The following is a 285,003-nucleotide window of genomic DNA, read 5'->3' as shown; positions in this document are numbered from 1 at the left end:
GTTTGTTTTAATTCTTTCCAATTATGAAGGCAATACAAGCTCAAAGTGTTAAAGAGAGTAAAGCAAAGTAGAAAGAAGAAAAACTCATTTCTCTTCAAAGACAAACACTGTTGGCTTCTTGAGGTATCACTTTCTTTTTTTTTTTTATAAATTTATTTATTTATTTATTTTTGGCTGTGTTGGGTCTTCCTTGCTGTGCACGGGCTTTCTCTGGTTGCGGCGAGTGGGGGCTACTCTTCATTGCGGTGCACGGGCTTCTCATTGCGGTGGCTTCTCTTGTGGGGGAGCATGGGCTCTAGAGCGCAGGCTCAGTAGTTGCGGCACACAGGCTTAGTTGCTCCGCGGCATGTGGGATCTTCCTGGACCAAGGCTCGAACCCGTGTCCCCTGCATTGGCAGGAGGATTCTTAATCTCGGCGCCACAAGGGAAGCCCTACTCATTTATTTTATAACAGCTTTATTGAGATATACTTGACATACCATAAAATCCACACATTTAAAGTTTTCCACCAGGTAGAAGTTAGAGCTTAAAGTCTAATGGGGACCGTTCCGTGTCCCTAGGTGGAAACATTAACTCCTCTGAGAACTTGGACCTCTAGACCCACAGAGCCAAAAGTTGGAGGGATGAGAAGCACACCTCTTACAGGGTCGCTGGGAGTGGTACTGACCAGGACCAAATCTGCTTCTCTGTCCCTTGCTTCCAGGACCAATGTATTCTCCCTTTTGGGGACACATCATACTCTATTGGTAGTTAAGTTGGGGAGTAGATTGCATTTGGGGAGATAGTATGCCAAACTCTCAGGGAATCATCTCTAAGCTGGCGCCTTGACTGTGCTTTCAAAAGATCTTTCTGTCATGTTATCATGCTAGAAGCTTCTGGTATAGGTGATAGAACCAGGAATCCCATGGCTATATGCTCACCTCCTTACCTCCTTTCCTGTAAAATGCATCTTCTGGTTCAAGGGGATGTTATGTTGGATTCCATGTCAGCAGATCAAGCATTCTGTATGCCATCAGATGGTGACGCTAGCAGAGATCCTTTGGACAGAAAAAAATACCTGGATTATCATTAATTCCGGTCTAGATGAATTGCTGAGCCTTCCAGGGTAGAAGGGGTCCGATGTAACCAACTGGTCGCCAAGCGGTAGGTGGGTCTCCTTGAGGGATGGTACCATATGTGGGGCTTGACACTGGTCTACGTTAGTGGCAGTGGTAACAGCTAGATGAGCCTTGGTAAATGGAGCCCATGCACAGCCTTCAACCCTGTTGCCATGGCTACTCTGGTCATATGCCTGTTGTGTCAGCACCGGGGTGGCCTCTTCCATGGTGAATGTTCTCTAGTGAACGTTGCATGTGATACAAAAACCTACACGCTTGGTTTTAGTCCTCTTTTTCTTCCAGGTCTCTGACCAACCAGTGAAGCTATTTATCACTGGCCGTGAGTCTATATACATTCTTATCTCAGGTTACTTCTCTTTCCCCGTAAAGTGGGTGACCAGCTGCGTCGGCAAAAGTCTGCTCTTGGAAGGAGTTCCCCTTGATGAATTCTTTCAGAGTCTGGCTCATGTAGTGAGTTCTTTGAGTCTGTTCTTTCACGGGTGCTGTGTTAGTCAGGGTTCTCCAGAGAAACAGAAAGAATGGGATGTGTATGTATATATAGAGAGAGACATTTATTTTAAGGAGTTGGCTCACACAATTACGGAGGCTGGCAAGTCCAAAATCTGCAGGGTTAGCCAGCAGGCTGGAGACCCTGGGAAGAGCCAGGGCTGTAGTTCAAGTCTGAAGGCCGTCTGCTGGCAGAATTCCCGCTTTTGCTCTGGGGAGGTTGGTCTCTGTGCTATTAAGGCCTTCACCTGGTTGGATGAGGCCCACCCACGTAATGGAGGGCATTCTGCTCTACTCAAAGTCCACTGATTTAAATGTTAATCTCACCCAAAAAACACCTTCACAGGAACACTGAGAGTCATGTTTGACTAAGTATCTGGGCACTGGGGCCCAGCCAAGTTGACACATACTATTAACCATCACAGATGCATTAACCAGATCAAGATTCTAGATACGCAAAATTAAAAGCCAGACCTTAAAACACAGTAACCGCATCAAGCCAATGTCCTCCGTGGGGAATCCTGAAAAATCAGCTGACCATCTTCTCTGACATCTTTGTGGTATCTTTCCAAGCGGGTGATGGGACAATCACTGAATCTTTGACTGTCACAATTGATGGGACACAGAAATCTTTTAGCTTCCTACTCCCCAAGAGGTGTTATGATGACATAAAGTCTCTAAAGTTATTAACAGAGGAAAAAGCAGGGAAGGGGCCGGGGGCAAACAAGCTCGGGAAATCCTGGGTTAACTATAGTCAGGTAAGTAATTTTTTTTTTTTCCGGCTGCGCGGCCTGTGGGATCTTAGTACCCCAACCATGGATCGAACCCACGCCCTCAGCAGTGAAAGTGTGGAGTCCAAACCACTGGATCACCAGGGAATGCCCGAGGTAGATGTCTTTAATGGGATTGTCAGAGGCTGTAATATACAAACGTGCAGCCTGATGTGAACCTCCAAGAGCGGGACCTCACCTCCACAGTCCCCCATGTACTTCCTGACCAGAGCTCCTTCAGGCAGCTGTTTAGGGGACAAGGGTGATGCAGGTCACACCCCGAGGGACATCTCATCCCACAGTGTAAGGAGCTGAGATCTAAGAGATAAAACGTCTTGTCCAGGTGGCACGTGACAGAGTCAAAGCTAAAACCCACATTCCTGGCACTTCCCCGCTGGTCCAGCGGTTAAGGCTCTGCCTTCCAATGCAGGCGGCATGGGTTCGATCCCTGCTCAGGGAACTAAGATCCCACATGCTGTGGGTGTGGCCAAAATCTTAAAAAAAAAAAAAACCCACAAAATACCCCACCTTCGTGATGCACAGCCCCGTGCTCCATCCATGTCACAGAGGTGGGATCTAGTCCCCATTCTGAAAGGAGGAGACACCAAGCACAGCCTTCTTCGAGGCTAATTAGTTACAAAGATCAGACTGGAATCCTGGTCTCTTGAATTTCAGTCTGGAACAAAAAAAGAAAGCCCACAGCATTGGGGCACTTAGAAGTTCAGAACTGCGTACAGGAGTGATATATTTTTAGCGCCTTTAGGTGACCCCTGAGAAGATGAATCATCACTGCTGTGGCATGCCCGGTGAAATGATTCCATTGGGCCAAGCATGAAGTCCCAGAGCCAGCGGATGCTGGAGACCATTCAAAGGGTTGGGCCACACCCCAGGGCTTCCTGCCTCCTCCCCTCCCCCCCATCAACAGGAAGTCCATAGATGAGGTTCACTTTCCCTGGGATGCAGCAGGTGTGTGTGGCCCCTGCAGGGGTTTGCTCCAAGACCGAGCCAGCCTTCTCAAGCTCAAAGCTTCAGCTACCCCTGGGCTGGGTTGGATTTAACCAGAGAGAAGCCCCATGGTTCAGGTTTGGCCAGTGCAAACCAGGCACAGCTGTCGGAGATCTGTCCGACTCACAGCTCGGGAAAGCCTTTGGGTGCAGAAAGGACACAACCCTCTAGAGAGCAGCGATTCTCAACCGAGCATGCATGAGACTCTCCAGGCGGGCTTGTGAAAAACACACGTCGCTGGGGCCCACCCCAGGAGGGGCTGAGTCAGCTGATCTGGGGCGGGGCCTGAGAATATGCATTCCCAAACTCCCTGGGATGCAGGTGCTGCTGTTCCAGGGACCGTTGTTGGAGGACCCCTGCTCTAGGGCGCCTTCTGAAGGATGCCACGAGGTCTGCACACACAGAATTGCTCCCTGGTGGGCCTGAAATCAACACTACCTCTATGCTTACCATTTTATCCCCAATTTTAGAACCCAATTAGGGAGGTTTCTATGCGGGCGCTCAACCTGTAGCTATCTGGGAGACTAACACAGGAAACTCAGAGAACGGGGTGAATTACCACTCTCGTATTTTAAACACATTTAATGAGATGTAATTCACATATCATACAATGCAAAGACTTTTCATATAGTCACAGATGTGTGCAACTACAACCATTGTCAATCTTAGGGCATTTTCATCACCACCGAAAGAAACCCATACCCTTTAGCTCCTGTACCCCTATCCTGTCTCATCCCTGCCCCAGCCCTAAGCAACTACTAATCTACTTTCTGTTTCTAAATTTGCCTGTCTGGCCACTGCATATAAACAGAATTCTACAATACGCTGTCCTTTGTGCCTGGCTTCTTCAGCTTAACATAATGTTTTCAAGGTTCATCCACATCATCACGTCAGCGCTTCGTTCCTGTTCAGGGCCAAGTAATATTCCATCATCTTGCTAGACCACATTTTGTTTATCCATTCACCCATTGTCAGGCTTTAATTTTTGCAGTGAATAGTTGATTGGTTATTTGTTTAAATTCATAGAACTCTACACACACAGAGAGTACATTTTACTGCAGGTTATTTTTAGAAAAGGACATAGGCGGCTTCTACCTCTTATCTCTTAGAACAGGGCTGCCTTGAGCCAGCAGGCGGGAACTCGTCAGCCTTCTCTGAGACCACTCTGTGGGAAAGGCCAGGGGTGCAGTTATAGGTCCCAGGTGAAGCCAGCCTTCCCCTCCAAAGCAACCACACGAGTGAGGTTGTAATACCAAGGGACCCCGGCTGGAGCCACGTGGAACAGTAGTATCTCCTAGTTGAGCCCCACACCAATTCCCGGCCGACAATATTGTAAAATATAATTAAGTTGTTTTGAGCACCAGCAATAGGGAGCTGGGACAGCTGGGGTGTGTTCCCACGGGGGTTTATCGGGGAGTCTCTGCTCTCGGTCCCCATCACTGGAGCAGATGGCGGTGATGGCAGAGGCCTCCTGATGGGTTTCCGCTGCTCAGATGCTCTGCGATTTGCCCCCAGCTCTCTCTCGTTCAGCGCCTTTTTTTTTTTGCCGTACGCGGGCCTCTCACTGCTGTGGCCTCTCCCGTTGCAGAGCACAGGCTCCAGATGCGCAGGCTCAGCGGCCATGGCTCACAGGCCCAGCTGCTCCGCGGCATGTGGTATCTTCCCGGACCGGGGCACGAACCCGCGTCCCCTGCATCGGCAGGCGGACTCTCAACCACTGCGCCACCAGGGAAGCCCTTGTTCAGCGCCTTTTGTTCCCCTGACCTGCCATGTGAACTCCCCGTGCAGAGTTTGAAAAAAAAAAAGCTTTGCTGAGATATAACTCACACACGTAACATCTGCCCATCTAAGGGTACGGTTTGATGGGTTTCAGTGCGTTCTGCCGCTATCCCTACCTGACCTGGCTTTGTTGGTCTGTTTCTCCCACTGGGATGTAAGTCCTTGGGGAGGACGTCTTGCTGTCTGTTCACCACCGTATCGCCCCCTCACCCCCCTCGGTGCCTGCCTGGCACAAAGCGGACACCTAGTGACTATGTGGCAGCTTTGTGAGAACACTCAGAGCTGTCAAGCTCCACGGAGGACGTAGGTGGGTCCTTGGGACAATGGCCTTGGCCTCAGCCGACCTGTGGTGTGGACCTCTTCTGTAGGTGGATCTGAAGAGATGGGCTTGGGTCCTCAGTCTCCCCTCCCCCAGCCCCCTGCAGACTTGCCTGTCCTGCACCCACTGCCTCTCTGCTAATTCTGCGTTAGGGACAGCATCTGTGCCCGTGGTTGAGTGAAAGCTAACGGCTTCCCTCGTTAGCCCCTCAGCTCACATATTTGCATCCCAGCACGGCCTTCCGGGGACCTAATATCCCACGCAGGGAACTTACATGGTGATCATTTTCAGGTAGTTGAAAGAGCTGGGTCTGAGCTGGCAGACTCGGGTTGAAATCCAGCTCCAGACGTAGCAGGCGCCTCTGGGATCCGACACAGACCCTCTGCCGTCCTCTGACCCCACTACAGGGTGGGCCCCGCTGGCCTCAAGCTGACAGCGTCCCCCTCCGCCACACACGGTGCTTCTTTCTGCCTCAAGTCCTCCCAGACACTGAAGAGCGAGCTCGGTGAGCAGAGCAGCCCCGAGTGGAGGTGGTTAGGGCCTCTGGGAGCTTCCGCCCCCCTTCCTTGGGCAGAGGATGTGTGGGAACACACGGGCTCCTGTGGGATTTTCCAATTCATTGATACCCACCCGCCCCCCCCCCCGCCGAGAGATGCCATCTCTGTCGCCCCCGCCACCTCCAACCTGTGGGGCCTTTGTGATGCCCTCAGGCAGCAGGATGGCAGCCACTTGGCCGCTGCCAGTCGCACTTGGCACACGCTCTCTGGGAGACTCTGGCTGCCAGGTAAGAAATGTGGTAGGGCCAGCACCTGGAGGGACCAGAGAGAGAGAGACCCGTGGGATGGGGCAGGGGCAGGGGGAGCAGAGCAGAGGGAAAGGAAGGAGGGGGAGGGGCAGTGAGCCTCCAGGAGCCGCCACCTGGCCGGGACTGTGTGAGACCCAGGTGAGCGCTGCTTACCTGAGCCCAGGCAGCCCTCAGATTTGTCAGCAAAAATAACTGATGCTATGGCTTTAAGCCACGGCGTGGCGGCGGGGTTGGGGGCGGGGCGGGGGGGGGGGCTCCTACTCAGCCGTAGGTAAAGCACCTGATGAGCAGCCTTTCCTCCTTCCTGGTCTCGCTGGGCTTCCTGGGAACATGAGGACCAAGCCCTCACCTAAGGCTCTCTGTCCAAGAAGACCCAAACCAAGACGAGTGCGGACCTGCTGGGGAGGTGAGGTAATTGCACTTGGGTAAGATAATTAGCTCGAGCTCTGGGTGCTTCATCCGGAAAAGGGGAGGAGCATCGTTTCTAACCTAAGATTCTTCTGGAAATGAAAGAATCCAGGCGAATTTAGCATCTGGTAGCCGGTGTCCCATTTGGAGCAGCTCACAGGCGAATTCGAATCCAGTTTCCAGGTGCGATATGCGTGGCAGGTACTTCCCACCATCCTCCCAAAGCTGAATTGCCAAACGCTGCGGGAAGAAACGCCCGAGGCCGTGACTGGGCTCGTCTGCTTGCCGGTGGCCGTGCAGGGGAGCCGTCTTCCCCTTCCTGGGCCCCAAGGGCAGTCAAGGGACTCTGTTCTTATAGAAATGTTATTGTATCTTTCTGATAAACATAACCCATTCCTTGTCTGTTTTTCTTTTCCTATCAAATTACCCCAACGGACACAAATTGGAGCAAATAGTTTCAGTTCCGGTCACAGGACTTGGGGCTGCAGTCAAGGATCTGAATGAAATTCCTGGTAAAATACAGTCATTAGGAGCACAGTGAGAGCAGAATCGAAACGTCCCAGCCTGCCGCCACACTGAAAGGCAGTCTGGTTAATTTCCAAATTATATTTGGGCTCAACATGCAAGGGGTTCTTTTTCATGTAGGCGGAGAAAATAGGACTGAAGATTATTACAATAACCACACAAGACCAAGGGATATAATTATAAAATAAGCCAGACCCTAGCAGGCAAATCATGTTTAATGTGTTCTGAGAATCGAATATCCTTTATGGAATTAAAAACGGGGGGGGGAAATCAACGTGCAGAAAATTAATTAAAGAAGAGGTAAGACACAGAAAAGCTTTGGGTGTCATACAACTACAAATACAAAAGCAACAAATTTAAAAAAAGAGCACACACGTAATTACAGATTTCGGTAACTTGAGTAGCCAGAACATACCCAGTGAATTATCAATACTTAATCATCAAAGATCTTATTCATTTTGCAAGGGGGCTGGTAGTGATGATGGATTTCAGTTGGTCCAAAGGACCTTTCCTTCTGTCGCAAGCAAACCTGTAAGGACGGCTCAAGTAACTCTGAAAAGTGGAGTTCCTTTTCTCAAAGAAAACTGACACGGGAGGGTTCTTCTCCTCCGCCCCCCTCTACCACCAAAATTTGTACATTCATTCAACTCTTTTAACTAAGGCAACCAAAAGACAATTTCTTGAGACCCCCAAACACCCTGTGAAGCCACAAATTCTACCCATGTAAAAAGGGGAAAAAAAAAAAGAAATGAACGACCTCCAAAACTAAGGGCAGTCACTCTGCAAAGTGCAGGATGGTTCACTGTTAACAGCTTTTGTGGAGTTCATGTTAAAATGTCTCTTTAAAAGGAGGCGTGGACGGGAGTGAATCAAGACCCAGCCATGCCCTGGGTTGAGGAACGACCTGTACTGGACAGGTGATATATGGATCAGCCCTCAGGTATCTTTTCAGCTCTGCACACTGCTGAGGTAGGACCTTTGGAAGAAATGCACAACGTCTCAGGGCGTTAAGAGAGTCCTCATCATAAAGCACTGCCCTTCTGCTCAGCTGGGGGGCCCAAGACAGTCACACTCCCGGGCCACGTGTGCCCTTACACAATTCAAGAGTTTGTATCAGATCGCAGCCACGGAGGAGAGTCACAGCCACAGGAGGTGGGCGAGACCCTGGCGCTGACCCGGGGACGCCTGCTGTCTAGCGCAAGCTAGAGGGGTGGGGGGAGGTGGAGAACCCCGGCAGGCAACTACAAAAGGTTATTAGCAAATGGTATCAAAAAGTATCAAAACATTTCAAAAAACTTTAAAAACTGCCAGGCTTGGCGGACACACAGGGCAGGCTCTCTAAGCACCCGGAGGGCTGCCCTACATTTCAGAGGTTTATCCTGGAGACGGGGACTCCGCCCCCTTTCCCGCTGAAGATGCTCAGAATCTCCAGAGAGACAGCAAGGATGTCCACGCCACACGGAACTGCCCCTCCAGGTCTGGGACCAGTGGTCTGAGATTCTGGCCAAAAGTTCCGAGGGCCAAAAGCTAAGTGGCTGGCAGAGCCACGTGCCACGGGGGACCAGGGTAAGAGGCGGAGGCTGCTACGTCTACAAGGGGGTTGGGGTGGCAGGGTGCCGTCCTTTCCCTTCCCCCACGGCTGCAAATCACCCAAAGGTCACTCCTGGCTTAGGGGCCAGGCACTTTGAGCCACAGGTGAACTCACCTGAACTCAGAGTGGGACCTGGGAGGGACTCCACCTCCCTTTGGCATTTGGGTTCCCATCCCAAATCGAACACCCTTTACGGTTGGCTTCTGGGGTTCCTATCATTCAGGTCGACTTATATCATTCAGGGTCAAGGGGAGGGGCGTTCAGAATATAAATACACACATGAGGTTTTCTGCTCAGATCAAGATCTAGAAGGAGTCCTACCTGGTACTCTAGATTTCTAAAGCAGCAGGATGTTGAAAATACGAATTGAGCCACACACGCAAGCAGGTGCTGAGCTAATCTCTGTGTATTTTAAACAGCAGAGAGACCACTGTAAGGAACGAGGATTCTTCAGCTTTTCTACTCTGCTTAAGCAAACAGGGTTCCAATTTGGGTGAGGATCAAACTCAAAAGCTACCACTAATATGAAGTTAAAACTCTAGTTCTTTAAAAGAAAAAAATCAGAACCTCAATAAAAGCCCACCAGGCTCATTCTGAAAGATCAAAGTAAGATTATCCAAGCATCGTCAAAGTTCTAGCAGAACAGCTCGGAGCGCTGAGTCTGACAAAATCATGGCAAAAGTTGCGGTTTCTGTCTCAGCGTGGCAGCCAGGAGAACCCAAGCCTGCATCACCATGGTTTGAAATCACACTATCGTGATTTTGCCGTTCTAATGCCCACCTGCATAAGTACGTCCCCAAGCTCTGCCCACCTGGGTTATAAACCATTTTCTTCCGATCTTAGCTGCACCGCACGGCACGGTGATGTCCATCTTAAAACCACAGACAGCAGAGACCTGCCACAGTCCCACCACTGTGCTCTCCCTCATCCAGGCAGGCGCAGCTCACGGGTCAGGACCCTCCGCTCCACGGACGCCAGTGAGCTCGAAAGCCTTTGTTAGCGCAGTGGAGCCACTGCCAATGATCTGAAGTTGGTCTCCAAAAGGGAACTTCCTCGTCAACCCTACCTTTCAAGGAACACTCACCGCCTCAATCGTATTAGATTCCAAGGCATGTAAATCACAAACATCCTTCACAGTGGCAAGGGAGACATCACAGAATAGTCGGTGCAGGACACGGTATGTTAACCTGCAAGGCACAAGAAAGTCAGAGTAGAGGCCAGCACTGCACCCTTATCGTGGGACACGTCCTGGAAGTCAAAAACACAACAGCTGGCTTAGGCTAAAAATTCGTGCCTGTCCACTTCCTAAGGTCAAGGCCTTCCCCGCTCCCCAAAGCACGCACGGCCTTTCCATGTGCTCAGCCCGACCTGCCCCTGGATTCTGACTGAACGACCACCTCTCTGCTCATGACCTGGGCTGAAGTGGGGAGAACAGACCACAGGTTCTGTGCCTTCTAAAGGGTCTTCAAATAATGAAACCTTTCCTGGAACAGGAAGGGGGTAAGCTTATCCCAAAATTGGCAGTAGTTCTGCAAAACATGTTTCGAGGAGGGCTGGACTAGGTTTGAGGTAAGAGAAGGGTTTCGGGCTCCATGAAGTTTGGCAGTGCTGGGTTGATGGAGGGTTAGCAGTTAATGCAGGACTCCTCAGAGCCTTCGATACACCTAAATGTTCTTTTAAAGAGCTCCAGGAAGATGGACAGTTTTTTGGTTTGACTGTTTGTATGCCTTGCAGAACCTCTCAAGAGTCTGGAAGCCTTTAGCGACTTCCATAGGCAGGGAACCAGCTAAACATGCAGACAGGTCGCCCGTCTCACGAGAGGGGGCAATCGTTCGGGTACCGAAGCTTTCAACTCCCAAGTGGCTCTCAGCTCTCCCGGTTACTAGAGAGAGAGGCCGATCAAAATCACAGTAAACCTTTGAGAGAAAGGAAAGGAAGTGCAGTGGAGACGAAAAAGGGAAAAAGAAGTTAACTGAGATTCTCATTCTAACAGCAGTGTTAACGATACATCTGGAAGTGTTCTCGTCTCTGCAGTCAGATCTGCGCCTCAGTATAGATCACTAAGGCCTCCCTTGTCTCGTGATTAAAACCCACCCCATGCCCGTCGTCCTGGTGTGACACAGCGGCTTGGGCACGAGTCTCAAACTCTCCTTAAACGGCACACGCTACTGTTGTGAGTTCCGGTAACTGCAGGAACCGGGCCGGGCCGGTCACGCATCTCACGAGGAGGTGCGGAATCCACTTTCACAGCTTATATAGACTGAGAGAGCTGAACCCCTGGGAGGAGACCTGCTCATTGTCTCATCTGTCACTTAATGAAGGGGGAAACAGCTCATGACTTGTTAAAGAAGTTGGCGCCCAGCACACAACTACTCGGCAGCGGATGGCCGCGACCAGGATCCGGCGCCGGCGTCGAGGGAGATGCTCGGACAACCTTCCCTCGTTGGGGATCCACGGGCCCTCACTCACTCGCGTGGAGCTTCCCGTGGCTTCTCAGAGCTGGAGTCACAGAAAACAATGGCACATTCTGCGGGCTCCCTTTTTCTTTCCTGAGTGATAAATGGAGATCTGTGGGGCTCAGTGCATCGTAATGTGAGAAACAGCGGGCTCCAGAAAAAAGAAACGGTAAAAAGACGAGAGCACAAATCACAGAATAAGGCGCCCTTGTTACCGCTCTTCCTTGATTACCGATCCCCTTTTAGAATTCGGGAAGACCACCAACCAGGAGAAACAGGATTATTTAGAAGCAGCAGTCATCTGAGCAAGGAATCCCAGTGGGGAGGCCTCCCTGGTGAGAAGTCCCACGGCTCGCCTGACTGCCGGCAAGCTGGTGGCTCTCGGTCACGCAGGCACCCTCTATGGGTCTCTGTGCTCCACCTGGCATGTCGCCCTTGCCAATGATTTCCGAACATGGCCGACGCTCAGTAGTCCCAGGGACCGGCTAAAGGAGTTTCTAGGCTCCCCTACACCACTCTTGGTAGTTTCAGACTCGATAATTCTGAGGCGGGGCTCAGGAACCTGTTTTCTTCAAAGCTCAGCCAGGTTTGGGGAGGCGTGGACTAGGGAATCTGTAATGTCCCACCGCAGCCCTTCGTTTCGATAGGAAAGTTTCTGCGTCACCCCTGCCCTGGCTGCTCTCTGGGGGACTGTCGCGGGGGTCACCCATGGGGGTTCGCAACGTGGGAAGCAGCCCTGCACAGACACAGGGGTCGCTCCTGCCTGGGCCCCGCTTTAATTATTCAAGCAAGATAATATGTCAAGTCATACAGAATATTTAATCGGTTACTGTGATATCATAGAAATACCAAGAATCATAAAAGTAAAAAAAGCTGCTAAGTCGTCGATAATGGTTCCGGGATTCTACCAAGTGGCTGCTGGTCTCCAGACGCGCCGTAGGCGGCGGCAGCGGCGTCACTGGCCGCGGTCCTGCGGCCTCTTGCCCTTGCCCTTCTTCTTCTTGTCCTCCAGCCGTGGCTTCAGGGCACACACGCAGGCGGACACGCCGGCGATGGCCTTGGGCAGGTCGGTGCCCTTGCTCCACTTGTCCTTCTCGCGGTCGTAGACCTGCACCGTCTTGGAGAAGGCCGTGTTCTCCCAGCTGTAGCCGCCCAGGATGTAGATGCGGCCCTCCCACACGGCCACCCCCGACTCGCTATTGGCGTGCAGCAGTGGTGCCACGCGGGTCCACTGGTTGCACTGCGGGCTGTAGGCCTCCACGCCCAGCACGTCGAAGCGCTCCATGGACTCGAGGCTGTCGTCGCTGCCGCCGATGGAGTAGATGCTGTCCCCCAGGCTGCACATGCTGTGCCAGCCACGCGCCGTGGTCATGGGCCGCCGTTCTTCCCACACGTCTGTCCGGTGGTCGTAGCACAGCAGGTTCTTGCGGTAGGGGCCGATCTGGTAGTCGTGGCCCCCTGAGATGTACACGAAGTCTTTGTAGATGGTGCCCGCGTGGCCGTACGTGAACCTGTGGAGAGACAGATGGATGGACGGACCGACAGAGACAGAGCGGGAGCTCAGTGCTGCACAGGCTGGGCCTCTGTGAGCCGGGGACCCGGTCTTCTCCTCGGCAAAGTGGGGACAAGCTGCCCTCTGAGGGGGTGGTGAGGATGGGAGGGGGTGACAGATGGAGCAGGGCAGGTGACACACGGGCAGCTCTGTCCTCTCTCTGCCCATCTGAGAAGTGGGCATCATCACAAGACCGCATCTGTCTCATTAGGGCTAGAAACGCTACGCCACTGAGGCACACGTGTGGCCCTTGTCCCATCACACATCAAGCAGGGCCTGCGACAAAGTGCAGCTCCAATTACACGACCGTCTGGAAAAGTCAGCCCTACAGGGACAGTAAGTATCAGTGGCTGCCAGCGGTTCAGGGGAAGCAGGGAGGGATTAAAAGATGGAGCTCGAGGGATTCTCCGGGCACTGGGACTATGCCGTACGACACTGTAATCACGGATACACATCATCATACACGTGTCAAAACCCGCGGAATGCACAACGCAGAGAGGGAGCCTGATGTAAACTAGAGAGCTTAGCTAATGTATCAACTTTGCTGCATTAGCTGGAAACAATGTACCAGTCACTGCAACGGGGGAAGCTGGGTGCGCTTGGCAACCTCTGTACTTTCTGCTCAATTTTCTCTACCTAAAATCGCTCTAAAAAATGAGATCTATATAAAGGCAAAGAAGAAATTACCAACAGCAAAACAAAGTGCACACAAAGGTGGAACAAAAAGGGAATGGCGTCACGACATTCAGGACGGTGATTCCTTAGCCGGAGGCGGGAAGCAAGCGGATGGGAGAAGAGCACACGGGGCAAATGGGTCCCAGGCAGGTGGGCTACCGTTCAACGTCTTCGACTCTTGGGTTGGGCTGTGGGTTTGTGGAGGTCTCATTATACAAGTAAGTCAATGAATGAAAAAAGGTATGAGTAAACACACGGAACAAATGTGGGGCATGCATGCCCTAATGACAGCAGCATCATGGATTATGTTTATTCCAACTCTGGACATCGATGGTCCACTTAGAAAAAATAACGATAGGGTTGTTGTCGTACTTAAGGTACACAAACAACCCCGGCTGGCCTAGAGAAAGTGACAGAGGCAGATATTCTTATGTAATTAAGTCTCCCTTCTCCATCTGTAAAGTGGGGTGGTACACAAGACCTGAACCTGGGAGAACACAGGTCTTGGTTTGCCTAGGACAGGGTCAGGAGTTATACGGTTGAGCTCTCCGTTCACGGGCATTCGGGTTTGGGTAATCCATGACATGGGTTATTATCCACCCCACTGGATCACTGTGGATATCAAGGGACTCATCACATCAAGCACATGGCCCAGGCTGGCACGTGGTGATCAACAGCTACTATCATGATTGTCCAATCACCTTATCCACAGGTGTCCAGGTGTTACTTCATCGGCTTCTTGGAACCTTTACCTGAAGGTGGTAGTTACTGTGGGGTGGGGGGGAGGGGCGGGGACTGGAGGAGCCGTGCAGCTTCTACTGTAGGGAGCTTCTCAAATAAATGGCAGCACCTCTGCTAAGCCCGTGACAGTAACAAAGGCAGTGAGTGGACACCCTGACAGGGTGGTACTGACATCACATCCCCTTTACAGATGAGGAAAAAGAGAGAGTGTGGGGTGAAGACACTTGCTGGAGTCAGATGGACGGTAGAGAACCCTCACCCTCTGTACTCCTCCTGCCCAAAGTCAGAGGGATTTGCAGTAAATCTCTCACTCTCTGAACTCAGCACTCATTTCCCCGAAACTCAGGAAGTGAAGAGATTCAGAAACAGAGGGATGTTTGTCTCAGTGGCAGAGCTGACACTTGCACTCCGACGGCCCAGAACAGGCACCCTGACAACCATGCCCTCTGCCCCCCACGCTGTTTTTACAAGCCAGGAGATTCTTCCTGGAATTGGAAGGCCAAAGTATCCAGAAAGGGAGGTGGGCTCAACTGTAACCCCAAAGCCTCCACGTCTGTAGGGTCTGCCACAAAACCCCAATCACCTTGGCAAGCCGGCCACATAGGACCAGGAGTCGGTCTTGGGACTGTAGGTTTCTACCGACGAGAGAGCTCCATTCTCATTCCGGCCGCCGACGGCCACCAGCATGTCTTCGATGGAGGCCAAGTAGAAATCCACGCGGCGCTGGTTCATGGAGGCCACCTGCGGAGGCGAGACACCTGTACCTTCCCTTCCCCAAACTCGGGTCAGCGTCAACATCCAGCACCGCACCCCCAAACATGCTCCACGAAAGGCACAGCCCCGGAAGGCGAGGTGGTGGCCACGTGAGCCTGGGGAAGGGAGCCAAACCTGAAGAAAGGGGGGCTCTGTAGGCGGGATTTCTCAGGGCCCCCAGGACCCTCGAGACCTCGTGAATCCCCAAGAGAGGGACGGAGAATTCACTTCCCCAAACCTGTCTGGCCACGTGGCCGACCTTGTGGACTGGAATTCTGCAGCACACACAGGTCAGAACTGCTGATGTAGTGGTTTCCTGAAATAAAAGTTCATCTTTCCCCTCACCCCCCCACAATCAGATATTTTAAAACTTAATGCTGACTCTCATCCGTGTTGATGGGCATAAGGCGGTGCCCCACAGAAAATGAGCAATGGAAGACCCAAGTCCTTCTCTTTCTTTTCTTAATCATCCAAGCAGAACACACGAATGAACATGGTCCTGCAGGAGCCCATGTCAGGCTGCGACCGTGATGAAGGTTTGGAGGACGGGCTTCAAAGCTGCAAGCCTCCTTCAACTGCAAGTGCAAGACTTACACCTTGGTTTTAGAGTTTTGAGAATAAAATCAAAAGGTCACCCAAGTCCCTTCGGAGCCTTGAGCTCAGAAAAGCACCGAGTTAAGTAAGAAGACTGAGGTGTGAGTATAAAGATTGAGACAGACTTTCATGGGTGGCCATCTGGTTCTTGGGAGGAAAGGAGCACATGTGCCAATCAACGTGAGCTACAACCACCGACCCTGGAAGGTCAGCATCCCCCCTCCCGTTTCCAGAGGGAGAAGCTGAAATTTGGAGTGGGCAAGGAACCGGTCTGAAACCCCCAGCTACGATTTAGCCAAGTTGGGGCGTGAAGCTGGGTCTGACATCAAGACCCAGGCCTGTCCCGGAATCAGCTGGCACACCTGCCGAAGGGCCACGACTCCCAGCAGGTGTAAGCCTTCGTGGCCCCCTTGACCAGCTCCAAACCTGCCCCAAAGAGGAACTCAGCGGAGACTCTGAGACACGGGGAGGTTGTCAGAACTCTGGGTCAATCTTCCAGACCCGTGTCATCCAATATGGTAGCCACTGGCCTCCTGTGGCCATTTACACTCAGATGTAAATTAGTGATAATGAAATACAATGGAAAACTCAGTTCTTCAGTCCCACGGGCCACGTTTCAAGCGCTCAACTGCCACACGTGGCTGGTGGCTACCGTATCGGATGGCGCAGATGAAGAACGGTTCTGTCAGTGAAGAAAGTTCTACTGCACGGCGATGCTCTGGACACCGACCGTCCCTGCAGAAGGTGGCCGGTCAGCCCTCACCGCCCCCAACCAGGGGGTGGGGGGAATGATGTGGCTTGTCACTTTATCGTCACACCTCGTTCAGAAGCAGGGTGGTGGTCAAGGCCCGAGAGAAGGGGGTGGGGGCAGTCAAGGCTAAGGTTAAGGAGATCAAAAGTCCTCAAGAGTAAAGAAATAATCTGGCTTTAATCTCACCTTGATCCACTGTTTACAGCGGGGGTCATACCTATAAAGAAGATTGGATGCCGCATCCCCTCCGTTGTCCCGCGAGAAGCTGCCGCCAGCGATGAAGATGAACCCCCCCAGCACGGCGACGCAGTGGTGGCTCCGCCGGGCCGGCAGGGGCGTCTCCTTGACCCACTGCTCGCTCTGGGCGTCCAGGTAGCAGGTGTCGTCGCTGAGCTCCAGACACCGCTCGGAGACCTCGCCGCCCACAAACAGCAGGCACTCCTGGGTGGTGCGGAGGGCCGTGCGCTTGGTCTGCATGACCGGCTGGGCCGCCAGGCTGTTGTGGTAGCGCACGGCCTCCTCGATGAAGCCCTCGCAGTTGGCCTCGCGGGGCAGCAGTGAGCACACGGCCGGCTTGACGCGGTGCAGCAGGTCGTTCTTGGGGATGAGCGGGAAGTGGATGTTCTCCAGCACCTGGTAGGCGTGGGCCTCGCGCTCGGGCCGCTGCGTCAGCCACTGCAGGGCCGCCTGCAGCAGGTCGTGCTCGCACTCCCGCTGCACCTGGCTGCTGCCCAGGTAGGCGCACAGCTTCTGCACGGAGACGTTCTGCAGGAAGTCGGGCGTGAAGGACAGCGTGCCGAAGCGGCTGAGGATGAAGCCGTCAAGGAAGGCGTCCAGCCGCCTGAGGCTGTAGATGGAGGCCAGCTTCTGCAGGTACAGGTAATTGTCCTCGCTCACCTCCTGCTCCAGGTACTCGCAGCAGAAGTCCACCACCGTCCAGATCTGCAGCAGGTGGGCTGTCTCCAGGACGTAGTCGATGTTGCCACCGTCCAGCACCAGCTCCCCGCCGTACAGGAAGTCCACCACGGCCTTGAGCCCGACGTAGGAGGCGCCGATCAGCTCCACCTCCTTCTGGAAGGCCTCGCGCATGCCGAGGGTGAACATGGAGTTGAAGTAGTCGCTGCACACTGCCAGCAGGTTGCGGTGGGCTGGCACGCGCTGCTCGTCGGCCACCAGGACCACGTCGCAGAAGAGGCCGCGCAGGCGCTGCTCGTTCAGCCGCTGCAGCACCGTGCTTGAGTGGTCGGCCCAGCGGTACGCCTGCGGTGGCGGTGGAGAGCGCGCGTCAGGAGGGGAGGGGGCTGTCAACCCGCCCCCACACCGCAGCGGCCCAGCTAGCGCTACACGACCAGCACTGACATACAGTGGAATGAGAGAACAGGCAACAAGGTGTCAGAGCACCTCGCAGAAAGTCAGGGTGTTTCCCTGTACGTGTGCATATGTTTGTATATTTCCTCCCTTCTTTACAAATAAAAATTTTAACTCAATCTTTCTTTTTCCCTTTGTTTCGTTTTCCCTCTCTCCTCCTTCTTTGTAAACAGGATTCCCCAAAGTTTCCTTCCTTCTCTGTCTCTCTTTCCTCCTTAGTGTGTGTGGGTCACGGCACATAGGTTCGAAAACGCTGTCCTATCGGGAGGGTGAAGTTGCCTGGGGCGTGGCCTCTCAAGTCGGACAGGAGCTGGTGGAACCCCAGCGCCACTGCTCTGCAGCTGTGTGACCCGGGTGAGTCACGAGCAGCCTGAGCCTCGGCTCCTGGTCTCCCCCAGGTTTGGTGCGGGGGAGGGGTCATGAGCCAGAACATAGCGCAGAGCTGGCCCGGGGACAGCGGGAGCAAAGTCAGCAGCTGTGACCGTCAGTTCCCACGGAGTCACGGTGCCGACAGCTATGCTACAGAGACCAGTCCAGGGAGCTAGAGGGTCCCAGAGACTGCAATATATCCAGACTAACGTGCTCTGGGGAATCTTACTTTCAGAGACACGGCTTCAACAGTCATTGCCAGAAAATGTATGTAAATTGCAGGAACGCTGTCTTTTCCCGGGAGCTGTATGTGCCGCAGACCGCACTGTGCACTCGCCTGCACACTCTCATTTGAGCATCCCAGGAACCCTCCAACGGAACGTCAGTTGTAACCCCCTTATTCCAGAGGAGGAAAAGTGAGCTTCAGAGAGACTAAGGAACTTGCCCAAAGTCTCACAGGGACTGAGGGGCGGGGCTGGGATTTGAACCTAGGTCTGATCCCAGAGCCCAAACCTTTAATCACCACACTACGCTGGAATTAACGAATCTATTAATATGAATAGTTAATAGGAATTAATTCAATAAATTCAGGTTGGTGGACATTGCTTGACTGTTATCTGCCTGCCCTGGGCTTTTGAAGATGCAAAGAAAAATCAGACCCAGACAACGGTTTCTATGCCCTGGAAGAACTAATTAGGATATTTCACACTGCTTTATTTATTCCCTATAAAAACAACAAAAAAATTCAACATATGGAAAAACAGACCATTCAGAAATACCAACTAGGTAGCAGGGCGATTCAGGGAGGACTGGGGAAAGGGGCGGGGCAGGCGTTAAGCCCGAGGGGAAGTGGTGGTGGAAAGGAAGACAGGTGGGTGAGGGCTCAGCAGGTGTGAGCAGCTGGGTGACTGGTGCACAGGTCCTTCTGGGTTACTTCTCAACATGTGTCCTACGGCAGGGGGGTGGTTTTTTCTTCCCTTCCAAATCTGCTCCTTACCGCCTCCGATGCATTAGTAATTGGGGCACTTTATTTCCCGTGGTTCTTCCCCGTCCGGCCAATTCCCACATCAATCGCTCTGTCTGTGCAACAGTCTCGGGCAATGTCCTCACATTCTGAGGGTACCAAACAGACGTTCCCTAAAGCTTCCTTCCCTTCCCAGTTTACAGAGCCAAGCTCTCCTACCTTACATTACAGGATGGTTTCCTGAAGGTCCATATACACAGGTATCTCCCTCTATCCTGGTTATTCAGAGAGAGCCAGGCTGGCCTGGTCTGGGCTTCAACACATATTGGCTTGGGGCCCCTCTTGGGTGCGGACTGAAGGAAGGCAATGAAAAAGGCACTACAGCGGCAAGCTACCGAGTAACAGTGAAGGCTAGTGTCCTAGAGAAGCAAGTGAGGGGCATCAGGTGGGCTGTCAGCCCACCATGGGCTCCTGGTTGTTTCCAAGCTGGTGAGGGTGCTGGAATTACCCCGCTTAAAAAGGGGCACACACGCCCCCAGGCTACCGCGTGAAAAGGGAAACAGCCCTGGGGAGGGGCGGGGACTGGGGAGAGCCCCAGATGACAGCTACCAGGGGAGCCACCTGCTGCAGCGAGCCAGGGCAGGGGGGACGGCAGCCACTGTTTCTACAGCTGGGTCTCCAGGCTAAACGGGCAAGTTTAATTCTTTACCTGGGTCTTGACTACAGCCCATTTCTGGTTATTTAGTACAGCAGCAGAGAGCAGAACTAAAAACAGAAAAACGTGACTTCCCAACGTTAAACTGGCATCAGTAACTGAGTTGCAACATTTCATATAATTTAGAAACTCCAACCTGCAACATTCTCCAGTGGTATTAACCCTGTTCATTCCTTTGTTTCTTACTTTAGCACCTTAATCAGGTGAAGAAACTCAGGATCTAACACTGGGCGGAAAGCAGGTATGGGGTATCTTATATTAGAAAAGAACTCAGGGACTTCCCTGGCGGTCCAGTGGTTAGGACTCCGTGATTCCACTACAGGGGGCACGGGTTCGATCCTCGGTCGGGGAACTAAGATCCTGCAAGCTGCGCGGCATGGCCAAATAAATAAATAAATTAAATAAATAAATAATTAAAAATAAAAAAGAATTCAGCATCAAAGTGGATCAACACATTTTAGAGCAGATAAATGAACAGCGGCCGCCACACAATGGAAGACTCCACCGCTCCAAGAAGGGCACGATCTACCCGCACGTGCAGCAACCAGGCTGAACCTCAGAGGCAGGGTGACAAGAGTAACGAGCCAGGCACCCAGGGGACCCACCCCGACTCCACGTATATAAGTTCAAGGGCAGGCAAAACTGCAGGGCTGGAAGCTGGGCGAGTGGCTGTCTTGATTGTAGGGGCTGGAAGGGTTTGATAATGTTCTTTAACTGGGTGTGTTCAATGTCTAGAAAATCAAGGGTACATTATGATTTGGCCACTTTTTAAATATAAAGAGTTAGGAACATAAATACAATGAACCAAGGGACAGAGAAGCCTATTCCTAAAAGCTTCAATTCAGAGAGAGACAAGCTCAGAATCTGGCTTGGAGGCACAAAGATTTCTAGTGCTGCCGAGCTTAGAAAGCTACGCTGTCTCTGCAGCCAAGCTCCCAGACAAAGCCCCTTTGAGTCAGCAGCAAGACCCTTCTGGGGTTTCGCAGTAGATAAAGCCGGGCTTTGGCAAGAGTCTTCTCAGTCAACTCAAATGGAAACACGAGAGCATTTCTCAGGAGGACCAACCTCCCCTGAAAATTACACCCCGTTTTTCTTTTTTACACACCTGTCGAACCTCGTTCCCCCTTCTTCTCCTCTTATCTATAGGCTGCTCCCAACTCCCTTTATCTAAAATGGTATTTCTTCATCTTTTTTTCAGTCTGCTTTTAAGATATTTTTTTTCTATATAGCTTGCCATGTCATTTAAACACATAATATATAGTCTATATATCTGTGTGTGTATTATATGTATAGCTTTATACTTTAAAAGAGTAAAATTCTTTCCAGACCCCCAAGAACCCATTTCATCTCCTTGTAAGCAATGTCAGCCCCATGGAGAATGCATGATCTACGGTAAACATGACATTTAATCTTCAAAAAAGGACACTTTAAAAAAATTCCCCGGCCGTCCCGCGGTTAGGACTCTGCACTTTCACTGCCGAGGGCCAGGGTTCAATGTGTGGTCGGGGAACTAAGATCCCACAAGCTGCGGTGCGGCCGAAAAAATAATTAAAAAATAAATAAAGAAAAGGGTGTTTTAATATTCATAAAGAGACAGGTGTAAATTGGGACTGTCTCACCAACTGGTCCCCCAAACCTTATCTACAGCAGCTGTGGGGGAAGGGACCGCTCCAAGTCACCTGAAGAGTTTGCTGAAGGTACAGATTTGCAGGTCCTGCTCTGAGATTTTCATTTAGCACGTCTGGGGTGGGGCCGGGCATATGCACTTCTCATGAGACACCTGCCCCCTCCCCGTCTACCAGGGTGAGTCTGATGTAGTCCGTGTGCCACAGGTAGGTAGCCTCGCCATGGAGAACCCACCCTCACTGGCTCCTAGGGTCTCAGAAGGTCACGACCGGGGAAGACTCTGGGCCCTTAACATCCAGGTACACAAAGTGTTGCTCCCACTATAAGGTTGTGGACTGGCTTCTCCACGGACACAGTCTTGGATTTTTTGAGCCCCAAGTGGAAACACAAATCCCACGGCGTCCACCCTGTCCTGTAGATGCCAGGTGTTGGATAAACGAGTCAAGTTGTGTTTCTAACATCCCTCGCAACCCCCAACCCCTGCTCTCTCTGATTTTATGATTTTTCCACTCCTTGCCTGTGCCACCTCTAGTCATTGTTAAGGAGATTAACACCAACACCAAGAACAGAAAATCAGTCTGCGCAATAAGAATGAGCTCATCAGAAAAATCTCATGCTTCCTTGGCAATGTGCACAGGCGGTGAGCGACCCATTCACAGACCTTTGAGGATTCGCTGATCTTGGACGGCCGAGACACTCGCGTCTGCCGGCTTCCCTCCATCATAAACAAGATCGCAGCCCTGCGACAAGAACAGGACTTCTGAGCGTGTAGTAATAACTCGAGGTCATTCATGAATCGCAGGCTCTGCTGGCAGGTATCAGTGACAGCAAGAGCAAAACAGTCACATGGAGGAAAGAGGGAGAAAAAACTGTACTACAAAGAACTCCCTTACTCCGAGAGCTGGAAAAATCAGAGGGTTAGAATCAGATAGAACATTTAATAAGTGTTCCTTTTTCACCTCATCACGTCTTTTAGCCCACCTCCTACAAGTACCTACCTTTGGATGCTTGAGCTGAATTAGGCCTTTTCGAGAGATCAAGATTATAATGACAACAGTTATCATTTCAGAACCCAGACTATGACCCTGGAACCAAGCTGACATGTGCTATCTCATTAAACTCCCACAACTATCTGGCTGGGCTGATGTCACTTAACCCATTTGATCGATGAGGATATTGAGCTCAAGGTCACAAAGCTAGTGAATGGCTGGGAATCAAACCTGAGTCTGTCTGGCTTCAAAACTGGACAGACATGGGCCCTTCACTGGGATGCCTGGTTGAATGTGGCCTAATCTTTAAGAATCTCATACTTTTAAAATTTCATGAAGTTAAGGCTATGATGCAGTGATGACTACCAAGTATAAAATACATTCTAGACACAGGCACTGTCTTAAGTGTTTTCTGTGTCTCACTGATTTAATCCCCACAACAAGCCCACCAGGACAGCACTATTATTATCCTCAGTTTATAAAGGAAGAAGCTGATGGCAGCGAGGGGAAGTAACTTGCCCAGCGTCACACACAGGAAGAAGCAGACCTAAGGAGGCTTTCCTGCTCTCAATCCCTGGGCTATTTCACTTGACCATTAAAAAAATGCCCACAGGCAGGAAACCTCTGCAGGGGGAGCCCATGCCCCGGCTGGAACATGCAGGATAAACTTGACCAAGCAACTTAACCTCTGTAGACTTCATGGTTGAATCTACAGACTGGGCTGGTGCATCAGGGGATGTTAAGGTTTCTTCCAGTTTTGAAAAGTCAGGCAACCCACTAACAGCACAGAGCTGGGCTTTGGGGGACCTTGGAGGATGGGGGGCACACAGAGGAAGGATTAAGCTAGCAATATGGGCACAAGTCGCATACTGGGACTGAGGGTTTAAGGAGGAATTCTTCCCGCTGCTAGGGGAGTTGAAAAGAGTCAATCTGTTACCTACTGAACACACAGCCTTTGCTAAAAAGGAACAACGTGACAAGGAGTCAGCTCTGTGTCAAGATAATCAGGGACACACAGAGGGGGCTCCAGCGCTCCCACGGAGGATGGGGGGACAAATTCAGACACAGTCCACCCTGCCAGCTCCCTGGGGGGAAGGAAGGGACGAGATTTCTCTCGACAAACTAGCAACTTTGTGACAAAGACCAGCTGTCCCCACCCCTGTCCTTTCTGTCTGCTCCTAGGATGCTGGGCGGCTCAGAGAGGGAAGAGAAGAACACCAGCACCCAACCTACTGCTCACCCCTGACTTCCTTGTTTCACCTTCACCCTCTGAGACAGGTGCCACCATCGTTTCTGACACCCAGGCTCAGGTGGCCGTGCGGCCCCGCCCAAGGTCACACAGCAGACAGTCTGCACCACCGCAGGCAGCCAGCCAGGGCTCAGGTCTGCCTTTAGTGCTAAGAGCTTTCTTTTCTAGGCCAAGATTTCTAAAGAGAGTATCCCCTTGTGGAGGCTCCCTTTCGTCTGCGGGAAAGTGGTCTGGGGCTCACTGCTACAGGAGTGTGGATATTAGCTGCCTCCTGCGCTTTCTGCAAGCAGGTGAGGGGTCAAGGCCACACGCAGGGACGGTGGCGATCCCCAGTGAGGCGTAAAAGGTCTTTTAGTAAACACGGGAACCGAGGCCGCGTCCGGACGGGAGGGTCCCCACGGAGCCTCCTCTCCCGGCTCCTTCCCCGGGTTTCGACCCTGAACGTGCCCGACCGCAGCGCTCCGGGAAACAGCGTCGTGGAGGTGGACGCGGACGCCCGCCGGCACCCACCCATCCCGGGTCTCGCCCGCAGGGTCTCCGGGGACGCCTCTGTCGCTCGCTCGGACCCAGCACCCCCTGGCGGAACCGCCGGCACAACGGCCGCCCGGGCGGGCTCGAGCCAGCTGCGAGGAGGCGGAGCTGGGTTGCGCCCGGGGCTGGCGCCCGCGGCGGGACGCGAGGACAGTCACTCACCTGGGCCGCGCGGGCCGGCCGCACAGGCCGCACCTGTCTCACCTGAGGGGGCGGCGGCCCCCTGTCCAACCCCCCCCGGCCCCGCGGCGGCCCCTCCGCTCGCCCCCGGCCCCGCGATCCACCCCCCGAGCACAAAGAGATCCCGGGGGCGGAACCGGGTCGCAGCTCGCGGGGCCGGGGACCCTCCCGAGGCAGGCCCGCCCCCCGCCCCAGCCCCAGCCCCCGGACGGCGCGCGGCTCTCGGCCCGGGCAGGAGCGGGGTGCGCGCGGAGGCCCACCTGGGAGGGCGCGCTACGGGCGCGGCGCGGGGATTCCGAGCGGCGGGGCCGGGCGGGCGGGGCGGCGGGGCCCGGGCGTCGGAGCCCGTGGGCCGGCCGGGTGCGCGGCCATGGCTCCGCCAGGAAGTGCGAGGCCGAGGGCGGAGGCGCGCGCGGCCAATGGCGGCGGCCGGGAGGGGGTGGGCTCTGGCGGCGCGGGGGCGGGGCCTGCCCCAGGCGGGCGGGGCCTGCGCGGGGGGCGCGGGGGGCGCGGCGTCCTCGCCCAGCCTCGCCCAGCTGTCCACCCGGCCGCAGGACTCGCTTGTGGCCCAGGCGGGCCACTCACAGTCACGCACCGCGAAATGCCTACTGGGTGTCGCCCGCCGTCTTAGGCGCGGGGACACGGCGTGGAGGGACAGGCATGGTCCCGGGCCTGGGGGACCGGAGTGCTGGGAGGGGCCATCGCGGTGGCACCTTCGCACCCTCACCTCCTTCCAGCCTTAGCTCGGTCGGCCTCTGCGTTCACCGTACGGTGAGTCCTTCGCTGACCCCGTGATTAAAGTCACCATCCCTCTCTCCTAACCCCGTTTCCAGCTTTCCGCTTCACTTAGCTTTTACCACCGTCTAATCTTCTGAATCATTTCCTTGTTCATTTGACTTATTGTCTCTCTCCCCCACTAGGAACCCTCCAGGGCAGGGTTTACTGTCGGTTTTATTCCTGGCTGGGCCCCCAGGGCTGGCACCTAGTAGCCGCTCAATAAATTTTCGAGGAATGAATGAGTTTAACCATCACGGATCTATCCTTGTCAAACTGATGCTACAGCTTGGATAAACCTTGAAAACATTATGCTAAGTGAAATAAGTCAGACCCAGAAGGACACATATTGTATGAGTCCATTTATATGAAGTGTCCAGAACTGGCAAGTCCATAGAGACAGAAAGCTTAGTGGTTACCCAGGGCTAACCAGTTGGGGGTAAGTGGAGTGGGTGGCTGTTAAGAGATTTGGGGGGGGGAGGGTGATAAAAATGTTCTGAAATTAGGTGATATTGATGATTGTGCAACTCTGAATATACAGAAAATACCATTGAAATGTACAATTCAAAAGGGTGAATTTGGGATTTCCCTGGCAGTCCAGTGGTTAGGACGTGGCGTTTTCACTGCTGTGGCCTGGGTTCAATCCCTGGTCAAGGAACTAAGATCCTACAAGCCGCGCGGCGCCGCCAGAACCAGAAAAAATATATGGTATGAGCTGTATCTCAGTAAAGCTGTAGTGCTCGCTTCGGCAGCACATATACTAAAATTGGAACGATACAGAGAATATTAGCATGGCCCCTGCAAGAGGATGACACACAAACTCGTGAAGCGTTCCATATTTTTGTATGGCTGGTTCACTTTGTTATAAAGCAGAAACTAACACACCGTTGTAGAGCAATTATACTCCAATAAAGATGTTAAAAAAATAAATAAAGCTGTTACAAAAGCAAAACCAAACAGAAAACCTTCTCTCTGTCCTCGCTTTTCTATTCCCTGCCTTCTCTGGGAAGGATTGAGAGCGTCTTTTTTTTTTTTTTTTTTTTTTTAATAAAGAATGCTCTCTTCGTGGTACAGGGAGGTACCTTTTTCTTTAAAAAAAAAATTTATTTATTTTTGGCTGCATTGGATCTTTGTTGCTGCGCGTGGGCTTTCTCCAGTTGCGGCAAGCGGGGGCTACTCTTCGTTGTGGGGCGCGGGCTTCTCACTCTGGTGGCTTCTCTTGTTGCTGAGCACGGGCTCTAGGCGCACAGGCTTCAGTAGCTGGGGCACACGGGTTCAGTAGTTGTGGCTCGCGGGCTCCAGAGCTCAGGCTCAGTAATTGCGGCGCACGGGCTTAGTTGCTCCGTGGCATGTGGGATCTGCCCAGACCAGGGTTCGAACCCGTGTCCCCTGCATTGGAAGGCGGATTCTTAACCACTGTGCCACCACGGAAGCCCTCAGGTAACTCTTTAAAGCCTTACTTGCCCATCTTTGACCCCTCCTTGAGCAACAAAGCTAATCTCACACCCCAACAAAGCTAATCTCACATCTTGTTCTATGTCTGTATCTTGATGTGCAAATCTCCACTATTACATGAATTCATGTACTTCTTCATTCATTAATTCACTCAGCAGACTTTTAGGGAATTCCTACTATGTGCCAGGCACTGTGGTAGTTGCCAGGGTTAGAAAGAAGATAGTTTCAAGGATTTTAGGGAGGGAGACAAACAAATAAATGAGCAATTACTGTATCCGGGTCAGTCCTGTGTTAGGGATATATTCAGAGTGCTATGGGTGGGATGTATTCTTTTTTATAGCTATACTTAAAGATTCTATATAGAAAGATATGGATAAAGACAGGTAGATATAAAGGTATATATGGATCTCTCTACGCATACATGGATCTATCTATCTAGAGAGATTTAGCTATAGATTTTTTATTGTATGTATTTATTTATTTTGGCCGTGCCACATGGCATGCGGGATCTTAGTTCCCTGACCAGGGATCTCAGAACCCATGCTCCCTGCAGTGGAAGCACGGAGTCCTAACCACTAGACCTTGAGGGGAGTCCCTAGATATTTTAGCAGCCTATAACTTGGCATGGATGTCTGTCTTCCTGGTGATGGGTTCTATATGAATGAGAAGATGTACAAACTGAAGGGACTGCCTGTAGTAAGGGCCTGGGACAGGCTCAGGAATCCCCACGTGACACTGACCTGAAACACGTGCAGGCTTGGCTAAGCTGACTTTGTGCTGTTTTCCTTATCACCACCTGGTGAACCATCCTTTCACTTTTTTTTCCTTTACGTCTCATTTTCTCTCAAATTAGAAAAGTCACGCATGTTTAAGTTAATTTGGAAAATACGGAAAAGCCTGAAAGGAAAAATAAACCACTCACTCCTGCACTGTCCAAAAATAATTATTAAAACTGTTGTCTCTCCGTATTTTCCCCTTATGTAGTTTTTCACAATAATATCACCACTACCACCACAACCCCTGTACAGCTCACATGTGCTACACGTTGCTCTGAGCTCCCTGTACATATTCACTCATCTCATCTCCTGGACTCTTTGAGGGAGGTACTGTTTACTTTCTCTGTTTACAGAAGGGGAAACTGAGGCCTGGAAAAGTTAACTCTGTGCCCAAGGTCACAGAACTCGTAAGGAGCAGAGCTGGGCTTGGAACCTCGGCAGTCCTGTGTGTATTTGTTCCCATGCCAGAGACAACCTGGCTTAGAAAAGACGAGTTTTTCCCAATATTCAAATTTCAACGATCAGACTTGTTTGGGTTCTGAATTTGGTCAGAACTGAGCACCGCAGTCTGCAGGCCTAACCTTGTCTTCTGCACCATCCTGCCTTTGTGCGACGATAAAAGTGAGGCACGCTCCATGCAGAGAACTTGGAATACACAGACAAGCACAAATGGGAAAACATTACCCACCCGAGGAGAACAGCTGTCAGTACTTAAGTGTAGATCGGCCCAGTGTTCCCCATGCATCCATGCATGTGACTCCATGTGGCGCAGGCCCTTTGGAAACTGCCCCCCCCCCACACTTTTGCAAATATCACGAGCTTTTCACATGTCAATAAGTTCTCTTCTATTGGATTGTGGACTTGACCCTCCCTCGTTTTGGGGCACCCAGCTGGCTTCACTATTATAATAACACAGGTGAACATTCTTGCACCCACGCCTGATGGTAAAATGAAGTTGCTGGGTCAGGGGAGCGCCTGTTTGGAAGGCTCTGACCTCCCCGCAAAGGCTGTCTTGGGAAGTACCCCTAGTCAGTGGCTCAGCACCCCATCATTTTTGAGATTCAGCCCCATCAAGTGGAACTGGGGCCAGGTGGTTCCCTGGTTGTTCATAAAGCAATAAAACAGCTTTTTCCTTTCTTCTGCAGTCTCTGCCACGACCCGTTGTGGAGCTTTTTATTTGCTGTTTCACCCCTTTCTCCTTTGGACACAGGGGCACTTGTGGGACTTGTGCAGACAGACCCTCACAGGCACCTAGGGCCATGTGAGCTGGTGGGCAGGGCAGAGGCTGCCCCAAGCCTTCTTGTGGTACCCAGGCCCCTGATGGGTGACAGTGATTGCCAGGCAGGGGCAAAGATGCCTGGTCAGGAACTGTCCTGGACTATGTATGAAACAGATAACCAACAAGGACCTACTGTGTAGCACAAGGAACTATACTCCATATTTTCTAATAACCTAAAAGGGAAAAGAATCTGAACAAGAATAAATACATTATATATGTATAACTGAATCATTATGTAGTACACCTGAAATTAACACGACACTGTAAATCAACTATACTGCAATTAAAAAAAGAAACAGGGGCTTCCCCGGTGGCGCAGTGGTTAAGAATCCGTCTACCAATGCAGGGGACACGGATTTGAGCCCTGGTCCAGGAAGATCCCACATGCTGCAGAGCAACTAAGCCAATGCGCCACAACTACTGAGCCTGCGCTCTAGAGTTTGCGAGCCACAACTACTGAGCCCGCGTGCCACAACTACTGAAGCCTGCATGCCTAGAGCCCGTGCTCTGCAACAAGAGAAGCCACCGCAATGAGAAGCCCGCGCACCGCGATGAAGAGTAGCCCCCGCTCCCCGCAACTAGAGAAAGCCCGTGTGCAGCAACAAAGACCCAACACAGCCAAAAATAAGTAAACAAAATTATATTAAAACAAGAAAAAAGAAAAGAAAAGAAAAAAAGAAACAAATGGTCCTGGGGGGCAGGGTGAGGGGAGATGGAGCCTGTGAACGAGGTTCCAAGTCCCCCAGAACATGCTCCGTTGTCCCATTTGGCTTTGCTTACAAAATACAACATCAAAAGATAAAATTATTAAGAATTTCCAGACAACAATCGTAGAGCATTAAACCTCCAGTGCGGGGCCTTTCTGAGTGCGGGGCCCTGTGTGTCTGCTGGCCCTAGATGGAACAGTTGGGACTGTCACCAAAGAACCCTTGAGGCTAATGTTATGTTCATTCTCCAAGCCTCAGCGGAACACCCTAGTACAGACGTGCATCACATGGACACACAGAATAACAAAAGGAGGGAGGGGGAGGGGGCCGAGGCTGATTGCCGGTAACGCACAGGCCCCATGCTAAGCACTCTCTCCACCACCCGTGGAATCCTCTTGGTACCTTGCGGGTCCATGCCACTGTTATTCCCACTTTACAGATGAGGAAACCGAGGCTCTGAACGATCGGCTGGCGCTAGTATCACACAGCTGGTAAGTGCGGGAACCGGGATGAGGAACCCAGGCCATTGTATGCCAGCACCCAGTTACCCTGTTGTTACCCAGCCTGGAAGGGCTGCAAGCTGCTTTTCTTTCAAATTACCTTCTTGGCTCTGACCTTCCTGTTGCTCAGGAGGTTGTAGCTGGTCCTAAGGGGAGGCAGGGAGAAGTGTCAGCGAGCTGTCAGCTGGGTCCCCGGAACAGCTGGGCCTGGTTGGGGGGGGCTGGAGGGGGGAGGCTGCGGGGGAGGCCCCGTGAGCACTGCTGCTTGCAGCTGCAGCCCTCGCCCTCCAGGGAGGGGAGGGGGAGGGGAGAAGGAGGAGGCGGGGCCAGCTCTCTGAAAACTGTTCTTCTCACCAGAGGTTTGTCCGTGGCCCAGCTTCCCTCCCAAAGCCTGAGTAATGTAGAAAAATCGCAGCCCAGCATAAACGAGTCAGCCTAGGGGCCACCCGGGATCACGCTGGCAAGCGGAATTCTTGGCTCAATCACTCCGGTAAGTTTGTAACTGTTTAGACTGGAGGCTAAGAAGCAACAGACCAGCGAATGGGTAGAGCCACAGTGGGAATGTGGGCCCAGGCCTCGGTCGTCCCTAAAATCTCAGATTAAAAGAGAAAAGACCTCCCCTGAGTTGGTACTTGCTGTTTCCTCCTTCCGTCTCCCCAAGGCTTTTCTCCCCAGCTCTCCCTGGATTTGAGCCCCGGCCTGGCTACTCCCCGGCTGTGTGAACTGGACCAGCTACACCATGCCTCAGTTCCCCATCTCCAAATGGGGAAGCCTTTGTCCCTGTCATGGTGTTGACGAAATAATACATGATGGATGAGTGAGTGAATGAATGAATGAATAATAATAAACGAATTACTACACGCTGACCACTTCCAACAGTACCCCATGCGTAAAGCTGCATAAATTTGAGCCTTTGCTGACGATGCCTGACTGTCTACCAATTAGAGGACTCTTCTCTGGCTGAAGCCTTTGTTTCCTGTTAACATAGAAATCATTTGAAAATTGACTCGTTTTTTTCTTTTTTAATGGCCACTCTGCACAGCATGTGGGATCTTAGTTCCCCGACCAGGGGTCACCCCCTGGATTGGAAGGGTAGAGTCTTAACCACTGGACCGCCAGGGAAGTCCCCAGAACGGGCTCTTTTCTATTAGCCATTGACACCTTAGCATTCATTCATCAGCTTCGTTCTCAAGATCACGTTATTGTGTTGTGACCAGAGGGAAAGGAAGATACCAGCCCTCAAGAAAGGAAGAGAGGGCTTCCCTGGTGGCGCAGTGGTTGAGAGTCCGCCTGCCGATGCAGGGGACACGGGTTCGTGCCCCGGTCTGGGAGGATCCCACATGCTGTGGAGCGGCTGGGCCCGTGAGCTTCTGCTCTGCAGCGGGAGAGGCCACAACGGTGAGAGGCCCGCGTACCACAAAACAAAAAAAAAAAAAGAGAAAGGAAGAGAGAAGGCAGGACGGGAGGCAGGTACCAGGCACAGAATGTACAGGAAGCTCCCTGTATGTCACGGCTTCTCTGGGAGCTGGCTCCGTCTTGGGGCCCGTCTGGTCAGAACTGCTTGTCCCTTATCGCTGAGGTCCCTAACTAAGCTGACATTGCCCACAGCCTGACTCTGCCATGGTTCACCAGACCAGGCGCATGCTTCCCTGTTTGCCAACTGTGAAAATGAAGCGCTTGGCATTTCAGGGTTGCAAACCTGGCTGAGGTCCAAGGTCAGCAGGTAACCCTGACCGAGCCATGTCTCCTCTGGAATCTTCAAACCTCTCATGTATAACACTAGGCACATGGATAAAAGCCTTCCCAGAATTGTGTGGCCAGAGGAGCACAAATGCAATTTTTTGGAGATTCCTTCACTGATTACACCCCTTGCCCTCCCCGATGGAATTACAATTGGAAAAGTCTCGGTGTTATCATGTTTGACTTGGAGAACCTGGGCCGGGTGTCTAGGGTGGTCAAGCCTTCAAGCTCTAGAGCTGTGCCAGGCAAAATGGTCACCAACAGCCGCCTGTGGCCATTTCCATTTCAGTTAGTTAAAACTGCATAGAATTTAAAATTCGCTTTTTCAGTTGCCTGAGCCCCAAGTCACATCCTCACCAGCCACCTGCAGCTAGTGGCGCCCATCTGAGACAGCACAGATTATAGAACAATTCCATTGTCTCACAATATTCCAGAGACACTGCCCTAGAGCAGTTCTTGCTAACTGCATGACTTTGAGCAAGTTATCTCTCTGGGCCTCAGTTTCTTCATCTGCAAAATGGGAATTCATCTACTCAACAGCAAATACTTATTGAGTGCTGGCCATGGGTCAGGTACTCTTTTAGGTGCTGGGGATATAGTGCTAAACACAGATAAATAAAATCATGACTCTCATGGAGCTGACATAGAGGAGGGACCAGAGTACTCTTCTCCAAGAGTTGGTTTGAAGATTAAATGAAATAGGGCAGGAAAAGCATTTAACATGGTGCCTGGCACATTCTAAGTGCTTAAGAAATGTTAGTCACTATTATTACTAGTAATCTGCCCAGCTCCCTTCTCCCAGAGCCCTGCTACTACCTGGGTGGTAAACACATAACAAGTACGCCTCCACTTCCCATCCAGTACCCATGGCAGACATCGCTAATCCATTACAGCACTTTCCCCCTGAGCCCAGAGGTACCAATGGGATTCTAGGAACAGCATGGAGCAACACTCTCAGGCACATCCTCTCCAACATCACCTCCAAGTTCTCCTATGAGCTGCATGGCCCCCACAATCCTTAGGTTCTGTCTGTAGAGTTCAAGCTCAGACTCCAGGCACAGGCCTGACCCTTCGTAGGGGAAAGAGCAAGTGCCTGGTCGGTACCTTGTCAGCCAAGCAGCTGGTCCTGCTTTGACCACTTGGCAGTAACTGGCTTCTTGCTTTGCTGTCTCTTGGAGTGGGGTCTGGCCGTGTTCTCACTAGGGCTCCTGGAGTCTTGAGTACCGTTCCTCTCCTTTATTCAAGAAAATGGATTGTCTCCAGGCCGGACAAATGGTCCTGGCCAAAAAGGGCTGCGTGAAACCCGGCCCCATATCCAAAGTGGGAGAGAGACACGTGAACTTGCAATTGTAATATAGTGAGATAAGGGGGAGGGTGGAGGTTGGCCCTCGGCCTTGGGGACCCAGGGCAGGAAGAACACTGGGTCCCTGGGAGTCTGCTCCACAGGAAGGGTTGCATCCTTCTCCATCCTTTGAACTGCCTGTCCTAGCTCCCGCTCTCCCCCACTGCAAGGAGTGACCTGAACAGCCCGACCTGACTCAGCAGCGCTGTCTTCTCTCTGGATCGCCCATCATTTTGGTTCTGCTGGTTGCCTTCACTCAATCATTCAGTATGACATGTGGTGTGAAGATGTCTCAGTTCAACTCTTGCTTCTACCACTTACCAGCTGTGTGACCTTGGGCAAATTACCCAGCCTCTCTGTGCCCTGCTTTCCTCCTCTGTGAAATGAAGTTTCCAGCAGAGCCTTTCCACCTCCCCCTCCATGGCTTAGCATGATGCCTGCGGTGCGATACTGGCTCACTGCTGCTGTCATTCACATGCACATCTCCAGGTCCCCAGAGATTTTTCTCTTTTACTCTGTTGGCCTGGTCCATTCCAGGAATGAAAATTGTTTTCAAATGCTAAACTTTCCTGGCACCCCTGGGATAAAGCTTTTCTGCTCATGACATATAACTGTGGGGAATGACATTTGAGCTATGTTTGAAAGGGTAAGTTGGACCTCCCAAGCAGATGAGACAGGAGAGGGCATCCCAGGCAGAGGGAATGGCATGTGCAAAGGCCCAGAGGCGTGAAGCAGTGGACAGTCGAGGAAGAACCCAGGCTGGCTGGAACATGGGGTGCTTGCAGGGAAACAGCAGGAAATGGAGTCGACAGGAGGAGACTGGACACCACGAGGACAGATACCCTTCGGCAATGAGCTGGGTGCCTGGCAAGGGTGGATGAAGTAGCTTTATTTTAATTTATTTTTGAAGTACAGTTGATTTACAATGTTGGGTTAATTTCTGCTGTACAGCAAAGTGATTCAGTTATATGTATGTATACATTCTTTTTTATATTCTTTTCCATTACGGTTTGTCACAGGATATTGAATATAGTTCCCTGTGCTATACAGTAGGACCTTGTTGTTTATCCATTCTATATATAATAGTTTGCATCTGGAAGTAGTGTTATTTTAAATTCCACCAGCACACCATGAACTTCGGGAAGGCGAAGCTCTTGTATCCTAATTCTTTGTTACGCTCAGCATATATTTGTTGTCTGTGTCAAAAGTTTCAGCAGCCTTGAGGCTCCTTTTCCCTATAACCCGTAATAATCCACACGCAGAGGAGGCTGCTCAAGCCTTGCGCAGATCTCACCTGCCCTGGACAGCCTGGACGTTTTCAGCGCCCCCCTCACCCCGCCCCCGCCCAAGGGCAGCCTGCAGCCAGTGGCTGATCAATAATAGCAAGGTGTCAAGGTCTGGCTCTTGCCTCAAGGTAGAGAGGACAGTTTTGTGGTTCTGTTCATGCTCCAGGGCTCCTCTGGGATCACGCTAAGGCTAGTTTCCCCCCCGAGACCCCCCCCCTTCGTCGGGCTTTCTCGCTGCGCTGTGCTGCTTCCTTAGCTGCTTCTCCAGCAAACTCTCACTCAATAAACCACTGCATGAGAATCCAGGTCACAGGTTCTGCATCTTAGAAACCTGACCTAAGGTGCCACAGATGAACAAGTGCAAGAAAGGGCAGGGCTATTGGTGACAGCTGCCCTTTTTTTCTTCTCCTCCTCCTGAAACAATAGCCCTTGTCCCCTCCCAATCCTTTTCTCCTTTGTCTGGGTTCCCCCAAAAGCAGACCCTGAGGCTAGAATTCAGGTTCAAGTAGCTAATTTGGAGAGTGCAAGAAACAGTCATGGGGGCGGGGGTAGGGAGACAGGGAAGGGAAGAGGTCCTAACAGTGCAGGTCAAGCTGGAACTTTAGAGGTAACTCTTGGAAATAACAGAAAACACACACCTTAGAGCTTTTCTACACAAGAGGTGGGGCAGATGGGGTATTTGCACATCATTCCTGCTGCATATTGGCTGACAGCTCTTTGTGGGCGTTAATCAGCCTGCGTTCCCAACCTGCTGGGCCAGTGGGCAGAACATTTTCTATGAATCGGGGGCAAAGCCCTCAGACCCAGAGCTGCAAATACTGGTATACCGCTGGGGAAGTAAGGCCTGAGGAATATGGATGGAACGCCAGCAGCAGCTGCCGTACCTTCCTTTACGGAACTATTCCTCCCCAAAGTCCTTTCCAAAAGCTTCTGTTGAAGATGCCGATCCGAGAACCCCACACAGCCCCACCCACTAGTGTGGGCACGTGATCCATGTCTAGCCAATCATGGTAGCCGATTCCTCGGCTACAGTGACTGGCTCAAGGAGTGGACAGGTCATCCAAGCAGGACCAATCAGAATCTTTCTCTGGGATTTTTATACAGTTGCTGGGTGAGAGAAGTTCTACTTTCTGTCACTAACTGGGGGTGGGGGTGGGGGTGGGGGTTGTAAACTCAAAGTCCGCATGGAAGTAGCTCATTTGCAATAGAAGCGAATGTGGCCGACGCGCAGGGGAACAGAACTGAGAGATGGGAGAGATAGGGTGGGAGAGAGGATGAAGATGATGACGTTGAATTCCCGGTCCCATTGTACTTCTAGATGGTTACTTGTTCCAGTATATTCCCCATCTTTTTTCCCCCAAAACTATTGGCTTAAGCTGGTGTGATTTCTGTTTTTCTCACTCACAGCATCTGAGTCCTTACTAATGCAGAATCTTCATACTTTAATCCCTCAGTCTCAAAAGTGGCAGCATTTCAGGGATGAAGACATATCTGTTGACTGAGAATCTTGGATTATGCGTCTCTGTCCTCGAGGCCAGGCCATTCCCATGCTGTTAGTTCCGGGAAGGCTGAGCTCAACTGGAAAGTTTCATATTTTTCTTTTCCAAGTTATGTAATACATGTGAATCCAGGAAGCAGGAATTCAGGATGGGGGTTTGGAACAGGGGATCAGAGGTTGTTGGTCCAAGGATGTACCCTCAATTTGCCCAATGCTGGGGTGACTGTGTAGTCAATCCCATGGGACTTCTTGGGGAAATGCATTTCAGAATCGTCCACCCAGGTGATGGAAGGGCACCCATTTGTTTATTGGTTCCTGCACCGCCACTGTCAAGGGTAGCCCATGGGAGTTAACCCCACCGCCAACTTCTGGGTTGTGCAGTGTGAGTCCCTAGAGGGCTTTGTGGTATTTCATGCCATGGTGTCTGTGAAGTCTGGGGATTGAAGATGTAACTTGGTCCTGTGTGTGTCGGTGGGGGGGGTCCCCGCCATTTTGCTTTTGCACAAAATCGGCAAGGCTTGGGCAGAACTGCTGGCTGTAGTGAGATGAGTTAGAGGTGGGGAGAGAGGATCTGAAGAGTGAGCGCTTCACCAGTGACAATTTCTCATCTAGCAGATTGAAGACCATAGTCCACACTTCCCCCTTACTCTCTTAAATCAGGATGGGGACTGCATAGTTGTCTCTGCCACAACCTTGTCTGCCTGTTGACCTTCAATCTCTTGCAAAGTCCCCTTTCTGGTCTAAGTGTCACCGTCTGAGCATCCAGAGATTTGGCAGGCCTGGGTCTGCATATTGGTTCCCTGCCCCTACCCACTCCCTCTGACCACCTTGGTGGGCTGGCACCAATACTGCTCTGGCTGGCATGTCCTCCCCTGCCCCTTCCTCTTGGGTCAGTCTCGGAGAGTTCTTAACATTGTAATGGGAGAAAGAATTCTGACAATGTCAGTTATGCCACCCATTGGCAAACGAGGTGGGCTGATTATTCTCTATTTGCTTGCTCCCCAGACTCATTCATTCTTTCTTTCATTCATACTTTCTCTCTATCCTGGAAGTCTGACCTTAATGAAGGGCATCACCTAGGCTCCCACCCCTATGACTTCCTGTTGGGGTCAGCCAGTGGGAGGCACCAGCTGGAGACTGGAGTGCAGGAGCAGAGAGGTGGGGGCATTTCTTTCCCTGCCCGCCCCCTGCTTTGGGCTGAGGCTCTGTCAGTGGCTTCAGTGACCACAGCTCCTGCCTGGCAATCCTGTTAAAGAGAAACTGTTCTGACACTAGCTAAAGATGCAAGATAAACTTTATTCAGGACTACTGCAACAGGGGAGAGAATCCAAGCTCACCTCTGAATATAACAGAGACAGCTAAGGGTTTATAGCAGAGTCAGGGTCAGTGGATGGAACATTACTAAGGGGAGCTAGCAAGGGTTGGGAGATTCTTGCTAAACGGACTTAATAGGATTCTTGTTAAAGGCAGGCCAAGGGCTTAGATATCAAAGGTGGGGGATGAGGAATTTGATCAGATATCAAGGGTGAGGGGATTCTCCCTAAACTGACTTATCAGGATACTTTGCTAAAACTGGGCTAGTCAAGCCAAAGACAGGATGGGGCCATGGTCAGGGCCTTGCTGAGAAGAGGGATCAGAAGAGCATGACTAAAGTTTGGCCAAGGAGACATCTTTTCAATCCCTCTTCCAGGCTCTAGCCTCCCAGGCCCTAGTAATGCTCTTTCCTGCATTTGTGTCTTCAGGCCCAGGGTGGTGACAGCGCCATTCTTGCTGGCCCTGGGTACTTCAGTAGGTTCTTCTAACTCGATTCTCTAAATGGTCCCTTATTTATTTTTTAATTTAATTTTAATTTTAATTTTTGTTTGTGCCATGTGGCTTGCGGGATCTCAGTTCCCTGACCAGGGATTGAACTCATGCCATGGGAGTGAAAGCACCGAGTCCTAACCATTGGACTGCCAGGGAACTCCCTATGGTCCTTTATTTAAATTCTCTTCAGAATCCCATCTGATGTGCCTTCTGTTTGCTGTCAGCCCTCTGACTCCAAACACTGGGACAATTTGGCTTTCAATCTATTTATCTGTCATTTTCCAAAATGGCTAGTAGAGTTGTCTGCTTTCTCCCTCATACTGTCATAAGAACCTGAATTTCTGGCCTAAGGGGAAGGGAAATATGAACCCACAGCATTACATGGTAGGGAGCACATGAGGATGTACAACCAGGAGACCCAGCACTTGTACTTACATGTGTGTGGCAAGGGACAGATGGCTGAGCCTCAGTCATCCCATCAATAAAATGGTCAGGGGCTTCCCTGGTGGCGCAGTGGTTAAGAATCCGCCCGGCAATGCAGGGGACACGGGTTTGAGCCCTGGTCCAGGAAGATCCCACATGCCGCGGAGCAACTAAGCCCGTGTGCCGCAACTACTGAGCCCACGTGCCACAACTACTGAAGCCCATGCGGCTAGAGCCCGCGCTCCGCAACAAGAGAAGCCACCACAATGGGAAGCCTGTGCACTGCAACAAAGAGTAGCCCCCGCTCGCCACAGCTAGAGAAAGCCCGTGCACAGCAATGAAAACCCAACGCAGCCAAAAATAAATAAATTAATTAATTAAAAAGAATAAAATAAAATGGGCACAATAAAATGACCCTGCCAATCAGCCTGTAGCCAGCAATATGTCTAGTATTGTGAGGTCACGGAAGGAATATTTATTGAATGAAAGAATGAGTGGATGATCGATTAAAATGACCTAATGCAAAACAGGCACCTTTGGGGACTTCCTTGGTGGTCCAGTGGTTGGGAGGCTGGGACTCTGCGCTTCCACTACAGGGGGGCATGGGTTTGATCCCTGGTCGGGGAATTAGGATCCTGCATGCCACACAACACGGCCAAAAAAAAAAAAAAAAGGCACCTCTAGCTTCTAATGTCTAAGCGAATTTTAATTTTTATACACTTATTTGTTTAAGATGCTCTCTTAACCAACTTCCACTTTATTGACTCACTAGATTAATGTACCTGTCCCATTTCTTCTGTGAAACACACAAGCACATTGAACCCTCCACCTATGTACTTCTCCCCCTACCTTTGGCCTCTGTGCTTAGTAGAGTCAGTTGTGTTTGCTCCCAAATTTGTGTATAGCAGTTGTGTTTATTATTGTCACTAATTGATTCAATTAAGTGTTACAGAAATTGTGGAAACGTGAGGGTAAACAGAAAGAATATTGTCTCTATGAAAACTGATAAGAAACTTGGGAAAACTTGAAGCGAGTGACTGAGGAAATTGACATCAAATGAGCTGTAGAAACTGGGACAGAGAAAATGGAAGGAAATTGTGAGCCCCAGGTGGGGGGCATCGTTGTACACATGGATGGATTTGAAAGCATCTTTAGGTTCTCCAGCTGCCATAAAGAACAGGAAATGGGAAATTGTAGCAGAAGAGTTATAGATGTGGTCCATGTGAGAAGAAAGACCCAGGCTTATAAAAAAGAATGAAATAATGCCATTTGCAGCAACACGGATGGGCCTGGAGATTATCATACTAAATTAAGTCAGACAGAGAAAGACAAATACCATATGATATCACTTATATGTGCAATGTAAAAAAATGAAACAAATGAACTTATTTACAAAACAGAAATAGACCCACAGACATAACAAACTTATGATTCCCAAAGAGGAAAGGGAGAGGAGGGATAAATCAGGGATTTGGGATTAACAGATATACACTACTATATTTAAAATAGGTAAACAACACGAACCTGCTATCTGGCACAGGGAACTATATTCAATACCTTATAATAACCTATAATGGAAAATAATCTGAAAAAGAATTAATATAAATTTAACCGGATCACTTTGCTGTATACCGGAAACTAACACAACATTGTAAATCAGCTATACTTCAATTAAAAAAAAAGAAAGAAAGAAAGAAATACACAGGCCTGTTTCAGCCAGCCCATGCTCAAAGGAGAATGTATACGCATGTGTTAGGTCCAATTAAATACTCACGGTATGGATGAATTTAAGGTGATTCCCTGAGACAATTGACTTCTTAGATTCACTATTAGCTGATGGACCAAAATCCTGATTTTATAGCATAAGAAAGCTCCCTTGTCTTTCTGAAGTTCTCTGCTTTTTTTCCTTTTCTTCCAATTTCTCATTTTCTGTTTTCTCTGCTATTTTTCCTTCCTTTTTCGCTACTAAATGTCCAAGTATGAAACTGGTTTTTACATTTATTTAATTAAAATTAATTTTAAATTTATTATATCTATTGAATTCAATGGTGTATTCTCTGTTAATAAACAATATTTCTTTACCTACTGCAGGCTGCCGTTATGGGCTGCTAAAAGCCAAAGGGATGCTTACTTTAACACATACTGCAGACAACTGTGGCTTTTTATTTGCATATTGTTCACATTAATTTCTTCCTCTCTGTAGGCTTCCTCTGTATAATAGTTTCCCTTTGCCAGCATGAAATAAACACTTCAGAAAAAAACCTTATTGGACCCTGATAGTATATTTTACTATTTATTGTTGAAAGGAATTCCGTGGTGGATTTTCTTTTGTTTTGTTTTGTTTTCTGGTTTGTTTTAGTGGAACCAAGAACCAAGGTTTTCATATATTATATTTGCTTAAAATCAGGCAGAACTATAAACATGTTCCTGTCTGAGAGGAATTTATAGCCTGTTAAGGAGAAACAAAACAGAGGGTTTTTACAAAGCAAGTTTAAAAGTTTAACTGAGGGGACTTCCCTGGTGGCACAGTGGTTAAGAATCCACCCGCTAATGCAGGGGACGTGGGTTCGAGCCCTGGTACGGGAAGATCCCACATGCCGCCGAGCAACTAAGACCATATGCTACAACTACGACCATGCGCCACAACTACTGAGCCTGCACTTTAGAGCCCACGAGCCACAACTACTGAGCCCGCATGACACAACTACTGAAGCCTGCGTGCCTAGAGCCTGAGCTCCGCAACAAGAGAAGCCACCACAATGAGAAGCCCGTGCACTGCAACAAAGAGTAGCCCCCGCTCACTGAAACTAGAGAAAGCCCGCGTGCAGCAACAGAGATCCAACGCAGCCCAAAATAAATACTAAATAAATAAATAAATAAATAAATTCATTAAAAGGAAAAAAAAAAAAAGACCGTGGATTCAAGTCCCAATCTGGGTTTCACAGTTAAAAAAAAAAAAAAAAAAGTTTAACTGATGATGCAAGATCTTCTGTGTTACTGAAACTTCTTTGTCATGTTAAAAGTAGAATCTGGGCTTCCCTGGTGGTGCAGTGGTTGAGAGTCTGCCTGCCGATGCAGGGACACCAGTTCGTGCCCCGGTCTGGGAAGATCTCACATGCCGCAGAGCGGCAAGGCCCGTGAACCATGGCTGCTGAACCAAAAAAAAAAAAAAGTAGAATCTAGTTCAGAAAAGCAACAGTCACTAGATCAAGAATTAATGCTCACGGATCTTTTGCTGTGACGGGGGACTCACTACCTCTCAGAGGGCTCCACTGGAAGGAGCTTCTTCTTTTTCCTTTAATCTATATATATATATATACATATATATATTTTTTATATATATGTATATACATATATATTTTTAACGTCTTTATTGGAGTATAGTTCCTTTACAATGTTGTGTTAGTTTCTGCTGTATAACAAAGTGAATCAACTATACATATACATATATCCCCATATCTCCTCCCTCTTGCGTCCCCCACCCTCCCTATCCCACCCCTCTAGGTGGTCACAAAGCACCGAGCTGATCTCTCTGTGCTATGCAGCTGCTTCCCACTAGCTATTTTACATTTGGTAGTGTATATATGTCAGGGCTACTCTCTCACTTCGTCCCAGCTTACCCTTCCCCCTCCCCGTGTCCTCAAGTCCATTCTCTATGCCTGAGTCTTTATTTGTGTCCTGCCCCTAGGTTCATCAGAACCATTTTTTTTTTTAAGATTCCATATATATGTGTTAACATATGGTATTTGTTTTTCTCTTTCTGACTTACTTCACTCTGTATGACAGTCTCTAGGTCCATCCACCTCACTACAAATAACTCAATTGCATTTCTTTTTATGGCTGAGTAATATTCCATTGTATATATGTACCACATCTTCTTTTTTTTAAAATTAATTAATTAATTTTGGGCTGCATTGGTTCTTTGTTGCTATGCACGGGCTTTTCTCTAGTTGTGGCGAGCAGGGGCTACTCTCCATTGTGGTGTGCGGGCTTCTCATTGCGGTGGCTTCTCTTGTTGCGGAGCACAGGCTGTAGGTGCACGGTCTTCAGTTCTGGTACGTGGGCTCAGTAGTTGTAGCTCGCGGGGTCTAGAGCGCAGGCTCAGTAATTGTGTTGCACGGGCTTAGTTGCTCTGCGGCATGTGGAATCTTCCCGGACCAGGGCTTCAACCCGTGTCCCCTGCATTGGCAGCCGGATTCTTAACGAGTGCACCACCAGAAAGCCCATGCCACATCTTCTGTATCCATTCATGTGTCGATGTACACTTAGGTTGCTTTCATGTCCTGGCTATTTTAAATAGAGCTGCAATGAACATTGTGGTACATGACTCTGAATTATGGTTTTCTCAGGGTATATGCCCAATAGTGGGATTGCTGGATCATATGGTAGTTCTATTTTTAGTTTTTTAAGGAACCTCCATACTGTTCTCCACAGTGGCTGTACCAATGTACATTCCCACCAACAGTGTAGGAGGGTTCCTTTTTCTCCACACCCTCTCTAGCATTTATTGTTTATCGATTTTTTGATGATGGCTATTCTGACCAGTGTGAGGTGATGCCTCATTGTAGTTTTGATTTGTGTTTCTCTAATGATTAGTGATGTTGAGCATCTTTTCATGTGTTTGTTGGCAATCTGTATATCTTCTTTGGAGAAATACCTATTTACGTCTTCTGCCCATTTTTGGATTGGGTTGTTTGTTTTTTGATATTGAGCTGCATGAGTTGCTTGTATATTTTGGAGCTTAATCCTTTGTCAGTTGCTTTGTTTGCAAATATTTTCTCCCATTCAGAGGGTTGTCTTTTCATCTTGTTTATGGTTTCCTTTGCTGTGCAAAAGCTTTTAAGTTTCATTAGGTCCCATTTGTTTATTTTTGTTTTTATTTCCATTACTCTAGGGGGTGGGTCAAAAAGGATCTTGCTGTGATTGATGTCATAAACAGTTCTGCCTATGTTTTCCTCTAAGAGTTTTATAGCATCTGGCCTTCCATTTAGGTCTTTAATCCATTTTGAGTTTATTTTTGTGTATGGTGTTAGGGAGTGTTCTAATTTCATTCCTTTACCTGTAGCTGTCCAGTTTTCCCAGCACCAGTTCTTGAAGAGGCTGTCTTTTCTCCACTGTATATTCTTGCCTCCTTTATCAAAGATAAGGTGACCATATGTGCGTGGGTTTATCTCTGGGCTTTCTATCCTGTTCCATTGATCTATATTTCTGTTTTTGTGCCAGTACCATACTGTCTTGATTACTGTAGCTTTGTAGTATAGTCTGAAGTCCAGAAGCCTGATTCCTCCAGCTGCATTTTTCTTTCTCAAGATTGTTTTGGCTATTCGGGGTCTTTTGTGTTTCCATACAAGTTGTGCAATTTTTTGTTCTGTGAAAAATGCCAGTGGTAGCTTGATAGGGGTTGCACTGAATCTGTAGATTGCTTTGGGTAGTATAGTCATTTTCACAATGTTGATTCTTCCAATCCAAGAACATACTATATCTCTCCATCTGTTTGTATCATCTTTAATTTCTTTCATCAGTGTCTTATAGTCTTCTGTATACAGGTCTTTTTTCCGCTTAGGTAGGTTTATTCCTAGGTATTTTATTCTTTTTGTTGCAATGGTAAATGGGAGTGTTTCCTTAATTTCACTTTCAGATTTTTCATCATTAGTGTATAGGAATGCAACAGATTCCTGTGCATTAATTTTGTGTCCTATAACTTTACCAAATTCATTGATTAGCTCTAGTAGTTTTCTGGTGGCATCTTTAGGATTTTCTATGTATAGTATCATGTCATCTGCAAACAGTGACAGTTTTACTTCTTCTTTTCCAATTTGGATTCCTTTTATTTATTTTTCTTCTCTGATTGCTGTGGCTAAAACTTCCAAAACTCTGTTGAGTAATAATGGTGAGAGTGGACATCCTTGTCTTGTTCCCGATCTTAGAGGAAATGGTTTCAGTTTTTCATCAATGGTTTCAGTTTTTCATCATCATTAAATGGTTTCATCATCACATGTTTGCTGTGGGTTTGTCATATATGGTCTTTATTGTGTCGAGGTAGGTTCCCTCTATGCCTACTTTCTGGAGGGTTTTTATCATAAATGGGAGTTGAATTTTGTCAAAAGCTTTTACTGCATCTATTGAGATTATCATATGGTTTCTATCCTTCAGTTTGTTAATATGGTGTATCACATTGATTACTTTGCATATATTGAAGAATCCTTGCATTCCTGGGGTAAACCCCACTTGATCATGGTGTGTGAGCCTTTTAATGTGCTGTTGGATTCTGTTTGTTAGTATTTTGTTGAGGATTTTTGCATCTATGTTCATCAGAGATATTGGCCTGTAGTTTTTTTTTTTTTTTTTTTCGTGACATCTTTGTCTGGTTTTGGTATCAGGGTGATGGTGGCCTCATAGAATGAGTTTGGGAGTGTTCCTCCCTCTGCTATAGTTTGGAAGAGTTTGAGAAAGATAGGTGTTAGTTCTTCTCTAAATGTTTGATAGAATTCGCCTGTGAAGCCGTCTGGTCCTAGGCTTTTCTTTGTTGGAAGATTTTTTTTTTTTTTTCTTTTGGGTATGTGGGCCTCTCACTGGTATGTTGTGGCATCTCCCGTTGGGGAGCACAGGCTCCAGACACGCAGGCTCAACGGCCATGGCTCATAGGCCCAGCTGCTCCTCAGCATGTGGGATCTTCCCGGACCGGGGCACGAACCTGTGTCCCCTGCATCGGCAGGCAGACTCTCAACCACTGCGCCACCAGGGAAGCCCTGTTGGAAGATTTTTAAACACAGTTTCAATTTCAGTGCTTGTGAATTGTCTGTTTATATCTTCTATTTCTTCCTGGTTCAGTCTTGGAAGCTGGTGCTTCTCTAAGAATTTGTCCATTTCTTCCAGGTTATCAATTTTATTGGCATGTAGTTGCTTGTAGTAATCTCTCATGATCCTTTGTATTTCTGCAGTGTCAGTTGTTACTTCTCCTTTTTCATTTCTAATTCTGTTGATTTGAGTCCTCTCCCTTTTTTTCTTGATGAGTCTGGCTAATGGTTTATCAATTTTATCTTCTCAAAGCACCAGCTTTTAGTTTTATTGATCTTTGTTATTGTTTCCTTCATTTATTTTCATTTATTTCTGATCTGATCTTTATGATTTCTTTCCTTCTGCTAACTTTGGGGTTTTTTTTGTTCTTCTTTCTCTAATTGCTTTAGGTGTAAGGTTAGTTTCTTTATTTGAGATGTTTCTTGTTTCTTGAGGTAGGATTGTATTGCTATAAACTTCCCTCTTAGAATTTTTTTTTGCTGCATCCCATAGGTTTTGGGTAGTTGTGTTTTCATTGTCATTTGTTTCTAGGTATTTTTTGCTTTCCTCTTTGATTTATTCAGTGATATCTTGGTTATTTAGTAGCGTATTGTTTAGCCTCCATGTATTTGTATTTTCTTACAGTTTTTTTCCTGTAATTGATATCTAGTCTCATAGCATTGTGGTCGGAAAAGATACTTGATACAATTTCAATTTTCTTAAATTTACCAAGGCTTGATTTGTGACCCAAGATATGGTCTATCCTGGAGAATGTTCCATGAGCACTTGAGAAGAAAGTGTATTCTGGTGTCTTTGGATGGAATGTCCTATAAATATCAATTAAATCCATCTTGTTTAATGTGTCATTTAAAGCTTGTGTTTCCTTATTTATTTTCATTTTGGATGATCTGTCCATTGGTGGAAGTGAGGTGTTAAAGTCCCCTAGTATTATTGTGTTACTGTCGATTACCCCTTTTATGGCTGTTAGCATTTGCCTTATGTATTGAGGTGCTCCTATGTTGGGTGCATAAATATTTGCAATTGTTACATCTTCTTCTTGGGTTGATCCCTTGATCATTATGTAGTATCCTTCTCTGTCTCTTGTAATAATCTTTATTTTAAAATCTATTTTGTCTGATATGAGAATTGCTACTCCAGCCTTCTTTTTTTATTATTTATTCATTTATTTTTGGCTGCATTGGGTCTTCATTGCTGGGCGCAGGCTTTCTCTAGTTGCAGTGAGTGGGGGCTACTCTTCGTTGCAGTGCACAGGCTTCTCATTACGGTGGCTTCTCTTCGTTGCAGAGCACGGGCTCTAGCTGTGCAGGCTTCAGTAGCTGTGTTGCGCAGGCTCAGTAGTTGTGGTGTGCAGGCTTTAGTAGTTGTGGGTCGTGGGCCCTAGAATGCAGGCTCAGTAGTTGTGGTGCACGGGCTTAGCTGCTCTGTGGCACGTGGGATCTTCCTGGACCAGGGCTCGAACCCGTATCTCCTGCATTGGCAGGTAGATGCTTAACCACTGTGCCACCAGGGAAGTCCCTCCAGCTTTCTTTTGATTTCCATTTGCATGGAATATCTTTTTCCATCCCTGCACTTTCAGTCTGTGTGTGTCTCTAGGTCTGAAGTGGGTCTCTTATAGACAGCATGTGTATGGGTCTTGTTTTTATATCCATTCAGCCAGGCTATGTCTTTTGGTTGGAGCATTTAATCCATTTACATGTAAGGTAATTATCGATATGTATGTTCCTATTACCATTTTATTAATTGTTTTGGGTTTGTTTTTGTAGGCCTTTTCCATCTCTTGTGTTTCCTACCTAGAGAAGTTCCTTTAGCATTTGTTGTAAAGCTGGTTTGGTGGTGCTGAATTCTCTCTCTGTTTTTTTTTAAATGTTTATTTATTTATTTTTAATTGTACCTTTCTGACCAGGGATGTGGTTTTTCTTAAATTAATTAATTTATTTATTTTTGGCTACGTTGTGTCTATTGTTGCTGTGTGTGGGCTTTCTTTAGTTGCAGCGAGCGGGGTTACTCTTCGTTGTGGTACGCGGGCTTCTCACTGCAGTGGCTTCTCTTGTTGCGAGCACGGGCTCTAGGCACACAGGCTTCAGTAGTTGTGGTACGTGGGCTCAGTTGATGTGGCTCGTGGGCTCTAGAGCTGAGGCTCAGTAGCTGTGGTGGACGGGCTTAGCTGCTCCGTGGCATGTGGGATCTTCCCAGACCAGGGCTTGAACATGTGTCCCCTGCCTTAGCAGGTGGATTCTTAACCCCTGCACCACCAGGGAAGCCCAGTGCTGAATACTCTTAACTTTTGCTTATCTGTAAAAGTTTAATTTCTCCATCGAATTTGAATGAGATCCTTGTTGGGTAGAGTAATCTTGGTTGTAGGTTTTTCCCTTTCATCACTTTAAATATGTCCAGCCACTCCCTTCTGGCATGCAGAGTTTCTGCTGAAAAATCAGCTGTTAACCTTATAGTGATTCCCTTGTATGTTATTTGTTGCTTTTCCCTTGCTACTTTTTTTTTTGCGGTATGCGGGCCTCTCACTGTAGTGGCCTCTCCCGTTGTGGAGCCCAGGCTCTGGACACGCAGGCTCAGTGGCCATGGCTCACGGGTCCAGCCGCTCCGCGGCATGTGGAATCTTCCCGAACCGGGGCACGAACCCGTATCCCCTGCATCGGCAGGCGAACTCTCAACCACTGCGCCACCAGGGAAGCCCTTAATATTTTTTCTTTGAATTTAATTTTTTGTTAGTTTGATTAATATGTGTCTTGTTGTGCTTTTCATAGGGTTTATCCTGTATGGGACTCTCTGTGCTTCCTAGACTTGGGTGACTATTTCCTTTCCCATGTCAGGGAAGTTTTTGACTATAATCTCTTCAAATATTTTCTCAGACCCTTTCTTTTTTTCTTCTTTTTCTGGGACCCCTATAATTCAAATATTGGTGCGTTTAATGTTGTCCCAGAGGTCTCTGAGACTGTCCTCAATTCTTTTCATTGTTTTTTCTTTTTTTTAAAAAAATTAATTAATTTATTTATTTTTGGCTGCGTTGGGTCTTTGTTGCTGTGCGCGGGCTTTCTCTAGTGGTGGCGAGTGGGGGCTACTCTTTGTTGCGGTGTGTGGGCTTCTCATTGCAGTGGCTTCTCTCTGTTGCAGAGCATGTGCCCTAGAGCACATGGGCTTCAGTAGTTGTGGCACGCAGGCTCAGTAGTTGTGGCTCATGGGCTCTAGAGCACAGGCTCAGCAGTTGTGGCGCATGGGCTTAGTTGCTCCGCAGCACGTAGGATCTTCCCAGATCAGGACTCGAACTCGTGTCCCCTGCATTGGCAGGCGGATTCTTAACCACTGCGCCACCAGGGAAGCCCCATTCTTTTTTCTTTATTCTACTCCCTGGCTGTTATTTCCACCATTTTATCTTCCAGCTCACTTATCCGTTCTTCTGCCTCAGTTATTCTGTTATTGATTCCTTCTAGAGTATTTTTAATTTCAGTAATTGTGTTGTTCATCACTGTTGGTTTGCTCTTTAGTTCTTCAAGGTCCTTGTTAAATGTTTCTTGTATGTTCTCCATTCTGTTTCCGAGATTTTGGATCATCTTTACTGCTATTCCTCTGAATTCTTTTTCAGGTACGTTGCCTATTTCGTCTCCATTTATCTGGTCTTGTAGGTGTTTACCTTGCTCCTTCGTCTGTAACATTTTTTTTTTTTTTTTGATGGGTGGTGCTGTATTCTTGTCTTACTGGTTGTTTGGCCTGAGACGTCCAGCCAGCACTGGAGTTTGCAGGCAGTTGGATAGAGCTGGGTCTTAGTGCTGAGATGAGGACCTCTGGGAGGCCTCCCTCTGATTCATATTCCCTGGGGTCTGAGGTTCTCTGTTAGTGCAGCAGTTTGGACTTGCAGCTCCCACCACAGGAGCTCGGGCCCGACCTGCAGCCTGGGAACCAAGATCCCACAAGCTTCTTGTGTGGTAAAAAAAAAATAATAATAAATAATAAATAAAAAAAGGAAGAAGGAAAGAAAAAAAGGAGTATTACAATATCAAAGAATGAAAAACAAAATAAAATTAGAAAGATAAAAAATATATTAGGAAAAATAAAACTATAATTGAAAGAACTGGTTGCTGGGGGTTCCTGCCATGCACTTAGGTGTCCATGGTCCCCCACCAGTGCCTGGTAGGTGCCCTAGTCCTGAGGAGACGCTAATTCCGCGTCCTCCTAGTACGTCATCTTGACTCCGCCCCCAATCAATATATTTTTAAAAACTGAAGTATAATTGACTTACAATGTTGTGTTAATTGCTGTGAAACGGAAAGACAACTTCTTCATATTGACTCCAACTCTTTCTTCCTGTAACTGGTGTCGACTTGCTCCTGGGAGGGTTGTATGAGAAGACTACCATCTGCTGCAAGAGAGACCCCCTCCCAAATGGAGGGGCAGTTCCCCTGCCCTCCATGAAACTGCTCTCCTGCAGGATAAATTGCATCTGTGGCTTCTCATCCCCACCCTGTGTCAGCTGGGGTCCTCCTTTAAGCATGATTTCCACATCGGAACACAATTCTCAGGGTGTGGTCAGACCAATGAAACAACATGTTCTCCTTCCCTGGTTCTGGGCATTAGAGCTGCTCCTCCCACCTGCCCTCCTTGGCCCTGAATGGTTGGGTGGATGGTGGTGGCGTGGGGGAAGGGTGTCCCCACTGCAGGCTGGATTTCCCAGCTCCCTGGTCAAAGGCTTCCTGCTGAGTCTGGCAGTGGGAGACCCTCGTGAGAGAGTGGAGGGCAGGAGGGAAGAAAAGGCAAGGGTATTTCTGGTCCTCTCTGGAGCAAATCTGCAGCAGCCATACCTCCTCTGAGCTGCAGCAAACCCTGGGTGACCCCAGCCCCTACTCTAGTGTCCCCTCCTCCCCTCTCTGTCTCTCGGACCCAGAGCTGGTCACCAGTCTCTAGCCTGTGGCTGATTTCTGGGGGGGTGTCACCAACCTGCTCGGCTTCTCAGCTCTCCTGTACCTGCTGCAGCCAATACCCTGCGTTCAATTCTTCCTGCTTACATACTTCCCTCTCTCATTTGCTTGATTATTTATATATATACAGTTTCTGTTTTCCAGTGGACTCTAGTGCTGTGTGTTACTTCTAGTAAGGCAGTTTAAGGTTACATACCACTTGGAAGGGGCAGGGGACTGGCACTCAAAGTATTAGCTGCTTTTATATCCTTTGATATGCATTTTCCACATGTGATCCTCAAATAACTCCTCTGTGGGAGGTACCCACTTAATGGAAGAGGAGACTGAGGCTCAGGAAGGGTAGGCAGAGCCAGGATTTGGGTGAGCAGTTGCCTGAACCCTTAGCCGTTAGACCACACTGCCCCATTCAGAGACTTGGACCCACCCTGCACTTACTCACGGTAGATAAAATCCCAGGTCATGTTGCCCCTTCCTGCGTCTTCTTGCTGGATTTCTGGAACCCAAGCGGAGTTCTCTCAGTGACTCATGGTTCCTGAGAAAGACCATTCAGGACATAGGGATTACGTTCCCTCAGTCAGTTGCTCAGCATCTTCATTTCCCCAAAGTTCCTGGGGGCCTCTTTTCAGAGATTTGACAATGAGTGAGCTCAGTGCTGATTTTATAAATATCATTTTCTATAAATATCCATTCCATGTAAGGCACCTGTTTCAGAATGATGACCACCTTGCTGAGAACAGCAAGTTTCAGGGTTATGTTTTATTCCCATCTCTAATTACAGCTGAGGTGGGATTTCTTTCTTTCTATAGCCCCAAGGAAAGTGTGGAAACCAGGACACTGACCTCAACAATTCTGTAAGGTTTTTTTGCAATGAAAGAAATAAAGCTCATGCAAAAATTATGGTCTTAAAAAGTCAGCCCAGGACTTCCCTGGTGGCACAGTGATTAAGAATCCATTTGCTAATGCAGGGAACACGGGTTCAAGCCCTGGTCTGGGAAGATCCCACATATCGTGGAACAGCTAAGCCCGTGTACCACAGCTACTGAGCCTGTGCTCTAGAGCCCACAAGCTACAACAAATGAAGCCCAGGCACCTACAGCCCGTGCTGTGCAACAAGAGAAGCCACCACAATGAGAAGCACGCGCACTGCAACAAAGAGTAGCCCCCGCTCGCCGCAACTAGAGAAAGCCCGTGCATAGCAACAAAGACCCAATGCAGGCAAAACTAAATAAATAAAATAAATAAATTTATTAAAAAAAAAAGATCAGCACAGATGTTTCCAGTCTCAGAGCACACGTAGCTGAGATACCCCGGGTCAATGTGAGAGTCTCCAAACTTTCTTGCCGGGGAGGCTCAGATCCCTGAGGTCACACTGCCTGGGTTCAAACAGTATCTGCAATGCTCTTGCCGCGTGACCATGGGGAGATGGCGCCACCTCTTGGTGCCTCAGTTCTCTCTCTTATGTTGGGGGGTTAGGGACACGGTCTCCTTGGGCTTATATGATAATTACCTGAGAAAACAGTCGTAAAGCACTTAGCATGGTGCTTGGTACAGAGAATGCAACCCACAGAAAGACATTACTATTGATCATACTGCATACTATAGTTACTGTATCATGTATAGGATATACAATTACTTTTATTAATAATATATCAATATAGATTATATAACTTGCCCATCGGGCATAGCAGTGGGGCTCAAAAGAGGCAATACCTATGCATGGCTGGGGATCCCACCCACACTTGTCTCTGACCGTAATCTATTTTATGGGCCAATGACAGATTAAAAAATTTACTGGGCACTGTCTCATGCCCCCTCCCCACTTGTTGCCCCCTTCTGCTCCCCTGCCTAATATCACAGGGATGGGTTCTAGCTTGTCCCATGCTGGTCGCTCCCCCTTTCCTGAAAACCACCTCTTCTGGGCTTCCTCTTCCCTTTCTGGAAAGTTCTTCTCAGTCTACTTCCTGGGCTTCCTTTCCTGTCCATGCTGATGACTCTTGGGGCTCCACCATAGACCTTCTACCTAAGCATCCTCCCTGGACCTTCTCAAACACCCCTGGCCTGAGCACCGCCTGTAGACCCATGGTTTCCAGATCTGTAGCCCCACCCAGGCTCTGTCCTGAGTCTCTCTCTTGCAACTCTGCCGGCCGTCTCTACTTTGATGTCCCATGAGCAGTTCAAACGCCACCTGTCCCAAACTGGACTCATCTCCTCCACCCACCCAGATGCTCAGGCCCCAAACCCAGGTGGCTTCCTTCACTTTTTTAAAAAATTCCATTAGGACTTCCCTGGTGGCGCAGTGGTTAAGAATCCACCTGCCAATGCAGGGGACACGGGTTTGAGCCCTGGTCCGGGAAGATCCCCCATACCGTGGAGCAACGAAGCCCGTGCGCCAGAACAACTGAGCCTGCACTCTAGAGCCGGCGAGCCACAACTACTGAGCCCGTGTGCCACAACTACTGAAGCCCACGCACCTAGAGCCCCTGCTCTGCGACAAGAGAAGACACTGCAATGAGAAGCCCGTGCACCGCAACGAAGAGTAGCCCCCGCTCGCCGCAACTAGAGAAAGCCCACGCACAGCAAAGAAGACCCAACACAGCCAAAAATAAATAAATAAAATTTTTAAATTTCATTAAACATTTTAACATTGAGGTATAGTTGCTGTACAATATTGTGTAAGTTTCAGGTGTACAACACAGTGATTCATATCATTAAACATCTTTAAAGTGTGCAGTTCAGTGATTTTTCATATTCACAAAGTTGTGTGACCGTTATCATTAATTCCAGAACATTTTCTTCAGTCTCCCAAAGAAACCCCATACTCGTTAGCAGTCACTCCCCATTCTCCCCCTCCCTCCAGCCCCTGACAGCCACTAGTCTACTTTCTGTCTCCATAAATGGACTATTCCGGACTTTTCATATCAATGGAATTGTATATTTTATGATCTTTTGTGACTGGCTTCTTTCACTCAGCATAATGGGTTTTTTTTTCATTTTTAATGAAGGTTTTTAATTATTTTAAAAAATTTTTATTGAAATATAGTTGATTTACAATGTTGTGTTAGTTTCAGGTGTAGAGCAAAGTGATTCAGTTATACATACATCTTTTTTTTTTTTTTTTCTTTTTTGTTTTTTGCGGTACGCGGGTCTCTCCGGACGCGCAGGCTCAGCGGCCGTGGCTCACGGGCCCAGCCGCTCCGCAGCATGTGGGATCTTCCCGGACCGGGGCACGAACCCGTGTCCCCTGCATCGGCAGGCGGACTCTCAACCACTGCGCCACCAGGGAAGCCCCATACATCTTTTTTTCCATTCTCTTCTGTTATAGTTATTACAAGATATTGAGTAGAGGTCCCTGTGCTATACAGTAGGTCCTAGTTGGTCAATATACATACTACTATATGTGTTTTATCTATAGTAGTGTGTATATTTTAATTCCAAACTCCCAATTTATCCTTCCCTTCCCCCTTCCCTTTTGGTAACCATAAGTTTGTTTGCTATGTCTGTGAGTCTGTTTCTGTTTTGTAAATAAGTTCATTTGTATCATTTTTTTTTTAGATTCCACATATAAGTGATATCATATGGTATCGATATTTGTCTTTCTCTGCCTGACTTACTTCCCTTAGTAATTTCTAGGTCCATCCATGTTGCTGCAAATGGCATTATTTCATTCTTTTTTATGGCTGAGTAATATTCCAGCATATTGTTTTCAAGGTCTGTCTATGTTATAAGAATGAATCAGTACTTCATTCCACTGTATGGATAGACCATGTTTTTGTTTGTCCAATCATCAGTTGAAGGACACTTAGGTTTTCACTTTTGGGCTACTGTGAATAATACTGCTGTGAACATTCACATACAAGTTTTTATGTAGACATATGTTTCCATTTTTGTTGGGTATATACCTATACATGGAATTTCTGGGTCCTATATAATTACATGTTCAACATTTTGAGGACCTGCCAAACTGTCCTCCAAAGCAGATACACCATTTTACATTCCCGTCAACAGTATATGAGGGTTCCAATTTCTCCACATCCTCACTGATACTTGTTATTGTCTTTTTAAAAAATTATTTTATTTTATTTTTATTTTTGCCTCGTTGGGTCTTTGTTACTTCATGTGGGCTTCCTCTAGTTGTGGCGAGCGGGGGCTACTCTTTGTTGCCGTGCACGGGCTTCTCACTGTGGTGACTTCTCTTGTTGCGGAGCATGGGCCCTAGGCACGTGGGCTTCAGTAGTTGTGGCATGCAGGCTCAGTAGTTGTGGCTCGTGGGCTCTAGAGCACAGGCTTAGTAGTTGTGGCGCATGGGCTTAGTTGCTCCGCGGCATGTGGCATCTTCCCAGGCCAGGGCTTGAACCTGTGTCCCCTGCATTGGCAGGCGGATTCTTCACCACTGCACCACCAGGGAAGCCCCCAACTTCATTCTTTTGTATGTGCTATTCAGTGGTTCCAGCACCATTTGATAAAGGACTACTCTTTACCCATGAAATTATCTTGGCGCCCTTTGCAGAAATCAGTTGACCATAAACGTATGAGCTTACCTCTGGACTCTCAGAAGTGTTCCATTGGTCTACATGTCCACTCTTCTGCAAGTATCACCTTCCTTGACTCTTCTCTCGCCCTCACCCCACATGCACCCATTCAACAACTGTAAATTACCTGCCCACCTGGGACCAGTGCCGTGCTTGGACCTGAGCATACGATGGTGAGTGAGATGGACACCATCCCTGGCCTCACGGACCTGACATTCTTCTGAGAGTGGATAGACAACATAGTTATAAAGAGATGCAGGAGAAAGGTGATTTCAGATAGCTATGGCTGCTAAGGAAAACAAAAGGCTATGTGGTAGAGAGTGGCCAGGGGAGGTCCCAGAGGGGGCTGCTTTATATCGGGATGCTGGGGAACCCTCTCTGAGGGGCAACCTGTGAGGTCTGAATGAGAAGTCAGCCGTGCAGAATTTGGGGTAGGTTGTGCCTCCAGAGGGGCAGAATTTGCCTGGAGATGAAACTGATACAAAAAGGACAGCAAGGACTTCCCTGGTAGCACAGTGGTTAAGAATCTGCCTGCCAATGCAGGGGACACCGGTTTGAGCCCTGGTCGCAGAAGATCCCACATGCCGTGGAGCAGCTAAGCCCGAGTGCCACAACTACTGAGCCTGCGCTCTAGAGCCCACAAGCCACAACTACTGAAGCCTGCACGCCTAGAGCCTGTGCTCCGCAACAAACACAAGCCACTGCAATGAGAAGCCCGCGCACCACAACGAAGAGTAGCCCCCGCTCGCCGCAACTAGAGAAAGCTTGCACGCAGCAACAAAGACCCAACGCAGCCAAAAATAAATAAATAGATTTATTAAAAGGAAAAAAAGGAGGGCAAAGTAGAAACATGAAGAAAGATAGAGGCCAAGCCCTGATGAAAACATGCCTGATGCGTGAATTCCACTAAGTTTGGGCCTTCCCATCATGGAGTCATTGCTTTCTCTCCACTGTGTAGGCCTATTTGAACTGTAATCCCCTAGCCCTCCTAGACTGTAATCTCCATAAGGGCAGGGAGTGTATCTGTCTAGTTCAAATTTGCATCCAGGCAGCTCTTACATTGTTATTATCCAAGTTTAAGAATCGAGAGAATTCACAAAAAGATTCTGATTTTTTTGCTTTTCTTAGACAATTGGAAGCCTTGGTATGGTCATGCTAGGATTCTTACCTGGCAACTGGGGTGGGTCTGAGAACCAGTGGCCCCCTTTAGATGGCAGTTCAGAAGAAGAAACTGACACCCAGAAGACGATGACCTGCAGAAGAAATTTTTTACAGGCTGTGTGCTTGGCTCATTTATGTTATGTGCCTTCCCCCTACAGGCAAGTGGGTTTGTGACCCTGCCTTGGACACATAATAGGTCCACTGTCAGGAATGAAGGAATGAATGAATGAGTAAATGAATGAATGAATTTATACACTCCCCCCGTTCTTGACATAGTAGCTAGCATATAATAAGTGCCCAATATTTTGATTTGATTTCTCTTCTAAAGAAACGTGAGTTGAATTAGATTGCTTTTTTTATTGTACGCATCCTGATTTAAAGAAATATTCACACACCGCATTTAGTTCTGGTGTACAGTGTATTTTTGTGCCTTAGCTGGGCACGTGGACCTCGGGGTGCTCAAAATTAGGGTTCGCCTCAAAACCAACCCTGTACACTTTCAGTCCAGTAGAGGGCAATAGCAACTAGGAATAGGAGAGACGCAGTTAAGGCATCCCCCCACCCCAGGATCCCTGAACCATAGAATCAAATCCAGGATGGAAGTCACCTTGTTGTTGTTATTTAATATTCTTAATCGGCAATGTATTCATGTGTTTAAAAATAGAAGAGAAGAGAAGAGAAGAGAAGAAAATGGTATATGATGAAGTCTCCTTCCCTCCCCTTTTCCCCTCGTGTCTGGCTTCCTACCTCACCTCCATCTCAGGTACAATTGTTTTTCTCGTGTATGCTCTTCCAGAGGTGTTTATGCACATGTAAACAGGTACAAGTATCTCTGTAAACCCTCCCCCCACTTTACCCAAAGGTAGCAACACAAAAGGGTGTTTTGAGCATACTGTTCTATACCTTGTTTTGTGCGATCATGAAGTAGATTGTGGAACTATGCATAGCAGTACACAGAGAGAAGGCCCCCCTACTCTCTCTGTCTTCCCAGCTGCAGACTTCTCCACGGCACACCTTTATCATCATCTATTCAATGGGGGGGGCTTCTGCTGCCACAAATAAAGCTCAGTGAATAACCTTGAATATATTTTGCACACACTTGAGTATGTCTATAGCAGTGGCCATTGGCTCCAGCTGCACATGAGAATGACGAAGTGGGCTTTGCTTTTAAAAATCCCACCCCCAAGCCATACCTCAGATCAACTACATCAGAATCCCCGAGCATGGGACCAGGGCACACAGGGAGCCCTGTGTGCTGTTGACATCTAGAGGAAACTGGTTGAGAGCACATAGACTTCTAAATTTGCTAGATATTGACAAATGGCTTCCATGGATGGTTCTACCAACTTGCCCTCTCACTGGCTTGTATGAGAGGGCCTGGGTGTTCACAGCCTCACTAACAAAACATGCTTGTCAAACTTTGCTTTTTGCTAACGTGCTAGTTTTTTTTTTTTTTAAGATATCACAGTTTCGCTTGAATTTGCATTTTTCTTATTAGGGCTTGAGATTGAACATCTTCTCATGTGTTTAAGAGCCTTCTGATCTGTCTGGTCATATCCTGTGCCCACTTTTCTTTTCTCTCTCTCTTTTTTTTTTGGCCGTGCCACATGCCTTGCAGGATCTTAGTTCCCTGACCAGGGATTGAACCCCGGGCCCCACGCAGTGGAAACAGAGAGTCCTAACCACTGGACCGCCAGGGAATTCCCTCTTTTCTCTTTTTTAGGTTGGTTTCTCTACACGTCAGCAAGACAAATTCTTTGTGATTTGAGTTGCAAATACTTTCTACTGCCTTGCCTTTTGTTTTGTTTTGTTTTTTCCCATTGAAGAAGACTTTTTACATATTTGAATGTATCCATCTTTTGTTATGGCTTCTGTGGTTTTTTGTTTTGTTTTGTTTTTTCCGTACCACGGGCCCAGCCGCTCCGCAGCATGTGGGATCTTCCCGAACCGGGGCACGAACCCGTGTCCCCTGCATCGGCAGGCGGACTCTCAACCACTGCGCCACCAGGGAAGCCCCACTTCTGTGTTTTGAGTCATAGTTAGAAAGACCTTTCTCATTCCAGTCTTATAAAGGAAGCTTCCCATGTTTTCTTCTGGCACTTTGTGGTTTCCTTAATTTACAGGCAAATCTTTGATCCTTTTGGCATTTACCCTGATCTGTGGTGTGAGGTATGGATTCATCTTTGTTCTTCTTTCCAATGGCCGATTGTCCCATTACCTTTATCAAGAAGTAAGGTAGGAGCTGCATCAAACTGGAATTTCTTTGTTTTTGTCTTTGTATTTATAGCAACATCAGCTCCCACTTTCCTGTAAATGTGGTCCCATCCACCCCCTCCCCCCATTTACCTGTTCGATGCTTGATCGATTGATTTTTGTTTGTTTGCCATTGAGAATTTTATTACTAATCGGACATTGTTCTGACCTTTGGGGTTTCTATTTAGGATTTATTTTAGTTAATAACCAACAACGATGACCTTTTGTTGAAGGTCTAATATATCTGTTTATAAGTATCGGTTCCGTTAATCATAAAGCAAACCTATGGTGTCAGTACTATTATTATTCCATTGGAGGAAAGTAATCAGAGAGTTTTTCAGGCTTGTCCAAGGGCCCACAGTTAAAAAGAGGCAGGGCTAGATGCAATGCAAGAGCCAGGTCTCTGGGGTCTGGGCTTTTTACTTGCCTTGACCCTGTAACTCATCTTTGTGGAATGATTGCAGGAGGGAATGAATGAGTGAGTCAGTGAGGGCAGAAAGAAGACAGAATGAGTCAGCTCCTGCCCTCGGAGGAACCCAAAGGGGGAGATAAGCTGTGAATGCAAATAACCGGAACACAAAGTAAACAGTGATCCCACCAGCATTTTGGAAGCAGTCCACTTTCTATTCCCTCCTATTCAAAAATGCTTAATTCTTTCCAATTCCTCCCTACCTAGAAACCAGGGAGCCATACACTGGGGCAGGGGCAGTCTCCTTGGGTTTGATGCATTAAGTCACCCACTTGGAGATCCCCTGTGGAGCCCAGCAGCCTGGTGGGGGCGCAAGGGGGGAGGGGGATAGAGGGAGGGGATAGAGGGGAGGTGAGTATAGGTAGGAGGGAGGGGGGTTACGGAAGTGGGAGGAGCAAGGAGGAGGAGGGGAGGCGAGGGAGAAAATGAGACAGGCTCAAGGAGTGAGGACGGAGAAGGACAAGAGAAGAGAGGGAAAGGAGAAACAGGGCTTGGGGAGGAGGAAATGGGGGGAGGAGCTGGGGGAGTGGGAGAAGGAGGAAAGGGCTGGGGGATAGAGGAGAAGAGGGGGTAGGGAGAAGAGGAGGAGGAGGAAGGAGGAGGCGGGGGGAAAGAAGTCCCCTCCTCCAGCCCCCACCTCAGAGTTGCGCAACTCACTCGGGCTGGGATTGGTCGCTGTCACGTAAAGACGCCCCGCCCTCGACGCCCTACGACCAATAGCGAGAGGAGGCGGGGCGGGATGCGTCCTGGGAGGCCAATGGCTGGAGGGGGGCGGGGCGGCGCGGCCTAGGTCTGGCTCGCGCTCACGGCGCCCTCGGAGCCAGAGCAGCGCTCGGAGCTCAGAGCTCGCTTTCCCCGGCCGCTGTCGCCGCCGCTGCCCGCCCGCCCGCCCTTGGAGCGTCCCCGCCCCGCTCTGCTCTGGTCCCTGCAGCCGTCCCGGAGCGCGCTTATCTGTCGCTGCGAGCACAGTATCCACGTTGCGGCATCGCGGCGATGGCCACTAAGATCGACAAAGAGGCTTGCCGGACGGCGTACAACCTGGTGCGCGACGACGGCTCGGCCGTCATCTGGTGAGGAACTTTCCTTTGCTCTCCAAGCCCCGCTCCCGAGCTCGCAAGGGGCCTGGTGCACTGAGCCGTCTTCCAGACCGGACGGATGAAGGGTCATCCCGTGCTGTCTTCCCGCAGCCTTAACCCAGGACGGCGTGGAAAGCCAGCGCTGGCTTCTCCCTAGCCAGAGCATCTTTTAGATTGTCCTGCTGGAAGCTCGGCACTGTGCAGCTACCAACGCTGATATGTGTGTGTGTTTTTCTCTTCTCCCAATCCAAAGGGTGACTTTTAAATATGACGGCTCCACCATCGTCCCCGGCGAGCAGGGAGCGGAATATCAGGACTTCATCCAACAGTGCACAGGTAGGGACACGCGCCATCTGGGGGAGTTCTCCGTCTTCTGGGATATTGTCAGTGCCGGGGAGGGGCGGCAGAGGCCAAACTGGGCGGAGCCTGTGGCCACCCTGGGCGCCTCTGGCACTGTAGGAACCAGATTTGAGCGTTCTGAAGCCTCACAAAGGCTTCTCCCCTCTGGGCGTCCAGAGCGATCAGAGGCGACTGCCTGGCTTCCTCTCTCCCAAGGTAACCTTTTCAGGCACGGCAGCTCCTTTGCCTCCTGCGGGTCGCTAGTTTTCCACCGTCAACTGCCGCTGTTCCAAACTCCTGGCTCCAGCCCTCCCCGCTTTCCCCTTCCACCGGTCAGTGAGCCCCAATAAAAACAATCCTAGCGTTTATTGCAGGAGCTAGAAACGGTCAGCTTCACCCACCCCCCTTCTCCCACAATCATTGTCCGTGTGCTGGTGAAATGTTTTTATTTGTAGACTATAGAACCAGATATGAAAGTGTACCCACGGTAGGATCCCATGTATATGAAATGACAGAAAAGGCAAAGCCAATCTGTGGTGTGAAAAGTCAGAAGAATGGGCATATTTGCGGGTAGATAGGCACTGGTGGGGGGAGGGGCACCCGGAAGGTGGTGTGGGGTCGGGTGGGGTTGAAAATGTATTTTGATCTGTGAGGCGGTTAAACAGGTTTCTACATATGTAAGAAATCTTTCAAGCAGGATCCTTAGGGTTTGTAAACTTTCTGCCCTTCCCTGCGGTGTGTTGAACCACTAGGAGGAAAGAACGCACGCAGGCAGAACCACAACCCCCCATCCCCACCCCATAGAAGCAAAAGGCCCAGCATCGTTGGTAAGAGGGCCTTTCAAAGCTGAGATTGGAGAATGGGCTCTTTTCCAGGCTCTGGTCTCTAGCTTGGAAACACATAGATTCAGACACAGGCAGTGCAGCCTGGAGGTTAGGGTGGGGACTCAGTCAGCAAGGTGGGTTGGAATCCCCGCGTGGCCACCCTCTAGCTGTGTGGTTTGGGGCAAGTTACTTTAACTCTCGGGGCCTTGGTTTCCTCTCCTGTAATCTTAGAGGGCTGTTGTGAGAATTGGTGAGTCAGTGCCTGTGCAAACGACATGGTCATTTGTGAAATAAATAAAAGGTACTCATCGTGCCCAGGATCATGCGACGGCCCCTTTCCTTTATTCAAATGGTATTTTGCATTTACTCTAATTAAAAGAATGTTTATAAAGTGTCTGCTATGGGCTGGGTGGTGCTGAGCTTTGTTTATTTTTTAAATCTTCTCTCAACTAGAACGTCTTCCTAAGTGCTGCCTCTAGACGTTCACTCACTGCTTTTGGAAAGGATTGTTTAAAATATCAGATGTGTGAAGTACTTTCACAACTCACATCTAATGAGGTGCACGGGGCCTCTTGTGGAGAGCGGGGTGGGGGTGGGGGCTGGGTTCCAATCCTGGCGGAGGAGCCCCGTCTCTGAACCACCTCTATCCTTCCGCCACCACGATGACTGCTTTTACAAGTGGAGTAAGTGCAGACTCCTGGCTTTCACCCCATCTAGCATATAACTGGGAGTTTCAGCAGTATTTTTTGCCTTGCTGTCTCTGAGGCTTTGTCATAGGACGGCTTCTTTCCTCCCTTGACAGTAAGGTAGCAGTTTCCTCCTGCCGGCCATCCATCACCCCACCCCCCATCAGAATGGGGTCTTCCCCTGCCCCCCCCGCCCCCTGCCTCTGAAGCTATTGTTCTCTCCATGGAGTAGGAGAAGGTGACCCCGGGAAAAAAGGGCATCCTGTGAGTAGGTTCCGAACAGATGCTCCTGGCCATGGGGCGAGGCTGTGGTCAGAGAACACTTCCTCCCTCCCTGGAGCTTTGCGGTTTGCTAGTCAGACCCTTCCCCCAATGACAGGAATGGGAGTGGGGAGGGCCTGGGGGGAGAACTAAAAATGCTCTCCCTGCTGCTTGTTGATCTTATGAATGGGCTGTGGGATCTGAAGGCTCCGTCTGCTTTGGCTGGAAGTCCGCCTTCCTTCCCCAGCCATCTGTTGGACAAATGTATAGGCGCGTTATGGTTGCCGTGTCTGCTCTTGTTTGTGTTAGAAAAGCTGGTTCCATCCCACTGCCGTGTCCTCATAACCCAGTGACCAAGGAAGCAGAACGCTGAGTAGTAACTTTCTATATGCAAGTCACTACGCTGGACGTGCCTTGTCTCTGTTACTTCCATAGATGAGGAAACCAAGACCCAGAGAGGTTAAGTGACTTGCCAGAGATCACACAGCAAGGTCGTGGCAGAGCTGGGACTTGAACCCGGGCAGGCTGGCTCCGAGGTCTGTGCTCTTGGCCCCTTCTTGCTGAGCAAGTGGTTTAGGCTCTCATTTCTAAGCCATGAGGATTCTTCAGTGACACAGCAGGTTCCGGTCAGGGCTTGTGGGGTTGTTTGCAGGTTACAAAAGACACATTTGCCTATTCGCGTGATGCAGGGAGGCTTCTTGGTGGCCCTCATCCCCCGCCAGGTGTCCTGACAGGCCTGAGGCTGGTCCAGCCTTCCTATTTCCAAACCTCTCACAAGGTCACAGCGGACCTGGGGGCCTGAAAACAGCACCTGGTCTCCCCTCCGTCTGCACTGTGGGGATGACGGGGTGGAGGGTCCCCGGGCTCTCTCTCCTCCCTGACAGCCCCTCCTTGGGCATCGTCTGTCTGCAACACCCTCCTTCACCTCTCCTGTGCTCTCTGGCTACTGTCTTCCTTCTCCTGTCCTTCCCCCAGGTTTTCCAGAATGGAATGTGCCCGTGCAGCCTCTCCCTGTCACCTCTCCTCAGCCCCCAGGCTGGCCTGTCCTTGTCTGCAGGAGGTGCTTCCTGAAGGTCGTGGATCTGGAAAGTCGCTGGGCCCTCGTCCTCCTGTTTCTTTCTGCCGGCAGGATTTGGAGTCCTCCGTGCCCCGCACTGGCTCGTCTGGCGCTGGACTCAACTGGCCCCCTTCCTGCTGCACTAAGGGCTCCATCACTGCCTCTGCGCTTGCTTCTTGCCCCAAACTTCAGTCCGTGTGGAATGGTGGGAGATCTGTCAGGGGCGGTGAGAGAAGCCCAGTGCAGTTAGCTTAAGCAAAAAAAAAAAAAAAAAAAAAAAAAAAGCAGTGTAGCTTCCACGGTTGGCAAGTCCAGGCCAAGTAGCAGCTGCAGGTAAGGCTGCCCAAACTCAACCTCCCCTCCTGCTGCTGCTAGCTCTGTCTTCCTCCTTTATTGCCCTTCTTGGGGGCAGGAGGGCAGGTTCTCCCTGAGCGGTGATACAGTTGCCCGCTAACCATCCCAGCTTCCGGGCTGCGGGCAAAGCCATCCTGATGGGGAGAGACAGACTCTTTGCCACCGATTTCAGTGGAAGTCTCCAGACTGACAGACACTGTTTGGCCTGGCTGGGTTCATGTGCCCACTGTGAACCAATCACCGCCATTCTGGCTGGCTAGAGCTGGATCGGTGCCCACCCCTGGAGAGGGGGAGGGGCAGGCCCACCCAAACCAGGAGACAGGGTGGGGGAGGGTGGTTTCCTAAGGGAAAAGTGGATGGGCGGGCATGTTGCTTCCAGAAGAGGGGCAAACGCAAAACAGGCCCATGGCCCGCGCTTACTGCAACAGTCCCTCAGCCCTTGTTCTTTCTTGTCCTACAACCATTCTACCCCACCCCAACCCCCCACTGGAGTAACTCTTCCTAAAGAAGGGCTCTAATCAAGTTTCTCCTCTGCTCATTAACCATCTATAGCTCCCATCTGCCCATTGCATTTATAGGCTGCCTGCTTGCCATTCCAGTCCGTTGGTCCCCACCCACCTCTCCTGCCCAATAGCTCCCCACACCCTTCTTTGTGCACCTGTGGCCTGACCCTGTGTAATACTCCCAGCCTGCAGGCCAGTGATTTTGGAGGTTCCCTCCGGGCAGAATTCCTCTCCCCTGTATCTGTCCATCTGGGATTGAGCCAGCAAACCAGTCTAGTGCAATCCCTTCTGTATTTCAACAGCCAGAACGCTTGGGAATCAGAAAAGCTCTAGATTCACATCCCAGCTCTGCCCCTTGCTGTGTGGCCTTGGGCAAGGACATCCCTTTCTCTGTGCCACAGTCTTCTGCTCGGTAAAATGCGGGTCCTGATGGTGCCTGCCTCTGATGGTGACTGCGAGGGTTAACTGAAATAGTATGTCTAAAAGGAGAGTCCAGCACCTCCCTGGTGTTACTGTTACTTTTTATGGTATTATTTTTATTCTCCTAGTACTTAGGATGACAGTGTGCTTTCTGCTCTGAAGCTATCAGTGCATGCCCCAGCTCAGCACACAGTAGGCACTCAACTCTGGGTTTGCCCATGAGAGGCTCTCAACCCCAGGCTGGCACGCAGTAGGCCCCATGTGGGCGTGCATGACACCTTTAGCCTGGGCCTGCATGCAGTAGGTGCTCAGTACATGGTAACAGGTGGTTAGCACAGTGGTTAAAGGGCTGGGCTGCTTCAAACAGGCCTGGGTTCAAATTCTTGCCAGTCGTGGGATCTGGAGCAGGTGAGTTCATCTGCTCTTTCTTTTGCTATAATGTGCTCAGTGGCAGGATTAAGGAAGCAGGTCCATGGTGCCAAAGATGCAGTAAGTGCTCCCTAAATGGTAATCACTGCGATTGTCACCTCATTGCTGGATTTAATTGTTGTGGAAGTAACGTATGTGGTCTGAGAGCACCAGAGAGATGGGAGGGGAAGAGATGCTGGGGAGGGAATGGGTACCGAGCTGTGCTGGAGGGTCTTTGGTTGCCCCAACAGAGCCCCGGGCAGTGGGGAGGAGCCAGGGCTCAGCTGGCAAAGGAGAAAGGAGCTGTTTCACAGATTGACTGGTCACGTGATCTCTCTGATCTCAGCATAAGGGCTTACAGATCATGTGTGTGTGTTGGGGCAATGGCTCGAGTTGTCTATGAAATCATGTCTTCTTTCTGTACCTTACAAGTAATACACGTCCTTTGCAGGATACTCGGAAAGCAAGACTAAGCAGAAAGAAGAGAAGAAAAACCAGATATAGTTCAGATATAGTTTAACGCTGAGAAATTTGTTCATTCGTTCGTTCGTTCCCTCTTTCCTTCCTCCAGTGTATACGAGCGGCTACTCTGTAGGGTACTGTTCTAGGCACTGAGGATAAATATAGACGCAGAGAAAGCCCCTGTCCTCATGGAGCTGATGTTCTATTGTCATTGCGCAGCCTTTAAAGTAACTCCAGGGGCTTCTCTGGCGGCGCAGTGGTTGGGAGTCCGCCTGCCGATGCAGGGGACACGGGTTCGTGCCCCGGTCCGGGAGGATCCCACGTGCCGCAGAGCGGCTGGGCCCGTGAGCCATGGCCGCTGGGCCTGCACGTCCAGAGCCTGTGCTCCGCAACGGGAGGGGCCACAGCGGTGAGAGGCCTACATACCGCAAAAAAAAAAAAAGCAATGGAGTTTTGGGCTTCCCTGGTGGCGCAGTGGTTAAGAATCCGCCTGCCAATGCAAGGGACACGGGTTCGAGCCCTCGTCCAGGAAGATCCCCCATGCCGCAGAGCAACTAAGCCCGTGCACAACTACTGAGCCTGCATTCTAGAGCCCGCGAGCCACAACTACTGAGCCCAAGTGCCACAGCTACTGAAGCCCGTGTGCCTAGAGCCCATGCTCCGCAACAAGAGAAGCCACCGCAATGAGAAGCCCGTGCACCGCAAGAAAGAGTAGTCCGTGCTTGCCACAACTAGAGAAAGCCCGCGCACAGCAGCAAAGAGCCAACACAGCCAAAAATAAATAAATAAATTTATAAAGCAGCTCCAGAATGTTCTCTCATATAAACGTAGCCTTGTTTAATACATCTATTATTGATGGACCCCAGAATACTCTGTTGCAAGCAGTTCTATTTTAGAAAGAATCCAGCCGCCTGGGAAGGAATCCAGTTTTCTGTTGGTGCAGATTTTAGAGCCGATCAGTTACAGTTACGAGCATCGATGTTGGAGCCAAGGTGTCTCGCCTTGAGTTGTAGCCTTGCTGCGCTGTGTGACCTTGGCCAAGTCTCCCAGATTCTCTGTTTCCTCTTCTGTAACGTGGGGATAGTAATTGCACATGGTGTGCAGGGTTGTTGTGAGGGTAAGTTGACGTGATGCGCATCAAGCTTGTAAGGTAATGCGTGGTATAGAGCGGCTGCTCAATAAATGTGGTTACTGTTAATGTAGCACTTGGGAAGGTGGTCTGTCTGGGTGCAGATGATATTCCCATGATGCTCTGGTGAGTCTGGAGTGTTCAGCTCCAACATCACTCCCAGAGAGACGTGGGGTTGCATGTTTTTGTCTGTCCAGCATGCCATCCTCTGGAGGAACTTCTCCCTGTCATTTTATAATAATCCTGCTCAGCCAGTGTAGTTCCAGTGAGGTTGACTCTGCCTCTCCCCACTGAGAGGGCACATGACCCGGATCTGGCCAATCAGAGTAAGCCATTAACTGTTAACAAGTCTGTTAACTGATTGGTTCAGGGTTGGGCCCAGGTGACTCAAGTCAAACCAATCAGCTCCATCCCTTAGACTTTGGGTCCCTTTATCTTTCTCTGGGATTAAGACCTGTAAGCACGTTGAAGGCTTGGGGCTTGCAGCACCCATCAACCATTTGGAGAGGGAACCTGAAAACTCAGGTATAGAGCCAAAGATGGAGGATGGAGAACAGATGACATGGCTTAAGCTCCTGGATCCAGCCATGCCTGAAGCTCTCTCCTGGCTGTTTGCTTTCATGAGCCAATTAATTTTTTTTTTTTTTCCTTAAGGCAGCTTGAGAGGGTTGTTTCTCATTTCCCTCTAAAAGAGTCCTGGTCATAGCACCCAGAGTAGATGGCTCGGACAGGCTAAGAGAGGAGAATCCAGGTTGGGCAAGGAATTCGAAACCTCTCATGTGAGAACTGACTGAGGAAATGGGGCATATTTCACTTGGAGAGACGCTGCAGGGGGACAGGAGTGTTGTCTTCAGATGTTTGAGGAGCTGTCTTGTGGAAGGTGTGGACTTCTTCAGTGTTCCTACCCTCACCCCAACCCCATGTGGTAGAGCACCAAACAGTAGAAATTTCAGGGACAGATTTGGGGTTTGCCTGAGGAAGAACTGGCCTCAAGTTAGAATGGGCTGTCACTGGTGGTAGTAAGACCCCCATCATGGGAGGTATGTTAGGAGAGGCTGCCTGACCCCTTGGCATAGATATCTAAGAAAGAGGCCCTTCTTGACCATGCATTCTCCTCTCTCACAGCCCCCTTCTCTAGTCTGCTGTGCTCCCAAGAAGAGTGGCAAAATGCATTAGCTGAGGTATAGGTAATGCCGCTCTGGGATGGGATCAGCCCCACCAGGGACTGAGTGTGGCAGTGGGATGGTTCCTAGGGAAACGGGGGTGTCTTTATTGTTAAAGAAAAAAACCATTCATTCTAACTCTTGTTAAAGAGCAGTAAGGCAGACTTTGTTCAGGGGACTGTTGGGGTAGGTGTAGGGACCACTACAGGGGAGAGAGATCAGGTCCAACTCTGAATACAACAAGGAAGAGTGGGAATTTATAGTGAAGGAGCAAGGTGGGGATTCGTGGATAGAAAGTTACCAAGAGGAAGGGTCAGGGGTGAGGGGGGATTCTTGCTGAACTGACCTAACGGGATACTTGCTGAAGGCAGGCCAGTGATCAGACATCACCGGGGGAGGGCGGGGATGAGGAACCCAATTTAGATATTGAGGGTGATCGGATATGGAGGATGGGGGATTCTGGCTCGACTGACTTGGCAGGATCCTTGCTAAAGTCGGATAAGGCAGGGATGAACACAGAAGTCCAGAAGTTGAGACCTAGTTGAAAAAGAGCTCAGAAGAGCCTGGTTACAGTTTAGTCAAGGAGAGAATCTTTGCTGTTACTGCAAGAGGGATGGAACGGGAAAGAGACAAATAAAATACACTTGCTGTCCGTGGCCTCTGCCTGTGCAGCTGTACAACACACGTACAAGTGGCGGTCTATGTATTTTGCTCTTCTACATGTGGATCTTTTCCCCCTAGCTTCGCTCAAATTTAGAAATTGGTGTGAGAAGGGATGAAGAGAAATTGTCTAGTGAGTCTAAGGCAATATGAGGTCAAAAGGAAGCTGTAAATCTGTGACAGTGCTTTGGACATTGTAAAGTGCTAGATAGTCTGTTCCTCAGTATTCAACAAACATTGATTGAAACATCGCTTCTGTTGCTCCAGAAACAATGTTGGGTGCTGAGTCTTAAGTGGCACCTGAAGGGCTACTGAGACATTACCTCACAGTTTTCTGCAAAATTCACTCTCCCACTGCCTTCTTGGCCCACACATCCGTTGCTGGGAGGTCCTGAGCTGCATTGTGTCTTCTTTGTGTCATGAGATGCGTGGGCTTTGTGACAGCTCTTCTGGGTGATATTTATGCTTCCTTTGGAGTTTGTGGGCCCATCTCCCATGGAGAAGTTTGCTAGATGTCCCTTTTCCTGGTAAGTAGGGTGTCTATGGTTCAGCAAAAGTGTTCAATTAGTTGAAATGAATTTAGTTTCTGCTCCTTGAAAATCTTTAGACGTTAATGCAAACTTTTTGAAAGTATTGCTTGTGGATCATATAGATGTTATATCTACGTCCTCATCTCCCATCGTTTTTTCACCTCGTTACATCCTGGCATCCCCCCCATAACCAGAGCTTGGCACCCTGTGCACAGGTCCTCTGTCACCTTCTGGTGGCAAATGTAGTGGCCGTTTCTTTGTCTTTTTTAAAATAAATTTATTTATTTTATTTATTTATTTTTGACTGCGTTGGGTCTTCGTTGCTGCACGTGGGCTTTCTCTAGTTGTGGCGAGCGGGGGCTAACTCTTCGTTGCGGTGCACGGGCTTCTCATTACAGTGGCTTCTCTTGTTGCGGAGCACGGGCTCTAGGTGTGCGGGCTTCAGTAGTTGTGGCACGTGGGCTCAGTAGCTGTGGCGCACGGGCATAGTTGCTCCGCGGCATGTGAGGTCTTCCTGGACCAGGGCTCGAACCCGTGTGCCCTGCGTTGGCAGGCGGATTCTTAACCACTGCACCACCACCAGGGAAACCCCGTTTCTTTGTCTTTATTCCACTTTCCCTCCTTGCAGCCTTCGTCAGCGACCACTACTCACTGAAAAGATAATTTTCCCATCCTTTTGCTTCTGCACTGCAAAGCTTGCCTAGTTCTCTTTTTCTGTTTCTCATCTCTTACTCTCACTTCCTTCTGCTGGTTCTCCTTCCCTTTCGTGCCCCCTAAGTGTGGGTGTTTCCTGGGGTCCACGCTTGGCGCTGGCTTTTCCTTCTCTGGGATATTTATTGAGTGCCTGCTCTAGGGAAGCCCTTTGCTGAGCGCTGAGTTGACCCTTTCCTGACCCTGGCGAGCTTGCAGTCCAGGCGGGGGTGGGGATGGGAGGCGGACTTCTCTCTCCCTTTAACAACCTTTTGTAGTTTTTGCCCGTAAGGTTCAAATGCTTAGAGATGACATGGAATGTCCTTTAGGATGGGATGCTCGCCAGCTCACCCCACGCATATGCACACTCCCAACACATGATTCTGACCCCATGGAGGCCAAATGCCCCGCACTGTGTGGCGCTTTGCATGTATTGGCTCATCTATTATAATTTTTCTTATCCATGAGGGGTGTGTATGTAATATGTACAATGGACCAGAGTAGGAGTCAGCCCCATTTTACTGATAAGGAATCTGATGGTTTCCTTGGAGAGTCAAAAGTCACTTGCTTGGTGGACTCACAGATATAGAGAACAAACTAGTGGTTACCAGTGGGGAGAGGGGAGGGGGGAGGGGCAAGTTAGGGGTAGGGGGGAAAAAGGGTTATTATGGGATTATAGGAAATCATGTGTGCGAAACTTTTGAAAATTGTAAAGCACTATGGAACTTAAAGAATGTTTCACCCCATAAACAAAAATTTGGACTTTGAACCCAGATCTGTGTCCGAGGCTCCCAGCCTTTCCCCTGCACTGTGCTGCCCTGCCTCCCCTTTCCTTGGGACTTGTGCACAGTCTTCCCTCTTCCGGCCCTGTCCTCGTCCGTTTTGCTTTCCTGGAGGACTTCTATACATCCGTCAAGGCCCAGTGTAAATATCCCCTCCACTCAGATGCCCTCATTGCCTTTGTGATGCTCATCACATTCTGCGGTGGTTACATGTGCATCTGTTTCTTCAATTCCATGGCGAGATCCTGGAAAGGGAGACTTTGTCTCTGTGGCGGTGGTATCCTCAGTGGAGCATCTCCACCCCTCATGGTTACCTGGTTCCAATCTCTCTTTTTATTTATTTATTTAAACATCTTTATTGGAGTATAATTGCTTTACAAGGGTGTGTTAGTTTCTGCTTTATAACAAAGTGAATCAGTTATACATATACATATATCCCCATGTCTCTTCCCTCTTTCGTCTCCCTCCCTCCCACGCTTCCTATCCCACCCCTCTAGGTGGTCACAAAGCACTGAGCTGATCTCCCTGTGCTATGCGGCTTCTTCCCACTAGCTCTCTGTTTTACATTTGGTAGTGTATATATGTCCATACCACTCTTTCACTTTGTCCCAGCTTCCCCTTCCCCTTCCCTGTGTCCTCAAGTGCATTCTCTAGTAGGTCTGTGTCTTTATTCCAGTCTTGACCCTAGGTTCTTCATGACCTTTTTTTTTTTTTTTTTTTTAGATTTCATATATATGTGTTAGCATATGGTATTTGTTTTTCTTTTTCTGACTTACTTCACTCTGTATGACAGACTCTAGGTCCATCCACCTCACTACAAATAACTCAATTTCGTTTCTTTTTATGGTTGAGTAATATTCCATTGTATATATGTGCCGCATCTTCTTTATCCATTCATCAGTCGATGGACACTTAACGTTGCTTCCGTGTCCTGACTATTACAAATAGAGCTGCAATGAACATTGTGGTACATGACTCTTTCTGAATTATGGTTTTCTTAGGGTATATGGCCAGTAGTGGGATTGCTGGGTCATATGGTAGTTCTATTTTCAGTTTTTTAAGGAACCTCCATACTGTTCTCCATAGTGGCTGTATCAGTTTACATTCCCACCAACAGTGCAAGAGGGTTCCCTTTTCTCCACACCCTCTCCAGCATTTATTGTTTGTAGATTTTTTGATGACGGCCATTCTGACTGGTGTGAGATGATATCCCAATCTCTTTTTCACCAGTGGGTGTGTCACTCCCTTGTGTGGACCCAAGTCACGGGCTGTAGCACTTCCTAACTCCCCAAGCTCTATCCACATGACTGTTCATGTATGTGTTTGCTGTCTGACTCTCCTGCTAGAATCTGAGCTCCTGGGGGGCAGAAGCCTGCTCTGCTTGGTTCTCTGCTGTACCATCAGCACCTGGCATTCTCCCCAGGTGGGTGTTGAATAGATGAATGAACACAGTCCCCTGAGATGTTTGAGAGCTGAGCTCAGCCCTGGACGGCCCGCTGTTCCCTCTGCCAATATAACAGCCCAGTGGCCCGTATGGAGTGCCTGCAGGTGCCGAGGCTCTGAAACCCTCACCCGCACTGGCCTCTGGCCCAGCTCCCTGCCCCGGAGCCCGTGCGTGGCTGCATTCCTCACCGACTTAATTTGATGCTTTCGGCTTTTCAGATTCCACTCAGTGGCCTCTGCAGGGGCAGGTCCCCAGAGGCCTGTATGTGAAGGCAGGGCTGTTAACCTCAGCATTTTGTGTGTTTTTTTTTTTTTTTCCGGTACACGGGCCTCTCACCGCTGTGGCCTCTCCCGTTGCGGAGCACAGGCTCCAGACGCGCAGGCTCAGCGGCCATGGCTCACGGGCCCAGCTACTCCGCGGCATGTGGGATCTTCCCGGACCGGGGCACGAACCCGTGTCCCCTGCATCGGCAGGCGGACTCTCAACCACTGTGCCACCAGGGAAGCCCAGCATTTTGTGTTTTATTTCATCAGTGTATTTGAAATTAACCTGCCTGACATCCTGTTTAATTCTGGACTTAGTTTCTGGTCATCTGTCTCATTTTTCCTCACGTACTTAATCTTTTTTTATCATCCGTGTATTTGTGTAAGCTTCCTTGCCAATAATAAGTAATAGTAATACTTCAAAAATAATGGTGAACACTGGGCTTTTATTGTGCCAGGAATTGTGCTGAGGTCATTGTATGAGTTTCCTGTGGCTGCTGTAACAGATGGCCACAAACTTAGTGGTTTAAAACAATGTACTTTTCTCATCTTAGAGTTCTGGAGGGCAGAAATCCAAAATCAGCCTCACTGGGCTAACATCAAGGTGTGGGCCGGCTGTGTACCTTCTGGAGGCTTGAAAGGAGAACTGATTTCCTGGCCTCTTCCAGCTTCTAGAGACGCCTGCATCCCTTGGCTCGTGGCCCCTTCCTCCACCTTCAAGGCCGGCAATGGCTGGTTGAGTCCTTCTCACGATGCCATCTCTCTGATTCTTCTGCCTCCCCCTCTTCCCTATTTGAGGACCCTTGTGATGACTTTGGGCCCACTTGGATCATCCGGGATAATCTCCCCATGCCGAGATCCTTAATTTAATCACACCCACCAAGTCCCCTTTGCCGTGTCAAGTCACAGAGTCACAGGTTCTGGAGATTAGGCTGTGGACATCTTTAGGGGCCATTGTTTTCCCAGCCAGAGTCACCTAATCGTGATTTCATTTCATCGACACCGTGACCCCATGTTGTAGGCCCTGTTGTCATTCCCATTTCATAGACAGGAAAACTGAGGCTCAGAGCCATACAGTCATTGGCCCGGGGTTGCACAGAGGCGGAGCTGTGTTCCTCATCCAGTGCCTGTGCTCCTGGCCACCATTCCTGACACCCTGCAGCACTTGCAGCTGAAATTCTTTAGAAACAAGGAGGGAGGACCAAGGACGAGCGCTTTTCTTTCTTTGCCTCTTCCCCTCCCCCAGTTTTATTGAGAAATCATTGGCATGCGCCACTGTATAAGTTGAAGGGGTGCAGCACGCTGGTTTGCTTTACATATATCATGAAATGATGACCGTAATAGGCTGAGCTAACATCCACCGTCTGATATAGATACAATAAAAAGAAAAGAAAAAAAATTTGTTTTTCTCCTGTAATAGGAACTCTTGGGAGCTATCCTCTTAACAGTTTTCCACAAGCTTTCTTCTTGAATGCCAAGGGGCAGACCCGAGGCCTGTGTCTCTGGCTGGTGGTACATTTCTAAGAACATGCAGCTCAGAGGTACTTTTTCTGCCTTTATTCAAGTGAAGAACCTGTGATGGTCTCTGGGGAGCAACACTCCGTAATTCAAACGCCTCCATTCTTCCCAGGGAAGAATTGTCACTCTGCTACGTTTTTTTTTTTTTTTTTTTCCCCCAGTACGCGGGCCTCTCACTGTTGTGGCCTCTCCCGTTGCGGAGCACAGGCTCCGGACATGCAGGCTCAGCGGCCATGGCTCATGGGCCCAGCCGCTCCGCGGCACGCGGGATCCTCCCGGACCGGGGCACGGACCTGTGTCCCCTGCATCGGCAGGCGGACTCTCAACCACTGCGCCACCAGGGAAGCCCTCTGCTACTTTTGACCGAAGGGATGGCCCTTGGAGGTCATCTGATGTGACCTGGAAGTAGTGTTCTTCCTCTTTTTTGGCTCTAGAATGGAGTATACACTGTTCATGGTTTGCAAATAAAGGAAGCTGCTGTCTTGGGCAGGCCGCAGGCCCCCGCTGGGTCAGAAGCTGGGGCTTCTGAGGAGGAGTGAGAAGAGCCAGGCTCTGTGCAGCCCCTGTGTGAGCTCCCTGCCCAACCAAGGAGGGATCCTGTGTTCACTCCAGCGAACTCTTGCAGCCCTGAGCTGGGATACCTTTTGCCCTGTTTTTTTGTGTTTGTGTTTGTTTTGTTTTGGTTTTAATTTTATTGAAGTATAGTTGATTTACATGACTTGCTCTGTTCTTTTTTTTTTTTTTGGCTGCGTTGGGTTTTTGTTGCTGAGCGCGGGCTTTCTCTAGTTGCGGCGAGCGGGGGCTACTCTTTGTTGCGGTGCGCGGGCTTATTGCAGCGGCTCCCCTTGTTGCGGAGCATGGGCTCTAGGTGCGCAGGCTTCAGTAGTTGTGGCATGAGGGCTCAGTAGTTGTGGCTTGCGGGCTCTAGAGCGCAGGCTTGGTAGTTGTGGCGCACGGGCTTAGTTGCTCCGCGGCATGTGGGATCTTCCCGGACCGGGGCTCGAACCCACGTCCCGTGCATTGGCAGGCGGATTCTTAACCACTGTGCCACCAGGGAAGTCCCACTTGCTCTGTTCTTGATTTGCCAAAACCTACTGCCGTGTGTTCGATTTGGGGAAAGTAACTTACTCTCTTCTTTGTCGCTTTGTAACTACTCATTATCCAACAAACGTACACTGCGGGCCTACTATGTGCCAGGCACTCTTGGTACTGGGGAATTGGGGGATCCGGATCACAGAGCTTACATTCAATGAGAATGCAGGGGTAGCTAATAGATAAGCTAGCAAATCTGATCTTTTCAGAACGAGATGAGTGCTAAGAAAATGAAACGAAGCAATGGGCCAGAGACGGATTGTGGGGAGGCCACTGTTAGCCAGGGTGGTCAGGGGAGGCCTAAAGAGGAGGTGACGCTAAGGCAAGACCTGAATGAATGGGAGCCGGGCATGCGGGTATCTGGGTGAGGAATGAGCCCAGCAAAAGGGGAGGCCCTCAAACCATACGTCCAATAATGGTCTAGCTTCCAGAATATATAAAGAACTCTTACAACTCAACAATACCAAGACCAATAACCCAAGTAAAAAATGGGCAAGGGATTTAAAAAAAATTTTTTTAAATTTATTTATTTTTGGCTGCGTTGGGTCTTTGTTGCTGTGCGCGGGCTTTCTCTGGTTGTGGCGAGCTGGGGCTGCTCTTCATTGTGGTGCGCGAGCTTCTCATTGCGGTGGTTTCTCTTGTTGCAGAGCACCAGCTATAGATGCGTGGGCTTCAGTAGTTGTGGCTTGCGGGCTCTAGAGCACAGTGCCAGTAGTTGTGGCGCACGGGCTTAGTTGCTCCACGGCATGTGGGATCTTTCCGGACCAGGGCTTGAACCCGTGTCCCCTGCATTGGCAGGTGGATTCTTAACCACTCTGCCACCAGGGAAGCCCTAGGCAAGGGATTTGAATCGACATTTCTCCAAAGGAGACACACACACGGCCAGTAAATACATGAAAAGGTGCTCGGCATCATTGTCATTAGGGAAATGCAAATCAACCCACAGGGAAGCATCACTTCACACGCACAAGGAGACTATAATAAAAGGTGTTGAGAGGACGTTGCAACTCAGAACCCCCATGCACTGCTGGTGGGAAGGGAAACGGCTGCAGCCCCCATGGGAAACAGTTTAGCAGTTCCTGAAAGGTTAAGCCTGGCTATTTCATGCCTTAGTATCTACCCGACAGAGATGAAAACACACAAAAATTTGTACATGAATGTTCACAGCAGGATTATTCACAGTCCCCAAAGTGGAAACCACCCAAATGTCCATCAACTGATGAACGGATAGACAAAAAGTGGTCCATCCATCAGTGGAATATCACTCGGTCATAAAAACAAACGAAGTACTAATTCATGCTATCACATGGGTGAACCTTGAAAACATGACGCTGAGTGACACATTATTGCTGAGAAGTCAGACTTGAAAGGCCACATGTTGTGTGATTCCATTTATTTCAAGTTTCCAGAAGAAGCAAATCCATGGAGATAGAAAGCAGATTATTGGTTGCCAGGCGTGGCGACGGGGGACGACGAGTGACTATTCATGGGCACGGGGTCGCCTTTTGAGGTGATGGAAATGTTCTAAAATAGTGGTGATGGTTGCACAACCTGTGGATGTACCAAAAACCAATTAATTGTACACTTGAAAGGGGTGAATTTTATGGTATGTAACTATCTCAGTTTTTAAAACGTAAAGAAGAAAGGAGGTGGGGCTTCCCTGGTGGTCCAGTGGGTCAGACTCTGCACTCCCGATGCAGGGGGCCCGTGTTCCATCCCTGATCGGGGAACTAGAGCCCGCATGCTTGCCGCAACTAAGAGTCCACATGCCGCAATGAAAGATCCCACGTGCCGCAACTAAGACCCGGCGCAGAATAAATAAATAAATAATTTTTTTGGGGGAAAAAAGAAAACAAGAAACGGGGTGAGGGAGATGACAGAAAGCCAGCAGGGTGGTGGCCTTGCGTGTGCAGGGAGGTGGGGTCAGAGGACTGATTTTGCCTGAACAGCGTGCATTTTATTCCCATGTCTTTTGTCCTACGACTTTGCAGAATTTCGCCTTGGGTCTTCCTGTCGTTCCTTCCCACGTCCACATTTGTGGTTCTGCCTGCCACTTTTCCCTCCATGTCAGACCTGCTTTTCCCCACGGCCCCTTTCCAAACCCACGCGCCCAGGACACGCTCAGCCCCGCCCCTCGTGCTCACGTGAACTTGATTGTCTCCCGGCTCTCATTTCCCACTGCCTCCGTGTGCTCTGAAATAGTTAGCCACATTCTTATCATCACCACTGTCTGGCGTTTTTAGTGTCGCTGCCTCTGTGCCAGGTTCAGTTCTGAGCCCTTCCATAATTCTGATGAGGATTGACAGCCAGACACAGCACCGGACCCACGGCTGGGTTTTCATCTTCCAGTTCGGCGCCTGGCACCAAACTGGTGTCCAGAAGTTGTTTCATTGCCTGCAACTGTTGCATCGGACATGGGTACTTAAGGGAAAGCGGAAGGTCTGTCTTGGATGTTCATGTGCGTTAGTAGCTAAGAGAATCAATAAAAGAGTGAGTTGACACAGCTGTAAATGTGGGGGCAGACTCCAGGGCTGCGAGTGTCAACAGCTACGGGGATGAAGACCACTTGTGTGTCTGTCCCCACCACTCGGGGGCTCTGAGGCAGGGACAGAGAAACCCCCACCCCCCCACTTAGCTCAGAACATTGGGGATCAGAGAGGGGATGCCAGGGAGCCCTGGTCACACAGCAGAGAGAGGCAGAGTGGGGACTTGAACCTGGGTTTCCTGGATCTCTTGAGCTGCGGAGGGTTGGCGTTTGCTTTGCACCTCTGAGGCCCCATGCTTGGTGATGTGAGCAGGGAAGGGAGAGGAGAACCCCCACGTTAGGCAGGCATTGCTAATCCTACCATCACCCTGTTCTCGGGCTGCCCTTCCCATGTGCTTTTAATTCCAAGGCACATTTGTCCAGACCAGGCAATTGCTACCTGTCTGTCCACGTCTGATTATTTCTGCTAGTCTCTTCATTAGAATCTACGTCTTTAAAATCCAGGGAGGGGATTGGTTTTATTCTTACAAGATAGCATCTCCCAGTGAAGTGACGCAGCTGAGGATTGGGGACCAACGTGCTTCTGAGCTGCTGAAGAAGATGGGCAGAGGCTCCTCATTTACTCGAGAAATGTTTATTGAGCATGGACGGTGTGTCAGGCACCGTTGTGGGCACTGCAGATGTCACAGGGAACAGGATTCCTGTCCTCCTGGTGGAGGGATGAGCAGACTGCAGGAGCCCTCAGGGATGTCACTCTGAGCCTTTAAACTCTTGTTTTACACACAGTAATAATAAGCTAATTATATGCCCTTCTAGCCTGTGGCAAGTCAGAGATAGAGAGAGGGACTGGTAGAGGAAGGCATTTTGAACTTGCCCGCAGAAGCTGGTGCTTTTGTCTGTGGAGTTCTGTCAGAATCTATCCCTCAAGTTGTTAACATGGGCCCCCTTCTTCCTCATTACCCCGTTAGCTGGGTGAACTCTAGGTCATCCTTCAAGACCCAGTTCAAACATCACCTCCTCTGTGAAGGCTGCCCTGATCACCACCCCACAGGAAGAGTTAATTTCTTTCTTTCTTTGATGTTCCCATATGCCCTGTGATGCCTCGTGGCTATGGTGCTAACTTCATTGTGTCCACACACTTAGTTTTTCTTATTTGCCCCGCTAGATTGTGTATTTTTTGAGGGTTCATATTGTGTCTTATTCAGCAAAGTCTTTGAACCAAAAATTGTCAACAAGTGTTTGTCAAATGACTAACAGCAATGGAAGAAACAGCAAAACTATAAAAAGTGGATACGAGAATGCAGAGCCGTGCACACCGGGGCCCGTAGTGCTCAGGCAATCAGACACCGAATCCTTCAGTGTCTTCGGAGTGTCTCATTGTCAACGCTGCAATTATGTACTCAGAGCCTCCAGGAACTGGTTACAGCCACTGTTCTCTAAGTCAGAAGGTGAAGCCAGATGTAACACACTGACTGCCATTTAAGGAAGTAAAAGTAGTCATTAAAAAAAAAGTTACGGTGCTCTGTCACCGAGGGAAAACCTTTAGCTGTCCTGATAATTTGGGTCTCCAGATCAGCCCGTTCCCTGAGGGTTCTACCAAAGTCATCATCTTTCTTTTCCCCTGGCTATATTCTGTACTCCATTTTCTTGTGTTCTCTGGCAAACTAGGAAAGCTGGATCATTCACTCCCCGAAAATGCAACGAGGAAGGAATCATTTGAGAAGTCTACTGCTTTGAGGAAGGGGTGGGACAAAGAATCAATTTGTACAGACAGTGTGATCTCACATGCAAGGACTGTATACACATCCATGGAGCCCTTGTTCTCCGTGTCCAAGAGAGGGAGGACATTTAGCACTTCCAGGTCTTTGTCTGTCGCTGCCTGGGCTCCCACATCAGCAACTTGCTGGAAATGATGCAGCTGTGGCAACCGGCCAGCTGTCCCTCTGCCCCAGGCGGCAGGATGTTTGAATTCTTTCCTGTTTCCTTTCATGCCCGCTCTAGGGAGCTTGCTTGGTGGAAGCTGACAGCTCAGCTTTTTGGAGTGTGGGTTGTTTTTTCCCTTACTGAACCTTGTTTGCATAACTTCTTAGGGAGTCTATATAAGGTAAGGGCAGCTTCAGCGCAGCTCTGGGGCAATTTCCTGCTGTCTCCTTCCCCCTTTCTTTTGTCTTGCTCTGAAGTTCGGTGTTGGATGGAAATTATGAAATGATTACTTCTCTCTCTCTCTTTTTTCTTTCTGTTGACCAGTAGATGTTTATTGAGTGCCTACTATGTGGCTGGTGCCGTGGTTTGTGCTGGGGATATGACAGGCATTGGACAGATATGAAAGCAGCTAAAGAGATCAAAGGACATGCACCCAAAGGTTTACTTAGGTGCCACTTAGGGAGTTTACTAAGGTTATTTAGGTGGTGAGGCTATTTTTTTTTTTCTCGCTTGTTTGTGCTCCTAATTATTCTACCCCTAGTACGTGTTTTTGTGTGTAATGAAAAAAATTGTTTAGAGCATTTGCAAAAGTGTGAGGAAACCTCACACTGCTTGACTCGTGGCAGATCCTCTGTCTCCTCTGGGTTTCATCCTCCAGCCAGTGCCAGCTTTGGGAAAAGGCAGAGGGGAAGACAAGGGTCTTTTTTGGGAGAAGGCGGGGCCCCTGGATCAATGTGGATCTGTGTCAGGGTCACCGTGGTGAGCATACTGGCTGTGACCAGTCAGAATCTGTCCCTCAGTGATTCTGAGCCTTAGGAGACTTCAAGTGTGGGTGGGAGGGGTGGGAGAGGGCAGGGAGTCGTTAAGAGCTTGGTGGGGATTATGTGCCGTTTATAGTTTTTGGGAAATTTATTAGAGCAGCTCATCCTGGTGGCCTTGGTGATTCCAGATAAATCTGACCCCCCTCTTTTCTTCACCCCTCTTCCCATGCCCTCTGTGGTCATCTCTCCCTCTTTGCGTCATCCTATTTCCTTCATATCCCTCCGCCTCCTGCCTTACCTCTACTCTCTTTTCCTAAGTCCCTCCCTCCTTTCTAGCCCTAGACTGGAGCTGGAGGAGGGAAGAGATGGGAGAAGGGGAGGGGGTGGTAAAGGCAGTTGATAGGAGAGAGAGAGGGAAATGCAGCGTTGAGAGGAGGATACAGGAGGGCCGGGGGAGGAAGGGGCTACAAAGGAGAGCATGCCTAGCGACCACTGCCGGCGTTTCTTTTTTTTTCTTTTTGGCTGCGTTGGGTCTTCATTGCTGCACGTGGGCTTTCTCTAGTTGTGGTGAGCGGGGGCTACTCTTCGTTGTGGTGTGTGGGCTTCTTATCGCGGTGGCTTCTCTTGTTGTGGAACACAGGCTCTAGGCACGTGGGCTCAGTAGTTGTGGCTCACGGGCTCCAGAGCTCAGACCCAGTAGTTGTGGCTCGCGGGCTCAGTAGTTGTGGCGCACGGGCTTAGTTGCTCCGCGGCATGTGGGATCTTCCCAGACCAGGGCTCGAACCCGTGTCTCCTGAATTGGCAGGTGGATTCTTAACCACTGCGCCACCAGGGAAGGCCACTGCCGGTGTTTCTGAGCAGAGTTCTGCCAGCCAGTATCCCAAGAACTTTTCAGACAATGACTTTATGCTGCAAATTAACTTACACGTAGTCAGTGAAGGCAAGGAGCTTTGAAAAGAGGAACCGGACTTTGAACCAAGTGGGCCCTGCCTGGGGTCTCTAGGTCCCGAGGGGTCCTTAGGGCTGTGGGACTGACTGGTTCAGGAGCTGTTTCACACTGATAACCCATCCTTGGCCCGTGATGAGGCTTCACAGACCAACCAAAGGGTCAAGTTCTTTGAGAGTGGAGTTTTATGAACGCCCTCTGAGGACCGTCTCTTCATGAACAAGACTCTCACTGAGCGAGGGAGGGGAGGGTGGCCACAGTCCCGAATTGGGGCCACCTCAGCGAAGGTCAGAAGGCAGCGTGCGGTGGTGTCGATGGTCCTTGGGGTCGGGGCTCCCAACCTTGCTTTGTCATCGGTTGATGGCTCCCCTGAGATGGGGCTCTGTGTGGTTTTGTGATGCATTTGGAAATCGTTGTTAATGATGGCTTATGTCAGCAGACATATAGAGGTCACAGAAAAACTCCCTATTACCGGTACCGTAGCTCAGCAGCTTTTTCTCTAAATACTGCTCTTCTGTCTTGGGCTGTGGGATTCGGGGGAAGGGGGAGACTCTGCGGGGACAGTCCCGCTGGTCTTTGATGGGGAGATGCTCAGGGAACCACGCCTAGATGCCTCAAATTCTGTAAATTCTAGTGTTGAGAAGACACACCATACGGGAAGCTCCTTTACATGATCAATTCCTTAAAATAAAAGGTGCTGGTGGGGAGGAAGTGGGTGAGGCTAAACTCTGGGCACTTCAACTTTTCTGCCCATGAGACGTTTTTTCTCACTCCCTTTCCCGGCCACGGGATAGTGGGTCCTCTGAGCTGAAAACCCCATCTTCTCTTCTCACCTCTTCCTCTAGGTCAGTGGTTCTCGGGCTTTGGAGGTACCAGAATCCCCCAGGGGCTCGTTCAAACTCACTTCCCAAACCCTATTCCCAGAGTTTCTGAATTCACAGTCTAATGAGTACCTGGGCGATGCTGTTGCTGCTGGTCTGAGCACCACACTTTGAGAACTGCTGCTCTAGATGTAAGCAGAGAAAGGGAATGTCTGGCTTCTTATCACTTCACCTCTCTGAGCCTTAATTTCTCCATCTGTGAAATGGGATCAGAAGCAGTGCTGACCGGACAGAGAGGTTGGGATAGAAAAACGTGCAGCTACGTGTAAGTGCTTAGGACGGTGCCTAGCACGTAGTAAATGCTTAGTAAACAGCCTCTGTCATCTTCAGGACCCTTGTTGGTCTTATCTGTGGCCCCTAGTGCTTGACACTGTGCTTGACACACAGTAGGTCCTCAAGAAATACTCATGGGACGAGTGGCCACATGACTGTGTGTGCCTAGGAGGGCCCTACTTTGAAACCGAGCAGAGTGTGCGTAAGTTTGGCAGATACAGAAAGCCAGCACAGAGGCTGGAAGGCAAGGAGCCTGTCCTGTTGGAGGGACTTTTTTTTTTTTTTTGACCGCACCGCACAGCTTGCGGGATCTTAGTTCCCTGACCAGGGATCGAATCTGGGCCCCCTGCATTTGGAGCATGGAGTCTTAACCGCTGGAACTCCACGGAAGTCCTCGAGGCTGTCCCGTTGGGTTTGGCAGTTAGGAAGCCACTGTGGACCTCGGAGGGCATTTTCACCAGACAGATAGGGATAGAAAAATAGTCACCATCCCCATCAGGCAAGCCTTTCACATCTCTTGCTTTTTCACTGAATCCTCACAACGAACTTGTGAGGTAGGTATTGGACCCATTTTGCAGATGAGGAAACTGAGGCTTAGAGGCATTCAGGAATCTGGTCTCATCACAGAGCTGGTATGAAGAGGGGATGAGTTTCTAATGGATTCCAGAACTTGGACTCAACCTGGATACTGTAGACCAGAAGGTTGAGGCTGAATGGTCAAGGGAGCAGCAGGTGTAGACGGCTGTGCTGGGACCTCTCACAGAGGGAGCTCAGAGTGTGTGTCCCCTGGTATGAGTCCTGGGCCCGGGTGCCCCCCACCAAGGTTGTCCAGGGCTGCACCTCAACTTTTCAACCTCAGACTGGAAAGGTGTGCCATTGGCCCACTGGGGACCAAGCGCCACCCCAGGGGTGACAGTGACCCCAAGTACCAAACTTCTTCCGGCCAATTTTGCCATCCTAGTGTGTATGTGCCCACACATGCATTCACACACACACACACGCACGCACGAACATGCACACACATGCACACAGGCGCACACACACACACACACACACACTCATATATGCATATGTGATGGGGTCAAGCTCTGCCTTCCAGGTGATGTGCCCGTGTGCACATCCGTGTTTGGCCTGCCCTGTTTGTTCAGAGGAAGGAAGTTAGCGACTAAATGAGAACTTCCTCCTGCATTGACTAGTTGGAGGTCACATGGGCTTAGGACCTCCTTCAGGCTGCGTGGGGGACAGAGGTCTGTGTGGGCAGCTGTGAAAATGTCACTCAGACCAACAGGTTTTTCATCTCAGACTTTCAGCTGACTTTTCAGTGTCATGCCAAATCCCGAGTGGCAGACATTTGTAAGCAAAACGTGACTCTCGGATTTTCAGAAACGTCAGCAGTCTTCTTGGCCAGAGCATTGTCAGATAAGCACCAAACAGGCACCCAGGAAAGCAGTCTCTCTGGCCTTGATAATTTAAATGACATTGGCCTGCAGTTCTGGAAGGGCTTAAAAGCCAGGTTCCCTGTGTCTTTGGAGGTGGGCGTGAGACTGACTTATCGGATATCTGTCTTGTGCCAGGTCCTGGGCTGTACTTGGGACACATGGTTTGAAACTTTCCCACTGAGTTTGGCCAGTGATGGGGCTGTTGGGATCCAAGTGTGGTCATGGGATCCCAAACGTCCAGGCTGACCAATGAGGAAAAGGGAAATAGAGTGGTTGCCATAGAAACAGACTGCGAGTTCTTTTTGCTGGTGTTGTCTTAGCCTTAACAAGGCGCGAGGCATCTGAGGTGTGGCCCGCCTCCCCCTCAAGTCAAGACTGCAATTTAATTAAACACTTTGGAGCTGGTTCTCCTTTTCCTCCAATAACACTAGGAACAGCGTGCTGGCTTCCCAAAAGCGGCCTCGATGCTCGGAAAAGCTCGGGAACGAAAGTCCTGCACCAGCCGTGCGTGGCTGCGTGAATTTCAGTTCCTCAACCCGGACAGCCTCATTTCCTGTTCTCACTCTCCACCCGCAGCTCTGCCTGGTAGCTCAGGCTCCGGGGAGAAGGTTCTACCATGTCGGGCCAGCATCCTATTGAATCCTCATGGCCACGGAAGGAGGGAGGTATAAAATGACCCCGATCTGGAAACATCCCGAGTGTCCATCAGTGCATGCATGGAGGAACAGAACACAATGCGGTCCATCCGTACAATGGAATATTATTCAGCCATAAAAGGAGTGAAGATCATGCTACCACGCGGATGAATCTTGCCAACATGCTGAGTGAGAGAAGCCAGACACAAAAGACCGCATAGTGTAGGTTTCATCTGTGAGAAATGTCCAGAACGGGCAAATCCAGAGACAGAAGGCAGATTAGTGGTTGCTTAGGGCTGGGGGAAAGGGGGTGAGGACTGATGGCTGGTGGGCAGGGGGTTCTTGTGGGGATGACGCAGATGTTCTGGAATAAGGTAGTGGTCATGATTGCACAGCAGTTTTCATGTACTAAATGCCGCTGACTTCTCTGCTTTAAAATAGTTAAAATGGTGAATTTTTTTTTTTTTTTTTGGCGGTACGCGGGCCTCTCACTGTTGTGGCCTTTCCCGTTGCGGAGCACAGGCTGCGGACGCACAGGCTCAGCGGCCATGGCTCACGGGCCCAGCCGCTCCGCGGCATGTGGGATCTTCCCAGACCGGGGCACAAACCCGTGTCCCCTGCATCGGCAGGCGGACTCTCAACCACTGCGCCACCAGGAAAGCCCAAAATGGTGACTTTTGTGGTGTGATTTTTACCTCAATAAAGAAAAAAAATGGGGAGGACCAAAACAATCACCCCATTTTACAGGTGAGGCAGCGAGGCTCCGATGTTTGGGGATTAAGTCAGATTCCTCCGGGACTAAGAGACAGAGCTCACATGGCCTCCTGCCCTTGGACTTTTCTCATTTCCCACGGCCAGTTGGTCACCAAGCCATGTCAGTTTGGCCTGTGAAGTGTCCCTTACACCGGTCTGTCCTCACTGCCTGACCCCCGTGGTCAGGTCCCAGGATGGGCACCCACCAGGCTCCCATGGCTGGGTGGGGTGGTCCCCTAAAGCAGGGCAGCTGGGCAGACACACCCGAGATGTCCTAGCCCTTGGCTTCAGGCTGGCTCTGTCCTTGGCATGTTACCTTGGGCACGTCACACAACCTCCCAGCCTCATCTACCAAACGGTTGTTTGGATGTTGATGAGGGTGACAACGATGCCCCCCGACCCCACGGCCCACCTCCCAGAATCCTCATAAAGACCCAATGAACACTGACCCGTAAACCGAAAGGTGCTGTGCCAGCGTGAATGGCGATTATGATCTGTTTCCTTTAAGAAATGCCCACATGTGGCGTTTGATCAGGAGTCCGTGGCTTGCCAGGGCTGTGTCTCAGCTCCCCGGTGAGATGGTTCCCCCTTAGACAGCATAGCTTGTTGTCAGGATGAGCTCATGCTTTGAGGTACTAACCAGCCAGTGTAGACTGTGTCTCAATTACACTGAGAGGGCTGGTGGCCTTGGATCTTGGTGAGAACCTTTACTTTGTGTGGGATTCGGCAGGGAGACACCGGGAGATTCTAGGAAGAAAGACTCCTTGATTTAAAAAAAAAAAAGCCATAAAACCTCAAAGTGTGAACCTTTGACCAGCATCAGTATCACCTGGGAGCTAGTTAGGAATGCAGACCCTGGGGCCCTATCCCCAACCTGCCGAATCAGAATCTGCATTTTAGTGAGATCCCAGGTGATTCAGACAATGCTTGGGAAACGCAGCTCGATGGGTCATTGGGTCGCTGAGAAATCCTAAAGCCAGCGACGAAAAGCCATTTGAGAATATGAGCTGAATGAAGCGGCAGGTACAAGATGCATGTCCCCAAACCAGCAGCATCCCGCGTACCAGCCATCACGGGGTGGGGGTGGGGGGGTTGGGGGAGGGTGGAATGAGATTTCACCGATAACTTTAATTGACATGTGAACTATTTAGGCATTAATCTGAGTAAGGATATGTGATGCCCTCAACAAAACGTGCAGGATTTTGGTGGAAAACACAAAGGGGTCCTGATTAAATGGGGACACAAAGTATGTCTAGAATTTGTTCTCACCTGCGGGCGGTTCTGCGCCCCTGGGGACGTTGGGCAACGGCTGGAGGCGTTGTTGATTGTCCTAGTTGGCAGGGCGGCGGGTGTGTGTGTGTGTGTGAAGGCCAGGATGCCGCTCAGCACGAAGAATGACCCAGCCCCTAATGACTAGAGTACCTAGGTGGACACACACACACACACACACACACACACACACACACACACACACACGTCACTTTAAGAACTCAAGAATACCAGCTGATATCTGGGGGATGCAGAGCAGCGGAGGATGGGGGAACTTAGCACAATGTCCTATGAAAGAGATTCTGAAGTGATGGTGATGAGATTACTGGTGTGGCAATGACACAGACTTAAATGTGGATCCATCAGCCAGGATAGCCCCCAGAGTCATTTTAATAAAAACAAACATATACCATATAACAAGCATCACATACCCAGTGGAAAAATACTCAGAATTCTTTTTTTTAAAATTAATTTATTTTTATTTATTTATTTTTGGCTGCATTGGGTCTTCATTGCTGCCCGCGGGTTTTTTCTAATTGCGGCGAGCGGGGGCTACTCTTCATTTTGGAGCACGAGCTCTAAGCGCACAGGCTTCAGTAGTTGTGGCTTGTGGTCTCTAGAGCGTAGGCTCAGTAGTTGTGGCGCACGGGCTTAGTTGCTCCACAGCATGTGGGATCTTCCCGGACCAGGGATCGAACCCGTGTTCCCTGCATTGGCAGGCAGATTCTTAACCACTGCGCCACCAGGGAAGCCCCAGAATTCTTTATTGGCCTAATTGTCTGGCCATAAGCTAGCCATGCCCAGTGGGCCCAGAGCTATATCCCAGACCAGAACAAGGGCCACCGTCTTTGTTTCCTCCTCTCCTCCCCACCCCAGCCCAGTTCCCATCTCTCCACCGTGTGGCTTTGCTGTTCCAAATAGGGCCTCAAAGATTTGGGATTAAAAAGAGTCGACGAACTTCTGTTCCCTAAATCAGATTCAGAATTTGAGCCTTGACTGTATGGGGGAGGGGAGGGTCGCAGCCATGGCAGCCAGAGAGGCCTGGCCTCCATCTGCCTGTGCAGCCTTGGGAGTGTCACATGGCCCTTCTGTGCCTCCACTTTCCATCTGTGAAATGGGCATCCCAGCCTGTGGCACTGTTGTCGAGACTGAGTGAGGGAATGTTGGCTCTTGCCATGTGGCTCTGGGCACCCTTGTGGCTCAGAGCCCCTGCTGGGGATGTGGATTTGGGGTGTTTTAACCGAGCACCGTGCCCTCCCTTTGCCGTTGGTGCAGATGACGTCCGATTGTTTGCCTTCGTGCGCTTCACCACCGGGGACGCGATGAGCAAGAGATCCAAGTTTGCCCTCATCACGTGGATCGGCGAGAATGTCAGCGGGCTGCAGCGCGCCAAGACCGGCACGGACAAGACCCTGGTGAAGGAGGTGGTGCAGGTAACTGTCCTTGTGTTCTTGTAGGGTCTCTGGGCGGGGAAGGGTGCTGGTCACATCCCACAAAGGGTCACCATCCAGCAGGGACACGAGGGGCTGGGCTGGGCTCCTTGGTCTGTGACTTTGAACGTGTCGTGCTACATTTCTGGACCACTAGCACCACTGGTGAGATGTACCCCAAATTGCTTTCTGGGGTGGTAGCCGCATTTGTGATCCTGACCATCAAATACTAGAAACGTGGTGGCTGGTGTCTGCCTCTGCGGGGGGGGGGGGGGGGGGGCGGGGCAGGTGGCTCACGGAGAAGGGGTGGCTGGTGTCTACCTCTGGCGGGGGGGGCGGGGCAGGTGGCTCACGGAGAAGGGGTGGCTGGTGTCTACCTCTGGCGGGGGGGGCGGGGCAGGTGGCTCACGGAGAAGGGGTGGCTGGTGTCTACCTCTGCGGGGGGGGAGGCAGGTGGCTCACGGAGAAGGGGTTGGAGGGATGACCAAGTGGCACCGCTTCCTGATTGGGTGATGGATGACTTCCAACTGTGGCCATGAGGACCCAATGGGAGAATTCACGAGTGCTCTCTGAAAGGTGTCTAGCACACAGTAGGTGCTCAATAGCACTTGGTGAATGAATAAATGTCAACCTTATGGGCACCAGCAGGGGTTTTATGATGACTTTGATGGCCATAGGATGACAAAGGCTATATCAACAGTGGCAGAGATGCCTAGTCTGGGCACTGGGCGTTGGTCATGACTGACTTACTCCTGTGTCCCTATGAGACGGAGAGGAGGAGGAAAAGGTGGGTGTACCCTTGGTTTTGTCTCTGAGCTTCTAAACAGTTCTACCTGTAGAGCTCCCCATTTTAAAGTTTTTTTTTTCCATTCTGGACATAACAAAAATTGACACTAAGTGATTCATCTGGGGTTGGGACACTGGGTCATGCTGAGAAAAATAAAATCCAGATTCCAGAAAGATAAACTGGGGAAGAGAGGTGAAGGGGAGATAGTTTTCTCCTTACCAAAGGATTCTCCAGTTTGCAAAACAATTTCCTAAAACCCATGAAGGGGAGGTGGTATAGCTACCGCCCACCGCGGGTATGGGGCTTCTTTTTGACGTGATGAAATATTCTAAAATCTGTGGTGATGGTTGCACGTATCTGTGAATATACAAAAGGAAGCCGTTGCATTGTAAAAAAACCAAAACCAAAACACACACACACAGAAATCGGCTGTGTGCAATGTGGTGTCCTGGATTGGATCCCGGAACAGAAAAACTGGTGAAATCGGAATGAAGCCTGGGGTTTAGTTTAGTAGTCACGTACCAGTGTTGGCTTCTTAGCTGTGAGAGATGTGGCACCGTAACCTAAGATGTTAACAATTGTCAAAATGACCGGTGGGGTACATGGGAACTCTTGGTATTGTCTCTTACCACTTTTCTGTAAATCCTCAACTATCCCCAAATAAAACTTCTATTTAAAAAATAATAATAGGAAAAAATTTTCCTATCATTCCATTTTTACGGTTTATTTTTCCATCTTCGCTACGAGTTCTGCGGGGAAGCTCACCTACCTCTTGGCATTGCTTGGTCACAGCCTGTGAATCACGCCCTAATCAGCTTCTTCTTCTTCTTCTTTTTTTTTTTTCTAACATAACATAATTACATAAATTATGTGGCCTCAGAGTCTTTGTAATGAAGGTTTTTCTGGCGGCTGAGCGTCCCATTTCCACCGTGAGGTACTGAAAATCCCCCTGCTGTTGACCTCTTGAGTTGCTTCCACTTTTTTTTTTTTTTTTTTTTTTTTTTTTTTGCGGTACGCGGGCCTCTCACTGTTGTGGCCTCGCCCGTTGCGGAGCACAGGCTCCGGACGCGCAGGCTCAGCGGCCATGGCTCACGCGCCCAGCCGCTCCGCGGCACGTGGGATCCTCCCAGACCGGGGCACGGACCCGTGTCCCCTGCATCGGCAGGCGGACTCTCAACCACTGCGCCACCAGGGAAGCCCAGTTGGGGGTTTTAATGCTTAACCAGCTTTCAAGGATCTCCTTTATGGCAACAGAATGGAAAATGCAAAAGAATGCATGTCCAAGTCCGAAGGTCTCCTGCTGGACTCCGCCCTCCACACTTAGCCCTCTTGTTGGCCAGCCAGGGGAACAGGGCACACAGGGAGAAGATGGTTGCTGACATGTGTCCAGTGGCGGCAGTCTTCTGAATCTTGCAATGCTCCTGTTTTCTTTCCATTTTTAAGATTGTGGTGAAATACAGTAACATGAAATGTTAGCCCTTTTGGTGTACGGTTCAGTGGCGTGAAGTACATTTGCAGTGTTGGGCGATCATCACCATCGTCCGGAAAGTTCCAGAACTTTTTTTTATCACCCCCCCAAAGGAAACCCTGAACCTATTAGCAGTCTGCAGAGTTCTTTATATATCTAGAACTCTTCTCAATTTGGCTCAGTGGGTTAAGAGGGTGATTTGGGGAAATACGATTCTTTGGTAACCTCAATTGGGAGTATTGGTTATAATTCATTTGTTTGCAAACTCAAATACATTGCAGCAAAAAGGGGAATTGCTTGGCTCTCTGAACTGGGAAGCGCAGGGGTTGCCAGCTTTAGTGGTGGCTGGATCCAGGGCTGAAGCAGTATCTTCCTTTCGTTTCTCTTTTCTCTTTCCCCTGGATTTGTCCTCAGGTGGCCTCTGTGCAGCGGGAGAAATGGTCCAGGCATGGTGGTTCTTCCCGGTCTTGATCCCAGGGGAAGAGAGAGCCCCCCTCCCTCAGTGTCAATCATTCCCTTAAAATGATCCAGTTGGCACATCCCGTGGACCAGGCAGGTGGGGTCCCATGATTGGCAGCTCCGATTGTTAAAAGAAAGGGATGCTGGTAGATGAAAAGCACAAATGTCCCCTCCAGTGGTGGTGGGGGTGGGGGGGAACAGACGACAACGACGATGACGACTGTATCTTGAACTGCAGGTGCAATGTGATATTTTGACCATTACCTTTCACATTTTTCACCTCTGCATTTAAAAAGGTTTATTACCCGAAGCTATTACAAGACCTCACATTTATACTACAGTTGCAAATACAGCCATTAATGTTACAAAGGGGTCGATATTACTGGCATAATGGTATTTTCTGACAGTCACCGAAATCATGCTGATCTGGTGTGTCAGTTGTCCTCTCTGCTTAATGGAGACTCAGAACAGATGTTCTCTAAGGGTCTCCAGATGGACCTTTCTGGATTCCGTGTCTTGGGGACAGGATCACATCCCTAGATGCCTTTTACCACCGTTTCCATGTGAAGAATAAATGGATTGAGTTTTAGTGTAAGATTACTCATAACCCTTGGTTTTTGTAATAATAAAACTAATGTACCCACATCCTTAGGCTTTGTATGAGACGTAGACCATGTAAATTAATGTAGAGACATTGAAATCCAGAGGAGTGGGTCTTTACGCCACCTGCCTGCCTGTGGGCAAGTCTCTCTCCCTTCCTGGGCCTCAGTTTCCCCACTTAAAAATGAGTTGGATGACTTGACCTGCTGTGTCGTATCCTGTTTTGATTTATTCTGAAATTGTTTCATTTTTTATGGGGTAGTTCGTTTACGACAGCATATTACATTTAAATGAACCATACTTCGCTTTGTCGGACAAAGAGAGTTTGTAGTGCAGTGGTCTGGGGTATAGCCGTTTGAGCCAGATGGGGTGAGTTCAGATTTCATCCCGGCCATTTACTGTATGGCCTTGGGCAAGTTGCTGTCCTCTGGGCTTCACTCCCCTGATGGCTAAAACTGGGCTGGTATAGTGTCTGCCTCTTGCGGTTGTTGTGGGGATTAACTGAGCAGCTATACGGAAAGCGCTTAGAACTATCTCTGGTAGAGGCCTGGAAGTGCGGCTCTTATGACTCCCAGCTGTCCTGCTTAGACAGCACCACGATGCACAGCTTTCTAGGTTGTGGAGTGTTTCCCTGGGAGCCGATAGGTCCGCGTGCTGAGCCCGGGACACAAGGCATGAATCTTACTGTTGAGCCATCCTGCCTGACTGTCTTGCAGATGGCTTGGATCAAAGTCACATCCATCAGCAACACAGGAAGGTCCTGACCCTCACCCACCCTTGCTGACTTCAAACAATCCAGACTCCTTCAGGTTCCAGCCTGGGGCCTGCACATAGGTGCATCAGCAAGGGGAGCCCTAACCTTCATCCTAACCTTAACCCTAACCCTAACCCAGAGCAGTGATAGGATTTGCCCCGAACCCATGGCTACCAAGCAGCAGGCCTGGGGCTGGAGCCCAGAGGAGTGAAAAATCAGGAGGTTTGATTCTGGGTCTCTTTAGTCTGTGTTCAGAGCCGGGCTGAGATGCTGAGCTGCATCTGTGGCTGGTGGAAAACAAGACAAGACCAGCAAGGCCACGGGCAGTGACGGGTGCTGGGCTGGGCCATGGTGACAGCCGGACTCGAGCCCTGGGAATGTGCTGAGTGGACAGGGTGCGCGGCTGCGTCGTCACAGCCGTCATCAACACAACACCCGTCCCATTGTTCCGGCGCCTCTGTGGGATGACCGGGGCGATGCAGTCACCCCCCGTTAGAGACCTGCCCGCGCTGGGCCAGGCTGTCTTGCTTTAGAGCAGACTCGGTCGATGAAGCATTGTGCTGGCCTTGCGGAATCACTTTGTTCACGCGGTCCTTTTATCTGTTTTGTATTTTTTAACATCATACGAATGCTCACGGAGCCAAGTAACCAGAGGTAGATCTCAGCTTTCAGCACTGGGAAAAGAACGGCGGGGAGTGTTTCCTCCAAGGAGAAGTAGAGGTGGGAAGGATGGGCATGTCAGTGACTGCATGGAATCATCAGTGTAGTGTATCCTCATGGCCTCTAAACCCCAGGATCAGGGCTGGCTTACATTCCGGAGCCCCTCCACCCCCAGAGCCAGGACCAGATGTCCTAACTCTCCTCCAGGAGGGTCGTATTTGTGTACCAATATGGTAGTAATATTAATAACAAGAGTTTTACTGTGCCGCTACCACATGCCTGGCACTTTCAAGGACTTTCCACACATTAAAATGATTTCTTCTTCACAACAAGGACAGTTCTGTCATTATCCCCACTTTATAGATGAGGAGACTGGGGCCCGGGGAAGTTGGGGAAGTTGCCCAATGTCCCCTGTGCTTGTAGACTGGCCCCTGGGGCCCTGACTCTGTCACTTCACCCCACTGAATGTTTCCCAAAGTCCTCTAGCACTCTGAGAAGGCTCTGAGAAGTTCTGCAGGAAACAAACCTCTTACATTTATTTTTTAAATTTACTGATCTGGTTCTCAAGCTCCTTGATGGTAGAACCTTTTTTTTTTTTTTTTTTTAAACTGGAAACTGAACATCATTGCACAGTGTTTCTTTTTTTAAAAAATGCTGCTGTGTCAAATGGTAGAGATCATGGGCTTAAGGGGAGTGAGACCCAAGTTGATATTCCAGCTCTAGCAACTTTTCATCCTAGGACCTCGGGCAAGTAACTTTATCTCTAGACTCTGTTCTCACTTAGGAAAAAGAGACTGTAAAATTTCATAGAGCTGTTGGAAGGATTAAAGGAAAGTAAAGGATGTGAAAGGTTTCTCCTTTTAGTGACCGATGAACTCCTATTCATCCTTCAAAACCCTTCTTCTTTACCCCATTCTCCTACCAGCCTCAATCAGAATTAATTGCTCCTTTATCTGTTTGTATGATACTATGACCCAAATTCCATGAATTATAATTAAGTGACCCTAGAAACTAATCTCAAGGGCAAGGACCATGGCCACTTAATTTGTATTTCTCAAACCTAGAAAAGTACTAAACAGGTGCTAAAAAGTGAAGACACAGATCTGTTCACCTAGGCTGTAGTCTGTGTCTTATTCTTGGTGTATTCCTAGGACAGAAGCTAGTAAATGTTCAGTAACTGCTCTTTGGGCTGAATTAAATTGTGGAAGCCATTTACACTCAGGGAGGGATTTAGGGGTGGATTGGAATTTCCAAAGGCTCTGCTTTGTGTCAGTGAAAAGCAGAGTTGAGAGCTGGTTGGGTCAGCCGGGAGAGCCCACACACTTCTGTGTCATGAGATTTACGGGGCTGCTGCTCCCCCTTGCAAAGCATTAGTTGCTGCCTGGCCCTCGGGTGACCAGCTTTGGGCTTCATCCATCTTTAAAGGGTTTCAGCTGTTTGTTTTTACAGGGAGTTTTATGCTTCTTCAAGCCCTTGGTTTGTGGAAAGGCCCTTTATTCTTCTCAGAACCAGAAAGGGCCTCTTGTGCTGATGCGTTTCACCTGGGCCTGGGCTCAGGCAAGGGGGCTTTCCCATGCTTGTGTCCTTTATGTAACACAAATACAAAGCTCCCAAGCGGCCTGTGAATGGTGGAGCCAGGGATCATGTGTGGAGGGGCAGGTGCCATTATACACCCAATATACAGATGAGGAAGCTGAGGCTGGGAGGGGTGAGTCCTCAAGCCAAGGTGAGTGTCAAGACAGAAGCCAGCTGGTGGGGCTCAGAGACCGCTTTAGTAGTGGGAAGGGCAGTGGGGAACCTGGTTCTATGCTCCTGCTACCAGGAGGTTAAAAGCCCTTGGGAGAGGAAGACGCCCAAGCCCTGAGCCCAGCACGTAAATGGAAGCCGCTTGCACAAGCCTGCCCTGCCAGGGGGCTGTGGCCGGGTGCCCATCACTGAACCCCAGATGGGTCCCAGACCTCGGCCAGCTGGCCTTGGCGTGGTGCCTGCCTGGTTGCCCCCCGCCAGCTGGCCTCCTGATGTCCACACAGTGATTCCCCACACTGTCAACAGCAGACAGTTTCCATGCTCTGGGGATGCCAGTTTAGAGTGTGTGCAGGTCTTTACTGAAGGAGCCCAAACGCTGAGTCCAGACAGGTCTCCGTGTGTGGCGTGCACACCCCATGGAGCTTGTCGGGGCTGAAGGCTGCCTACACTCTCTACGTTTGTCTTTCAGATTTTCCCTCCCTCGTTGTCTTCCCTTGCATGGACCAACCCCACGTTCGTCCTTGTCATAGTTTGTCCCTCGACATCCTGCCTTTTGAAAGACCTTCCCAGAACAAGCTCCAGGCTCTCTGTTTTCTCCCCCTTGGTGGTTTCTCCCAGGGTGGTGTGGTTTTGAAAAATGGTTCGGACAAAATTAAGGACCTAAATGATGATCAGGCACTCAGCGATTTCTGCTAATTCCCCTGGAGCCCTGGCCTCGTGGTACGTGTTATTACAAACGGGATTAATCACAGCAGTGGTACAGTGTGTCCTTTCATGTAACATTTCATAAATGCTTTCAGTTTTCATAATTTTAATGGCTGAATACTATTCTGTTAGTGAATATGCGATTACATGTACGTGTGTGTGTGTGTGTGTGTGTGTTCACTCTCCTGGTAAAGACCTTGGCGTGGAGTTAGACACGGGTTTCGGTCCCAGCCCCACCACTCACCGTGTGTGCGACATTTTGCCGGCTACTTGACTTCCTTGAGTTTCAGCATCCTCTGAAAATTGGGGATGATAATATCTAAACTCATGGAATTGTAAAAAGTAAGTAAAATACTGTATCATAAGTGTCTGCTATGTATGAAGTGTTCAGTGTAAATACTACTTATTTACCCAACTTCTGTTGAAAAGTGGAAGCAGTCTGGTATTTACTGACAATGAACATCTGTGAGTATGTGTGTTATAATTTTTAAAAAATTCTGTTGAATTATTCCTTTGGGAAAAAGTCCCCAACGTGGGTGTCACTGAGGAACGAGAAATGCTAAGCACAATTTCAACCAGGCAGCAATTGAAGCCCTAAACATGGATTTAATATCGTTTGTCGAGTGATCCATGGCAGGGGCTGTTTGGAGGTCTGGGTTAAGGATTTTGAGGTTAAGTCTGGACCCAGTGGGGAAAGTGCCAGGATTGATTAGTGATGTCTGTCATGGATACTGGAAAAGCGAGCAGAGTTTGTTTCCCGCTTTCTTACCGTCCCTGGTCTAGATGGAGCCGTAGTCAGAAATCAGGCGGAATGGAGTCAGGGCTTCTGGAAATGTCCGTGGTCAGGAAAGCAGGGGGTGTCAGAACCCAGGCAGCCACTCACATGCTAAAGAGGTGGGTGGCCCTGCGGGGGTCAGGATTCAAGGCATATGGATGGCTGCTCCTTTTAGGTTTGGACGCAAACCTACCCCAGCTTGCTATAAGACATCATGCTTTCCCCCATCCATCTGTGTTGGGCAGTTACCTTGTGTCCACTCGAAATGCCACCACATTCCTCTCTCTTGTCCTTTGTCCTCTCCTTAGTGAAATAGGGTCGTGTCGTTTCTGCCCCGTGATGGTGACGCAGGTGCCTGTGTTCCCGAATCTGTCAAACACTGGACCCTACCATTTTGATCTATTTGTTTTTCCCTTGTCTGTGGTGACTCACGCCAGTTACGAGAACCTGTTCTTTTTGAGTGAATTACACCTTGCTGGAAGGATTTTGAAAACCTTGATCTCTGAGGCGCTGTAGAATAGTTGCAGGAGGGAAGGCGTAGGGGACCCGGGAGGGGTTGGCAGCTTTGATACTGTGCATTTTCATCAGGCCCGTGTTCCTTGGAGGGTGCCTTTTCTCCTAGCAAGATGCAGGCTGCTGGGACCAACTGCTTTTCTTCAGCAGACCAAGGTCTTTGGTTTATAATTAATCTTTGCCTACTTGGGGGAGAAGATACAATATTGTGGCCAGCATGCGTCTCATCCACCCCCTGTCCTATTTCACACATGTGGGAGGGGAGGTTCCATCCCCCGTTTTTTGGCAAGACTTTACTAGCACGAGGCCTCCTTTTCGAAAGCCACGCTCTAATCCCAAAGTTGACATTTCTGTGCCAGTTTCCCCCGTTGCTCCTTGATTCTTGTGTCCAAGGTGGAACGTTGTCCCACATGCTCTGGAGGCTCAGGTGCAAATCCACAGATGGCTGGTGGGGAAAGGGCTGGCCGAGCCTGCCTTCTAGAACCTATGAAAGAAGAAAGCCCTCTTCTTTCACGGAGGTGGAAACCAGGGCCCAGAGCCATTGATGGCTTCCTTCGGGACATTTTAGAGCCCCCTGGTTCTCTTTCTCTGCTCTTAGACTCTCAGAGGGACCTGTAAGTACCAGATTTTGACTTCCCATGGCCTAGGAGAGTGTCTGGCGTATAATAGGTGTTCAGTAAACACGTGTTTATTGCAAGAATGAATTGCATTAGCTCTCATTGTCTTTGGATACAACGAAGGTCACCTTTCCTCCCCGGGCCTGCCTTGTAGAAATGTCCATTGCTGGCATCGCAAACTTAACTGTCAAAGACTCCCACTCATTTTTTCTTCCCAGACCTTCCCAGCACCCATATTCTCTGCATAGGGTAGCAACCCACCATGGTCCTAATGTTCTAGGTAGAAGACCAGACACACTCCTACCCCAACAGGCTTCTTCTCTGTCCTCCTGTGGCTAATCCCACGCACAGCTTTTGGACGAGCAGCTGGGTTTGCCGTCTTCTCTCTGCAAGGGCCAGGAGAGCCAATGTCACTACCTTGCTTATTCCGAGGAATTCTCCAGACTTCCCTTCATTAAAAAGTAAATAGTGGGGAATGGAGAAATCAGTGTGGGTGAGAGAAGAGGAACTAGCCACTCCCTGTGCTCTGAGTGTTTCAGAAAACTTCTTTATAGCTCAGACTCCTCTAACAATCTTGAGAACAAAGGTAACTCAGGGTCATTTCAAATATTACCTAATCATTCTGGAGCACTTCTACTTCACACTCATCCGAGCATCACAGCCAGCCCTGGGATGTAGGTCCTCTTATTGTCCCTGCTTGGAGATGAGGAGACTGAAGCTCGGGGCAGGTAAGTTTCTGGGGAGGGTCAGGGTGCCGGAGATGCGTATGGACAGCTGTCCCTATTTGTATTTGGCACAAACTACTCCTAGCACGTTTCAGGACTGAAGCTGGGCTTGAAACCCAGGCAATTGGGAGCCATTTAAAAATGGCGTGATTTAAAACCAAGGATAGGAAAATACTTATACACTTTTAAAACCAGCCTTGCAAATAGATTCTTGACTATGTACAGAGCCCCAATTCCTAACCCCAGTCCTTGCCTAGAATTGCCCTCCTTGGAAGCAGACCAATGTCCATCTTATATCTTTGAAGCATGAACTTAAATGCACTTGAGAGAAGTCACAGGGACAGAATGTATCCTGAACTTGACTGGTGTGTTTCCAAACCATCTTGGGGTCCTTTTTAGCTCGATGAGGCCTCTTCCTTTGAAAAGTCCTGCACTGGCAGAAAAGGGAGAGACCCTGTCTGGAGGCTCTCAGCCAGGGACCCCGAGTTCCCAGACATGAAGATCTTTCTAGAACCACAGGTGACAGTGCCCCCAGACTGGCATATTTTGCTTTGAAGTCTCTGGCATGTGGCTTTGGTAGCCTTGAGGGTATGACGGATGCTTACGTGGGTGGGACAGACAGGCTGGAGCAGCCTCCCGGGAGCGTGCGGGGAGCGTGCGGAGGAGTGAGGACCTGCCCCCAGGGCCCCGAGGGGAGGCTGCTGTGCGCCCTGGGATGAATAGTTTCCCCTCTCTGGGTCTCCTACTTCTTCTCTATCAAATAAGGGGGTGAATGTCAGGGTTTCAAAGGCTCTTTCAGCTCAATGTCCCCTGCCCCCCCCACCTGTTTTTGTTAATCAAGGTATAATGTACATAGGGGAAAATGCACGAATCTTAGATGTACAGCTTGATAATTTTTTTTTTTTTTTTTTTTTGCGGTACGCGGGCCTCTCACTGTTGTGGCCTCTCCCGTTGTGGAGCACAGGCTCGGGACGCGCAGGCTCAGCGGCCATGGCTCACGGGCCCAGCCGCTCCGCGGCATGTGGGATCTTCCCGGACCAGGGCACGAACCCGCGTCCCCTGCATCGGCAGGCGGACTCTCAACCACTGCGCCACCAGGGAAGCCCCCAGCTTGATAAATGTTTGAATTTAAAAATTTTGAATTTTTGTACGTACCCATGAAACTACTACCCAGATCAAGTCGGAACATTTCACACTCTCCCTGTGCCGTCCCCAAAGGCTCCCCCTCCCCCACTCAGATCGGCTCCAATATCTTATGGTTAATGATTCTCCTTGACTGAGCACATTGTTCTCTCAGGTTCTTTCCTGTTCTATCTAGACCTGGGCTGCCACCAGCCACGTGTGGCTGCAGAGCACGTGAAGTCTGGCTTGTCATACTGCTGTGTGCCGTGCCTATGGGCAAAGTACACACTGGCTTTCCAAGATTTAGTACGGAGCGCAAACTGTAGACGTTTCACTGATGGTTTTATGTATTGATTACCTGTTACGATGGCAATATTTTGGGTATAGAGTTAGATCAAATACTATTACAATGAATGTCACCTGTTACTTTTTTTCAGTGTGGCTACTAGAAAATTTAAAATTCCCTACGTATTAGCATTGCTCTGGGCCCTGCTGGTCTCCTTTCTGGAGAAAGGACTTGCCTCCCCCCTCATCTTGCAGCCCTCGTGTGGCCTGCCTCTGCCCCAGGAGGTGTTGCCTGGAGGATGCCAGTGACAGTGGCTGAGAGCAGAGGTGTGAGCGTGGCGGGGAGGTGGCCCAGCTTTGTGCAGATGTGTTCTTTGTGGTTTTCAGCGCAGGCAAGTCCATGCAGGTCCCAGGTGTTGCTCCCACATCAAAGTCTGGCTGTGCACAGAGCTGTTTTCGCTCTGTTTCTGCCTCTTTTGGAAAACTCACACTTAAGCCCACTCCACAGAGGTGGTGGCATCTCCCTTGCCACGTCGAAGGCCTGCTCTGTGAGAACCCTGGCAGGAACAGAGGTGGAGGAGTGTACAGTCATTTTGAGTTGGGTTGAGGCTGACTCAGACCTTTGCGGGACTTTCTGCAGAGTCCACACCCTGAGGGGAAGCATCGGCTCCCCTTTGAAGCCTCTAACCCCCCAGCATCCTGTGGTGGAGGAGGCCCACCAGGCCTGCTGGGACCACATCCACGTGGCTGGCCCCCTCCTGCCTGCCCTCTGGAGGGCAGGGGCTGGTTCCTATAGTGGGGATGGGTGACGTTGCTCTTCTCTGTACTTTTGTTTGAAAGAATCATTTTTTGGCAAATCTTTTGGTTTTAAACGTCTCAGATTCTCAGGTATATAGGGTTAGGGGCTGCTTTTCTTTGCACTTTGAGACATAGCTATTTTTTTAAGGTAATTTTGTTCATTTACGTTTATTGTTATGTTTCACTGGGTTCTGCTATCCTGGTTTGCTCCTGCTGGCTATGATTCGACTTCCCATATACCTGTGGGTTGAAGGCGAATTGTGCTCTATGTGCACTTTCATTGTGGATTTCTGAGATCTTATCAAACTTCTTTTAATCTAAGTTGTCTAATGGCTAACAGACACAAGCGTGAGTGTTCTTGTTTCTCTAGATTGCCATATATAGCTACCACAGGGCAGAGGAACTTTGGACTTCCTTCTATAGGCGCCTCGAGCTGTGGGCTTCCTCCTTCTGGTCTGCTCTTCGCCCCTCCCCCTGCCACTGGGGCTCAGCTTGAGAAACACATTACTTCTGGGTTCCCCTTTCTGGCTCTGCCATTCTGCTGTGTTCAGTGGTGTGCTGATGACTTATACAGACGCTTAGCAGCACAGCATGGCAGGCTGGGAGTAGAAAGGGTTGAAAGGATGTTTGGTCATCTGGGCTAGTTACACAATCTCTCCAAGCCCGGCCTGCGGATCTTATCTTTAAAAAAAAAGCTAATATAGTGAGGGAGGATTAAGTGAGCAAATGTGTGAGCCCGCACCTGGTACATAATAGGTACCTGATAAATATTAACCTCCCATTTCCTCCTTCCTGTTAGTATTCTTGGTGGTTTGGCATGGCGAACGTTTCGTCTTAATATTGTAAAACTTGATCTTGTGCTCCTGGTTTAGTCATTCTCCTTTTTTTCCTTTCTCTTGTTTTTTAAAAAATTGAGGTGAAAAAAAAATTGAGGTGAAATTCACATAACATAAAATTCACCACCATTTAAAAATACACAACTCAGTGGCGTTTAGTACCTCACAAATGTTGTGCAGACACCACCTCTATCTAACTCCAAAATATTTTCATCACTCCTAAAGGGGATGGTGACACTTTTAAGAAGTCCAGCTTTAGAGTCGGCTGTACCTACTAGCTGTGTGACTTTGGGCAGGTGTCATAATCTCCGGCCTTTGTTTTCTCATCTTCACAATGGAAATAATATTGATCGTTTTATAGGATTTTTAAAAAAACAGCTTTATTGAGGTATAACTTACATACCACAAAATTAACTCATCCTAAGTCTACAATTCAGTGATTTTTTTAAAGTGAATTTACAGAGTTGTGCAGCTATCACCGCAATCCACTTTCAGCACATTTCCATTATTTTCTGTTGCAATCTCTAGCTCCTAGAAACCATGAATCTACTTTCTGTCTCTCTGGATTTGCCTTTTCTGGACATTTCATATAAGTGGAATCATACAATATGTGGTCTTTCATGTCCGGTTTCTCTCACTGAGCATAATGGTTTTGAAGTTCATCCCTGTTGTAACCTGTGTCACTACCTCATTCCTTTTTATGACTGAATAATATTCCATTGCATGGATAGACCATGTTTTGTTTACCCATTCATGTCTCGATGGGCATTTGGGTTGCTTCTACTTTTTGGTTGTTATGAATAATGTTGCCATGAATGTTTGTGTTTGCAAGTGTTTGTGTGGACATATGCTTTCATTTCTCTTGGGTACCTATCTAGGAATACCGTACTAAAGGTTTTAAGAATTAAGTTTGCTAATGTGTGGCAGTGTCCGGTACCCATAGGTGCTTTGTAAATAGTGGTAATTGTTTACATTATTTCCTTGTGGACTCTTTTTTTTTTTTTTTTTTTTTTTTGCGGTACTCGGGCCTCTCCCTGTTGCGGCCTCTCCCGTTGTGGAGCACAGGCTCCGGACGCGCAGGCTCAGCGGCCATGGCTCACAGGCCCAGCCACTCCGCGGCATGTGGGATCTTCCCGGACCGGGGCACGAACCCGTGTCCCCTGCATCGGCAGGCGGACTCTCAACCACTGCGCCACCAGGGGAGCCCTCTCTGTATTTTTACCTGTCACCATCCTGAAATTTTCCTTGTTTATGGAAGTCTTATGTATTAAAATAACTCTAGATTCTTCATGCTTCAGGGTTACCTGCTAAGCCAGATCACCTGTGTCACTCATTCATGCCACGGGCATTTATAAGAGCCCCACGGGTGCCAGGCCTGTGGGGTTTTACGGTTGAAACGTGTGCCCTAAGAGGGCACAGTGACTGCCTCCATTTGCTCTCATTGTAGCCCCGTCACACGGCATGGTTTTTCTTGAATGTATGGAGACAGACTCCCTGCCTTCCAGTAGCTGAGTGTGGCCGAAGAGCCCAGTACATCCTTTAGTGCCTTCAGTGTCTGTGCTGATCACTCAGGCCTGGGACCAGAGGCCCTGCATCACTGTGACAGGGGAGCTTGAAGCTACCTTGTACCAGCCTGTGACATCCAGTCATGTATCTCTTCCCAGCCCCACGTACTGGTCCCCTGTTGATAGCTTGTAATCAGATATCACGTGAATATATACACCCTGGAAACGCGTAAAAGCTACAAATCACCCCGCCACCACCCCTCTTTTGAGAGAGCCTGGCATTAAACATTTACCAGCTGACCTGCCTACCTTTCCAATCTCCTCTTCTGTTGAGAAGATGGGTTTTCACAGATGAGGAAACTGAGGCACAGAGAGGTGAAAGAACTTGCCCAAGGCCACACAGCCGGAGAACGACAGAGCCAGAATCCGAACCCAGACCTGACCTTGGCCCATCCCCTTGGTCTTGGAGCTGCACAGTATCTCGACTTTACCCATTTCCTGATCTCTGGTCACGTTATTTTTGGGTTTGTTTTTTCTTCCCCTGCCAAACCATTCTGCCACCAGATTTTCATTTTGATCACTTCTTGGCGTTTTAGGTGCCAAGACTTCCTGGTGTGTTGCCTGAGCCATGCTCAGATCCCGTCCCCTCTTTTTTTTATATATTTTTATTTTTATTTATTTATTTTTTTCCCGTCCCCTCCTTTTTAACGGGAACTCTGTGTTCTATTTTGTTCCGGCAGAATTTCGCCAAAGAGTTTGTGATCAGCGACCGGAGGGAGCTGGAGGACGATTTCATCAGGAACGAGCTCAAGAAGGCGGGCGGAGCCAACTACGACGCCCAGACGGAGTAGCCCCCGCGCCCCGCCCCTTGCCAAAGTCATCTGCCTGCTCCCCGGGCGAGGGGCCCACGGCCTCAGCCACCAGCCCGCCAGGGAGAGGAGACGCCATGAGAGGCAGCGCCCAGCACCCCGTCCGAAACCCAGCTCCCCTCCCCGCTTCCCTTGTGCCCCTGCCGCGTCCTAGCCCACGAAGCTCATGGAACATCTTTCTTTTCTCTTTTTTTCTTTCTTTCCCCCCTTTCTTGTTCTAAAGAAAAATCATGTTGATGCCGAGGGCACACACATCATCAGATCGGAGGTGCCTCCCCTGGTGACCCTCTCCTGGTATTTCACTGACGGCACAAGTAGCCTGCCCGGCCTCACCCACCAACCTCGTGTTGCTTGTGGCGCCCGGGCCATGGCTGCTATCCTGGTTTTCCTCGGCGCCTGCCTGCTTCCCGCTGAGGAGGCAGCTGTGCCCTCGACGGCGGCCTCCACAAGCACACACATGTCCCGCTGGCCAGGCTCACACGCCCCGAGAGTCGCTCCAGAGTCCCCATCCCCCCATCCCAAGTTGCCTAAGCTCCAGGCTCCATCAGAGATGTGCAGGGCTGACTCAGACCGAAAGAGAAGAGAGAAATTTTGCCTTAAAAGTTGCCTGGCTTTGCCACCGGTCTGAAGTGGCCCCTTTCCCACCCTCTTGATCAAAATCTCACGATGGTGTGGAGTGGGGACAAAGGTCTAAGTCCAGATTCAACAGGAGGAGCCCTTCAGGGTTCACTTCCCAGGCTCCCCAAGTGGTGAGGGCATTAGGGAGAGAGGCCCGGGGTGCGGGATGGGAATTGAGGTCCAGTCGGTCCTCTGCCCGACAGCAAGGACAGCGGGGGACAGAGCATGTACAGCAGGAGCTCCGGCCTCTCGGGACCAGAAAGTAGGTGGTTTTAATCCTTGGTAGCACCACACCGGCAAAAGGGTTTTCTTTTTTTCAGAGAAAGATGAGATTGGCTTGGTTCTTCGTGAGCACGTTTGGTAGCATTCTTTTTCTCTTTTCCTTGTTCATTTCGTTGGGGGAAGTCTGTGCTGTGTTGGGGTCGTGAAGAGCATCTGCACTCAAAACGGTTTACAGAAATAAATGGGTTTTTTGTTTTTCAAAAAACAAGGCTGTCTGATTGGTCTTATAAAGCTTCTCACTTTACTGGAAAAACAAAGGCGGTTGTCGTATTCAGATGGAATCGGCATTCACGGAGCTATTAGGGGCTGGCGTATTCTCATTCCGTAGCTTGTTTAAGCTTTAGCAATAACCGTCAGAAACAGGTGCTGTTTGGGACTTCCCTGGCAGTCCAGTGGTTAAGACTCCGAGCTCCCAATGCAGGGGGCAAGGTTCGATCGCTGGTCGGGGAACTAAGATCCCACAAGCCTCACAGTGTGGCAAAAAAAGAAAGAAAGAAAGAAAGATAGAAATAGGTGCTGTTGACATCCCCATTTTATGGAAACTGAGGCTCAGAGAGTCTCAGTGATTCACCTGAGGCCATCCAGCTGGAAGGTGGCAGAGCTGGGATTCGAACCTGGGTTTCCCAGTGGCCCTGGTGCTGTAGCTCGTGAGGGGAGTGGAGAGGCCCTGGATTGGAGATAGAGAGGAGATGGCGGGATTGTGATGTGTCTTGTGTGGTCAGAAGCCTCCTCTCTGTGTGTTCAGGAAAAGCTGGGAGAAAGCGTCCTCCTCAGCTGGGCTGTGACTTCCTTTATGAGGCTGTCCTAGAGCTTCAGCACGGGATTTCCAGCATGCTAGCCCCAGTGGGAGTGCAGAATGAGGCCAGAGGAGTTTCAGATGCACAACCGGCTTTGGAGGAGCTGACAGTGGGGAGGGGAGGGTGCGGGGAGAGGGCAGAAACCGAAATCAGAGCAGGAAGGAATCCTGCGAGATGTGGGCAAGATTGGAGGTCGCCCAAGGCCCATCCCCAGCCATGCCCCTCTGCTCACGGCTGTGTGGCTTTGGGCAAGTTGGCTAACCTCCCTGGGCCTCAGTTCTCTCATCCGCGAAATCCTTAAGGAACAGCGAGGATTTTGAGGGTATCCAGCAGGGCTCAGTCCTCATCCCATCCGGCCTGCCGCTAGGTCTTGATAGCTCGGGGTGCCCCAGTTTTTCCCTAAACCTAGAGCAGAGAGAGTCAAAGTAGGTCTCCGGCTTCCTGGCCTACGGGCTTTTAGCTCTGGTCAGAGAACTTGGGATAATTACACATGTAGATAAACCCCTTTGGGAAGAAAAGCCAGGTTCTGTGAGAGTAAATCACAAAGGGACTGGGCCTGGTTGGGGGCCAGGGAGGGCTTCCCTGAGGAGGTGACACCTGAGGACCAAAGGAGAGGAGGGAAGCAGGCAAAAGCTCCGTGGGGATGTTTGCCCAGGGGAAGAGCAAAGAGGGTGGAGCTGGGTTTGTGTGTCAAGGAGCTTGGTTTTAATTGAAAGCTGAAGTTCAGGCCTTCAGCTGGGATTTCAGAGGGTGCCTGATGGGATCTCGAGGTCTTCAGGGGCAGAGAGACTTTGCCTTTAGCTCATTATCCCCTGTAAGTAGCATCCAGCAGGTGTCTGGTCACGTTGCCTGGAGCTGCCTCCGCCTGCTCCCGACACTGCCCAGGGCCTGGACGCCCTGGATTGACCTCCATCAGGGCCTGGCAGGGGTTGGGGTGGAGCTCTGGGTACTCAAGCCTCCTTGCTCACACATGCTCTGAATTACCTGATGCACTGGGCATTCAGCAGCCGTTCCAGGTTACCCCAAACTGAAGGGTGTAAAACGACCACCATGTCTTGCCCTTGCTTTTGTGGGACCAGAATTTAGGAAGGGCTCAGCTGGGCGATTCTTACTAGCAGGGTCTCTCCTTTGGCTGCGGTCAGATTGACTGGGCCGGATGCCCAGGCTGAACGTGGCCGGCCGCTGATGCTGGGCTGTGAATCAGAGCGCTCAGCTTGTCCTGCCACCGTGCTATCAGCCTGTGGCCTTTTTTTTTTTTTTAATGTATTTGATTGACGTATAGTAGATTTACAATGTTGTGTTAATTTCTACTGTACAGCAAAGTGATTCGGTCATACGTATACATACATTCTTTTTCATATTCTTTTCCATTATGGTTTATCATAGGATATTGAATATAGTTCCCTGTGCTCTACAGTAGGACCTTGTTGTGTGTCCATTCTCTATATAATAGTTTGCATCTGCTAAACTCCCACTCCATCCCTACCCCCCCACTCCCTCCCCCTCCCCCTTGATAACCACCGGTCTGTTCTGTCTGTGTGCGACTGTTTCTGTTTCATAGATAAGTTCATTTGTGTCATATATTAGATTCCACATATAAGTGATATCATATGGTATTTGTCTTTCTTTGTCTGACTTACTTCACTTAGTATGATAATCTCTAGATCCATCCACGGTGCTGCAAATGGCATTATTTCATGCTTTTTATGGCTGAGGAGTATTCCATTGTACATATGGACCACATCTTCTTTAAGGGCTGTGGGCTTACACGGTGGCCGGCCTCCCCCAGAATGAGCATCCCAGAAGACCAAAACGAGACTGCATGGCCTTTTCTGACCAACTCTCCAGAGTTACATGGCAGCATTTCCCCTGGACGCTCCTGGGGGAAGCAGTCATGAGCCCCTCCACATTCAAGGGGAGGGGACACTGACCCCGCCTCTCAGTAGGAGGAGTGCCAAGACCTGTGACCTTTTTAAAGCACCACGCCTGGGGACTTTCCTGGTGGTCCAGTGGTTAAGATTCTGCGCTTCCACTGCAGGGGGCCTGGGATGGATCCCTAGTCAGGGAACTAAGATCCCGCATGCCCTGCGGCCAAAAATAATAACAATAAAAAAATATATATATATAAAATCAAGTACCACACCTGTGACCAGGCACTGTTTGGGGCATGGGGTGCCCCAGGCTCAGGGGACTTGCCCAGGGGTCCGTGTGGGGCAGAGGAGATCTACATGGAAACCAGCCAATTACTGCAGGGGCGGGGCTGGGGTGGAGGGGGCTGATTGATCCCCCGGGGGAGGCCCCGCCTCCCCATGGACGCTTAGTCTCCGGGGGGCCATCTGAGGCTGGGAAGGGGGGCTCAGCCCCAGCTGCTGTCCTGGTGAGGGTGGGTTGTCCTCATCTCCCTGCTGCTTCCTGTTCCCCGCATCTTAGTGACTCACAGAAGAGAGGTGAAAACGAGAACCTTAAAAGGTCGGCTGTGAGGAGGTGACTCGTTAAGAGACCGGAGGCAGCTCTGCACTCAGGTTGAGTCAGGTCGGAGGTGGCCGGCCAGGTGGGCTGCACCTCAGTTTCCTTCTCCTAATGGCTTTTCTTGCCGGTCAGAAAAGCTCTTCCTGAAATTAGCAGAGAGTTTTGCTCCCCACCTGCAGCTCCATCCCGGCCCTAGGCTAACCGCCCCCCACCCCCAGGAGCACCTCACTGCCCTGTGATCAAGTTTAAACTTCCCAATGGGATGGCGGCGGGCAGGGGCCCTGTTTGTCTCTCTGCTCAGGACTCTGTCCACTTCCTCCTTGGACCCCCGATCCGGCATCCTTCCTTCCTTCACTTTCCTGAAGGCTACGTTCCCTCCCTCTAGAGAGAGACTGGTTTCTGCTCTGACCTGCTTCTTCAAGAAGGTTCCCCACGCCCTGTGTGGTCGGTTGGATGGTGGTCCCACAAAGATACACCTGTGCCCCGGAACCTGTGCCTGGACCTTATTTGGAACTAGGGTTGTTGTAGATGTAATTAGTTAAGGATCTTCAGGTGAGACCATCCTGGATTTAGGGCGGGCCTTGAATCCAATGACAGGTGTCCCTTATAAGAGAAAGCCGAGGGAAGCTTGAGACAGACACAGGGGAGGAGGGTGTTTGAAGACAGAGGCAGAGACTGGAGCAAGGCGGCCACAAGCCAAGGGCGCCCGGAGCCCCCAGGAGCCGGAAGAGGCAGGAGGGACCCCCTGACCCCGCAGAGCTTCTAACATCTGGAGGGAGCCTGGGTCTACCCACACCTTGATTTCAGACTTTCGGCCTCCAGAACGGTGAGAGGATAAATTTCTACTGTTTTAAGCCCTCAGTTGTGGTCCTTCGTTACAGGAGAGTCAGGAAACTTCCCTCTTTTATTTACTAACTGTGAACCTCTCAAGGGCAGGGACCATGTCTCCAGGGCCTTACGCGTAGTAGGTGCTCAGTAAACAGTCCATGAGTGGGGCTCCCCTGGAGCAGGTGTGGCCTGAACTGGGAGCATGTGGGGCTCTGCACCCCTCTCCGAGCTCCACACAGAACCCAAACCTGCCTAGATCGGGGTCAGACTTGGTCGGTGCTCAACCAGGCCGAGGCTCCAAGGGCTTCCCGGCTTCCTTCCCCCGGGAGCTGGCTCTGCCCGAGGGCCGGTACGTACCTCACGTACCTGTCTACCTGTCCACTTGTCTCATGTACCTGTCCGGCTTCTCCACCTCTGGGGGCTCAAAGCCATTATCCTGATTGCTTCTCCCTTATCATTGTCTCTGGAAGATCCTTAAGATACCTTTAGGGAGGTTGCTGCAGAGGCTGGAGTGTGCCCCAGGGCTGGGGTGACTGGGGTACCTTGGTTTCCTCTGGGTGGGGCAGGAGGGGGCAGATTGGCCCCGAGGCCACGAGCCACGCCGTTGAGTCTGGGGCTCTGGGGGGGACTTGGCCTGTGGAGCCTTGCAGGTCCCCTCGGGATCCACCCTGTTCTGTCTGCCTGTGCCTGGGATCTGGAGCGGGGAGCCCATCACCATCCCTGGTTTGGGGGAGCTGCCCTGCAGCTGGGGAATAAGGGAGAAAAGAAGCCCCTTTGAACTGAGGGCCAACAGACTGCCATGGGTTATTTCTGGTAAAGCCAAGAGAAGTAGCGCAGACATCAACATGCCCTGGCCACATCCCCAGCAGGGCTGTGTCTGATGGCACTAGCAAGGAGGACATGCAGAGCCATGGATGGTGTGCACGGGCAGGACAAACTAGTTCTTCTGATACGTCCCAAAGCATAAAGATGGGTGTAAAAAAGTTGTAAAGGGCAACTTGCAAAACGATGAGGGTAGAGGATGGTAACACCAGAGCTAAATTTTCAGACAAAATAACATGACCTATTGGTTGTGCGTATATATGCGCAGGAGCAAAAATACATCAAATGCCCTGAGGGGTGAGTCGTGGGGAGGGAGAGCAGGAGGCAAAGGGAGGGTCAGAGTGAGACTCCAGCTGTGTCTGCTTGGTTCATTTATTTGTAACAGAGCTGAAGGAAATCTATAAAATGGAAGCATCTGTGTCATGGGCAGGTGGGAATTTGTCAGATGATTTTCTGTTTTCCTGTCTGTTTGGGTTATGGAAGTTTCAAGAATTTTTAAAAACAGAAGAATTTGCATAGCGTACCCAGCAACGGCAGGGAGGAATGACAGAGGGCTCACCTAGACAGGTGACTTTGTTTGAACTAGAACGGATGGAGGAGGCCGGGGAAGCAAAGGGAACAGCGGTGAGTGTTCTCACAGAGGCCCCGCCCAGAACAGACAGCCTGGCTGCTGCCCAACAGCGTGAGTTTTTTTTTTTTTTTTAATTGAAGTATAGCTGGTTTACAATGTTGTGTTAATTTCTGCTGTACAGCAAAGTGACTCAGTTATACATATATATATTGATACATTCTTTTTCATCTTCTTTTCCATTATGGTTTCTCACAGGATATTGAATACAGTTCCCTGTGCTATACAGTGGGACCTTGTTGTTTATCCATTGTCTATATAATAGTTTGCATCTGCTAACGCCAAACTCCCAATCACCCCTCCCTGATCCTTCTCCCTCTTGGCGACCACAAGTCTGTTCTGAATGTCTGTGAGTCTGTTTCTGTTTCGTAGATAAGTTCATTGGTGTCATTTTAGATTCCACATATAAGTGATATCATATGATACTTGTCTTTCTGACTGACAGTATGATAATCTCTAGGTCCATCCATGTTGCCACAAATGGCATCATTTTCTTTTTTATGGCTGAATAATATTCCACTGTATATATGTACCATATCTTTATTTATTTACCTGTGGACGGACATTTAAGTTGTTTCCATGTCTTGGCTGTCGTGAACAGTGCTGCTATGAACATAGGGGTGCATGACTCTTTGAATTCTAGTTTTGTCTGGGTATATGCCCAGGAGTGGGATTGCTGGATCATATAGTAATTCTACCTTGTTTTTTGAGGAACCTCCCTACTGTTCTCCATCGTGGCTGCACCAAGTTAAATTCCCACCAACAGTGCGGGAGGGTTCCCTTCTCTCCACACCCTCTCCAGCATTTATTTGTAGACTTTCTGATGATGGCCATTCTGACCGGTGTGAGGTGGTACCTCGTTGTAGTGCTGATTTGCATTTCTCTGCTAATTAGTGATGTTGAGCATCTTTTCATGTGCCCCAACAGCACATGTTTTGAGTTAAAGATTCAAACTCCAACAGAAGTGCGGCTGGTTGCTGTTAAGAACAAATTGTTAGTCTGAAAGATCACGAGGAAGAAAGTCCCCAGATGCTCCCAGCGCCCTCCTCCAGGCTGCCTCCCTCAAGACCCAGGGCACAACTGCCCAGGCCCCCACGTCCTGTATCCCTGCACCGCCTCTCGTCAGCCTCAGCAGAAGCCTTCCACCGGGTGTTTGCTCCTTCTGGTTCTGCCTCCAGGGTCACACCTGGAGGGCAGGGGTATGGCTTATGCATCTGTCCAGTTCCTGGCACAGTGCCTGGCATACAGTAGGAACCCACTTAATACTCAGTACATGGATACCACCTAAATGAGCTGGCACTACAAAGAGGTGCCCGTGCTTCTCAAAGCATGTCCCCAGGCACCCACAGCAAAATCACCTGGCTTATTCGCTAAGACGCAGATTCCTGGGCCCCAACCCTGACCCAGTGAGTCACTGTCTTTGGGGACCATCCCAGAATCTGCATTTTTAGCAAGTTTGCCGAGTGATCCTTAGCTACCCTGAGAAGAAGGTCTTTTCAGGGGGTAGAGCCTAGTAACTCATTTTCCCCCTGGTTCTTGGTGTTCGTGGTCCAGGCACTGCATTAGCGTCACCTGGGAACGGGTGAAAGGCGGACTCTTCGAGCCCAGTCCCTGGCCTATTGAATCACAGACTCTGGGGGCAGGCTGGGGGGTTGTGCATTTAAAGACGCCCTCAGGCCGATGCTGGTGCACGTTTGAGTTTGGGAACCCCTGTTTCTGACCACAGCCCTGCTTTCCACCCTTTTGCTACGTTTTTCATTGTATAAGTATTACTTGCCATCCTAAAAGTATTTACAAAGCAGAGATAAACAAGATAAAGATAGGGAATTCCCTGCTGGTCCAGTGGTTGGGACTCCGTGCCGCCAGTGCAGGAGGTGCAGGTTCGATCCCTGGTCGGGGAACTAAGATCCCACGTGATGCAAGGCACGGCCAAAAAAAAAAAGATAAAGATAAAAATGATCCGATACTCTACCTCTCAGATAGAAGTCTCGTCCCAATTGGGGGTATATCTTTCCAGATCTTCTAAAGCAGCATATACATTTTTATTTTCAAAAATGGAGATTGTACTCTGTTCATGTTTTTGTAACTTGCTGTTTCTACTCATCAATATGTGGTGAACACTCTTTCAGGTCGGTGAATACTACTATAGTCATCACTTTTTATGACTTATACTGGATAGTTGGACAGTCATTAAATTAGCCCTACCTCTATGACTGGATGTTTAGAGAGTTGCACTTGGCAAGCTGGATAAGCCAGATTTGGCTCCTTGATGTGATGGGATTGCACATATATAGCTGCACAGTTTGCCCCGAACTTACATGAGACTAGTGACTCCAGAGTTGTGCAGTGTACGACCTGCACAACGGTACTCAGAAGCCCCACCTCAAATCTTGAATTGGCTGCCACTGTTTAAAAATGGAAAGATTTCACATAAAAACCCAGCTCTCAACTTCTGACAAATCCAAAGATCTAGTAACACTGGGATTACATTCCAGCAGAGCGAGGAGAGCCTTGGGACTGAGAAAGCTGGTCTTACAGATGCGGGTGTGTGTGCACTCTCCAGGGCCCTGCAGTCTTCACCTCTCTGGTTAAACCCCTGGCCATCCTTTTACACGAACTCCTTTATGTCAGCAGTCTGATCCTACAAGCATTTGAATTTGCCACTCCTGGATGACACTTTCAAATATTTATTGAATGAATGAATGAATCACTTTTCAAAGCCACAATAGCCTAGAGACAGAAGATGCTTCTGTTATTTCATTTAAATAACCCAGATGGGGAGTTGCTATAGCAACTCGGGGACCGAATTGTAGATTGCTTCAGGGATGATCACAGCATCCTTCAAGAAACAGTATCCCTCCCTCCCCCAGACCCCGACCCGGTGGGAGTTACTTCCAGCATGGCTATAGATACAGTGGCTGTTTAATGGGGAGAAGTAGGTGTGCTTTTAGAACAGAATGTTAGCTCTGAAAGGAGCAGAGGTACCATTTAGTCCTGTAGATTCCAGCTCCTCCCCCACAAAGGATTCCTTTCATTATTTACCTCCCCCTGCATCCCATATTTTAGAACAGTTGCCTTCCAAACAAACTGCATTTAGGAAGCACAGACTTGTTTTCTTATTTAAAAAGAAAATCAAAGATGAATTGTGGTAGCCAATGTCATATTGTGGTTAAGAAAACGGGTTCTAATCCTGACTCTGCCATTCACTTGCTGTGTGACCTTGGGCAAGTAATAAAACCCCTCTGAGCCTCAGTTTCGTTAGCTTTTTTTGTGTGTGTGTGGTACGCGGCCCTCTCACTGTTGTGGCCTCTCCCGCTGCGGAGCACAGGTTCCGGACGCGCAGGCTCAGCGGCCATGGCTCACGGGCCCAGCCGCTCCGCGGCACGTGGGATCTTCCCGGACCGGGGCACGAACCTGTGTCCCCTGCATCGGCAGGCGGACTCTTAACAACTGCGCCACCAGGGAAAACCCCTCATTACCTTTTTAATAATAACAACAGTCCCCATCTTATAAGGTTGTGGCAAAATATCTGATACGTGGTAAGGCATGGAACACTCAGCGCAGTGCTTGGCTAATAATGACAACCACTCGATACAGAATGGCCATTGAAATTTTGATATCAACAATAATCACGGGCGCCACCCAAGGCTCTCCATGCCACCTTGTGAGTGTGTTGTTGGGCCTTGGAGTTGGACTCTGCCCTATCTCCCAGGCCCCCGTCAGGGTCCTCGAACTCGTGTCATGTATTGTGTCTCTTGGGTAATGACCCTGGGTACTCAGTGTTCATTCTAACTCCTTTGAAAAGTTAAAAACCAATTCCCCAAATTCTCTTGGAGCTCAGGTTCTGGGGATGAGTTTGGCTGTGCCAATCAAATGCGTTCACAGGAGGTCTGGAAGGTGGGAAGGAGATGAAGCTGTGTCTCTGTGGTCTGTTTTTTTCTTGGCCATCAAGGTCGTGGGGATGCTGGTGTCCAGTCTCCAGCTTTGGGGGTGTCTAGATGCAGGGCAGCAGTGGGGGCTCTCACCCCTGGACTGCAGCTCTGAAGATGTGTTCCTCACTCAGCAGTCCCCTTGTCAGCTTTCTGATTCTCATTCCTCCTGATTGTGGCAGCTCCCCCGGTGGGTCAGTTCTGCAGCGCCTGGAGGTCATTACTGCCGCTGGGCCTGGGCCGGCTCCTCCAGCCAGCCCTCAGCTTTGTAAGCGCCTAGTGCTTTGTACTAAACTGTTTTCTGCCGAAAATACTTAGAATTGTTTCTGCTTTCTGCATGGAGCCTGACTCAGGCCACCACCCCCCACCCCGTACCCCATCCCTGCTGGCCTCCTGGTGTATGTGCCTGCCCTGCCCTTCCATCAGCAGCTGGGTCTGACTCTAAGCCTGACTCAGGTCTCAGGGGTTGCTGCTTACCTCCAGTGTAGACAACCTACTTCAAACTGCAGCCTGCCTGCCCGGAGGCCCTTGGACCCCTCTCGAGTACATTGTACAGGGGTGTGGTGGTTCTATGTTCTCACTACTCTGATTGCTGGGAGCTCTCGCTTAGCAATGAGTAAGTTCGAGAGTCACTAAGGAATATTTCAAAACTAAAAATAATGAGTCTGGCTTGAAAATTACTCCCAGCATCATCACATCATAAAAGCCCGTGGGGGTGGGGTGAGAGCCAGACCAGTTTTCCTTCATGTGCCTTAAAATGTAATGATTCAACTAGTGACTAAGTCATAGCTTTTTCTTTCTTTCTTTTTTTAAAAAATAAATTTATTTTTCTTTCTTTATTTCTGGCTGTGTTGGTTACTTTTGGCTATGTTGGTTCTTTGTTGCTGCACGCAGGCTTTCTCTAGTTGTGGAGAGCAGGGGTTACTCTTCAGTGCCGTGCGCGGGCTTCTCATTGCGGTGGCTTCTCTTGTTGCGGAGCAAGGGCTCTAGGTGCATGGGCTTCAGTTGTGGCTCGCGGGCTCTGGAGCACAGGCTCGGTAGTTGTGGCACACGGGCTTACTTGCTCTGCGGCATGTGGGATCTTCCTGGACCAGGGCTTGAACCTGTGTCCCCTGCATTTGCGGGTGGATTCTTAACCACTGCACCACCAGGGAAGTCCCGATGAGCTTTTTCTTATTAATGTTTTAATCTTTCTAAACGACAAAAGTAATAGATACTCAGTGTAACTAATTCTAAATAATACAGAAGTATATAAAATAAAAAGTCTGGAAGAATACAGACCAAAGTATAAATGACAAGTACCTCAATCATCTGTCTTCTTCCAGACTTTTCTTTGTACATGTACAAACACACACACGTACAGGCATGCATAGATAGAATTTTTTGATAAAATGAACTTATATATGTAAAATTGCACATATATGAGAAATTTTACATACATGTGGAGAGAGAGTATATATAGTTTTGCAATGTGCTGCTTTCACTTAACAGTGCATCAGGGAAGATGTTCCCCACCAGTGCATGTAGATATCTTTCATTTTATTTAAATTCTCTTCAGTTTTTGAGGTCACAGAGGTACAACGGTTGACTGAGCTAGTCCCCTATTGATGGACACTGTGGCTGGCAGAATTCTCTGATGACCCCCAGTGACCCCCCTTAAGTATCCGCCTCCCCCTTGAGTGTGGGAGGACCTTACCAATATGATGGGGTGTCACTCCTGTGACTAGGGTGTGTTCATGGCACTGCAGATTTTAAGAAAGGGAGGTTAAAAAAAAAAGGGAGGTTATCCTCGGTGGGCCTGACCTAATCAGGTGAGCTCTTAAAAGGGATGTGTTCTTTCTGGTGGGGGGATTCTCCACTGTTGAGGGGTGGGGGTCACGTGGAAGGGCCTGAGAGAGGTCCCCAGGAGTGGAGAGCCGCTCCTTGCTGACAGTGAGCCAGAAAAGGGGCCCTCAGTTATAAAGCCACGGGGAAATGAATTCTGCCACCAAGCCGAATATGCTTATAAGAGGACCGTGATGTGCCGGTGAGACCACAGCTTGCTGACATCTTTATTTCAGCCTTGATACCTTGAGCAGAGAACCCAGCCCAGTTGTGCCAGGACTTAAAACCTACAGAATCGGGAAATCCTAGGTGGGCAGGGGGTTAGAGGGGTCTCATTTTCAGTTGCCAAGTTGGGGGTAATTTGTTAACACAACAGAAAACGAATGTGGCGTTTAGGCTGTTTCCAGCTTTTATGTGTGTGTGTTTGTTTTTAATTAACACCTCTGTCTCGAACCTCTTGCACATGCATATTTATGTCACAGAGTTTCTAAAAGATTTTTGGGTGAAGCATTTAGATTATGCCATGAACCAGCAAACTGCCCTCCTGAAGCCCTGTGTCGATGGACACCCTGCCCCGTGTCCCCACACCCTCACCATCGCTGGCTATTAGCCATCTTTTTTGTTATGGTAAAATGCCCACAACGTCTACCATTTTAACCATTTTATTTTTTTAAGCATTTTGTGAGAATTTATTTAGTTTTAATTTATTTATTTGGTTGCACCAGGTCTCAGTTGCGGCTTGCGGGCTCTTTAGTTGTGGCTCGCAGCTCCTTAGTTGCGGCACGTGGGCTCCTTAGTTGCGGCAGCCAGGCTCCTTAGTTGCAGCATGCATGTGGGATCTAGTTGCCTGACCAGGGATCGAACCCGGGCCCCTTGCATTGGGAGTGTGGAGTCTCATCCACTGCGCCACCAGGGAAGTCCCATTTTAACCATTTTATTTTAAAATTTATTTATCTATTTTCAATTTTTGACTGCGTTGGGTCTTCGTTGCTGTGCGCGGGCTTCTCATTGCGGTGGCTTCTCTTGCTGAGGAGCACGGGCTCTAGGCGCGCGGACTTCAGTAGTTGTGGCACGTGGGCTCTAGAGCGCAGGCTCAGTAGTTGTGGCGCACAGGCCTAGTTGCCCCGTGGCATGTGGGATCTTCCCAGACTAGGGCTCGAACCCATGTCCCCTGCATTGGCAGGCAAATTCTTAGCCACTGAGCCACCAGGGAAGCCCCCATTTTAACCATTTTAAAATGAATGATCCATTGGCATTATATTCACAACACTGCAACCGTCACCACTACGTAGTTTCAGAACTTTCCATCACCCCGTAAGGGCACCTCATACCCCTTAAACAGTTGCTCCCTATCTCCATCCTCATGCCCTGGCAGCCACTAATCTTTTCTCTATTTTTTTTTTAAAGATTTTTTGATGTGGAGCATTTTTAAAGTCTTTATTGAATTTGGTACAATATTGCTTCTGTTTTTTTATGTTTTAGTTTTTTGGCTGTGAGTCATATGGTATCTTAGCTCCCCTACCAGGGATCCAACCCAGGCCCCCTGCATTGGAAGGCGACATCTTAAGCACTGGACCATCAGGGAAGTCCCTTCTTTCTGTCTTATTATTAACCTTTCTACTTTTTTGCCAACTGGATATGCAAATAGGGGTGTTTTTTTTTTCAAACTGCTTTGACAGGAGGATAATGCACTGTCCTCCTTGAGCTCAGGCTTGTGTGTTTCAGTTGGGGCTCAACAAACACCAAATGGACACATCCTCGCCCTCCGGTTCCTCCCTGCGTTCCGCATCTCTGTCGACCTCCATCTCGGCATCGACCACCCCCCAGATGGAGACCCTCATGTCCCTCCTCCCTTACTTGTCCGAGGTCTGTTGATTCCAACTGGGAAAGCCGCCTGCCTCCCATCCTGCTCCCCGCCCCCTTCAGGCCCTCCTCTGGCCGGCAGGGGACAGGGGGCAGGGAAGGAGGCTGAGTGCCAGGGAGACAGCAGGGAGGGGTGGGGACTGTGGCCACGGGGCGAGGCCATGCCCTGGTAAAGAGAGCACCCTCACCCACTATGGTGGGTGCATGTTCCCAGATCTTCTGATTTTCAAAAGAAGCCCCAGATCTGGATACTGAAATAAAAGGGATTGGCATGTTACTCAGAGAGCAAGTTCTCGGTGTTCCGGACAGCCCAGGGGGAAGCGGGGGTGGCGGGGGGAGGCCTGGAGCCACGTTTCCCCACAGGCGGCTCTCTTGCCAGAAGAAGGTGTGGGGACAGCAGGTCCCAGGTTGCCAGAGGCCTGAAAAGCCCCAGGCAGACGTCCCCGGCTAGTCTCCAGGCCCTGCTCCCTCCTGCTAGGCCCTTGAAAGATTCTGGAACATTCTCTCCAGCTGCCCGTGTGACTGTGGCCGTTTCCATAGCGCTGCCTAGTGTCTGCAGAGCAGCAGACCTGTGTGTGTCGCTTTCCGGGGCCAGGGCCGAGCACCCCACCCCGTGTGACAGGGAGATGTCCGGCGGGGGTGTGCGGTGGGTTTCTGAGCAGAGGCGGGGGGGCGGCTCTGACCTGCCCAGGCTGGTGAATTGTGCTGAGAAAGTGTTAGGAGCTGCGGCTGTTACTGGGCTGAAAGAAAGAAAACCTCAGCCCCAGGCCAGGCTTTGGGAGCTGGCCGGGGCCACAGCAGCCGTCAGGGAGCGGGACGGGGTGCTGGGCGTGAGGGCGGGGAAGGCTGCCTTTGACAAGCTCCAGGGACCTTAGGACCTGCCTCCTGCTTGCAAGTTTCTCTGCAAGGCTCTTCTTGGGAGCTTCCTGCTGGTCTAGTGGTTAGAATTCGGCACCTTCATGGCCAGGCCCGGGTTCAATTCCTGGTCAGGGAACTGAGATCCCACAAGCTGTGCTGTGTGGCAAAAAAAAAAAAAAAAGGCTGCTCTTGACAATAGCCATTAGGCCCCAAGATCTGCTGTCACTTAAGATCTCAGGTTTCATTTCCACGTGGGAAGGCATTAGCTCTGGGCTTCCTGCAGAGCCCACCACTAAAACCTCTGTGCTCAGAGGAGAAATTGGCAGTGTAGGTGGGGGAGGGGACAAGAACCCCTCCCTTGAAGAAAGACCCTGTTAATTGAGGGCCTACTATGTGACAAGCCTACCTCATTCTCGTCTAGGTGGAATGCAGTTCTATTAAGCCATTTTACAGATGTGGAACCTGAGGCTCAGAGAGGTCAAGCTACTTGCCCAAGGTCACAAAGCTAGAAAGCGGTGGAGCTGGCATTTCAACCCAAGTCTGCTGGCTCAAAAGTGCACCCTGATACCTTTCTCTCCCTCCCTTGCTCCCCCTCTACCTCCTTCCTTCCCTCTCTCTTTTTCCTTTTGTCCCTCCCTCCCCCTCTCCTTCCCCATCACCTACAGAACCATGCATCCTATGGTCTTTTATACTCCAGGTTGGATATTCCACCGGCCTCTCGCGCCTAACAGACGGGGGTGGTCCAAGCTGCCACAATCCTTCGCGTGGACCATGGCCACAGTCTCCTGACTCCCCTTTTTGCCTGGTTTTCAAGATCTAAGTCAGATCACGTCCCTCCTCTGCTCAGATCCGGTATAGGTCCCCGTTCACACAGAGTGGTTACAACAGCACCAAGGCCAAATGTGCCTGGGACCCCGATGTCTCACCAACCTCACTACCTGCCCCTGCATCACCACCTAGTGTCCAGGCACACGAGCCTTCTCACTGTGCTTCACGCTCACGTGGCACAGTCAGCCTCAGGGCCTTTGCACGACTCCCTCCCCTCCCCGTGCCTGAAGCTTGCTTACGCTGACATTCCTGTGCTGGATCCCTCATTCACACAGCTCTCTGCCCATGGTCACCTATCAGAGAGGCCCACCTTGACCCCTGTTCTAAAACAGCACCCTGCATCCTCCTCTAGGCCCTGGGCCTTACTTACTTTCTTCAGAGTGCTAATCACCCCCTCAAGCAGAACAAATCTATCTCTGCATCTGTGTCTGCATCCATATGTCCATCTGCATCTATAGCTGTTTCCATATCTGTATTTCTACTTTTTCTGTATCTGTGTCTATATGCAGGTCTATCTGGTACCCTAGCTATATGGATAAATAGCTTAGGGGGGGTTAAAAAGCTGCGTACGGTTCTGTGACCTTGTTTCACATTGTTCCACCTTATTTCACCTTGTTTAGTGCCCTTGACTTGAGGTCAGCCCGGTGATTCTCGACCACAAGTGACTTTGCCCCTAGGAGATGCTGGCAATGTCTGGAGACATTTTTGGGAATCTTGACTGGAAGGGTGGCGGGTGCTAAGTGGCATCCAGTGGGTCCAGGCTTGGACCATCTGCTCCTTCACTTCTCCCTTCCCAGCACCTAGGAGGGCACCTGGGCCACAGTGGACGCTCGGTAAACAGGGTTACTGTCTTCGCCCTAAAATGTCAGCAGTGTGACAAGGACTGGGGAGGGAATGTGGGAAACTTTCCTAAACCTTGTGTTGAGGAGGCTTTTGTGACATAAAAACCGGGGGTGATTGAGATGGTCTGTGTATCGATTTCTCCAAAGGCCAGACTTGTTACTTCACTAGTTATTTGTACTGAAGTCAGAAGAATCTTTTTTTTTTTTTTTTTGCGGTACGCGGGCCTCTCACTGTTGTGGCCTCTCCCATTGCAGAGCACAGGCTCCGGACGCGCAGGCCCAGCGACCATGGCTCACGGGCCCAGCCGTTCCGCGGCATGTGGGATCTTCCCGGACTGGGGCACGAACCCGTGTCCCCTGCATCGGCAGGCGGACTCTCAACCGCTGGGCCACCAGGGAAGCCCAGAAGAATCTTTAATAAACCTGAAAGGGACTTCCCTGGTGGTACAACGCAGGGGACACGAGTCTGAGCCCTGGTCTGGGAAGATCCCACGTGCCACAGAGCAGCTAAGCCCGTGCACCACAGCTACTGGGCCTGCGCTCTAGAGCCCGCGAGCCACAACGACTGAAGCCCACGCGCCACAACTACTGAAGCCCGCGCGCCTAGAGCCCATGCTCCGCAACAAAGAGTAGTCCCCGCTCGCCACAACTAGAGAAAGCCCGCGCGCAGCAACGCAGCCAAAAAAAAAAAAAAAGCCTGAAAGGAGAGGGTCGGGGACGCAGCGGTGAGGGCTCCAGGTCAGGAGAGAGACAACACACATCACCAAATACTCTGGGAACCCCTGGGGCTGTATCCTAAGGATGGGGCGAGACGGCTATTTAATTATTCATGATTCGCACTTTATTTCAGTTAAAAAAAAAAAAAAGAGAAAGTTAATGCCTGAGGCCTTGGTCATGGGGTCCTCAGGTTCCCCCTGACACGCTGCTTCTGAGCTCTGGTTTCAGTCTTGATTTCAGCGCTGGGATGACCCTGGGCCCCTTGGCCTTCGGGTGCCACGTGTTGGCCCAGTGACCCCATCTGCTGTGCTGGGAATGGGATCCTGCCCGCCCAGGGTCACGGAGCCGGCACTTGAAAGGCTGTCTGTCTGACCCCCAAACCTGCGCTTTCTCGCATGAAATCGTGTTCCCTTCACCCAGCGGAATTTTGAGCATCAACACGTCCACCAAAACAAGAGAAGTTGAAAGGCCAAAGGCATCCGCTCAACCCCATGTGTCACTGAGAGGGGCCCTGGGCAGAGAAGGGAGGGTTGGCGGTGTGGGGTCCTGGCTCTGACTCTGGTTGTGCTGGGGACAAGCTGTGTGGCCCTGGGACAGTCCCTTTGTTTCCATGGCTCTCAGTGTCCCTGGGATTAGGTCGGTATCCCCCAGAGTTGCCAGATATGAGACTGGCCATTTGCGTGGTGATTTCAGGGCACACAGAGGAACAGTCATTATGTTAATTGCCGTGTAATAATCGGAACGTATTAAAACACGCAACAAAGGGAGCTAACATTTCCCCCAGCAGTTCTGACACTTGGGCAGGCACAGAACCCCCTGGAGGGTGTGTTAATATCCCCAGGACCACCCCTAGCATTTCTGACTCAGTGGGTCTGGGTAGGGCCCAAGAATCTGCGTTTCTGACCCCCAAGTGTTGCTGATGCTGTGGGTCGGGGGACCCCACTTTGAGAACCACTGACCAGCAGGACACTTCCCGGGTGCAATGTGCTGGAGCCGGCTTGACCTGGAGCTCATTCCTCCTAACACCACGGTGGGTGACCTCACATCTGTAACTTGAAATTGACTGTGATGGAAATATTTACACCAGGGAAATTGGAAATTCGTAAACGCTGCAAGTCAGGGCTCCCCTCAGAGCCAGTTGTTAAAGTTCCCAGCATACCACTGCCTGCCCAGAGCTGTTCTAACCACCGCACTTGTATTAACTCATTGAATCCTTTCAACCACCCGAGGCAGTACATGTTATTGTTATTCCCACTCTACAGATGTGGAAACGGAGGCCCAGGAATTTTAAATAACTTGCCAAAGATTACACAGCTCACGCGGGCTTTTCAGCCTAAACATTCTGGATTCACAGTCTGTGTTTTTTGGGTTTTTTAAAATTTTTATTTATTTATTTTTGGCTGCGTTGGGTCTTCGTTGCTGCGCACAGGCTTTCTCTAGTTGTGGCGAGCGGGGGCTACCCCTCATTGCGGTGCGTAGGCTTCTCACTGCGGTGGCTTCTCTTGTTGTGGAGCATGAGCTCTAGGAGCATGGGCTTCAGTAGTTGTGGCACACGGGCTCAGTACTTGTGGCTCACGGGCTTAGTTGCTCCGAGGCACGTGGGATCTTCCCAGACTAGGGCTTGAACCCGTGTCCCCTGCATTGGTAGGCGCCACCACTGCGCCACCAGGGAAGTCCCCCACTGTCTGTGTTGTTAATCACTGAACTATACAGCTCATCAAAACCCTGATTTCATGGATATTGCCTGGGGTATGGCTAAGAAAAGAAAAACCACAGTAGGTTGATTTTTTAAAAAATATGAACTGAATAATAGTGCTGCTGTGTTGCAGACGACAGAGTTAGCTCAGATGAGCTTTTCTGGGTTTATTTATAAGGAAAAGGTGTCCCCTCCTTTGGAGAAAAGATTCCAAAGCACTTCCACTGTGGTAGAGGGTCATACCAGGTGACAAACAGGGGACTCTTGGGGATTAAGAGTTCAGACGTCTTTCATCGTGTTCAGACGATGTTTCTAGATGTTTCTGAGATGCATGTTATGGCTTTGAATTTTATTTTTTATTTTTATTTTTATCTATTTGGCTGCACCGGGTCTTAGTTGCAGCACGCGGGATCTAGTTCCTTGACCAGGGATCGAACCCGGGTGCCCCGCTTTGGGAGCGAGGAGTCTTAACCTCTGGACCACCAGGGCAGTCCCAAGGCTTTGAATTTTAAACAGTGATGCCAGGTTGAACTTGTCGTAAAATTTGGATCTATGCCCATTCCTTCAAAGTCTTATCAATATGTAAATAGAAAACAAGATTTAAAAAAATCCACGCTCCATCGTCGTGCCTGGATGTGGGGAAAGCTGTCAAGGTGGCCTTGAGTGAAGGTCTTGGGGATGCGACGTGCTCTCGTGGGACCAGAGCCAGTGTTGACTGCGCACCTCAGCTGTGCTGGGTGGATCGTGGGTGTTCACCGCCTATGTTACACGATAAGGACTGTGCCGACTGAAGCTTGGGGAGGCTGAGAATAAAGAAGTGATAGAGAAATCGGGAAGTCAAACTCGGGACAGTCCAGTCTCAAGTTCTGTCCGTCGCCTGTGCCGTCATAGCGCTTCGCAAATCAACTCAAGGCTTTGTGAGCGTGTTCAAAGACAAAATGCCAACTCATGTTCATGGAGCAAATAGTTATCGTGCTCGTAGTATGTGCCGGGTGCTGGGCTAGCAGAAGCCAACGATACACTCAGTTAAAAAAAAAAAATGTAAATAGTCCACATCATTATAGTTAGTGCCACGAAGGAAAGAAGCAAGAGGGTGTGCTAAGAGCATAGCCGTGGGTGGGAGAGGTGCGAGATCTCCTTTCAAACAGGGTGATCCTAGAAAGCCTCTCTGGATGCTGAAACTTCAGCTGACATTGCAAGGCTGAGGAGGCGTGGTCAGTTGGAGATCTGAGTGTGTTGGGGAGAACGGTGGTAGGTTGCCTAAGAGCCTCCTAAGGTATTCAGGTTTTAATCCCTGGAACCTGCAAATATTACTTCCTATGGCCACAGGGACTCTGTGGGTGAGATTAAGATTCCTGACACACAAGGTGCAGGAGCCTGGATGATCCTGGGGGGCCTATGTAATCAATCACACATTTTCCTCTAGGAGGGAGGCAGGGGGATGTTTGATGACAGAAGCAGGTGTGGTGATGGAAACAGGAGATTGGAGTGATGGGGCTGTGAGCTAAGGAATGTGAGCGCCTCTGGGAGTGGGAGGGGCAAGGAATGGATTCCCCCCTGGAGCCTCCAGGAGGGAACCCACCCCATGGACACCTTGATTTTAGCCCAGTAAGACTCATTTCAGAATTCCGACCTGCTGAACTGTAACAGAATCATTTGTGTTATTTTAAGCCACTGCCTTTGTGATGATTTGTTACAACAGTGAGCAGTAAAGGCTTAACCTTGCCCGATTTGACCTGAGTTCTGGGAGGCGACCTTGGAATATCCTGCCTAAGAGTGTTTTTTTCTTTAACCTGGAGCCTTGGGCCACACTGTATAGTCTAGGCCGACAATGGGATGTATGGTGGCGGCCTTGGACTCAGCCTCTGGAGGGGCTGCAGGTTAAGGTGGACCATGTGGGTGGTCAGGTCAGCCAAATCCATATGACTGAGCCCCGATAAAGACTCTGGACTTCAAGGCTGGGTGAGCGTCTCTGTCTGGCCATATTCTGAGCATGTTTTCACATCAATGATGGGAGAAATAGTGCTGTCCACACGACCCCCTGGGGAGGGAGCAACTAGGTGCACGTGCTTGGTCTTTCCCGGACTCCGTCCTTTGCGTCACTGCCCTTTGCTGATTTTAATCTATCCTTTCACTGTAGTAAACTGTAATCACAAGTATAATGGCTTTTCTGAATTCTGTGAGTCCTTCCAGTGAGTCATCAAACTGAAAGGTGGTCTCGGGGACCCCCACGTACAGTTGGTGTCGGAAGCGAGGTGGTCTTGGGATTCCCAAGCCTTGTGTGCAGCAATGGGAAACCACCACAAGTGCAAAGGCCCTGTGGTAGGAAAGTCACATTATGCACTTGGAGCTTCACTAAAGCCACTGGAGCTGGGACATAGAGAATGATGGGGGGTAGGGGGCTGCCAGCCATGGAGACACAGTGTCCCCACCACTGACCATGATGGGGGCTCATCCACACCCTCCCTGCTGGAGATGGGTAAGTGGGCCTCCAAAGCTGGGCTGTTAAACCTGAATCCTTCGCTCCTCTGCCTAGCTCTATCCCTGAGATCCGGAATCTGTTCTGGGATGGTCCTTGGGCTCCTCTTAGATCTCTGCTTCTGCACTGGCCGCCGGAAGTTGTTTACACTGAGTCAGTTTCAGGCAGCTTGTCCACCAGGCATGTCTCACTGTAAAGGAATCTGGCTCTTTCTGGCAGATATGTTTCAGCCTCTTGTGTCCCGAGGTAGCATGAGCCCGGGTGCCAGGAATCTGTCCCCCAGGGTGCTGACAGTCTCATTAGGGGACTCCTGGGGATCCTGCAGGTCGAGGGAGATGGAGACACCAGTGGTGTCAATGGGAACCACACACAGTAAACATTTGGGGAGCGCTCACCCCGCACAGACCCTGCCATGAGCCTTCCTGCCTTGCTCCCGCTCATCCTTACAAGCACGCTTTGGGGTGACCGATGATTATTCCCATTTCACAGGTGAGGGTCCTGAGGCTCAGGGGGGTAGTAACTAACTCTGGTAAGCAGACACACGTGTGACTGGAATCCAGGTCGGACTCCAAAGCCCAGCTCTTAGGGCACGATGAGCTGCCTCTCACTCAGCAGGAAGGCTTCACACACCCCGGGGACATCTGCTTCTTCCGTGGTTTGCTCAAGAAATGGTTTCTGAGTGCCCCTGCTGCTGGACTCTGCACTGGGGATTTCACGGTTGGTTTAGTTTGGGTTCCCAAACCAAAAGAACTCGAGGCAAGGATTCAAGTGCAAGGGGTTTATTTCGGAGGTGGTCTTGGCTAGTGAGGAGGGGAGTGGGGGTGAGACAGGAAGGGGAGGAGCCAGTAACGGGAGGGGCTGTGACTGCCATAGGACGCTTGCGGGACGCGCCTGCGTGTCTTTCCACCCGAGGTCAGGCGTTGGCTCAGGGCTGCTCTCAGCCTGTCTGGTGGGCCAGCCTTACAGGTGGGTAAAGTGGGTCCCGGCCAAAGAGAGCTTCCAGGCAGAGAAATGCAGGTGCTGGCGGTCCAGGGCAGGTGGGGACATCACATGATAAAGGCAAAGGGGAGTTGGGGCTAGAGTGGCAAAAGAGCCTGGTGGGGGGGGCATGTGATTAACATGTAATTAACTTATCATGAACAAGGTCCCAAACTGTGACTCTGGGGCCAGAGGAACCAAAGTGAGCAAATGGTCTGGGTGGGGACCAGGGTGACCAAATGCCCCGGTTTGCCCCAGGAGCATCCAGTTTTAAAACTGGAAGGCCCACGTCCTAGGCAATTCAGCATGATTGGTCCCCCTACCTCCTGCCTCGTGGGGACTGTGGGACCATGCAGAGCAGGTGCTCCCTCTGAAGGGACAACCCCACGTAGCTCCGCGAACTTCACCGTGCTGGGGGTGCGGCTTGGGTCTGCCGGATCATCTAACGTTTCAAGGAGAGTCAGGAATCTAGATCTTATGTGAAATTTCTCAATTTGAATTGTTTGGAATTAATCCACATTTTAGAAGCTCTAGGTGTGTCTAGGGAGTGATGGGACAGCTTCCCCCGTAAGTGGTCAGAAGTCATTGCTTTGGTGAACAAGAGGCACCAAGGGGGCAGGACCCAGGGCAGAGCTCTTTGTTCTTTGCCCTTTGGTAATCCAGGCCGCCTGTGGGTGCCCATGAAGGAGCCCGTGGCTGAGGACGGCCCTCGCTGGGTCTACAGAACCCCATGGGAAGGGAGCTGAGTACCTCTAGCCCCTCATTTCACAAAAGAGGCCCAAGACTGAGAATCCTCTCCAGGGCCCCAAAGCAAAACCGTGAACCACCATAGTTCACCCATCCCTCCATCTGTTTGGCCTCCAGCCTCTTCCGCCTCACCACCCCTTCCAAGATTTCTATGACAGGGTCTGAGATTCTTCTCGAACACAAGCACCACGGACAAGTAACAAGATCCTTTGACAAACAGGAAGGGCCAAGGACACAGCTGCTCCTGAGGTTTTATTAGAGAAATCTGCCCAATGAAAGGAAGTTGCTGGTTGACTTTTTTTTCCCCAAAACAAGGAAGCTAATAAAACATTGTCTTTAGAAGGAAGGATAAGTATGCACTTTCCTAGTTTATTTTTCAAGAATCCTATTATGGAGAGAAGCCAGATCTCCTCTGATGTTGCTTTAGCACACAATTATTTTAATGACAGAAGCCTGGGTTTCTATGCAGCTGAGTTTTGAACTCTTACAAGCCCCCTGCTTCATGCGAACATGGAAAGTGTGAGCACAGCTCTCAGGGTTGCTGGGCCCCACCTGGGCGAACTTACGAGGAAACGAGAGGAATTTATTGGAAGACACACGGTTGACTCCTAGGGAGTCAGAACCAGACGGAAGGCCATCAGATACCCTGGTAGTGTCCCTCCTCCATCTTCTCTCTATGCCGGTCTACTTACTCGCCTCAACCCACGTGGCAGAGAGCTGCCCGCAGCACCTAAAATTATGAATCACAAATCCAAGACACAGTATGATAAGGCATAGGCTCAGAGGAAGAACCTGATTGGCCCAGATTGAGTCAGGTGACCACCCTTTGTCCAATCACCTACAGCCAGAGCAGCTGACTTGCAAGGTGCAAATATGGCCGCTAGCGTCCGAGCCGCCCGAGGGGCTTGTGGAGCAGAGTTGCGGGGAGGTGGGGTGGGTGGGCTCGAGGATGGAGCCCCTACCTGTGCTTTTCATCGTCTGGTGATACAGAAAATACCTAAGGACAAAAAGCCACTGAAGATTTAAGACGCCGATGGTAAGGGAGCTGTGTTTTATTCCTTAAAACTTCATTTATATAAATTTGTGAAATATATATTGGAGCCATTTTAAAATTCTGTTCACTAGTGGATTGTAGACCCCTTGCAAGGACCCCACCCGCAGCCTGAAGTTCAGGAACGGAGGCCTCAGATAGATTCTTGCATAAGGATAATGAACGCTTGCTTTGCCGATATATCGGCCTTTCTCCCCCAGGGGTGCCTCGCCTGTTTGGGCCCAGGAGAGGAAAGAGCTCGACCTGTCCGCTTTTTAGAAGGTCCCTCTGAGCTGGATTAATCCCCCCCAAGCCGAGGGGCAGGGAGGACCTGCCTGCGTGTTTTCTCCGAATCCTAAAGCAGGTGGAGAGCCAGGAAGGGAGTTGGGGGGGGGGCAGGGAGGGAACCTGAGGCTTAGCACGTGGGTTTATCAGCTAATCAGTCACCTCCTCCTTCACTCTGGTAACCCGTTCCGTTCATGTATTCATTCCTGAAAGTGTTGACCAATGAGAAAACATGCTTTCATAATGCTGCCAGACCACTCTGGTGAGGGGTGCAAGGCCCCAGGGCCGGGACCTATCAGAGGCTTCAGAGAGGACAGGTACTTGAATTAGCCTTAAAAGGTGCGTTCATTCATTCGTTTACTCATTCGGTCACCAAATACTTACTGAGCGTCAGCTGTGTGCAGACACCATTCTAGGTGCCGGGGATACACTGGGGAGATAAACAACAAAGTTCCCGCCCTTGTTACAGGCCAGGGAATTGATTCCACCATTTAGGGATGAGGGCGAAGCCAGCTGCTAGCGTTTAGACCCATCATACTTGTAACCCAGCAAAGGGCTTCCATGCCCGAGTTTCAGAAAGCCAAACTCTGGCAGCGGGAGTTTGCAGCAGGGCACCAAGCAAAGGAGTGGGAGACCAGCCTCAGACCCACTTGAACTTGGTCTTTGAGTTGGGGGTGTTTTAAAGGCAAAGAGCAAAGAATCTGGGTTTAATCATGGTCTTGTGACATTTCTTAATCATAGTTTGGGGATTCAGAATGTCTCTGGTTTCCGATTCTCTGGCCAGGTGGTCCATGGCCGGGGGCTCTGTGAGCTCACGTTGCCCTCGAGGAACAGCCCGAGTCCGTCCATTAATGATGACATCTGTAATGGCCATTTTAGTACACTAACGATGTTATCTACAACAGCTGTCTTAAGTCATCTGATTCTAGCTGATTAGTTAGTGATCAGTTAGGCCAGAATTAAGGTCAAAGGGGACAAGAAAGGGAATAAAGTTTCTGTTAGAGAGGTTAATCATAAACTCTGTTAAGGGAATTCAGTTTTAGGGGGACGCGGTTTCATACTCAGCTGGTGAGACTCCCCAGGCCGGGGTCAGCCCCTCCTCCCCACCTGGCAAGCACTGAGCACCTCCTGCCCGCCAGGCACCGTGCTTAGTGCTTGACCTGACTTTCTCATCACGTCTTCATGCCAGTTCTCCTCAGTGGACATTGGGTTAGCCTCACTTTGCAGATAAGGGAACGGAGGCTTAAGCCACTAGAGCCTTGTTCGTACCTGTGTGATTTGCTCTATCCTGTGTGCCGGGAGATTTGTCTGCTCGTCTATCATAATTCTCCATTCATCCGCTGCCGTCTCTGGAGGACGAGGACCTCCCCTAACACAGGAAGTGCTCAGTGGGGTTCCTGGAGGGGACCAGTGTCTTCCCCACCCCCGGATCGCAGGTGTCTGCCCCCCACCTTGGAACCCTTGTTCTCAGCTCTTTCCTCCATGGTAAGGTCCAATAGTAGCAAAGCAGTGCCCTTCCAGGGGAAGAGAAAGGATGACAGGGATGGAGGCTTTCGTGCTGGAATTTCAGGCATGAGGTTGTGGAGAAGATTTTAACCTCCACTTTCCGTGCTCCCGGAAGTGTCCCCATGGAATTGGTGGCAGGAAAAGGATACGGGTTGGGGAAGGATCTGAACCCAGGATTTCCCATTTCTATGCCACTGTGATTTACTGGCCCATGGGGCACCTGCCTGCATTGATGCCCAAGGCCCCCCAAATCTTGGGGAGGGTACCTGATGCTTCTGTTCCCAGAAAAGTCACCCCTCAGCTTACGCCTCGCAAAGGAGTCAGTACCCCTTTCTCAGTGGGTCTCAGTTGCTTTAAAAAGGAGAGAAAACTCGAGAGCTGCGGGGTTCATGTATTCTTGCGGGCAGCCAGTGGAGTTAGAATCCAGAGGGGAAGGGTCCCGGCCTTCTGTTCACTGCAGTCATAGCAAGAATGCAGCTTTAACCTCGAAAGTGACGTTGCCTCCTTCCAGTCCAGATGAAATTAACCTGTCCTGCATGGGTGATGTCCTGAGGGCCCCATAAACCTGGATTCCAGCTACCGTTCTGCTGCCTACCTCGGTGTGTGGCCTCACTTCCTCTGAGTCTCAGCTTCCTCTGCTCAGAAGTGAGAGACTCTTGGGTGCCTACAGGGGCCAGGGCATGGGTGAAGCAGATAGGGAGGTGGTGCCCAGGCTAAGTGAGCCTGGGAGACCCCTGCCCTTACTATGTGGGAATGAGGATTCGGGTTTCTAGAGCTGCTGATTTTTCATGAGAAACTAGAACGTTGGCTTTTTTGTCCTTTGAAGATTTTTATCATACTTTTGTCATTTTAAAGTTTTAAATTAACATACAACATTCATGCCCCAAAAAGGTGTTCACGTGCAAAGTGTCCAGCCAGATGGATTTTTGAGAACTGAACACAGTTCAGCACCCGCATCCAGAAACAGAGCACACCTGCCCCGAAGTCCCACCTTCCCCCAGCCCTCACTATCACTGCGCTGGTGGTTCCCCATCCCCAGAGGTGACCACCGTCCCAGCCTCTAACACTGGATATCAGCTTTGCCGGTTTGTATGAACACTTTACATCCAGGTGTACTTCTGAGGCTGGCTTCTTTCCCCCACATTGTCTGAGATTCAGACAGATTGGGGTGTGCTTGTAAACCATTCACTCTCAACTTCTGCTTTAGTCATTTTACTGTGATGGGCATTTGGGTGCTTTCGTGTGTGAGGCCAATAATAAGAGAGCTGCTGTGAGCATCTTCGCGTGTGCCTGTTGACGTATACACAAACACATTTCTATCGAATTCATGCCAGGGGTGGAATTGCTGGCTCATAGGAAGGCACACATTCAGAGAAAGATGAATTTGCTCTGAAATCTCCCTACTTTATAGTGACAGAAAGCAATGAATATTCGTTTAAATAGGGATTCAGCCAAGTAAAACATTCTTCAGGCAGATTAGGCCTGCTGGCAGCCAGTTCATACACGATAGGCTGGGTTGAACTTGACGGTCTGAATTAACCCTCATAGTCTACAATTAGCTTCATTGGTGTTTTGTCTTCTTAAATTTTTTAACATTTTTCATCATAAAAGAGCTATAACCGTGTTATAGAAAATTCAGAAAAAGGAGAAAAGTAAAAAGTATCCCTGAGAGTTCATCCCCCTAAAACAAACATGGTAGTATCTTTGCATCCTTTGTGTTCTAGTGCTTTTTTCCCCCTGTGGATATATGTATTTTTTTTCTTACAAATGTGCAATATTGTGCTGCATACATTTATATATTCTGCCTTTTTGATTCAGTCGTAAGCGTTTGCATGTTATTACATGGTCTTCCTATCCAACTGTGGTTGGTTTTAGATTCATTTAATTTTCGGGGTGGAGAGAAAACAATTCCTGTCTCTGTTATTAGATTTATCATGACATCTATAAATAAAAGGGCTGCTGGTAAGAGAGCTTTTTCTCTTTTAATAATGAGGCTTTATTCCAGGCGCATAGGAAAGTGGTTTTAAGAGCATGAAGTCTGCGGCCACACTACTCGGGTTCAGAATCCTGGCTGTACTGATGGCCCGCTGCGTGCCCTCTCAAGGCCTCAGTTTGCTGTATCTGGAAAATGGGCACAATAAACAGTGTTTACCTCATGGTTTGTTGTGAGGATTGAATGAGGGGATCCATGTCATGTGCTTAGAACAGGGTTTGGCATTTCGAAAATGTATAGCAAGGGCTAGCTATTTAGTCTGAGCTACAAGAACTATTTTTTAGGTGTATTTTTCTGCATATAAAACCAATACTTGTTCATTACAGAAACGAGAATACTCAGAGAGAGACCCCCTGTGAACATTTATGGGTATATCTTGCCAGTCCGGTGTCAGTGCTTATGTAATACGCATGCTTGTCTGCCCATAACTCGAGATCGCAACATAGGGACTGCTTGTTTCTCGGTGACCCCAAATTTCTCTCTCTGTCATTGTTGGGAGCTGTTGTCCGTGGGCCTCTTAGGTTTCTGCATGTTCTCAATGGAAAACATGGACCCTCTGTTCAAGGATGTTTGTATAGTGGTGGTTAGACGTGGTGCTTCTCTCCAAGTAAAGGCCAGGGTTGTTTTCTGATCAATATTAATACAGAATCTCCCTCCAGGACAAGGTCAGGCAGGCTGCCTGCCCCGCAGAAGAGATCTGGGTGCCTTAAGCTCAGGGTCCCTCAGCAGGGGAGAACATGCAGTGTGAGTGGCATCCTGCCGGGGCCCCCTCATGTCGCCCTGGGGAGCCTGGGCCGATGCTCATGCCGCCTGCGGTGTGCGAGGGATCAAGTCCTTTGTCTCTGATCCAGGACTCTCGTGTCTCCTGCGGCAGCTATGAAACTGTGGCAGGCTCACCTGTGGGCTTGCATGTTAGGTACAGTCGCTGCTCATCACAGGCCTTGAGAGCCATTCCACAGCCTCCTCCAGCATGATTTCCAGTGGCTGTGTCGTGGTCCCTCATTTTGCTTTTCTGTCCCTCTCTGGACCAATCTCTCATCATCGGAAACAGGTTAGTTTTCATTTGTTCACTATTTTAACCTTTTTAAAACTTTTACGATGTTGTTCATTTCTGCTGTACAGCAAAGTGATTCAGTTGTACGTATGTATACATTCTTTTTCATATTCTTTTCCATTATGATTTACCACACGATATTGAATATAGTTCCCTGTGCTATACAGTAGGACTGTGTTTAATGTTCTCACTGTGTTATACAGTAGGACTGTGTTTAATTTTTTCACCATTTTCACAGCGTTGCAATGGACAGTCTTGTAGCTAAGCTTGGCTCTCATGTGACTATTTCCGTGCCATAAATAGAAATTCCAAGGAATGACAAGATGCTGGTGTTGGCATATCAATACGCCCATTGTGGATTGAGACCTAGCTGATCCTGAGCCCTGGGATTTTCTGTGTCACAGATTCCCAGCTCTTTGAGAGCAGGGACATCCTCATCCTTGTGTCCCTAATACCAAGCACATAGTAGGTGTGCATCCAGTGTTAGTTGGACTCAAATAGGGTCCGTAAATCAAGAGGGTGCCTCGGCACTGTATTGGATGACGTTGAACCCGCCTGTTCTCTCTCTTCACCGTTGTCCTCCAGGAGACCGTCTGAATGCCACAAAATCCCATTCAGTGTAAGGAGATAGGCAGAAGGCAAAGGAAACCCAGGACTTGGGGGGCTGCCCTGGGGGGAGGGGGCCGAGTCAGCTCCTTCATCCCCTAAATCATCCCCACAGTTATCTGTGAGATCCAGCCCTGTTGTCATTTGTATTTGTAAGTCATTCTTTCTTCTGTGTGGGTCCCATCACCTGGAAAGGCCCCATTTGTTGAAGAATTCTGCGGTTGATGGGCACTTGGGTACTGCATTTCCAGCGTAGGGCTCTTGTGAGCAACGCTGCAAAGAACATTGTAGTACAGGTGCTCATACAAGTAGGTGTTCCTCTTGGGTGTCTACGGAGGAGTGGAATTTCTGGTTGATACCGTTATGCCTATGTGCCGCTTCAGCCGGTGCTCCCGAATGGTTAGAAAGCGTTTATTCCATGAATGACTTTCTGGAATCCAAGAATCAGGGCGATGGATAAATCGGTCATCACTGCAGTCAGGGCTGGCCTCCCGGGCAAATGGCCCTGCGCTCAGACGGGCCTGGGCTTGGGATTTAAGGCTCTGTGGGAGCCTTCTTGAAATTCTAAATAATTTTATCTTTATGTTTGTGTTTTGTAAGTGATGTGTGATGGGATAATGGAGCATGCGCCGGGGGCTGGGCGGGCCTGCCTGCTGCCACCTCCCTGCTTCCCAGAATGAGTTTCGGCCACCGGCTCCCCCCTCCGCCCCTCCCAGTAGCCAGGGCTGCTCTCCACCCACTTGTCCCATGAGCATCCTCTGTCTGAGGGAGCCTGTCATTAAATAACAAACGAAAAACACCGTGACAGTCTGAGAGAGAGAAGGAAGAAAAGGAAAAGAGGAAGCAGAGGAAGAGGTTTTCTTCTGCACATTTTCCTCCCCCCGGGCCCGCAGATTCCTCAGCGGCCCTGGCTGGAGTTCACGCCCTGCTCCCCGTGGCCAAGACCTTCTGCCCAAGTACTTCACACACGTGATCACACTTAACCTCTCACCACCCCGTGAGATCAGCATTACTGTCATCAGCTCCCTTGTGCAGACAAGGCGCCAAAGGCAGGGAGCGTGGAAGTAATCCTCCCGAGCAGAAGCTGGGAGGTGGGCACTGGGCACTCTGCCCCCAAAGCCTGTGCTTGTTACCCCCTTAGGGCACCCGGCCTCCCTGCCGGTCTGCACCCCCTCAGGCAGGAAGGGCCAGCTTGTCAGGGCAAGCGGAAGAGCCTCGTGGAGAAGGGGCCTTCTGACGGCTGGTGTCGCCCAGCGCGGCATCCGCAGAAGGCCTGGCGGACGCTTCTGGCCAGGGGTTAGTCCCCGGGGGGCTGGCGTGGGGCAGTGGGGGGCCAGCAAGGGGGCTCTGCAGTGTGTGCCCCGTGGGTGGGTGACGAGGTCGCGATTCATAATGCGTGAGGGGTCGGGTGGAGACGCCTCTCGGGACACAGGGCCTTTGTTCCCGGCTTGTAATCATCTCAGAGAGGAAGGAAGCAAACAAGATTTATCTCCCAGAGTCTAATCAACTTCCTTTTGGGGCGGCCTCTATCTGTCGCGCAGAACTCTGAATGCCCGCCAGGGAATGCTTTGCGATGAGTTAGCATTGGTCAGACTTTGAAGGGCCGAAGATGTGTAACTTGCTTACAGTGTCTTAGAAAACACGTGTTCGTGTGTGTGTGTGTGTGTGTGTGTGTGTGTGTGTGTGTGTGTGTGTGTGTGTGTGTGTGTGTGTGTGTGTGTGTGTGTGTGTGTGTAGCTCCTTTCCAGACCAGCCATCTCACAGATCTCTGTATTGTTCACCCTTCCGGCCTCTATGAGAAGTTTTCTTTATTTCAGTTTGGTTTGTTTTTAAATGGGAGGAGAAAGAAAATGACAGGAGGGGAGATGGTTTGCCCCAATCAATAGCTCAGCTCCCGCCTAGGAGTGAAGCTCCCGGGAGAGAACACCGGGTGCTTAAGCCGTAAATTCCGGGTGGCGGCAGCCAGGGGGCTGCTGACCGAGTGTCACGGGAAGCTTCAGGGCAGATGTGTCTCTTGCCAACTGCTGACTCTGGTTTCCGCTGGACCCTGCCCCCTGGGCCAGAACTGATTGCACGAAGGCTGGACACCCGATCCGCGCTGGGCCAGTCAGCATCTCTGCCCCCTTGAAACGCCATCAGGGCTGATTCTGGAACAGAGGAGATGAAATCCTGGGTGGGGCTGGCAGCCGCTCAGAGAGAGAATAAGCGGGGGTGGAGAAGGGGGGCTCAAGGGGGAGGCAGGGGCGGGGGAGCTAGAGAGAGAGACCTCCTTCCCGTTCTCCAGGCCCTGCTTCCGGCACTGCGACACCTAACCACATGCGTGCCTTTGGGTTCCCTGAGACACCCCCTGACCTTCCACTAAATCTCCTTTGGTAATTCAAGTTTCTAGAATGGCTTTATGCAGGACCAGCCACATAATGCTGGGGCCTTAGTGCACAAGGAACCCGTAGGGCCCCTTGTTCAAACATTGTTGAGAATTTCAAGCTGGTGACGGCAGAGCGTGAAACCAAGTGGGGACCCTTCTAAGCCAGGCCCTGCGCTGTGACTATGCAGGTTGTGGGCCCCTGGGAGCCGGCCCTGGGTTCGTGTTACCTGCAACCCAGAGAGTCTTGAGCTAGACAGACAGACCCGGCCGGAAAGGTGGTCTTCCCACCTGAACAAAAGGTATTTCAAAATTCTTCCCAGAACCGCATCAAAGAGGGCAGCCACGGACCAGGAAACCAGAATGGACAGAAAAGAGTCCAGGAATAAAATGAAGGAAAAGGCATCTAGCAGGGAGCCCTGGGGTGGGGTGGGAGCTGCGAGCAAACTCCCTTACATTCCCTCCTGCCGGCCAAGTGCAGACAGAGCCCGAGGTCTGGGGGAGGAACGCGCCGAGGGCAGAGCAGTGCAGCCTGAGGACCCCACACGGGGCCACCACAGTGTGTGACAGTGAAGAGGGGGAGTCTGGCTCAGAGCAGCGCAAAGAGAACCTTCCCTTCGCCCAGTGCAGCGGAGGGGGGCCCCATCAGCCGTGTGGAGAGCGGGGCTGCAAAGCACCATGGGCACCTCTCAGTAACGCAGGTGCACATCCCCTCTCTTGGTGTCTGCCGCCATGTTTAATGAACTGAGGAATTAACTGAATCCTCTTCTCGTTCTCCTTTGTGAGTTCCAGTATTCCCTTCCCATCTACACCCCCAAAGGCCCATCCCCACTGCTGTCACGTTTGGGGCTTAAGGCTTCAACATAACGAATTCTGAGGGGACACAGACATTCAGGCGATGACATCCAGCTGTGGGTCTTTGCCTTCCGATCCGGCTGTGTATCCTGACTCTGCTGCTGTCAATACAGCTTTGCCGTGGAAATGGCTCTGTGCTGAAACTCGTGACTTCTTTCAGTGAGTCTCTGAATGTGGGTGTGGTCTGGGAACCCTCGCCGCAATGGGCGTGTGTGGTTTCTTGCTTTTTTGTTTCTGGTAGGTAGTTCTGTTCCTTTCACAAGGAACACATAAATAGGCTCTAAGATTGTGTCGAACGAACGCGCAGATGCGCAGCCACGGTGTTATTTCTGCAACAAGATCCCATTCTCGGTGCGGCATCCGCATTGAGTGTTTCCAGCCACCGCTCGGCCCGGTGGCTTCCTTCCCACTCCTGGCCCTTGGCTCTGACATCCCTCCGATGAGGGGCAGATGGTCGGAACCCACGCCCGCCTCTCCTCCTGCCACTGAAGCCAGGAAACTGCTGGGGTACCCCGGAGCAGGGCCTCACCCCTGGAAGGGAAACCAAGTGTGTGCATGCTGCCAGAAACCAGAACTCCCAAGTAGAGAAGGAGACTGTAAGCAGTGGAGGGGCACGCTTCCAGAACTGGTTCCGAAGTCCTCAGTCGCTCCTGGGGAATTCCTCTCAGGAATGCAGAGGCGACTGGCTGTTCTTTTCTGGAAAGGTCACTGCTTGCATCCCATTCACTGTCCCGGTGACTGTCCTGGTTGTGCCCCAAATGAGGGAATCAGAACGGAGTGATTTCAGCCAGCAGAGTGGGCAAAAGATCGCTGTGCCAAAAATGCAAACCCGGCAGAGTCCAGAGTGCTCCTAAATTTGCAAGTCGGTAACATTGTTGCGTTCCTTTGTTCCTGTTCTGGCTTGTCTCCTTGGACAGCGCGTTTGTCCAGAGTTTCCCAACTGGTCCCCGGGGGGCTGTCTTCACACCGGGAGATGACGCCTCTCCTGGCTCCTGGAAGCCGAGGATGGAGGACGGGAGGGAGAGCGGGCCCGGGGGTAGCTCTTGGAAACGCAGCACGCAAGCCCAGGGTTCCAAATGGTGCAGGCTGAGTGACATGGCAAGAGAGCGCAATGGTTAGAACAAGGGCTGGGGCATCAGACAGACTTGGTCCCCCGCCTGCCTCGGCCCCAGGGAACGGGGGCAAGTCAAGTGACCTCTCTCTCTCTCTGAGCGTCTGCTTCCTCATCTGTAACATGGTGACAGTATTTGTCCTTCACCTGAGGGTGAAATGAAATTGTGTGTGTGAAGTGCAGGCACTGGGCAGCGGTGGTTCACCTCTGGCTCCCTAGGGCCATCGCGATCGCTTGCTGGCGGAAGGTGGAGTGGGGGAAGGAGCTGACCTTTATCGAAGTCAATAAGGTACCAGGAACTTTAGATTTTCTTGACTCCAAACAAGAATCCCATGAGGCAGGGCAGGACTTTCCAGACTTTAACGTGCAGACGCATTCCCTGCAGGATCTTGCTAAACTGTAGATTCTGGTTTGGCAAGTCTGGGGGGTGGGGGGTGAGATCCTGCGTTTCTAACAGACCCTGAGACCTCACTGCTGCTGCCGGACCATGACCATACTTTCCTGCAGCCTGGCCTGATTTGTCCTCTCTCCTTACTGTCCATCTCCTAAGCGCCCACCCTCCCTGACCAGGTCGCATTCTTTTTTTTTTTTTTTTTTTTTAATTTATTTTATTTTTGGCTGTGTTGGGTCTTTGTTGCTGCGCGCGGGCTTTCTCTAGTTGCGGTGAGCGGGGGCTGCTCTTCGTCGTGGTGCGCGGGCTTCTCATTGCGGTGGCTTCTCTTGTTGCGGAGCACGGGCTCTAGGCGCGCGGGCTTCAGTAGTTGTGGCGCGTGGGCTCAGTAGTTGTGGCGCACAGGCTTAGTTGCTCCGCGGCATGTGGGATCTTCCCGGACTAGGGCTTGAACCGTGTCCCCTGCATTGGCAGGTGGATTCTTAACCACTGCGCCACCAGGGAAGCCCAGGTCGCATTCTTCTGTGACCCTTTCTCCTGGTCCTGTTGTATTATCCTTCACAACACTTGTGATCAAGTGTTTATGTACATTTTAAAGATGGGGAAACTGAGGCCAGCTAAAGCGTGGGCGCAGGTCCCACAGCTAGGGAATCTGCAGAGCTTGGCTCCTGGGCCGCCTGTCTTTACCCGGAGGCTCTGCCGTCTGTTGACGGTGGGTTCATCACAAAAGCTGTTCGATGCTAAAGGCCAAGGGTATTTCTGCCCTTAAATTCAGTGAGTTTTGATCCTTTTCATGAGCCAAACCCAGTTCTCTTGTGTTTCCTTTCTTTCCTCTGTGGCAGAGGGCAGCATTTAAAGCTCATTGATGCCAAACCACATGCCCGAGTGTAAGTCCCAGCTCCGACCTCCTTGTGTGATTTTGAGGGAGTCCATTAACCTTCCTGTGCCTCGGTTTTCTTAGCTGTAACACTTGAACCTGCCTAATGCCTGAACCTGCCTCCGAGATGATCAAACGAAACAGTGCCGGTGAAGGGCTCAGAGCAGAACCTGGCAGGTTGTGAGCATGATACGTGTGCTTGGTGTTGTTACATTTTAAAATAACAACAAACCTATGTTTGCTCAAAAAACAGCGCTCTGTTGGAAGATTCTTTTGGCCGGTTCCTGGGTGGCCAGGCAAGCTGCCCTTTCCAGCTGTGTGACATTAGGCAAGTTCCTAGACCTTTCTGAGCGGCATTTCTCCCACCTGCAAAATCAGGGGTCGTCCTCCCCACAGGGTTCCTCTGAGCAGTTGGAGAAATACTGGGTCTAGAGAGCAAGGGACTGAACCTGAGAGTCTCTGCCTTGGAACCAACGATCTGAGATTCACACGGGCAAATACAGCTTCAGAGGGAGAATCGTGCTTCTCTGAGCCTGGCGCGTGCGCCGCTGGAGAGCCTCTGGGTCGTCGTTGATGGCGCGGCCGCTGTCTCCCTGTTTCCCACCTTGTGGGCTGCCGAGGGGCTGGGCTCGTCATGTCCACGGTGGGGTTGGTGGGCCTTAGAAGAGCATCAGGAACTCTTCAGTCCTGACCAAAGAGGCAACACACCCGAAGTTCTCCGAGGCCTCGGCCTCCACTGCGCATGTGCTGGGGCCGCTCGCCCCCGCTCTGGGTGTCCCGTGGCTTTCCGGAGCGGAAGGTTATGGAAGGTCGGGGCAGCCTCTTGGACTGGCGGGGCTGGCAAAGGCGGATTGTGCTCTCTGAGGGCGATTTGCATGGAATCTGCTTATGCTCTTAGCTTGGCCGGTTCGGATGAACAAAGGATGGAGGCAGAGCCCCGGGGCCACGCGGCTGCAGGGAGGCCAGGAGGGAGTTTGGGGTCAGCAGGAGAGGGGGAGCCCTCCCCAAGCCTGGGGCTGAGGTGCTTCTCTGCACACAAGGCTTGTGGGGTGGGGAGTGGGGTGCTGTCAGTTCCAAGGTCGGGCTGGGGAGAGGGGCGTTGGGGGCAGCCCTAAGACAGAGCTCCTGAAAGTGTCTGGGGACCACTGGCTGGTCAGGAGGGGCCTTCCTTAGGTTCTTCTGGGCAAATGGTCAGCAATTCCCTGAACTTTCATCTCGATGTAAAGTAAGGGATGCTTAGCAGTAACTCAAAAAGTGAGTTATTAAGTTATTGTAATTATGAAGTTGGTGTCCATGGGCTGCGGAAAATATTAACAGAAAGTATGCACGTCCTTCTCTGCTCTTCCAAGTGGGACTGATGGCAGGATTGCCTGATTGACATCTCTCAGGCCTTTATAGCTCTGATCAGGGAAATGGGTTATGTTTCTATGAGAAAGGGCACAGCGGAAAGATGCAGGGAAGAGGAGACCAGGTGTTTAAAAGGGAGAGAAGGATGGGAGAGAGGAGAGAGCAAGGGTGCTGGGGAGGGAGAGAGAGGGTCGGCTGCTGCTTGGGGTGGGACTTTGGGGAGAGAGATGCACACAGAGGACACGTGTCATGTTGTGGCCATGTGTGTCTCGAATCCCATTCCTGGATGTGGGGACCCACCCACCTGCCGGCTCCTGAGTTAGAAGCCAAGTTGAACCCTGTGCCAATTCAGAGGCCTGGTTGGAATTAGACGTGCAAGAGCCTGATTGGGTGGGAAGCCTGTGAGGGATCAGTGGGGAGGGAGAAGGAGGGGAGACCCACGGTGCGGGTCTGACACCCGGGAAAGGAGACGCAGAAGGAAGAGGCTCGGCCTGCAGGGCAGCACAGAGGGAGTCTTGGCCCAGCTGATGGGGAGCCCCAGAGAGAAGGTGAGGTGATGGAGGAGCCCCCCGGGAGGCCAGAATGACCCCATTCCTCCAGGTCTGTCCTCGGCTGGGAGCAGGGAGGCTGCTGAGTTCTCTCTTGGAGAGAGATGTGAGCAGTGCACCTCCATGGCCACCACAAACCCAGGAGCACAGACAGGGTAGCCCTGAAGAGCGTGGGTTCTGGAGGCAAAAGTCCGCTGCAGGACAGGGTTAGAAGAGGAGGGTCCCAGGCTGAGAGCCGCTGGTCTACACCAAGAGCGACGGGAAGTTGGATCTTTCGACTCAGCTACACTCTGGATCCAACAGCTTGTGCTGTCCAAGTGTGTGCGTCACACGTGGCCCAGCTCAGGTAACCTCCAGCACCTGAGCCCCGAGGCCTGGGGACACTCACAGTCGATGGGTCTCATCAAAGCAACTCCCAGACCCTTCAGTGTCGGGTGTTAGGTGTTTCAGGAAGCACCGCCAGATGAGCATGCTCTTATTTAGGGCCGGATCCTTCCCTGGTGGCCTCTCCTGGGTGCCCCAGTTTATTTTGTGAAATTTGCTGGTTGGTGGGTGGGGCCCTGTCTCAAGGCCACGCCCCCACCCCTGGGGGAGGAGTGCCACCTGGCGGTCCCTCTCCAGCCTCAGTCTCCTGGGGGGTGTCAATGGGCGCTGGTGCCACTGTCATTGAGGCTGGAGGCACCCGTCTGGGATGAAGCCGGCCTCTGCCATTAGCTCTCGGAAACTGAAATCTCTTAAAGGAGGGTGCAGCCTTTCTTCCTCCCAGATGAGAGTGGGGACTTAAACATGAAACCTCCAGAGAAGAGGGGCTGAGATACTCAGAGGTGTGAGTCACAGAGCAGACCTTTGGGGGGCTGAATGGCAGCCCCCCTAAAAAGGCAGGTCCCAGCCCTCATACCTGGGCCCTGGGCACGTGACCTTGTTTGGAAGTAGGGTCTTTGCAGATATAATTAAGGCTCTGGAGAGGAGCTCATCCTGGATTAGGGTGGGCCCTGAATCCAGTGACGGGTGTCCTGATGAGAGAAGTCACAGCCTCAGGAAGGCCGTGCGGTGATGCAGGCGGAGACTGCACTGATGCGTCTACGAGGTCCCTAATGCCCAGGATTGCTGGCAGCCACCAGAAGCTAGGAGAGGCCTGGGGCGGTCTGTCCCTCGGAGCCCCAGAGGGAACCCACGCTGCCGACACCTTGATTTTGGATTCTGACCTCTGGGACTGTGAGAGAACACATTTCTATTGTTCTAAGCCCCACAGTTTGTGGGGCCTCATTACAGCAGCTCCAGGAAGCAATAGTTACAAGACCCGTTCCAGGAAACTCGAGCTTGAACGCTGGAGGATGATAGCTAACACCTGTCTTATGAAGAATAGGTGGGCTTGGAGGCCTGGGAGGCCCAAACCCGGGAGGCCACCACATTGACCGTGTCCTTGCATTTTGCCTTTAGTGAACCAGGTTGAACCTGGGCGATGCTGGGTCTGCCGGGGGTCTTGTTAAAATGCAGATCCTGAGTTAATAGTTGGGGGCAGCCTGAGGTCCTGCATTTCTAACAGGCTCCCAGGTGATGCTGCAGGCCCAAGGACCACCCCGGGCAGCGAGGCCTGAGGATAGTGGGTCTGTGAGTGCTCCCTGGACCACGTGTGCCAGGATGGAGACGTCCCAGGCCCCCACTCCTGACCTGCAGAGTCAGCCTCTCTGGGACCACGCACCACATCTGCGTGTTTAAGCACCTCCCCAGGACAGCCTTACAACCGCTGAATTTAAGGTGCCCAGGACCGTGTGGGTTTCTGGGGGTGGTCAGGGCTGGGGAGACAGTGGCCCTGAGGGAGCCAGAGTCCCTTTATTGGGGCCAGGGAGAAAGCATCCATGTTTTTTGAGCTCCTATTGTGTGCCAAGCCCTGTGACAAAATGCCTTCATCATTAGCATATTTAATCATCAGAACAGCTCCAGGGAGGCAGCTCTTATTCTTACCCCCATTTTACAGATGGTGAAACTGAGGCCCAGGGAGAGAGAGGCATCTTACTCAGTGTCCACAGACAGACACGGCGGCGGAGTGGGGTGCACAGCCAGCTGTCTGACGGTTCACTGCCCCCAAATTCACGCTGTCTGAATGCATGCCTTTCTGGGTCTCTGCAGAGCTCGGCTCGGGCAGCCCTTCTCAAGCTTTCCGGTGCCTGCGAGTCACCTGGTGAAACTTGGGTTCTGGCTTCCAGGTGATGCTTTCTGCTGCCCTCAGACCAGGCATCGATGGGCCCAGTTTAGGAGACATCCGCAGGATCCCTCTGCAAACACGCATAAGAGGTGTGCGACGGCGTGCTCTCGGGGAGGGGCGGGGGGCGGGGTCAGACCGCCATCCTGTTTTCTAGCCATTTTAACACCTGGATAGTAGAGACCAGGCAATTGAATTACGGAGCAGTTGGTTTCATCAGCTAGAGCTGAGTGAATGAGGACCTGCCAAAGGATTTCTTTGAGAATGAAATCCAGCTGTCTCAAAAATCTCATCAGACACGTGCTTGGAATTACCTTCCCCGAGCAACTCACTTGGCCCTTCCTCATGAGGACAGAAGGCTCATTCTGCACTAGAGACCCCGGGACAGCAGGCGACGCTGAGAGCGGGACGGGGGCGCCTGCTGGAGCCTCTCTTTACAAAACGACGCCCTTGGGGACGTTGGTGGGTGAGTGCACGTGCGCAATCCTGGATCCCTTCTTCCCTCGAAGCATCGTGTTGAAAACCATTCCAGGAGGAAGTTACTGCAGGTCTGTAGTAACTGAGAAACGCGAATCTTCTACGAAGCAAAGTATGTGGGTTTTTTTTTTAGCCTCTTAAAATAATCTTGTCTTGCTAAGATTTCGGTGTTAAAGTGGTTTTACTTTATGGAACAGAGGCGATGATAAGTGGCATTACTTTTTTTTTTTTTTAACATCTTTGTCGGTAAATAAGAAGCAGGCAGCCTCGTATCAGCCCCTTGGTGTTTTTAATTTATCTGTGAAATCCACAAATCTGGAGACCTTAGCGTTCGGCCGTTGGTATAAAGGTATCTGCAAAAGGGTGTTAAACGTAACATCACACATAGAACTAAAAGTTGGGGAGCAACGGAAATGCTCATCCGTGGCGGATTGGCTTAAATCCGCTCAGACAGTGTTCTCAGACAGTGGCACGTAATGAAAACAGAGGCTTGTGTGGCTTCGTGATTAAGTAGAGGAAGGAGAGGTATGAAACTGCAGTCGGCTGCCGGAGTGTGGGTTTAAGGGAAATGGATGGCTGTGAAGGTGGATTCATAGCAGAGCTCTGGGAAAATCCACCAGAAGCTTCTGGCCGTGGTGGCCTCTGGGGAGAAGGACTGGGAACTGTGGGGAGATTTCCTTCCTCTCTTGGATCGTTTGAAATTGTTACTGTGTTGCTGTGTTAATATTTCAACGAACAAGTTAATTAACAAAGAAATTGGGGGGCTTCCCTGGTGGCGCAGTGTTGAGAGTCCGCCTGCCGATGCAGGGGACACGGGTTCGTGCCCCGGTCCGGGAAGATCCCACTTGCCGCGGAGCGGCTGGGCCCGTGAGCCATGGCCGCTGAGCCTGCGCGTCCGGAGCCTGTGCTCCGCAACGGGAGAGGCCGCAACAGTGAGAGGCCCGCGTACCGCAAAAAAAAAAAAAAAAAAAAAAAAAAAAAAAAAGAAATTGGGAACCAGAGTCAGGGGGGGATGCTGGTCAGGAGGGTCAGGAAGAAAACATCTGGTTTGTGGCTAGCGAAGGAGTTTGCTTCGTTTCGCTGATGGTTCTTAAAACTCCCACCGGCTGGCTCGGATGGAGGCTGTTAAGTGCACGCCGGGATCGGGGCCCACACCTCTCTGAGGCTTGTTCTTAAACTTGAGGTGCATGGGAATCACGAGGGGGGTGCTCCTTCAAACACAGCTTTCTGGGCCCCACCCCAGAGTCTCTGAAACAGGTCTGCCTGGGGCACAAGCCTCTGAATTTCCAACGAGCTCCCGGCTGGTCCCGAACTACTGGTCCAGGACCCCTGCTTTGAGGACTCCTGGCGTTGGGTATTTCTCTCCGCAGATAACCCGCTAGCCCTTCACCACAAAGCAGTAGGCAGCAGGTGATCCGCAGGCTGATGGTTAACTGGGGAAGCAGAGCAGTGATTCCAGCCCGGTTACAGCTGGGAACCCCTCAGGAGCGTTACAGACGTCCACCCCGAGCCTCTGCCTCAGACCCATTATATTGGAAGCTTTCAATGGGGGCTCAGCTGGGGGCACTTAACCCCCCCCAACTTTGAATACTGAGTGTTCTAGGTCTGGCGCAGCAAAGTACCACAAGTTGCATGGTTTAGACAACAGAAGCGTATCCTGTCTTAGCTCTGGGAGCCAGAAGTGTGAACTCAAGGTGGCTCTCAGCAGGGGTGGTCCTTCTGAGGCCATGGGGAACGGGTCCAGTCCAGGCCTCTCTCTTTGGCTTGGAGACGGCCGTCTACTCTCTGTCTCTCTTTAAAAACATTTTTTTAAATTTTATATTGGAGTATAGTTGATTTACAATGTTGTGTTCGTTTCAGGCGTACAGCAAAGTGATTCAGTTATACATAAACATATATCTACTCTTTTTCAGGGTCTGTTTCCCATATAGGTTATTACAGGATATTGAGTAGAGTTCCCTGTGCTGTACAGTAGGTCCTTGTTTGTTATCTGTTTTATATATAGTACTGTGTGTATGTTCATCCCAAACTTCTAATTTATCCCGCCGCCCACCTCTCCCCTTTGGTAACCATAAACTTTTTTTCTAAGTCTATGTGTCTGTTTTGTAAATAAATTCATTTGTATCATGTTTTTAGATTCCACATGTAAGTGATATCATATGACATATATATCATGTGACAAATCGTCTTTCTCTGTCTTACTTAGTATGATAATCTCTAGGTCATACTGCTGCAAATGGCACTATTTCATTCTTTCTTATACTGTCTCTTCACATCATCCTCCCTTTATGCATGTCTGTCTCTAATTTTTAAAATAAGGACACCAGTCCTATTGGACTAGGGGCCATCCTATGCCAGTCTGACCTCATCTGAATGAATTACGTCTGCAATGACCCTATTTCCAAATAAGGTCATACTCGGAGGTCCTGGGGGTTAGGACTTCAACGTGTGGATTTTGTGGGAGACAGTTCAATAACAGACCGGATGTAAGGTTTGTTTCTCAAACTAATGGGCACACGGATTCTTCGGGACCTTATGGAGATGCAGAATCTGATTGAGAAGGCCTGGGGCAAGGCCCAGGACTCAGCATTTCTAATCAGCGTCCAAAGAGTGAAGACCGGGTTATATTAAGGAAATATTGTTAATGGCATTGTGGTTGGGTATGAAGGTGTCATTTTTTACAGAGATGCAGACGGATATATTTAAGGCTAAAATGTTAGGGTGACTCTCATTTTCTTTCAAATACTCCCATGAACAATAGGAAATAGGGCAAAATGTTGATCATGGTTAAAGCTAGGTGGAGGGGTACGGTTTGTTTTATTACCCTGCTTTTCCTCATGTTAGAAATTTCTCTCTTTGTGTGTGTGAAGGTTGGTCTGGTATTTTTTTTGTTTGTTTTTTTAAATTGAGGTATAGTTGATTTACAATGTCCTGTTAATTTCTGCCCTACAGCAAAGGGACTCAGTTTATATATATATATATATATATATATATATGTACACACATACACATTCTTTACTGTTCTTTACCATCCTGGTTTCTCATAGGATATTGAAGATAGTGCCCTGTGCTCTACAGTAGGACCTCGTTGTGTGTCCATTCTCTATGTAAAAGCTTACAGCTGCTCCCCCCAGCCTCCCATTCTATCCCTCCCCCAGCCCCCTCCCCCTTGGCAACCCCAAGTCTATTAGGCTGAGGTCGATGGAAGGACAGGTGGACAGGTGGGGGATGTGGGCCTTGGGTTCCGGGGCTGGCTGCTGAGTTCTCTGACTGGAAGCGCCAGCTGTATACGTCAGTACCTGTGTGTCCTCTGTGGGTCGGCACTTTGTTTTTCTACCATTGTCACTTCCTTCCCTGTGCCTCTTGCTGAGTTCTGGGAGGTGTCAGGAAGGCGGTGGGATTCTAGGATTCCCCTGCTGGATTTACCTGCTCTGGGGGCCAGGGACAATTCGTGTTTTTGAGCCACAGTCTTTGCTTCTGTGTCTCCAGCCCTTAGCGTAATGCCCAGCACACGACAGGCACTCAGTAAATGCACTGAATGAATGAGCAGTTGTACAATTACTTTGAAGGCCTGGTCTACTCCAGAGGAGCCAGGCTCGGGGAGGTCAAGTGACCTGTCCTAACCGCCGAGCTGGGTCTGAACTTCCATACCAGTGCTGTCCAGTGGAAACAGGCAAACCCCGTGCACGATTCTAAATGTTCCAGTGGCGCATTTTCAAAGCGGAAAGAAACGGGCGACATTAACCCCGATGATTTATTTTGTTTAACCCAACACAGCCAAGATAATATTTCAACATGCCATCGCTATTTTATCATTACTGTATCTTGATCATGGCGAATCTTGATTTACTGTATCTTGATCATCACGAATGCACACGTGCGGTGAAAGGACGTAGAATTATACACACGTCAGTTTCCTGGTTTTGATACTGTACAATAATTATGATAATTACATAAGATGTCACCATGTGAAACTGAGTGAAGGGACCTCTGGGTACTATCTTTGCAACTTCCCATGAATCTATAATGATTTCAGAATGAAGCTGAAAATTTTGGAGATAGTTTACAGTTCAGATTTTTTTAACTTAAAATTTAAAGATGCAACCAAGTCTCTGAACTCTGGTGTGTGTTCCACACTCACAGCACATCGCAGCTGGGACCAGTTCAAAGACTTGGTAGCCACATGTGGCCCGTGTGGCTGCTGCGTTGAACAGCGATCCTTCTCAGAGGGGGATTCCTGGAGGCCTCTTCAGTCTCTCCCACTTGCTGGTTGTCTGGTAGAAAAGCTACTTATCTTACCTTAGATAAGTTACTGCCTTCCTCTGAGCCTTAGTTTTCCTTATCTGCAAAGTGGGACTAATAGTGGTACTTATCCTACCCAGCTGTTGTGAGCATTAAATGAGATACTGCGTGTCGGGTACTTGGTTCAGGCCTGGCCCATGGTTCACTAGAGCCGACATGTACTAGTATTGTCATATTCGAAACCCCAAACTGCAGCTTCATCTGGTTCCCCTGATGTTATAATGCCCTCCTGCCTCTGTCTGCTAGCTGCTGGCCTCCCCAGGCAATGAATGTCCAAGCATCTCTTCTGGTTTTAACTGCTGAAAAGGAAGTAGGACCCTGTCCCCGTGCGTCTCTGGCACCTAACTCCTGTTGTTAACAGATACCCTGAGATACCCTGTAGCAAGCTGGCTGGGGCCTTGGAGGCCAGACCTGCAAAGATCGGTGCAGAGCTTCTTGCGAAACTCAGGACTTCCTTTCTGAGCCCTGGGCTGAACCCGCAGCGGGCGGGGCGGGCGGGCAGCTGCTTTTCACCTTATAAGGCAACCCCTTGACACACAGGTGAGCAGGGGTGAGCAGGCTGCTGCAGGGGCCTCGCTCAGCCCAGCCCCCAAGGCGCTCCTAACTGGGGGTGTGCACCACAGGATCTCAGCCATGGGGGCAGGGTGTGTGTGATTTGACATCTTTTATGGTTTTAGAGAAGAAGGAAAAGACCGTGCACCACAAAAGCAGAAAAACAGTGCTTTATCGTGGTGAGAAAGGCTGGGTTGACCTCCCAGACACTTATTGCAAAACCAGAATGTAACTAACCCCTCAGAGCAGAGCGCCTGGCTCACAAGAGACCGCGAAGGAGGCTGTGTGTGCCCCCCGGGGTGGCCACAGGAATCACCTGCAGAATTTAAGCCCGGTGGGGGGGTGGTCATTGGCTGGGGGGGCGTAAACCCCCATCCCCCCTCCGGAGCCTCAGGGCTCATCCTTGGGGTCTTCCCTGCTGGCCAGGTTAGGTTTTCCCACACGGTCCTTGAACCCTGTACTGTCTTCAGGGGACATCACCCTCTCTGCTCCACTTCATCGAGGCGACGGGGTAGCGACGGGGGTGGAGGCAGGAAGGTCTCTGGGAGGTGGGATCTGAGCCGAGGCCTGAAGGTGAGGGAGTGGAGAAAGTGGGACACCTGTCCTGGGCAGAGTGGAAGGGCCCTTACAAAGGCCCTGAGCTGGGGAGTCGGTGTGCCCGTGACCCCATAGGTGGAGGGATGTCCAGGCCCAGGGTGTGGAGGCTGCAGGGTCTGCCTGGGACCGGGGGAGGTCACACAAGGGTTTCTAAGCAGAGAGGTGTGATCTGACTTAACTGATGGAAACTCACTGAGCTACAGGGAAGCCGGCCTGGGTGGAGTGAGGTGGGGGGCGGGTTGGGGGCACCAGTCTCCATTCTGAGCACCTGCTGCAGCGCCGGTGTGTGTGTGTGGGGGGGGGGGGCGCATGCGCGGTGCCGCACTCCTGGGACGCCGCATCTTCGTGCTGCTCCCAGGGCAGCGTGACAGGGTCCCCTCTCCCACCGCTCTCCCTGGCCGCCCTCTCCCGTGCTTTCCTTCCTGTGACCCCTTCGAGGACACTGATGGAGGTTTACTTGGATCATCGGTGAGGTGGGAAGAGGCAAGAACCGCGAGTAACTGTCCTAGACTCCAACCTTTGTACACCCTGGGATGCATGTCTCCACTTCTCACGCCATGTGAGGGGCACCCCCCGCCCCCCTCTTCTCACACCCACCCCCACTGTCCTAACTGAACCAGGGGTGACACGAAATGATTTAAAAAAGGAAACCTTTGGGAGTTCCCCGGTGGCCTAGTGGTTAGGATTCCAGGCTTTCACTGCCATGGTCCACATTTCAACCCATGGTCAGGGGAACTGAGATCCTACAAGCCGTGCGTCCAAAAAAAAAAAGGAAACTTAAAAAAAACACATGATCCAAGGAGCTCATTATGGAAAAGGGGAGCAAGTGTAGAGAGGAGAAGCTGGATGGGACTGACCTCAGCCAGGTGATCAAGGCCATCACCAGCAGTGAGGGGTCTTGGGGCCCGTGTGTGCCCTTGATACCTGGGATGAGAGGGCACTGGACCTCTGGGGTCCTCATTCCCCAAATCCCAACTCCAGTCTAATCGTGAGAAAAACCTCAGACAAATCCCAGTAGAGAGGCACCTTACAGAACACCTACCCAGGTCATTACTAACCAGGAAAAGTCTGAGAAACTGTCAGAGCCCAGAGGTGCCTAAAGAGATACGATGCCTAAATGTAACGTGGGATCAGTATTGGTTCATCAGTGCTGACAAATGTTCTACACTAATGTAAGACGTTAATCACAGGGGAAGCTCGGTCTGGGACACACAGGAGCTCTTTGTATCCTATTCTCAACGAGCTTGTAAATCTAAAACTATTCTAAAATATTTTTTTGTGACAATGACCGGAGCAAATTGTGTTGCAGTGACCATGAGCGCCACCTTGTGGGCACACGGCTATATTAGCTGTGTCGGGTCTCCTCAGAAACGCAGGGGCACAGACTGGGCTTGGGGAATGGGATAGGCCTGCTTCTGGCCCTGCACTGGCTGCACATCCAGTGGGGAACGTGCAGAGCAAACACAGGACTCGTCATCGCAGCCAACATCTATCTGCACCTTTACCTTGGGCGGGAGACGGAGCTGATGCATCCCATTGTCACTGGTCCAAGCCGGCCCGGCAGGTGTAGCAGCTTTATTTCCTGCTGTCCCTCCAACCTTCTCAGCGTGATGGAGGGAGGGAGCCACCTTCTCATCCTTGGATGAAAAGCCCAGACGTTTCCTGTGTTTTTTTTCTCTCCATTCTTAGGAAATTAGGTCCCAGGGTCACTTTAGATTGAAAGTGGTCCCAATTCATGAATTAAAAGTGTCCAGTCCCAGGTAATAAAGTTTGGGGCTTGATTTAATATTAAATCTCTCTTCTCCCCTGGAGCACTTGACGTGGGTGTCAGGGACAGGGCAGTTTTCCTCTTCTTTGCTCTTTTCTTCCCCTACAGCTGCTGTCTGTGGCTAGGGCTGCCAGATACAGCCACAGTATCCAGTTAAATATGTATTTCAGCTGAAAAACAGATCATTTCTTGTCAGTATAAGTATGTCCCATGCAATATTTGGGACTATCCATACTAAAGAACTATTCATTGTTTATCTGAAATTCAGAATTAACGGGGCGTCTTGTATCTTTATTTGCTGCGTCTGTCCATCCTATTTCTGTCCCCTCCAGGCTCGTGGAGGAGGGAGGAGAGGTGGTAGGTAGGCAGAACGTTTTTACTTGCTGGATGACAGTTTATTCATTTCCCATTGCTGCTGGAGCAAATTACCACAGATTTAGTGGCTCAAGATGTTCATTTATTCTCCTCCAGTTCAGAAAGTCAGAAGTCTGAAATCAAGAATTCCTTCCCTTGCTTTTTCCAGATTCTAGAAATCCTTCATCTTCAAACCAGTAGGCATAGCATCTTCCAGTCCCTCCCTCCCTCCTTCCTTCTTCTCCCCTCCCCCCCATCATCACATCTCTTTGTCTGACTCTGACACTCCCGCTTTTTTTTAAAAAAAATATTTATTTATTTTTGGCTGCGTTGGGTCTTTGTTGCTGCGCGCGGGCTTTCTCTAGTTGTGGAGAGCAGGGGCTACTCTTCGTCGCTGTGCGTGGGCTTCTCATTGCGGTGGCTTCTCATTGCGGAGCACGGGCTCTAGGCACGCGGGCTTCAGTAGTTGTGGCACACGGGCTCAGTAGTTGTGGCTCGCGGGCTCTAGAGTGCAGGCTCAGTAGTTGTGGCGCACAGGCTTAGTTGCTCCGCGGCATGTGGGATCTTCCCGGACCAGAGATTGAACCCGTGTCCCCTGCATTGAAAGGAAGATTCTTAACCACTGCGCCACCAGGGAAGTCCTGTCCTGCTCTCTCTTATAAGGACCTGTGATGACACTGGGCCCACGTGGATAATGCAGGATCATCTCCCATCTCAAGATCCTTAATGTAATCACATCTGCAAAGTTCCCTTTGCCATGTCAGCTCACATATCCCCGCAGGGTCTGGGAATTAGGACCTGGACGTCTTTGAAGGCTGCTGTTCGGCGTCCCACGGGAAGCACGCTGGCTTCAGGTCATCTGGGCCTGGCCCATGTTTTGAGCTGACTTTGATCTCATGGTCACCTCTGCGCATCCTTGGGAGGCCTCCTTGGCCCCTGCAACTCCCCTGACTGGGCACTGCCTGCCCTGGGCTGGCTGATGCCCTGCAGCCTGTTGCCGTGGGGCCCTGGGGAGACTCAGTGTGATTCCAGGCGTCTGCGCCCAGGGTGTGTCCTGAATCCTGTCCCAGATCCTCTTCCTCTGACGGGCTGCTGGGTGGCAGGGTGGTGACCGCCGGGAGCAGAGCCCGCTCCGCTGCCCTCACACCTCAGCTGTGGCATGTGTGATGTGGCCATTGGCTGGAGCTCTCAGAGGGGCACTGTAGCCCCGAACCCCCAGGGCCTGAGGTCGGAGGCAGGCTCCCCCCTCTCCTTCCGGGGAAACAGACTCGGCCCTCCAACAAGTCTCTCCCCAGATCTCCCCTCATCTCCATGACATTGATCCTTTTACACCCTCCTGCTGTGAGGGGTTGAGCCTCCCTGCAGTGGAGATGTGAGCTCACGGGAGGGAAGAAAGAAGGCATGCCTGGTAACAGGAGAACGGCCGGTGAGGCTGGGAGAGATGCAGACTGGGCGGAACGTTCCAGAGAAAGCGGAAATACACAGGGGACCAGGGGGTTGAGGGTCCCCGGCCTGCAGGCCAACTTCATAGAGTGAAGAAGCTGCCTTTGCTGGGTCTGTGATGAGCTGAGGGCTCCCCAAACCAAGGTCACAGAAGGTCCCATTGTATCCATGTAATTTATGACTGTTGATGTCAGCTGTGATCATCTGCGTGGGGTAGCCTGGTCAGTTTCCTGCCCTGTATGGTTCACTCCGGTCTCCATTTCCATTCTGATCTCTCTGGAAGGAAGTCGCCGTGTGCAGCCCAGGCCCAAGGAGAGGGAGTCATGCTCTGCCTCCCCCACTTGGGAGCCTCTGCATAAATTACTGGGGTTCTTTGGAAAGGGAGATGTACCTTCTCTTCCACATTTATTTAATCCATCACATATATATGAACAAGTTTTATTAGCTTTGCTTTCAAGATTGCTTTCATGAAGCAGCAGCAGCTGTATGAGTAGGGAAAGCCTTAAGCCTAAGGCTACGTGTGACAGAGATTCACCCAAATTGCATTACATGCTACAGTCCAGAAACTGAAAAGCCATTTATGCCTTGGTTCCTTTGGGATTTATTCTAAAGGCTTTTAGATTGTTCTGGAGTTGAGAATTTTTAAGCACAAAAAGTCCAAGTGGTCACGTAGAATGTCGGCACTGAAGTAGCCCAAGGCCTGTTTCTTGGTCATGCGCATCACCGTATTGATGATGTTTATTTCAAATCTATTCTTTCAATGCAGGGGGGGGCGGGAGACCCAAACTGCACCCTGAGTGACCTCAGAAAATTCCAGGTGTTTCAAACTTGCTCTTGAGTTGAATGCCTGTAGCTGTATCCATGTGTGTTGGGGCCAGATCTATAACTGGGTGTTCTCCAAATAAACCCAGTGTTTTAAAAAAGTCTACTTTTTATTGAAGTATAGTTGATTTATAATATTGTGTAAACTGATTCGCTTTTATATATATGTATGTGTATATGTGTAATGTTTTTCAGATTCTTTTCCATTATAGGTTATTACAACATAGTGAATATAGTTCCCTGTGCTATACAGGAGGTCCTTGTTGTTTATTTTATACGTGGTGGTGTGTATCTGTTAAGCCCATGACCCTTTTTTCCCCTTTGGTAACCATAAATTTGTTTTCCTTGTCTGTGAGTCTGTTTTGTAAATAAGTTCATTTGTATCATTTTTTAAAGATGCCACATATAAGTGATATCATGTATTTGTCTTTGTCTGACTTAATATGATAATCTCTAGATCCATCCATGTTGCTGCAAATGGCATGCTTTCATTCTTTTTATGGCTGAGTAATATTCCATTGTATATATGTACCACATCTTCTTTATCCATTCATCTGTTGATGGACACTTAGGTTGCTTCCGTGTCTTGGCTATTGTAAATAGTGCTGCTATAAACATAGGGGTGCGTGTATCTTTTCGAATTATAGTTTTGTCTGGGTTTATGCCCAGGAGTGGGATTGCTGGATCATGTGGCAACTCTATTTTTAATTTTTTGAGGAAACTTTGTACTGTTTTCCATAGTGGATGTACCAATTTACATTCCCACCAACAGTGTAGGGGGGTTCCCTATTCTCCATACCCTCTCCAGCATTTGTTATGTGTAGACTTTTTAACCATGGCCATTCTGACGGGTGTGAGGTGGTACCTCATTGTAGTTTTGATTTGCATTTCTCTAATAATCAGTGATGTTGAGCATCTTTCCATGTGCCTATTGGCCACCTGTATGTCTTCTTTGGAGAAATGTCTCTTTAGGTCTTGTGCCCATTTTTCGATTGGGTTGTTTTTTTGTTGTTGAATTGTATGAGCCATTTGTCTATTTTGGAAATTAAGCCCTCGTTAGTTGCATCGTCTGCAGAGATTTTTCTCCCATTCTGTAGGTTGTCCTTCCGTCTTGTTTATGGTTTCCTTTGCTGTGCAAAAGCTTGTAAGTTTGATGAGGTCCCAGTTTTTAATTTTCATTTTTATTTCTATTGCCTTGGGAGACTGACGTAAGAAAACAGTGGTACAATTTATGTCAGAGAATGTTTTGTCTATGCTCTTTTCTAGGAGTTTTACGGTGACCTATCTTATGTTTAAGTCTTTAAGTAATTTTGAGTTTATTTTTGTGCATGGTGAGAGGATGTGTTCTATCTTCACTGATTTACATGTAGCTGTCCAGCTTTCCCAACATCACTTGCTGAAGAGACTGTCTTTTCTGCATTGTATATTCTTGCCTCCTTTATTGAAGATTTATTGACCATAGGTGTGTGGGCTTATTTCTGGGCTCTCTGTTCTGTTCCATTGATCCATATGTCTGTTTTTGTGCCGACACCACACTGTTTTGATTACTGTAGTATTGTCTGAAGTCTGGGAGGGTTATGCCTCTGGCTTGGTTCTTTTTCTTCAGGATGGCTTTGACAGTTCTCGGTCTTCTGTGGTTCCATGTCAATTTTAGGATTATTTGTTCTAGTTCTGTGAAAAATGTCATGGGTAATTTGATAGGGATTGCATTATATCTATAGATTGCTTTGGGTAGTACACCATTTTAACGATATTAATTTGTCTGATCCAAGAGCATGGGTTATCTTTCCACTTCTTTGAATCATCTTCTATCTCCTTTATCAGTGTTTTATAGTTCTCAGTGTGTAGGTCTTTCATTTCGTTGGTTAGGTTTATTCCTAGGTATTTTATTATTTTTTTTGATGCAATTTTAAACAGGATTGGTAAACTCGGTTTTTAAAGAAATGTCATAAAAATGTACAGTTTGAAGCTTATGTAAATATTATAAATATACATGAAAATATATAAATAAAAAATATAAATATTATTAAAACATAAGCTTCTTCAAGCTCACTAATTCTTCCATATGGTCTGCTCTATTTCCAATGCTTTTTTTTTTTTTTTTTTTTTTGCGGTATGTGGGCCTCTCCCTGTTGTGGCCTCTCCCATTGCGGAGCACAGGCTCCGGACGTGCAGGCTCAGCGGCCATGGCTCACGGGCCCAGCCGCTCTGCGGCATGTGGGATCTTCCCGGACCGGGGCACGAACCCGCGTCCCCTGCATCGTCAGGCAGACTCTCAACCACTGCGCCACCAGGGAAGCCCTGCTGGCACATTTGAAGTAGCAAACAGCTTTCTTCTTTGGGTAAAGTTTTTTTTTTTTTTTTTTTTTTTAAATTCTAAGAATTCATCCTGCTAGTAAAAAATAAACCAACCAAACAAAAAAAACCGTAACAGTAACTGCAGTCCAGCCACTGTCTGCTTTTATATAGCCAGTGAGCTAAGAATGACTTTCATACTTTAAACAGTTGGAAACAAAATCAGAAGAATAATATTTTATGATGTGTGAAAATTATGTGAAATTCATATTTCTGTGTCCATAAATGTGTGACATAAACAGCCATGCCCAACTGTTCTTCTATTGCCTGTGGGTATTTTGGTGCCACAAGAGCTGTGAGTAGCTGTGACAGAGATGGTATGGCTTGAAAAATCAAAAATATTTACTGTCGGGCCCTTGACAGAAAAAGTCTGCCAACCCCTGGTTTTGTGCTTAGCCCAATAAAAGGCTTTTTCAGGGAGGAGAATGATGTCACTTGATGTTGCTTAGAATTGCTGGTGCTTGGGGATAAAAAGCAGACCGACTTTTAGTTGGTTTTATTGTCGGTATCTCTACAGCCGGGGGGCCCCCGCTGCCCCCCACTGCCTGCACCTGGGACCACCATAGCCCCCTGGCCCCCTGCCCTGGGCGTGCTCCGGCCTCTAGGAAATTGCCTTTTTGCACAGAATGCCACCACCTCGGATATTCCTGAAAGTATACTCACGAGGTTTGCACGCATAAGTACAGGGGATCTTATCCTTCCACTCCCTTGGCTGCAGGCGGCAGAAACCTGAGCGAGCGGAGACGAAGAGCTGGGGTTACTCCCTCGTGCCCAGGAGGGTGAGGGCGCCTGGGCTGCGGAACACTTTGCTCCCACGGGACAGCCTCGGTGCTCAGACCCATCTCTCCACGAGGGCCTGTGCCTTGCGGGCCTGAAGCATCCAGGCAGTCCCCAGGCAGCAGGCAAGAAGGGGCTCTGGCCAGGAAGCACCCGATTGGCAGGAACGGCGGGGACGAGGGTGAACAGAAAGAGTCTGGAAGGCAGTAGTCCCTTGACACAAAAAAGGAAAATGTTCAGATGGCCTCTGAGTTCTTTTTTTTTTTAATTGAAGTACAGTTGACTAAAATGTCGTGTTAGTTTCAGGTGTACAGCAAAGTGATTCAGATATATATATATATATATATATTCTTTTGCAGATTCTTTTCCCTTATAGATTATTACAAAATATTGAGTATAGTTCCCTGTGCTATATCGTAGGTCCTTGTTGGTTTTCTATTTTATATATAGTGGTATATGTCTGTTAATCCCAAACTCCCAGTTTATCCCTCCCCTCCCTTCCCCTTTGGTAACCATAAGTTTGTTTTCTATGTCTGTGTGTCTATTTCTGTTTTGTAAATAAGTTCATTTGTACTTTTTTTTTTTTTAAGATTCCACATATAAGCAATATCATATGATATCTGTCTTTCTCTGTCTGGCTTACTTCACTTAGTATGATAATCTCTAGGTCCATCCATGTTGCTGCAAATGGCATTATTTCATTCGTTTTGTGGCTTAGTAAATTCCATTGTATATGTATGTATATGTATATATGTACACTACATCTTCTTTATCCATTCCTCTGTTGATGGACACTTAGGTTGCTTCCATGTCTTGGCTATTGTAAATAGCGCCGTTATGAACGTAGGCATGCATGTATCTTCTCGAATTATAGTTTTCTATGGATATATGCCCAGGAGTGGGATTGCTGGATCACATGGCAACTCTACTTTTAGTTTTTTAAGGAACCTCCATACTGTTCTCCAGCTCTGAATTCTTTTTAAGCCTTGAAGTCTCTGTGTATTTTTTAATATCCCATCTATTTTCCCGCCGTAGCTTCTCACCGTCCTGGTTTTTCTCCCTCTTATCTTCCCCAGCCTCTCCTCTGCAGCCAGAAACCCGCCAACCATCCCCTCCCCTCAATTTAATCATGCTCCTCCCCACTCATTCAGCAGGTGGAACTGAATGATAAAGGACTAGAAGACTGAGGGCAGGGACTGTAATGCTCACTGCTGTATCGCCAGGCCTGGCATGTGTATAGCAGGTGCTCAGTATGATCTGGGGACCTGTGACCAGCACTGCCCTTGCCCTTGGGACCTTACAGCTGTCCTAGCCCCACAGGCCCAGGACCACCAAGGTCAACCCGTAGTCTGACAAATCAGGCCTGTTCACCCAGCACACTGGGAGCCCTGGGCAGCTCAAACTGACAAAGGCAAAGACAGATTTCATAGGACTTTGTGGAAAGGTGGGGTTTGGGTGAAACTTAAGAGAAGCAGCGTTTCAACAGGCTCAGGGCCAAACAGGGCTGTGTGGGAAGCGGCCAGCATCTGGCCTGGGCTGCAGTGTAGACTCGGCTCCTGTCCCCTTGGGAACCACAGAGTTAGGAGGGCAATGGACCATCATGTCCAGAAACCATTTATATGGATCTGCACCTGGGTTGAAAATCCAGGCTGCTTCTCCATCAAAGTTGACTTAAATTCTCAGGCGGGAGCAGGAAGTTTCATTCTGAGTGATATAATTTCAGTGAAGTTTCTGCTCATCTATGATTTTACAGTTCAAAGTTCTTTTTGAGTAAAACAGTCACTACACAAAAAAGGGGGTGATTATGACACTTTACAGCTGCAGCTGAGTGTCCTTGAGAAATGTTGTTCCTCGTGAACTTGAGGACAGCAAAACCCACCAGCTGGTTTCATCTGTGTCTGTTACTCTGCTTGATCCTGTGCTGCCATTTCTCAGTCTTGGGGGCAGGAGGAAGGTTTCTGTGCTAACTGTTCCATTGGTTCTGGCTGGGAGATGGGTTGGAGGAGGCAAGGAGGCTGTTATTGGGGTCTGGCCCAGACAGGGGGCCCTGGGGACATGGAGGGAAGTGGGTGGATGCAGGCCAGATCTTGGGGGTAAAACAGATTTAGTAAGTAATGGAACATGGAGAGAGAAGGAGGAGGAAGCATCCAGGATGGTTCCAGTTCTCTGACTTGGGCCTGGAAGGTGGTGGACGGCCCTCAGGAAGGAAGTAAATAGGAGATGCAGTTTTGGAGGGAAGAGTTTGGATTTGGCTGGGCTGAGTTTGAGATGCAACCTGATGGGCGTTAAGGGTCAGAGTGCAGTCTAGACCACCAGGTGGACGTGCAGGTTTGGGGGTCAGCAGAGCAGACAGGTGGGAAGTGAAGTCACCAGGAAGACAGGAGGAAGGAATTAATCTCAGGGAGGATGCGTAGCATGAAAACTACCAGGGAGGGAGGGGAGAAAAGCCAGGGCTGAGTGACCTAGATGCCCAGGAAGGAGAGTTTTAATAAGGCTGACTGTGAACCCCTGCATGTAAGGACTGAAAGTGCCCCATGGATTTAGTGACAGAGCCCCTGGGGCCAGGTTTCAGTGGTTTGGGGAGCGAATGGAAGGTTTATAAATCCGGACAACAGTCCTGAGACATTTTGGAGTGAAGCTGGGGTCGAGGGGTTGAGGATGGGATGGGAGAAGCTGGAGAAGGCCTGAGGGTCTAGGTGAGTTTATTTATCTAGACTGGACAGACTTAAGCACGTTGAAATGCCACTGGAAAGGACTGGGGGTCAGAGAACCAAGACAGAAGTGAGGGCTCCCAGGAAGAGAGAGGGGCTGGGCTGCGGAGGGGCAGAAGCGGGGGTGGGGGGTAGGCAGGAGCCCGGGCCCTGGGATGCGAGGCTGCGCCCAGATTATTTGGGGGAGGGAGAGGGGTGCCAGAGGAGGGTTGCCTGGGTCTTAATCCATGGAGGCCTCAGTAGTGGAGGGTCCCGCGGCTGGGTTACCGGCCTTTCTCGTCTCTCGCTGGGTCTCACTTAGGTCCGCTCTCCTCTCTCCCAGCTCCGTCCTCATCCCGGCCACACCCCGTACTCCCAAGGCCCAGCTACTTTACCCGAGGCCAGACAACCCCTCCCTCCCCGGGTGCTCCTCCCATGAATCCTCAGCCACTCTCTTTCCCAGTTCCGCCTCTAGCGCCTTTTCCAGCTCCTCCCACGGCGGCTCCCCAGGAATCCCACCTCCTTCCTTCCTGCATCCGGCCCCGCCCACGGCCCCGCCCTTACCCTTCTGCGCCTGGCCGGCTCCCCATGAGGTGCATATCCATTGGCTGAATTCTTTATAAGGCTCCGCCCCTAGACTTCCGCTTCTGCGATTGGGGCAGATAGCCGTCCGTCAGCGCTGTCGCCTGGCAACGGGGTGGGCGGCTCTAGAGGAGCACCTGTGGACCGCAACCGGAAAGGCAGGTCGGGTCGGCTCTGGGGCTGAGGGTGACGGCTTCGGTGGGAGGAAGGGTGGGGGTGTGGGAGGGGGAAGGTCGTTGGTCAGGAGGCCTGGAGGGAGCAGCCTGGCCAACTTAGGGTTGGGGGCGATGACCCTGGTCCTGGGAACGAATGGTGCCAGAGTGGACCTGGGCCCTGCCCCTCCCTGGCAGCCCGTGCCTCTCTGCCCAGCGGCGGGGTGGGGAGTGGTGGGGGGGATAGCTGCGAGGGAGGAAGAGTCTCTCCGCGTGTTGGAGCACAGAATCACTCCTCACATTCTGCTTGCCGTGTGGTTGAGATCGGAGGGTTCCGGCAGATTCTTACCCGAGGGTTCTCAGGGTGGAGGCCCGCTGTCAGAAGGGAAAGCGAGAGAGAGCTGTAGAGACGCAGGAAGAACTGGGGAGCGTCGGCGGGAGGAGGCGAGGCAGGGGGCTGTACTGGAGTGTGTGCCGGGCTGGGGCGGTCTCTCTAATGACCACAGCCTACTCACTTTGTCCCCGGAGAGTGGAGCTGATGGCTAAATTTAGGGCAGAGGGGAGAGAAGAAAGTGCTCCTAGGCTGACACCCTGCAGATGAGCCACTGGGGCTCCCTGGAGGGAGGGAAGCCAGCACAGGGCAGGAGCGGGACAGGTCACCTTCTGGCTAGCAGGGACTCTGCACAGCTGGCGGCTGGCCCAGGCTCAAGCTGACCCTTCGCGGAAGGTTCTGGGATGTAAACAAAGCTTGAAGCAGATGAGGGGCTGGGAGTCTTCGCAGAAGGGGCGTACTGAGGGCCAGATTGCTGCTCCCAGGACTGTGGCCCCTTGGAGGTGGAGAGTCCAGGGTGTCCCTCGAGGACAGGAGTCCTCAGAGAGGCTCTGAAAAGAGGTGCCTGAGCCATGCTAGGATGCCAGCAGGAACTGCGGCCGATTCTGCAGAAAAACAGCTCCTGGCTCCCTCCCTAGCCCTGGGGAGTTTGTTCCTTCCAAGCTGGCCTGTTTTGTTCCAAGGCAAGAAACCTTCTGTTGCCTTGGGCTCATGTGTCTCCTCCTCTGGCCTCCAGAAAGCCGAATTATTGATAAATGCCCGATGCTGCCTCATTTAATCCTTTCCCATCATTACAGGGCTGGTGGCACTGGCCGTGTTTTACTAGGGTTGGAAAAGCCTTCATAACTTGCCCTCAGTCTTAGCACCGACCAGTGTCAGAGCTTGGACTCGGATCTGTGCACCTTTGCTTACACCGCCTGGATACCAGCGCACTTCAGTGCCCACCCTCCCCCTCTGCCCCACGGCCCTGCATCTTTGGAAGCCAGTTTCTCATTCTCAGTCCTACTCACATTTGGGGCCAGGGACTTCTTTGTTCAGGGGGGGCTGTCCTGTGCGTTGTAGGGTATTTAGCAGCACCCCTGGTTGTTATCCTCTAGATGCCAGCAGCACCCCTCTCCCTGGTCGTGACAACCAGACATCATTGCCAGCTGTCCCCCCGGCAGACAGAACCGCCCCCAGTTGAGAACCGCTGGGGTTAGCAATCTTAAAGGAACACTGAGGCGCGTCCTCTTGAAAGAGAATGTGATATACGTAAACCTGCAGGAGACTCAGGCCAGCGTTGGGTTGTTTTATGCACAGCTTGCCTGGAAAAAAAAGCCTGTGGCACATATCGAGGTGCACCCAGGACAGTCCCGTGAGAAAACCATGGCCAGGGACTGAAAGAAAGTTCAGGAATATGCATCTGGGGAGAAGTAAGGACGCATCAAAGGCCTTCAGTTCCTCCCCAAAGTTGATTAAAGAGATTTCAGGCCTGATAAAACGATGGAGTCCAGGCTGGAGGAACTTGGGGACGCTGTACCACTGCCATTACTTCATCCCGCCGTGTGGAGCTCTTTAACAGGAGCGGGCTGTCCTTGGAGCTGTCTATAGATGTGTCCTCTTACCAGTGCCCTGCGGACACCGAGAATGGTGGGCCAGGGGCCTGGGGCATGGTCTGAGAGGCTGCCCTTCCTTCCACCTTTTGTTGGCTCCAGGCCGGTGGCTCCTGCTTGAGGGCATAGCAGTTCCTCCTCCTAGAAGAAAAGCCAGTGTTGCCAGCTGCCCTGCTTCTGGGCCTTCCCTGGCATCTCTTCCAGGGGCCGCCCTGAGCCTACCGCATGCATGCCGATGGGCCGCACCTCTCCTGTGCATTTCTGCCCTATGGTCCTCCCTGTGGGCACCTCGCCCAGCTCTGGTCCTTTCTCGAAGGCATTTGGACCCTGAGGAGGCCAGGCTGCTGTTTCCAGACAACAGTGGAGGAGCCTGTTTCCGGTGGGACAGAGGAGGGGGCTGGGATGGGCTGGAAGTGAGTGGCTGGGTGGAGGCAGATGAGGCCGCCTTGCTCTGTAGACCCCTCTGGCCCCCTCCGCACACCAGACCTCGCCTGGACGATGTCGGTGTCACCCTGCACCTTTGTGTGCACTGTCCCTGCTTCCTGGGTGAACCACCTGTGGGTGCCGGAAAACCCAGCCAGAACATGTCCTTTGGGACATTTTCCACTCTTGCCCTATCCCTGCCGATCCCCGCAGCATTTGCTGGACGGGACGCTCCTGCAGGCCCTGGGCCTTTCTGAGGCTTCTGTCTGCTCTCCCTCTGACGGGGGCCTGGCCTAGGAGACACTGAGTTGTCTGTTGAAGGGATTAGATGCATGTGCTGATGTCAGGAAGGCCAGTGTGCTGGAGGGGGCAGGCCCCGTGACCTCTCAGTGCACTGCCCCTGGTCGCCCTGATTGCTCAGTCATGGAGCATCTGGGAATGACTGAGGAGAAGCATTTACGTGTTGGCAGCCTCTTAGCCCCAGACGTCCCCCTAAAAGAGGCTGGTATCCCCCGGTCGAGCGATTCCTTGGTTTTGAGAAGGAAGGATGTTTTCCCAGGATGTGGGGAGTTTGAGGTGCGGCATGTAGATGGAGCCCCTGTCCTTGCTGTGAGCTCTCCCTGGTGGCCCAGGCCTGGTGGACCATGGGGTACAGAGGTGGGCAGGGGACTGGTCACGGGTGGTGGAGTGAGTGGCACTGATCCAAGGGCCCCTGAGTGCCTGGGGTCTGGGAGTGAGTCCCCTGGGGCCCGAACGTGAGGGACCCAGGCAAGGCCGACCTCCTGGAGTGAGCACACGGGATCTCACGAGCTGGTGAGAGAACAGGCCGTCCACCCGAGGGGTGGGTGGGGAACAACATAGCTGTTGGACCGGCACGTCCCCATGCGTGCGTGTACCAGGCTGACTCAGGTGCTGGCCAGGTGGCCGTGCGGCAGTCTCTTTAATGGCATTCAGATTCTGCGGTGGGTGAGTCAGGCGTGCAGGTGTGGGTGCCGCGCAAGCAGAGTGAGTAAGGAGGGACCTGTGTCCCCGTCAGTTAAGGCAGCAGTCGGTTCTAGGAAAGTCAGGAATGCTGGGTAGTCGTGGAACCTGAGGCTGAGTAGATGATGAGGGGTGCAGAGGTGGACAAGAGGGTCCTCTGAGCCAGACAACGGGCAGAAGGGAACTGTCCACAGAGACTGGTGTCTGACGTTCCGAGGGGACCACACGCATCCGCCAGGTCGGCCTTGGGAGCCCACCCGGGTGGGCACGGCTGTCACCGGCCTGGAGGGTCCAGCTCTGATATGAAGCTGTGCTGACATCTCAGAAACCTTTCCCCGCAGGTGTTCAAAAGGCCGCCATCTCTTCCAGAGTTTAGGTGAGTCAGGGACCTTCTCATGTCACAAACGTTAAGGTTTTCTAGATGAAGTGAAGAAACGTGGTGATCTTTGCTAGGAAGACCCTGAGAACGAAATAGCTTTCACTAGGGTACATTTTAATTCATTTACCATTTCCAGGATTTCAGCAGGATAACAAGGGAGGGACGCAGGGAGAGTTGTGTGACAGATCTTTTGGTGACTTGACAAATTAACACAGATTTTGAGAGAATCTTGAATTTCCCTGGTTGGAAGGGTGTGAATCTAAAAATACTGTTGACTAAAGCCATCGTGATGTATCGCTAATGGAAGTAAAGCGGGGGTGAACCCAGTGAAAGCAAAATCATGCTGTGTAGACAGATCAGGTCACTGTGCGGGGTCCCAGAATGACCTGCAGCCTGCTTTCAGGTCCACAGAACAGTGCAGCGTCCTTCTTAATTATCACCCTAGCCCTTCTCTGTTCCTCCTGCATCCTCGATGAAAAGGATTAAGCTACCCAGTCACTGAATGGCATTAGCCCCTTCTTTGAGCCTTCCAAGAAAGCAGCCCCCTTCACACTCTCACCGAGACCCCGCGCTTCCTCGCTGCCTTGGGTTGGAAATGCAGCTCTGACCACACGCGTACTCCTGCTTGTCGATAGCCAGGGGGCACCGACCTATTTTCTATTGTGATTTCTCTTAGGCGTGGATTTCAGACACTTAATACTAAGAGCATGGCTTGGCAGTTGGCAGAATATATTAAATTAACTGCAGCGTCAGTGATGTTCGTACCTTTTTTCTGCCTTTGCTTGGCACTCTTTCCTCCTCTCTTCCGGAAGTGGCGGGTAGTTAAAAATCAAATGATGATGGCTCGTCTCCTCATCCAGTCCTACGTGATCAGGTTGTTTCTTGGGGCTTTTAGAAAAGTTGACAAACAAGACGGGTCTGCCTTGGCATGGCTGCTTGGGCCGTGCCCCCTGGAGGGGACCAGGCACCCGGTGGTGCCACTCGCTGTATCTTAGACATGAAGAAAGCCTCACGCAGGCAGGACCTTGAGCCCAGGGCCGGAAGTTTTCCTTCTTGGCTCTTAGGCTGCTGAAAAACTTGAGAATTGGAACCAGTTAGATCAGGTGGCCCGTGAGTGATAGCCCCAAACTGGGCTGCACAAGCACCCGTTTCCAGCAGCCTTTGCAAGTGCGCTACAGCTCCTGTCCAAGGAGCCCTCTGCTGGACGCTTCCTGTTTGGGGCAGATGGGCACCCCTGCCAGGATGGCTGGATTAAAAAGATGGAAAAATAGCAAGAATGTCAGAGAGGATATGGAGAAATCGGAACCCTCATGCTTTCCTGCTGGGAATGTAAACAGAAAATAGTTTGGCAATTCCTCAGAAAGTGAACATCAGATTATACAACCCAGCAATTCCATTCCTAGGTATAGCACCTGCCGCCCCCAAATTTGAAAGCAGGGACTCAGACAAGTACATGTACACATATGTTCACAGCAGCACTGTTCACAACACCCAAAGGATAGAAACAGCCCCCAATGTCCATCAGCAGACGAATGGATAAACCAAAGACGGCATCTCCATCTACCATAATTATTATTCACCCACAAAAAGGAGTGAAGTACTGATCGTGCTACCATGCAGATGAAATTTTAAAACATTATGCTGAGTGAAAAGAGCCAGACCCCAAAGACCGTGTACTGGATGATTTCATTGACATGAAATGTTCGAAATAGGCAAATCCACAGAGAAAGCGCATTAGTGGTTGCCAGGGGCTGCGGGATCGGGGATGGGGAATAACCGCTCATGGGTGTGGGCTGTCTTTTGGGGTGATGGAAACGTTTTAGAGCTAGATAAAGGTGGTGGTCTCACAATGTTGTGAATGTCCCAAATGCCACTGAATTGTTCACTTTTTTTTTTGGTACCTGGAGTTTATTTTTTTTTTATCTTTTGTTTTTATAAATAGATCTTTTGGGGGGGATAATCGCTTTACAATACAGTTTCTGTTGTACACCAAAGTGAATCAGCCATATGCATACATATGTCCCTATATCCCCTCCCTCTTGAGCCTCCCTCCCGCCCTGCCTATCCCACCCCTCTAGGTCATCACAGAGCACCGAGCCCATCTCCCTGTGCTATGCTGCTGCTTCCCACTAGCTAACTATTTTACATTTGGTAGTGTATATATGTCAGTGCTACTCTCACTTTGCCCCAGCTTCCCTCTCCCACCCTGTGTCCTCAAGTCCATTCTCTATGTCTACCTCTTTATTCCTGCCATGCAACTAGGTTCATCAGTACCATTTTTTTTTTTTTTTTAGATTCCATATATATGCCTTAGAATACAGTATTTGTTTTTCTCTTTCTGACTTACTTCACTCTATGACAGACTTTCGGTCCATCTACCTCACTACAAATATCTCAATTTCGTTTCTTTTTATGACTGACTAATATTGCATTGTATCTATGTGCCACATCTTCTTTATCCATTCATCTGTCGATGGACACTTAGGTTGCTTCCATGTCCTGGCTATTACAAATAGTGCTGCAGTGAACATTGTGGTACATGTCTCTCTTTGAATCATGGTTTTCTCAGGATATATGCCCAGTAGTGGGATTGCTGGGTCATATGGTAATACGATTTTTAGTTTTTTAAGGAACCTCCGTACTGTTTTCCATAGTGGTTGTATCAATTTACATTCCCACCGACAGCGCAGGAGGGTTCCGTTTTCACCAAACCTTTCCCAGCATTTATTGTTTCTAAATTTTGTGTTAATAGCCATTCTGACTGGTGTGAGGTGATACCTCATTGTAGTTTTGATTTGCATTTCTCTAATAATTAGTGATGTTGAGCATCTTTTCATGTGCCTCTTGGCCATCTGTATGCCTTCCTTGGTGAAATGTCTATTTAGGTCTTCCGTCCATTTTTTAATTGGATTGTTTGTTTTTTTGATATTGAGCTCCATGAGCTGTTTGTATATTTCGAGATTAATCCTTTGTCTGTTGTTTCATTTGCAAATATTTTCTCCCATTCTGAGGGTTGTCTTTTTGCCTTGTGTACTGTTTCCTTTGCTGTGTAGAAGCTTTTAAGTTTAATTAAGTCCCATTTCTTTATTTTTGTTTTTATTTCCATTTCTCTGGGAGGTGGGTCAAAAATGATCTTGCTGTGGTTTATGTCAAAGAGTGGTTTTCCTATGTTTCCCTCTAAGAGTTTTATAGTGTCTGGCCTTACATTTAGGTCTTTAATCCATTTGGAGTTTATTTTTGTGTATGGTGGTAGGGAGTGTATTTCATTCTTTTACATGTAGCTGTCCAATTTTCCCTGCACCACTTATTGAAGAGGCTGTCTTTTCTCCATTGTATGTTCTTGCCTCCTTTGTTGTAAATTAGGTGCCCAAATGTGCGTGGGTGTATCTCTGGGCATTCTGTCCTGTACCATTGATCTATATTTCTGTTTTTGTGCCAGTACTGTACTGTCTTGATTACTGTAGCTTTGTGGTATAGTTTGAAGTTGGGGAGCCTGATCCTTCCAACTCTGTTTTTCTTTCTCAGTATTGCTTTGGCTATTCGGGGTCTTTTGTGTTTCCATACGAATTGTAATGGCATTCTAATTCTGTGAAGAATGCCATTGGTAGTTTGATAGGGATTGCATTGAATCTGTAGATTGCTTTGGGTAGTATAGTCATTTTCACAATATTGATTCTTTCAATCCAAGAACATGGTATATTTCTCCATCTGTTTATTTCATCTTTGATTTCTTTCGTCAGTGTTTTATAGTTTTCTGAGTACAAATCTTTCGCCTCTTTAGGCAGGTTTATTCCGAGGTATTTTATTCTTTTTGTTGAGATGTTAAATGGGATTGTTTCCTTAATTTCTGTTTCTGATTTTTCATTGTTGGTGTATAGGAATGCCAGAGATTTCTGTGCATTAATTTTGTATCTTGCAACCTTACCAAATTCATTGATTAGCTCCAGTAGTTTTCTGGTAGCATCTTTAGGATTCTCTATGTATAGTATCATGTCATCTGCAAACAGTGACAGTTTTACTTCTTCTTTTCCAATTTGTATTCCTTTTATTTCTTTTTCTTCTCTGATTGCCGTGGCTAGGACTTCCAAAATATGTTGAATAAGAGTGGCGAGAGTGGACATCCTTGTCTTTTTCCTGATCTTAGAGGAAATGCTTTCAGTTTTTCATCATTGAGTATGATGCTTGCTGTGGGTCTGTCATATATGGCCTTTATTATGTTGAGGTAGGTTCCCTCTTTGCCCATTTTCTGGAGAGTTTTTATCATAAATGGGTGTTGAATTTTGTCAAAAACCTTTTCTGCATCTGTTGAGATTATTATATGGTTTTTATTCCTTAATTTGTTAATGTGGTGTATCACATTGATTGATTTGCATATATTGAAGAATCTTTGCATCTCTGGGATAAATCCCACTTAATCATAGTTTATGATCCTTTTAATGTGCTGTTGGATTCTGTTTGCTAGTATTTTGTTCAGGATTTTTGCATCTATATTCATCAGTGATATTGGTCTGTAATTTTCTTTTTTTGTGATATCTTTTCCTAGTTTTGGTATCAGGGTGAAGGTGGCTTCATAGAATGAATTTGGGAGTGTTTCTCCCTCTGCAATGTTTTGGAAGAGTTTGAGAATGATTAGGTGTTAGCTCTACTCTAAGTGTTTGATAGAATTTGCCTCTGAAGCCATCTGGTCCTGGACCTTTGTTTGGTGGAAGATTTTTAATTACAGTTAAAATTTCATTTCTTGTGATAGGTATATTTTTTATCAAAAATAGTTATATTTTTTAAGATATATTTTCTAATTCTTCCTGGTTCAGTCTTGGAAAATTGTACCTTTCCAAGAATTTGTCCATTTCTTCATGGTTGTCCATTTTATTGGCATATAGTTCTTTGTAGTAATCTCTTGTAATCCTTTGTATTTCTGCAGTATCAATTGTGATTTCTCCTTTTTCATTTCTAATTTTATTGATTTGCATCCTCTCCCTTTTTTCCTTGATGAGTCTGGCTAAGGGTTTATCAATTTTGTTTACCTTCTCAAAGAACCAGCTTTTAGTTTTATTGATCTTTGCTCTTTTGTTTGTTTCTATTTCATTTATTTCTCCTCTGATTTTTATGATTTCTTTCCTTCTACTGACTTTGGGTTTTCTTTGTTCTTCTTTCTCTAGTTGTTTTTTTTAAAAAATTAATTAATTAATTAATTTAGGGCTGTGTTGGGTCTTCGTTTCTGTGCTAGGGCTTTCTCTAGTTGTGGCAAGCGGGGGCCACTCTTCATCGCGGTGCGCGGGCCTCTCACTATCGGGGCCTCTCTTGTTGCGGAGCACAGGCTCCAGACGCGCAGGCTCAGTAGTTGTGGCTCACGGGCCCAGTTGCTCCACGGCATGTGGGATCTTCCCAGAGCAGGGCTCGAACCCGTGTCCCCTGCATTGGCAGGCAGATTCTCAACCACTGCGCCACCAGGGAAGCCCCTCTCTAGTTGTTTTATGTGTAGGGTTAGATTGTTTGAGATTTTTCTTGTTTCTTGAGGTGAGATTGAATTGCTATAGACTTCCCTGAACTGGTTTTGCTGTGTCCCATAGGTTTTGGATCGTCATGTTTTCATTGTCATTTGTTTCTATGTTTTTTTTTTTTTATTTCTTCTTTGATTTCTTCAGTGATCTCTTGGTTATTTAGTAGCACACTGTGTAGTCTCCATGTATTTGTGTTTTTTACAGTTTTTTTTCCTGTAATTGATTTCCAATCTCATAATGTTGTGGTTAGGAAAGATGCTTGATACGATTTCAATTTTCTTAAATTTTCTGAGGCTTGATTTGTGACCCAAGAGGTGATCTATCCTGGAGAATGTTCCATGTGCACTTGAGAAGAAAGTGTATTCTGCCACTTTTGGGTAGAATGTTCTATAAATATCAGTTAAATCTAACTGTTCTATTGTGTCATTTAAAGCTTGTGTTTCCGTATTTATTTTCTGTTTGGACGATCTGTCCATTGGTGTAAGTGGCGTGTTAAAGTCCCCTACTATTATTGTGTTACCGTTGATTTCTGCTTTCATGGTTGTTAGCATTTGCCTTATGTATTGAGGTGCTCCTGTGTTGGGTGCATAAACATTTATAGTTGTTATATCTTCTTCCTGGACTGATCCCTTGATCATTATGTAGTGTCCTTCCTTGTCTCTTGTAACAGTCTTTATGTTAAAGTCTATTTTATTGGATATGAGTATTGCTTCTCCAGCTTTCTTTTGATTTCCATTTGCAAGGAATATCCTTTTTCCATCCCTTCACCTTCAGTCTGTATGTGTCGCTAAGTCTGAAGTGGGTCTCTTGTAGACAGCCTATATTTGGGTCTTGTTTTTGTATCCATTCAGCCAGTCTGTATCTTTTGGTTGGGGCATTTAATCCATTTACACTCAAGGTTGTTATTGATATGTATGTTCCTATGACCATTTTCTTAATTGTTTTGGGTTTGTTTTTGTAGATCTTTTCTTCTCTTGTGTTTCCCTCCTAGAGAAGTTCCTTTAGCATTTGCTGTAGAGCTGGTTCGGTGGTGCTGAATTCTCTTAGCTTTTGCTTGTCTGGAAAGCTTTTGATTTCTCCCTTGAATCTGAATGAGATCCTTGCTGGGTAATCTTGGTTGTAGGTTTTTCTCTTTCATCACTTTAAGTATATCCTGCCACTCCCTTCTGGCCTGCAGAGTTTCGGCTGAAAAATCAGCTGATAACGTTATGGGAATTCCTTTGTATGTTATTTACTTCTTTATTTTTTAATAAATTAATTTTATTTATTTATTTTTGGCTGCATTGGGTCTTCATTGCTGCATGCGGGCTTTCTCCAGTAGCGGCGAGTGGGGGCTACTGTTTGTTGTGGTGTGCGGGCTTCTCACTGTGGTGGCTTCTCTTTTTGTGGAGCATGGGCTCTAGGTGCACGGGCTTCAGTAGTTGTGGCATGGGGGCTCAGTAGTTGTGGCTCGTGGGCTCTAGAGCACAGGCTCAGTAGTTGTGGCGCATGGTCTTAGTTGCTCGGTGGCATGTGGGATCTTCCCGGACCAGGGCTCAAACCTGTGTCCCCTGCATTGGCAGGTGGATTCTTAACCACTGTGCCACCGGGGAAGTCCTGATCTCACAGCTTTGGCCAACCATGATCACAGCCGTCTGAGGTTGGGCTGTGATTATTCCCATTTTACAAACGAGGAAACTGGGGCACAGAGAGTTTTGGTCGCTTGCCCAAGACCATACAGCCAGCCAGGTGGAGCCAGGATCACAAAGGGAAAAACATGTCTAATAGCACGTCTGCTCTCTAGGTGATATTTGCAGGGTGTTGATTTTTTAAAATGTGTGTGATCATCCAGCCTTATAGATTATTTTTTCAACTCAGACTTTTAAAAAATAAATATTTAGATTGAAATCCTGATTCTTCTACATTTTAGTTACATTAGCTTAGAAACTGTTTTCGAATAAAGAAATCGACTTTTGGTTGGCAATTATGAGCAGGCCTCAGGCAGTCAGAAGAATTAGAATTGGGTTTTCCCACTTTATTTGTGTCGACCATTAATTTCTGCCACACTGAAACAACATTACATAGCTCTGACGTGTTGTAGCTGCATTTTGCAAGGAGGTCAGTATTGATTACCTTGACCATGTAATTATCGATGTTTATTTTCTGTGATGATTACCTCTTGATTTCCCTGCTAACTGGGTGTGAACTTTCCTTCTGCAGAGACTCCTGCCAGCTACCAGGACAGATGGGGAATAGCAAGAGCCTCTCGGGGCAGAGTCTCTCCCCGCGGTTTCTTCCTGCGGAGCAGGCCGAGATCGACAGATTGTTTGATGCTCTGTCGTCGGCGGAACTCCGCTCCAGTACCTCGCCCAGATCCTTCTCTCTACAGGCACTGAAGGCAAGAGTAACAGTCAGAAGTTCATGTTGAGTTTGGGGAGGGGTCAGGCCAACATTGGCTGTCTGTTCCCGTAAGACAGGTGTGGGAACACGGAGGGGTGTGTTTTCTAGAAAGGGAGAGATAGTACCTATTTTCAGCTTTGTGGGTTCCGTGGTCCGTGTTGTAGCTGCTCTGCTCAGCCTTCGTATCACAGTGTTTGGGGGACTTTTCCCACTTGAGGTTGACTAGAGGGGCTGGCCTCTTCCTGTCTCTTGAACCACTGTCGCCGGTTTCCCTCCAGACGAGTGATAGGCTGCCCTTAGCTGTATTTGTGGGTCCAATAACTGCAAAGTTTCAAGTCCACCTTGGCCTTTAGGATTCGTAAGCGTTTGACGTCCTGGGAGTTTGGTGGTTTTCCTAACAAAATAACGAAGTTTCAGAGTCAAGATTCACCTGACAACGAGTGAGAACTGCCCATTTACCCATCTTTTGGCCCCGTTCCATGGGGCTCTTAGCCACGTGTTTGGGTGGTTTGGGTGCTCAGACAGAGCGAGACAACAGCAAAGAGACCTCATCAGCCCATCCCCCTGGGCAGTGCAATGTGTGAAGACATTTCAGAGGCTCCTCTTTCAAATTTAGTTTTTTATCGAACTATAGTTGATTTACAACGTAGCGTTAATTTCTGCTGTACAGCAAAGTGACTCGGCTATACACATATACACATTCTTTTTTATATTCTTTTCCATTTTGGTTTCTCTCAGGATATTGAATATAGTTCCATGTACCATATAGTGGGACCTTGTTGTTTATCCATCCTATGTATAATAGTTGACATCTGCTAACCTCAAACTCCCACTCCATCCCTCCCTGACTCCCCCTCGGCCTTGGCAACCACAAGTATGACCTCTTATGTCTGTGAGTCTGTTTCTGGTTTGTAGATAGGTTCTTCTGTGCCATATTTTAGATTCCACATATAAGTGACATCGTATAGTATTTGTCTTTCTCTGTCTGACTTACTTCACTTAGTGTGATAATCTCTAGGTCCATCCATGTTGCTGCAAATGGCATTATTTCATTCTTTTTTATGGCTGAGTAGTATTCCATTGTGTATATGCACCACGTCTTCTTTATCCATTCATCTGTCGATGGACACTTAGGTTGTTTCCATGTGTTGGCCATTGTCAGTAGTGCTGCTGTGAACATAGGGGTGCAGGTATCTTTCTGAGTTATAGTTTTGTCTGGATGTATGCCCAGAAGTAGGAGTGTGGGATCATATGGTAGCTCTATTTTTAGTTTTCTGAGGAGAGCCTCCTCTTTTAGGACATGCAGAATAGGAGCGGATGGCATTGGGGATCCCCCCAACATACTCACGTTATAGTTGAGGAAACTGGCCAGGGAGGTTATTGGGGTTACAGCTTGTGTGTGTGTGTGTGTGTGTGTGTGTGTGTGTGTATCATGTGTATCTCCACTAGACCAAAAGCACCCCAGTCTGCTGGGTCGCCCACTAAGCTGGAGCAGACAGAACAAGACAGGCCACTTAGGGACTTAACTGCTGAGTTCGTGACAACGTTCACAGGTGTTTATCAAGATAAATAGGGTGGGGCTTCCCTGGTGGCGCAGTGGTTAAGAATCCTCCTGCCAGTGCAGGGGACACGGGTTTGAGCCCTGGTCCGGGAAGATCCCACATGCCGCAGAGCAGCTAAACCCGTGTGCCACAACTACTGAGCCTGCGTTCTACAGCTCGCGAGCCACAACTACTGAGCCTGCATGCCACAACTACTGAAGCCTGCACGCCTAGAGCCCATGCTCCACAAGAGAAGCCACTGCAATGAGAAGCCCGCACACCGCAACGAAGAGTAGCCCCCGCTGGCTGCAACTAGAGAAAGCCTGCGCGCAGCCATGAAGACCCAATGCGGCAAAAAAAAAAAAAAAAAAAAAGATAAATAGGGTGAAAAGTTGGTCAGAAAACCTTGGCAACCAAATAAAGGTTCGTTTGGGAACGAATTAGAGGTTTCTCTTCCAGTGGAACTTTGGAAACACCGACAGAAATAGGAAAACTCTTTTTGAGCAATGAGGGTGGGGACTGCTTTACAAGAAATACAGAATATTGATGTTGTCACAGACCGTGTAGACACGGGAAATTGTTACAGGAGAGTTCCGTTTTCAGACCTCGCTGATTTAGTTCATGGTTTGCTTTGTCTCCCCCTGTATTTATGATCCCTGGACAAAATCAGGTTTGATGCTGGAGTCAAAGAGAAGAGGATATTTACAGAACGTTACTGGCAAGACGATTAAGAACTAGATTTTTTTCTTTTAATTTTTTGGCCTTGCTGTGTGGCATGTAGGATCTTCGTTCCCTGACCAGAGATTGAACCCATGCCCCCTGCATTGGCAGCGTGGAGTCTTAACCACTGGACCGCCAGGGAAGTCCCATGAACTAGAGTTTTAAAATTTTAAAAAATTTTTATTGGAGTGTAGTTGATTTACAGTGATGTGTTAGTTTCTGCTGTACAGCAAAGTGAATCAGTTACACATATATCCACTCTTTTTTAGCTTCTATTCCCATATAGGTCATTACAGAATTTTGAGTAGTTCCCTGTGCCGTACAGTAGGACCTTATTCGTTATCTATTTTATATATGGTAGTGTGTATATGTCACTCCCAATCTCCCAATTTATCCTCCCCCCCCCTTTCCAATGCATACTGAGCACAAAGAACTCAGATTGATAACGCTAGCTAATATATTTGGAAGTCCATAGTATAGAGCATGCCAGTTTAGCACTACACAGACCGTATGTTCCATATGGAAATAAATTTAGACATGCAAATGACAGCTACTAGAATCTAGAATTGAGGACATGTTGTAAGCAGAGTGAAGAGCAGACGATGGCCAGAGGCAGGAATGACACAGCCAGTCTGGGGAGACTGGGAAGTCTGGAGGGCAGGATGGGAACAGATGATGGAAGAGTCTGACGGCCAAGATGAGCCACAAGCCAGGACGCGTTAGGTGTGTGGGTCCTGCGGTGTCATGATGCCCTTAGGTGGGGAGAGATGGTGCATTTGGGGATCTAGGAAGGTTATGTGCTGGTAGCAGTGGTTGGTCTTTCTCCCTTAGCTATATTTCCATCATCCTGCCTCATTTGACTGGCACCCTGTCTGACCTCTTCACCTACCTGTCCCCGCAGAGCCATGTGGGGGAAGCTCTTCCCCAAGAGATGGTCACCAGACTGTTTGAGGGCATGCGGAGGGTGGACGTGACTGGGAAGACCAAGGGGCCCAGTGAGCGCATCTCCCAGGAGCAGTTCACAGTGTCCATGTCCTACCTTTTGAAAGGAAATGCTGAGGAGAAGAGTCTCGTGATCCTGAAAATGATTTCTGCCACAGAAGGTCCCGTGAAAGCAAGAGAGGTCAAAAAGGTAAGAGGCCACCAGGCCCTTTGCAGCCATCCCAAGCAACCTTGGTATCCTTTGGTGGGGGACCTAGGACGATTAAGCAGCTGATGGAGGCATTGCGCACAAGTCCACCCCGGGGGGCGGGTACCTAGACCATGTCACTGGTTGAGGTCAGAACTCCTGGACAAAAAGGCACTGGCAATCTAGACCAGCCAAATGTGTCATTGGAAAAATGAGTAACTACCCAAGTTACATGATCTGTTCCAGATTGTGGTCCATCACAGCTGGCCTTAAGGACATGAGACACCCTTCCCCATGTTGATATGATGTAGGTCATAGGTGACAACGGAAATGCGATTAATGGTAAAATTGCGGTCTTCAAGTTTACAGAGGACCTGGTTGGCTCTGTGGCACACGTGCTAAACTACAGACAGGAGCTGAGAGGCTGGACTCAGAAGCAAGGCCCAGGCTCCCTGTCCAGGGTGCAGGTGCTGGCTGCTCAGCTGTGCTCCGAGATGAAGCTTCAAGGCAAGTGCCCTGCCTCAGTCCTTAGACCTTGGCCTTGTAGAGTGGTACCACGCCATCTCCATTACTGTAGGCTTGTACTGAACCTTTGAAGCCAGCAAATGTGGGTCTTCCAACTTTGGAGGACTATTTAGATTATTTAACCGTGGGCAGTCGTTCATAGTATTCCCTTATAATCCTTATTTCTGCAGGGTCAGTAGTGACGTCCCCACTTTCATTTCTGATGTTAGCCATTTGATTCTTCTCCTTTTTTCTTGGTCAGTCTAGCTAATGGTTTGTTCACTTTTTGTTATTTTCAAAGAGCCAACTTTTGGTTTTATGGGTTTTCTCTGTTGTCTAATCTCTATTTCATTTATCTTCATCCAAGTCTTTTATTTCTTTCTTCTGCTTCTTTTAGATTTAGTTTGGTTTTCTTTCCTTTTTTTAAAAAGAAATTTTATTGAAGTATAGTTGATTTACAATGTTGTGTCAATTTCTGCTGTACAGCAAAGGGACTCAGTTATATATATATATATATATATATGAATATATACATTCTTACTCTTTTTAAAAAATATTTATTTACTTTTGGCTGCATCAGGTCTTAGTTGCAGCACGCAGGATCTTTCATTGCAGTGTGCGGGCTTCTCTCTAGTTGTGGCACATGGGCTCAGTAGTTGCGGCACGTGGGCTTAGTTGCCCCACGGCATGTGGGTTCTTAGTTCCCTGACCAGGGATTGAACCAGAGTCACCTGCATTGCAAGACCTGCATTGCAAGTGATTCTTAATCACTGGACCACCAGGGAAGTCCCTATATTATTATTCTTTTCCATTATGGTTTGTCACAGGATATTAAATGTAGTTCCCTGTGCCATACAGTAGGACCTTGTTTATCCATCCTATATATACTAGTTTGCCTCTGCTAATCCCAAACTCCCAATCCTTCCCTCCCCTCCCCTACCTCCCCCTTGGCAACCACAAGTCTGTTCTCTATGTCTGTGAGTCTGTTTTTGTTTCATAGATATGTGTCATATTTTAGATTCCACATATAAGTGATATCATATGGTGTTTGTCTTTCTCTTTCTGACTTACCTTTCTTAGTATGATAATCTCTAGGTCCCTCCATGTTGCTGCAAATGGCATTATTTCATTCTTTTTTATGGCTGAGTAATATTCCATTATATATATCTGCCACATCTCCTTTATCCATTCATCTGTCCATGGACATTTAGGTTGTTTCCATGTCCTGGCTCTTGTAAATAGTGCTGCGGTGAACACTGGGGTGCATGTGTCTTTTTGAATTATGGTTTTCTCAGGGTGTATGCCCAGTAGTGGGATCACTGGGTCATATGGTAGTTCCATTTTTAGTTTTTTAAGGATCCTCCATACTGTTCTCCACAGTGGCTGTACAATTTACATTCCCATGAACAGTGCAAGAGGGTTCTCTTTTCTCCGCACCCTCTCCAGCATTTATTGATTTTAGATTTTCTGATGATGGCCATTCTGACTGGTGTGAGGTGGTACCTCATTGTAGTTTTGATTTGCATTTCTTTAATAATTAGCGACCTTGAGCATCTCTTCTCTTTTTGGCCATCTGTATGTCTTCTTTGGAGAAATGTCTGTTTACGGCTTCTGCCCATTTATGAATTGGGTTGTTTGTTTTTTTTTTGTTGTTGAGTTGTATGAGCCATTTGTATATTTTGGAAATTAAGCCCTTGTTGGTCATATCATTTGCAAATATTTTCTCCCAGTCTGTAGGTTGTCTTTTTGTTTTGTTTATGGTTTCCTTTGCTGTGCAAAAGCTTTTAAGTTTGATTAGGTCCCATTTGTTTATTCTGGCTTTTATTTCTATTGCTCTGGGAGCCTGACCTAAGAAAACATTGGTATGATTTATGTCAGAGAATGTTTTGCCCATGTTCTCTTCTAGGAGTTTTATGGTGTCTTGTCTTATATTTAGGTCTTTAAGTAATTTTGAGTGTATTTTTGTTTGTGGTGAGAGGGTGTGTTCTAACTTCACTGATGTAAAATGCAGCTGTGCAGCTTTTCCAGCACCACTTGCTGAAGAGACTGTCTTTTCTCCATTGTATATTCTTGCCTGCTTTGTTGAAGATTAATTGGCCGTAGGTGTGTGGGCTTATTTCTGGGCTCTCTCTTCTGTTCCATTGATCTATATGCCTGTTTTTGTGCCAATATCATGCTGTTTTGATTACTGTAACTTGGTAATATTGTCTGAAGTCTGGGAGGGTTATGTCTCCAGCTTTGCTCTTTTTCCTCAGGATTGCTTTGACAATTCTGGGTCTTTTATGGTTCCATATAAATTTTATTATTATTTGTTCTATTTCTGTGCAAAATGTCATGGGTAATTTCATAGGTATTGCATTATACCTATAGATTGCTTTGGGTAGTATGGCCATTTAAACAATATTCTTCCAATCCAAGAGCATGGGATATCTTTCCATTTCTTTGAATCATCTTTTAAAAAATAAATAGTTAATTAATTTATGGCTGTGTTGGGTCTTTGTTGCTGCACACGGTCTTTCTCTAGTTGTGGCAAGCAAGGGCTGCTCTTCATTGTGGTGCGTGGGCTTCTCATTGTGGTGGCTTCTCTTGTTGCAGAGCATGGGCTCTAGGCATGCGGGCTCAGTAGTTGTGGCCTGCAGGCTCAGTAGCTGTGGCTTGTGGGCTCTAGAGTTCTAGTAGTTTTTGTGTGGAGTCTTGAGGGTTTTCTATATATATTATCATGTCATCTGTGTATAATGATAATTTTACCTCCGCCCTACCAAGTTGAATACCTTTTATTTCTATTTCTTGTCTGATTGCTGTGGCTAGGATTTCCAATGCTATGTTGAAGAGAAGTGGTGAGAGTGGTCACCCTTGTCTTGTTCCAGATTTTAGCAGGAAGGCTTTCAGCTTTTCACCATTGAGTATTATGTTGGCTGTGGGTTTGTCATAAATAGCTTTCATTATGTTGAGATACGTTCCCTCTATACCCAATTTTGTAAGGGCTTTTATCATGCATGGGTGTTGAATTTCATCATATGCTTTTTATGCATGTATTAAGATGATCATGTAGTGTTTGTCCTTTCTTTTGTTGATGTGGTGTATCATGTAGATTGATTTGAATATGTTGAACCATCCTGGTGATCCTGGGATGAATCCAACTTGGTTGTGGTGTATGACTTTTTTAATGTGTTGTTGGATTCGGTTTGCTAATAATTCGTTGAGAATTTTTGCATCTATATTCATCAAAGGTATTGGCCTGTAATTATCTTTTTTGGTAGTGTCTTTGTCTGCTTTTGGTATCAGGGTGATAGTGTCTTCATAGAATGTCTTTGGGAGTGTTCCTTCCTCTTCAGTTTTTTGGAAGAATTTGAGAAAGATCAGTATAAGTTTTTCTTTGTATGTTTGGTAGAATTTGCCTGTGAAGCCATATGGTCCTGGAATTTTATTTTAGGCAGGTTTTGTTTTGTTTGCTGTTTTTTTTTTTTAACAGGTTTGATTTCTTTTCTAGTGATTGGTCTGTTTAAGTTGTCTCTTTCTTTGTGATTCAGTTTTGATGGGTTATATGTTTCTAGAAAGTTGTCCATTTCTTGGAGGTTGTCAGATTTGTTGGCATATAATTGTTCATAGTATTCACTCATGGTTTTTTGTATTTCTGTGGTATCTGTTGTGATTTCTCTTCTTTCATTTCTTATTTTGTTTATTTGGGTCTTCTCTCTTTTCTTTTTGGTGAGCCTGGCCAAAGGTTTGTCAATTTTGTTTACCCTTTCAAAGAAACAGCTCTTGGTTTTATTGATTTTTTTGTTTGTTTTTTAATCTCATATTTATTTCGTTTCTGATCTTTATTATCTTTCCTTTGCTTTATTATCTTTTCCTTTATGTTTTGTTCTTTTTCTAATTTTTTTAGGTAGTGTGTTAGGTTGTTTATTTGAGATATTTGTTGCTTTTTTAAAAAAATATATTTATTTATTTAGTTTTGGCTATGCTGGGTTTTCATTGCTGCGCGCGGGCTTTCTCTAGTTGTGGCGAGTGGGGGCTACTCTTTGTTGCAGTGTGCAGGTTTCTCATTGCAGTGGCTTCTCTTTGTTGCGGGCTTCTAGGCACGCGGGCTTCAGTAGTTGTGGCACACGGGCTCAGTAGTTGTGGCTCGCGGGCTGTAGTGCACAGACTTTGTAGTTGTGGCCCATGGGCTTAGTTGCTCTGTGGCATGTGGGATCTTCCCGGACCAGGGCTCGAACCCGTGTCCCCTGCATTGGCAGGCAGACTCCCAACCACTGCACCACCAGGGAAGTCGCGAGATATTTGTTTCTTAAAGAAGGCCTGTATCACTATGAACTACCCTCTAAGAACTGCTTTTGCTACATCCCATAGTTCTTGTATGGTTGTGTTTTCATTGTCATTTGCTCAAGGTATTTTTTAATTTCTTCTTTGATTTCATCATTGACCCATTGGGTTTTTTAAATTATTTTTATTTTTGGCTGCCTTGGGTCTTCGTTGCTGCGTGTACGCTTTCTCTAGTTGTCGTGAGTGGGGGCTACTCTTCGTTGCAGTGCACGGGCTTCTCATTATGGTGGCTTCTCTTGTTGTGGAGCAGGGCTCTAGGCTCGTGGGCTTCATTTGTGGCATGTGGGCTCAGTAGTTGTGGTGCACGGGCTTAGCTGCTCTGCAGCATGTGGGATCTTCCTGGACCAGGGCTCGAACCCATGTGTCCCCTGCCTTGGCAGGCAGATTCTTAACCACTGCACCACCAGGGAAGCCTGACCCATTGTTTTTTTAGTAGCATGTTTAGCCTCTATGTAATTGTTTTTTTCTTGTTTCTTTTTCTGTGGTTGAGTTTTAGTTTCATGCTGTTGTGGTCAGAAAAGATGCTTGAAATAATTTCTGTACTCTTAAATTTGTTGAGGCTTGTTTTGTGCCCAAGTGTGTGGTCAATCCTAGAAAATGTTCTGTGTGCACTTGAAAAGAATGTATTTTTTTTTAGATGTAATGTCCTGAAGATATCAATTAAGTCTAACTGTTCTAATGTATGACATGGGACCTCTGTTGCCTTATTGATTTTCTGTCTCAAAGATCTATTCATTGATGTGAGTGGGGTGCTAAAGTCTCCTACTGTTACTATATTCCTGTCAGTTTCTCCCTTTATGTCTGTTAGTATTTGTTTTCTGTATTTGGGTGCTCCTATATTGGGTGCATATATGTTGACAAATGTAATATCCTCTCCTTGTATTGATCCTTTTATTATTATATAGTGTCCTTCTTTATCTTTCTTTATAACCTTTGTTTTAAAGTCTTTTTTGTCTGATATGCGTATTGCGACCCCTGCTTTCTTTTCATTTCTGTTTGCATGCAGTATCTTTCTCCATCCCCTCACTTTTAATACACGTGTGTCCTTTGCCCTAAAGTGGGTATCTTGTAGGCAGCATGTTGTAGACTCTTGTTTTTTATCCAATCTACCACTCAGTGTCTTTTGATGGGAGCATTTAATCCATTGACATTAAGGTAATTATTGATAGATATATATTTATTTCCATTTTAAACCTTGTTTTCCTGTTGATTTTATATTCTTTTGTCCCTTTTTCTTTTTCCTTTTGTGCTTTGATTCTTTTCTTTTGTATTATGCTTATAGTTTTTTCTTTTTGATTTTTGTGACTCTGTTGTATGTTTTTGATATGTGGTTGCCCTGTTTTTCAAGTATGTTAACCCCTTCATTTATCTACTTGCTTTAGACTAGTAGTCACTTAGGCTCAAACACATTCTAGAAAAATAATTGTGATTTTCTCTTTCCTATAGATTCTTACTACTTTGCTATTTAGAGAAGACCTTTCAATATTTCTTTTAGGATAGGTTTAGTATTGCTGTATTTTTTTTAGCTTTTGCTTGTCTGAGGAATTCTTTCTCTCTCCTTCTGTTCTAAATGAACATCTTGCCGGGTAGAGTGTCCTAGGTTGCAGATTTTTCCCTTTCAGGGCTTTGGATATATCTTGCCACTCCCTTCTGGCCTGCGACGTTTCTGTAGAGAAATCAGCTGACAGCCTTATGGGGGTTCCCTTGTCGTTAACTCTGTGTTTCTCTCTTGCTGCCTTTAGAATCCTCTTTCTCATGTTTAACTTTTGACATTTTTATTATAATATGTATTGGTGTAGGTCTTTCTGGGTTTATCTTGTTCAGGACCCTCTGTGTTTCCTGTATCTGCATATCTGTTTCCTTCTTTAGCTTTGGGAAGTTTTAAGCCATCATTTCTTCAAATACGTTTTCAGTCCCCTTTTCTCTTCCTTCTCCTTCTGGGATCCCTATTATGTGTAGATGGGCATGCTTTACATTCTCCCATAGGTCTCTTGTATTGCTTTCATGTTTTTCACTTGGCTTTCTGTCTGATGTCCTGATTGGATGATTTCCTTTACTGTATCTTCCAGATCACTTATTCGTTCTTCTGCATTATTTATTCTGCTATTCATAGCCTTTGGTTCTGCTTTTGTCTCAGCAAATGAATCTCCTAATGTTTCTTGACTCCTCCTTATAGTTTCTAGTTCCTTTTTAGTTATCTGCATTTCTGTCGATAGCCTTTCTTAGTTCCTTCAGTATTTTCATTATCTCCTTTTTGAACTTGGTATCTATTAGACTGAAGAGGCCTGTTTCACTGTTTGTTCTTTCAGGGGAATTCTCTCGATCTTTGCATTGGGAGTGGTCCCTCTGCTTCTTCATTTTACTTGTATTTCTCTTGCTCTATGAGTTTAGGAGAAACAATTATCTACTGTGGTCTTGGAGGGCTATTTTTATGTGGGAGTGTCCCTGCGTAGCCTGCATGGGTTTAGTATTTTTTTGGTGCAAGGGCTGTTTTCAGTATGGATGCCTGCTGCCTCTTTCCTCAGTGTGTGCTGGCTGTTATCCCCTTGATAGGAGGTGCGACTCGTGTTGCGATGACCAGAGCCAGCACTGGCCAGTGAGTGGGGACTCCTCTTCCCTCTGTGGTTATCACTGCCCTGTCCAGGGCAGGGTCTGCTCTCTAGCTGTTGGTGTAGAAGGCCCTAGCTCTGTTTCTGATCTGCAGTGCAAGAATAGGCGGGATTGGAGCGCTCCCACTGGGAGAGGAGCCACTGAGTATTGCTGTGCTGGAGCTGTTCCCCTGTGAGTGTGTCACCTTTCACCTGCTGTGCGGGCTCACCGAGTACACTGTTGTTGGCACTGCCCTCAGCCCCACCTCAGCTCTGGGTGTGCTGGCAGTCAGCCCTGGTGCCTCTCAGGCTTTGTTTTCACAAGGCCACCAGTGCAGATCCACTGAAGTCAGGTCCCAGGACTGCAGTCGTTACATACCTGGACCCACTTTGGGAGCTGTGGATGCAGCTCAGACCCTGGCCCAGCCCAGCCCCCGCGTGTACGCGCCCACAAAGCCCACAACTGCTAAGGCCAGACCCGTCCCAGCTGCGGGAGCACCAGCTGTCTGGTTGCTCCACAGGCACTGAATTTACAAAGTCAGCCGTGGAGGTATAGATCCAAGGTTCACGCAGCTGTGGGGAGAGATTTCAGCTCTGCTTCCTAAGTCACACGGCCCGTGGGCCTCAGCTGTGATTTCAGCCCCACCTGTGCGTGTGGGCAACCCACTGCTGTCTGCTTCTGGGGGCACAGGGCAGTGGCTGGGGCACACGAGCCTGCCCAGGCAGGAGGGGACCGGGGTGGCCGGGGTGTGTGACCTGCCTGGGCAGGAGCCTGTCCTGGAGCCTGCGTAGGCAGGAGCCGGCGGGTGGGGAAAGGGGCTGCGATGGCAGCCCCGCCTCTACCTTGGCCACTTAACAATGGTGCTTCGCTGCTGTGGCGGCCCGGGGTTCTTAACAATGGCACCCGGGGTTCTTCCGCAAACACTCCTGGTTGCTGCGCCCCACGCTCCAGCCCCTTCAGGCGTCTCTGCACAGCCAACAGCAGTCCTCTCCCTGGGTCTGTCCCCTAAACCCCGTATTACAGCCCCCAGCCCCCACCCATACCAGCGGACGTGCGTCTCAGGCTGGGGCACACAGGGCAGTGGCGCAACCGTCCGTGTAGGTCTCTGTCTGTCCTGCCTGCCACTAACTGGTTGCTGTGCTCTCCTCCAAGCCGCTGAAGCTCCCTTTCTGTCCCGGCTGCTCTCCCCACCGGTGAGGCTTCCCTGGGTGCGGGAACCTCTCCTCTCCTTCAGCTCCACCCCCCCGGGGCACAGGTCTCGTCCCACTTCCTCTATTGTTTTTTTCCTTTGTCCTGCCCAGTTACTTGGAGATCTTTCGTGTCCTTTGAGGTGTTTGAGGTCTTCTGCTAGTTTTCTGAGAGCATTGTTCCATTCATAGATGTATTCTTGATGTTTTTGTGGGAAGAGGTGAGTTCCACGTCCTACTACTGACCATCTTGATTCTGATCGCTAGTTTGATTTTCTTTTTTTCATTTCTCAAGTTAGAAGTTTAGGTTATTGATTTGAGATCTCTCTTCTTTTTCATATAGGCATTTATGACTATAAATTTCCCTCTAAGCACTGCTTTAGCTGAAGCCCATAAGTTTTGGTATATTGTGTTTTTGTTTTCATTCATCTCAGTTTTTTCTTTCTTTTTTTAAAAAAATTATTTATTTATTTATTTATGTGGTCGTTCTGGGTCTTAGTTGTGGCAGGTGGGCTCCTTAGTTGAGGCTTGCCGGCTCCTTAGTTGTGGCCTGTGAACTCTTAGTTGTGGTATGCTTGTGGGATCTAGTTCCCTGACTAGGGATTGAACCTGTGTCCCCTGCATTGGGAGCGTGGAGTCTTATCCACTGTGCCACCAGGGAAGTCCCCATCTCAGTATTTTCTAACTTCCCTCGTGATTTCTTCTTTGGCCTGTTGGTTGTTTAGAGGTATAGTCTTTAATTTCTATGTGTTTGTGAAATTCCCAAATTGCCTTGTTACTGATTTGTAATTTCATTACATTGTGGTTGAAGAACATACATTACATGGTTTCAGTTCTTTTCAATTTATTGAGGCATGTTTTATGGCCTAACATATGGTCTGTTCTGGAGAATATTCCAGGTACACTTGAGAAGAATATATATTCTCCTGTTGTTGGCTGAGAAACAGTATATAATTAAATTTACTTGCGATTTAAAAATACCTTGTGGTGAATCTCTTTGCAAAGTAGATTCGTTTTATAAAAGTGTTACTGTTTTATTATAAAGTTGGATTTTTAAACACAGTTTGAAAAATTAAGTGAGGTATTTGGAACTTGGAAAGAATAATGACATAATATACTATATAATACTGTTATATATATATACACACATATATATGTGTGTATATATATGTATATACATATATATGAATGAAGTACCGACAGCTCATCTCTTGGTATCACCTCCATGTCACCTCTGTTCTTAGTAGATAAGAGATGGAAATCAGAATGATGGGTGCTGGTCGGAAACAATTAAGTATAATTTGTAGTTAATGATATCCGTTCTCCCCAGATAAACTAGAGGGGTGCCCAGGAAGTAACCAACCACTACCCTGCCATAGCTGGAGGAGAGCACACTTTCTAAATCCTTTCCAAATGATTTTGTTAGGACTAGCGGCTTTTGGTGTAGCCCTCTCAGGAGGGATTGCTGGGGAGTCTTGGGGCCCTGGGGTGAGGGTGTAGCTGTCTCCTGTGTCTCTGAAATGCAGCTTGGAGCAGAGAGAAAAGATAAGAGTGTCGATATTGAATTGTTTAGATGAGCACTGTCCGATAGAGACAGAATGTGAACTCCGAAGCCAACCACATATGAAATTTTACATATTTCAGTAACCACATGGAAATACCAAAAAGAAACAAGCAAAATTAATCTTAAGAATATGTCCAAAGTATACTTTAACATTCGCAATCAATGTAAAAAAAAAATGAGATATTTTACGTTCATTTTCTTTTTCACGCCAAGCCTTTGACATGGGGTGTGCCTTTTACACTTACTGTGCATCTCAATGCAGACGAACCACGCGTGCCTCCCCCGCTGGACAGAGCAGGTTTAGGTAAGTAGAGAAGAGGCGATGTCCTCACCCACTAATGCTGTTTTCTCCTCCCCTAGGCGGTGAGAAGCCTCTGGGGCCTCAGCGGCTGGAATGTGACCGAACCACAATTGAAGACTGGGTGTTCAGGGCTCCCCACGTGGCCACGTTTCTGAGCGTGGTCATCCACCAAGGCTTCCTCCTCCTGGGCTCGTCCCTCGATCTGGCCACCCTGGTCCCCGAGCGCCAAGTCGACCAGGAACGGGAGTTTGCGAGCGTCCTGGATGTCCTGTCCGTCATCTACATCAACTCCCACCTGCCCAGGGAGCAGAGGAACCACTGGCGCCTGCTGTTCTCATCCGAGCTCCACGGGCACAGCTTCGCCCAGCTCTGCGGGCGCATCACACACTGCGGGCCCTGCGTGGTGCTGCTCGAGGACCACGACGGCCATGTGTTCGGTGGCTTTGCTTCCTGCTCCTGGGAGGTCAAGCCTCAGTTTCAAGGTGAGTCTTGGCCACCAAAACCCCCCATGGTAGCACCAGTGCTCGTTCTGGTCAGACGGCTGCTGTGTGGGGACCTCCGAGCCCCGCCGGGGGATGTGTGTGTTTCTTCCGTCTCCTCCCGCAAGTGTTTTGCGAGACGTGTTTGGGGGGATAGTGAAACGGGGTGTTTCTTTATGATGGTTTAACTTCATGGATTTCTCTATAGATTCTGGCTGCAGGGTCAGGTGAGCAGGACAGCTGTCCTCACCCCTGGCCTTCAGGTGAGGAAACAGCGGATCAGCATTAAACGATGCCAGGTCCTGACCGCGGGCGAGGCTGGGCCGTGGGTGCTGCATAGGGGACTGGGAGGTACCGGCTCTTGCAGGTGGGGTGTGTTTTCTCGGAGGACCGTCTTCCTTTCCTGGAACCCCCTGTGTGGGTCTGCTTTGCTGCTTCTGCCCGTAGTTTTTCGGTTTTGTGATTTTGCTGGAGATTGGAAGCTCTTTGCTAGACCTTGAATGCCCTGGATCAAAGGCCCTGATGAAATACTTCCCTTCCTCAAAGAACTACTCTGATAAACGCTCTTAAAGGACTCTTTTTGAAAACGCTCATCTCCTGTCAGTGGGCTGTTCTCGTACTCAGAGGTGAATCTGTCTTCCCAGGATTGAAGTCACGGTGTGTCCCCTGGGACCTGCCCCGGGCTGCCCGAGTCTCTGTTCTCAGAAGGTCTCCTGGGGGCCAACAGCTGTGAGATGGAGGCCTTTTCCTAGTGGCTCTGAGCAGCCGGATACAGGCCTGTCCTCACTCCCCTCAGCTAAATGGGGCAGCCTGGCCGACGCAGTTCCGGGGAGAGTCCCTCCCAGTGAGGGGGCGAGGCTAACACCCTCCCTGGCTGGGTCAGTGGAAGGGAGAACCCAGGGTCTTGAGATGCGAAATACGGGGGAGAAAGGCCACGTGCTCCTCTGGGATGGGGGCTGCACATCGTAGCCAGACAGCTGTCAGCTGCATGCACTCTGCCTGCGTCCCCGCTCCCTCTTCTCTCCACCCCACGCTCACCTGCATTGCTGCGGGTGCCTTCTGCCTGGCCCTCGCCTCCTGGTCTCACCCGTCCAGTTCATTTGCCACATCCCGGCCCACCTGCCGTGGTGCTTGTCCCCTGGAGACCCTTGGACGGACCCCCCGTGCACTCAGAATGGTGCATCCTTTATCTCCAGCCTGACGACCTCTCCTGTGCCCTGGGCCCTGGGCTCAGTCTCACTGAATTACCCAGAGTTGCCACAACAGGCCGCGCTCTCATCTCAGGACTTGCCACATGCTGCTTTTTCTCCCTCTTCCACCTGTGCACAGTCAGCTCCTTGTCGGGACTCAGTCCACGGTCACCTCCTTCAGGAAGCCTTCCCGACCACACGAGTGCCAGCTACTCCCCGCGGTCCTCTACGGGACTGCACGCTTCTGGAATTGTTCCCATCTTCCTTGCACCAGGGAAGCTTCTGCTGGTTGGGGAGCCGTGTCCAGGTGCAGAGGTGCCATTACAGGAGGGCTTTTAGCAGTGGTGGGGTGGGTGGAAGGGACCATGGTGTGAAGGCTGGGTGCCTTCATCCCCGAGATCCTGTTGCTTCCAGGGTTTGGTTCTCTCTAGGTTTTAGATTGTTCTAGATCTTTAATCCAGCTGTTGCTACCAGCCCTTCCCCACTGTGTCAGGGTCCCTTAAGACCACCCACATATCAGTGAGTCACTAGGAGGACTCGGGAACGCAGCACAGCGCTGTCATCACAGCTGATCTATTACAGTGAGAGGATGCAGAGCACGATCAGCTCAGAGGCTGGGTAGGGGTTGGGGGGGTGAAGTCCGGGGGAGCCAGGCTCCAGCATCCTCTCTAGTGGGGTCGCACAGGACGCGCTAAATTCCCCCAGCCGCGAGCTGTGACAGCACGTGTGCAGTGTCGTCCATCAGGGACGCGTTAGAGCTTCAGCGCGCGGGGTCTTTATTTGGGGGGCCGTTCACATGAGCACCCTCTGACTGACGCGCACCCAAACCCCAGACCCCCAGGAGGACAGCAGGAGTCCGGCACCAACGCCCCTGTCTGTACACACAGCTTAGCCACAGGGAGCCGCTCATCAGTCCTGGGAGGGGGGGACCCTCCCCAAATCCACCTTCCCAGACGCCAGCCAAGGGCTGACCCTGGAAGGCGGCCCTTCTGGGGACCCCAGTCTCAGGCCTGGGCTTCCACACACCCAGGTCTCTCCGTCACGGTGTCACGGGGAGGGGCTCTGGGGGGGATGACGGGCTGGGTCTCTGTGTGGTTGGAGGATGTGGAAAAACCCTGAGAATCATTATTATAGACGGAACTTCCGCTTCTTCCAGCTCCTTTAGTATTAACTCCAGGTCAGCTCTGCTGCGTCTTCATGTTTTATTAACAAGCAGAATTCATCTTCTTGAAGAAGGGTGGAAAAATGAGATTACCAAGTTTTCAAACTTGAGCTCATTCTGTTCTGAAGCGTGAGGACAGAATTCCAGCAGGGGGCAGCCTAGCATCACAGATTCCAGTCAAGTTCAGGGCGTTCCTGTCCATTTGTCCCGGGAAACAATCACTCCGAGTATTTGAGCCTTGAGATGGTGTGACAGCCGCTGGGTCACTTCATTTTCGCCTCTGTCGTCCATGGGGCAGCTACAGGCCCGCAGCTCTGAGCTGAGTCCGGCTCTGTCCTGGGCAAGTTGCTTACCCTCTCTGGGCCTCCGTTCCCCAGAACCACAGGAATGGCAGCTTGTAACGCACTGGGCGATGGGTGGTGGTGTCACTGTGAGAGTTGGGTGAGGAGCCCCTCTGTGGAAGTGATGTTTTTACGGGTCTTATGACTCCTTGGTCCTTGCCCTGCACCCTCGAGGGTCATCTTCCCCACGGGGCCCTTCTCCCTGGGCACAGACCGCAGGATGGACTAGAGTGGGGTCCGTTGTAGCCAAGGGGCCCACGCTTTGTGGCCCCATCACCTCACTTAGCATCCGGGACCCAGTAAATGTTGGTTGAAAGGCAGCCTTAGGATGGCAAGGCAAAGTGATGCTTAGGCCCAGTGCCCGGGGCCACAGGTGGGACCAGGCAATTCCTTGAGGCTAAACCCAACCTTCTGAGGCACATGGACTCAAGCTGGAGTCTTTAGCCTGGAGGGGAGCCCTGTGCCACCTGGTCCTGGTGACCTCCCCAGGCTCACCTCCCCGTTTCCCCAACCAGGGCTCACACCCTGCACTATAGCCGAGGGCCCTGCTGTTTCCCCCATGCCCTGCCGTGTCCCTGCGGGGTCCCTCCTCCCTGAGAGGCTCTCACCCAACCGTCTCCACCTCAGGACCTCCTTCCCGACTTTGGGGGAGCTAAGTCCCCGCAGAGGCCCGAGCGTCACTGGTCCTGACTCGGCAGGTCCAGGCCCATCTGTGGCCGAGGGCTGTCCTCCCCAAGGCCCCTCTGGGGCTCAAAGCCCCCTTCCTGTCCGCCCTCCACATTCGGGCTCCCTGGAGCTTCCTGGAGCTTCCTTCCCACCTGACGAATGGCCCGACCCCCAAGTACCCGAGCTCGGTCCTGTGTCAGGTGCCCTCATGCTGTCACCGTCAAGGGGCGGTCCTTCCGGCCAAGGTCTCACAGCTGTGGGGAGCATCCCTGGTCTGGCTCCGGCCTAGCCGGGAGTTCCCTTGGTGAGGTGCAGCCTCCGTCCCCTCCCTAGTGAGTGCGTCGGGGAGGGCAGGAGTCTCTGAGATGGAGGGTGCTGTTCATTTCCAGGATTTTGACCAGTACCTTCTCTGAGTGGTGGCATGCCCACTCCTGTGCCCGGGCAAAGGTAGAGGGTCCCCTTTCCCTGCGTGTCCCCGCCCCTCCCTGTGGGCAGCTGTGTCTACAGGTACCCTGCCTTCTCCGCTCTGGGTGATGTGCCTGCTTGAGGCCACGTGAGTGCCCAGCCAATACGTGGAGTGGCCGCCTGCCCCTTGCTCCTTAGTTGAGACGAGGCTGCTCTTGCTGACTCAGGGGCGGTGGGGCAGGGCTCCCATCTCCCCGGGAGAGCGCTAACAGGTGTTCCCAGCAAGCAGATGTCACATTCCTTTGTAACGCTCACTCTCAGCCTGCACCCGCAGGTCATCCTACGGTCCCGGGCTCTGCCCGCTGGCCGGCCGGCCGGCCCTGCCCCCAATGCACAGGAGCCCCGCGCATGCCGAGGACCCAAGGGGAGCCCTTCCTGCTCAGCCATCCGAGCCACGGCCCATTTCCGTTTCCTGCTTCTCCCCGTGCCCAGCGCCGATGGCTGACCTTGCTTCTTCTTGCTGTGATCGATTTCAGGCGATGACAGGTGCTTCCTGTTCTCCATCTCCCCCAGCATGGCCGTGTACACCTCCACGGGCTACAATGACCACTACATGTACCTGAATCAAGGGCAGCAGACCATCCCGAATGGACTGGTAAGGACTTGGGCGGGCAGGGCACGTCCCCCCCATGGTGATGCACTGACCCCGACGTGCCCGGGGACACTCCGCCCTGCGTCAGGGCAGCCGTACGCGCTCAGTTCGTTCTGCCCGAGTCTCAGGGTGGTGATGCGATGAGCGACAACGAGGACAGAATTTCTCTCGTGGAAAAAAGGGGCCTCTATTGGGGCATTTCCGAGGTTTGTGTGCAAATGACAGAGTCGACCAGTGTTCCTGGCCATCAGGTGGTTGGTCTGTGGCCTTCATGGCTGGAGATGCTGCCCTGCCTGGGGTACCACCCGGGCGCGGGGCCGGGGCTGGGCTCCCCAGACCCTTTGGACCCACGGGGGGTTGTCTGCTCTGTGCTCCAGCCGGAGCACAGGAAGAAGAGGACGTGGGGGAAGGCCGGGGGCGGTGGTGGGGACGGGCGCCCGCACAGATGCTTAGCTTGGGTGAGGAATGTGTGTCCTGGCAGCACCAGCCTATTTCTTTCCCCTGCTTCTTAAAAAGCCCCTCTCGGGAAATTCCAGCCCTGTCTCTGCAAAGCCAAGGGCCGGAGAGGCTGGTCCATCTTGTCGGTGTGGAGAGGGCCCTGTGCTCCTTCCCAGGCTCACTCTGAGGCTCCCACGGGGCCACCTGATGACCTCGGACGCCTTTCAGAAAGGACAGTTTGGGGCTTCCCTGGTGGCGCAGTGGTTGAGAGTCCGCCTGCCGATGCAGGGTACACGGGTTCGTGCCCCGGTCCGGGAGGATCCCACATGCCGCGGAGCGGCTGGGCCCATGAGCCGTGGCCGCTGAGCCTGTGTGTCCGCAATGGGAGAGGCCACAACAGTGAGAGGCCCGAGTACCGCAAAAAAAAAAAAAAAAGATAGGACAGTTTGGTGATGACAGGGGCGAGGGCCTTGGCCTCAGGAGCAGCACCCAGTGGGTCTCGGTGGTGGTCAGTAATCGGCCCGAGGGGAGAAGCAGCCCCGAGGTTAGCTGCGTTTCCTGCCCTGGTCTCCTGCTTGGCGTTAGCTCCAGGCTCCCCAGGCCGGGCGGGGAGGCACTGGTGGAAAGGGCACCTAGAGAAAGGGATCAGAGAGGTTGAACAGCAGTCTGTTCCCATCGGCCGCTGGCTCAGAGCCGACCGTGTGCCGAGTGGTTCCCGCCTTCCCGGGGCTGCCTCCTCCTTTCCCTCCTTTCTGTGCTGAGTGAACAACCTGCCTGCTTGAGCACCGGGTCCTGGGCCGGGTACGGATCGGCATCCCTGTCCGGGAAGTGCTGTGTAGACCTCTCTCCTTATTTTACCGATTGGGGTCTCTAGGCCTGAGGGCCTCTGTTCTTTTCTCCTCTCTTGTCCCTTGTGTTTCCTGCCAGTGCAGCCCCGTGAGAAAGGGCCATGGCGTACGAGTCAGGACACCTTGATGAGTGTTCTAGGAGCTTGTCATGGGATACTTAAATTGTATCAATCTGTGAATATGTATTTCACAGTTAAAAAAAAAAGGAAGAAAGGAAGAAAATTGCGTTCACTTCTCATACGCCCCGGTGGCATGACGGCTGGGGTGGGCTTCAGGTGTCTGGTGCTCCAGACCGAGGCGGTGCTATGCCCCTCCCTCCGCAGGGCATGGGAGGGCAGCACAATTATTTTGGCCTGTGGATCGATGTCGATTTCGGGAAAGGACACAGCAAGGCCAAGCCCACATGTACCACGTACAACAGCCCTCAGCTCTCGGCCCAGGAGGACTTCCGGTTCGAGAAGATGGAGGTGTGGGCGGTGGGAGATGCTTCGGTGACACAGCTGGTGAGCATGGGGGCGTTTCTCCCCTTTCTCGGCTTTGTCCCTTTTACTCCTCCATCTGGAGATGGTTTATTCCAGTTTGTTTCCAGCAGCCGTTGCTGGCCAGAGGGATGCCAGTGGGTGGAAGTTTAGTAGAAAGAACCACCCCAGGGAGGTGGGATCCCGGGGGGGGTGGGGACTTGTCTGCAAGATGAGGAGGGTCTGGGGTTCCTTCTAGTTCCAGGGTTTGACGATGAGTCACCGTTGGGGCCCCTGCGTCTTGTCACCTCCCAGCGATGGCATCCCGGGGCGGGGGGACTCAGTGGGGCTCGGGGGAGAGCCTCTACCACATTTCCCTTGTGGCGACAGTAGGAAATTCCCCTCTGATAAACTTGACAGCAGCAGGACGTCACTGCCTGGTTTTGGTCACTGAACACACCCATCCTTCCCTTCTTCCCAAGGCCAAGAACACCAAGAGCGTTCTGGACGTGGACCCTACGGCCCAGGCCCTGCTGGAAGTCAGCGGGCGGATGCGCCACAGCGAAGGGCTCCGGGAGGTGCCTGAGGACCAGTGAGGCGGAGCCCCCAGCACGGGCCTTCCTGGAGCTGGAGCACAGCCTGCAGACTGTGTTTACTTTAATCCAGAGCGTGCTGGTCACGTCTAGGTGGTCCTGGAGGTGCCTAATTGAAACAGAGTACAGTCCCTTTGATGCTATATATCGATTGGTGGGTGTGTCTCCCCGAAATATGTCCGATTACCAGCTTGATTCTTGGACTTCGCTCGTTTTGTACAGATGAAATCCGAAGACGATGCTGAGACGTTTGAGGCCGACTGCAATTAGCAGTGGTTGGGGATTTGAGTTCTTGCTGGAGGGGGGGGGTCCACTCACTGAGGGTCACTTGGCCTCTGCACAGACCTCCCAGCTAAAAGCCTCGATGTCCCATTTCTACTGGTAAAGGGCAGAGGTGCTCAGATGGGAATCTCAACCCTTTGGGGAACAGCTTCCTCTGACATGGAATTTTTGTATTTTGGAAAAAAAAAAAAGCACAGGAGTGTACTAACGGGGGTAACAGCTGGAGATTTTGAAGATAACGGTGATATGGGTCTTCAGTAAGGTTCAGTATCTGCCTTTCTCAGCTGTTTTTAACACATTACTGACCAGAGACGTATTAATACGTCTTTTGTTACCCAAACATCATTGACCAGAGACGTTTCAGTATTCATTTACCTAACAAATCGCCGTCCACAGGCGTTAGTTTCTGCAAAAATCCCCCGGTCAATGATGAGTTAAGTGAGTCTGTGCTATGAGCAAATGGGAAAACCAGGAGGTCTACAGAGAAGCAAAGTTGTGGTTCTCTTACTAATTTAAACGTGGGGCCATTCGAGGCCCTGAGGCTAAGATTCCTGTTAATACACGTATGGCCTGTCGCAGGAATTAGTGGTGAGTAACTGGACTGGCCCGGGCTCCCGACCTCCCAGCATCACCCCCACCCCGTGCTGCTTCCCGAGGGGACACTGGGTACTTTGACAGCATGGACTTGCTTTAAACGAACAGTGATCCTGAAGTGCTAGCAAAGATGTTGGTGGGCTGGACCTCAGGCAGAGCTGCCGTGTCCCTTCCAGTCCCTGCATCCCTCGGAGGCGGCCTGAAGAATCTCCGGACACTGAGAATCCCGCTCAGCGGAGCTCTGCCCTTTGCTACCCGTTGCCCTTCTGCAGATCTGACGAAATGCTGCCTTGTTATTGAGTTGCCCCCAATTATAAGCCATAGTAAACCGAGCTGTTTGCATTTCACAGGCTCTGCATTTTCCACCGGGAGGCTCGTCAAACTCTGCGCTGAGCCCTGAGCAGAAGGCCTTGCACATGGGCCTTCGAAGAGAGGTGCTCAGACGGTGACATGCACGCTCGGTCATGGTTGATTTTCCTTATAAAAAGACAGTTTTTAACAGCTTCTCAGGTACATTTTGTGAGTTCTTAATTGATGGGAAGCAGATGCAGGATATTAGGATCCTCACATATCCTTACCGTAATCTGAAGAATTAGGCCCCGAGTCTTCAGTGTGTTACAGAATATTTTTTTAGAAAAATGCAATGAAATAATGCCTCGCTAATAAAAGGTCCGTTGAAGACCACTTCCTACGGCCTCTGTCTGTGGCTGTCAGAGAGGCTGGATGTGTCTGCCGGCCTGTTTTCTGCCTTGTGCCTCTTCTAACAATAGTGCAGGTCATACCTGGGGGCCTGACGGTTTCCTAAGACAGCACACCTCCTCGAGGGAAGCTGGGCGCCCAGCCCAGGCGCTTGGTCACCTGGGGTGTTCGGCCCTCGCAGGGGGTGTGGGGCAGCCATGTGATTCCCCAGCATGTGTGGTCCCGAGCACACAGACCAGTTTGGTGTCAGCTGTGCCCGGGGCCACAGGACCCGAGGAACCACGCTCCTCCTGGGCCTGAGAAACCCGTGATGCTAGTTTTAACATGTGATGAGTTTGTTCTTTGATAAAATGGGAGTAAGAATTCAGGTTGTAAGGACTAGCGGTCTCCCTGGAGGTGAAGACTCATAAGGGCCCCTGATAGGCGCTGGAAGGAAGGGGTGAAAAAACGCTGTTCATGGTACAGCATGGCTGTTGTTACTTTTCTCCCCCACCATATTTTTTTCTGGAAATTTTTTTCTTTTATTGAATGAAAGAGTCTTTAAATTCTCCAGTGCTTTACAATTTTAAAAGGTTTCACACACGTGGTCTTATATAATCCCATAATCCCCCCCCCATATCGCCCCTCCCCACTGGTAACCACTAGCTTGGTCTCTGTATTTGTGAGTCTGCTTCTTTTTTGTTTTATTCACTAGTTTGTTGTATTTTTTAGATTTCACATGTAAGTGATATCAGACAGGATTTGTCTTTCTCTGACTTACTTCATTTAGCATAATGCCCTCCAAGTCCATCCATGTTGCTGCAAATGGCAAAATTTCATTCTTTTTTTTATGGCTGAGTAATATTCCATTATATGTATGTACACACACACCGCATATTCATATGTATGTATATATATGCACACCACATGTTTATCCATTCATCTGTTGATAGACACACCATATTTTTTTTTAATTAAAAAATTAGCTTATGCATACACAGCAAAAAAGTTCAAAATACAAAAGGATGTAACTTGAAATCTAAGTCTTCCTCCTGACTCCGCTCTAGCATTTTGTTCCCAAGAGGTAATGTGCTGTACACACTGGTGTGTCCCTCACCTTTTTTTGGGTGGAAATTGCTCTGTCTACCCATTTATTCTCATTGTCTGTGTAATGCCCCATGAGATGGGCGCCCCATCCTTTCTGGTGGTCAGCCATCCCCGGCTGGGGAACGGTCTGTTTGTAGCTAATTGTTAACGGAATGAATATCGTTTATATACATCTTGGTGTGGTTTTGTCTGGCGAATAAACTCTTTGAAGCTGAATTGCTGGATCAAAAGGTACGTGCTTTTTTATTTAGGTATTAACAAATGAACCTCTTTCAAGCTAGATTTTTACTTTTGAGACCTGGCATGCCTGTTTGCCATGTTTTCACCAATACTATATTAAAATTTAGTTTTTGTTTACTGGATGCTTGAAAACTAATTTTTTTTTTCTCTTATGAATGACAGTGAAGAGCTTCATTTTTCAAGAATGGTGTGTGTCCTATCCCTCACCTGGTTTCCTAGGGTGTGGGTGTTATTGGTTTGCAAAAGTGCTCTTTTAAAAAAAAAAAAAAAATTATTTATTTATTTATTTATTTTTGGCTGCGTTGGGTCTTCATTGCTGCACGCGCAGGCTTTCTCTAGTTGTGGCGAGCGAGGGCTACTCTTCGTTGCAGTGGCTTCTCTTGTTGTGGAGCATGGGCTCTAGAGGTGTGGGCTTCAGTAGCTGTGGCACGCGGGCTGTGTAGTTGTGGCTCGTGGGCTCTAGAGCACAGGCTCAGTAGTTGTGGCGCACGGGCTTAGTTGCCCCGCGGTATGTGGGATCTTCCCAGACCGGGGATCGAACCTGTGTCCCCTGCATTGGCAGGCAGATTCTTAACCACTGCGCCACCAGGGAATTCCAAGAGTGCTCTTTTGAATTAAGCAAAATGGCATTGGCCGCGTGTGGTAAATGTTTTTTCCAGTTTGTCTGCCTTTATTTTTCCATACATAAATTTTGCATTTGATGTCATCATATTTCCCAGCTTCTGAGATGTGTGGTTTGCTTAGGAAGTTTTTCTCCACTCTGAGATTAAACAAAAAGAAATACCGTGTTTTCTTCTACTACTACTGTGCTTTCCACTTATACTTCTGAATCTTTGATCCATTCAAAATGTATTTTAATTTTTTATTTGTTTTTTTGATTCTCTTTAAAAATTTTTTTATTTTATATTGAACTATAGTTGATTTACAATGTTGTATTAGTTTCAGGTGTGCAGCAAAGTGATTTGGTTATACATATATCTGTTCTTTTCCAACTTCTTTTCACATTTATGTTATTATAGAATATTGAGTAGAGTTCCCTGTGCTGTATAGTAGGTCCTTGTTGGTTATCTATTTTACATATAGTAGTGTGTACATGTCAATCCTAAACTTCCAGTTTATCCCCCCATTGCCTTTCCCCTTTGGCAACCATAAGTTTGTTTTCAAAGTCTGTGAGTCTGTTTCTGTTTTGTAAATAAATTCATTGGTATCATTTTTTAAAGATTCCTCATATAAGTGATATCATATGATATTTGTCTTTCTCTGTCAGGCTTACTTCACTTAGTATGATAGTCTCCAGGTCCATCCATGTTGCTCCAAATGACATTATTTCATTTTTTTAATGGCTGAGTAACATTCCATTGTATATATATACCACGTTCTTTATCCATTCTTCTGTCGATGGACACTTAGGTTGCTTCCATGTCTTGGCTTCTGTAAATAGTGCTGCAATGAACATTGGAACTATGGTTTATAAACTATGGTTTATAGCTTCCGAACTATGGTTTTCCCCGATGTATGCCCAGTAGTGGGATTGTTGGATCATATAGCAAGTCTATTTTTAGTGTTTTAAGGAACCTCCATACTGTTCTCCATAGTGGCTCTACCAGTTTACATTCCCACCAACAGTGTAGGAAGGTTCCCTTTTCTCCACACCCTCTCCAGCATTTATTGTTCGTAGGCTTTTTGATCATGGCCATTCTGACCTGTGTGAGGTGTTACCTCATTGTAGTTTTGAGTTGCATCTCTCTAATAATTAGCGATGTTGAGCATCTTTTCATGTGCCTGTTGGCCATTTGTATGTCTTCTTTGGAGAAATGTCTGTTTAGGTCTTCTGCCCATTTTTTGATTGGGTTGTTCGTGTTTGGAGATAAAGCCCTTGTCGGTTGCTTCGTTTGCAAATGTTTTTTCCCATTCTGTGGGTTGTCTTTTCATTTTGTTTATGGTTTCCTTTGCTGTGCAAAAGCTTTTGAGTTTAATTAGGTCCCATTTGTTTATTTTTGTTTTTATTTCTGTTACTCTAGGAGACAGATCACAAAAGATATTGCTGCGATTTATGTCAAAGAGTGTCCTGCCTATGTTTTCCTCTAAGAGTTTTATAGTATCTGGTATTACATTTAGGTCTTTAACTCATTTTGAGTTTATTTTTGTGTATGGTGTTAGAGAATGTTCTAATTTCATTCTTTCACATGTAGCTGTCCAGTTTTCCCAGCACCACTTGTTGAAGAGACTCTCTTTTCTCCATTGTATAGTCTTGCCTCCTTTGTCATAGATTAATTCACCGTAGATGCGTGGGCTTTCTATCCTGTTCCATTGATCTACATTTCTGTTTTTTTGTGCCAGTACCATACTGTTTTGATTACTGTAGCTTTGAAGTATAGTCTGAAGTCATGGGGCCTGATTCCTCCAGTTCTGTTTTTCTTTCTCAAGATTGCTTTGGCTCAAGCTGTATTTTAAAATATACCTCTATCTTACCCCCAAATAAATTCCTGTACATTTTATATTAAACTGTGTGTCTCTTTCCCACTGACTTAAAATGCTACTTTCTCACTGAAGGTTTCTGTCTCACGTTTTAATTATCAGAGTTTTGTGATAAAAAGATGTAAGAGCTGGGCTTCGCTGGTGGTGCAGTGGTTGAGAGTCTGCCTGCCGATTCAGGTGACACGGGTTCGTGCCCCATTTCCGGGAAGATCCCACATGCCGCGGAGCAGCTGGGCCCGTGAGCCATGGCCACTGAGCCTGCGCGTACGGAGCCTGTGCTCCGCAAAGGGAGAGGCCACAACAGTGAGAGGACCGCGTACCGCAAAAAAAAAAAAAAGTAAGAGCTATTCCTTTATTACTACTGGGTTTTTTTGCTTGTTTGTTTTGTTTTGTTTTTCCTTCAAATGCTTGCTTGCTTATTTTGTCAGATCTTTGGTAGCACTTTGACTACTTCTAAGAAGTTTGATAGTATTTTCTTTTTCTTTTTGGATAGTATTTTCAAGATGGCATTAAGTATCGATGAACGTAGGCAGAACTGACATTGGCTAATGCTGATTCTTCCAAGAACAGGAACATCTCAGTTTGCTATGTAAATTTTTGTTGTCATTGCTGGCACTGTGAGTGGACTTCCCCCTCCCCCCCACCCCAACTGATGATTCTATGAACATTGGAAAGCTCTTGATTTTTCTACATAGTGTTGTACCCCGTTACCTTACTGAATTCTTTTATCCAGCGGTTCTCGACCTTGAGCCCGCATCAGAATCACCTAGGGGGCTTCTTAAAGTACAGACTGGGGACCTCCACTCCCAGAGTTTGATTCAGTAGTTCTGGGGAGGGACTAGAGAATTTACATTGCTAATACATTCCCAGGTGATGCTGCTGTGGCTGGTCTGGGGACCTCACACAGAGAACTACTGCTGTTCATTGTTTCTGATAATCTATGAATTCTCTGGGAGTTTGCAGCTATTATGATTCTTTTTGTCTGAAAAAAATTTTTGCCTTTATTTTATTTTGGCTGCGTTGTGTTTTCGTTGCTGCGTGTGGCTTTTTCTAGTTGCTGCGAGCGGAGGCTACTCTTTGATGTGGGCTTCTTATTGCGGTGGCTTCTCTTGTTGTAGAGCACGGGCTCTAGGCACGTGGGCTCAGTAGTTGTGGTGTGCGGGCTCTAGGGCGCATGAGCTTCAGTAGTTGCGACGCGTGGGCTCAGTAGTTGTGGTGCATGGGCTTAGTTGCTCTGTGACATGTGGGATCTTCCCGGACCAGGGATCAAACCCGTGTCCCTTGCATTGGCAGGTGGATTCTTAACCACTGTGCCACCAGGGAAGTCCTTCCCTTTATTTATTTATTTATTTATTTTACGGTGTGCGGGCCTCTCACTGTTGTGGCCTCTCCCGTTGCGGAGCACAGGCTCCGGACGCGCAGGCTCAGCGGCCATGGCTCACGGGCCTAGCCGCTCCGCGGCATGTGGGATCTTCCCAGACCGGGGCACCGACCCTTGTCCCCTGCATCGGCAGGCGGACTCTCAACCACTGCGCCACCAGGGAAGCCCGAAACTGTCACTCTTAATGTGTTCATTCAGTTGGCCCATGTTTAGTGTTTTTGTGGCAGTGTGTATAAATGAGTTGGTCTGTGGTTTCTTGTTTTGTTTTGGTCAGATTTTATGTAAGTCACGCTTTAAAATTGTGCTGGCCTTACAAAAATAATTTAGAATCTTTCTTTCTTCCAGGTTCTAGAAAATGCAAATGAAAGGAGTTCCTTAAAGTTTGGGTAGAATTCATCTGGTATTTCTTGGTTTGGTGGTGGAGGGAGGGGGTTAATTATTGATAACCTTATCCTTTTTTTTTTTTTTTTAATCATCTGGGTTGTCTGAAATCTCTGCTGGGATCAGTTTTGATGATTTTTTATATTTCTTAGTAAATTTTCCACATCATTTAAGTCTTCAAATTAATTTACATAGATTGACTGAAATATTTGAAATTTTTTGTACTTGTAGATTTTTCCTGTGTTTTCCTTTCATTTTTTTCCCTAGGTTAGGTTCTACCAATTTTGTTTTGTAGTTAATATTGTTTTATATTATTTTTGCTGCTTTTTTATATTTATTTTTCATTGTCATTTTTTTTGAGTTGATTATTAAATGACTAAATAAAAAGAGAGTAAATGAGAATATATGGGGCTACTACTGTTTTTCTGTGAGCTCTGCTTTACCTTGCGGCGTGACCATTGCATTTACAGATTCTGATTGGCGTGTGTGTGATGAGCTTCCAGGTTTTCTGTAGTTCCATTTTGATTTTTTCTTGGGCCCAAGAGTTTTACAATTTTGGTGTGCTAGAGAATTTCTCCACAGCTTCTTTTGTGGGTTTTTTGTTTTGTTTTTTTTTTTGCAGTACGTGGGCCTCTCACTGTTGTGGCCTCTCCTGTCGCGGAGCACAGGCTCCGGACGCGCAGGCCCAGCAGCCATGGCTCACGGGCCCAGCCGCTCCGCGGCATGTGGGATCCTCCCGGACTGGGGCACGAACTCGTATCCCCCGCATTGGCAGGCGGACTCCCAACCACTGTGCCACCAGGGAAGCCTCTTTTGTGGTTTTGTTGAACAGTGATTAGAGAGGTCGACTGTATCACATCTACTTCCTGGAATCAGTTGAGGTTTCAGTGGTGTCCTTACATGGCAGGTTAGTGATGAGTGAGGTCACCTGTATCTACTTTTTGAGATCAATTTATTTCCTTGCTTGTGGTCAGTTAAGAGTCTCCTAGTGAAGTTTCTGTGTTTTTCCTAAATTTCCTCTACTGTGCTCTATGAATTTGGATGTTGTGTTGGTACATACCGAGGCCTATTAGATTTTTGGTGGTGGTTATGTCTTATTAAATTCCCTTCTTTGTCTCACTGAATGCTTGTGGCCTGGATTTTTAAAATCTCATCTGACATTAGTAGTGTCACCCCTGTTGCGTGAGTTGTTGTCTGCATTTGCCTGGTATATTTTTGCTCAATTTTTTTGAGTCTTTTTTTTTCCTTGAACTTTATTTTGAAATAATTTTAGATTGACATAGAAGTTGTAAAAATAGTGCAGAGAGTTCCTGTGTACCCATCACCCAGCTTCCCCCAGTGAAAACATCTTAAATAACCACAGACCAAATGATCAAAACCAGAAAATCAGAGTTAATGCAGTACTATGAACTAAACAGCTCAAACCTTATGTGAATTTTACCAGTTTTTCCATAGTACCTGATTTGAGGCCTACTTGAAGTTAAGGGCACAGTCCTCCAGATAGCAAAGTCTACCCAAGACTTCTGAAACCAATTGCAAGTTCAGGGAATTACCCAAACCACCCTCAGGTTGGATAATTTGCTAAAAAAAAAAAAAATTCATGGAAACCTATCATACTGATGGTCATATTTATTACAGGGAAGGGATACAAATGAGAACCAGACAAAGGGAAGATTCTGGGAGGGTTCAAAACACAGAGCCTCTGGTTGTCCTCTTCATGTGAGTCCTTCTAGAGAATCACTGAGCCTGAGGGTAGTCTTGGGGACCCCTGCCACAAGTTATATGAAATTTTATTACACGTGTAGATCAGTGAAACCACCACTACAATTGGGATACAGAACTATCCCATCACCCCCAAACTCCTTCAGGTTCTCCCTCGACAGTCACACCCTCTTAATCCTACCCTTAGCAACCTCAAATCCATTTTCCATCATTATAATTTTGTCACCTTGGGGGTCTCTGTAAATGGAACCATTTAGTATGTAACCTTTTAAGACTGGATACTATCACTCAGCATAATACCCGTGAGATCCATCCAAGTTGTTCTGTGCATGTTCCTTCTCATTGCTGGGGAGAATTCCAGTGTATGTTTGTACCAGTTTCTTTATCTGTTCACCCTCTTAAGGACATTTGGGTTATTTCTAAGATTTGGCTCTTGTAAATAAACCTGCCATGAACTTTCATGCATAGATTTTTGTGTGATAAGTCATCTTTAGGATCAATACCTGGGAGTAGGATTGATGGGTCACGTGCTAAGTGTATGTTAAAGTTTACAGGATGTTGCCAAGTTCTCCAGAGAGGCTGTAGCATTTACATCCCCATCAGCAACATATAAGAGTTCCAGATGCTGTGCATCCTTGTCATCACTTAGTATTGTCAGTATTTTATTTTAGCCACTTTAATAGGTGTGTAGTGTATCTCATTGTGGGTTAAGGTTGCCTTTCCCTACTGGTTAATGATGTTGAACATCTTTTCTTGTGCTTACTTATCGTGGGTATGTCCTCTTTGGTGAAGACTCAGTTCAAGACTTCTGCCCTTTTTGTAAAATTTAACCGTTAAGTTTTGAGATTTAAAAAATATTCTGGCTCAAGTCCTTTGTTAGATATGATTTGAAAATGTTTTTCAGTGTGTAGCTTCTAAAAAATTCTCTTAATTGTAACTTTCATGAGTAAAAGTTTTTAAAGTTGTGAAATTCAATTTATCAGTTTTTCTTTTCTTTTACGGATAGTACTTTCGGTGTCACGTCTAAGAACTCTTTGCCTAATCCTCAATTCCAAAGATTTTCTCTTTTGTTTTCTTCTATGGTTTGGTCTATTGCCCATTTTTGGTTAATTTTTGTAGAAAGTATAAGAGTTTCTTTTTTGCTATGGATGTCCAGTTGTTGCAGCACATTTGTTGAAATGAATATTTTTTCCCCCTTGAATTGCTGTTGGCTTTTTGTCAAAAATAAGTTGGCTATACTTGTGTGGGACTATTTCTGGACTCTATTCTGACATTGATCTGTGTGTCTGTTACTTTACCAGTATTGCCCTGTCTTGATTACTGTAGCTATATAGTAAGTCTTAAAACCAGGAAATATGTTTCTTCCAACTTTTTGCCTCTTTTTCAGAATTGTTTTAGCTATTTTATAGTTCCTTTGTCTTTTCATATAAATTTTAGAATAAGATTGTCTATGTCTTAAAAAAAGATCCTGCTGAGATTTTGATAGAAATTGTGTTAAATCTATAGACCAATTTAGGGAGAACTGATATCTTTACTATATTGAGCCTTCCAAGGCATGAACACAGTATGTCTCCCCATTGTTTTAGGTTTTCTCTGATTTCTTTCATTGGCATTTTGTAGTTTGCAGCACACAAACAGATCCTAAACATGTTTTGTTAGTTTAAGTATTTCAATTTGCTTCATTGTAAATGTGTATTATGTTTAAAATTTCAGTTTCCAATTGTTCATTGCTAGTATATAGAAATACCAGTGATTTTTTTTAACCTTGTATCTGTGGCTTCCCTAGACTCACGTATTGGTTCTGGAAAGGTTTTTGTGTTTAGATTCCTTGGGAGTTTCTACATACACAGTGTCATGTGAATAGGGACAGTTTTATTTTCCCCTTTTAAATCTCTTTTCCAGTGCCTTTTAATTTTCTTTTCTTGCCGTATTGCACTGACTAGGAATTCCAGTATTATGCTGAATAGGAGTGGTGAGGCTGGACATCTTTGCTTTGCTCTTAATGTTATGGGGGAAGCATTCAGTCTTTCATCATTAAGTATGATGTTGACTGTAGGGTTTTTTGTTTTTTATTTTTTCTAGATACTTTTCATTTGGTTCAAGAAGTTTCCTTCTGTTCCTAGTTCACTGAGTTTTTATCATGAATGGGGTTTGAATGTTATGCTTTTCCTGCTTCAGTTGATATGACCATGTGGTTTTCCTTCTCTAGATTATTAATATGGTGGATTGCAGTGATTATTGAATATTGACCTAGCTTTTCATTTTTGGATTAATCCCACTTGCTCATGGTGTCTTGTACTCTTTATATATCGCTGGATCCAATTTGCTAATATTTCATTGAGGATTCTTGTCTCTGTGTTCATGAGGGATGTTGGTCTATGGTACTGTGTTTGTATGGTTTTTTTAAATTTTTTATTTTATTATTATTTTTTTGCCATACGTGGGCCTCTCACTGTTGTGGCCTCTCCCGTTACAGAGCACAGGCTCCGGACGCACAGGCTCAGCGGCCATGGCTCACGGGCCCAGCCGCTCTGCGGCATGTGGGATCTTCCCGGACCGGGGCACGAACCCGCGTCCCCTGCATCGGCAGGCGGACTCTCAACCACTGCGCCACCAGGGAAGCCCTGTATGGTTTTGATATCAGGGTGATGTTGGCTTCATAAAATGAGTTGAGAAGTGTTCCCTCCTCTTATATCCTGGAAGGGATTGTGCAGGATTGTTATTTCTTTAAACGTTTAGTAAAATTTACCAGTGAAACCATCTGGCTTTGGTGATTTCCTTTTCAGGGGATGGTTTTAATGATAACTTCAGTGTCTTTGCTAGTTATACAACTACTCAGATTATGTATTATTTCATCTTCAGTGAGTTTTAGTAGTTTGTGGTTTTCAAGGAATTGGTTTATTTCATCTAACTTGTTGAGGGCATAAAGTTGTTCTCAGGGTTCCTTTATTTTGGGAATATCTTGAGGGATCTGTATGATATACCATCTCTCATTCCTAATATTGGTAGTTTGTATCTTTTTTTTCCTTGAATGAACCTCTAGCAAGACTGACACTTCCATTGATTTTTTTCAAAGAACTGGTTTTGATTTTTTTTTTTCTATTTTTGCCTTTGACTTCATTGTTTTCTGCTCTTTCTTTACTGTCTATTTTGGTGAACGGCCCCCTGCTGTTGATGGGTGGAGTTCTATAAAAATAAATGGAGCTAAGCTGCTTAATGGTCCTGTTCTATTACATCCTTGACGAGAAGAGCGTCTTCACTTGCATGCAGTCCAGTCGATCCAGTATATATAACACTTAGTGGCTAGCTCTTTGTGTCTTATTTGGTAAAAATTTACCTATCCCTATTTTTTCTTTCAAAAACTTTACTGTTTTACCTTTTACATTTGCAGTTTATCCTGGCTTGTTCTGTATGGTATAAGTAAGGGTTAAGAATACTTTTTTGTTGTTTCTATCGCAAGTATGAATCGACCCTAGTTATTATTTTAATGAGAAACCTATTGCTTGGGCCAGCAACTTGCTGAAGAATCCTGAAAAGGGAGGGAGCCGCAGGGAGTGTCCCTGACTCAGAGAGAAGCCCCCGTAGCAGGCTGTGTGTGTGTGACGTTATTTGGCTTTATGTCTAGGCAGTCGCTAAATGTTGGTAGCTGTGGGCAGGTATCACCCCTGCCCCAAAGGGGTCTTCTCCAGCCAGCCCCTCCCCTCTTCTTGTGGGGATGGCTTATGTGTGTGTCTCCTCATTCAGCTCTGCTGTCACTAGGGGCCAAGGAGCCTAGTGAGGCTGTGAATCTTACTTTGGAGGAACGTGGGCTTTGCCTGGGAGCTTCAGGGGTCCACTTTGACCTTCTTCGCCCTGTCTGGCCTGGGTGTTACCACCCGGGGCAGCCTGTCTCACAGCTCCTGTGGCTGGGTGTAGTGATTCACTTTTGTGTGTCAGTTTGGCTAGGCCATGGTGCCTAGATGTCTCTGGGATTTTTTAGATGTGATTAACATTTCAACCAGTAGACTCCAAATGAAGCAGATGACCTTCATCATGTGGGAGGGCCTCATCCAATCAGTTGAAGGCTAGCAGACTGAGGTCCCCGATAAGAAAGGAACCCAGACCCGAGCCCTGCCGTACCAACTCCTTCCTGAGTCTCCAGCCTGTCGGCCAGCGCTGGAAATGTCAGACTCCCTGGCCCCGACAGTCACGTAAGCCAACTTCTTAACACAACCGTCCTTCTCTTTCTCTCCTCTCCATCCTGTTGGTTGGATTTCTCTGGAAAGCCCTGCGTCGGGGGGGGGGGAGGGGCGGGTTATAGCTGTGGCCTCAGTTCATGAAAGATGGAGTTGCATTTCTGGTTCTCCGTGGTGGTATTTGCCTGGCCACAGACATCCCTGCTCTGCCATCTTTCAGCTGGAAGGGCGGACACGTGTTAAGAACAGCCCTGGGGCCAGTGGGAAAGAAGCCTCAGGCTGGGGGGACATATTCCGGTTCCTGATTCTGGAGGGCAAGGCCACGTCTTGTTCAGCCTCAAAAGCAGAGGCCTTTGCTTAGCCTGTTCAGGATGTGACTGCCTCTTGCCACATACGTGGTCATGAACTTGAGGTTGTGCGTTTCCCACCCGGCCACGTGTAGGAAAGGGCTGATTAAATCCATCAAAATAATCATCATTAAAAATACCGAAAGCCCCCCTTTTACGGATGACGAGAGGGGGCCTCAGTTGGGCAGTGCGACCAGAAGCCTGGGTCCTGCCCTCTCCCCTGCCCCCACCTTCCCATCCTACCAGGGGCTGCACGGCATCAAGCTATGGCACAGATATGTAGCCAGACGTGGTTAATAAAAATCATTGTGATTTAATAAATAGTGAGGTGTTTCTGTGCAGGTCCTTCACTGTCCCAGGGCCTGGCGGGACACAGTGGTGGATGGACGCAAGGCTGAGCCCAAGCTCCCCGCCGGTTTCCCAGGAATAGCCAGGTGAGTGACCTGATGCCACGGTGTCCTGAAAGCACCTCTCGGAAGAGGCGGGGCAGGGGGAGGGCCACAGTCACATAAAAATATAGATTTAGGGGAATTTTACATGGGTCGGGGTCCACTATACATCTTCCTGGTGGATCTGGGCTTTCTGGGCTCTGGAGCAGAATTTTTCACATAGTTTGAAGAGCTCTGACAAAATGAACACGGAGGAGGCCAATCCAGTTAAAAGCAATAGATCTGCCAACAGGTGAAGAGAGAAAAAGGTCAGAGTGCAAGCTGGCCCCTCTGGTCCCCAGCCCTGTGCTGCCCAGGGCCGCGGAGTTCCGTTCTCCGTGCTTGGTTCGTTCTGAGTCACAGAGGCGAGGGGCCGGGACCCGGGAGCCGAGGACCAGACTTTCCACTGTCCTGATGGGGCAGAGATTTCCCCAGCCCAGCATCCAAAACGCTGCAGAGCCAGCTCCACCAGGACCAGCTGGTCTTTGCAGGCAGCTCAGAGCTGGGGGGTGGGCAGGCTGCAAGCCTCAGCTGTAAGGAGACCCTTGCTTGGGCAGACGCCCCGGCCACGGCTCAGGCTCCCAGTCCCACCCGATTCCGGCTAGTTCTGACCCCTACATTCTCCCCCTGAGCCTTTTCTGGGCTCCCTGCTGTCAACGGTGCGTGACGGACATGGTGCCCGGCACAGGCCCTGCACTTCCTTTAGACTTGGGAAGCTTCCTGAATTCCCAGTGGATGGAGACATCTGTAAAAAAACATTTTTAGGTTTTTTTCCTTTCTCCGTACCCTCAGGGACCCTGCTTTTTAGATTTTGGGGAAGGAGAAGCTGGGGGTTCCCAGTCTTGCCCAAAGGTTTTCAGTGCCCTTGTCTCCACCACCTCGGACGCTGCTGAGCATTTCATGATCCTGGGAGGTACCCCGCACTGTGCTCTGCCTTGGAGGCTGCCTCCCCAGCCCCCTCACCCTCTGGCTCCCCGGTGGGGTCTGGGATTGCCGATGGAAAGCCGGGTCGGCGGTCACCCTGGTGCTCCCCCTGCACTGCTGCTCTCCAGGCCCCCTCCTCCCACTTCTGGTCCCCGTCACCACCGTTTCAGGCACAGGAGGCCAAGCCACCCGGCGCAGCTTCCGAAGAGAAGCCTGCTGAAGATGCAGGGCAGTCCCCGGGGTGCCCCACGCGGCATGTGTGCTTGGGGCCCAGAGAGCTGTGGTCATTGCATGTGGCCCTTTCAGCAGGAAGTGCTTGCTGGCCCACTCCTGCCTCCAGGTAAGTGGGTCCCAGTGACACAGGCCGTTAAAACCCCCAACAGGGTAACCTCACTCCTAAGCTGGGGCAGCACATCACAGGCTGAGCCCAGACTGTGGTCCATCCTGGCGCTGCCCCTGGGCCTCACCGTCCCTGCTCTGAGCCTCCTGCTGTGGGGCGGGGAGGGGGTGGGCTGGGACGTTGAGACCCCTGTGCCCTCCCCTGACTCCTAGCAGGTACCCCCGTGTTTCCCGCCTTCTCCACTCCCCCCATCATGTTGCCCCCTCCTACCCAGTGCAGATGTCCAGGAACGAGCCGAGTCCTTTGGGGACAGGAAGGCCCCATGCGGGGACTTCACGCCCCAGAAAGGTCTGCAGCTGCCCCATGCATGCGGCGAGGACGGCTGCGGTCCCAGGTGACCCCTCCCACTCACCGAGCGCCCCCAGGTTCTCCGTCTGGAAGACCTTCTGCAGGGGCGGCAGGTATATCACCGCTAGCTGCCCCAGGACAGACCCGAGCACGGAGTAGAGGAACGTGCGGTTCCTGAGGAAGCCGATCTCGGATATCAGCTTGGTCTGCGGAGAAGAAGGTCACAGTTGGGGCACAGGAGCCGCCTAGAGACGCGGGCCGGGAAAGCGTGAGCCGGGGCCGTGGGGGCTCACCTGGGAGCGGCAGGTCAAGGCGTTGAAGAGGTCAAAGAGCACGAAACAGGTGAAGGTCATGGTTGTGGTACGCGGGGTGCTTGCCTTGTCTTCGGGCATCTGGAACATGAGTGCACAGGGTGAGAAGGTGCAGGGGAGGCGGGGACCCCATCCTCAGGACCCCTGTGTGAGAGCTGAGATCTGTGCCTCTCTCCCCCGCCTGGCTGAGCACACGCGCTGGACAAAGGCGGGGCCTCTTCCACCTTCCAGGCCGTTGAGGATGCAAGAGCCCAGCTGCTCCTCGGGGGTGGTGTGGGGAACACCTGAGAAAAACAGAGCTGGGGGCTGTCCGGCGCCCCATCCCGCCTCCCGCACATGGGCGAGCTGGGGTTTAAACGCCTGGACGATCACCTGCCTAATTCTCTATCTAGCTCCCTGGCCATGTCAGCACAGGGGCTGTCTGAACCTGCAGGCCATGGAAAGGTGACGCATAGGAAGAGCCCCTACAGTGAGAACAGACAGCCTCTTCAGTGAGTGGTGCTGGGAAAACTGGACAGCTACATGGAAAAGAATGAAATTAGAACACTCCCTAACCATACACGAAAATAAACTCCAGATGGATGAAAGACCTAAATGGAAGGCCAGACACTACAAAACCCCTAGAGGAAAACACAGGCAGAACACTCGGACATAAATCAGAGAAATATCTTCTTTGATCCACCTCCTAGAGTAATGAAAATAAAAGACGACCCACAGAACGGGAGACCATATTTGCAAACGAGGCAACTGACAAGGGCTTAATCTCCAAAATATATAAACAGCTCATACAACTCAATATCAACAGAACCCAGTCAAAAAATGGGCAGAAGATCTAAACAGACGTTTCTCCAGAGAAGACATACAGGTGGCCAAAAAGTGCATAAAAAGATGCTCAACATCACTAATTATTAGAGAAATGCAAACCAAAACTGTACGAGCTAACACCCCACACCGGTCAGAATGGCCATCGTCTAAAAGCCTACAACAATAAATGCTGGAGAGGGTGTGGAGAAAAGGGAACCTTCCTACACTGTTGGTGGGAAGGTAAACTGGTAGAGCCACTATGGAGAACAGTAGGGAGGTTCCTTCAAAAACTAAAAATCGAATTACCCAGACAAAGCTATAATTTGAAAAGATACCTGCACCCCTATGTTCACAGCAGCACTACTTACAAAAGCCAAAACATGGACGCAGCCTCAACGTCCATCAACAGAGGAATGCATAAAGAGGAGGTGGTACATACACACAATGGAATATTACTCAGCCAGAAAAAAGAGTGGAATAATGCTCCTTGCAGCAACATGGATGGACCTGGAGCTTATCATACTAAGTGAAGTAAGCCAAAGACAACTATATGCTATCACTTATATGTGGAATCTAAAAAAAGTGATACAAATGAACTTATTTACAAAACAGACTCACAGACTTTGAAAACAAACTTATGGTTACTAAAGGGGAATCGTTGGCAGGGAAGATAGATTGGGAGTTTGGGATTAATTTATACACACTACTGTTACATGTAAATAATCAACAAGGACCTACTGGGTAGCACAGGGAACTCAGTATTCTGTAATAACCTATAAGGAAAAATTCTGAAAAAGAATGGATACGTATATATGTATACCTGAATCACCTTGCTGTATACCTGAATCACCTTGCTGTACTCCTGAAACTAACACAACATTGTAAATCAACTCTACCCCAATATAAAATAAAAATTTAATAAAAAATAAGATCTCGGGCTTCCCTGGTGGCGCAGTGGTTGAGAGTCCGCCTGCCGATGCAGGGGACACGGGTTCGTGCCCCGGTCCGGGAGGATCCCACATGCCGCGGAGCGGCTGGGCCCGTGAGCCATGGCTGCTGAGCCTGCGTGTCCGGAGCCTGTGCTCCACAACGGGAGAGGCCGCAGCGGTGACAGGCCCGCGTACCGCAAAAAAAAAAAAAAAAAAAAAAATCTCCCAAACAGTCATCTCCTGAGAATAAGACAGGAGTTTCTTTTACTAGATGTCAGATTGTTTCCTGGGGATAATACAAAGCAGGAGAGGCACTGTGTCCCATTTAGGAAGAAACCTGCCGCCTTTTCTCTGCCTGTGAGGCCTCACCTCCCTTCCGCCCGGTCCCACCTCTGCAGCGTCAGCTCGCAGTCCCTCCCCACCCTCTGCTGCCCCCTCCCCTGCACGTGTGTTTGTCTCCCCCAGCCACGGCGCCTGCACCCCTGGGGGCCGGGACCACACCCCTGCCCCGCGTCTGCGACCACACAGACCCGCTGGCCAAGCCCATGAGGACTCCCCCACCTCTTTCCAGAAGATGAAGAGGGTCCCGCTGATGATGGTGGCGGCCGACAGGAGGATCTTCAGGATGAGGGCTCTGCCGAGTATCACGTCCTTGACGTTCCGTGGCGGCTGCCTGAGGGTGTCCCTGTCGACCGGCTCTACGCCCAAGCTGCTCGGAACAAAACCGGACGCTTTGAACTAAACCACTGAAAAGACGTGCAGGGGTTAAATGCGCGAGGCCACCCGGCAAAGCGACGCACAAGGGTCCACACTGAAGGCCTGGACGGGCGTGGGCAGTGCCTCCAGGCTGTCCCCGGCCCCTCCTGCCTCACGTCCTCTGCTCCGCTGCCATAGCCTGGACCCCACCGGCAGCCTGGCAGCTCCACCGCCCTCCTGCATCCCCAGCCATGAGTGCGGTGAGAGAAGACCACGCCTGTGGCCGACCACGTGGGCCTGAATGGTGCCCGGTTGTTCCCCATCACCTCGGAGACCCCCGCCCCCAGCTCAGGCCTGGCCTCATCCCCGCTGGCCTGGAGAAATGGGATCCAGGCCCTGCCCACTGAAGAGCCCCCCAGCAACTGAGGGGTCCTGCCTTCAGCCAACTCCAAGGCAGCGGGATCGGGGCTAGGCCCGCAGTGGACGGTGTGGGGCACCTGGGGGATGCCCACGCTGGGCAGATACGGCTGGGGTCCAGCTTTGCTCGCGGCCCCGTTCCCAGGGAGAGCACGTATAAGAGGTGGCCCTCTCGCTGGGCGTGGTGGGGGGAGCAAAGCCGTCACTGGTGGTAATTAGATTAATAACTAACAATTCAGCTGCACCGAGAGCAACACCCGCTATGTGCTCAGACACAGGGAGGTGCCTTGCTTGCTCACATCGGCCTCCCTGCCTCCAGAGCCCATCCTTCCTCCTGCAGCATTCATTCCGTTAGCCTCACGCTCCCTCCTCATTCACCCAGCCAATAACGTCCTGAGCACCTGGTGTGTGCCGGGCACCATTGTAGGAGTCGGGGATCCTACAGGGAACAAAAAAGCCTTCCCCCAGGAAGCTGACGTCCTAAAGGGGAGATGGATTATGATCAGATAAACAAGGAAATATGTTCCCCTCTAGACAAAAATAAAGCAGGGTAAGGTGACTGGGAGGGAGGAGGCTGCTGCTAGAGAAATCAGGGAGGACTTCTTGGAGGCAGTGACCTGAATGAAGAGAGGGCTCGAGCCATGCAGGTAGCTCAGGGAGAGCATTCCAGGCAGAGGAGCAGAAAGTTCGTCGTCCCCCTGCCCGCCCACCAGACGCCTCCTCCTGCGCCTGGTGCATTCCCCTCGCCATCTCCCCTGCACGCTCCCGCCAGCCCACTGCCTTACCTTTGCGCCGGCGGCCCATCCATGATGATGTTGATCCACAGGATCTGCATGGCATTGAGGGGGCTGGGCAGGTTGCACACGGTGGACAGAGTGATGAGGCTCAAGGCCGAGATGCTCCTGCAGGGCACACACAGGGCACTGTCACGAGCCGCTCCCAGACCTGGCACATGGGGGGACGCCGGCGTCGACTTACGTGCTCAGCTGAAATCGGACAAAGTTCTTGATGTTATGAAAAATCCCCTTGCCTTCCTCCACCGCATTCCTGCAAGAGAGGAGAAAGCATTTATTCACCAAGACGGCCGGGAGAGAAGGGTCAGCCAGCTCCGTCACCTGCTAAAGGAAGCGACGGTGTCAGCAGAGGTCACGATTCTCCTTGCTGGCATTCTCGGGGAATCACCGGTAGAGGATGCTCATGTCCTAACAGGTGCCTTCAGCCACTGGGGGCTGGTCGCCAAGCCACGATCGCCCTTCTGTCCAAAGACTGTAGACCATTCTCTTGTCCGAGCCCTGGGACCCCAGCCCTCACCCAAGGCTCCCGAAGTGCCCCCTGCCCCTCGGTGACCCACCAAGGAGACGGAGCCCCCGTGGCCCTGCTTTCCATGGGGGGAGTGGGCCTGGGGACACCGTGTACATCCACCACAGCAGAGGAGGCGGCTGCCACCCCAGGCATTTTTGCCACCAAAGAAACACCTAAAGAGCAAATTACATGATGGCTGAGAAGTCGTCGTCCACCAGGATCATGTTGGCGGCCTCCTTGCTGACGTCCGTCCCTGTCCGCCCCATGGCAATCCCGATGTCCGCCGACTTCAGGGCGACCGCGTCGTTCACCCCGTCCCCCGTCATGGCCACGATCGCCCCCGACTCCTGCAAAGCCTTTGGAAAGAGGAGGCCAGTGGAGGCCTGCAGCCTGAGGACCTTCCTTCCAGATCCTTCCCTCCTCCTGCCCCGCCTCTCACACAGAGTGGTCCACGGCAAAGGCCCCTCTCTAGAGGGCACTGGGGTCAGCTGGCCCGGGTCTGAATCCCAGTTCCCCCCGTATGAGCTGTGGGCACTGGGCAAGCCCTGAACCTAACCTCAGCTTCTCTATCTGCAGAGTGGGAGCACGGTCTCTCCTTATCAGGGCTGTTGTGAACCCTAAACTAAGAACACAGAGGGAACAGTGCCCGGCACCGAGCGCAGGCGTGAATGTGTTATCCGTCACCACGCCAGCTAAAAACTGTCGCTTGCCGTCTGGTTCTACAAGGTCGAAGTCACTGGCCACTGCAGCCGCTGACCTTCCACACCCGCTGAAAGGGGTTCAGGGCGGAGATCGGGAACGAGGGAAGAACTGGCAGAACAAGCCTCAGATGGTTAGCTGTTTCCAGGAGCAGATTTTATGCGCCCAGATTCGTACAACTTTTCGTATCTAGAAAAGCACTAAAATCACTAACAGAGACGTCTGCTCCTCGTGGCCAGGAGCAGCCTTCTGCCAAAGCACGTGCATGCCTGCTGGTACCGCCTTCACTGGAGTCACATACATACCCCACCCCTACCTCTTCGGAGTGGCCCCTCAGAGCCCCTCAGAGCTGAGACGCTGTCTCCCCAGCTGTAGTTCTCTCTTTTTTTTTTTTTTTTTTGCAGTACGCGGGCCTCTCACTGCCGTGGCCTCTCCCGTTGCGGAGGAGCACAGGCTCCGGACGCGCAGGCTCAGTGGCCGTGGCTCATGGGCCCAGCCGCTCCGCGGCATGTGGGATCCTCCCAGACCGGGGCACGAACCCGTGTCCCCTGCATCGGCAGGCGGACTCTCAACCACTGCGCCACCTTCAGGGAAACCCTGTAGTCCTCATTTTGCCCCCAATAAAACTTAACTCACAACTCTCACGGTGTGCTTTCTTTTTCAGTCAACAACCATTAATAATAATCAGCTCGTCCCCTGAATCCATGTGGTACCCAATAAGGATTAATATTTTCTTTGAGGAATGACTGGCACAGAGGTTTACTCTGTAGAACTAAAAAACCCCAAAATGACACAAAAGAAAAAACACAAGTGTTAAAGAACAACTTTTCAAAGCATCCACGTGTGGGAACCACACAGGAGTCTCTCGTTCTAGTCGTTTCGTTTTTGATGCGCCATCAGAAGGCACCTGCGGTGGGCCAGGCGGCGGCCAAGGGCTTCACAGGCCCAGCTTCGTTTCTTTCTTTTTTTTTTTTTGGCCGATCCCATGTGGGATCGTAGTTCCCTGACCAGGGATTGAACCCGCACCCGCTACATTGGAAGCGTGGAGCCTTAACCACTGGACAGCCAGGAAAGCCCCCTGGCTTCGTTTCGTCCTCTCCTGCCTTGTGAATTAGCTGGTGTCATTCTGTCATTCATATTATCCCCATTTTACAGATGAGGAAACTAAGGCCTGGAGTTAAATACAGGAATACGCCAAGGAGCACCCGACTAACGAAGGCTGGCCTCTGCGCTTCTCCCTTTGCACCACCCAATTCCCGCTCCCCGCTTTTGGTACACGTGGCACGGGGCCCCCAGTTCTTCCCTCCCCAGAGGCCAGTGCAGAGGAGGCGGCCACCGCTGGGCCCTGGACCACCTTGTGAGCAGAGCCGCCACCGCCCTGGGCTGTGCCCTGAGGGACCAGAGAGGCACACAACTGACCTTGATGATTTTGAGTTTGTGCTTTGGGCTGGTCCTGAAGAAGACAGACACCTGGACACGGAGACGGGAGAGGGCCGGGCATCAGTGAATGAGGAGGTGGCACCTTCACCCCGTGCCCCTCGGCGGCGAGCCTCGGGAGGGCCCCACCTTCCCGACGCGCTCGGCCAGCTCGCCCTGCTCGGCGCTTTCCACCTCTTCCCCGGACATGGCGCTCAGCTTCCCGTTGCACAGGCCGATGTTTCTTCCTGCAAGGTGTGGACAGTCCCTTCTGAGGGCCTGAGACTGTGGTCCCTGCACTTGCCCCTCACTCCACCTACCTGACATCAGGCCCCGCCTTGGCCACAGGGAAAAACAAAACCACGGTGGGCCCAATGAGAGAGCCCCTGCTATGGTATCTGACCTTAATTCCATCCACAGAATGAACTGGCAACCAAGGCCTCTTATCCCCACTCTAAAGATGAGGAAACAGAGAGCGGTGACTTTCCCAAGGTCATAGGGCTGGTAAGTGCTAATCCTGGAACTGACATGGTTCTTTCTGTCTGATTCCAGAGTCTGTGATCTTTCCATGGTGCCAGGCTGCCTCAAGACAGAGGGGGAAGAAACCCAAGGTGTGGCAACCGTGCTAACAGTAATAAAAAGAGTAGGAGGAGGAAGGTTGCTAGCCCTCTGCTGATGAAAAGCCTGAGGGTCAGAGTGGCTCAATGATTTGCCAAGGGCCCACCGCTGCTGGCAGAAGCCAGACTGGAAGTGTGCACTGGCAGTGATGCTGCCTGTGGAGATGAGGTGAGATCATGGATGGAAGGCCCCAGGGCAGAGAAGGTTCTTGGTGCACACGAGGTCTTCTCCTCTTTGGGAGAACCTGCCAACATTTTAGAGACAAACACCCACTCGGAAGGTGGGATGCTGGTCCTCGAACCTCAGAGTCTCTTCCAAGCACGTGGAAGGTAGGCGTGAGCTCTCCTGACCAGGTCCCTCGAGGAGTAAGCAGTGGCAGCGACCCTCACCCTCCACCCCATTCCCTGGTTACCTATCGCCAAGGCCGTCTCCAGAGCATCTCCCGTTATCATTTTCACGGACAAGCCCGAATCAGAGAGAACGTGGACCGCTTCCTCCACGCCAGCCCTCGGAGGGTCGATGATTCCGATGAGACCCAGGAACGTCAGCTCCCCCAGCTCAGGCCCAGAAGCCAGGGCCAGCACTGCGGACAGAGCAAGACCCACAGAAGGTTCAGAAGATTTTCGTCCCCAGTCAGCCCCAGCCCCACTGTGTCCCAGACTCTCTTCTGTCCGCGAGGGGCTTGGGCACTAAGTCCCTGGACCACAAAGGGGAGGGATGATCTTTCCGATGGTCGTCAGGCCCGTGCAGGGCAGCGGCTGTTGACGGCTCACCCACGATGGAGAGCAAGGGAAGTAGCAACAACCTGCCCAGCGGGAGATGGGCCTCTGTCTGCTGGTGGTACAGTCCCCACGGGGAGTGGCCACGAGCACACCTGTGGGCTAGCACATAAGGGCACATTTCGGATGGCCTATCTGTCATTGCTCTGCCCTCCTCTGTCATTGCCAGCAGACTGGGGGCGACAGCTACCAAGGTCAAGAAAAACGTGCAGGAGGCAACACGGGTCAGAGGACTCTGTTTCAGGGGCACAGAAGCCAGACCCGGCTCTTGGGGACAGGTGCTCTGAGAGGGGGTGGTGTGAGAACTGACCTTACTGATACTGGAGGGGAGCTATGGCCAACAAGTTCCAGCTGTGACCCCTCAGTCATGACACTGTACCAGTGATGCAGGGGGGTGCGCCAGCGATGCGGGTACCATTCCCCCCTTTCTCAAAGCAACCCTCCCTGCCCTGCCAAGCTCAGCTGTGTCCTGACATGTCCTCACCTTATAGGCTCGTCAGTTTATAATTACTGTCCCTTGAAGGGGAAAACTAGGCCAACTGAAACCAATACAGGAAGCCAACGCTTCTCACTTTCCCCTGAGGGAATACACGTGTTCCAGAGTGTTTTCAGACATTTTCTCCGAAAACGGACAGGCTGACATATGACACTACGGGAAACGTGAGGTTTAATGTTCAGCCCATCGGGGAAGGCGTTGGCCCTGGTGCAGAAAACTGGAAATGGCCAAGGAATGAAATGTCTGTATTAATTTACAAGAGCTTTGGGTTCTCCTGACAGCGAGCCGTGAACAGGACGACCAGTCGGGAAAATCATCGTTTCAGGGGCGGCCTGTCCACCTGTCTTAGAAAACTCAGAACTTCTTCTTGCACGCGTGAGCTGCGTCTGGGATAACGGGTATCGTCTGGCGGCTGAGATGGGTGGGGGTCTCCCTATCTTTCATCTGCCCAAGAGAGTCCACCCTGGCTTTGCTTGCATTCGCATCCTGCCTGACACGACTCTGATCATCACTGCGTTGACTCGGGACCCTGCGTCAATACACTTGAGAAGTCAGTGTTAGGTGCAAACTCAGAGCTTGGGGCTGGGACCGCAGGCACTGACCCCGCAGGCCAAGCGACCCCATCCTCTTCTCCTCCTGCTGGCAGAAGGCTCGCTGCTGGGGCGTCAGCGGCAGGGGGATACCCCCATGGTTGTACATGGTACAGTAACGAATCACTTCCTCGAAGGCCCCCTTCATGAAGTAGATGTCTTCCTGCTCCTTGGAAAAGACAAAAGGAAAAAAATGGGCTGACACTGGCTACTTCAGCTCTTGGTGACCGTCACCTCATCCACACAGAGATGTTCACGGCGGGGTTATTTACCCCGGACCGTCACTGTTCACCAATACAGGACAGGTTAGAGAAGTTACAGGAAATCCACGTGATGGAATACCGATCTCTGACCCAACCCAGGCCTGCCCTACATCGGGCTCCCTGGTTAATGTCACTCAGAGCATCTGCACGTTTCACGAACTGGTCGTGTCTTTAAGTGTGTGACTGACCCCTAGATGTCTATTTCAGGGAGGCTTCCAAGCAAGGCAGGCACCATGAACTTGGCCCATAAGAATGAACCCAAATGAGCAGCTGACCCGTTTCCTGTGCATTTGTGAAGTGCCGTCTCCCTGAGAGAGACCGTAAGCGCCAGGTGCCTTGTCAGTGTGGGTCACGCTGTAACCCCGGCACGAGCACAGCACCTTCCTGCTCGCAGTGGGCAGCGAGTGAGCCTGTGCAAACTGACACGGAAAGCTGTCCAAGACAGCACTTCAGGGAAGAGAGCAAATTACACACACTGCATACGGCATGACCTTCTTTTGAAACTACTACCCCCCGTGTTGCATTCGCACATTTAGAACCTGGAACACTCTATCTCTGACTGCTAAGGGGTGTCAGCACGGGTGGGGAGGGAGAAAAGAGGGGCAGAATTGTCGTGAGCTTGCGTTTTTGAAGTTACATTTCTATAATTTTTTTCAATGAAAATATATTACCATTGCCTTTGGGGGGAAAATAAGATTTGAAGGTATTAAAACATTAAAAAAAAAAAAATCCAAATCCCCTCTTAAGCACCCGGAATTTATAGGCCTGTCCACTCAGGGCAAAGAGCTGGGATAAGCTGGCCGAGGTACCCGCCACTGTGAACGAGACGGGAAATCTCAGCGTGGGTAAGACGTGACATATTCCAGAAAGAGCAGAAAGTTCGGAGAAAAAGGAAGAAGGCGATAAAAATCTCTTAAAAAAAAAAAAAGTTTCTTCATTGTAGAAAATCTGAAAAGCTACAGAAAATTTAAAAAGAAAAAAGGGGGGGAAAAACGGCTGAATCCCCCCACCCAGGCACAGCTAGTAGGAATTCGGTACCTGTTCCCCAGGTGGCCTAGAACCTATGCGTGCACACACGTGCGAGCCCACCGTCCGCACCATCTATGGTGGATGCTGGGGTGTGTGTCCTGGATCCCCCTTCAGGATGGAGGCTCGTTCCCCCGTTACGACAGTTACGTGAGGTCATGTGTGTAAAGAACTCAGCACAGGGATGGGAATAAAGGACCCTAAGTTAGCAGTGGGGTCAGTGTCATCAGTAGGGACATGCAGTCACTGCAGTGGTAATTACTCAGTCATCGTACTGTAGGCGAGTCTCACACGTGAACTTGGCATCAGAATCCCCGGCAGACACAGATGACCGGGTCCCAGCCCTGGAATTTCTGAGTCAGTGGGTCTGGGGTAGAACCTGAGAATCTGCATTTCAAACAAATTCCAAGGTGATGCTTCTGCGGGTTCAGGGACCCCACTTTGAGAACCAGAGATTCAGATGACAATCTCAGAAGAGGACCCGAGGTAATCAAAGGTTTATACTTTCACGTATTTGGAAGCTCACAGAAGTAGCCAGGAACTTTAAACTCTTCTGACGTCTGCATTTTGCTTTGCTGGAAAGGGGCAGAGAGGCAGACTCACCTCATTCCTGGGGCTGCATTGAACCGCCATCCACTTCTGTTCCGAACTGAATGGAATCTCTTTTTTTCGCATGTATGAATCTTTAATATCACTTAAGCCCATCTAGGAAAATAAAATGGGACGTTTTCAGTGAGTCATCCTAAACCAATCTCTATGCAAAGCTCAGTCCCTTTAAATGATTCATTATTCAAACCACCTCAGGCAGATGAGAAATCCACGTGTTTAGCACACAGAGAAAAGCCATTTGCTTTCAAACGTCCCATGGGAAAAGAAATCAATCTCTCTTTTCTCTTGTCCCAGGGGCAGAGCCTGATGGCCTCTGCCACAGCGTCTAGCTGGAACCCTGTGGGGTTTCTTGCCGGGACGAATGTTTCAGACTTGAAGAGGCGGCAAAAGGAGCCCTGGGAAGTGGGGCGCCTGCGGTCACCACCTGGGGTCCCTGCCAGGCCTCACATTCACTCGCTCTTTGATGCTTTCAGGCCAGTTCCTTGACAGCTCTGAGCCTTGGTTTCCCCAGTTGTAAACCAATCCTAACCCGTGCATCCCATCGCCCCCCAAGGGGTGAAAATGGGTTCTTAGGGGGTGAAAAAAATCTCCTTTATGTATAAAGCACAGACACCCATACAGTACAGGAACAGATACATACTATTGGGCTGACAAAAAAGTTCGTTTGGGTCTTTCCGTAACATCTGCAGTATTAAAATCCCATGGGGGGAGTGATTAGGGAAAAAACATCTAAAAAGGGGATGTTTAGGGGAGTGTCATCGGTTGCACTGTGTCCCTCAAAGACTTACGGAAGGTGTAATTCCCCAGTGCCTGCGAACAGGATCTGATTTGGAAATAGGGTCTTTGGAGGTGTAACGAAGTTAAGATGAGGTTGTTGGGGGAGCCCACGATGGCATGACCGGTGTCCTTCCAAGAAGAGGACAAGGCCACGTGAGGACCTCCCTCACTCAGGCAGGACCTCGAATTGTGCTGCCAGTGTAGCTCCGAGAGAAGGAATTCCCCACGCAGACGTCACAGACCTCCTACCTTCATTGCCAGGGCCACCAAGGCGCCCTCCGTGGGCTGCCCCATCATGGCGTTCTTTCTGATGGTGGCGTTGTTGGCGACACAGCCTGCCTGGAAGGAGCGGTGTCCGAAGGTCGTTTGTTAGTATTTGGAGCTGCACCCGCCGGGGTTCCGGGCTTACTCAGGCACGTGAAAAGGTGCCTGAACGCTGCACCCATTTTCAGAGCTGGGGCTGGCATGGGGGCCAGGGACAAGTTTACTCTTCAAAATACATCAGTCTCAAAACCCACACGATTAATATTCACTGACTCTGCTGAATGTGGGTCGTCACACAGCTGTCACGAGGAACTACAGTGGGGAGGCAGGCAGACTGGGGGGTCACGCGTGTGGGGTGATGGCCAGTGCCTGCTAATGGGGACGGGGTTTCTGATTGGGGCGACGAAGCATCCTGGAATTAGATAGCGGTGAGGGCTGCCCAACCTTGTGAATATACTAAAACCCACTGAACTGTACCCTTTAAAAGGGTGAATTCTGTGGTGTGCGACCTACATCTCAATTTAAAATAATAACTGAAAATAGAGAAGTACAAACAAATAGACAAAAAGAGCACGGGGGTGAATCCCGGCTCCCTCCCACTCACTGGGGGACCTTGGGCACTCACGCTACCTCTCTGGGCCCCCGTTTTTTTTTTTGGCCGGCGCTGTGCATGCCAGCATGCCGTATCTTAGTTCTCCAACCAGGGACCGAACCTGTGCCCCCTGCATTGGGAGCGCTGCGTCTTAACCGCTGGTCCGCCAGGGAAGTCCCGAGCTCCTGTTTCTTAATCTGCACAACTGAGATAATGGGGCAGCCCTCTCAGGGCTCTGTTAATTGTCACCGTGGAGGTGGGACCTGCGCGGAGAGGATGGTGGTCAAACTTCCTGTGGGGAGGGGACGTGAGCTCCTGCGAGGACAGGTATGGCTCACGTTACAAGTACTGATGGTCACAACAGGCAGCGTTCATCCCGTGCTTGTTTCCCAACATTCACGGAGCCCCTTCCCTGTCCAGCAAGCAAGGGGGGAGGAAGGGGCTCCCAGCTCTTCCCTTACGTCCCATATTTCCATCTGTATCTGGGCCACCGTGACAACCTGACCCCTGGGCCGTGGCCCAGTCATCACCGAGAACCAGCTGGTCCAACTGCTGCCTCTCTTTCTGGAGAGAGTCCCCATTAGCTCTGTTTTAAATGCATGTTTACTTTCACGGTGGCGCTTTTGACACTTACCTCCACTAATTTCCCCACTGAGATGTTGGAAAACTGCTTAATGACTTCCTTTGAGGGTAAAAGACAGACAGTCCCTTGGCCGTTGTAGCCAACTCCGCTGACCTACAGGGCAAAGGCAAAAAACGGGGTGTCACTAGGAGGCAAAAAGACGCTTCCCCGGTTGACCCCTATCCCTTTCTGGGGATCCATCCCTAAGGACACGGTCCCACCACGAACACGTCTCCAAGCGTGAAGTGTCCCCCGCAGGATTACGTATTCATCAGACACCTCACCAAGTGCCGTGCTTCAGTAAAATGCAACGGCATTCTTCAGCCGGTAAAAATTATGGTTATGAAAACCAAGTATTAGCATACAAGGGTGCTTATGTTCTAGAACCGGGGCGGGCAAGCTCGCTCTTGTAGAGCCGGTAGCAAATATCGTAGCCTTGGCAGTAATCTCTGCTGCGATTACTCTGTGGCTGTGATATGACAGGAAGCACGGACAATGTGAACATCCATCCAATGTGGACATCCTCTGCCAGCCAGAGGGTGGCTGCCTTCCACCAGTCGTGTTCCTTGCTGCTATTGGTAGCAAGGAGATTGTCCAATAACCCATATTTGCTTCTTCCTTACTGTTCTCCGGAAGACTCCGTGTGCTTTCTCTGGGAAGGAAGGGGTCTGGCAGGGCACAACCTGGACTTGAACCTTATAAATTCACACAGGCTCACCTCAGCGTGGAGCCCGTCCGACGTCACAAGTTGGGTGACAGTCATTTCATTGGCAGTCAGAGTCCCCGTCTTATCAGAACAGATGACATTGCAGCAACCTGGCACAAGAAGACACCAGAGTTTATAGGAACAAGAAGTCGTCACCACCAACTCTCAGGCTTAGGAAACACCCAGGTAGAATCAGCACGGCACTAAAACGCCCACGCAGTCCAATTCGTAAGAATCCAACCAGCTGGGTTCCCTCACCTAAAGTCTCCACGATCGGCAGCTTCTTCACAATGACCCGCTTCCTGGCCATCCGCAGCACTCCCAGGACCAGCGTCACTGTGACGACGATGGGCAGACCCTCGGGAATGGCGGCCACAGCCAGGCTGGATCGAAAAGGCCAGGCGGATCACCTCGAGCACGCACTTAACGATGACGTGCATCGCACCTGGCGTTGGCAGCATGTTTACCCGGTGAAGCTTGTCCGTGGTTCCCCCACCTTCTCTGCTCTGTTCTCTGCTGCCAATCCCATGACACACCTGCCTCCTCCTTCAGCATCCATTGCGCTGAGCTTTCCCGCTGCGAAACCCTGCTTTCCTACCAGACATCCACACTTTAGTGTGAATTAGTCTGTCCCTTGTTTTGCCTATTTAAGTGCTTTTGCATTTAAATTGTTGTCATCTATTAGAGACAAAAGTCTTGGGCCCTATGAAAGCAATCTCCGGAATCAGGCACTAAGTGGGAAGCGGAATTATTAGGTTTAGAGGGTCCTCCCTGGGTCCCTTGAATTTTACTCTAAATTGGTCTAATGGTTTAGACATTTGCTGTGAGAAAACCAGACAAGGAAATGAAAGTTGGGGGAGGTGAAGTGACACGGCGAGGCCTTTGCCTAAGCAGGCTGTTGTGCTGTCTGCTCATCTGCTTAGGACGCCCCCCACCCCCCACCACTCTTTCTGTACCACGGGGCCCCGCCCTCCCACAGCCAACGTTGATTGGGTTAGAGAAGAACATGTGACTCCAGCTGAACCAATGAGCTCCTCCCTTGGGAATCTGCATTGGGACTGAGCACAGGATCCCCTTCCTGTGGGCAGGGTTTGTGTCTTGCCAGTGACCTCAGGCCGATGGGGGAGGGAGTGCGGGGCAGACTGTGCAGAGCTGTGGGGTGAGCATTACCGTGCCAAGCCCCAGCGTGGTTCACCCTTTGCAGAGCACAGTCCCGCAGGTAGTCAGTAAATATTTGCTGAGTGAACACACAGGAATGAGTGAACACATGGCAAGTGCAAGAGCCTGGACCCACCCTGGCCTAGCACACAGTGAGCGCTCTACATAGGTTGCTTAATAATCAGAAAGCCCCGCCGCCGCCGCCGCCGAGGATGAACCGAAGCCACGCATGGCTACCGTATTTCATCAGATCTAAGGCGCTGCTGATTGGGAAGGGCACCATTATCCTGCGCACCTCTAAAAACATACTGCCCATTAACAGTGCCGGGATGCTTTCTTATCACCTCACTTGTGAGAAGCAGTCTGACTTCAGAGAAGGTAGAAGGTGAAAAAGAATGTGTGTCTTAGATTTAAAGAAATACGGTATATGAATGGCGGCCTTTCACCTGGAGGCCGTGGAGTCTTCAGGGGTAAGTTATATAAACCAAGGTGACGGAATTTGGTCGAGGGACTGTGCCCGGTTTCTACGGTGACGGCAAGAAGGTTTCCTTGGTTTTATGGCACAGGCTGACAAGGCCAGCTAAGCAAACATTTGCGAAGGGTTCTCACGGGCACTTTCCTCCTACATGGCATGAGAAGGGCATTGTGTGTGCCTGGATGTTTTCATAATAATAAAAAAGTAATTGGCAAACTAATAAAGATTAGAATAGACCAGGAAAAACAAGTAGACCTTGGGTCATCTTGAATGTCGCTCAAGGCACAGGGAAGTAGGATAAAGTTTCTAAAAGAATGATTCTCTTGCTATTTATTTTGGAGAATCTCTTCCTCACCAGCTATCCTGCCATTTCTACCTTATGACTGAGAGGTGTTGAGTGATTTTCTTCTGCTAAAAACTGAAGAACCTCATCCTTTCAAAGTCACAAGTGAAATGACCACAGTCAGTTTTCTTTCAATTGCAGTTTCCCATGGACCGAGTGGGATGAGAGAGATGAAAGGGGCTGTTAGACAAGAAATCAGAAATAACCTTGGGGAAGTAGGGATGCGGTGGACACAGGAGCCTTTTCTCTTACTGACCTGGAAATATTTAACAGTCTTTTTGCCTCATGGAACTTTCTGTGGTTTACAAGATGGGATGGAACGCATCCTTACTTGGGGGAGGTTCTCATGCATCATGGCCTCTGAGAGCTCTGCTTTTTCTGGGAGCCCCTCCTGGCTGAGGCTCCACCCTCTGCTACCACCCCCTACCTCTGAAGACCCAGTCACCTGAGCCTTCTTTCTGGGGCTCCACCTTCTTCCCTAGCGCCACCTCTTGCTGGAGCCCCGACTAGGGTAATTGTAGCCATGGCCTCACTGCTCAGAGTGATGCTTCCTAAACCGGCAGCATCCCATCCCTGGGGAGCATGTTAGGAATGCAGAATCTCGGGCCCTCCCCCCAGACCCACTGAGTCAGAGCCCCGGCAATCTGTGTGGGACAAGCTCTCCCAGGGACCCTTGTATGGTGAGGTTAGTTACGGTCAAGTCCAAGACCCCCTGCTCTACGGCGTCCTCCTCTTGCGGGAGGCCCTGCCCTCACCTCAGACTCCACCGTCCACAGCGCAGCCAGCTGCCCACTGCCCTGTTCCCTCTTCCCCCCTCCCTCCTCAGAGCAAGCCAGGGTTCACACCTCCCATCACCATTCCAAGAATGGCCAACACTTTTCATCTCTCTGCTCCAAAAGAATAGTAGAGATGGCCTGGCACAGCGTGTTGAGAAGGGTTCTGAGGATGTGATTAGAATTCAGAGAAAAAGGGACCCATGACTTTCCGCGTGATCAGCCCCGTCACTTACCCCACCGTCTGGTCTTATCACCCAGCCCGACCACAGCCTCCCCGCTGCTTCCACAGATGCGCTAGGCTCACTCCGCCTCCACGCCTTTGCCCCTGCCATTCCCCTGCCTGAACGCCCCGCCCACCCTTAGCAACATCTCTCCAGCTTCAACTCCTCAGAGAAACCTCTCCCGGCCCCTTTTTCCGGCCACATCCCTTCCCGCCTCCCTTTTAATCTCTCTCAACCATCGTTTCCTTTGTAGCTTTGATCATAAGTTGTGATTATTTTGCTAACATGCACTTAAATTGTTCACGTTTACTTTCCCCACCAGCCTGCAGACTCCGTGGTCCAGCTCCATCAGCACTGGACGATGCAAGTACATAGTGAACAGGTGCTCAAGAAACATGTGTGGGGCAAATAAGCAAACCAAGCGCCATGGCCGGGGAGGGTAGGGAGAGTCCCCACCCTGCCCGGGAGGTGGCCAGGGGCACTGAGCCGGACCCCGGCTTTGGATCAGAATCGTGGGGTCTGCAGTCTGTCTCCTCCACTCCCTGATCCTGTAACTACAGGCAGATGTGTCAGCCTAACCCTCAGCGTCTCCATCTGTGAAACGGAGACCGGCCTGCCTCTCGGAGCTGTGCCTCGATGAGCGAGGTCACCTGCTCCTCCCGAGTCCTTCCCCCTCCTCCACTCGGCATCAGCAGACCCTGGCTGCGCCCCCTTCACGTTCTCGAAGATTCTAGAACCGCCTCACCTAGCTGGTCAACACTCCGACACTGACATGGAAGGATAAATGGCCAATGAAAGCTCTGGGTCCTATTTTCCTTTATACCATTCACGGCACGTAGCTCAGGATATAAAGTCAGGAAACCCCCGCTCGACTTGAGATCATGACCTCGTCCACTCAAAAGAACGCGTTGGGCTCTGTATCTAGAGCTCTGCAAGCTGTCTGCTGTGGCCACCACCCAAATGTGACGATGATGATCCGGGTGTGTTTCAGGGAAAAGACCTGAAATCCAGCAGGAACATCTGTACAGCACAATGGCCTGATTTTCATGGTCCCAAAGAGTTTGGGGGGAAGACCCAAGCCCTGGTATCAATCCATTTATTTATAGCTTATATAAAGTGAAAACCTAAAGACAATTGCTGTTAGGGTATCTTTTCGTTTTATACTCAGAATTAGTCTGAGATGGCGTTTTCCAAATGTTTGCCACCTGTATCTTGCTTTTATGGTTTTTGTCACATAATATTCTAACTGCATAATATTCTTTAAACCAACTTTTCCTTTTTCTTTTTCATGTCCCCAGGAGTTGGCATTAATGAGATTTTGTTTCTTAAAGAATGGCAGAGCTTCTAAAACCAGACACAGGCTTTTCCAGTTTCCATTCAGTCACAAAATAGTCACTGAATAATAGGATACACACCTGCCCGCAGGTGGATTTTGCTGGCCTGCTTCTCAATGCACACAGGGCACTGACACAGGGCAATGACGCAGTTGAAAGAATGTATATATATATGTACAACTGAATCATTTCGCTGTACAGCAGAAATTAACACAACATTGTAAATCAACTATACTTCAATTTTAAAAAGGGAGGCATTTGGAATTTTACAAGACCTGCATTTGAATTTCTTCTATTGCTAATTGCCAGGTAATGGTGTCCACTCATTTCTACACAGACAGACTTGACTCTGTACCAGAGACGTGTACACTCAACCCCCTAACGCAAGGTTCTCTGGCACACTGGCCGGCCCTGTGGGAAGCAGCTCCCTGCAGCCTCCGTCCTACACTGGGATGCCCCGAGCCATCGTGAGGTGCGTCACTGTAATTTACTGTAATGACAGTTACAACGTGGCTGTCTGCAAACAGTTCACTTTTTATATATAAATTAGAAAGGATCCAAGGATCCCTGTAATAACAGCTTTCCTAATTACCTGCTTTATGTTTTCTTTATTGAGATGTAATTCACATACCATAAGATTTGCCCTTTCAAAGTATATAATTCAGTGGTTTTATATTCAGAGTTGTATAACTATCACTACAATCACTTTTAGAGCCTTTTCATCACCCCCAGAAGAAACCCCATAACTGTTGGGGTCCCTCCTCATTCCCCGACCCCAGTCCCTGACAGCCACTAATCTACGTTCCGTCTGTATGGATTTGCGTGTTTGGGGCATTTCATAGAGACAAAGTCACATGGCATGTGGCCATTTCTGTCTGGTCTCCTTCTCTTAGCCTCATGTTTCTATGGCATCCACACCGTAGCACGTGTCAGTGCTTTACTCTTTTTTTTTTTAATATCTTTATTGGAATATAATTGCTTTACAATGTTGTGTTAGTTTCTGCTATACAACAAAGTGAGTCAGCTGTACGTATACATATATCCCCATATGCCCTCCCTCTTGCGTCTCCCTCCCACCCCCCCCATCCCACCCCTCTAGGTGGTCACAAAGCACCGAGCTGATCTCCCTGTGCTATGCACCTGTTTCCCACTAGCTAGCTATTTTACATTTGGTGGTGTATATATGTCCGTGCCACTCTCTCACTTCCTGCCAGCTTACCCTTCCCCCACTGGCTTCCCTCCTTCTCGTGGCTGAATAGTATTCCCCTGTACGCTGTTTATCTGTTCACTACTTGACGGGCACCTAAGTTTGTTTACATTGTGGGTTTGAGGTACTAAGTATGTATTTTCGCTCACCGACATTAATCTTCCACGTAACACCTGACCGTCTTACGGACAACAACACAAGAGGGCGTCACCCTGAGGAAACCATGAGGGGCCTGACGTGGGTCCTCCACGTCCCGGATTACCGGCTGCCCTTCCGCTGGGACATGCCCCATTAGGGACAATCCCCAGCACCCCGTGTCCCCGAGCAGCCGTGGAAAAGCTGTGGCAACTTCACGCCCCTGCACAGAGCCTGCCTTCTGTCTGCCTCTGCTTCTCCACTGGGACCCAGGGTGGGGCGGTCAGTTATGAGCACCACCAGGTCGTGGAAGGGCAGGTTCCCGGGGCTTAAAGTCAGGGCCCCGATCCCCAGCCCTGCAGTCAGCCGTGCGGCCTCGGCTACACGGTCTCTGTCCTCTCCTGCAGCTGCCTCCTTAAATCAAGGGCCGAGTTCCAAGTGCGTAATGAGAACACGCACCCACTGCGCGTTCCGCGTGGCCGCAGGCACCTGCGCAGGGCACCCGCGGCATCCTCACCGCGCCCCTCGGAGGGCTGACATCACACCCATTTACAGAGGAGGAAAAGAAGGACCAGTAAATGAAGACGCTGGGCCGGGGTCGCATGGCTAGCAAGTGGCAAAGGCAGAATCTGAACGTGGGTTGGCTGGCTCTGGAGTCTGCGCTCAGCCAGGAAGACCCAGACCCACGGGCCAGGGGGACAGTGACAGGGACTCCGAATCGTCAGCTTTCCTTCCTTTTGCAGACATTCACTGGGCACCCACCTGCCAGACAGTGTGCTACGGGGAGACTGTGGCTTAGGGGGAAGGGCTGCATCTTCCCCATGCCATTTATGCCCCCCATCTCCCCACCTTCTCTTGTACACAGACGAGGGGGGGGATGGCCCAGCGCCCTTACCTGACCCCGATGGTGAACATGCTGAGGAGATGCTTCCCTTGCAGCCAGCCCGTGAACATGATCAGGCCTGGGAGGAGATAAAAACATACACGTATGTATGTACACACACACACGCACGCACGAGTATGTCCTCCAAAGGACGAAGGCATTCCAAACTCATTTCCTTAAAGAGTTTCCAGTAATATAGACACAGGACGGTTATGAATAACCTCCAACACGTGCCACCTCTCCCCTTTTTCTTTTTAAGAAACAACTCCCCTGCCTACGAGAAAGAGGATGGCTTTACTTTTTCAGGAGAAGATCAAGCCAGCTCAAGTAAAAGAAACAGCCAACCAGTTTATTTGGGGCTGTTGTCAACATTTCTGTATTATTCCACAAGTTCCCACGGGCTGCACGCCCCCAGGACTTGCCCCAAGGTGTCTGCTGTGCTCCCGCGATGCACAGATTGGCCGCTGTCTCTCGACTGACTTTATCCTGCGTGTTCATGATTAAATACATTCCTTTTTCCATTTTTCGCCTTCGTCAATCGTTGACCCAACGTCTTCTAAACGCCAGGCACTGTGCTATGCATGGGACACACAGTCAGTCAGAGACGGACCCTCCAGGCACAGGAGTGGCATGAGTTGCTGGGACCCGTGAAAGTGCTGAGACGTTCTGACAATGGGGAAAAGTTCAGGGGCCGCCAGGCGTGGCCTCAGTTTCCTCACCTGCAAAGTGGGTACAATGACCATGTCTTCCTCAAGGACTTGTTTCAGGATGTAAGATGTGACAATGCACTTGGAGTGCTTAGCACGGCTCCTGGCCCACAGTAGCACCCAGTCGTGAACTGCTGGGGCCACGGTTACCAGACAGGTGAAGGGAAAAATGTGTGAGGTGAGAGGAGTCGCCTGTTGACACGTCCTGGGAGATTTGCTGAAAAGCACTAGCTTTGTTTTGCAGGGAAAGGGGAGTCAGCGCAAGCTTTCTGCTGGGTAGTAGCGGTGTGCGTGTGTGCGTGTGTGCGTGTGTGTTGGAGTACGGGGGTCAGAAGAGCTGATTTATTAGGGGCTATTTTCATACTATGTATCTTTCTAATTAATTTATTTATTTTTGGCTGCGTTGGGTCTTCATTGCGGTGCGGTGGCTTTCATCGCGGTGGCTTCTCTTGTTGCGGAGCACGGGCTCAAGGCGCGCGGGCTTCAGTAGCTGTGGCTCGGGGGCTCTAGAGCGCAGGCTCAGTAGTTGTGGCGCACAGGCTTTGTTGCTCCGCGGCATCTTCCCGGACCAGGGCTTCAACCCGTGTCCCCTGCATTGGCAGGCGGATTCTTAACCGCTGCACCACCAGGGAAGTCCGTATTTTCATACTATGATTAGCAACAGGCTTCAGTAGTCAAATAAAATCTTAGCTGCCATCCAAATGAACCCAGTTGCAAAAGACTGGGTGGGAGGGAACTCTATTAAAAATAGGTGCAGGTCGCACCCACCAGGACCCGCCCCTACCCTGGGGGCCTCCCTGCAGTAGGAGGCTGAGCTTGTTCCCCAGGGGCTCACAAGAGCTGACTGTGCTCATTTCTTCCCAAATCCACGTTCAGTAACTTCGCACTGGTAGCTTGAAATGGGCGGCTGTGACTACTGATACCATGGAAAGGGGCAAACACCGCTTTCCGCTGGAGCTCGCTGTTCCCCTGAATCTCCTCCTTGGACCCTCTGAGGGTTCAAAATTCCCACTCTGCCGAGCAATTCTTCAAATATTTATTAAAAAGAAAACACGTCTGAATGGTATCATGGGCCTGGCCATGCACATGCTAATTTACTTTCTCATTTAACTTGAGGAATAATGGCTTATACGAGGCAATGACCGTGCAGGACCTCTGACTTGAATTTTTTTTTTTTTAAACAAATTTCATCTTGTGGAAAGGCCTGCTAAGAGCATCTATTTGACAATGTGCCTTGAAGCACATCTACTTGGTATTTGCTCTTGGGGCCATTATTACGGCCCAGTCTCCTTCTGGCAACCCCAATGTCTAGAGCAGGTGGTGGAAAGGTCTTCATATAACAGATCAGATAGTAAACAGCATCGGTTCTATGGGCCATATGGTCTGTTACAACTCAGCTTGGCCATTGCAGTGTGCAAGCAGCTATAGATAATACGTGAATGGGTGTGGCCGTGTGCCCATAAAACAGATGTGTGAACACTGAATCTCATATAACTTTAATGTCATAACATATTCTTCTTCTTTCTATTTTTTTCAGTCATTTAAAAATGTAAAAAAAATTCTCGGCTTGTGAGCCACACAAAAACAGGTGGCAAACCCGATTTGGCCTGGGAGTCATAGTTTCCATCCCCTGCTCCATACTGTAAAAGGGTCCTCTGGCCAGCTGGGGCCACGTGGGCATCCAGTCTAGCCCAAAAGCCTGATCAATATAACCCCGAGGATGGCAGGTGAACGGCGATGCAGAGCCACTTTGCCCTCCTGCGTCCATGACAGACATCACTAATCCATCACAGTTCTCTGCCACCAAGCCCGAGCATGGACTCCAAATCCTCTCACAAGCACAGAGCCCCCTTAGCTGGGATCAGACCTGGCAGGTTAAGGTAAAACCCATTTTCCATAACTGTTCCAGGACAAACTAGGGTGGAGAGGAGGGAAGAGGACATAGAGCTACATGAAAACAGTAAAACTACTGACTGAGCAAAGTCTGAGCACTAAATCCAAAGTTGACATTTGGAAACTGGATACTAGAAGGTTGGGATGGGGTGGCCAGGGAGGAAAGGGTGGGCAGGTCTGTCCCCAGCATGACAGAATTGAGAGCTTTGACTTCAGACCATATCCTCTTAACACTTTGCTAAATTTACCACCTCTTACAAGTTGTGAAGGAGTGGGAGATACCTTCCATGCCTTTGAATCCACCCTTTCCTCTGTCTGGAATTCCCAATCTCTTCTTTTTTTTTTTTTTTTTTCACTTGGCAAACTCCTACCCATCCTGCAAGACCCAACTTAATGTCACCTCCTCCTGGGAGCCTTCCCAACTCTCCCATGCAAAATTAACTGCTGCCTTCACATTTCATATTTGTTCAGGCGTCTCTCTCCTATTTCCCTGGGGTCCTTCAAAGGTCACAAGCTGTGTCTGACTCATCTTGGTGGCTCCAGACCTATCATAGGGTCTAGCATGTCACAAGATACTCACTAAATGAATGAATTGCATCTAGATGCCCAGAAGCACAACAAAACTGCTGCTAGGAGGGACAGATGTTTCTCCCAAGAACATTACTGGCTCTGCAGTTTAGCCAGATTCTCTAGTACTTCCTCCCATCACTGCTCATGCTATGAGCAGTGGTTGGTTGGCTTGTTTCTTTATTCACTCATTCATTCAACCAACATTTATTGAGAATCTACAGTGGCCCAGGCACTGGTTGATCCTGAAAGCTGGGAACGAAGGACACAGACTCAAAACCAGAGCTGGAGACAGCAGGAAGGAGCAGGTGAAGGGACCAGGGCAGCCCCATGGGGATCTTCAGGAGTAAGACCTGAATTTAGCTCTGCAGCATCTGTGGATGCTGTTTGGTGTGTTGCCAAAGGCCAGGACGCACAAGCCCAGGCACGACCTGCTTAGTAGAATAGAAACATGGCTGGGTGCACCACCAGACTACATTTCCCAGTCTCCTCTGCAGTTAGGTAGGCCATGTGACTTCATTCCAGCCAATCGAGAATAGGCAAAATTGATGACATCACTTCCTGGTCCCTGCCTTAAAAATTTTCCCCCACAAGCCTCCATATTCTCTCTTTCCCTACCGGCTGGCTACATAGAATTATGGCCCACCTCCCAGGACCTGCAGGAAGGCAGAGCAACAATACAGTAGGGGCCTGGGATCCCAAGTCAGTGTTTGGAGGTGAGCTATCCAGGAAAGCCATTTCACCAGGAACATGCCCATGGACTGTGGTGTGGGCAAGAAATAGATTTTGACCATGTTAGGCCATTAAAATGTGGGGGCTGCTTGTTACAGCCATTAGCTTGTTCTGATAGAGAAGCCTCTTGTTACTGTCCAGGAACCTCTGATCCCAAACCCCGATTCTCACCCAGGTGAGTAGCAGGGTATTTGAGAAACAGCCGTGGGTGCTCCGGACGGCTCCCTCCACACACCCCATCCCCTCTGGGACCCCGTGCAGAAACTGCTTCACCCACCAATTATGCCGAATGAGAAAAGTGTCAGTTGCTTCCCCAGTTTGTCCATGCTTTTTTGTAGAGGAGTTTTAGGCGTCTGAAAGGATGAGAACAATGGGTTTGTTAGATGAGATCCCAGCAGCATCCCCCAGTTTCTGCCTGGATTTTTTAATGTCTTAAGCTGAGTGACGATTACACAAGGACACATATATAAAACTTCACTGACTGCTACATTTCAGATCTGCGCATGTCACCGTAAGTTATCTTGACAAAAATCCGAATAAATGTTTTAAAAGAAAAAAATTTGAAAAAGCGTACTCACGTTAATCATATCATCCTTATTCCTAAGGAGCAGGCAGGGCTGGTGTCACCAGCTGAGAATCATCTCAACCCCCAGCTTCCACAAACCCAGAGCCCCACTGCCCTCACCTCTTCAGCCTGCATCATCTTAAACACTTCTCCGAATTGGGATCTTTCTCCTGTTCCGATCACGACGCCCTGCGTACAGGAGAGAGGAGCTTGAGTTCTGAGGCTGAAAGCCTGCAGATGACGGAGGCCAGGGCCCCCAGGCACCCGGGGCTTACCTGTCCCTTCCCGTACTGCACCAGGGTCCCCATGAAGACGATGTTGCTCAGGGTGGTGAGGTCGCCCCCGCCCGTCAGCGGGGTGTCCGTCTTGCTGCTCGGCTCGGCTTCTCCCGTGAAACTGGACTCGTCCACCAGGAGGTCTGTGACCTGGGGGGGGCAAAGCGAGAAGGCGTGGCACCCACCCTCCCACCTGTGAGCTGGTGTTCAAAGCCCAGAACGGTGTCTAGCATCTTAGTGTCATCGCCAGCAGACAGCAAACAGGAACGTGCTGAAAGCAGGAAGCGAGGATCAGAACGCAGCCTCAGATGCCTCCAGGAAACAGAAAAGCTTTGAATGTACGGCCCCTTTCAGAATGCAGAAAGGTCTCATATCCTATTTTAACATTATTTTAAATTTTAACATTTTTAAAAACTTAGGCAATGGTTAAATTAGAACAGCCCTCTCAGAGCATCCTGTCTTTCCCCTAACACTCCACATCCCACCCGCCTTGGAAGGTCCCGTACAATCTGTGTAGTCTGAGTAGCACTGAGCCGTGTTATGCAGTGACAGCCTAAGGTCACGTCAACACCCAAAACACATACTCGGGCACAGATACGCACACACACCCATACGTTTCCAGGGTGACACTTCCAGAACACCTACCATGCGCCAGGCCAGGCGCGGAACACTTCACAAGGCTTATCTCTTTTTTTTTTAATTTATTTTTTATCTTTGGCTGCATTGGGTCTTTGTTGCTGCGCTCAGGCTTTCTCTAGTTGCAGCGAGCGGGGGCTACTCTTTGTTGCGGTGCGCGGGCTTCTCATTGCGGTGGCTTCTCTTGTTGTGGAGCACGGGCTCTAGGCGCGCGGGCTTCAGTAGTTGTGGCACGTGGGCTCAGTCGTTGTGGCTCACAAGCTCAGTAGCTGTGGCGCACGGGCCCAGCCACTCCGCGGCATGTGGGATCTTCCCGGACCAGGGCTCAAACCCGTGTCGCCTGCATTGGCAGGTGGATTCTTAATCACTGTGCCACGAGGGGAGTCCCACACGAGGCTAATCTCTCAATCCTCACAGACTCCATGAAAGATGCTAGTATTTTCTCCTCTCTACGTTTGGGGTAACTGAGGCATGGACTGATTAAGAAATGTGCTCACGTTTCCACGGCTAGTTAGTGGCAGAGCAGAGGGTCTGAACCAAGGCGATGGCTCCAGAAACTGCACTCTTAACCACCTTGCAAAACTGACCACAGGCCCAGTAGGTATCATTCAAGAGGTGAGTCTCCTGTGGCCAGAACTGTGCCAGGTACCACCGAGGACATGCAAGGCATCAGGGTGGGCTCTGCCCCTAAGGACCTTCTCATTTAAGCAAAAAAGAGGGCTTCCCTGGTGGCGCAGTGGTTGTGAGTCCGCCTGCCGATGCAGGGGACACGGGTTCGTGCCCCGGTCCGGGAAGATCCCACATGCCGCGGAGCGGCTGGGCCCGTGAGCCATGGCCGCTGAGCCTGCGCGTCCGGAGCCTGTGCTCCGCAACGGGAGAGGCCACAGCAGTGAGAGGCCCGCGTACCGCAAAAAAAAAAAAAAAGTCTAATCAGACAAGTCCCGATTAAGGCACATTCTACAAAATACCTGACCAGCCCTCCTCAAAACTGTCAAGGTCATGAAAAACAAGGCAAGTCTGAGCAACTGTCACAGCCCAGAGGAGCCTAAAGAGACATGATGATTAAATGTAACGTGGGACCCTGGAACAACAACAACAGGGCATTAGGGAAGAACTAAGGCAATCTGGTAAAAGTATGGACCTTAGTTAATAATAACGTGCCTCGATTGGTTCATTAATTGGAACAAAGGTACCCTACTAATCTATGATGCTGACATTACAGGAAAGGGTGTGGGATCTATGGGAATCCTCTCAACTATCTTCTCAATTTTTCTGTAAATCTAAAATGGCTCTAAAAAATAAAGTCTGTTTTTCTTAAAAAGAGGAAACGAAGAGAGAGATGAGACAAAGGTGCCTCTCGGAAGGCAGATGGCCAGAGAAGCAGGAAGAATGGGGCACGGGGCTGGGAAGGGAAGGGGACGCAGGTGCGGAGGTGGGTGTGGGTTTGGATGTACTGGAATGCAGGTGGCCAATCTGTCCATCTGTCCATCCATCTCCTACGAGGGGCCAGGCATTCTTCTGGGCCCTGGGAATCCAGCAGGGCCGAGACAGACAAACCCCCTGACTTTGTGGAGGGACAGGCAATAAACATGAAAGCAAACAGACATTGGAAAGAGCAGCAGGTACCCAGGGCCGGGGGGTGGGGTGATGCCTCAGGAGAGGGGTCAGGGGAGACCAGTGAGAAGGGGACAGTGAGTTGAGACCTCAGGAATGAGAAAGGCTGTAAGTCATGCTGGTGGAAAGTGGGTTCTGGCGGCAGAAATGGCCCTCCTGAGTGAAGACACACTGCAGGCAGTTGAAAGCATCAATGCGCCTGGCTTCTAAGTCAGGGCTGGGCATACAGCTTGGGCCTCCTCTGCCTAGAACAGCTGATTCACGTCCATTCCAGGACGGCTCAAAAGCCACTGCCTCCAGGAAGCCCTCTGTGACTGCGTTGGGCCAGGCAAGTCTGTCCTGTTTGGGAAACCCAGAGTTCCCGGGGCTTTTCCCTCAAGCCCCTGCAGCAATCGTTACCTGTCATGAGTAGATGTGGTTTGTGTGTTACTCTGGGCAATAAACCCATGAGCACAGAGATCTCGTCTGTTTTCTCCACTGCCTCCTCAGCACGCAGCACAGTTCCTGGCACATAGTAGGTGCTCAAGAAATATCTGTTAACTGAATGAGTGATGAGGATATGGGGAGGGGTGCCCTGAGGCAGGGAGGGAGGGCAGAGAGGCTTAGAGGAGGGCTTTGAGTGTGCCGGGCTGAGTAATAGCCCCCGACCATCCGATCCCCCAAAGACACCCAAGTCCTAATCCTTGGAACACGTGAAAGTGTTACCTTAATGGCAAAACAGCCTTTGCAGATGTGACTGAATTAAGGACCTTGCGATGCGGAGATTACCCTGGATGATCCTGATGGGGCCTAAATGTCATCACAAGGGTCCTTTTAAGAGGAGGATCAGAGAAGTGTCTGAGAGAAGGAAGTACAAAGACAGAAGCAGCGGTTGGAGCAATTTGAGGCCACAAGCCCAGGAATGCAGGCGGCCTCTGGAGGCTGAAAGATGCAAGGGAACCAATTAATAGCTTAATGTGGTTAATTGGAACTAATTAAGAGCTTAATAGTGGAGAAGAATATTCGACTGTGAGTAAACAAAGCTATTGATTGTTCACTGGAGTTGCAAAAGGACAAAAAAGGAAACCTGTAGAGTGTTGGCGGCTGGCAGCCTTGAAAAAAGTCCTCGTGGTGGCAATGACCAGGCACAATTTCATTTGACAGAAGCGGGGCAGGAAGAAAACCAGCTGAAGTAGGAAAGGAGTCATTTGGGGTTTAAAAAATTGTTTCAAAGAACTGTTGTAGAGCCTGGGACTGATCAACAGTAAAATCGATTGCAGATATTTGTGACTCTGTCCCCCCATCAGGTGCTGCACGAGCAGGCAGCAGGTCTTAGCGTTTCAGCTTCAGGAGAACCCCACGAGGTGGGAATAAACATTAACCGCTTGGGTAGATGAGGAAACCGAGGCAAAGAGAAGGTAAGCAACTTGCTCCAGGTCACACAGCTTATGAATGACAGGATCCGGCTAATGCCCAGTCCCAGGGCACTAACCACTCAGCAACACTGCCTCTCTGGAGAGACTGTAGTATATGCGTATCCTCCCTATCGGCATGTGGACTCCCCACTCCGTACCTGGGGACTCCCTCACATTGTGGGGCAGAGCCCACCCCTAGGGGAGGCATGGACAACGTCACACTGGCTTCCCCAGCCTTCCCGCACGTGGGGCTTGGCCACTGGACGATGGTTCCTCTAATGGGACCCACCTGCCCTGCCTGGAGATCTGAAAGCCAGAGGCAGAAGGGCTTGAAAGCCTGGGTGCCCTCTGGCCTCTGCCTCTACTTCAAAGACTGTCTCAGGATGCTGTAAACACAGCTCCCGGGGGTGAGCTCCCAGCCTCTTTGCCTCTCTCCATCCCCCCGCTCCAGGCCACCCTTCAAACAGCCTGCTGTGCATCCTGAGAACATGTCCTCCTTAAATAAATAAATCAGGCTGATATTCTTAAGTATTCCAGGGATCATAAAATAGATTACTCCCATCGACGGATCCCTCTGAACTTGATTTAAGCTTTTCTCGAGAATCAAATGTATCTCGGAGAGCCTCAGGAAAAGTTCTGTGAAGCTGTGACACCCTGAGACCCACAAAGGTTGGGGACAGAGCTTGCCCCACACCCGATGTCCCCAACTGCGCTCTTGTAAAATCTTGCGCTACTATTTATGGCTGTACCGGTTGTTCCCATCCTCGTGATTAAGCAGTCAGATAGCGTTTCTCTCCGACATCAGTGTGGCCGTTTCCAGAAGCAACTTTTCCCTCATTCCTCAGCCCCACCCTGGTTTAATTGCCACTGCAGTTTCCTGTAAACTAGAAAAATCACATAACCACAGTTTGTTAGGCTTATACTTAAATGAGAAGAAATAATTTGTGAAATGCCATTGGAGGAGGTTTATGCTTAAAATGAGCTCGCTTGCTAACTTCCTGTTTGTGTGCACACGTGCCTGTGTCTGTGCAGTGCACGAGACAGAGAGAACGCCTGCCTCTGAGAAGCTAAGTGTCTGCATGGCCCCTGGACCCAGGGTCTGGGGCCCCTCACCTCTGTGAGACGGATGTCTGCAGGGATCCGGTCTCCGATAGAGAGAGACACGATGTCTCCAGGCACCAGGTCTCGAGCAAGAAGGTGATGGAGTTTTCCTTCTCTTATGCTGTGTTTGAAATGGGAAAAAGCAAAAGCACCCATGTTGACATCTCATTTTTAGGCACTTTGATAACCTTGAGCAAAGATTACAGAAACACACTTTCTCTTTCCCTTATGGACAAACCCTTGTGCCTTTACGGTTTTATTATTTTTTAAATTCACCTATCCTAAAAGACTTTTGGGAAAGTGTATGGCTTCTAGGAGACCCTGAGCCTCATTTGAAAAGTGGGGTGACTACTGTTCACTCTGCCTGGAAACAAGGCTGGGCCACACGGCCTCCAGATGCTTCTGCTGGTCTAGGGAAGCAATTCCTTAATGAAGCTGGCAGCTAGCGGCACTTCTGTCCTCAGAGGACACAGCACTCTGGTGTGCAGAGCCCGGCTCGGGACCTCAGGGATGGCAGAGGCTTGCCAAAGCTGGGAGGAGTATCTTAAGTGCTCGAGAAGCTGGGGACACCCCCTCCCACAGGGCCTGGACTGTTCCTCACGGCCATCTGCCGTCTAACGTTAGACACGGATGTGCTTCTGTGCATGGGCTCCCACTGGAATCCCACCACACACTGCCCCTTGCCCGATATGGCAGGAGCCTCCCAGATGGACCTGTGCCCACCCCACCTCCGACCTCCTTCAATTCATCCTGTACGTGGCAACCAGAGAGCTCTTAACGCACAAAATCGGATCACAACTTCCTCCTACTCCAACCGTCTCCAGTGACCTTGGAGTCAAACCCAGAGGCCCTGCCTCCTGTCACCCCGCCCCCGAATGCACCCAACTCCTTCTAGTCTCAAGGTCTTTGCTGACCTGGAATGCTGGAGCAGACATTCCCCTCTTCCCTGTTAACAGAATTCAATCTTATTCAGGTATCGCCCTTCTCCCCACTGCGCAGTGCTCTAGCGGGTGGGTCCTGAGTGGCTGAGACCATCAGGGTGATCCCAGCGCCTGCCATGAACAGCATAGGGACAGGCATGATCTACAATACTGGCCTAAGAGACAGGAGTGGATATTTCCTGGGGGCTTGAGAGAAAGTTTTTTTCACTCTGTACACACACACACACACACACACACACACACACACACACACACACAGAGATGGCCTCTTCTTCTGTTGGAACTTTTTATACCTGGCTGTGATGCCCGGAGCTGTGGCAGCCATTTTGGGATCATGAGGGAAGCTGGCCCAAGAACAAAGCTAACAAGCTGAGGATAAAAGGCACCAGGTCCTTGGTACCATCTTGAATTAACTAACCCCAGCATCCACCCCCCCACTCAGATCCCTTACCATAAGACAACACAATTTCCTTGTGGTTTGCACAGCTGAATTTTCTGGGTTTTGTATCCAAGAGTGCCTATCAGATATACATCTGCTCTTCCCTCAGCTCTTCCCATGGCTGGCTCCTGCTGTTTCTCAGTCCTCAACCTAAAGGTCAGCTCCTCCTTAAATGTCAGATCAGGGTGGGCTGCCAGCCAGTTATTTAAGGTAGTTCCCACACCTCCCCTCGTCACTACCGCATCTCCGTGAGGTTCTCTTCCTTCTAATTTTTGTGCGGCTTTGGGTTTCAGGGGGTCTTTTTGGCTTTAATGCACCTGCCACATTCCAAAATCATCTCATCCTTCACTTCATCATCTGGCTCCCCTGTCAGAAACGTGAGCGCCCCGAAGGCCAGGGCCTTCCCATCGCTTCGCTTGGGACAATACCTCCCTGCACACAGTAGGTGCGTAGTAAGTATTTAGTGAATGCATAAAGGATGGAGGTAACATAGGAAGTGTCTGCAGGGCAGATGCTGTTCCCGATTTGTGACACGGGTCTCAGGGACTCGGGGAGTGAGGCTGTGTCCCTTCAGTGCTCTTTCAACACTACCAGCCTGTCCGCCTCCGCTGCTCTTGAAAATAAAAATATCTTTCAGAAGTGACTTCCAGGGACATCAATAATGCACACTATTCATCCAAAAGGCCAAGACTTGATATTTAAACTTAAGATCAGCTCATCAAGCTGTTTAAATCATAGATACTTCCGTCCGCTTATAGGATTACGTCACACATCACACGTCTGGATTTCTGACAGCCTTGTTCATCCAATCATTAGGCCCAGACGTTTTTACTGCCCCCTGATGAACCTTCTAGAATTGACTCATCCTCTCTCATGCTTTCACATCGTGCTCTTCTGGTCTCTATTTTGTTACTCATTATTCTCTGCCTGTTCCCCCCCCCCCCCCCACACACACACACACACATGCACACACACATGTGCACGCACACACATGCACACACATACTCTTTGCTTGCTGTTTCCATGAGAGGTGGAACTCTGTCTCACTAGATTTTTCTATCCCCCAGCCCTATGCTCCATTTTGCCAAATACACGTTAAGGTTCTTTCCCCCAAATTATCCTTCAGGTAATAGAGAGTTACTGTATGTTTAAATCCTTCCAAAGTACCTCAGATCACGAGATACTTTCAGTTACTTTCTTTTGAGCAACAATGTCTATTTGGGAAAGACACGTGACTTTAAAACAACCTCAACTGATGCTAGCAGTGGTAAGGGAGAAGACCTGGGCCTTTTCCAAAAGAGTTTCATTTTTACAGGGAAAATAATATAGGCATTACTGATACACTAAAAAATTAAATGGACAAAAAAATCAAGCCTAAAACATTCTCCCGGGGCTTCCCTGGTGGCGCAGTGGTTAAGAACCTGCCTGCCAATGCAGGGGACACGGGTTCGAGCCCTGCTGGGAAGATCCCACATGCCGTGGAGCAACTAAGCCTGTGCGCCACAACTACTGAGACTGCTCTCTAGAGCCCACGCACCACAACTACTGAGCCCGCGTGCCTAGAGCCCGTTCTCTGCAACAAGAGAAGCCACCGCAGTGAGACGCCTGCGCACCGCAATGAAGAGCAGCCCCCGCTCGCCGCAGCTAGAGAAAGCCAGCGTGCAGCAACGAAGACCCAACACAGCCAAAAATAAATAAATAAATTAAAAACCAAAAACAAACCTTCTCCCTTCTGCCTCTGCGGCTCCCTTTACCCATGGCGGCAGCCCCTGAACATCCTCTACGCTGAGCTGTCCGAGACTGCAACCACTAGCCTGTGAGGCTATTTGAATTCAAGTTAAATAAAGTGAAGACTTCAGTTCCTCGGGTGAAGTCCTCAGTAGCCATACAGGACTAGTGATGCGTCCCAGGCAGCACACATGACAGAACATTCCAGAAAGTCCTATGGCGCAGCACTGCGCTAAGCAGACAGGCCCAGGAGGAATGGGGAGACATTTTCGTCTTTCTTTTTTCCTTTTTAAATGTCTCTGGGGAGGGCTGTGTGATAACCAAATGGCAAAGCAGGAATGTCTGGGCAGGAAAGAGGCTGGCGGGCAGCTGAGCAAATGACCGGAGTTCATTACTGAGCTGTCCACCCGCTTCAGCCAGAGTTCTGATGCCTCAGCTCCTTCAAGCCCCGCCTCTCAGCCTCTTCCGAGCCCCCCTTTGAGAATCCAGTGAAAATTCCGAATGCCTCCCTAGGAAAAATGCACACGTTTTTGCACACTTCATCACAGGTTTTGTGGGCCACCCTCTCCCCAAAGCCACTCCCGTCACCCGTGGCCCCCAGGCTGGGCACCCTGATTCGACACCAGTGACAGGGGAGGCCCAGAGAGGTTGAACGACTCACCCAAAGACATGTAGCAATCGGCCGGCGGGGCAGAGAGACCAGGTTTCCCAACCCCCAGTGAGACATGCTTCTCCCATATCACATTACAAAGGATATAAATATTGCCAAGCTTTTTGTCAAACTCACCAGCCCCCTGGCTCCTCTGAGGAACCAAAAAGTCCCAGGGCGGGTCTCTGACTTACCAGTTACATTCGGGAGGCACCAGCTTGGTCAGCTCTTCCAGAGATTTCTCTGACCTGTACTCCTGGTAGGAAGCATGTGAAACGTGGTGTTTAAGAGGGAGGCCTCCACGGAGCTCCCATCAGCCCGGGCGACCCCGCCCAGGACTTCAGGACACACATTACACACCTGGATGAAGGCGACGGTGACCACCATTAGCACGGCCTAGGGGGCAAACGGGAGGGACGTTAACACCCAGCTGCCCAACGAGCAGACGAACGAGCCCGGGGGAGGCAAGGAGGGGGCATCGTCCTGCAAAATATTATTTCCTTTTTTCTTGCAAAATAAGAACACTGTGCAGAAATTTAGAAAACAGACGAGCCAGAAAAGCACCTCCAATTCTGCCACCTAGAGGTTCACATCTGGGGGTTATCCTTCTAGATTTTTCAGCATAGATACACGTACAACACAGGATCAGCTAGTACAGAGGTAATCGTTTATATCTCAACAGCAGCTAATAAACATCAGTCCACATCAGAAGATGCGGACCTAGCCTCAGGCTTTCGAACAGAAGCATCGAATTCCACGGCACGGAAGGAGTCTGTTTTTGTAGGAAGGAGTCTGTTTTTGTATTTTAAAAGACGGCACTTGACAGATAGAAGGAGGCAGGAACAAAAGTCATCAGAATATGTTCAGAGCCACATTTAGAAGGTCACGTACTGTATGAGTCCATTTATAGGAACTACCCAGAACAGGTAAATCCGTGGGGACAGAAAGCGATGGTGGTTTCAAGGGGCTGGTTGGCGGGGGGGGGGGCGGGGGAGGAGAGCATCTGTGTAATGGGTACGGGATCTCTTTTAGGGTGAGGAAAACATTTTGGAACTAGACAGAGGTGGTGGTGGCACAACACTGTGAATGGAGTTAATGTCCCTGAATTATTCACTTTAAAACGGATGATTTTTAAAATTAAAAAAAACATTTTTTTTAAAGGTGCCCAACGGTTCTCTCTGTGTAATGATTACGAACGATGATTCTTGTTTTGTTTTGTTTTTGTTTTTTTGGACGCACCACACAGGATGTGGGATCCTAGTTCCCTGACCAGGGATCGAACCCACGTCCCCTGCGGCGGAAGCGCAGAGTCTTAACCAGTGGACCGCCGGGGAAGTCCCCGAGCAATTATTCTTTGTACTGCGCACACAGCCAGGATCCGGCAATTCCACCCACGGGTCACAGGGGAGGAGTGCATTACAACATTGTTCCTGACGGCAAAGAACCAGAAGCCACCAGCGTAACCGCCAAGAGAGCGATGGCCAAGGAACCAGGACGCCCTATTTGGGGGTAGAGAAGGATGTGGATTTCCTGTCCTTTCTGTTGTGTTTTCTTTTTCTAAAAAAATCTACAGTCAAACTCTTTTTTCCTTGCATAACAAAGACAAGCACAGACTCAGCAAGCCCCTTGGCAGCCGGGTCTGGGATGGGGCACTGCCCCCCACGGGGTGCACTCACCATGGCGATGCTGATGGCATCCTCGTACTCCTTCGTGAGGACGCTCACCAAGGCAGAGGCCAGAAGCAGTAGGATCAGGGGGTTCTTAAACTGAAAAATGAACACAGGGCAGGGGGATCTTTTCTGGGCTCACAGAGATCAGAGACTGGGCTTTCTCCCGTGTAGCAGCGTGAGCTCTTCACTCACAGCCCGCTTCCAGGCCAACCCTACAGTGATGCGCGGGCTGGGAGACGAGGACCACCGCCACCCGATGGTTCTCCACCACCTGAAGACCCACCACTGCAGTTTCACTGACATCGACTTCCTGGGGTCATCCTGACACTGTCCCTGTCAAGACGCCAGCCCCGGCCCTGCCTTTGAGTTCTTGGTCTTGCTTTGCCACATCTCCACGATGCTCAGGTCAGAATCCTCCCCTCTGGTGGGATGCCAGCCCTGGCCCAGCATGGCCAAGGGGTCCCCTCTCACCACACCAGGGCTGCAATCCTGTGTGTCCCAATCACAACGACTCACTCTTGTAACTGCCTCTGGGAGCTCCAGAGATGTCCCTCCTGAGAAAACGTGTTCCAGAAACTTCCCAAAGGATTTTTACTTTATGATTTTATGTACAGTGGTCTTCTCTTATCGGTGGTTTTGCTTTCCACAGTCTCAGTGACCTGCGGTCAACTGTGGTCCAAAGCTATTACATGGAAAATTCCAGAAATACATAATTCATAAGTTTAAAATTCTGTGCCATTCTGCGTAGCATAATGAAGTCTGTGCTATCCCATTCCATCCTGCCTGGGATCCCTAACCAAACACATCCCCTGCTCCTGGCATCCAACCGCTGACACCCTCGTGGCTCAATGATCCAGGATGACATGAAGCAGATAAGCTTCCTTCTATGTCACAATGCCTGCGTCACTCCCGTCACTTCAGCTCTTCATGTAGGCATTGTACCGTCTCACATCATCACAAGGAAAAGAAAGGTGAGTACAGTACAATGAGATATTTTGAGAGAGAGAGAGATTAATTCACACGGCTTTGATTACAGTATATTGTTATAATGGTTCTATTTTATTATTACTGCTGTTAATCTCTTGCTGTGCCTAATTTATTAATTAAACTGTATCATAGATATGTATGTACAGGAAAAAACATAGTATATATAGGGTTTGGTACTATCAACTGTTTCAGCCATCCTTTGGGGTCTTGGCATGTACCCTCCACAGGTAAGGGGGGACTACTGTATCTGTCTCATTTCACACATACATTTCAATGGTTACAGACAAGTGAAAGGAAGCATAAACACAAACATATAAAGACAGGATCGGAGAGAGTAGACCAAAGATCAGGATCGGGGTGGGAGTCAAAATATCAATAAGCAAATCATGGTTGTTTAAATTGGGGCTGTACCTTTGGCTCTGAGCTTCCCAGCAGCAAAGGCAAAAAGGGAAATGTGATCAGATGTGTGATTCGTACTGCTGACAGAAAGAAGCACATCAGCATCATGCCAGTGTGGTACATGAAGGGATTTAATGCCTCTCACCCCAGAACTGCTGTGCTTTAACTCCTCTGAATGAGGGACAGGGCACTTTGCGGTCAGCTCACGGGCCACCCGGTGTTAGCCACCGCATCTATTGTGAATCCTCAAGACTGGGCAACTCGAATGTATTTCACCTTCTTAGCTACAATTTTTCTGCGTCTGTATCAAATTATTTGTCTCTATTCTCTGCTAGAATGTAATCTTCCTAAGCATACAGGCCATGCCCATCCTGGGGTCCCCAATCCCTCCAGGACCTAGAAGGGGATCTGAGCACATGGGGAGGCAGGCGAGAGCTCAGGAATCTGATAGAATTCCAGCTGTCTCCACCATGAGCTCATTGACAGATTTCGAGCGAGCCTCTGACTTCTCCAGCCTCTCTCGGCTGATGGGAGGACTAAAGGGCATAAGGAGGATAGAGTGACCTGCCCAGTGGGTGGCACACAGTAGATGCTCAGTACACGGGAGCCAGAAGGACCAAGACTGATTCCAAAAGGCACTGGATAAACACTGGTCAAAGGGAGGAATCGTGGCTGCCTGAGCTCCAGAAAACGGTCCCTCTTATCAGGGCTCTTGATCCAATAGCTGGCCCTCAGGGAAGCTTTCCCATCGATCCTTGCCAGGGCTGGGCTGGGCTGGGCTGGGGTGGGGGGGGTCACCACACCTTCAGAGAGAACCACACCTCAAAGCCAGCTTGCCTGGGAGCCCCGGTGCTCCGGTCTGAGACACACGGGTGGGAGTCAACCCCGGGAGACCCGCGAAAGAGCTTCCCACAAAAACTTGAAACCTGCATCAAAGTTCCTGAGATGGACCTTATTCAATTAGCTACAGGCTTCTTCCCAAGAGCGATGTCTTCAACATGTAAATAAACTATCCATCCATTTTACGGATCTTATAAGCTATTCCATGGGCATGAGTCCACAGATTAGGAAAAGGGATTCGATTTAAAGGGCACTAACAAATCAACTGTGAAGAGGTGCCTTTGAGGCATGTGGGGAAAACCAGCTCTGAACCAGGCACTGGATGATGTGAAAGAAGTGCTCATGGTCTTAGTGGGATAACAGTATTGTTGTTATGGTTTAAAAAAAAACAACAAAAAAAGACAGTCTTCCCTGGTGGTCCAGTGGTTGGGACTCTGAGCTTCCACTGCAGGGGGCACGGGTTCGATCCCCGGTTGGGGAGCTAGGATCCTGCGTGCCGCACAGGGCGGCCAAAAATAAATAAATAAATAAAAAATAAAAGAGAGAGAGAGAGAGAGAAAGAACAATGTCCTCCAGGGCAGAGATACACATCAAAGTATAGATGGTAAAATGATTCAGTATCTAGAATTTGCTTTAAAATGCTGCCGAGGAAAAAGGGGGATAAAAAATGGGGCAAAACGGGTTGACAATTAGTGAAACTAGATGCTGGATACATGGGGTTTATTATCTTATCCTCCCTCCTAATGTATCTTTTTGCAATTTTCCCTAATAAAAGGTTTTGGTCAGAGAAGTTCCAGTTTTGGTCCTGAGAGCACCTGGAAGCACCGGAGATGGGGGTAAGGGGATTGGGGGCAGTTTGCAGAGGGAAGGGGCTGCCGAGAGTCCTTGGGCTAGACTCACAGCTGCCCAGCAGAGCTCACAGCCACGGCCAAACACCACCACCCCAGAGAGGGACACACCCTTTCCTTGGAAGTCCAGGGAGGATGAAGGGCCAGATACAAGGGCAAGCCGGCTAACAGTATATTGGTGTCCTGGGGATGTGGTGATAAATGACAACCTGGGGGGCTTAAAACAAGACACTTATTCTCTCACAGTTCTGGAGGCCGGAAGTCCAGAATCAAGGTGTCGGCAGGGCCGTGCTCTCTCTGGAGGCCCCGGGGTCTCCTAGGGGAGGAACCTTTCCTGACTATTCCAGTTCCTGGTATTGCCGGCACTCCTTGGCTTGTAGACACATCACTCCACCTCTGCTGTCACAGGGCCTTCTCCCCTCTGTGTGTGTCTGAGTCTCTTCTAAGGACACCAGTCACTGGATAGGGGCCCACCCTAACCCAGTATGACCTCATCCTCACTAATCACATCTGCAGAGACCTTATTTCCAAATAAGACTGAGGTTCCAGATAGATGTGAATTTTGAGGGGATGCTATTCAACCTTGCACAGGGAAGGAGAACCCCTCAGTTCAGTGGAGTTAAGAATAAGATTTTATTTCAGCCCCGAGCCCATCATAGACTTCCCACCCGGTTGGACAGAAGTGAGCGGGGAGGGGGCACAAATACGCCCTGAACACCTGTCATGCACCTGCATTCTCCAGGCCACCTTCCGAGGCCGGGTTACCCCACATGCACCAGGCCTCTCCTCAGGGCCTTTGCACGTCCCCCTCCTGCAGCATCCTTCATCCAGACCCTACCACGGCTCCTCTCCTCACTTCACTGGGTCTCTGCTCAGACATCGCCCCCTCCAGACACCAGTCAGATGCCCCTGCTGACCACCCGGCTCCCCACTGGCACGTCCTCACTCCTGTCTTGACTCCTCTCCTCAGGCCACGCCCACTGGGTGCTGTATCACTCACCGAGTGTCCGTTTCCCTGAAACCAGAAACTCGGTTTAGGCCACTGCTCTATGCACAGTGCCTCGACCTGGCCAGGAGCACAAAAGGCGTTTATCTAGAATGAATGAACGAACAGCCAACGCCCATCGCTAGGTGGGCGAATCGGAGGCTTGGTGGGGTTGGAGCTCCTGACCCCGGTCACCCAGCACGGTGCGGATCAGCAGTGGGTCTGTACTGCCCCGGCGGCGCGTCCTCCTGGCCAGGTCACTGCTGCGCCGCCGCCTGGATCCCTGCCCTCACCTCTCCCGGCCCTGGCTGGCAGCTCCCTCCCTCCCTGCAGGCTGTACCCAGTGAAGACTCAGAGAGCAGGGTGCCTGTTTCTGCACAAGGGACCCCTCCAGCCATGGGCTCAGGGCTAGCTCATGGGTCCACAGTCCCGGCCAGGATGCTCTGAGAGCTGGGACCAGGTGCTGGCCTCGCCCTGAACTCTAATCCCAAGCCCATAATCTCACCCCCTCCCCGTGAGGCTGGACCTGAGCAACCCTCCAGACTGACACTGATACCATCAGCCTCCCTCCCTCCTTGCCCTCCAGGAGACCATCCCAAGCACCTGCCCTCTCCCACGCAAGACAGGTGAGTCACCGTGAGACACGGCACACAAGTGTCAGATCCAATGGGAAGATCCCACCACGTGCCACTAGGGCTGCCCTGGCCACAGATAATCAGACTCTTCTGGCTCTTGGGGCCCCTTCTAAGCCCACAAGTAAAGGGGGACAGGCAGAAAGCGGTCTGTTGAAACCTTACTGTGCGGTGAAATGGTGGTACACGGGAGACGTTCATTACAATGAACAGTAACAACCGCAACAACCAGCATTTCCCGAGCACCTCCTCCAGGCCACGCCCTGCGCTCAGTGCTTTCCCTGCATCATTTCGTAGGCTCCTCCCAGCCCCATGACACAGGTACTGTTAAGGAGTCCTGCTTGATACATGACCAACCTGGGGCTCTGAAAGAAACTGAATTGCCAAGGATTGAATGAGATCAGGCAACTCCAACACCTGTGCTCTTAACAGCTACGCTCAAATCAAACCAGGGCTAACCGGCAGACATTGGGACCTGGGGCAAGCTTTACTAGGCACTCAATACGGGCTAAGCCTCTTCTTTTGTAAAACTCAGAACAGGAGGTACTTATTAGGCCTATTTTCTAGATGGGGACAATTGAGGCTCAAGGAGGAGTAACAGTCCCAAGGCTGAAGTGGGATCTGAACCCGGCTGACTCTCCTCTACCTTCGCTTCATGACTCCAGGACAGGGATCTCGGGTCACGCTAAGGTAGAATTCCTCATGGTGAGTCTCCTGAGACGGAGAAGCAGGGCTGCCTCGTGAAGTGGTTGAGTTCCCTGTCACTGCAGGTGACAGACAGGAGAATCACAGCATCTGGCATGCAGCAGATGCTCAATGAACAAAAAGAATTAATAAGTGAGAGCACGTGGACTTCCTGTGCCCATCAAGGGCGGGTAAACACGGCCATTGGGAGCTTCCTTCCAATCCCGCGAGGATTCCCTGAGATGGATTCCTGAACTGATGAGGTTAAGAAGAATAAGCACGTTTCCTGCTCTTAGAAACTGAAGAGATTGCATTCCCGGAAAGGCCCTGGCTGGAGGACAGCCCTTGGCGTGAGGTAGAGGCCAGGTGAGCAGGTCCTAGTGGAAGGGGCAGCCAGGGCAGAACTGACCAAGGCCCCACTCCAGAAGGGAGAATGTCCCTCACAGCCTGCATGTCTGCCCCCTTCCCTGAACTTCACCTTCCAGGAGCCTCTGCTGCCTCTTCCCAACACTGGGATTCCAGGAAGTTTCTGGGTTGCCCAGAACCACCTGCATACCTAGAAGCCTATTTTGGGGCCAAAATGCGTCCATGAATGACATCCCTAGGGCACTGAGAACCGACCAATGAGCGGGATGGGAACTGGAGGAGAAAGGAAGGTGAGGATGCTGCAAGGAGGGCTGTGATTGGTCCCTGAACTGACCAATCGAGAGAGCCCTAAATGTGAGCCAGGGGAAGGCAGCTGAAGCCGGGCAGCCCTGAGTTAGGCTAAGAGGGAGGTGTCGGGGCTGGGAGAGGGTGCAAAAGGCCAGAGGGGACACTGAGGCAATCTGCATGGCTTCACGTTCCCATGGCTTCATGGGAAGTTCTGCCTGTTAACTGGAACTTTCAGAGCTGGTACTGGGGGGGGTGGGGGGCTGATTTCTAGACGGGAATTTGCAGCCGTGTCTATTTCCATTTTTTCCCCCTTCCCAATGGTTTCCAGGCGTTTGACTCACGCACCACGCATTCAGCACCAATGGCAGAGGCTAAGGGGGCTGGGGCTCTGCAACCAGATGTCTGGCTTCACTTCCCAGCAGTGCCGCTACCTACTGCGTGACTCTGGGCCCTGGTTGCCAGATAAACTACAGGTCACCCAGTTAAATGTGAATTTCAGATAAACAAGGAACTTTTTTTTTTTAAGTATAAGTAGGTCCCATGCAACATTTGGGACATAGATTAAAAAAAAGAACAGTTTTTTTTTTATGTATGTGAAATTCAAATGTTAACAGGGCATCCTGTAACTTTATTGGCTAAATCTGGCAACCCTACACAGCCTCGGGAAATAGTTCAACTGCTCTGTACTTCACCCTTCTCATCTCGAAGTGGGGATTAGGAAGATGATTAAGTAAGTTGATGCTTGCGGACTCACTCAGTCAGCATGTGCCTGGTACATGGTAAACCCTCCCTGAACGGAACAACTACTATTCATGGCCATGGTTGCTGGGGTAGTTAGTGATCCCTCCTGCCGGCTAAGAGCAGCCTGAATGGGGAGAGCCTTGTTTAACTTTGTAGTACAGTTGCTCCACACCCTGGGACTTGTCCACGGACACACTCAATCCATACTTAAACAATGAATGTCCGTCCCCCACTCCTATCCCCCAGGCATACACGAGTTCATTCACGGAATGACACCTACAGTCCTACCTGATCGAGATATTTCTTCCACACGGGTTCTGTGTTATCAGCGACAAACTCATTCCAGCCATGGACCAGCCTGCGCTGTGTCACCGAGAACTCTGACAGTCCGTTCTGTAAATCCACCTGGAGGGAGAAGGATGGGCCAGTAAGGATTAAGAAGCCCAGGTCACAGGATACCCACTCTGGAAGGCAGCTGCTTCCATGATGATCAAGGAAAATGGGCTGTCCACAGAGGAGGGGGCACCGGTTCAAAGACACCGAGTGAAGAGGGGCAGAGACAGGAGGAAACCCAGAGTCCAATTCTTTGTCAGTTAGACCGCACTCTGCCCTCCAGATACTGCAGAAAAGACAGCCTTGGGCCTACATTTCAAGGAGCAACTGTAGTATGGACACCTGGAGATGCAGGAACACTTATGTTTCATCTTTAGAAAAATGCGTGGGCCTGGGAATGTAAAATGGTGCAGCTGCCGTAGGAAACGTTATGGAAGTACCTCAAAAAATTAAAAACAGGGCTTCCCTGGTGGCGCAGTGGTTGAGAGTCCGCCTGCCGATGCAGGGGACACGGGTTCGTGCCCCGGTCCGGGAAGATCCCACGTGCCGCGGAGCGGCTAGGCCCGTGAGCCATGGCCGCTGAGCCTGCGCGTCCGGAGCCTGTGCTCCGCAACGGGAGAGGCCACAGCAGTGAGAGGCCCGCGTACCGCATAAAAAAAAAAAAAAAAATTAAAAATAGAACCACCATATAATCCAGCAATTGCATTTCTGGGTGTGTATACCCAGAGAACTGGAAGGCCATCTCAGAGAGATATTTGTCCACCCATGTTCATAGCAGCATAACATACAACAGCCAGAGGTGGAAGCAACCCAGTGTCCACAAATGCATGAATGGATAAGCAAAATGCGGTGAGGACACACACACACACACACACACACACACACACACACACACACACACACACACACACACACACACACACACACACACACACCCCCCATGTGTGCTCAGTTATCTAAGTAAAGATAATTAAAAACATAAAGCAAGCAAAGTCCTTCAGCCTCAGAGGGGAGCCTCATGGAACGGAAGTGGTTTTTTGGTTTGGGTTTTGTCTTGTACTGGCCAGGAATTCAAATTCGCTGGAGAAACTGGTGAGATTTGTTTTCGGTCACTGGAAACACCATGGATTAGAAAAGATGAAGGGTGTGCACAGCACACGGTGAAGAGTTTGAGCTTTGATGTCAAAACACCTGGACTCAATTCTGGCTGTGCTGCTGTGGAACCGTGTGGGTCCCCTGAGACATCCTCTGTCTCCCATCAACAGGTACACAGAGAGCTGGGAGGATCCTGGCTGCTAGGAAGGGCCTTGACGATTAGTACCACTGCCATTAATGTGGATGCCACTCCTGGTGGAAATCAGAATGGCTCAACGGCAATAGTATTTTCTAGCAGTGATGATAAAAAGGTACTATAGCACAGAATTCTAAAGCCACTTTCAGGACTTTGTACTGCTCTCTCCTTAATCTAAAAACCCTACCGCACCTGGCATCAGATACAAATTCAATTCTTACATAAAATGCTTTGGCCAGATCCTCTCTGTGGCATTTGCTTGCTTCCTTGGCGGGCAGAGCGACCACCGTCTTCTCTTTCTCGATGGCTTTCAACTCATTTTGTCCGTCAATCTGTGAAAAAAAGCAGGATTGCTATTAGGCACACAGGTTTTGTACTGATATGTCTTTTTAAAGTATAATATACAAAGAGAAAGTGTGCAGATCTTAACTGTACAGCTCGAATTTTCACAAACTGACCCATATAACCAGCTTCCATATCAAGAAACAGACATTACCAGCCCCCAGGAGATTTGTGTTGCTGGGGTTTGAACTCTGTGTAAATGGTAACATGCAATATATATGCTTTTGACTCAAGGTTATCAGTGAGATTCATGCATGATGTGTGTAGTGATGGTTCGCTAATTTTCATGGCTGCATAATATACCGCCAAATGACTACAGCACAATTTCTTTATCTGTTCTACTGCTGATGGATTGTTTCCAGTTGTTGGCTATTACAGATGCAAGCACCGGAACTCACAAAGCTGACAGAACAAGGCAACAATGCACAGGCTTAGAACCCTGGACCTTGAACGTCTGGAATTCTGTGACGTTTGCCCCATACTACAGAGAGTGCCCCCTGATGGTGACTGGCGATATCACAGCCTGTTCTAGGAGATGTCTGCAATAACCTAAGAAGAGGGGGGGAACCTGGCCAAGGTATGGGTGTCTAGCAGGTCTGGGAAGAAGCCACCTGAAACACCTGAAGGGTGTGGGAGGACACGGGAACACAGAGGAGACCTCATAATTAGGAAAACGCTGAGTATTTTTGCAAAATTATTCCTAGTATTCTTACCCCTAGAACATGATAATCATCTTTTCCTTTTCCACCAGGTAGTCTGGCACTGGGAAGGAGGAAGGGGAGTGGCATTGGCTAACCTCTTCCTTCAGCTGGAACAGAGACGGTAAATTCCTCTGTTACTTCTTGCCATTCCCCGCCCCCATCTCCCAAACGCCTTGTTTGCTTAGACATGCACTGCTAACCACACCCACTTCCGGGGGGTGCTTCTCACCGTGCCAGTGACCAGGAAGCAACCAATGATTATTACACATATCACTCGACAGACTCTCTCTGCTTAAGTCAAGCTTACTTTCTTCACTGTGCAAGATCCACTTCCCAGAGAAATGCACATCACAGCCAAGACAGGATGTTTTTTCTGCTCTCAAGACCTGGTTCAGTGGTACCAAATCAAGTGCTCAATCCTTGATCACACTGCAGATGGACACAGTCCTGGGGTTACAGGACCTGCCTGCCTGGTGTTCTCCAGCTGACCATTTCTGTCTGGCATGACCACACTCAACTCACTTTTTATGCAGCATCTCAAGCAACCCTGAAGGTATAAATCTTGCCCCCTCCTCTCCCTTCTGCTCTCTGTCTCTTTCTGTCTGTCTGTCTGTCTCTCTCTCTCTCTCTCTCACACACACACACACACACACACACACACACACACACACACACACCCATGCTGGAAACATCTGGATAGACTCCAGTTACAGGGCAGTACCCAACCGTCTCCAATATGGCTGCAGCAGACCCTGCCTCACATCCACCCTCCATGCTCTCCTGGCCTCAGGTGGGGCAGCAGCATACTAGCTAAAAATTCCACTGCCCACTGGAGGAGTCCTGTGTCCCCAGGAGTGGACTGCTCCGGTGCCCCTGCAGAAGATGGTACACTCTCCCGACTGCCAAACCAAACTTTAAATCCAGGGTTCTCAACCAAGGGCAGTTTTGCCTCCTGGGGGACTCTGCCACTGTCTGGAGACATGTTTGGTTGTCATAATGGGGGTCAGGGGTGCTACTGGCATCTAGTGTAGAGGCCACTTGTGCTGCCAAGCATCCTACAAGGAATGACCTGGAAAAGAAACGTCCATCCAGCTGAGGGCGAGAAGACCTGCTTTAGAAATAGATGATGGGGGACTTCCCTGGCGGTCCAGTGGTTAAGACTCCACGCTCCCAATGCAGGGGGCCCGGGTTCGATCCCCGGTCAGGGAACTAGATCCCGCGTGCTGCAACTAAGAGTTCACATACCGCAACTAAAAGATCCCGCACACGGCAAGGAAGATCCTGTGTGCCGCAACTAAGACCCAGCACAGCCAAATAAATAAACATTTAAAATAACAAATATTTAATAAATATTAAATAAAACATTTTTTTGAAGAAAGAAATAGGTGGTGGTCCTGTCCTGATGTCTTCCCAGACCAGCTGAGTTCCCCGCTCTACCCTCTCGGCACCCAGCCGAGTTACCCGCTCTACCCTCTCGGCACCCTGGAGGTCTCCTTGACGGCACTTATACAACTTTCATTTGCAACATGACCAGCAAGTGATTATCACTCGGATGCCTCCATCTGCTCATGACGCAGCCCCTCCAGAAGGCAAGACCAGGGCCTGGTACCCAGGGGCTGCTCCGCGAGCATCTGTCAGTCAGAGCTCAGGACACCAATCCAAGTGCACGTGCACTTAGCGCCACGGTGTGGATGACTGGATACGCACTCTCGGCCACAAGCCTCATTTTACCCTCATTGTCAGCACTGCCCAGGAGACAGTCCAGCTCCACTGGCCAGCATGTCACCTCGGGCAAGTGTTGACCTCTCTGATCATAATTTCCTCATCTGCAAAATGGGGATGATGATGGCTAGCTACCTCATCCTGCTTTTTTGGAATCAAGCAAGTGTGTGCCTGTACAGGGCTTGACACAGTCCAGACTCACCATGAACTCCGATTAAATGCTGGCCTGGTACCTGTCTCAGGGACCAGGCCTCCGACACTTGGTTGGAATGACAATGACGGTGACATCACTCGGGTGGCTCAGCCACGTTCAGACAACTCAAGAGCAGGAAGACGCCCAGAGCGACAGAAGGGGCACGGAGGTTGGAATCACACAGACCTGGGTTCAAATCCCCCTCTGTCACTGACCAGCCCCGTAACCAGGGATGATAATCTGTCCCAGGTAGTTTTGAAGATTTAAGAAAACCCAACTCTGTAATTGTGCCTTGCACGTGGCAGGTGCATTCAGTAAATATTTCACAAGCGACCAGCAGCCTAAAGAACCAGAGGGATTTAGGAGGTGTGGTGACCCCAGCACTGGAGGAGCTTCTCTCTGGGACTTTGTCTCTTTGGAGATGATATTCCCTGATGTTCTCTCAGAGGCCGAGGCTTCTACAAGTGGCTCTGGAAGATACATAAATATTTAAATCTGTGTGGTTTTATTTTATTTTTAAATTTTTATTCATTTTTTTGAATCTGTGTGCTTTTATTTATTTTTTAAAATTTATTTTATATTTGGCTGGGTTGGGTCTTCCTTGTTGTGTGCGGGCTCTGTCTAGCTGCAGAGAGCGGGGGCTACTCTTCGTTGCGGTGCGCGGGCTTCTCGTTGAGGTGGCTTCCCTTGTTGCAGAGCATGGGCTTCAGTAGTTGTGCTGTGCGCAGGCTCAGTAGTTGTGGCACGTGGGCTCAGTAGCTGTGGCTCATGGGCTCTAGAGCGCAGGCTCAGTAGTTGTGGTGCACGGGCTTAGTTGCTCTGTGGCATGTGGGATCTTCCTGGACCAGGGCTTGAATCCATGTCCCCCACAGTGGCAGGCGGATTCTTAACCACTGCGCCACCAGGGAAGTCCCGAATCTGTGTGTTTTTAACCAACACTGAAAGTACAGGCAGAAAAATTGTGAATTCTATTTTTTAAAAATCTCCTTTGATTTGCATTTGATGCTAGGCTCAAATAATTTCTCTACATTTCAATTTTTTTAAGAAAAGAGATCAGGAAACTTACACAAGCCTCTTAGATAGCCTCATTCACCAGAGGGCAGACAGCAGAAGCAAGAAGAACTACAACCCTGCAGCCTGTGGAACAAAAACCACATTCACAGAAAGACAGACAAGATGAAAAGGCAGAGGGCTATGTACCAGATGAAGGAACAAGATAAAACCCCAGAAAAACAACTAAATGAAGTGGAGATAGGCAACATTCCAGAAAAAGAATTCAGAATAATGATAGTGAAGATGAACCAGGACCTCAGAAAAAGAATGGAGGCAAAGATCGAGGAGATGCAAGAGATGTTTAACAAAGACCTAGAAGAATTAAAGAACAAACAAACAGAGATGAACAATACAATAACTGAAATGAAAACTACACTAGAAGGAATCAATAGCAGAATACCTGAGGTGGAAGAACGGATAAGTCACCTGGAAGACAGAATGCTGGAATTCACTGCTGCAGAACAGAATAAAGAAAAAAGAATGAAAAGAAACGAAGACAGCCTAAGAGACCTATGGGACAACATTAAACACAACAACATTCGCATTATAGGGGTCCCAGAAGGAGAAGAGAGAGAGAAAGGACCCGAGAAAATATTTGAAGAGATTATAGTTGAAAACTTCCCTAACATGGGAAAGGAAATAGCCACCCAAGTCCAGGAAGCGCAGAGAGTCTCATACAGGATAAACCAAAGGAGAAACACGCCGAGACACACAGTAATCAAATCAAAAATTAAAGACAAAGAAAAATTACTGAAAGCAGCAAGGGAGAAACGACAAATAACATACAAAGGAACACCCATAAGGTTAACAGCTGATTTCTCAGCAGAAACTCTACAATCCAGAAGGGAGTGGCATGATATACTTAAAGTGATGAAAGGGAAGAACCTACAACCAAGATTAGTCTACCCAGCAAGGATCTCATTCAGATTCGATGGAGAAATCCAAAGCTTTACAGACAAGCAAAAGCTAAGAGAATTCAGCACCACCAAACCAGCTCTACAACAGATGCTAAAGGAACGTCTCTAAATGGGAAACACAACAGAGGACAAGCACCTACAAAAACAACCCCAAAACAATTAAGAAAATGGTAATAGGAACCTACATATCGATAACTACCTTAAATGTGAATGGATTAAATACTCCAACCGAAAGACACAGGCTTGCTGAATGGATACAAAACAAGACCCATCTATATGCTGTCTACAAGAGACCCACTTCAGACCTAGGGACACATACAGACTGAAAGTGAGGGGATGGAAAAAGATATTCCATGCAAATGGAAATCAAAAGAAAGCTGGAGTAGCAATACTCATATCAGATAAAATAGACTTTAAAATAAAGAATGTTACAAGAGACAAGGAAGGACACTACATAATGATCAAGGGATCAATCCAGGAAGAAGGTATAACAATTATAAATATATATATGCACCCAACACAGGAGCACCTCAATATATAAGGCAACTGCTAGCAGCTATAAAAGAGGAAATCGATAGTAACACAATAATAGTGGGGGACTTTAACACCTCACTTACACCAATGGACAGATCATCCAAAATGAAAATAAATAAGGAAACACAAGCTTTAAATGACACAACAGACCAGATAGATTTAATTGATATTTATAGGACATTCCATCCCAAAACAGCAGAGTACACTTTCTTCTCAATTGCGCATGAAACATTCTCCAGGATAGGTCACACCTTGGGTCACAAATCAAGCCTCAGTAAATTTAAGAAAACTGAAATCATATCAAGCATCTTTTCTGACCACAACGTTATGAGATTAGAAATGAATCACAGGGGAAAAATGTAAAAAACACAAACACATGGAGGCTAAACAATACGTTACTAAATAACCAAGAGATCACTGAAGAAATCAAAGAGGAAATCAGAAAATACCTAGAGACAAATGACAATGAAAACACGACGATCCAAAACCTATGGGATGCAGCAAAAGCAGTTCTAAGCGGGAAGTTTATAGCTATACAATCCTACCTCAAGAAACAACAAACATCTCAAATAAACAATCTAACCTTACACCTAAAGGAACTAGAGAAAGAAGAACAAACAAAACTCAAAGTTACTAGAAGGAAAGAAATCATAAGATCAGAGCAGAAATAAATGAAATAGAAACAAAGAAAACAATAGCACAGATCAATGAAATTAAAAGCTGATTCTCTGAGAAGATAAACAAAATTGATAAACCATTAGCCAGACTCATCAAGAAAAAGAGGGAGAGGACTCAAATCAATAAAATTAGAAATGAAAAAGGAGGAGTTACAAAAGACACCGCAAAAATACAAAGCATCCTAAGAGACTACTACAAGCAACTCTATGCCAATAAAATGGACAACCTGAAAGAAATGGACAAATTTCTTAGACAGGTATAACCTTCCAAGACTGAACCAGGAAGAAATAGAAAATATGAACAGACCAATCACAAGTAATGAAATTGAAACGGTGATTAAAAATCTTCCAACAGGGGCTTCCCTGGTGGCGCAGTGGTTGAGAGTCCGCCTGCCGATGCAGGGGACACGGGTTCGTGCCCCGGTCCGGGAGGATCCCACATGCCGCGGAGTGGCTGGGCCCGTGAGCCATGGCCACTAGGCCTGTGCGTCCGTAGCCTGTGCTCCGCAGTGGGAGAGGCCGCAACAGTGAGAGGCCCACGTACCACAAAAAAAAAAAAAAAATCTTCCAACAAACAAAAGCCCAGGACCAGATGGCTTCACAGGCGAATTCTATCAAACATATAGAGAAGAGCGAACACCTTTCCTTCTCAAACTCTTCCAAAAAATTGCGGAGGAAGGAACACTCCCAAACTCATTCTATGAGGCCACCATCACCCTGATACCAAAACCAGACAAAGATACTACAAAAACAGAAAATTGCAGACCAATATCACTAATGAATATAGATGCCAAAATCCTCAACAAAACACTAGCAAACAGAACCCAACAACACATTAAAAGGATCATACACCATGATCAAGTGGGGTTTATCCCAGAGATGCAAGGATTCTTCAATATACACAAATCAATCAATGTGATAAAACATACTAACAAACTGAAGAAGAAAAACCATATGATCATCTCAATAGATGCAGAAAAAGCTTTTGACAAAATTCAACACCATATATGATAAAAACTCTCCAGAAAGTGGGCATAGAGGGAACCTATCTCAACATAATAAAGGCCATATACGACAAACCCACAGCAAACATTACTCTCAATGGTGAAAACCTGAAACCATTTCCTCTAAGATCAGGAACACGACAAGGATGTCCACTCTCACCACTATTATTCAACATTGTTTTGGAAGTCCTAGCCACGGCAATCAGAGAAGAAAAAGAAATAAAAGGAATACAAATTGGAAAAGAAGAAGTAAAACTGTCACTCTTTGCAGATGACATGATACCAGACATAGAGAATCCTAAAGATGCTACCAGAAAACTACTAGAGCTAATCAGTGAATTTGGTAAAGTAGCAGGATACAAAATTAATGTACAGAAATCTCTTGCATTCCTGTACACTAATGATGAAAAATCTGAAAGAGAAATTAAGGAAACACTCCCATGTACCACTGCAACAAAAAGAATAAAATACCTAGGAATAAACCTACCTAGGGAGACAAAAGCCCTGTATGCAGAAAACTATAAGACACTGATGAAAGAAATTAAAGATGATACCAACAGATGGAGAGATATACCATGTTCTTGGATTGGAAGAATCAATATTGTGAAAACGACTATACTACCCAAAGCAATCTACAGATTCAATGCAATCCCTATCAAATTACTAATGACATTTTTTACAGAACTAGAACAAAAAATCTTAAAATTTGTATGGAGACACAAAAGACCCCAAATAGCCAAAGCAGTCTTAAGGGAAAAAAACGGAGCTGGAGGAACCAGACTCCCTGACTTCAGACTATACTACAGAGCTACAGTAATCCAGACAATATGGTACTGGCACAAAAACAGAAACATAGATCAATGGAACAAGATAGAAAACCCAGAGATAAACCCACGCACCTATGGTCAACTAATCTATGACAAAGGAGGCAGGGATATACAATGGAGAAAAGACAGTCTCTTCAATAAGTGGTGCTGGGAAAACTGGACAGCTACACGTGAAAGAATGAAATTAGAACATTCCCTAACACTGTACACAAAAATAAACTCAAAATGGGGCTTCTCTGGTGGCGCAGTGGTTGAGAGTCCGCCTGCCAATGCAGGGGACATGGGTTTGTGCCCCGGTCCGGGAAGATCCCACATGCCGCCGAGCAGCTGGGCCCGTGAGCCATGGCCGCTGAGCCTTCGCATCTGGAGCCTGTGCTCCGCAAAGGCAGAGGCCACAAATGTGAGAGGCCCACATACCGCAAAAACAAACAAACAAACAAAAAAACCTCAAAATGGATTAGAGACCTAAATGTAAGACTGAACACTATAAAACTCTTAGAGGAAAACATAGGAAGAACACTCTTTGACATAAATCACAGCAAGATCTTTTTTGATCCACCTCCTAGAGAAATGGAAATAAAAACAAAAATAAACAAATGGGACCTAATGAAACTTCAAAGCTTTTGTACAGCAAAGGAAACCATAAACAAGATGAAAAGACAACCCTCAGAATGGGAGAAAATATTTGCAAACGAATCAACGGACAAAGGATTAATCTCCAATATATATAAACAGCTCATGCAGCTCAATATTAAAGAAACCAACAATGCAATCCAAAAATAGGCAGAAGACCTAAATAGACATTTCTCCAAAGAAGACACACAGATGGCCAAGAGGCACATGAAAAGCTGCTCAACATCACTAATTATTAGAGAAATGCAAATCAAAACTACAATGAGGTATCACCTCACACCAGTTAGAATGGGCATCATCAGAAAATCTACAAACAGGGCTTCCCTGGTGGCGCAGTGGTTGAGAGTCTGCCTGCTGATGCAGGGGACACGGGTTCGTGCCCCGGTCCGGGAAGATCCCACATGCCGTGGAATGGCTGGGCCCGTGAGCCATGGCCGCTGAGCCTGCACGTCCGGAGACTGTGCTCTGCAATGGGAGAGGCCACAGCAGTGAGAGGCCTGTGCACCGCTAAAAAAATAAAAAATAAAAAATAAAGTCTACAAACAACAAATGCTAGAGAGGGTGTGGAGAAAAGGGAACCCTCCTGCACTGCTGGTGGGAATGTAAATTGATACAGCCACTATGGAGAACAGTATGGAGGTTCCTTAAAAAACTAAAAATAGAATCACCATATGATCCAGCAATCCCACTACTGGGCATATACCCAAAGAAAACCGTAATTCAAAAACACGCATGCACCCCAATGTTCATTGCAGCACTATTTACAATAGCCAGGTCATGGAAACAACCTAAATGCCCATCGACAGACGAATGGATAAAGAAGTTGTGGTACATATATACAATGGAATATTACTCAGCTATAAAAAGGAACGAAATTGGGTCATTTGTTGAGACGTGGATGGATCTAGAGACTGTCATACAGAGTGAAGTAAGTCAGAAAGAGAAAAACAAATATCGTATATTAATGCAAGTATGTGAAATCTAGAAAAATGGTACAGATGAACCAGTTTGTAGGGCAGAAATTGAGACACAGATCTAGAGAACAAAGGAATGGACACCAAGGGGGAAGCGGCGGGCGGGTGGTGGTGGTGGTGGGATGAATTGGGCGGTTGGGATTGACATGTATACACTGATATGTCTAAAATGGATGACTAATAAGAACCTGCTGTATAAAAAGTTAAATGAAATAAAACTTAAAAAAAAACAAAAAAACTAATACTAAACTTTCTTTGGGTTATCTGTATAGAAATATGTTAATATAAATGTTTCAGGAAAAAAAAATCCATCAAGAGATAAATGGGTAAAAGCAAGGTGTGGTCTAGCCACACAATGGAATATTATTCAACCTGAAAAAGGAAGGGAATTCTGACACCTACCACATCATGGATGAAGCTGGAGGACATTATGCTAAGTGAAATACTCCAGTTACAAAAGGACAAATACTGTTATGATACCACTTATGTGTGGTACCCACCATAGAGAAATTCATAGAGACAGGAGGTAGAATGGTGGTTACCAGCAGCTGGGGAGGAATTAGTGGGTTTTTTGTTTGTTTGTTTTGTTTTGTTTTTGGCCACGTCGCTCAGCTTGCGGGATCTCAGTTCCCTGACCAGGGACTGAATCTGGGCCACGGTGGTGAAAGCGCCAAGTCCTCACCACTGGACCGCCAGGGAAGTCCCGGGAGTTAGTGTTTAATGGGGACAGAGTTTCAGTGGGAGAAGTTGAAAAAGTTCTGGAGACGGACGGTAGTGATGATTGGAGGACCACGTGAATGTACTTAATGCCTCTGGACCATGCACTTAAAAACAGTTAAGATGGTAAATGTTATGTACATTTTACCACACACACACAAAATCCACAAGAAAAAAAAAAAAGGATCAAAGGAATCCACTCCCTCTGCCTTTGTGGGTCACGATTAGCAGGAGTTCCCACCATTTCTCAGGAACTCCCAGTTTGTCCGAGCGCATGTCCCTGGGAACCAGCCAAGTGGCTGAAAGAGGCTTGGGTGTGTAAGGGGAGGGGCCAGGAAAGGCTGCCTGGAGGGGGAGGGTCCACATTCCAGCTGTGTACTGTGACCATGACTGTGGCGACAGAGTCTGAGCCCAAAGTGGGAGGGTACCTGGCCTCCAACTGTGTTCTCTGAGTGAAAGTCATTGACACACTCCCAGGTATGTGAACAAGAGAACAGAAAACAGGGACTCAAATAACTACACGTTCGTGGACGTTCACAGCAGCTCAAAGGCCCATCAACGGATGAGGGATGAACGAGATGTGCTCTCTCCACACAATGGAATATTATTCAGCCTCAGAAAGGAATGAAGTGCTGATGGATGCTATGCTCTGGGTTGAACTGTGTCTTTTCAAAAAAGATACCTTGATATGGAAGCAACCTAAGTGCCCAGTAATAGATGAAGAGATAAAGAAGATGCAGTGTATATATATGTGTGTGTGTGTATATATATATATATGTAAACACACACTCACACACACACGATGGAATATTACTCAACCATAAAAAAGAAAGAAACCTTGCCATTTGCAACAGCATGGATGGACCTAGAGAGTATCACGCTCAGTGACGTAAGTCAGACAGAGAAAGACAAATACTGTAGGATATCACTTATATGTGGACTCTAAAAAACAAATGAACAAACATCACAAAACAGAAACAGAGTTACAGACGCTGAAAACAAACAAGTGGTTGTCAGAGGGAAGAGGGGTGGTGGGAGGAGAGAAATAGGTGAGGGAGATTAAGACGTACAAATTTTACAAACTGCAAAATAAACGTGTCGCAGGTATGAAATCGACAGTGTGAGAGGGACACATGCAGTTATTAAGTAATATCTTCGTATGGTGACAGATTGTCACTAGACATCCTGGTGATCATTTTGAAATATACAGAAATACTGAATCACTATGTTGTACACCAGGAACTAACATAGTGTCATAGGTCAATTAAACTTCAAAAAACAACATTTGATCTCATAGAAAAAGACATCAGATTTATGGTTACCAGAGGTGGGGAGGGTGAATTGGATGAAGGTGGTCAAAAGGTTCAAATTTCTAGTTATAAGATAAATAAGTACTAGGCATATAATGTACGAAATGATAAATATAACTAACAGTGCCGTATGTTATGTACAAAAGTTGTTAAGAGGGTAAGTCCTAAGAGTTCTCATCACAAGGAAAAAATATGAGATGGATGTTCGCTAAACTTACTGTGATAATCATTTCACGATATGTGTAGGTCAAATCATTCTGCTGTACACCTTAAACTTAGTGCTGTATGTCAATTATATCTCAATAAATCTGGAAGGAGGGACTTCCTTGGTGGTCCAGTGGTAAAGAATCGGCCTTACAATGCAGGGGACGCGGGTTCGATCCCTGGTCCAGGAACTAAGATCCCACACGCCTCGGGGCAACTAAGCCCGTGTGCCACAACTACTGAGCTCTCGCGCCTCAACCAGAGAGCTTGTTGCCCCAAACTACAGAGCCCACGTGTTCTGGAGCCCACACACCACAGCTACAGAGCCCATGCACCCTGGAGCCTGCGCGCCACAACTAGAGAGAGAAAACCCGCATGGCGCAACTACAGAGAAGCCCACACACCACAACGCAGAGGCTGCACACCGCAACACAAGATCCCACACGGCTCAACGAAGATCCTGCGTGCTGCAACTAAGATCGACGCAGCCAAAAATAATAAAATAAATAATAAACAAATCTTAAAAAAAAAAATCTGGAATGAAAAAGAAGCTACCTTCAAGTTATAACCCCCAGAACGTCAGAATGCGACCTCATTTAGAAATAGGGTCTTTACAGAGGTAACCAAGTGAGAATGACGTCACTAGCGTGGGCCCTAATCGAATATGCCTGATGTTCTCATAAGGAGTGCTCTGGACACAGGGACAGACCCACATGGCGGGAAGACGATGTGAAGACAGAGCAAGGAGCAATGCCTCTGCAAGCCCAGGACATCAGGGATCGCCAGCAGGACCGGAAGCTAAGAGAATGGCATGGCACAGGTTCTCCACTACAGCCATTAGAGACAGCCAGGCCCTGCCAACACCGTCATCTGGGACGTCTGGCCTCCAGAACCGTGAGAGAATAAATTTCTGTTGTTTGAAGCCACCATAATTTAGAGCGCTTTGTCTCAGGAGCCCTAGGGAATGACGACAACCCTCCAACACGGATGAACCTCGAAAATTTCACGTTGAGTGAAGGAAGCCGAACACAAAAGCCACATATCACGTGATTCTGTTTTTAGGGGATGATCAGAACAGGTAAATCCACGGAGACAGAAAGTAGATGCATGGCTGCCAGGTGCCGGCGGCAGGGGGATGACTGGAGAGCAGCTGCTCTGGGTGTGACCTTTCTTTTAGGGGTGACCAAAATGTTTGGAGCCCTCCACTGGGGGTTCCGCTAGAAGCAGGGGTCACATGACATTAGGGATGCACTTGGTGCCACTGAATTGGTCACTTTAACGTGGGGAATTTTATGTTATGTGAATGTCACCTCAATAAATTTTATCTTTCAAAAAAAAATTTAAAAGCCACTTGGGGACTTCCCTGGTGGCGCAGTGGTTAAGAATCTGCCTGCCAATGCAGGGGACATGGGTTTGAGCCCTGGTCCGGGAAGATTCCACATGCCGCGGAGCAACTAAGCCCGTGTGCCACAACTACTGAGCTTGTGCTCTAGAGCCCGCGAGCCACAACTACTGAAGCCCGCGCGCCTAGAGCCTGTGCTCTGCAACGAGAAACTACCGCAATGAGAAGCCCGCGCACCGCAACAAAGAGTAGCCCCTGCTCGCTACAACTAGAGAAAGCCCGCGTGCAGCAATGAAGACAAAACGCAGCCAAAAATAAATAAATTAAATTAAAAAAAGAAAATATTCCTTCTTTAAAAAATAAAAAGCCACTTAGACTTGAACTCCCTCCAAAACCTTGACCTGTGTCCCCAACTCGCTCCTGGGCCCCAACTGCATCAGGTCTCAGACCTCTGCCCCACCCCTGCGGGTCTCCAATCCCTCTGCCGCATTTCCGTGTGGTTTTCCCCGTACCTCTAACCTCCGTTCTGGGCTTCACGCTGGAGACCACACACTCACTCCTCTCCTTGCCCACGATCGAGCTTGGGAAGAAGCCGTCTACACTTGCTGTCTCTCCTTTGTTAACGCCCATCCACTTCCCAACCCACTTCAGCCGGGGTCCCAGGACCCTCCTGTGTTCCCAGGCTGCTAGGACAGGGCATCCGCAGGGGCTCACCCCGCCTTACTGCAGGGTTGCCATTCTCAGAAAGCACAGCCCTCAGATGGGACTGCAATGTGGTCCCTGTTCCCACTGGCACGTGGGTGCTCTCGTGTGGCCCCCTCTACCCCTTAAGGACATGTGCTTTGTGGATTCTGCCGGGTTTGAATCGCGGCGTTTTCCTTCTGTAAAGACTGGCCCATCCTGACTCAGGTCAGGCACCCTCTGGGGCACCCCTGATTCTCCCTTCCTGTCCAGCCTGATTTGGGGGGCACCACCCCTCCTTTCTCCTTTGTGTCTTTTTTTTTTTGCGGTACGCAGGCCTCTCACTGTTGTGGCCCCTCCCGTTCTGGAGCACAGGCCCCGGACGCGCAGGCTCAGCGGCCACGGCTCACGGGCCCAGCCGCTCCACAGCATGTGGGATCTTCCCGGACCGGGGCACGAACCCGTGTCCCCTGCATCGGCAGGCGGACTCTCAACCACTGCGCCACCAGGGAAGCCCCCCTTTTTTTTTCCACAAAGTTCTTTTTCACTAAGGTGAAATTCACATAACATAAAATGACCCATCTTGGAGTGAACAATTCAGGGCGATTCAGAACATTCTCAGTGTCGTGCAATCACCCCATCTACCTAGTGGTAAGACATTGCCGTCACCCCAAAAGGAGGCCTTGTACCATCATCAGTCACACACACACCCAGCTCCTGGCAACCTCCAATCTGCCGTCGGCCTCCACAGATTTACCAATTCTACATACTTCATATGAATAGAATCATATAATATGTGACCTTCTGTGCCTCCTTTGTGACCCCTGAAGGATCGTTTGCTCACAGAGGACAGACCCACACTGGTGATGGTGAGTGGGGTCTTCCCGAGACCCGAGGAAAGAGTCTGGAACATATGAACTTCTTAGGGCATTTTCACCAAGCAAGACAGTCCAGGGCTGATGCTACCTGGCGGAGGCTTCCAAGGGAACCACAGAGGGAAACAGCATCGCTGAAAGATGAGCTGTGAGCTCACAGCAGAGCAAGCGACCACATGGCACCTGGGGGTGAACCGTCTCCTCTGAGCAGAGCCCGGCTCCCTCTGCATCCCATCCAGCTCTGGTTCACCTCAAACACTTACTGAGTTAGACCCCAATGCTCGCTTCCCTCTTTAAAGGGTTCATGCAAACATTTATTTCTGCAACATATTTGCCCCAAACCTCCCCGTGCCTCGATTTCCCCCTCTGCAAAGTGGGGGTTATAACAGCAGGGATTCCATAAGCTGCCGTGAGGTAACAGGAAACCAGGGACTCGGAGCCCCGAGTTCAGGGCCTGGCACCCGGGAAGCATAAGTGAACCTAAGCAATGGGGTGATGAACAGGGACAACAGAGGGCAGGGATGTCCTCATCCTCCAGCAGCTCCAAGAACACGGTAGGGGAGGGGGTTCCTAATAGGGCCGCCAGAATAAGCAAAAAAAAAAAAAGAAAAAAAGAAAAAAAGTGCAGGATGTCCAGTTACTTCCGAACTCCAGATAAACAATGGATCATCTTTCAGTATATGTGCTTGGCAAACACTGCATAGAACTCACATATACTAAAAAGCGATTCGCTGTTTATCTGAAAGTCAAATGCAGCTGGACGTCCTCTGGGGATCTGGCAACACCAGGAAGGAACAAGCCAAGAGATGCCCGTGACCCGTGCGGCAATACCGTGACGGGGACACCTCGCCCTACGAAGGAGCCACGGGGCCCCGGTTCAGAGTGCGGGCGCTCAGGAATCGCGAGAAAACAGCCTTGAAGAAGGTGCAGGAGTGAGCTCCCATGGAGCAGAGGGGGACTTCAGGTGGAAAGGCCACCGGAAAGAGCCAGCAAGTGGCCCACTTGGGAGTGAGAGTCTGCCTGCCGATGCAGGGGACGCGAGTTCGTGCCCCGGTCCGGGAAGATCCCACATGCCGCGGAGCGGCTGGGCCCGTGAGCCATGGCCGCTGAGCCTGCGCGTCCGGAGCCTGTGCTCCACAACGGGAGAGGCCAAACAGTGAGGGGCCCGCGTACCGGAAAAAAAAAAAAAAAAAAAACCCTATGATAAGCCATAATGGAAAAGAATATGAAAAAGAATGTGTGTGTGTGTATATATATATATACATGTGTGTGTGTGTATATATATATATATATACACACACACACACGTATATATATATATAACTGAATCACTTTGCTGTACAGTAGAAATTAACACAACATTGTAACTCAACTATACTTCAATAAAAGAAATTTTAGGACAAGTAGAAACAAAAGAAACCACTGAAGTACTAGAAGAAACTATGGACTACATTTCAAAAACATCTCAGAGTAAGAAAGGGCGTTCTGAGTGCCAGATGAAGCCAGACGCCAGGAAGGAAAAGACTGATAAATTCACTACATAGAACCGGGTTGACTTCTGCAAGAAGCACCACACGCTAAATCCCAAGGTAAAAGCCACACTGTGGAACATATCTGTAGCTTAGAACACCGATGAGAAACAATTCCCCAAACAAATGAAGGGCTCTTACTTATGAAGAAGGGAAAAAACTAGCAGCTCATGTTTTTCAAAAATGGGCAAAAGGGGGGCTTCCCTGGTGGCGCAGTGGTTGTGAGTCCGCCTGCCGATGCAGGGGACACGGGTTCGTGCCCCAGTCCGGGAAGATCCCACATGCCGCGGAGCGGCTGGGCCCGTGAGCCATGGCCGCTGAGCCTGAGCGTCCGGAGCCTGTGCTCCGCAACGGGAGAGGCCGCAACAGTGAGAGGCCCGCGTACCGCAAAAAAAAAAAAAAAAAAAAAAGGGCAAAGGACATAAACAAAGAGGTCACAGAAAGGGAATAAAGATGAATAACTTTGAAACATGAAAGGATCATCAAACTCATTTAAAATCAGAGATTCGCATTCAAGAGACTCCAGTACACCCTCCGCCACCTATCTGACAGGTACGGTTCCAGAAATTTGTAACAGGAGAGCTGGTGCCAGGGGGTGGGGATGGAGCCTCTCATCGAGGCTGGGAGGGGCAGGTGAAGCCAGATGAGCCCCAGGGGAGGGCAGGCGGCAGCATCAAAGTTGAAAACGGACCTGCTCTCCTCATATCGTTTGCAGATTTACTGCAGAATGGCTTCTGTTCAGTCATCCATTGCAATATTGTTTATAATAACGAAGTACTAGAAACAACCCACGTGCTGCTAATAAAGGATTGGTTACATTAATTACGGTAGCACCATACCGTGAAACCCTTTGTTGCCACCCAAAGAGCGTAAGCGTTTATTTTTTCTTTGCCTACATGGAAAATGTGAAATATATATGGCAGTATAACTTACACACAGTCCTGTACACAAATCCCGCGTGTGCCTGGACGCACTTCTGCGCATGTGTACAACAGAGTAACCCCACCAGGTGCCACGTGGAACCTCTCCAGCTCCCAAAAGGCTCCCTCGGGCCCTCTCCCGGTTGACAGCCCCCCAGAAGATGACCGACACTGGGGCTTCTATCAACGTGGATTTCTTCTGCCCGTTTGGGAACTCCACACAAAGGAAGCCGTACACATGTACTCCTGTAACTGGCTCTTAGCAAGACTCATCCAGCTTGTTCCATGGTCTGTAAGTCACTGTCTTTTGTTGCTGTGTAGTATTCCCAGGATGCCATTGCATGGATATGCACGATTCATGTAACTCTTTGCGTGTGGTTGGGTGTTCAGGCTGTGCCCAGTTTGGCCTCTTATACATAACACTGCTGGGACCACTGTGCGCACGTCTTTTAGCAGACAGAAGCCCCCATTTCTCCTGGGCACAGACCTAGAAGTGGACCGCGGGGTCACAGGGTGGGTTTACGTGCTTTTAGTGACAGTAGACACTGCCCAAGAGCTTTCCCAAGTAGTGGTACCATTAGCAATAGTTTGAGAAGAAAAAAAAAAAAAGGTGCAGCATGTCATGAGCAATACGCTAGCCTATGTATAACCAGAAGGAGAGGATGGATTTGCTAGTCGAATCAGGGCACACCTCCAGCAGAAGCCACAGAGACCGGGGGCTGGGTCGCCTTTGGGGCTGGGAACAAGGGTGGTGGAAAACCGAGGCAGTGACAGACTCCTACTGGACCCCCTTTTGTATCTTCTTAAATCTTGAACCACGCGTAAGAATTGCTGATTCCAAGGGGGAGAAACCAGTCCCGACCAAGCCTGGGGACACAGCTGGTGCAGGAGGGAAGGGGCTTCCTGGGAACAGGGATGCTTGGAGAATCAGACTGGGCCGCTGCTCACTTGGGAAGGAGGGGCAGAGGCTGTGACCAGAGGGACCCATAAGGAGGCCGGTAGGGCTGGGCGCACAGAGCAACAGGAGGCTCCGATCCTGGGGCAAGAGTGATGTAATGAACTCAAAGGGCCTGCCCACTGCTTTCTTTTTTGTCCCTTTTCTTTTCCCTCTCTTTTTTTCCCCCTACTACTTTTTAATACTTGTGGGGCGATGTGGGGGGAGGAACCCTCACTGCAGAAATTGGGTGGAGGCCCACGTCTCACTGATCTGGGCTCTGATTCTAGTTCCCCCAGCTACCAGCTGTGCAACTCTCAGCAACTCCCTTGACTTCCCTGAGTCTCAGTGTTCTCCTCTGTAAAATGGGAATGATACCACACACGGAGCATTGCTGAGGCGGGGGTTCTTAAAGTCCAGCCTCAGGTCAAGATGGGTTTCAGAGGTGTTTTCCAGTCCCTGAAATCACATCTAGGTAGTGTCTGTGGTCTGTGAGTGTGTGTGTAACGGTGGTGTGACCCCAGACAGCAAAGAACTGCCAATAGGACATGAGATACTCAAGAAAACATATGTTGTTGCGGGGGTGGGGTGCAGTGCAGTCGAGGGGCCAAGAGAGAAGACAGCAGAGCCAGGAGGTGGCCAGTGGATTGGGGACCAATAGGTGGTTGGCAAGGTGAAGAGCCTGCTTACACACAGGGAGATTGGCAATAAGTAAGTATACCAAAGATCCTGGGAGCTGGCGCCCTCCCTGTTGGTGAAGGGACTTACAAATATACAAAGAGCTGGCGCCAGCCCTGTGGTATTTATTGCATTGAACTCTGTGATCAAGTATATTAAAAATACGTATGTGTACACATACACACAGGTATAAAACTAAATATGGCTCTAACAGTGTACACGTACACACACACCTGCTCTGAGGGCCCAGAGGCCGTCATACCCCGAGAGCATGAACACACATCATACCAGATCTTGATTTCTAAAGACCATTCTTCCAGTGAAAAGACAGCCAAGACTCCTGGGAGAAATGGCTGATTCCAGGGCTGGGGCAGGGAAGGTACCCAATGAGTCTGGAATTTCTTGGGATGCCAGAGAGCAGGCAAGTGCTCAAAGAAGGATGGAAAAATGTCTAGAGGAGGCAAACGTCACCACGAGAAAAGGCTTCTATTGGCCAAATCTGGGCAATCTGGGCATCAGAATAAAAAAAAATGGATGGTAACCAGTTTTAACCCACCTAATAGAATAGGAATTTGTGAGCTCATAACGATACGTGAATGAATACACAAACAACTACGTGAAGAGGGGAAAGGGGCAGCTCTTCCTGATATCAGAACACAGGTAATAAATGAGGGAGGAATGAGGAAATTGGAAATTTTCTGTTTAGCAAACATTATAAAAGTAATGGAAGATGGCCAACAAACACATGAAAAAATGCTCAATACCACTAATTGTTAGAAAAATGCAAATCAAAACTACAATGAGGTATCACCTCACACCGGTCAGAATGGCCATCATCAGAAAATCTACAAACAATAAATGCTGGAGAGGGTGTGGAGAAAAGGGAACCCTCCTACACTGTTGGTGGGAATGTAAATTGATACAGCCACTATGGAGAACAGTATGGAGGTTCCTTATAAAACTAAAAATAGAACTACCATACGACCCAGCAATCCCACTACTGGGCATATACCTAGAGAAAACCATAACTCAGAAAGACACATGCACCCCAATGTTCACTGCAGCACTATTTACAATAGCCAGGACATGGAAACAACTTAAATGTCCATCAACAGAAGAATGGATAAAGAACATGTGGTACATATATACAATGGAATATTACTCGGCCATAAAAAGGAACGAAGTTGGGTCATCTGTAGAGACGCGGATGGACATAGAGACTGTCATACAGAATGAAGTAAGTCAGAAAGAGAAAAACAAATATTGTGTAATAATGCATATATGTGGAATCTGAAAAACATGGTATAGATGATCTTATTTACAAAGCAGAAAGAGACACAGTGAACAAACATATAGATACCAAGGGGGAAAGTGGGGTGGGATGAATTGGGAGATTGGGATTGACACATATACACTATTGATACTACGTATAAAATAGATAACTAATGAGAACCTACTGTATAGCACAGGGAACTCTACTCAGTGCTCTGTGGTGACCTAAACGGGAAGGAAATCCAAAAAAGAGGGGATATATGTATAATTATAGCTGATTCGCTTTGTTGTACAGGAGAAACTAACACAACATTGTAACGCAACTATACTCCAATAAAAATTTTAAAAATAAATAAATAAAAGTAATGGATTCAGGCAAGGATCACCAACAGAAAATGAGAAACAGGCTATTGACATAGCCTTAATGCGACTCGTCATAAAATACCAGTTGATTACAATGGGGAAACAGTAACTTTACAGCAGAGAAACCTGGCCAGTAGGAGTGGAGAATTCAAGCACAGAAATCAGGCAGACCCAGGTCTGAGCTCCTGGGCAAGTTACTTCACTTTCCAAGGCTCAGATTCCTGCAGGGATTTTTGTAAGGATTCAAAGTAATGCGGTGCTTCCACACATGTTCAGTGGAACATTGTTCTAAAAATTAAAGAGGGGAAACTACTTAAATGCCCATCCGCTGGGGAGGGAGGTTAAATAAAAATGGCTACACGGCCACTAGAAAAGAATGTGCTGCTATTCACAATAGCCAAGACATGGAAACAACCTAAATGTCCGTCGACAGATGAACGGATAAAGAAGATCTGGTACATATATACAAGGGACTATTACTCTGCCATAAAAAGGAATGAAATTGGGTCATTTGTAGAGACATGGATGGACCTAGAGACTGTCATACAGAGTGAAGTCAGAAAGAGAAAAACAAATATCATATTAACACATATATGTGGAATCTAGAAAAATGGTACAGATGAACTGGTTTGCAAGGCAGAAATAGAGACACAGATGTAGAGAACAAATGTATGGACAGCAAGGAGGGAAAGGTGGGGAGGGGGTGGTGGGATGAACTGGGAGATTGGGATTGACACGTATACACTAACATGTATAAAATAGATAACTAATAAAAAAAAGAATGACATAATGTCATTTGCAGCAACAACGGATGGACCTAGAGATTATCACGTTAAGCGAAGTACGTCACAGAGAAAGACAAATACCATATGATATCACTTATATGTGCAACCTAAAATATGGCACGAATGAACCTATCTACGAAACAGGAAGACTCACAGACATAGAGAACAGACTTGTGGCTGCCAAGGGCAAGGGGAGGGAGAGACGGAGGGGTGGAGAAGGGATGGAGTTTGGGAGTTTGGGATTAGCAGAGGCAAACTGTTACATAATAGGACAGATAGACAACAAGGTCCTACTGTAGAGCACAGGGAACTATATTCAATATCCTGTGATAAACCATAATGGAAAAGAATATGAAAAAGAACACATAAGTGTATAACTGAATCACTTTGCTGTATTGAAGAAATTAACACAACACCGTAAATCAACTATACTTCAATCACATTTAAAAAAGAAAAGAAAAGAATGTGATTGACTGGGATGTATTGCAGGGATGTGGGGAGAGTGGAGGAGTTGCTGACGGTGTGTGCAGTAGGAACCTATGTAAAAAAAAAAAAAAAAGACTTACGTTGTTGTATATAAATAATAGTAACTACTGTGATCAGGTGCTGCCCTGAGTACTCCGTTAGTACTGAATCATTCCACTCCATAACAGATCGCTGATTTGTGTGCACTTGACACCACTGGAGAGAAAACAGAGGCACTGGAAATATTAAGAAATTTGCTTAACATCTTCCGCTGGCTGCGGAACTGGACTTTGCAGCCAGGTATCTGGTGCTGCAGACTCCAGTGTTCCTAACCATAGCCTCTCTAGAATTGCATAGAACGGGGGCCAGGACCACCCAAGCAAACGGTAATCTGATTACTGCAAACTGATTAGCTGGCAAACGGTACCTCCCTCCTCCCCTCACTAAGGAGGAAAGTTAAAGCAAAGAAGTGGGGCAGTGAAGCAGGAATCTCAGTCTCCGCAAACTTTTACTGTGGTTCATGAAAAAACAAACAAACAAAAACTAAGACAAGTTTCGAAAGGGAAAAGAACAAAGGACAAAGAGGGAGGCAAATAAAGAAAAAAACCATGCAGCGTTCCTGGTTCACAAAAGACAGCTGAAAAATAGCAAGGTAACGTTAGCCTAATTCAGTGGTCAATGAAGGCGAAACTGTCACTCAAATTTCAATATGCAGGTACTTGGGGGAGGGAGGGGCAGAGAGAGGGGCAGCCCAGTAGGTTGATTTCTGAAACTGGAGATGAGGTGCTGCTGAATGAGACCAGCGACCAGCAGGATCCCCCAGGCAGAGAGGTACCTCCCAGATCAGAGGAGGGAGGCCATGTTCCAGGGCACGCATGACATGTGGCCCATGGAAACAATTAAAATGAGACTATGTCGCTTAAGTGCAAATCTCAGTTCGCCAAGTCCCTGCCACCTCCTCCAGGAAGCCTCCCTGGATTGCAGCAGTGGCGTCCCCACAGGTGACAGGCATACACAGGCGGTATCCAACTCCTTTCTTACATGCACTGCTTTCCTTCATGGGACTTATCTCATTCTGTAATTATATGCTCACTATATAATTACTTGATGACTTACCCCCCAGACTATAAGCTCCACTCAGTAGACGGGTGTTTTATTCACTGAAGGGGTCTGGCCTCAGGAGGACAGATGTCACAGGGATGGCGAAGCAATGGTTCTCAAACTCACTGAGCATCAGAACCACCCGAGGGCTGGTTGCAACTCAGATTCCCGGGCCCCAGACCACATGTGAGGAAGAGCTGATCTCAAGGAGCCACAAAAGTAGGTGAGGGTCAGAAGGCTGTGCGGAGCCTGAAAAGGAGGAAACCAGATGGCAAGAACTTTCCGGCATCTCCGACTACGGACCTCACGCAAAGATGCCCACCAGGCCGGCTCGGCAGGTGTGCTCAGGAGGGCGTGTGCTGCGTGCAACACCCTGCTGGCGCTGACCTGAAATTCTCAGTCATTTTTCACGACAGGAACCCACACTTCCGTTTTGCAAATTATGTAGCTGGTCCTGCCCTCACCACTGAGCACCTCCCTGGGCACAGAGCTGAGCACCGGACCCGAGGCCAGACGACGAACAAGACAGTGATGATTCCTAATAAAACCCAACGTCACATTTTGAACTAGGCATTGTGCGGCGTTTTAAGCCGCTCTCTCATTTATTCTGTTTTGTTTTTAAAATTTTTTGGCCGTGCCTCGTGGCATGCGGGATCTCAATTCCCTGACTAGGGATGGAACCCGTGCCCCCTGCAGTGGAAGTGCAGAGTCTTAACCACTGGACCGCCAGGGAAGCCCCTCTCATTTATCCTTGTTTTGTTACTACGGTCATACTCGTGGGAGTATCTGCATATATCACCTAATCTAATCTTCACCAAGAGTCAGGGAACAGCACCCACGGGGAACCTCGAAGCCACTATGGGCACATCCCCGCTATCAGACAAAGACATTGATGTGGAGAGATGAAGTAAGTTTGCCCAAACTCACGTAGTCATAGTGATGGAACCTGGGCTCCACCTCTGGGCTTCTGGCCCCAGTCCCTTCCCTAAACCAAGACCTCCTGGTTAGGAGCAATCTTCTAGGCCAATATTCTTTCCCCCATATCCACAAGGTCCCCCACATTCAGTGTTACTGGAGAGGCACAGACCGGAGGATACTGAGATGTACACAGGGTGATCCTGTGTGTCAGCTGTAAATCTATCAGAGCCCGACCACAGTAGTCCGGTTTCAGTGGTTTGAAATATAAAGAATACTTATGGGTAATGCCTGACTTTATTCTAGATGTTTCAAGTCTCTCTTACCCCGGGGACTCCAGAATCATGAGCTTTGAGCACGTCTTCCTTGGCATGTACTTGAGTTTCAAGTTGGGTCAGACACGTGCTCTGCTGGCTCTGCTCCCTGCCCACGGGAAGTTCACGGGCAAGACGAGCTGGAAGAACACAAGCCATTTCCAGGGATTTGGGGCACACTGGTGGGGTCGATCAACACAACCTTAAGAGTGTCTGCAACCTCCACAGAAGGTTACATATTTCCCCAGTGTGACCCACAGCTTTCCCCCCACCCCAAATACCCATCCGGATATTTTCTGCAAGGAACATAGTATTACAGGCTGAATCGTGCTCCCCCCAAATGCCTGTGCTGAAGTCCTAACCCCCAGCACCTCAGATTGTGACTGTGTTTGGAGACAGGGTCTTTGAAGAGGCGGTTAAGGTAAAATGAGGTCATTAGGATGGGCTCGAATCCAATGTGACTGGTGTCCTTGTAGGAAGAGATTAGGACACAGAGGAAAGACCAGGTGAGGACACGGGGAGAAGACGGCTGTCTGCATGCCTGCTACTCCCCTCCCCTTAGGAGCTCGGGGATCTAGGATCCGTTATCCTTACTAATAAGGCTCACGACATGGGACTGGGGCAGGGTTTCTAACAGGGCATCTTCAGACGTACTCTCAAGAGTCCACAAGTTTTCTGAGATCTTCCAAACTTTGAATACGTGTTTTAATAATTAGCCCACTATAATGCATAATATAGACCTTCGGGTGGCCAGTTTATAATGAAGAGCTGTGATGTGACCCTAGTGCCACACGTGCATCTATGCCAACAATCAGGTGACACATTGAAGGGATGCAAGTTTCTCAGGGGCTCAGAGAGAAGAAATGGCAGGAGAACGGAGCCAGCGCACAGCAGGTGGTGTTGACACCGGCGCATCAGCTTTAAAACGTCTCACTTTTGAGGAGTGTCGTCTTGTTGCAAGTGAGGCCGTACACGCACCCAGTCTCTGCACGCAGCTGCTTGCCACAGGTGATGTGCAGCGAGTATGGTCATCGCACACAGTGAAGAAGCATCCCTTCCACAATGGCCGGCACTCACCTTATCGTCAGGTGAGCCAGCAGGTTCCATGGTTATCAAATGAGAGCCTTTCCAACTGGCATTCACGGGCTGCCCGCTGCCAGTTGGGGTGAAGTATGATGCGGGTGGTCCTAATCTAGCAAACACATTCTTGATCAATTTAAATGCCGTTTTCTACATATGCGTGTAATTAGACGTTCCCAGTATGAGCTTTATCAAGATCAAAATTCAAGAGAGTCTAAATAAAGACTGGACCTCAGGACTACTGAACACGCTAACACAACGAGACAGCTGTGCAGCAGACTTTGTGCCAGGTGTGGTTCTGTCATTTAAGGAACTATTCCTTTCTACCACTGTGGTCGGCAGGCTCTAAGACGCCCCCGATCACCCTGCCTCCACTTAATGACATCCTCGTGTAATCCCCATCCCTTGAGAACCAGCTAGATCTAGACTCCTTCCAATGAACAGAACATGCCAGAAATGAGGAGATATCACTTCCAAAACTGGGTTATAAAAAGGATCACTCTTCCTTGGGGAAGCCAGGTGTTGAGCCATGAGGCAGCCGCGAGGCTGCCCCTTGGAGAGGCCCAGGTAGCCGGGGCCAGAGACCCGCCAACAGTCACAGGAGGAAGCTTGGAAGGGGATTCTCTGCCCTTCCACCCAGAGAGCCTTCAGATGACACCACAGCTCTGGCGAGAGCTGGACAGCCACCTCACGAGATACCTGGAGCATCCCCCAGATCTGCGACCCAAAGAAACTGGGAGAGAATCAACATTTGTTGCTTTCAGCTGTTGCATTTGGGAGTGACCTGCTACACAGCAATCCATAATGAACACAATCATTCGACGTCACTGGTTGACATATTTTTTGTTGTTGTTTGTTTTGTTTTTTTGCGCTACGCGGGCCTCTCACTGTTGTGGCTTCTCGCGTTGCGGAGCACAGGCTCCAGACGCGCAGGCTCAGTGGCCATGGCTCACGGGCCCAGCTGCTCAGCGGCATGTGGGATCCTCCCGGACCGGGGCACGAACCCGTGTCCCCTGCATTGGCAGGCGGACTCTCAACCACTGCGCCACCAGGGAAGCCCGACTAGTTGACTTTTAATGATACATCACCAGTCACATCAAAATGCACTTGCTACATGTGTACTTCCTAATTTTATTATAAACGTAGTTCGCTTTTATTGAGTTATAAGCACATGGCTATGTTTGTTGCAAATTTTAGGCTTCTACTTAGTTAAGTCACATTTTGATACAAATAATTTAAGACAACACTGGGGGCTTCCAATACATTTCTTCAAGATGACATATAATGGGCTTCCCTGGTGGCACAGTAGTTAAGGATCCGCCTGCCAAGGCAGGGGACACGGGTTTGAGCCCTGGTCCGGGAAGATCCCACATGCCGCGGAGCAACTAAGCCCGTGCGCCCAACTACTGAGCCTGCGCTCTAGAGCCTGCGAGCCACAGCTACTGAAGCCTGTGCGCCTAGAGTCCAGGGTCCACAGCAAGAGAAGCCACAGCAATGAGAAGCCCACGCACCGCAACGAAGAGTAGCCCCCACTCGCCGCAGCTAGAGAAACCCCGCGCGCAGCAACAAAGACCCAACACAGCCAAAAAGTAAAAATAAATAAATAAAACCAAAATAAAATTTAAAAGAAAAAGATGACATATACTGCTAAATTTTGAGAGACACCAATGATGTGTGCGTGTGTGTGTGTGTGTGTGTGTGTGTGTGTGTGTGTGTGTAAACCTCAGAACTCCTCTTCCTGCAACCCAAGTGTGATCTCTTAAAAACGCAAATCTGACTGTGTCTGCTCTGTTACCTGCATTCCTCATGTTCGGCACATCTTTGAATAAATGAATGACTACCATGCCCCGACGTAAAACGTGTCGGTGATTCCCTGTTGCGCTATGGATGGAGCCCAAACCCTTTACAAGGCCCAAAGGCTCTGAGTGGTCCACCTCGGCAGCCTCAACCTCTCCCACTAACCCTTGCACCTCACTCCCTTCTGCCTAGAACTCTCCATCAGCTCTGCCCTTCCCACTCACCCTAGTCTATGCCATTCCTATGAGTCTTAAACACCCCTTCTCATTAAACAGTCAACTATGATCTGTAGTTTGGGACCCATCTCTGCCCACCAGACAGGGCGCCGCGAGGGCAGGGAGTGTGTGCATCTTTTTCTCCACCCCATCCCTGGCACGCAGCACCACCCTAACACGGGGTAGACGCCCCATGAATCTGGGCTGAATGAATAACCAGGACACAGGTCTGCTGGAAGCCAGGCTTCCCCCTGCAGAGCCCCAGGAAGGTGGATCAGTTCACAAGAGGGAAGGCGGCACAGGATATGGAGCCGTGCCGGTCTCGGTTAAGAGAAGGGAGCCCTGAGGGTCAAAGATAACTTCCTGAGTTGGTACTGAGTCATCTGGGAAGCAGGTATTTCTGGTCCAACATTTTCCTTGTCCAAAGCTCAGATCAGCAGAGAGAGCGTTTTTCCAATAATGAAAGGGGATCTCCCACACATTTTTCTTTTCACGACACTGGAACTGCAGCAAGAATGAACCGTCTGCGGAGCCGTAAGAACTGTGCTGATTCAGCCTCAGAAGCTCCTAACTCTGGGTCCTCCCCCATCCCTGTCTCAACCACCTATCCCCTGCCCGGTCACTCTGCCATTTAAGATGGTTGGATCTTAAATTAAACTTCTCTTGGGGTCTCTGCTGTCAGCCTCCCCCACGAACTCTGTTTTGGATACAACTGTATCCTTACCACCTGGCCGACATGAGCGCCTCAGCAGCCTCATCTAACACACCGGTACAATAACACAACTCAACTAGGGGTGAAGAGACACAGCATGTTCTCAATAATAATTAGTATTATAACTGAGGTGACTCGGCAAAGTGGCAGGGAGGTTCAGGGCCCGCCCAGGACACCCCCTACAACAAGTGCTCATGAAAGAGAGTTACGACTATTACGGAAATGACCACGGTAAGCAAACTTTGCTTCTTTTTCAAATGTTTCTGAGGAAAAAAAAAAAAAAGAGTTCAAATTGGAGGATGTAAGCGTGAGAGCAAAGACTGTCAGCTGAGCTGGCAGGAAGCCGGTCACCTGGCCCGGCCGGTCTCCTCCCTCATCACACTCCCCTTTTATCTTTATTTCAATTTCCTGGGTTTGATGAACTGCCTTTAAAGACAGGATACTTTGTTTCTCTGCCAGCCTTTGCGGCTGGCGGCCTGGGTTTCCTGTCTCGCCTCACGTCCACACTGCTAAGTCGTCACACACCCTTCGGGGTGCAGCTGAGAACATCCCGACCACACCAGGTGGGCAAGCCCCTGCCAGTGCATACCTATAGACGGGTTGAAGACCTGTCCCACTCTCGAGGGCCCCTCTGGGGGCACGAAGCCCACTTTGGTGCAGAGATCAAATTCGCCCCAGCATCTCTATTCATGATACATCATCCCCATACCTGGCACACCTGGATACCTGGCAAACCTGGACATCCCATAAAATCTGACTGCAAGCAACTACATCAGGAGTGTTGAAAAATACCTAGCTTGATGCAAAAATCAAAAGATGGAAAGAAAATAGACAAAGTAACATAGAACAGGCAACCATGTTGGCAAACTAACTTCAAACTCCTCCAACAGAATGAGTTACGTGGCATATAGGGAGAGAAATGGATGTCGGCAAAATACTGGAACTCTGCATCCAATCCGTGGTTAACATACATGTCGCTTCAGAATAATAGAGATTATCTGAGAACTGCTAGTTACACGGCACCGTGGTCTACCACCCTAGCACCAGAATTCTCACGTTAGCAACCATTTATAAAATACTAGTTTTTTAAATGCACAAATACTAAGACCCATACAACCAAAATGTTTTGACTGCTGTCAAGTTTTTCCAGCTGACCTCTTTCATTAAAAAGTAAATTTAGGGCTTTCCTGGTGGCGCAGTGGTTGAGAGTCTGCCTGCCAATGCAGGGGACGCGGGTTCGTGCCCCGGTCCGGGAAGATTCCACATGCCGCACAGCGGCTGGGCCCGTGAGACATGGCCGCTGAGCCTGCGCGTCCGGAGCCTGTGCTCCGCAACGGGAGAGGCCACAACAGTGAGAGGCCTGCGTACCGCAAACAAACAAACAAACAAACAAACAAACAAAAAAACCCAGTATACTTAACTTGAGGTTTCCCTTCAGCCGTGGAAAGGCCACGAGCACCTCCAGAGTTCCACATCAGGAAGTTTATTTTTGAATGACTGATTACATTTTAAAAAGTGCAGTGACCCAGAGATGCATTTGCAGAAATTCCATGCTCTCTGCTCGTGTATCACGCACTGAGTTCTGCTTACAAGCTACGGAGAAAGTTGGGGGTCACCCGTTGACCCTGCTTCATCTCTGGGTCCTCCACATGGAAGGAAGGGCTTTTGGGGGCAGCTTTGTCAGTTTCTCTGCTGGTAAAAACTCCCCTGGCCCTAGAATCCTGTTGGCTTATCCTAGAGGGTCCCCTGGAGGCTGCAAAGTCAACACACAAATCTGGGTGTTTTCTTTTAAAGTGTCTCTGGAGATGTGGGAAACAAAGGTGGTAGGCATGGCCACTCTTACCTTGATTTCCACCATTATTCCTACTATTCAAGCTAAAACATTTGCACAACAGTTTTTGTTTTTACGGCGCTCTAATCCCCCCGCCCCATTCAAGTCACTTTAAAAAATCCGGATAGCAACCTGGTGTGGAGACCCGGTAATTTAAATTTTCTGGAGTCAGAGAAACCAAAGTTAAGTTCCCAGCTGGGTCATTTGCTAGCCGCGTGTCCCTTAAGGGACATATTTCCCCTGTCTCGGCCTCAGTTTCGAGTCCGCAAAATGGGCTGGCAGGCGAGGGTTAAAAGGCGAGCGCCGGGCCCAGAACAGAAACGCGAGCTGGCGTAGCTATGAAGACATCGTCTTTCTAGAACCAGGGGGAGGCGGGCGAGCTGGAGGAACGCAGCCCGCAGCGCGCGGACGGGCTCTTGGGGTGGGACGGGGTGGGGGGTGGGGTGTCGGGTCTCACGCCCCGCGCCCGGACTCACCAAGGTTTCCAACTCGCCCCTCTCCAGCACCTGGTACTGGTGGCCCCCGCCCGAGAAGGCGAGTTTCTTCAGAAACTTGGAGAAGCGTCCCTCGACCATGGTGAGCGGGCGGAGGCCCCTCGCCCAGCCTCCCGTCCCGCCGGCGGCCGCCCCCGCCTGAGTCCCTCGGTCCCTGGCGTGGCCGGGGCTGGCTGCGCGCGCCCAAGCCTCCCGGGCCAGGCCCACGTTACCGGGTAGCCGTCTACCTGTCCCCCGCAGCTGAGGCCCCGCCCCCTAGGCGGAGCTACGCCCGCGGCGGCCCTCGCGCACCTGGCCCCGCCCCGTCCGGCGATTCCGCCCGAGACTTTCTCGCCCTTAGGGGCCGCGGCGGCCCGGGAAGGCCCGGGGGCTGCAGAGGCGCCTAGCTGTTTCCCAAACTTGCCAGATGATAAGATGCATCTGGAGCGGGGCGCGGGGGGGGGGGGGGCGGAATGGGTTGGAGATGAGCGATAAACGCTTGTTTAAAATGTAGATTTCCACACCCCTCCCTACCCTGGGCCGGGAAGCTGGACTTTAGCAAGCACCCAGGTGATTCTCATGGGGAGCCACGTGTGGTCAACTAAGGTGTTGGGAGCACGGTTAGCGGGAGCTGAGTCAGACTCCTACAGCCGCTGCGAGGCTCGGGACCAGCCACGTGGCCTCTCTGAGCCGCGGTTCCCAGTTTGTTATTGAAGGAGGAGAAAGCTAAGACCCCACCTCGGCCCTGGGAGTGAATCCCAGGAGCTGGAGAGTTTGAGGACCCCTTTGGGCGCCACCTGGTGCTGCATGATCTCTGAGCTCTCTTTCCTCACCTGCAGAATGGGCTCCTGGCACTCACTAATCGTGGGGCTTGGGGCAGGTTTCTAAAATGTTCAGAGCCTTAGTTTACTGATCTGTAAAACGGCCACCATGATTGCACTTCCTTCCCAGTGAAGTTGAGGGGATTCGATGGACCATGTAATGTAGGAAGAGCTCAGGGCAGGGCTTGGCATAGTGTGTGTGTGGGGGGCATATTCATCATCATCCTCGTCATCATCACAGGGAAGTCACTGGGCTCAAACGGCTCCCAAAGTACGTGGGTGAATGTGCAGTGTAGGCAGTTCCCAGCCTCCAAGTGGATATACTGGAATGTATAAGGGCTTTGGCTTCACGTGGGACTGGAATCCAGAACAAGACCCACCGCTTAGTAGGGAGGTGGCTTTAGAGAAGGCTGTGCCACTCTTCTGTGCCTCAGTTTTCTCATCTGTCGAGTGGGGTTACTTAAGGACTATAGGACAGGGCATGTGTATATGTCCATTAAACTGTGCTGCCCCTTTGGAGCAAAGGTTTGCCACTTACCCCACCTGCCCCCCCCAGGGGGTGGCCACCTCAGCCCCACTCAAGCTGATAGGTTCTAGAGACCCTTCCTGTTTCTCCTGCCTCATCCCCCCTTTGCAGAAACCATGCTGCTTGGTTCCAGCAAAGGCTCAGAAGTGATGGAAAGAGCAAAAGTCTGGTGTGACTCAAATTTGAATCCCAGGCCTGTTCCTTTCAGATGTGTGACCTCGGGCAACACCTCGAGGTGTTTCCACCTCGGTTTACTCACCCACAAAATGGGAATGACGCTACCTATCCGTCTGACTGAGGGTCCCAGCAAAAAACAGATGGTGCCTCACACTGAGTGCTTTGGGGAAAGTTTGATAAACAGACTATTTGTGAGCAGGGAGTGATGTGTTGGGCAAATGCCTTTCCCTTGAAAGCCCCACCTCCGCTCCAGCTCAGAGCTGTCAAGAATTTGTGGATCATGTATGAGAATGCCCAGGGCATTCAGGAAGTAAATTCTGGGTAGTGGATATGGTGCAACACCCAGACCTGTTGGGATGAAAAAAAAAAAAAATGGAGTGGATCACAGCAAAAGCAGTTTAACAGACCAGCTTTGTGACTGGGATGGCTGAAGGGGCATCGTTAGGCTTAAGTTTGCTTAATTTTTGTCTTTGCTGCATAGTGATCAGAAAATGCAGCCTGCACACAGGTCTACTAACTTTCCTTAATTTATTGAGACTTTTTGCATACTGTGTATGCAGTATTTGTAAATATTTCAATCCCAGTAAGGCGAGTTGGTATATTCTTTGTACAAGTATTGGTAAGCTGTACCTTCTTTGTAAGTTAGTTCTGTATTTATTCACTCTAACTTTATGACTCCATTGTTCATGTCTTTATTTTTGACTACCTGATCTGACACAGGAAGAAGAGTTTGAAATTTCCCAGTTTAATTGCTTTCCTGTCCATTTTCCCCTTTTGCCTTCAGCCTGTGGAATTCTCGAGTCCACTCTCAAGGAATTAACTCAGACAAGACAGCTGCTGGGAAACTTTCTGAGGTTGGCCGCTCTGGGAGCCATTGATCCTGACGTTCTGGCCTGACCTTGAGAGTCAAGGGCACGACTCAGCCCAAAACATCCAGCCTTTCCTTAAGTATCGGCTCTGGGCATCTTGAACAATGAGGTCACACTCGTCAAGGCCCATTCACTCTCTGTATGAAAGTGGTGTCATTTCATGAACCATAAATTATCTCCCCAAAACACACCGTGTTGGGAAGCCTCAGTGCAGCCCCAGGCACCTGAAATGTATTTAAACCTCACTGGCAAATTACAAGGTTAGAATTTGAAAACATCCTTTTCAGAAGGGGTATAGAATACAAAGGATATATATATTAGTTTTAGGACTTAGTTTGAAGTTGTCATGCCTTACCTAGACCCTCAATTCTGTTTTTTTTTAAATGGCTGAGCATACAAGTGATAATATAATCATTTTACAGATGAAGAAATTAGAGAAGTAAAGCCACTTTCATTCCTTCAGCAAATATTTTTAAGCACCTGCCATGTGGCCGTGGAGATCACCCCTGCTACAACAGACTCTATTCCCCTTGTCTTGTATCTTATCTCCTAGTGGGTGTGATAAGGTGCAAACAAAACCACCCGTAATGCAGTGTCAGGCAGTGAATGTAGTGGGTTGAGTAATGGGCCCCCCAAAAGCATTCGTCCATGTCCGAATCCCCAGAAGCTGTGTAATGTAACCTTATTGGGGAAAATAATCTTTGAAGACATAATTAAGGATCTCAAGATCATCCTGGATTAGCTGGGTGAGCCCTAAATCCAAGGACTGCTGTCCCTCTAAGAGACAGAAGAAGAGAGACACAGACACAGAGGAGAGGCTACATGAAGATGGAGGCACAGATGGGAGGGATGCGGCCACAAGCCAAGGGCCACCCGGAGGCACCCAAAGCTGGAAGAGGTAAGGAAGGATCCCCCCACCCCGCGCCAGAGCCTTCCGAGGGAGCATGGCTCTGCCAACACCTTGATTTCAGACTTCTCGCTTCCAGACTGTGGGAGAATTCATGTTGCTTCAAGCCACCTGGTTTGTGGTCACTTGTGGCCGCCCCAGGAAACTAGCAGCGTGAGCAACGCTGTGAAGACAAGGATGCAGAGTGGGGACCGGAGAGTCGCTTGAGCAGTCAGGAGAGGTGACATTCAAGCAGAGGCCTGAACGAGGTGAGAAGTGACACTTGTGGATATCTGTGGGGGGGGGGCAGTATTCCAAGCAGAGGGAAGGGACGGGACCAAGGCCCCAGGCGAAGGTCCCAGGCGAAAGTGTGCTTAGCTCGTGTCACCATTGTGAGACCTGCTTATGTGAAATGACTCACACATTTGCACCCAAACTCTGGCCACACTCACCCCACGCCCACACAGAGCCTTATTCCAGGCACTCTTCACGTCATGTTCTTTGTCAGTTCTTCCACAGTCATTGTTTGCTGAGTGATGGGGTAACACTGGCTGAGAACCTTCTGCAGCTGAGGGCATCTCTGGGTTTCCAAGGGGCTTGACTCCACCAGGCGAGCGAGGCCCAGCCCTATGGAACTTGATGCCAGGTGCCAAGTGATCGTGCCTTGGGACTTGCTAAATCCCGAGAGGGAAACACCTAGCACGGATGCCACCCATCCCACCTCCTGCACCCATGGCAGACATCACGTGTCAATCTCAGGGGTGACATTCCCCCGTTGGCTGGGACAGGCCTGGGAATCCTTCTACTTGTCAACTTTAAGTAGCTACCAACAATTCTTTAGGCCTGGCACGTGAACAAACCTGTTTACCGAAAGATTTTCAGAAGAGGAGGGAATGACCTTGGGTGGGGGCCGTTATAGAACCTTCTAGAAGGTGGTGGTATAGCCGAAGGTCTCCATACGTGAAATCTATCATTTACATGAGGGTTTACTCTTGGTGTTCTGTAGTCTGTGGGTTTTGACAAATGTAGAATGTCATCTAGCTACCATTACAGTATCACATGGAAGAGCTTCACTGCCTAAAAATCCCCTGGTCTTCACGTATTCATCCCTCCCTCCCCCCAAACCCCCGGCAACCACTGATCCTTCTACTGCTGTCGCTATAGTTTTGCCTTTTCCAGAATGTCATAGAGTGGGACATTTGAAAATGTTAACTGTCCAATTTCTGTTGGCTTTTTGATATAGTAAAGAGTTCAAAGTTCTCAGTGCCTGCCCTTTGAAAGTTCAGAAAGCCTCAGGGTCCCCCTGTTAGGTGGTGCTGAAGGGGTGGGGCTAGTTCTCAGTTAAGTGGCTATTAGAATGGCCCCTCTGTCAACCCCGGGCGCCTCCTGTCCCAGCACCACCCCCACCTCGGCCTCCTGGCTGTTTGTCAAACTAGCTGAGCTCAGCCCACCTTTGAACTTCACAGGTCCCTCTGCCAGGTGTGTTTCCTCCAGCTCCTCACAGGACCCAAAATTCCCTCCCTTCAGGCCTAGACTACAGTCCGGGTGTCCACTTTGTAATAACTCATGGAGCGGAACTTGCATTGTGTGTACTTTTCGGGAGGTAAATTTTGTTGCAATAAAAGATTCTGTTAAATAGAGAACAGACTTGTGGTTGCCAACGGGGAGAGGGGAAGGGGGAGGGATGGAGTGGGAGTCTGAGGTTGGTAGGTGTAAACTATTACATTTAGAACAGATTAAAAAAAAAAAGGTTCTACTATTTAGCACTGGGAACTATATCCAACCTCCAGGGATAAACCATACTGGAAAAGAA

General features: G+C 49.4%; 4 protein-coding genes, 1 long non-coding RNA gene and 1 other non-coding gene across 14 annotated transcripts; 4 read left to right on the top strand and 2 right to left on the bottom strand.

The window, feature by feature from the left end:
- Positions 1 to 12,062: 12,062 nt before the first annotated feature.
- On the bottom strand, positions 12,063 to 24,673 carry KLHL36 (kelch like family member 36). The gene is made up of 5 exons (XM_030863171.3): positions 24,580 to 24,673; positions 22,032 to 22,110; positions 16,515 to 17,588; positions 14,814 to 14,971; positions 12,063 to 12,773 (listed from the first exon to the last, which is right to left on the bottom strand). Exons 2-5 carry the CDS (start codon positions 22,092 to 22,094, stop codon positions 12,218 to 12,220), a joined length of 1,851 nt encoding a protein of 616 aa, XP_030719031.1. The 5' UTR covers positions 22,095 to 22,110; positions 24,580 to 24,673; the 3' UTR covers positions 12,063 to 12,217.
- A 1,156-nt stretch (positions 24,674 to 25,829) lies between these two features.
- LOC115857050 (U6 spliceosomal RNA) lies at positions 25,830 to 25,936 on the top strand. The gene has a single exon (XR_004041096.1). It is a non-coding gene; the product is annotated as a U6 spliceosomal RNA (small nuclear RNA).
- A 32,797-nt stretch (positions 25,937 to 58,733) lies between these two features.
- COTL1 (coactosin like F-actin binding protein 1) lies at positions 58,734 to 102,789 on the top strand. The gene is made up of 4 exons (XM_030863176.3): positions 58,734 to 59,113; positions 59,373 to 59,455; positions 86,345 to 86,502; positions 101,595 to 102,789. Exons 1-4 carry the CDS (start codon positions 59,037 to 59,039, stop codon positions 101,703 to 101,705), a joined length of 429 nt encoding a protein of 142 aa, XP_030719036.1. The 5' UTR covers positions 58,734 to 59,036; the 3' UTR covers positions 101,706 to 102,789.
- A 55,125-nt stretch (positions 102,790 to 157,914) lies between these two features.
- On the top strand, positions 157,915 to 197,398 carry MEAK7 (MTOR associated protein, eak-7 homolog). Of its 5 annotated transcripts, none has more exons than XR_011377000.1 (9): positions 157,915 to 157,973; positions 169,374 to 169,551; positions 172,716 to 172,946; positions 173,306 to 173,450; positions 183,471 to 183,893; positions 188,191 to 188,309; positions 189,916 to 190,095; positions 190,533 to 191,513; positions 191,870 to 197,398. XR_011377000.1 is itself a non-coding variant. In XM_060289379.1 (8 exons), the coding sequence occupies exons 2-8, from the start codon at positions 169,399 to 169,401 to the stop codon at positions 190,644 to 190,646; spliced, it is 1,365 nt and encodes a 454-aa protein (XP_060145362.1). In that variant the 5' UTR covers positions 157,915 to 157,973; positions 169,374 to 169,398; the 3' UTR covers positions 190,647 to 197,398. The 5 variants fall into 5 exon arrangements, 3 of the variants coding, with proteins under 3 accessions (XP_060145362.1, XP_060145363.1, XP_060145361.1); XR_011376999.1 differs by having other exon boundaries at positions 190,533 to 192,029; positions 196,125 to 197,398; XM_060289379.1 differs by having other exon boundaries at positions 190,533 to 197,398.
- Positions 197,399 to 197,493: 95 nt separating this feature from the next.
- LOC132593888 (uncharacterized) lies at positions 197,494 to 208,127 on the top strand. 4 transcript variants are annotated; one of them, XR_011377020.1, is made up of 4 exons: positions 197,494 to 203,696; positions 204,371 to 205,720; positions 205,995 to 206,410; positions 206,772 to 208,127. It is a non-coding gene; the product is annotated as an uncharacterized lncRNA (long non-coding RNA). The 4 variants fall into 4 exon arrangements; XR_011377018.1 differs by having other exon boundaries at positions 197,882 to 204,462; positions 205,551 to 205,720; XR_011377019.1 differs by having other exon boundaries at positions 197,885 to 205,720; positions 206,000 to 206,410.
- On the bottom strand, positions 204,319 to 280,013 carry ATP2C2 (ATPase secretory pathway Ca2+ transporting 2). Of its 2 annotated transcripts, XM_030863178.2 has the most exons (27): positions 279,915 to 280,013; positions 250,043 to 250,153; positions 248,486 to 248,602; positions 241,434 to 241,523; positions 240,118 to 240,153; positions 239,952 to 240,013; positions 236,013 to 236,121; positions 231,256 to 231,405; positions 231,101 to 231,169; positions 230,693 to 230,768; positions 226,529 to 226,595; positions 220,243 to 220,367; positions 219,997 to 220,094; positions 219,291 to 219,392; positions 218,050 to 218,139; positions 217,018 to 217,119; positions 215,138 to 215,294; positions 213,673 to 213,843; positions 212,793 to 212,890; positions 212,646 to 212,696; positions 210,717 to 210,883; positions 210,204 to 210,272; positions 210,011 to 210,127; positions 208,674 to 208,821; positions 206,362 to 206,460; positions 206,133 to 206,274; positions 204,319 to 204,699 (listed from the first exon to the last, which is right to left on the bottom strand). In XM_030863178.2, the coding sequence occupies exons 1-27, from the start codon at positions 280,011 to 280,013 to the stop codon at positions 204,581 to 204,583; spliced, it is 2,841 nt and encodes a 946-aa protein (XP_030719038.2). In that variant the 3' UTR covers positions 204,319 to 204,580. The 2 variants fall into 2 exon arrangements, with proteins under 2 accessions (XP_030719038.2, XP_030719037.2); XM_030863177.2 differs by lacking the exon at positions 204,319 to 204,699 and having other exon boundaries at positions 205,987 to 206,274.
- Between the last annotated feature and the right edge of the window lie 4,990 nt (positions 280,014 to 285,003).

The sequence above is a fragment of the Globicephala melas genome, chromosome 19 (assembly GCF_963455315.2).
Source record: "Globicephala melas chromosome 19, mGloMel1.2, whole genome shotgun sequence".
Lineage (NCBI taxonomy): Eukaryota > Metazoa > Chordata > Mammalia > Artiodactyla > Delphinidae > Globicephala > Globicephala melas.
Note: the sequence above shows the minus strand (reverse complement) of the source record. Positions and strands in the feature narration are given on the sequence as shown.

What these genes read in the sequence shown, in the direction of transcription:
- MEAK7 (XM_060289379.1), top strand. Translation starts at nt 169,399, where the DNA reads ATGGGGAATAGCAAGAGCCTCTCGGGGCAGAGTCTCTCCCCGCGGTTT. An exon ending in GGTCAAGCCTCAGTTTCAAG is followed by an intron (nt 183,894 to 188,190) that starts GTGAGTCTTGGC and finishes GATCGATTTCAG; the next exon opens with GCGATGACAGGTGCTTCCTG. An exon ending in AGACCATCCCGAATGGACTG is followed by an intron (nt 188,310 to 189,915) that starts GTAAGGACTTGG and finishes CTCCCTCCGCAG; the next exon opens with GGCATGGGAGGGCAGCACAA.
- ATP2C2 (XM_030863177.2), bottom strand. Translation starts at nt 280,013, where the DNA reads ATGGTCGAGGGACGCTTCTCCAAGTTTCTGAAGAAACTCGCCTTCTCG. An exon ending in TCACCGTCGCCTTCATCCAG is followed by an intron (nt 240,014 to 240,117) that starts GTGTGTAATGTG and finishes GCTTCCTACCAG; the next exon opens with GAGTACAGGTCAGAGAAATC. An exon ending in TTTCTCATTCGGCATAATTG is followed by an intron (nt 226,596 to 230,692) that starts GTGGGTGAAGCA and finishes ATCTCCTCCCAG; the next exon opens with GCCTGATCATGTTCACGGGC.
- KLHL36 (XM_030863171.3), bottom strand. Translation starts at nt 22,094, where the DNA reads ATGATGGAGGGAAGCCGGCAGACGCGAGTGTCTCGGCCGTCCAAGATC. An exon ending in GCTGTAAACAGTGGATCAAG is followed by an intron (nt 14,972 to 16,514) that starts GTGAGATTAAAG and finishes TCGCCTCCGCAG; the next exon opens with GTGGCCTCCATGAACCAGCG. An exon ending in TATGTGGCCGGCTTGCCAAG is followed by an intron (nt 12,774 to 14,813) that starts GTGATTGGGGTT and finishes GTCTCTCCACAG; the next exon opens with GTTCACGTACGGCCACGCGG.
- COTL1 (XM_030863176.3), top strand. Translation starts at nt 59,037, where the DNA reads ATGGCCACTAAGATCGACAAAGAGGCTTGCCGGACGGCGTACAACCTG. An exon ending in GACGGCTCGGCCGTCATCTG is followed by an intron (nt 59,114 to 59,372) that starts GTGAGGAACTTT and finishes CCCAATCCAAAG; the next exon opens with GGTGACTTTTAAATATGACG. An exon ending in TGGTGAAGGAGGTGGTGCAG is followed by an intron (nt 86,503 to 101,594) that starts GTAACTGTCCTT and finishes TTGTTCCGGCAG; the next exon opens with AATTTCGCCAAAGAGTTTGT.